Genomic DNA, 268,535 nt, shown 5'->3' on the forward strand with positions numbered 1-268,535 from the left:
TAACTCGCGCGCGCGAGTCGCGAGAATAAATTTCACGTCAGCTGTCAGCTGCCGGATGATCGATGCACCTTCGCCGTTTCTGCGCCCGAGTCTCTATTTTTCTTTCTCGTTTGCTCCACCACTTGTATACACTTTTATCTTCACTCTCTCGTCTTTTTTTACAGCTCTTTTCTACACTACCCTTTTCTTCTATTTTGGACCGGTATATTTATCGACTCGTGGGGAAATCGCGGATTTTTCCATTTTTAATTCGCTGATCAATTCGCAATTGAAATTCTTATACACAAGACCACGTCCACATTTTTATTCCCTTTCTGTTATTTATGAATTAGATAGTAACATGGGATTTCAAAAAAAGGTATACACGACGATACCCGAACCGATCGATTCAACTCTGGAAAAATGTTGTTGAGGTTGACAGAATAACATCGATCAAAATACGTCTCCCGCACGCATCCGATAAAAAAAGTCAAGTGAGAAAACGCGCCTGCAATGAATAACAATTCGACGACAAGCTTTCCGTGAACTTTGGGCTGATAAGAGCGAAATCTTTGTCGACAGGCATTTTTGCTCCGTAACCCCTATTTGGTCCGACGCTTTCCCGTCGCGAGAATTTTCTCGCTGATTAAGCGGATGTGTTGAGACGCCCAGGAAAGCTTGAGCTCGGAAACGGCGATTCGAACGTATTGCGTCTCTGGCCTTTGACTAGATGGAATTTCCTTATTGTCCGCACACGGTATTGTACTGTATAGCGAAACAAGTTTAGTTTGATGTCGGGAGGTATGAGTGTATAGTTGAATCAAGCATGATCTGTAGTTTGTGTGCGGACAAAAATTAATTGAAGTAGAAACTATAAGGATTTGATCAGACTCAGTTGTGAATCTGTCCTATTAAAAATATTTCAGATAAAAAAATCCTTACTATAGCACATCGTTCGAACAAGACTCTTCGCTTCCTCCGACACGTTTCCTTCGATAATTCGATATCTCTGCTTCGACTATACCTAATACTGAAATCCAGCCGTTTCATTTCGCCGGCTCTGCAGACGACGCGCGCAAAACCAATACCTATGCCGGCTCTCTCTCTCTCTCTATATATATATATATATATATATATATATATATATATATATATATATATATACGCTTTTCCTTTCATAATCATTTCCTCGTTGTTGTTTTTTCGTCCCCCGTCGCAGAATCAATTAGGGGCTCTCGCAAAAGCGAATCGACTGGCCGAAATACGCGAAATCATCGAAACGGCTGCGTCAAAGAAAATAAATCAAATGTTTTCGATATAGATACACGGCGGGCTCGTGTGTTATTACCTTTTCGCCGTGTGTTTCCTTTGTTCGTACATACATGGCCAACTGATCTTACGCTATCCGGCAGACTTTGATGACGGAGTGTTATAATTGATAGTTGATTTAGGATAATATTCCTTGTTATGAGGTTCGCAAAACTTTGCTTCTGAGATATTTCGATGGACTAATTGGCTAAATCAGTTTAATACGACGTACGTATTCAAATGGGAAGGAATTTACACAAGATGAATGGATTTTAACCGCGTATAAGAAAATAATGGTTCCTACTCTTTCAAAGTTTCAAAACTATATATTTAAACCGCAAATCGTACCATTAAACAAATCGTGATAACCTCAACTGATATAACTCACGATTCGTCAAATTGATCATCAAGTCAGATTCTCGGAGTTTGATAAAACAAAAAAAAAAGGTGCAACAGTGTCAACGCGGCGCGGATTTATGAAAAATTACGTCCGCAACTGTCGGGTTATCCATCAGTACGTTTTTGCCTAGTCGATAAAATCACAGTCCCTACCGTCATAATCCAAAAGCTCACGGCGCTAAAATGTTTCATTCGTCAGGAGACTTTAGCCCACTATCGGTGGGAAACATAGCTCAGGCCGTATAAAAGCTCGGAACAGAAAGCTATTCTCGCTGCATTATGCGCACACGCATAAACAATTTGTTCGCCGCTCTATCCATCGGTAAAAAAGGATGTCTAACAAAGGTTGCTTCATTAATTAATAAGCCGAGGTTTGATCCAAATAGACTGCAGAGTGTAATAAAAATCGTTAAAAACGTGCGCTCAACGAGAAGAGAATTTCGCATCGTCATCCAACAAGTTGAAAAAAGCTCTACCGTGTAACGATTCTTACACACTCGTTCATCAGCAGTATCAACTAGTCCAAAATCGCTGGGGTGCAATTAAATTTGTCGGTCGCGAAGCACGAAACATCGAGATTCTCATCAGAGCGCTCATTAGCGCCGGAAAGGCCCAGCCAACCGTGCGCGCTTACATCGCCTCGTCGAAGCTGCACACGTGCTCGCCTCTTGCGCGCGCGGACCAATTATTGTAATGCACCGAGGGGAGAGGGCGCAAGAGGCGGTATTTTTGAAAGTTTCGAACGCTTGATTTTAGCGCTCTCCGGTATATAGAGGCGCGCAGGCCCTCCTCGAAGCAGACGAGATTCTCCCTGCGTAAATGCGTTACGAATTTCGGTTGCAAATTGCCGATGCAGAGGGTACTCCCGAAGAAGTTGATCGAAATTTCGCGCTGAAGATACTCGGCGAAGTTTCTAACGAACTTTACGATTTGTATAAAAAGTAAAAGAAAAAAACGACGTATCGTATTATGAAGTTTCAAACGAAAACTCGATGAAAACTGTACGCGGCGCATCTCTCGAGGGCGGAAATTCCGCGCACTATTGTAGCTGCGAAACTGGCTTTCCGGCGAGCAGAGCATAGAATCAGACACCAGAAAGAGCAATTTGTCACGGCAGTATAGCGGATCCGATGCTACACACCCTGTCGAATTTCCTGCAGAAGCGCGGTCCGATGCATATCGTGTTTATTTCGCCGGCTGCGGTTTTTGGCTGTGCTATATGACGGCTGCGCTGGAGTTTTATACACTGCACGCAGAACTGACGGCTTTATGGGTAAGAGGCGTGCCCTGATTTTTATTTTATTCCGGCTTTATAATAAGTCGCCGGGATACGCGGCGCTCCTTCGTAATACGGTCCCGCAAATTGAAATGTCACGTTGCCTCTAACTGTACATATTCAGTAGACTCTGAATAATTTCCTTTTTATGTTGAAACTTTTTAAATATTTTTCATAGAATCAATCACCGAAAATTGGTTCGAAAAATCTCACCAGCAGCATCAGAGGCAAAAAAACCAGGTCTATACCCTATAATCTCTCGCATCGAAGAGTCACACACAAGAGCTTCCTTATATATAATTGCGGGCATCCATCGAGAAGAGAACATGCTTCACAAGGGATCACAGCAGGCAAGTACACGAAGCCGATCAAAGGTATGCAGATAAGCCTATGCAGTGGCTGCAGATTGACTTTCCTATGAGTTCGCATTGACGGAGATACTTTTGAAAGTTTTCGATCATACTTTTTTTTTAATTTTGGTCTTCGTTCAGCATTTTTGTGAATTTTGACGCAATGCATATTCATCCACTCAAGCTGGTATGCTAAAAAAATGTATTATCTGGGTGACTGTTCCTTTAAAGAGCGAAATTCTGTCGCCCCGCGATAACGAGCGAGATAAAGCGGTAACTGCGATACGGTAAACCGTCAGATGGCTAATATACAGTAGAGCTTGAATAATAATAGTGCTATGAATAGAGAGTAAATATCAAAGCTATCCTCTGTCTATTTTTAGAGAATCATTTTGTTGGAAATTCTTGTTATTCTTTTATTCGCTGGCGTTTAATTTTGAGAAAAATTCAAGTTCGTGTAGATACGAAGCTATTCCTAAGTTCGATCCAAATCCAATGAATAATTTGACGCATGACAGAATCCCGGCGAAGAAAATATTTTTGAAAAAGCGAGGCTTCTCTTGAATACAAAACCTCACTGCGCGTATAACACTTCCATAATTCATCTAAGCCAGTACAGCTTTGATGATTAATAAGAGTTTATAATTTAAAAACAAATCAAATTAATCTTTCTTCTCTCAAACGAATCAATAGAAATGACGTGATACTTAAGTAGCACTTATCGCGCTTCATATTATGATAATTAAAAAGCTCTATCCGAATATGTAACTGCCAATGCCACCTTTTGGCGCGAACTTTCAGCGCGCTTAAAAGTATCGACTGATGTTCCACAACCACCGGGCGGCAAAAGAAGCCGCATGTACCATGCGAGAAGAATTTATTGATCGGGTCGTCTCAAAATTCGATTATTCTATTGGTCCTGTGTATAACGAGCGACTAAATTATTTTTGCATGTACCCATTATTAACTAATTTTTCACATCGCCAGCCAATGTTACACCATTTGCCAACTCCTACGCAGTAATCAATGTCAATAATAATCATATACGATGAAGTGAATATAATGGAACTGTCGAAAACTACAGTGAATTATATTCTATATTATAGATATAATACTATATTTATCACAAACTTCATCACTCTGCAAACTGAATCGAGTCCGCGAGCATCTAACCAGTCACAAATCCCACTCATCAACATCAATATTTTCCAGATTAATTTCCGTATATAAATCAACTCTACAACTCCCACTCTCACATCGACGCGAACTCACACGTCCGTTGCGAGCAATATGTTTTCGGAAAATCACGAACGTAAAGGTCAACCGTCCAATGAATCACTGTCCAATAACGCGAAAGAAAATCACGACGACGACTCTCGCGGAGTTGAGGATCAGCGCGAACCTGTTGATCCGGCGTTGATAAAAGTTTCAAGGCCAAGCTAGAGGCCGAAAAGTCGCGATAAATCTTGGCTGATGTAAAGTTACGGCGACGATAGCGAGGATTTCCCGATATGCGCGCGTGTGTATTCCGCGTTCTTTATTCGCGCGCGCGCCGAGAGCAGAGAGGAAAACATCGTAAGTCCAACAATGGAAGCGGGCGCGCGCCACGTGTTTGCCCCGCTATGTGGAATCGATTTTAACAAATCACGAGATATATCGCTGCCAGCGACGATATACCAGTGTCTTGCTGTTTAATTGAAATCTTATTAGGGTTTGTTTGGGTACGAGCGCTGTGTCATTGATAATAATAATTCATAAATTTATTCGGATTCGAATTTTTTTTTATAACTTTTATACTCATAAAAACAAAAAAATAATTTATACGTTGACGCGCTTTAATGGTTCTATCAAACCTTCAAAAAATTAATCTCAACCCCGCACACACACACCCCGGAAACTTTCCCGATAAAGCAGCGCACAACCCCGGAAATTCCAATCATCGCACCCTTATGCTGTCACACCCTGCATCCCCTGCAGAAAAAAAAAACATCCGCAATAATCACACCTACCAGAGCCGTTCATTCCAATTACTCGAGCGAGAAACGCCCTGTGCAGTACCAACCAGCGCTAAACGAGTTACTTTCGCGCCTCTGGGGTTCTCCCTCTCTTTCCTTTATTTTGCTACCGGTCGACGAGCGCATAATTGAATTTACAGCCGCCGCCGATTATGACAATAGCCGGGCGGAGAAGGGAACTGATTCGCGGATGTCCGGTGTTAAGTACTGCGGGGGAGGTAGAGGCGACTGTGTCGCGCAAAAAAAAATTGCGGAGGTGAGAAGGAAAAAAAGTTGGCGTAGGCGCAAACGGATTTTTTTTGCATTTTTATTTTTACGGGAAATGGAAACTTGATAAGATTGTAGGTTGCAATATCGATTCGAAAGAAGCTTGACGTATACGTGAGAAAGTTGCTATTAAAGAAAATCGCGTGCGAACGTTATCAGGTTATATATTACAGGGGTTAGCTATGTCCGAGTATGCAAATTTCATTTGCTTGACGCGAGTGATAAGATTTTGATTTTGACGAATATTTTGTTCTAATTTTTTTTATAACAACTTTAAAAAGCATCAATTCACACGATTCATTAATCCCAAATTCATGAGCATCAGCCCGTATGCTCAATAAATCACAACAACTTGAAACAAAAAACACAAAGTTCAACCGTAACGACATAATACACAATCCCTAAACGACAATAAAAAAAGCAACGAGCGCACGGCTATTTGCTCGTGGTAATACATAATACATACGTACTGCCATACCGTCGAGCCCGCAGCAACAATGACCCTTCATCACGCGAGTGCACACGCTCACCACTTAAACTCAGATTTATGTATTTTTAAATGAGAAATTACCATTCGCCAGACGTAATAATAATAAAACGTGTCGACTCTGTATCCATTGCACTGCCAGGGCTTCGTTATTATAATATAGCATATCGCCTATTCGTATCGTGCATTCTCGTATCGCCACAAGTGTGCTCGTGTATTGTGTGTATAGTGTATACCTATACATATGAAAGAGAGAGAGAGAGAGAGAGAGAGAAAGAGAGAGAGAGAGAGAGAGAGAGAAAGAGAGAGAGAGAGAGAGAAAGAGAGAGAGAGAGAGTTTCATAGGCAGCAGAGGCGCCTTGAACTGGGTCAATCAATATGATGGACCCTTTTCCGTACTCGCCTCGGACACGCTGCCGCACACCTTTGTGTTGCGCGTATACTTATATACTGACGCTGATAAGCCGCCGCGGGAAATTTAAATGACGCGGCGTCCTTTTTTGAGCTCGACACGGGGGGTATAGCAGCACGCGACATCGGAAGGGTGTATAAAAACGCGAAACTGTCCAATAAAAAAGTTAGTTCCTCGAGTTTAATTTACGCTTCTCCGCAGGAATCGTCCAAGATGTAATTAGTCCGCAGATTCATTTGGTTTGTCTGGATCGAACGGGTATGCGCACGTATCGATTTTTATAGTATTGCCTTTGCATTGGTTTTCGATCAAAGCTCGATTGCTATACAGAGCCGTGTGCCTAGCTTTTCCAACATCGACCTATCCTCATTGTCGCTTATTGTTCTGCGTAATACGAAGCTGTCTCGCTGAATAGGGAACAGACATGGTTCTGCTATATAGAGCCGTGTGCCTAGCTTTTCCAACGTCGACATATCCTCATTGTCGCTTATTGTTCTGCGTAATACGAAGCTGTCTCGCTGAATAGGGAACAGACATGGTTCTGCTATATACATATAAATACTTATATACAGTAGAAAATAGCATAAGAATACGTTATGCATCAATTTTTTTGCTGATTTAATACCTCTAGGCCCTAATATGATTAATTAAAAATTCTTATGTTTGAGTAGTTTTTAAAATGGCAGCTCTCCAATATGGCGGCTCAAAGGATAAAGACCTAACCTAACATACGGGAATTTGAGTACATAAATTCAGTCGTCATGAATCTATTTTGATTTTGAAGCATTATCTCTCATCTCTATTATGATTTTAAAGAAAACAATAAGATTATTTTTGTATTAAAATTTACATCCATATATATTTTCATCCTTTGCGCCGCCATATTGATCACATGAGCTCTCAATCGTTTAAACGTATCATTAGGAAACCGAATTTTCAAAACAATATTACTTAACAAATATTGCAGTAAAAATCGTGAATCTTGTACTTTTGTGTAAGATATATCCTTAACTTTATTTTAAAAAAGGTTTTAAAAATCATGTCTGTTCCTATTCTTCCCCGTACGCGAACGCGAAAGGGTCTTTATGTGCCCGCGATCCTTATTATACGTCCGTCATATTATGCGTTACACACGACGCCTTTCCAATTCTATCATCGCGCGCATATATAGAATCGACTATAGAAGTAGCTTACGAGTGTAAAAATATTACACGATAGACGTTATATGCCGGCGGAGTAACATTACTTCGAGGCGCGAAGCGTACAGTCGTCGTCGTCGTCGTCGAAATAAACTCGGATATGGAAAATCAATTTCTCTGTCGTTATTCCGGCTCCTGTTGCTAGCCCCATCTGTTTCAGTGCTATAAAGTTAAAATCCCACTTGGGTCTCTCTCTCTCTCTCTCTCTCTCTCTCTCTCTCATACACGCGCGCGCGCGCGCCTCCAAAGGGGAGACTACGTCACCGCGAACACACTTAATAGACTACTTTTCAATTCGCTCTACCTCTCTCCCTTCCTATGTGTGTGCACTCGTGAACCTTTGTTGCGGAAGTTTTACCATTACGCAGGGGTTTGGACTGAAATATGTGGTTACATAAAATAGATGCAAATAGTTGTAAGTACGTTTTGAACATCGACTGTCGAATAAGCATCCCGAATATTCAACAGGTTCACCTCTGACGTGCAGCCTCACCCTTCAAATTAAGCAACAAACCCCTCGCGACAGACAGCCCCGACTCAATTCCATAGTCCAACTAAAGCCACCTCGCATCTACTTAACCCCATCTCGCTAATTAGGTCGAATCACTCTCGAAAATCAGTGTACACGCACGACTTCAAAAGAATCTAATAAAGGCCGTTATACTCGCGCCAAAACAGCCCCGAGAACAAAAAAAACTCCAGCTCCATCCGGAGCACGCGCGCGTGCCAGATACATCAAAAAGGGAGCCCCTCTCTCTTTCTCTGTCCAGGGGCGCAGTAGAGAGAGAGGACGGAATTAAAGCTCACATGCGCACTCGACTCAGTCTCCGCACTAGGAGCCGGAGAGAGTCAGTCGCTCTCCTGCGCTCCGACGCACACGACACACCTCGTACCTACGTTAGACATCACCGAAGCGAGTATTTTTCCCGTATACACAGTAGACGCTTGTCCCAGCTGATTCGGGGCAGAGAGAGAGAGAGAGAGAGAGAGAGAGAGAGAGAGAGAGAGAGAGAGAGAAGAAGAAGAGATTGGAAAACTGAGCGAGATGTCGTCGGCCGGTCTGCACTGCGAGCTAGTGCCGGCCGACCGGTATCAGGATGTCATAGAGCACCTCAAGTACAACTTCTTCGCGGACGAGCCGCTTAACCGGGCCGTAAGGCTCTGCCAGAGGGGCGAGGCGCACGTCGAGCTCGAGAGGCACTGCCTGCTGACTCTGGCTCAGGAGATGTCACTTATGATCGTCGACGAGGACGGAAAGGTATGGTTGGATTGCTAACCCGTAGCTTTAGACTGTATATGGCGATGCTTGCGGGGTTTGTTTACATCGGTGGGGGGGAGGGTTGCTTCTTTTTTATTGAACATTTTCGGTGCGAGTTGTTTACCTCGCGGATCGATCGAATATAAATATGAAATTAATTCCCTCTGCGCGGTATCGAGTTGTACGTATAACCTACCCACGGAGAGGAAGCGATGGGTTTATGTAAATACTGCAAAATTAATTAACTGTGCTATCGACTGAAACTCGCACCTATTTCAAGAAGCGAGATATACGACCCTGTGTAAATATTCGAGAAAAGGGGGTCGTATGGAGATTTGGGTTATACACTTTTCAAACATTAATAATTCCACGTTATGAGAGGGTGCGACTATAAATAGAGCGAATTCTGCATAAAAGATACACATAATCGGCTAAAACAACGCGAAGAAAGGTAAAGGAGTCGCCATCGCACTTCTCAGGGGTCGCGAGTTAATCCCTACTTTCAAGCTGGCTTATGATTAATCTCCGGGAGTCACGTACACCATCCTGATTGATGACGTTTTCATTCCCCCGAGGAATTACTTCCTGCAGGCTTAGCCTAATGAGACTGCAATTTTCGTGCTCGTGGAACATTCCGTCCCTTGTTTTATTTTTTCTTCAACTTCAACGCGAATCCTTTGAATTTCCACATCGAGTGCGCGTATCGATCGTCGATTTAGACTCATCTGATCGGTTAAGGGTTGAAGGAAGCACGACTATTTATAATCGTGTAAAAATAAAACTCGCTTAAAAAAAACTCCGAGCACCTGATAATTCGCTTGAGTAACCATCGTAGTTTTCTTTATAGATCGCGATAATATTTGTGCGGCTCTTTGCTGTGCAAATCATAGATAATGTTCCATTACAGCTAAAATTAGCGAAATAAAACCTTCGCGGCGAAAATAGTTCTTTTGAATATATAACTGATCTCGCGCGCGCTTTTCTTTTATCATTTCACTGTTGAACCCGAGCGACAGTAAAAAAGATTCACGCGAGCGTTCAACAACAATTTTGAATGTTTAAATAATGTGTTGAGATTTTTTTTAAATCGCCAAACTTTAACACTCTATGACGCGGGGTTGATAAATTTTCCTGTGTAAAATGACTACTCCTCTCTGTTCTCTTCGCGTTGTCCCTGTTTTTAAACTTGTAAAGGGTCACGGAGTTTAACTTTCTCTATTGGATATTGATTTATTTTATATAAAACGATCGGGATATTCAGTTTATACGAATATTCTGCTGTTCTTGTATAAAATGTATAAAACGATGGCATTCTTCGGTACTTGTATCAGTATAAATTTCGCTAAGAATTCCGCACCATGACTACACTTTCAACTCGAGCCCCGATAAATTGTGCAATTGTGCCGTTATCAAATTTTCGAATACCATTCAACAGCTATACAAGTGCTTAGTGAATTCGAAATTTCAATTTACGGCCCTTGACGAACAGGCATTGTCAGGCAAGCAGTATCACTCACTTTCGCTCCTTCCTCTATGCTCAGACTCGAGCGTGATATATATATATAGTCTAGCTGTTGCTGTACGTGTAATAACGAACTGAAGGGAGCAAGAAATTTTTTATACGCCGTTATACGCACAGTTCTATGCTCCATTTCTAATGAAAAATTCTTTGTGCTGCACAACCCAATTGCTTAAAGCTTTAATTATGACTGCAAGCACGGGTTTTCAACCCCTGCAAAGTATGGAAAAAAGAGAGCTTCGTTTTCGTCGGTAAAACAGAACGTCAATAACCGAAAGGAAAATTCATTTTAGATTGCAGGAACAGCGCTGAACGGTATCATAAAGAAAGGCGAGCGCGAGGAGTGTGAGCGTCGGCTGGCCGAGCTCCAGGACGAAAAGTTCAAGAGTATCTTTGGTTTGCTGTACAGCATCAATGAGAAAGTGGACCTGTTCGACAAATACGACGTCGACGAGCTGTTCGAGTGTCGCATTCTGAGCGTCGACGAGAGCTACCGGGGTAGGGGACTAGCAAACCTGCTCGTCGAGAACAGCGTTGAGGTTGCCAGAAATAATGGCTTTAAGGTAGGTGGGAGACTTTTTTATAGAAGTAACTTATTTGATATAATTGTCGAGCACGAAGGTGAAAGGGGGTGATTACTAAACTTTGATACCGCCCTATGTGATGTATCTATCTATTCTTCAATACATTTATTTTTACGAACATGTTCATTGTAAATGAACCGCAGTATCATATCTGTTGAAGGTCGTTTTAAGAGCATGTTGATGTTTTAATGATTATAACAACTCTAATTATACATCTATTCAAACGCAGATAAATGGTGTAATTTTGTTACTCGATGCAGCGTGAAACATCCTTACACTTTTACAATTTTATTTTTAACGATATGATAATACTATTTGAATGTATAAATTGTCACTATGAAATTGAGTTACTCCTTACTTGTAAATAGTTCACGAAGCCATCAAAAACTTGTTCGTACTCATAACCGACGTTTTTTACGATATAATAAGAAGGGCGTGTCTGCCTGACTTGTATACAGTGCGAAACATCTAGGAAAGTAATTACACGGAGCTGCACTTGGTACGGAAAAAAAAAGCCGAAAGCTCGTCTTTCTAGCATAACACCTCACTTCTCTCTTCAGCTCCCCGATGTTCGCCTCAATGATCTCTATGTTTCAGCATGTTTTCCTAAAATGCATGGAATGAACCCGGACTCTAATGCCTCACACTTAAATATCTCGGTACTTTCGAACAAAACGAAAAGCATCCCTTTGTCTATCTCACTGTCTCTACTTCGCTTTAAAAGCTCGTTGCCATTATCGATCGAGCCGAAAATGTGTATACATGTATGTATGTACAAGAGCGACTGTACAGGCGTGAAATAAAAATGACGCCATTGTTTTGACGCTTCCGCAGGTGATAAAGGCCGACGCGACGGGAATCTTCTCTCAGAAATGCTTTTTGAAGAGCGACTTCGAGGTCATCACTGAGATTCCCTACTCGGAGGTGGAAGAGAATTTGAGGCCTGGGCCACCTCACGAAGCACTCAAACTCTTGGTCAAGATTCTGGACTAAGGGAAGACGTGAAGAGACTTCGTGATGGATCGAGTGGACGTTGTTTGGATTTGGGGGAGCGAACGGTCTTGAAATTTGTTTTTTTTTCGCGCCTTGAATCAGTAGAATTCCATTTCTTATTTGTCTGTACTTCTGTCGACAATTCCATTTTTGATTGTCTCTACTTGACGCACAACAACATTAAGTGTAAGTAATGCAAGTCTCGCTATGGTCAGACCACATAATTCTTAACTTGGAAAGATTGTAAGAGGTTTAACATTTATTTTTGAATTATTCATATGACGATAAGCCTGGAAGTCGATATTTTAACGACGCTTTTATGGCGAGCGTTAAGGGAGTCGAAAGAAGCTTGAAATAGTCAAGACGAGTCTTATAACGATCATCTGAAATTTTCTTGCAATTTTTTTATGAATAAAACTATTTTTGATGAAAGTCGCATATATTTTCAACAGTATTTACTTGTTTTAAACAACAATGTAACTCAATGTCAAAGATTAAGCAAGTTCAGAGAATATATAGTAAAATTTATTAAAGAAAAAATCACTTTGCAAAACTTAATTTTTATTTGACAATTCTTTGAAAACAGTACTAAATTCAACATTAAATTGGTGTTAAATATCGTCTTTGCACGTGTGACAATACAGCTCTCTAATATATAATAATTATACCGTGTATTAGCTGAAGTTAACAACAAACGTTGTCTATTAAATGCATGTCGGTGTCTAAGAAAAGAGCTGAACTGTTGTAGGTAGTATCTGCGATACAAAATAAATATGCGTACATATTTAAAAAAATGAAAAAATTATATGAAGTTGCGTTTTTTATACAAACGAATTTCAACTTTTCAAACATTTGGTAACTTTTTCCGGCGCACATTTGCGAAAATTTCAATATAAATTGTTGTCAATAAATATATACTACTGCCTTTTGTGTGCACAAAGTGCAACACGTTGCGAAATTACCGAAACAAGTTCAGTTTCGATTTACGATGAAATTAACTCGTTATCTACTGTTTCTTCATTTGATATAATTTCTAATATTATTCGTACTGTAGTTCAATATTTGAACCAAAGATCTTTGCTTTTTGTAGGTGTGATGAGATTTACAAAACAAAAAAAGCAGAAAAAAGTTAAGGTTGTTGAAGATGTTATATACCTTCATGTTCGAATATACTTGTGATATGTAACTAAAATATAACAGGAATAATAAGCAAAATGTGTAAAGTCGACGTAATAAAAAATATTGAAAGTGAATATTTTCGACTTTAGAGTTTCACGATCCGCGCGTTTTTACATCCCTCGTTACTTTAACAAACATTCCAAAAGTTGATCTTTGAAGACCTTTAGTCTGATGTTCAGAGAACGGTATACAATGATTTTATAGTTATGATTTCTACAAGCGTATACAGATTAAGAAGAAAACAACAGTATTAATAATTGTTGAGAAACATAAACGCATAATATCCAGTAATCGCACCAAAAAATATGAAGTATATTTTTCTCGCAGCGATGGTTGCGTGTGAAAAGTTTAAAAAATATATCAGCACTACTAAATTATATATCTATCTCCATCAACGAATTCAGTGTCGGTGACACGTGAAAGTCGAATTATATTTCCAGGTGAACATTGACAGAATGTTGTAAAATTATATTAAAAAGGTGGTTTAAATGAAAACGCAGGATCCTTTGTAAAAGAAAAAAATGTATTCCAGTATCGGTGATAAGGGGACACAACAATAATGTACAATATCCAGATATTTTTGTTGGCAAAGTAAATATTGTAAAGAAAGTATTAGATACCTCAAATTATTTTGTAAGGATGTCCATTAAATAAATATTCAAGTTTATTACATCATCGATTTATTTAAAAATCCATCCTCCGATTATTCAAACAAACGTAACAAATCTTAATTCGCAAAAATGTTTTGAATTATTTACGATTCCATAAAATGATTAATAAAAATGCACAATTTTGTTATTTCGACAGAAAAAAATTCAGACTTAGTTGCTATCTTGTATAAAATAATATTATGTTGTAAGTAAAAATTTTTATTTTTAACTATGCAATATAGTATATTATTTGATGAGTCACTAAAAGAACTCTAAAGTTAAAAATGTAACAGGCTATTCTTTATTAATGCAATGTAGACAATTATTAAGTCACAGTTTATATCAATCTTATTGTACAAAAAGTACCTTGTATCTAAATCTGTACAAAAACTTCAAATACTGCATTATGAAGTTTACTTAAAGTTTAATTAAAATAACAAATCTGCAAATGCTCAAGAGTCAATACCCATAATTTACATGTTGAATTTGATAATCACTAGCTCTACCATTTGAACTAAATTTTCAGAGTCCAGTACTTGTAGATTATTACTTTCAATAGTTATATAAATATATATATATATATATATATATATATATATATTTTTTTTTCAAAAGTAATACAGAAATTGATATTTCTTGAACGGAAAGTAATGAATGAAATTTTAGAAATTAACCTGCTGTCTGAAGTGGCATTGCAGTTTGTTTGCCTTAAAGTTTAATTTAGTGGAGTATTTTTGTTGTATCCTCTGCATGTACTTGATATCTATTGCCTTTTGTTTGATAGCTTCTTTCTGGGTTCCAGTCCAACCTAAGGCTCGGTACATGCACAAGACTTTCCTAAGTTTCTCATTCCTAGGTATGGCCAGGGCTCGGTTAGGGTCCAAACTCTGTTTGTAGTAACGCATAAGGGATCGATGACCTATTACAGAGCCTGATGGCAAGACAAGTTGATAATCACTGTCATCCAACTCGGGTATTTCTACTTCCGCGTTAGGATCTGAAGATTCGTGGTCTGGATAACTAGCAGAGTAATCATAAAATTCTGCATATTCTGCTAGTGCTTCACCTTCATGCAACATCTTACAATGGCCCTTATCCAACATGTGAGCTCTTGCAGCCTCAGCACTTCTGAATGCCTTGCCTAGTTTGAACAATTTAGACATTAAATTACATGTTATAAATTTTAAAAATGATAAAGAAAAATTTAATGTTCTCACCTTTGTCATTGCACCATAAGCACATGTAGCCTGCAAAAACTTTCTGGCCCAGATACACAAGTAATCCCTTAATGTCTGTACAGAATTCAGGATCAGGGATAAAGAATGAATGAGCTGTTGTCATGTGCTTTAGATTCCGCACCCAACTTTTACTGTGATGATTACAAAACAAACAGTCATTGTTCACCACAGGGTTTTCTGTATCTTCTAACCATTCATCAGAATCCACGGATTCCACATCCGAATCAACTTCGATTTCCATGTCATTTTCAGGTCCAGCACTTTCATTACCATTCTTCATTCTCTTCACAGGTGCACTTCCAGCTGGCTCTTCAGTATCCAGTTTCATTGGTTCATCTTGGTCTAATGAAAGTTCACTGTTCGATCGACTACCTTTTTCTTTCTCTTTATGCTTTTTAGACACTAAATGATTGTCATACTGATTTTGCGTACTGAATGTTTTTCTGCAAACTTTACAGGCTAAAGTTTCTTTACCTCTATTTACTTCATCAGCTTTACTGCGCTGTGCAATCACTCTTTTTTGAAAGTCTTCAACTGTCACAGGTGGAAGCTCGGCTACTTTTCTTTTTAAATTATAACGATGCCAATCTGATTTGTAGTGCTGTCTTTGTACCTCTAGATCTCGAAAGGCGACACGACAAGTGATACAAGTGTACGTTGAAGTCATGATGAATCTATCCGTACTACCTTATGGTTTGATGGATCTAAACTGTTAAAAATTGATAAATTTCATTCAAAATTTGTTTCTTATAACTGTGATTGAACAATGTCTGTATTTCAATAAAATAATATCATCTACACTTTGTTTCATCCTATGTTTTTCATTACAAAATCTTGTATAATTTTTGTAACTCAAATAAAATTTGTTTCCAAAAAGTTAAAAATCAATAAATACATCTTGAATTGAATACCAAAAATTGCTCAATAAATTATGGTTCTTGCCAATTATTTTTAGTATATCAATAATTATAGAAGACAAAATCTTACAGATGTGCAAAAATTCAAATAAACGTTGCAGAAAAGCAACTAAGTACAGAAGAAAATGTAAAACAAAGTAGTATATGTATATATCAGAGACATTGAACACTAGGTAGCAATGACGGTTGAAAAATAAAGTTTAATTACTTATACCCTTCGGCTCAACACGTATTTAAAACAATCGCAGTTGCTGCCAATTACGAGATTAACCACAACGTGCGCAAGTGTCATCACGTGCGCTAAACAATTTTCAATACTTATTCACGTATGCCAAGAATTTGGAGGTTAGGTCGACATTCGCGAGTTCAACTCTCTTTCGCGCAGCTTCGTGCAACTCCGAAGATCTGTCGAAAAAGAAAATGCGTTAGAAGTCGTGGATTTTCGAGTTTGCTGACTTGCAAATTGATAAAGTCATTGCGAAATTTTACGTACCGTGTACCGTGTAAAATTCAATAAACATCTACGTATATGAGGCTCAGTTTGCGCAGTACCCGAGTAACTTACTAGAGTCTAGACTTAACTGTACTTACTCGTGGACTATATAATTACTAGATTGTCTTAGTTACTTTTTTAGGGCATTCGGGAAGTTCAGACTTCAGGTTGACAAGACTATCAATACTTTATCGATCAGTACTTATAAGTAAATAAATGTCCTACATTACGCTATTTTTTTTCGATCTCACTTGAAATCAATCTCATAAATGGGTACGTAATCAAATCATTGAAAAATTTTTAATACTCTCTCATTTAACTAATTCAAAAATATCTTCAATAGAGCTTTCGGAAAATATGCCTAAACTGCAAAAGCTCTTATACCCCCATAGTGTTTCACTAATCCGCAAAAAGTATGATATCTAAGTTATATTTTATATCAGACAAAACAAATTAAATGAAACTCACGTTCAAATCTCGCGCTGTAACTCGCGATCAAAACAGCAACTTCCGCGCAAAACACAAAACGCACTCGCGACTCGCGAGAACTCTACCCGGACATCCTACTCATATATCGCCTTTGCTTCGACTTCCCCCTCCATCGAAACAACAGCATATGTGTCTGTGTTTGTGTGGAATTCCCAGTCCTCGATATATCCGTCTGGTGCTCGAGCAGTATGCCGCAGTAGCACGAAACGTTCGCTTCGAGAACCAGTGCATTTTTCGTTTATTTCGCTTTTCATCATCATAATAATCTCCCTCTTAATTTCGTGCAGTGAACTCCCATCAGCATACACGGATATATATATATATATATACACCCTCGCATCGCACGTAAACTCGCAAGAGTTGCGCAGAGAGAGAGAGAGAGAGAGAGAGAGAGAGAGAGAGAGAGAGAGAGAGAGAAGAGCAAAACGCGAAGCAGCAGAGAGCGTTATCAGGACGAGGAAGACACACGCGACTCTTTCTGAAGTAGCTGCAGCGATATATAGACGAGCAAAACTCCTGCTCCCCAACTCCGACCCTTTACTCTCCCCGTTCCCAGCAGCGGAGGACAACGATCATCATTGCCAGGTAATTGGATTTCACGATGACTTCACGCTTTTTTTCCCTTATTCAACGCGCAAACGAGGTGCGGGGAAGCGGAAGTGTCTACTGTCTAGGTAAACGTGGCCCGACGTTCTTTTTTTGCGCTAGGTTTTTTTTTCGTCGGTCATGATGCTGCCCTCCTCGCGCGGACGCACTGGTGTAGCGCCGGTTTCTCTGTATATTTACACGCGAATTGTGTGTTACTATAGCTATAGATATCGATGATAAAAGGTCGACACTACACCTGTGTCTGTGTATTAAGATAATTGCGAGGAAAGGCATCGGCATGACTCTGATGTCTGTCCCCTTGTACACTATCTATATATAGGACTTATGCACGGGTGCTTCACCTAACCTTACTCGTTTCGAAGCAGCAGCACTACACCTGTGCCGTTGTAGTAGCTTCTCGACGGTGCGGCGAAAAAAGAGCAGCGACGACGACGACGTACTTTTTCTCTCCCAACCGTCTGCCCTGTAGACTAAGAAAATAAAAGTCTAGAGCCGGTTAACTAACTCGACGATTCTGTGTCCTTAAAGCAGGCCTGTTGAGACGTAGCAGCCAGTGGATCGCAGGGGGCGATCCATCTGTTCTCGAGCGAGCATCCACGAGGGCCACGTCGGGTTTTCACGCTAGCAAGCGGCCGTCCAGCAGGGCGCTACCATTTTATATGACTTTTCTCCGACAACGAGGTAAGACTTTTCTTTCTTTCTATTTATTTGTGTATTCTCTGAGCTATGTGTCTATGCACACATTTATCCAAGTGTCTGTTGATGTGCCACTACAGCTGTCGACAAACTGCCTTTGTTAATGATGCGATATGGAGATTAAGCCAATTACGTAATTAACTGTAGGAGGGCTCGTTTTATGCTAGTGTCATTGCAATGAGAGACTATTTTGTTCGTGAAAAATATATAACTCTGGTCTAAATGTACTTTGTGATTGCATCGTTTAGCTTGACAGTCTGATTAGGCACTGCTGGATGTTGCAGTTTCATTTGATTAGTGTGATTATCAAGGGTTACAGCTACTTCAGCGTTAGCCCACACATTTGAATGTAGCTTTGCGAACGACTTATGTCACCAGAAATTATGATGTAGTTACATAAAACTACTGCGTCGTTTAGTCTGACAAATTGTTTGGTCTCTGTTTCACAATTGCAGACAACATTGTACAACGCAGAATAAACTTGCATATAGTCATGCAAAAAGTATAGTGGCACAATGTTGCGTAATCCTTAAACTTGAATTTTCTTATCATAGCATTCCACCGCTAGTTCACCTCGTGCCAATGACCACATGTATATTCGGTTTCAAATGTCCAACGCTGCACGCTTCCCAGTTACTAATTTTAGCAAGCAGACATCCATTTTGAACAACAGAGATTAGGCATAGGGGATGACTCCTTTTACACTCTCTAAGAACATTCAACTTGACTAAGAGCTTATCACGCTTAATTCTGGCTCGTCTTCCGAAATAGAACAAAAATTCAGAAACGAATAAAACTCTAAAACTTGCATCCCAGCGCACAGCATGCTCGACTCAAGCAAACTCTCTCAACTATTTTGCAAACTTCCGCAACAGCCGGCATCTCATTAGTCTGAGTACAGAGAGAGAGAGTAGGAATCGCAAACTCTGGCGATATTTTAGTGTATCAGCGGTGACTCGTTGCGCCGAACTTTTGAAAACAAATCGACTGTATACACAAATTTCTCGTGTATAGGAAAATTCCACTGTACAGCACACACTCTCCAGACGCGACGTAGATAAACCGGCGATTACGATTGTGTCACGTGCAAGCGAAGAAAACATCGATCACTATCGGAAGAGGAAACGGTTAATTCACTTTCGTACTAATATATCAAAAATTGAAAACCTTTCAAGAAACTCAATAAGTCATATCGACAGCTGGAAAACACATCGTCGACGCGTGTGTAATTGCAGTCGATAGCAGAAGCCTTTCCTTCGAACTGCGAACGATTTTTCGCCCGTTCAATTATAATTTCTCGTTCGATAAGCGCGACAAACGGAACGCGAGTATTTTAAAGCGCTCGCGACGATAACGAATCATCCGGAGAGATAAGTATATATACGAAGTGAATGGAAATAGTGCGACGACTCGTATAGAGGTCCAGTCACTCTCGTTGGTAAACAGCGCAATTATCAAACGATATAACGTGCTTTAGTTGTTGTTATGATGCTGACATATATAGAGCATTTCGCAGAAAGCGTTATAAAAATAGGTTTTCATCGTGAAAGCACCAGTATACTGGCTCAGCTCCAGCTGTAGAGCTCGTAAATTTTCAAAAATTCGCGCAACAGCAGCAACTGTTAAACGTATACTTTGAACGTTTCGACGTGTTGCGAAGTAATACTTTAGAGATGATTTTTCAAGTTTCGAAAGAGCCAGAGCGATGAAGAAATCTCCGGCGTTTATGAAACTTTCCTTCTCTCGCTCTCTAGTATACCTACAGCTCGAGACTCGAGTTACGCCAAGAGATGCGACATGCGATCTAAGCCTTTCACTGTATTATATACACGTGTATGTGTATGCCATAGTACAGTCCCTTTGACAAGATCGAGGCACGACCTTTTTAAGGGTGCGTCCACAATTGAGCGTATACGTTAGGGTTTACAAGGGGTTTACGTAGAACATAACGTTTTGGGCAGTACTGCCAATCCACTGTAGCAGACTGCAGTTGAAACGAAGGAACACACCTGCTCAAAATTTAACCTATAAAAATGTTTAAATTTGAATTGTATGGTAATAATCGATACTTATTTGTAAGACATCAATTCGAAATGGCTTTTCTGAAGATTAAAGCAATATATTGTAAACCAAATTTAATGTCAAAACTATGTTCAATTAATTATAAACTATATGCTGGACAAAATTTTAGCATGAGCAAAATTTCAAGTTATTTTAAAATAAAATACGTATGATTCGTCTTTCAGTTTGAAGCTATTAATCGCTTATTTATACAATGAAGAACATAATCATACAATCATTGCCTATGCTATTTAACTAATTATAATAATAACATTTTCATTTGGAAATGTGCGTTATTTATTCTCCTTTCCTTTTTTGAGACAGTGGTAGACCTTTTTTTTATCAGAAACTAATTTATTATAATACATTCTCTTACAAGATTTTATAATTTTATTTGAAAAAAGAATTTTACAATTTATTACCATACAATTTAAATTTAAACATTTTTATAGGTTAAATTTTGAGCAGGTGTGTTCCTTCGTTTCAATTGCAGTCTGCTACAGTGGATTGGCAGTACTGCCCAAAACGTTATGTTCTACGTAAACCCCTTGTTAACCCTAACTTATACGTTCAATTGTGGACGCACCTTAAACTTGCGTTCTGTTTGTTTTTGTCCCCGGATATACTCGTCATCTGACCCTCAGAAGCTCACTCTGTATACTCGTAGCGATAAGCTGTTCTTCTTTTATTTTGCGAAAGAGTCGCTCTCTTTCTTTTGTCCAAGAGGAGATTGCAGTAATTATAAAATTGCAGCCGATTGTCGAGCCTGCGCCTTTTGATTTCGAGACTCACAAAGAGGCGTGTCTACTCTTGCGTTATGAGTAGAAACAACGGCGAAGCTTGCGCGCCGAGATAAAAAAGCCCTAATTTCTTTTTTGCGGACTTGCAAATTACGCTTCTTGCCGTATCAAGCGATATGTAAATAATTCGACCGGTTCTTGTACTGCCGCATAACGCGAGTATATCATCGGCCTTAGAATTTTCACTGCAGTGTGGCGGATGCGCGATTTGAATATCCACATTGGGAGCTTTTTTTACGATGTGCGCCTGAATCGGAGATAATGTATTATTCAAGTAGAATTTGACGGCTTTGTAGAGGGTAATCTGCTCAACCTAATTTTAGTTCATTAATTTCATCATATGGGTGTACTATATTCGTGTCTGTTATTCGAAGGATTCAGGTTAACCGTGGAATAATTTTCGTTTTACTGGTAGAGCTTTATTGATGGGCTTGCGCTGGAAAAATAGGGTTTGAAAAGAAGTTTGACGGGTTTGCATATTTCGATAAATTATTTGATTGTCGGGTTGTCAGGTGTATTCAGTGAAAACTGCGAGACGTTAATCTCTCGTGTGTTTTAAAAATATCAAATATTTGTTTGACAACATCTGCGTAAACATTTGCATAAAAAATATATGGCAAACTCGTTAATTAAAATTGTGCCGTATGTTTTCATCAAACATCTATACCACGAAAGCTCGAATATTTTTGATACGACCGTATCGCGCAAAAAACTAGGAATTTCAATTTCCACGAAAAGTCAAAAGGTCACCGCATACATCAAGCCGAATCTCGGCAGCTTCCTCCTTTCCTTCCCGAAATAAATCCAATCCAGAGCAGGAATCCCGCATAGCGCCTTCCCTCGTCTCGCGATTTGCCTGCAGCGCAACAATAAAAGCCCCTCGTCAGTCTCGCGCGCGGAAATCGAAGCCGCGAGTATTCGCGGCATGCGAACATGTTCCTGCATACCTCTACACACGTATACACACATACACGACTCGACGGATCTTCCGATTGCGGTCAAATATCTTTTGGCGTTCTTAGATTGTGATATCGCGTCGCTGCAGGTGTAGGGTGACGAAAAATAAAAAGTATGCGCGATGAAACCTAATTGTAAAATAGGACGAGGCTACTGTGCGAAGAAAGTTCGAGTTGTTGAATAAATTGTTCAAGTAGTAAAAGGGAAAATAAAATCTCAACCGCTTCGTCATTCCGCCCGCGAAAAATCGATCACTCAACGTCTCGTTAAACTCCCCTTCGAAATTTCTCTCAGCTCTCTTTCGACTCCTATTATACGGCAAATTGGCAGCACCGATTATGACCTTGAACTCTACTGCGATGCGACGGGCAGTGCAGACCTGCGCCAGTCGTTGCGCCAATGGACGCCGCATTGCTACTCGTTTTGTGGAGTCTCTCTTGCGGCGATTCTTGGCTGCGGGAACCTGAGCGAGTAAAGACAGAGTTGAAATTGAATTCGAAGATGACGGATGAAGGGGTGGTTCGCGATGGGTGTAACGGAAGAAGAAGAAGTCGATTTATTCTATATGGTCCTGGTAAAGTGTCGATCGTTTTTCGGGGGGATTTAGTGTGGAATCACGTGCTTTTGGAATATGAAGGATAGAATAAATATGAGCGCGGTCAGGTTGGATTTCTATGAAAAAGATTTTTCCAATGGAATATTTATTTGGAACTGTATGTTAAAACTTTTTTAATCTTCTTTTACAAACAGTCGAGCATTCGCGATCTGCGAGTTTTAAACGGAAGTAGCATTTCGTCAAGTTTTCGCCATAAAAAAAAGAGCATGAAACGAGTCGAAAGATAATTTTCCGATGCAATATCAACGTTACGCAGGCCCGAACAATGCACGCTAATTACAGCGCAAAAGTCCATTTCTTATCGTGGCTCAATAAAAAAAATACAACTTCCGAACATTCTCCATCGAAAACCATTAATTCGAACGCATTGCGCGATGGCCTTTTTTCCCTTCCGAACAATAGTCGAGCGCTTCTCGAAAACAAGTGGCATAATGGCACTTGGAAGTTTTATTATTATGCGAAATTCGTGTCAGAAATAGTCTGGCTCGCTTAATATCATACGCTATATTGCTTTTTCGTGTTTGACCCTTCAAAAACGCGCTTTGTAACATTGTAATTTCGCGGAAAATAGAGAATAATCGATTGCCTTCGATGCGAGGCAGCAGATTGCGCCGCCATCATTGCGTAAGCTCGAATTTCGTTCAATTATTTACTCGATGGCAGAGTAGCAGCGTAATCGAGGCTGCATTGACATTATAAAACAGCTGTAATTTAATAATTGTTATCTACCGATCAGAATGCAAAGGCTTAGAATAATAAAAACATGCCTTAATCGCAAATCAATCGGAAACTCGTTAGTCGAATCGATGGCGATTTTCGCGGCGAGCATATCGTGCAGTATAAATACGATTTCACGGCTAAAAATATTTTCCATTTCTAAACCAAGAACAAAAGAGCATACCGTGTGTCAAAACAAACCGTATAACTGCAGCGCGTGTATACATAGTAGTAAAAACCACCTTTTCGGGATTCGCAGCGTAACAGGGAGTATAGGCAGCGACGAATCGATACGCGGCGAACTAAGCCGCTCCGTGACTAATCCGTCGAATCATCCTTGTATATGTTTTGATTAAAAATGCCCGTATCATGGAGTGTGACCTTAACCCTTGTGCTATCAGGCAAGTGCCTATGGTTGTGCGTTACGGGTCGTTTGACGCAATTATTAGACGGTGATGACGTGAAACAAAAATGTTCGCGTGAGCTGGTTGCTTCCTCGTTTGCAGCTGTTAAAATCATTCGGTCTTGCGTGAATATAGGTACGTGACGCTCGTTTAGACCCGACTGATTACATTCTGCTAGAGTGATTTTATTCCACGTCATAGAGAATATATGGCGTGAAAAAATGTGTCTTCATTGTACTCGTAAAAAGATATGAAAAAAACGGAAAATGAAAATTTTTTCTGCGCTTTTATGCACTCGTATGAAGAAAAAATCACGACACTGCAACCCTCAATACCTCAAATTGAAATCTACATAATACGATCTCCTAGAAAAAGAGAAGTCAAATCCACCTCGACGAGTCGAGACGAGAGAAGACGTGTCCTCCTAGACAGCTATGCAGTTCCTCGGATGTCTTCTACATTATAGGACCTATACCTGTATACACACTGTTCCACGGCATAAACCTCACGCGTCTATACATGCATACAAGCTCAGAAATTCTCGCATTGCAGGCTTCTGCTTCCTAAGTCGTCCCGGCGGTATAGAGTCGAGTCTGCATTTTTTTGCGATGGCCCCCTTTGCGCCAGCTCTCGCTTTGTTCCACTTTGCAGATCGCGTGCACAACACCTCGTCGTTGTTTGCCACCGCAGAGAGAGTTTTAGAATTTTTTTCGGCGCTGCAGAGCTCGAGTCATTGGGATCGAATGATTGATTGCCGGAGTGGAGGCTGAGATTTGCTGAAAGAAAGACATAACAGAAGGTTGTTTGCTGCTGCTGCTGCAGTCTAGTGACGCGAGACTTCGCCGCAGTGGAGAGCGAGTGTCCACTCTAGTTTTAATTAACTTTCACTTCCGCGTTTTAATGTATGCATCAACTTTGACTGGGATTCGAGTCATGGACTCTTGTTCAATTAACATACAGAGTTTCGCAGTTTGGCTCGAGAGCAGCTGGTGTCATCGTCCTTACAGAATTTCTCAATTGCTTTAACAAGGGTTAATATTCTTTGACAACAATTTCAATTCAAAGATACAATACAATAATCCCAAATCAATCTGCCCGATTCCTCGTCGAGATTCTCACTCTCTGGCGATCCAGTCCCTCACCTGACACCCCCCCCCCTCTTCGAAATCAGTACAGCCTCCCAGTAATTCAAAAAATCCCTCACAAGCCCTTCTCCCTCTCAAGCCCCTCTCTCTCTCTCTCTCTCTCTCTCTCTCTCTCTCTCTCTCTCTCTCTCTCTCTCTCGACTTCACACGGCAGCAGCGCAGATCAATATGAGCGGCGGTGGTGGCAGCGTTGACGACGGGCCTGCGCACACCTCACCGGCCAAGCAGAACGACGGCGTAGGTGCAGCCCGTCCGGGGAGTCGCGAACGAACCTCGAAGCACTTAGCACTCTGCTCTCATTCTCTCTTTCTCTCGCTTCGAGCGTATACATATACCATACGTACTCTGTCTCTCTGGCATATTGCATACTCGCGCGCGTTGTGAACGTACAGGTAGAGGCTTGTACGCATAGAGTAGTACACCTATATACGCGTAATTTCGGAGGAGAGGAGCTATTAAAAGCATTAGGCAAGACGGCCAGACCAGGAAGACGGGGACAAGCTGCAGCTATCAGACCGGGAGTAGACACCTCCGGAAATCACGACTTATGCGTCTACGCCGAGCAGGTAACGATGATAATGAGCCGGCGTTCAGATCTGCTTTCTTCTCTCTGCTTTTCGCATCGTTCGCTTGTATTATAATCCTTTCAGTCGAGAGAGCCGCCCGCGGAGGATGCGTATACAATATAAACGCGGGTTGAGGTTAGAGAGAGGGAGAGAGGATGGGATCGACTGCTACCACTTTGGAGGTTGGGATGTACCACTCTCGGCTTAAATGGATTTTGCGGTCGCCGTGCAGCCGCGATCGTTTCACGCTCGTTTTTTTCCTCTGGTTACGCTTAATTTTTTTGATTTCCAAAGGGTTAGCGCCGATTATCGTCCTCTACCGAACGATATACCACTAGGGCTGTGCATAGAACGTATAGTACAGAAGGGTGTGACAGCTGGTTACAGCATCTCACTTCCCACTCGACGTTTTTCGCTACACACGTGCGACAAAGGGAAGTTAAACGAGCATAAGCGTAACCAAGCCGATAGTGATTTTCCGTTAGCCGCCGTGTATACTGCACGTATGCGTGGGAGTGTGCGAATGCAGAAACGCCGGTGTTGCACGCTATATGCATCCTCGGGCTGAATCTGACAGTGGCATCGACGATATAAAAGCGGGAATACGTCCTAATTACGCTGTCACGCGTTGATCGGCCACGATGCCAAGACGTGTACACACGCTGTCACGTGCTAAAAGACGCGTAGACATCGTTCGGTTGTTTAAAAACGATGTGGAGCGCGGCTAATACTCTTGCGAGCAAATACGAGAATATGCAAGTAGACGACGAGACGGTGTATTTATTCCTATATCCGCCGATATTCATCTAAAACGAGCTTAGCCTAGTTTCGTTTCGAATGACTTCGATCAGCGAAATAGGAAAGGTAAGAACGGATTGGAATTTTTTTCTTTTCTTCTCGTCCCAACGAAACTTCCATTTCAACAAGACAATGAGTCGACACGCCTTAATGGAATAGCGCTGTCTAAATATACAACACACACTGTGTGCACTGCAGTACAGGGCAATTGTATGCACTGCAGTACAACGTTTTCCTGTAAAATTGATTTGCATCTGATGCTTTATCCCTTCGAATGGACAGCTTAATTGATTTCAGCCATTTCCACTGCGCACATATTTACATTCCATTGCACATACCGAACCGACGACTCGACTGTGTACGCAAAGCTCCTCGAGAGACTCGATTCGAAAACAAATCCGCTTATTGTACAGGCGTTATGTTCCGTTGATAACTTGCCGCATTTTTCTACGTGATTCGATAACATATGGCGCGAGCTCTGAAAAAACGCTCCGATTTTTCGAACTGACCGCATCGGTGCAGAGAGAGAGAGAGAGAGAGAGAGAGAGAGAGAGAGAGAGAGAGAGAGAGAGAGAGAGAGAGAGAGAGAGAGAGAGAGAGAGAGAGGGAGAGAGAGAGAGAGAGCGAGAGGGAGAGAGAGTGAGAGAGAGAGAGAGAGAGGCACGATCGACCTTGTCGCAAACGCGAAAGAGTCGCGAAAACGAACGATCGCTTCGCACGAACAAATTTTATCACAATTTCCTGATCGAGCTCGTGCGATCGGCATAATTATCGTATATAGGTGCGCGCGCTGCACTTTTCACGGAGATCGTGGAAGTTACGTGCAGGGCTGATTAGGCGTTGTGTAATAGGTGCAATCAGATCTCGATCTAAGCGGACCGCATTTAATTCGGAGCATTATAAGGATCTCGTGCGCTACGTCGACGTCATTTGTTTTAAAATAATACGCGATAAAAGCGTCTCTAAAGAGAGACTAATTGGGTGTGTATATATAAATAGGGGTGGCACTTTTCAAAGAGTGCGTCTTGCGCGTTTAAGTAGGTCAACATTAGAAAAACTTGAAAAGCCTTTTGTGTGCTAAAAATATTGCCGCCGAACAGTGTAAACACTGCAGAGGCGCAGTGCGAATTTATTTCTCGACAATAGAATGTTGTGTTCTCTATTTTTAGGGATCAGTTTCGATGCTGCTTGATGAGATATTGCTTCTTTTCATAACAAGAGTTTTGAGCGAGTTTGAAGAATTATTTGAAAAAGGACGCGATAGTTTTGCAGAATTCTTACTTTATATTAATGAAGTTTTTAGTTTTAATATACATCTACATCAAACTGTACTGCATAGTTCACACTAACAAATTATTCACACCTCTGCACTCAATAAACAAATTTAATTATGCACCGCACTTATACTTGTACGAGAAGTATCCGTTCGATAATTTTAAACACATAGGTTGCCCGACTAGCGGTTTCCGCCCAAGTTCAATACCAATTGGTATATACCGACGATCGATTTTTCCCGTTCGATTTCAACACGAAAAACAGTCCATTTTAACGTCTATGTATGATGCATGATACATACTGTGCGAATTTCTCGATCTATTTTCTCACGAGGGATGATAATCCGCCCGTAAATCTCAACTTTACTTTTGCAGTAGTTCTTTTTTCGGACGCTGCATGCGGCTCTTCAAGAATTTATGCTGTTTTCGCACCGAGAGTCGGGTATTTTTGAAAGTCGTTCGTTCTCTCGACGTATACCGTGAAACTAATTTAACTCTCGGCGAACGAAATTACGCTGTGCTTTTTTAATTGCCTTTTTTCTTTGCCGATTGCCGCTGGAAAAGAACAAGCGCGAAATGTGAACAAATTTCGCGTGCGCGGTTGAAGCGACCAACAATGTTGTGGAGGTGCTTACTGTACTCTGTAAGTCGCGATCGACCTTACATTTCAATCGATAATAATACAATTCTAAACTACGGAATTTAAATATTTATAAGCAACCGTGGTAGAGCTTGTTGATGAATTTTTTTATATTCTACGCCGTTATACCCGCAATTACAAATTTATAAAAACAATTGAAAGTATAATAATATATATATATATAACTCGAGAAAATTTCAATAGAGATAAAGGCCGGATGTTAAAACCGAATCAAAAATCACACTTCAGAAGACAAGAATCATAATGTAAATTCAATAAAAGCCAACCACGAAGCATGCACCGTGTGTTATTATCAAAGGTGCATGCGGATTTTTTATGCCTTTCACTCGTTACTTTTGTGATTTTTATTGCCGCAAGGATTTAAACGTATTAATCTAGAAGATTTACTGAGTTTGATCGATGTTTTATTGAAGAGAACCGCACTTTTTTCAAGGCTGTGTGATGTTATTGGAAATAATATTATACCTTAAGGATTGAGTTTGCAATAAACTTCAATATCGCACAGTGAAAAAGCCAAAAATCCCAACATCGACAATAATTGAAAAATGCGCTTCGACGTCTCACTGCACAAATCCCGTCAGCCGCCATCAAGTATTGTATTCGCGTTATACAATCGTCTTTCACTTTCACGCAGAAATACAGTAATTGTTGCGGGTGTTGCTCGTGCTGCCATCGATTCCTCGGGCTTTCAATTCCTGAGCACTTACGATGTAATCGTCGCTCGGCTTATTGAAGCTCCTCGAATGATTACAATTCGCATGTCAGCCTACAACCAATTCGATTACCGTGTGTATACGTATGTTTCCGTCTATATAATGTCGCAATAATCTCCTAATTGAGATGTTTGGAAATCGGAGGAAAGTTTGATCGAGAAACTCGTCATCGAGGGAAAGGCCGTTGAAAATAAAAGATGTGTGAAAATTTAAATATTTGTTCGCGATATAGTACAGCCGATAAGAAAAATTGAGACGATAATGTACCTTGCGTTACGATGCGTTTTCTCATTTTACATTTCAGTCGCGAAACGACGTAATTTTTTAAAAAATCAATACCATACACTATTGCTCTGAAATATTAATTATTTGTTCCTCGTCAGCGCTCGGCGCCAAGTAAAATTGAAAACGTTATCACAAACGAACGATTACGCCGCGTGATTTAATTAAAACCTCGCCTTGACTCGCAGCGACGATTAAAAAATAAATAAAAAAAAAAGAATTCCGCTGATATAATGGACCATTAAACCCGACGTCCGTCGTGTCGAACAATCGAAAAATATTAACGGGAAAAAGAGGCGTTTCGCCTCACGACTGATATTATACTATTCTGTAATGGCTTTGATGTCTTTATTACACTGGTTAAATTTTTCTTTCTTTTTTTGGAGATGATACGGTAGTATATCACTGTATTACTCGCGATAAAACGTACGCAGATTCGTACGACGTGATATATTGAGTGCAGAAAAAGAGAACACGCTATACTGTGCCATTTATATTCGTTTTTGCTGTGAAGCGCATTTCTGGTCTCTTCTTCTATAGCAAAGGATAACCGAATTCCACTTTTTCTCGACTGACGTTTACGCGCAATGCGCATTGAGATAAATCACTCGTGGCATTTCGCTACTCGATGTCCCGAATAAGTTCAGTCATTCTTATTAAGCTGCATTTACATGAATGCTATTGTTATGAATTTCGCTCGACTGAATTTCTCCCTTTGAACTTTCTGCTTCAAGGCAAAACTTTCAACGGTTTTTTTAACTCTTTGCTGTAAAAGGTCAATTTGGCTTAAGGCCAGAATCTACAGTCCGTTTTATCGTTCCCAAAATTGGTAATTTTTGGATGAAGTGTTTAACGGCATCGGATAATCGCGAGGCCGGAAATAATCGGGCTCAACGATGAGCTTGCAGAATCGGGAAAATTATGTACACCGACGGGAACTGGGCATAAGAAACGTTATAGGGAGAAACGGATAGAAAAACTGATTCCTCGTAAGCGATGCCGCAATCAATATTGTGACTTATTAGTCTTTTAGGGTTATTGGAAGATGTATTTTGCAATTCAGGCTCATTATTGCTGTTTGCAAATAGAAGTAGAATTATGTCAAACAAAAATCTCTCCATGTCGCAACATTAAGTCGTTCTTGAAGTCTATTAAACATGAAATGAAATCGAAGCAATCTAATCTCGACCTTTTTTAATTTCCCAGAAACATCCAGGATATCATCCCGCGGGAAAGGACCGGTGTACAACACAGGAGGCGGCGGCGGCAGTTCATCGTCACCGTTTCAGCGCAACACTCTTAGCAGCAGCAGCAGCGATTCTCTCGTGAACAGCGCCAACACCAGCAGCACCATCGATCTCCTCATCCCATCGGCGAGCAATCGCTTGAGCGCCGACGAAGAAGTCACAGCGTGCGTGAATTCGTGGGACTGTCGTTGTTGCTGCGAACAGCTGCGCACTTGCCGTAGCCAGCAGTTCATCACCTCGAGTTGCAAAAGACAGGCAGCGTGTATGATCATTGAGGACCGAGGACCTCTGTCGTCGTCGAGCAGACGCGCCAACCAGAGCCGTCGTCTTATTCTTCGTCGGCAAGACAGCTGCCAGCGATTCCTCGATCAGCTGCTCCTGCTCAAGCACAGGACCGCAAAATTTTCCAGGTCAGATCGAGTGCCACTCTCTACACGTCGAGAATTTTCAGAATTTAATTATACCCGCACTGTTTGACGAATGAATTTGTAATTCGATTTACTGGGATCGATCCCTTCGAGCATATGTAAAGGGGATAAGTAATTTCGTTTCGCTCGGCGGATGTCAGTTTCAGTCATAATTTAATCCGAGTAACGTACGTAATGATATCAGTAACTTTGCTGAATCGCATTCAGATTCAAATGAAATGCGCGGATCTCTGACAAGTTTTCATAAAGGTATTTCGCTTTAATTAATATTGATGAAAATTGGGAAAAGTTTAGTCGCTGTAAATACTGAATGAATAAAATGGAACCGGCGCAAATAGTTCAACCTTCGTGCCTATACATGTAAATAAGCGTGCAGAAACAGTCCTTAATTCACAATTCGTGTTAATTGCTCTGGAAAATCAGGAAGAAAGTCCCGCTTAGCCACACCGAATCTCCATTAAGAAAATATTCATCATGTTAAAAATACACTCCCAAGATCTCTTGCGCGTACAAAACAATTGCGCAATCTCCCAAACAATATATACATAAATCATTAAACCTAATCAAGTACATTTTTATGCATTGCAGTAATAGGCATCGGAAGCTTCAGCCGTTCAGGGAAACGTGACTGGTGTACATCTCGAGCGCGGCGCGGCTTTGCGCAATAAACGAATACCACCCTGACGCGATACGCGACCCGCTACCTCTCGCTGCAGGTAGCCCTCGCCGGGCGAACTCGCTGCGCGACGTTCTTCAAGCTGTCGCTGACCAGCGACCCCGATCCACGATCCAGGCGCACGAGGACCAAGACCCTGCCTACCTGAGATATTACATTACGGTAAGTGTGGACCGATCGATTCTCGAATCCCCTTTGCTTTATGTTTGCTGAATTTTGCGGAGGATTCGGGTTTAGAGTTACTTAGCCGCTTCTTTTTTGGGGGACGTTTTGAGCGGGTTTTGGAGAGGATGAAGCCCATATACTTGAAACTGAGAAAAAAATGTTTGCCGGTGTAAAGAAGGCTGTAAAGACAGGAGTGTCATATGTCGCAGGAAGAAAGGGGGAATTTGCTCATGGTGTAATATACAAGTGTATCGACCCTAGCGAGTAGACTTATGTAATTTCGTGCTTTGTATAGCTAGAGTCGATTAAAAATGCGTTTCTTCGCAAAATTAAACGTAATTTGACTACTGTAAATGAATTTATAAAAATGTACTTAAACCTGACTTATAAAAACAATTATCCACATTACAGGCGAGGCGCGACGTAGTATCAAAACTCGAAGGACTGAAGCTTTAACGTTGATTAGTAATACGGTGCTGTTTGTAAGTAAAAGAAAGAATCGTCAAGCGAAGATATCCCCGCAGAAAGGAAAGAAAATCCGTCTGCGCTAACATTAGCAAGGCTGACGTCGTCCCAGGGATCGGCGTCATCTCTTCACCCCGTGAATCCATTCCCATCGTCATCACGTCCTCTCCAATCAACTCACCCTTGAACCGAAAAATTCTTTTCCTCTCTCTTACCTAAAAGTTAAGAGCATCGACGATAAAGATGGGTAGCGTTAACGTAAATCGTGGCGTCAGCGATGCCTTCTATCGCTACAAAATGCCGCGCATTCAGGCGAAGGTCGAGGGCAAAGGCAACGGCATTAAGACTGTCATCGTCAATATGGTTGAAGTCGCCAAGGCTATCGGCCGCCCAGCTACGTATCCGACCAAGTTCTTTGGATGCGAGCTGGGTGCTCAGACCCAGTTTGACTTCAAAAATGAGCGTTTTATCGTCAACGGCAGTCACGACGCCTCCAAACTGCAGGATTTGCTCGACGGCTTCATCAGGAAGTACGTGCTCTGCCCCAATTGCGACAACCCCGAGACCGAGTTGCTGGTTAACGCGAAGAAGGGTACTATCGCGCAGGTAAGAAATGAAATGATTTTTTGATTAATGACTAGTTTATTCATTTAAAATACATGTGAAACTGACATGCCATTATATGGAAAATAAATACAAACTAAAAGCATACTGTTCACATAAAATGTCGATAGTGATTGGTTTAATTATACAATTACGAAGATGCGCATTCATCTAAGAAGTGCACTTATTTACGAGTGTCCATTGTCCAAACGCAAGGCTTTTTGCACTTAGATGAGCTAGCACCAAAATTTTGATGATACCAACAGAATTTGGTAGAATAATATTCGAACTTTCTAGTAGCACTTTGCAAGCGAGACTTGCTACGGCTGCGAGCATGATTTAGCTGTCGAAATTTCTCTGAAAGTTCATCGATATCAGCTTTTAAGTCTTGTACAGCATCACGTATTCTGATAGATTCTTGTTTTTCTTGGTTTATCTCATAAAGGGCATCAGCCGCCATTACTAATTCATCCTCCGTGGCAGTTTTAAAACAATTAAGCATCGCTTGTATGCAAGTTGGAAGTCGAATTTTCCACTGTTCAATGATAAAATCTCTAATCTGCGGATTAAAGTGACGCGAAATTCCAGTTAGCTTCTGCAGAACCTGCAAAAATTCTGATGGAATTCTGTTGCCCATTGTTTCGCCGTCCATCAATTTAGCAATTAGCTGTTTATTCAATTCAGTTAGACGCTTAATGAGCACGTTTTTGAGAATTTCGTATTGGTTTTCTTCTGGAGGATTATTCACGATGTCTTCTACGAAACAAATAGAATCTGGGTTGATCACACAAATAGCATAACGAAATTTAATTTTGTCTTCGGTCACACCTGACTCGGCAAATATTGAGTCGGCTATCCTGAACCATAACACTGGGTTTTCCGACATAAACGGTACACTAATAAACTTCGAAATTACGTCCACACAGTTGCTTAAAGTCACTAGTTCTTCAGCGTTTGTTGTTTGATTATCCATTGGTTTTTGTGATGCCATACTTTCCTTTTTCGTCACTATAGCACCTTGCAATAATTTATTAGAAAACTTTTTCAACAGTCTTATTGCAAGTAAATAGCAAACGAGAATGAAAAGATCGTTCAGTCAGCGTTAGCGAGAATAATATGATACCAGTTCAGACGTTATCGAAGCAAAGGTATGAAAATCGCCGCTAGGCTGATTGGGCACTGTATAACACGGTCTATAAGATTTTAAGCGCCAAATATTTGATTTCATAATTAACGGATATTTACAGTAAACATTATATTTTCGGAAGTTTGGTTCCCTTCTATTCGATTATTACAACCAAATAGTAATAACTGTTCAAATTATAAAATGTATCATTGTAGAATTTAGCTAATGTCTTTTTTCTTTACAGGGTTGCAAGGCTTGCGGTCATCACGGCATGCTAGAGAGCAATCACAAGCTGAACACCTATATCCTGAAAAATCCACCGAGCCTTGATCCTGCTGCTCAGGGTAGCTCTCTCACTGAGGGAAAGCGCGGAAAAAGATCCAAGAAACCCAACGGTGATGCTAACGGCGATCGCTCAGGCTCGCCTGAAAATGATAACACTAGCACCACCGATATCGTTGTCGAGGCGCCCGCGAAATTCGGTAGGTCTTACTTGTTTTGATAGTGACTTATTAAAATCTTTTGAATAAAATGAAAACTAACTGGTCATTTTTTCGTATATTTAGCGAGCGATAAGGACGACGATGACGACGGCAACTGGGCTGTAGATACGACTGAGGAAGCTGTGCGTGCACGTCTTCAAGATCTAACCGATGGCGCCAAAGGCATGACTATCAGCGAGGACCTCGATAAAACCGAGAAAGAGCGCATGGATATTTTCTACAAGCTGGTCAAGTGCCGTCGCGATGCTGGCCAACTCGACAATCATAAGGAGCTGCTAGCCGAGGCTGAACGTCTCGAAATCAAGACCAAGGCTCCCCTTATTTTGGCCGAGTTGCTCTTCGATCAGCACATTGCTGCCCAAGTTAAGAAGTATCGACCGCTGCTGTTGCGTTTCACCCACGAGGACGTTAAGGCCCAGAAGTATCTCATTCGGGGTATTGAGCAGATCATCGCGCTGCACAAGGACGTGCTGATGTCGAAGGTGCCTGGAATTTTGAAAGTAAGCCAGATAAAGTTTAGATTATCGTCTGAATGAATTCACGAGATCAGCGAGAATCTGTAAGGTAACAACTATCCTTTTCTCTTGTATTACAGCTTTTCTATGACTATGATATCTTGGAAGAGAAGGCTCTATTTGAATGGGCTAGCAAGGTTAGCAAGAAATACGTCTCTAAGGATCTTGCTCAAGAAATTCATGATAAAGCTGCACCATTTCTAACATGGCTCAAGGAGGCTGAAGAAGAAGAATCCGAATCTGATGAGGAAGACGATGATCTGGAGGTATGCGTTCATTCTTTACTCTCGAAGGATATAATTTATCACACCCGAGTAGAGTTTATACTAAATTATACATTCTTTTTTCAGATTGAGTATGATGACAGAGCGAAACAACCTTTGAAAGAGCAGCAACAACAGCAGAAGCAGCAGACGCAGAAACCAGTGGTTGATGACGATTCTGAGGAAGGAGACGATGTTGACATTGATGCCATTTAAAATCAAAAAGAAGCTGAATCGCCAAAGCCAAAAGACGCGAAAAGCGAAGAATAATAATAAAGAGATAGTAAACGCGTCAATGACTTGATAGAATTTTCTTCCTCATTGAAAATAAAAGATACAAAGCAAAAAAGGCCGAGCGAGAATCAGTATAAGCATTATAGAAAAGCCGCTGCTTTTACATAGTTGAACATTTTATCGATCTTATTTCGCTCTTATAGGAGATAGTTCTTCTTTATTTTCTCTGTTTCACCTCCCCCAATGATTTGTTTCTCCCTATTGACTTTTCTTATGTGATTTGATATTTTAATTGCGTTTTTATTACTTTTTCTAAAAGGTTGCGTGATTTGCGCACGCATGACCACTGTATGTTTGTTATAATTATAATTGTCCGTAATGATTGTTAAACAATTATTCTCGCGCCCCGCCTTCGATATTCTCGACTTCACGCGCATTATTCATGTTTTTCACACGCGAGATTTTTGTTATAGCGTTTTTTTCGGTCATCGATAGCAACAGAGAGAGAGAGAGAGGGAGCTGGCCTGCTATAAGCGATCTCTATTGTATCTACGATTCTGATATTATTCAAATAAATATGGTTTATCACAATGAGGATACTGCTCTATACAATTCTTTACTACCTTTTCTCACACATTTTCCCATACTGCTACATACTTGATGATATATTTTCAAGTTTTTTTTAACTGTATACAGCTTAAGTTTACTACATATACATTTCTCTTTGAATTAACTTTTTCTGTTTTGCATACAAATTCAAAGGTACGTACACTTTCGAAAGTAATTCTGACAAACTGTTGGTCTTCCGATGGTTGTCGACATCACTCAGATGTTTTTATCCGCTCGCGAAACTCTCATAAAACCAGTAAGTATAAGTAGCCCAGAGCGGCCAGAGCCCGGAGTCTCTGCCAGAGTTGAGTCGAGAGCTCTGAACCACACGTTCGCGTGCGCACGTACTTGTATCCGAACCCTTAGGGTGCGTCCACAATTGAGCGTATACGTTAGGGTTTACAAGGGGTTTACGTAGAACATAACGTTTTGGGCAGTACTGCCAATCCACTGTAGCAGACTGCAGTTGAAACGAAGGAACACACCTGCTCAAAATTTAATCTATAAAAATGTTTAAATTTAAATTGTATGGTAATAAATTGTAAAATTCTTTTTTCAAATAAAATTATAAAATGTTGTAAGAGAATATATTATAATAAATTAGTTTCTGATTAAAAAAAAAGGTTTACCACTGTCTCAAAAAAAGGAAAGGAGAATAGATAACGCACATTTCCAAATGAAAATTTTATTATTATAATTAGTTAAATAGCATAGGCAATGATTGTATGATTATGTTCTTCATTGTATAAGTAAGCGATTAATAGCTTCAAACTGAAAGACGAATCATACGTATTTTATTTTAAAATAACTTGAAATTTTGCTCATGCTAAAATTTTGTCCAGCATATAGTTTATAATTAATTGAACATAGTTTTGACATTAAATTTGGTTTACAATATATTGCTTCAATCTTCAGAAAAGCCATTTTGAATTGATGTCTTGCAAATAAGTATCGATGGGCAGTTTTGTTTAATTGTTCTCTACGACTCTTTACTATTCGACATTCTTGATGATAAAAACTTGGGCTAAGTTGTATAAAACATGCTCTAATCTAAACATAATCATACAATCATTGCCTATGCTACTTAACTAATTAGAATAATAAAATTTTCATTTGAAAATGAGCGTTATTTTTTATTCTCCTTTCCTTTTTTGAGACAGTGGTAGACCTTTTTTTTAATCAGAAACTAATTTATTATAATATATTCTCTTACAAAATTTTATAATTTTATTTGAAAAAAGAATTTTACAATTTATTACCATACAATTCAAATTTAAACATTTTTATAGGTTAAATTTTGATCGGGTGTGTTCCTTCGTTTCAACTGCAGTCTGCTACAGTGGATTGGCAGTACTGCCCAAAACGTTATGTTCTACGTAAACCCCTTGTAAACCCTAACGTATACGCTCAATTGTGGACGCACCCTATATAAGTATGTATGAGTGCGCGTATACCTACGTGGAGAATCTATCAGCAGGGGGGGGGGGGGTGTCGCGCAACACTCCGTGAACGAAAACGGAGATAGTACAGTCAGTATAGTGGTAGTATGCATTATGCACACTCGCCAGTAGTAGTAAAATGGCGAAGGCGAACGTCGAGACGTCGGGGCTCCGATTGCGCCCCAACACCGTCGAGGAAAATCGCACAGTCCTCAGGGAGATCCAGACCAGGAAGGAGGTTATTAATCGTCGTCTTCTCTTATCGATTTTTTTAAGTCAAACAAATATGCGCGTAAAGCAGTTCGTGTCTAAACTCGATATTTGGCTATTCCGTTTGTAGGTGGACGCGAGGAAGCAGGACGAGCTCAATGCACTGTTTGACCGCATCAACGCCGAGTGCGCCTCCAGGTCGCTCAAGGAGAAGAAGAAGCTGCTGCAGCAAGCATCGTCAGCTGAGAAACTCCTGGAGGTCTGTATTCGATTGGGAGCGAACATAACCTTGCGGCTTTGTTTTTCTCTGGTGCGCGCTCGAGGCTGATAAATATAACGGGACGTCAAAGTCGTCCGCGTGATGTGTTCCCGCTTTTTTTTCCGCCGTGTGATTTGATAGTGGAAAGTTTATACGCTCAAAGGGACACAATAGGAGCATTGTCGGTTTTGAGGAAATAGTTTTGTTTTGTATATAGCAGAGTGATCAAAGAAAGCCTGTGCTTATCTTACTTATTGTTATACACTTGAGTGATGAATCATCTGTCTAACTTTTCTGTTATGTATGCTCTTTATGGTTTTGCCTCAGAGATTACTTAAATTTTTTAAGCCTAGCAGTGGTTATTGTTTTTTTACCTAGATAAGTTTTGATTCATACATAAATAGTGCTATCTGCATCAGTTAGTGAGAAAAAGCTTGAATTACAATTTACTTGGTTACTGTAAATATTACCTAACCGTTGTGTATGCATTATTAACTTGTTTACTCTGTTCTAGAAGGTAAACACAGTTCACTATGGACCGCTACCTGGATTTCCATCTGGTACATGGTGGGGTATCCGAATGGACTGCTCCAGAGACTGCATACATGAGCCCTTTAATGAAAACATCCATGATGGTCCATATGGGGCAGTATCCATTTGCACGTCCCACTTGAACGCTCATAATGATGTGGATTTTGGAGACACATTGACTTTCACAAGCCGGGAATACAGTGCAACAGATCACTCCAAAGATTCTTTGATTTTAAGTTACCAGAATAGGGTACCTATAAGACTTGTAAGAAGTTATTGCCTTTCAAATAATTATGCTCCAAAAACAGGATACAGGTATGATGGATTGTACACAGTAGTCGATCATTGGATAGGTGTCTCTCCAGATACTACAAAGCACAGAAAATTTGTGCTAACAAGAGTATTAGATCAAGAGAGTCCAACATGGGCAGAAAGAATTTCTGGAAGAGTTAAAAAAAGCATTACTCCTAGACTCACTAGAAGTCAAAAGGTGGTCAAAACTCAAGAGCCAAATGCAGCAAAATTTACGTACAAAAAGGTTGAGGTAGAGCCAAAAGTTGGCAGTGTCAGTGCTATAGTGTCTAGACAGGTCTTCAACAAGTGTATCCCTGGATCACCAGATAGTTCTCCAAAGTCTGTTTCTAGTACTGACTCTCAAAGTTATTGTCACAACACTTGTCCAACAAAATTGTGCAATACAAACTTATCCATTCGCACAAACCTCTACGATTCTTCACAGAAACTTCAAGATGTCAAAAAAGCCATGACAATGACGTTGTGCAAAATCATTAAACCCAATCAAACTACACAGCTTGTACAGAAAAATTGTCAGGAGGATGTGGAAAAGATTAACACAGACTCATCGAATACAGAAGTGATGAACAAAAATTTATCAAACAATATTCAACAGGAATCCACAGAAAAGAAAATCAAAAAGGTCACTTGGGCAGACTCCTGCACCTCCACTTCTAGTTGCATCGAAAAATCTGTTCCAACAGCAGGTAACGGATTTCAGTACAGTGGCTCTGATGTGGTTGATGGATTCAGCCCCACCTCGCCCAAGAAGTGCGGCGTCCTTAAGTACAACAATGTCGCTGAGATAACTTCACCACCTAAGATGCCAAGAACCAGACCCAACATCTTGCGGAACTCCAGTACAAGAAGCACATCTCAACACGTTGTTCAAATCCATTCCAGGTCAAACGTGGTGCAGACTAACTTCTCAACAAAGTCCGAGACATTGAGCAAAGAGACTGAACAGTCGGAGAACAAGCCTTCCTCTTCGAGCATAGACTCGCTGGCGCCGGACAAGCTGGTGAACATGATCGTCAAGGAGAAGTATCATCCGATGGCCAAACTACTGATAGGGAACATGATTGGTTTAGAGAACCAGGAGTCAGCTATCCTCACCGCTTACAACACTCTCAGTTCAAAGGTAGACCAAGACGACTCGAAGACATCGTCTAAGGAGAGCAAGCTGAGAAGCTTTTACATCAGCAACAAGAGCAGGAAGAACGGTATGCTGAAAAAGCAGCAGCGTCGAGAGATCGCGAATCTAATTATTGATGCCAAGTTCGACACCGGGACGAGAAGCTCGAGAAATCGCAGGTTGCGTTCAATCAGGAGACGACTGTCCAAATCTGAAATATCGCAAAGGAAGCTAATGAACGCAAGGAGGATACAGTCGCGACCTTTAAACAACAAGGAGATACGCAGCACGACAGCCAGAGAGGCACAGCCAAAGAAACCCGAAAAGAGAAAAACAGAAGAAGTAGTTGTGTCAAAGCGTTCGAAGATGGTTTCTACGTCAACACAGTGTACTCTGCTCAAGGCGCCTGCGGTCGATCAAGCAATACAGACTGGGATTATAGATATTTCTCCATCGGAGTCAGAGATTAAAGTGGAGTTTGTGGATTTGGATGATATCAAATCAGAGCCTTGTGATGTAGAATCTAACTGCGAGGACGTTAATATAGAAATTGGTACCAATCCTATTAGGAGAGCACGTATGTATTCACATTCACTTTATTTAATCCATCCTGTGCATAATTAGAATGTGGCAAATCAATTTTTACTTTAATTGCAGATTTTGGTAGCTCCGCATTCGCACCAGTGAATACAGCAGACAGTGGCTATCGAATAGCCCGTTTACGCTCAATTGGTTTTAGACCGATAAATAGCTGCTCTCCGATGGAAGACGAAGACTCGAACCAAGCGTCTTCAAGACCGGACGTCGACGAAGAGTACAACAAATACACCAGTGAAGAGACCGACATAGTCGGCTACATGGAAGAACAACTGCACTTTGAGGATATAGAAGATGAAGTGATAGAAATAGATCCAACTGAGCAAACATCCCAAAAACGGATACAAAAGAAATTATGTTCGCCGAAACCAGTCGAGTCTTTGTTAGAGGAAGATTTCGATAAACCCTGGCATGGGTGGAAGCAAATTTCCGTCGACGGTAGGGTTTACTGGTCCGGCTATTAATTTATTTTAATTTATTTTTTTTAAGCGGTTTAAATTTGCCGCTATCGTTACTGAAATTTTGTTTTGAAATCTTTTTGATTATTGATTGTTTTGGTTTTATCGAAGTTCTTTCATTTGATCAATGTGTTAAAACCATTTATTTAATAATTGGTTGATTATAATCTTGTCGAACATGATAATAATTGGAAGATTTTTTAAGATCTAAATGAAGATAATTTAGATACTAGATATATTTTTAGTGTAAACAAGACTTTTCTTGGTTTATCAAACTATAAAGAGAGTCAACATAGATTTGCGACATTTTACAAAATACTGTAGTTACATTGGTAAGCTGTTTACTGAGTGCTCTAAGCACTTTCTCTTTTTAAACTATTAATTTTAGCGAATGCTGGCCATTCCCAAAGATTGTTATTTTGGCTGCCTCTTGTATATATACAGTAAATTGAAAAATGATTTGATTCTCTCTGTAATAAGTGTTCTAAAACGCTGGATATCACTAGATACTTATATATTTGTTAATACTGAGTTTAGTGAAAATTTTTAATTGACTTTATTTAACTATTTGATAGTGATTAATAAAAAATATAAATCAGAAGAATTTAATTGAAAGTATTATTTAGCCTTTAATACTTTTGTAAATATTTCGATGAATTAGTTAAAACTTGAAATTTATTTATAGTTTTTTATATTTAAAATGGGGAAAAATGTTGAATGATAAACTTACAATACTATAAGAATTTACTATAAGGTTAAAAATATGTAAACCAAGAAACTCAACCTTAGACAAATTACTAAAATTCTATATTTTGTAATTATATTTACATCAAATAGAAATATTCATAATAAAAAAATCTGGTATTTCCATTATAATAAATTTTAAGAACTACACCTTACAAAATTTTTATTATTTTTATACTAAACAAATCGAAAATTTAAATAGAAATAGAAATTATTAGTATTACTCAATAGTAGGGTATTGGTAGTGATGTCCAGTTTTGCGTTTAAGGCAATGCTATCAGTTGTTTTCTGACTAAAAATTAGTAAACAACGTTCGAAATTAAAATTAAATTATTCACAAAATAGAGAAGGTCAGTATATAACATTTAGATGTTTTGAACATATTTTGAGACCTCATATCCAATAATTTCTTGTATTTATGTATTATATATATAAATTAGTACACTCTTGTAAAAAGTAAAACACGAAAGGAATCGTGATTATTATATAATTTTTATACTTATATTGGCGAACTGTGCAGTATGTCTACGTGTAATATGCAATGCTCGAACTAACAAAGTGCCTGATTAATCCCAAGCTTGATTAAAAAATGATAGGCAAATGGTAGAGAGCTATATACAGTTCAACAGAAATTATCGTGAGTAAAAAGGAGAAAATGCTGAGAATATCTATAATATACGAGTCATCTTACGAAGACTTAAATTTCAAATTAAACGAAATGATACATTAAGTTTTTGAGAATTTTCTTTTTTTTTCGTTTCGAGCTGTGTGATAAATATGCCTGCTGATGTACTAAACACTTGTAATTATGTGTTGTTTAATTGAGAAAACTTTATGTATGAAATATGTTTTATATAGATATTGCAAAGATAAACTGATTTTTGCAAATATTATTTTAATGTTATTATTCGTAACTGATCAAATTTTATTAATTTCTCATATATTGCATGAATTTAACGTTTTTTTTTCAACATGTACATTTTTTTATTGCTCTTAATTAATCTCGAAATTTTATCGATGAAGTGATCTCTGTAAATACTTCTTATATTATATTTATTATTGTGAAACTGATACATGAGTAAATAAACTAATTTCAAGGTAGTTTTCGTTAAAGTGTAAATTTATTGGATCTCTGCGAACATAGCGATGTAAAAGTGTCGTTTATTACTTACCTTCATTATAAATTATATATCAGTACTTCAAATATTACTAAGAAAAATATTATAAAATTACAAAATAACTTGGTGGTATGAGGTATTGAAAAAGACATCATAACGTGCAAGAGGTGTCATTTTTTCGTCAGGTATCGACAGTTTATTTATTTAATATATCTGGACATAATATTCGTTATTCGACACGTCACTCTCGCACGTGTTAAATATTTTCTCTCGCTCCCAATATTATTTTTTATTTAAAATCTTTCTCTCGTCATTGGCTTTTATCTCCTCTGGCATCGCAAAGAACACAAAATGTTTCATCGAAAAGAACAAGGAAATGCAACATCGAGGCCCTGACGAGGAAACTCTTCCCGCTCTCCTTCCACAGTATTGTTTCTCCCTTTAATTTTACTTTACCATTTTTTCATTTATTTTATCATTTCAGTTGTTATTAAATACATTCTGCATGACATTATACATTATATTTATTATATACATTTAATAGTTTCTTTTTGTTATTTCCTCGATCTACATCTCGTATAATAGGACGCATCTGTACGCAGCTTCTCCTCCTTTTTCGTCGTAATTTAATCTTTTTCAGTTTTTTCTTTATATACTCCACCACTTCGCCTAGTTTCTGTTTTTCTTTAGGTATAATATATTTTTTCATCCCTTAATTGTTATAATAATTTTGCTACATGTGGTATAATGGAAGGAACGTAAAATTACAAGTATATCAAGCGAAACATTTGTCTTTTAATCTTCAGAATAATTATCAAGCCACTCGGAAAAATTTGAATAATCAATCTATCGATTTTCTTTTCCAATTCAGGTTCTTATTATGCTTAAAACTTTCATGCGAGTGAAATTTGTAAACAAATGGAGGGCAACATATATTTTTTCGCATAATAAAGTGAACCAGCGAAAAAGTCGTTGATTATTCAGAGAAGAATATATTTCCGAGTCACAAATATTATTACGTCGTGTGGTGTATGTGATGTAGAAGTATATTTTTATCGACCGAATCAGAATAAATTGCATTAATCATGGGAAACGCAGATTGTGTGCAATCTTTTAAACTTTTGTATAGCCTCTTACGTACAAGTTCAACATATCGTTGGAAACAGCGCATGATTGTTCATTTACAGTCTTCGTATAGCGAGCTGTGTATGTTCAGTAATTATACACGGACGTTATGGGTATTTACACATTATAATTATCTTGCAATCAAGCGATAACGCGAGAAAAACCTCAAAAGCGCTCAATTTCATAAACGAAAAGAAAAGCCAAACTCGACCTAAGCAATAGCATACATGTATACGTGTAAAAAAGCTACGACCCTTCGAACTACACACAAACTGCGCGAGAAATTCGGTCGACAAAAAAAACGCATATACAATGGTGTCTCGTACGCACATAGGTGAGGTATACAAGAAAAGATTGTATTTACTGCGCAGAAATAAAAACGAGGAAAAAACCTGTAAGTACTGTATACATGCTCGTCATGGACAATGTTGGATTTTACGTTATATTACGGGCGTGTCTCGAGAGCCACGCCAGAGAAACTCGCGGCCTTTTTTCCCACGAAAGAATAGCTACTGACCGTTATCCCGAAGTCTTGAGCTCTGGTTTTTGGTCGTGGGTATGATAATGAAAAACTTGGCAATTAGCCTACCGAGGCTATACATCGACTGTTTGGAGCGTATATCGTTAACTGGTGATGTACAAATAGTACTTTGTTGAAAATTGTGCGCGTTTGAAGGAAAGCGTTTGAACAACATTTTGAACTAATATTGAAAAATGGAACCATACGGGCGAGTTTCTCCGGATATGGCATCTATGACAATTGACAGCATGGGTATTTGTCCTATCTCCCCGACCTGTACCTATTGTTTATAAATACATCCTGTTACTCTTGTACATTCTTTACACTGGTTTACTCGGAGAATATTAAGAAGAGAGACGTTAAAGCTATATAAGAGTTTTATTGTTCATTTAATCATCCGTATATTATCTCGTGTCATAGAATCGGGCGCCGCGTCTAGAACGAGCGACGCCCTTACTACACCGCAAGTGTCGTCGTTCGTGTTGAGCATATTAAAATAAATATTCTTCTATCAACTATTTATCCGGTTTTTTTCCCTTCATACTTACCTTTGTGTTTGTATATTTTCATTATTATAATTACATAACGTAACGTCGATTATTTAACATGAATAACATCGTATGTGGAACTGTGTCTTGTTTCATTTTTTCCCTTTTTTTGTATATTATTATGTCTACATGCGCGAGAGTGTGAAATTAACTGGACGACGTACAACTTTTTTTTTGGCTTCGCGACGTCCTTCGAACTTTTCTTTCGCTCTGATTCTCGTCCCGCTCACGTAATATTTTTTGGTTTTGTATTTTTTTTTTATTTTTCTTTTTTTATGGTTTTTCATGGAACTGTCCGCATGATGTGACAATAACGAGAAAAATGATCGATAAAAGAGCAAGAGTTTTAAACTTTAAGACAGTCTCATGAAAATAGCTCAGTTTCATAATCTTAAACTCATAGATAAGATTTCTCTTTATGGAGACCAATAAAATACAGTAGATTGATCTCCATAAAGTCCTTTACATAATCGCTCCGCAGGATTTCACAGAAGAGCAGACAATATTATTTTACGATGAACATTTTCTCTTAATGATTGGAACTAAATATTTTACATGATATAGCCATGTAAATAACACGAAAATGGGTTGATGAAACTTTTATATCATGAAATCGTCATAATCTCGTATTATGAACAAAATAATATGTAATACAAGTGCAGCATCTACCTTATATTCTTTGCAGCTCCTCTACTATGAGATTCCATTAGAAAATGCTCTTTACTTGAACAATATAAAAATTGCAAATATATGTAACTCTCACATCAGTGTATATACTCAAACTAACACTTTTTAATAATAACGTGACATAAAAAATGCATGATTTAGTTTGTAACTTAGTTACCGTGTAATCTCAGATTCATTCCAACAGAATAATGCTTTATTATATTAAAAGTTTTTTTTTACCTTGTTCAAAGATATTATTTTTTTTAAGCAAAATGATTTTGAATAAACGTTTATGTAACATCGACGCGAACGAAAGCTGAAAAGCAGGTCACATGATTTGGTTACTTGATAAATATTTTAATATATCCTTGTTTAATTTGAATTGAAAATCAATATAGCGCAACACAACTGTTTGACAGTGATTTCACGTAAATTTTCATTTCTTTGAAATAAGAGTAATGATAATGCGAATTAAAGCACGTAATAATCAGTTTTGCAAAGTGAACGAACAATACATCGTTTACATTAGAGATTTAGGCTACGATTGCACTAGTAAATAACCACGATTGTGTGACGTTACAATTAACTTATACGGTATAAAGTATAGGTTCCCTTACAATTTCGGTTTGTTGTAAGAAAATATATGATTTATCTTTATCTCGTTATTCGTTTCTATTATTATATATACTACCCAAGAAAATTTTATATACAGTATCAAAAGGCTTTCTAATATTGTATAAAATTTTCTCAAAGTATATTATGCGCACGATTTGAAAATCCGCTTTCTACAGCACGGCACACCGAGTATTCTGTGTACACACCGTCATTTAATCTCACGCGAAATTCAAATCAGAAATTAAAAAAAAGGTCATCGACGCTTGTTTTTGCCCGCTGCTTTACCGACCGTGAAATTCGTGACCGTCAATCATATAAGAAAGTTTTTTTCCTAGATTAAACCACTGCGCCTACAGATATTTCGAATTTAGTACAGCACGTACTGCTTATGGCGAAAGTTGCAAGTGCGAGATCAAAAACGCGCAAAATCTCGCCCTAAGCAGTAGCTCGGTCGGTACAACAGCACGCCGGTAAACAAGTTGAATAAAAGCTTTGACATAATAGTTCCTTATCCACCAGTGCAATCGCAAGACCTCGTTTCTATCTCACAAAGAAGAAACACCAGTCCCAGTTATGGAGGAGTCCGTTCAGGCAACGCGACTCGCAAAAAGGCTGCGATTCATCCCGGGCCACCGTAATGGCGGGAAATTCAAAAATCCATGTAGCGACCGTGAGTTCGCCGTCGGTAATTCTACTGGAACTCGTCGTCGCTGCTCAGCAGCATCGTCTTCTCGTTGTAGTTCTGGGATATGGTGGCGACGCGTTGGTTCGGGACGTTACGTCGTTGGGGCGGAGGCACCGGCATATTCTGTGGGTCCTCCGGGTCGAAGCTTGACACCCGCATACCACGCTGACTCTTGGCACCGCCTCCTACAGAGAGGACCAGTTTACATACGCTCTTGTTTCGCAGGAATAATGGCGGGTTTTTCTTTTATTTTTACGGCTCAGTTTCGTATTCTGACGGATGTATACTGGTATATATATATATAATGTTCCGGAGGTCGAGAATAGCATTGTCGCGGCTCGTTAGCGGATGCGCTCGGGCGCTATTAATAATTTGGGGAAACGCTATTTTTCGGAGAGTCGACGCAACGCAAGTGGGTGACACCGAGTTTGGTGAGACTTGCGTTCTTATTATTTTTCGATTGAGAAACGCGATTGCGCATAACAAAGATAAAATAGCGTCGTTGAAACGGTACAGCTAAATTAAAAATCTTTTAATCATGCACAGAATGTACTTTTCAAAATGTTATTTTCATTTGCAAAATATACCAGAACATCTCATACAACTTAATTATTCAGAATACAAAACATTTCCTTCTTTTGTCTTGTAATAACAAAAGTACGATGTAACAATGTGAATCCTGCATATAGTGTGTTTGATTAAAACCCAGTTTGTTAATTCAACTGACATTATTCTATTCGAGATTGACAAACGCACAAAAAATAATAAGAATAAAATAAACGCACCGGCATAAAAGAAAACGCAACACAATTAGTCGACATCACATCGTTACACTGTACTCGCAAGTATAGCCCGTCGAAGAGGGACACAATAGGCTATGTGCTTTCCACTGAAGGTTCAGGGCGAGCAAGTAGTCTCGGTCACGTATTAATCGGCTGCGGCCTCGCGAGCGCGTTCATACTTTATCGCGTGCGATAAAACGACGCTCGATTCGATCGATCGGCCAACGCGATACTTCTTTCTCTTTTTATCGTCGCACACGTGTGGATGTGTACACGGATGGATGTTTATCTCGAGAGCGCGGCGCGCACAATTTTTTTCGTTCCCTCGCGCCGTTTAGACAATGACCTATCCGTCTCGCTTTACTCTAGTATTCTTTTTTTATCGCGTGGGTGTATAGGTAGGAAAGATGAGGAGGAGGGTTTATATGCGTGGCGATTTTGGCGGTCGTGGATTTTCGTGCTGGGTCGCGCGGCTTTTATGGTTGGACGAGGCGGTTGTAATTTTTTTTTACGGACGTCAGTGTCACGTTGGCCGAATCGATAATCGAAGCTCATTTATATTCGCCTACGATACGACTAGGAAGAAGTGCTTTGAAAAATCTTTGCGCTGATTATTCGAATTGAAGATGAAAATAGCTCTGCCGTCCTTGTTATACATTGTAGATATAATTATAATAGTCAAACACCGTGCAATATTATTATAGTGATGATTTGCAGTGTGCCAGCAGCCTGATGTATGTTATTACTTTGTACAATCAACCCATTTGTGTCGTGATTTACGTTTATATACAAGTTATGCCCATCAATTAGGCAAATGTTGCATTGTACAAGCACTGCATGTTAGCATTGCGAATTGAATGTATTTTTAAATTAAATTGATCCAAAGTAATTATAGGATCAGATTAATTAGCGAAAATAATTATAGAATTGGTATTGAAACCAACATTATGCAGAACAACAAAATTGAATTTCAGAGACAAATGGGTTCACACGACTTTCATGTAATACCCTCGCGTGTATCGCCGTGTTAACGCACCATTATTATTACTATTATTATTATCATCTTATTGTAAACATATGCACGACTTTACAAAGCACTGCTTCAGCGCCCCTTATATCTACATACCTCAATTCAAAATAAAAAAATACAGCAGCATAACAGAGGCAAAAATAAAATACGTATACGGTATCACATATACGTATATAGCATATAACGCCAAAGATATGATATAAAGTATAGAAGAAATAAATGAATGATGATCGCGCGCTCGCGTATTTTGCATTCCAATAATTTCATGCAAATGCAAGGACAAAGGCTTGAAATTTTCTTGTTTTACTGGAAAGGTTTCTATTTCAAATTTGACAAGCTATTAGTACAAATTACATCTTTACTATAATCGTTTGACAGAGAGATAAGTTTTTATCGCTATAGGAATGATTCATTATTGTCAGCGATAAAGCATCTCGAAACTTCTACAATCGAAATACTGCGATTCAATTTATATAAAACAAAGCAACAAAAGCTTGCTAAAAAGTTAGTGCAACTGTGAAATAAATTCGTTGCATTTCAAAGTTTACAAACTGTAAAACGTAATCGCGTGTAACCGTAGCATTTGAATGAACCACATAAAGTAGACTGTGTGTTTATTTATAGCTCGCGCACAAGTAGTAGCCAGAAAAAAAAGAAAATTTCATTGAATTAGCATTATAAAAACGGTTGAGCCAATATTTTTCTCCGAGCGAGCGTGGGAAAATTGCTGTAGGGAGAGAAATCATAAAGTCAAGCTATATGGAAGTATTTATATCGTGCAGGAGACATTGACCTAAAATACATCCTGGTACAATTTTCGCACAATAACGCCCGAATGACTCACTGTTCTTAGTTGCAATCGCACTGCATGCCAAGTTATATTAGATAACACATAAATATACAAATATATAATTATTAAGAAAATAAAGTGATCAATTTTGTAATGATTGTGTTTAGGTATTGAGACGAGACTTTTGAAAGTAGATGAATTGAAGACTTTTGACGAGGTTTTGGTTCTGGATTTTATGTATTTTTTTTTTATTAATTTTTTCGTTGTTGACACTGAATTAATTTTTAATAGCGTTGTACATTATACACGCGATATCCTGTGCTTTTTTCACTCTTATATATTCACTTCAATTTATGTTGCAAAAAATTGTTTAATTTCTTAAGTACATAAATAATGTTATGTGGTTATAACTATTTATATTACAGACTAATAAGGCTCGTTAAGGAGAAACTCGTAGTAAAAAGTATCTAGGAATCAAATTCGACCGGGCTGTGCTTTATTTTCAACAAAACACTGGTCTTTTGTTTTGGAGCAATCTATGTATAGAGTATAATCTACTAAAACAATACTGTATTCGTTATGCTACAGCTAATACTATCATATGATGAGTTATGTTTGTTATCACCGAATAACTTAAGTACTTCAGACAGTTTCTTTGATTTGAGCTATTCATAATAACAGTAGAGTAAATATATAAACGAATCTTAACTATGACCTACCATACCACTTAAACATATAAAGAACGTAAAAAAATTAACATGCAAAAACTGCTCAAAACGAAAGAAAACTCAAATCCTGGCCAGAATTTCATTCATGAATAAACTTTACTACGCATCTCCCCCGGAATTACGTGTCGTCCTGTCGACACTTTGTAAATAGTTTGTTTTTAGTTTTCACGTAAAAATCGTGTCCGATTTTATTCAAGAACAATAATAAAAACAAAAAAAAATAATCATTGTTTACCCTGCATGTTTAACAGAGCGAATTTCCTTAAGAAAACATCTTATTTTTTCGCCATCGACGAGCTTATGCGCTCACGATTCTCGAAAATTCGCTACAAATTATATATAAGAATATTTATATCTTTAAGGCGTCTCATCGTCGAAGTCAAAGTCGCGCACAACAGCTGCATCAAGGAAAGTCTCATATTTCATGAATGTGTACTTTTCTCGTATCATTTATTTCGCTCGTTTGCGTCTGTCTATCTCTTTGAGTTAGCCTTTTTTTCTGTTTGCGTTTGTGTTCTCGTTTTTATTTATGATTTTTTTCGCTCCTCGACAACGTCCACAGAGGCGTCCCGCCGACGTGCGTTGAAAGAAAAATTCGTATTCGAGCAAAAGCGCCCTCGAAAGCGCGCGGCACACTCACAGCTTTTCGTACGGCAAGTTGGTATTGACGTCTGAAAAAAATAGCAAACAAAATGCACCTTCACAGCTGCCGCCCTTCTATGTTTCTTTTTTCTTTCATTTTTTTTTAAATTCTATTATCTTCTAGCTTTTTTTAAGCCTTAGATTATATATTGTGATGTAACATTAATTGCTTGATTCTTTAATGTAGTTACTCAAGTGAACGTTTACTTTTGACGTAAAGGGCTCAGACGCGTTTGGTTGTTTACCTACTGAGACTGAATGACGTATGCGATGAAATCATGTTAATTTTGCTGCCATTAGCTGATGACGGCAAGGTTCACCTTTCCACCGTTAGGAACAGCTTGCTATTATACACTTGTTATAAAAACTTGTGAATGTCAATTTTATAAATGCAAGATACTTTTTGAGGAGTTAATAACGTTTATGATGCATACTTTTTACTACAAAGACGTTATTGTTCTGTATACCTTGAAAAGTAACGCCTCTAGCTTTCTTAGCCTATTTTGCAGTGGATTGGAAACAAAGCTAGTGTTATACAAAGTTTACGTTCTATTAAAAAATGCGTCAACAGCTTTCACTTTTGCACGTGAAAGTCGTGCTGAAATTTTCGAATATAAAGTGTTCTCTATGCGTATTTCAATCATTTCATTCGCCATATTATAATTTGTATTATTTTATTAATCGTATCCATCGAAAACAAACATTTCTGATTAACAACATCTTTTTTTTTCGAATATTACGAGTTGGACGATTTTTCGTGATTAGACCAAAGCCTACGAGAGCAATTAAATGCGCATTACTCACACAGCTATATGAAATACAAAATTAATTAAGGTGGTCGCCTTAATTAAGCGTTTCAAAGAATACTTTAATGAGTCCTTTAATTTTAATTTAATTACACGTCAAAACTAGTGAAAAAACTCGTATCAAGTCCTATTTGACGAACAAACGTATTCCACTGCATTTACGAAAAAAATAAAAATAAATAACAATTCATCCGAGAATTTCTAAGCTATGAAGAAGAGGCGATATTCCAGGATGAGAAATCGTCTTCCCGTTTTGTGACCCGTTACGCCAAAAATAAACGGAACAACACCACACCAGTAGCAGCAGCAGCAACGTTTCTCTTGCTTCGTATAAAATATAAGTGTGATTTAGCAAAACGAGATAGGAAAAGCGTGAACCGTCTGTATACTTTTTCGGACAATATAGCGCGATCATATTTTTTCTTTCGATCGTCATCGGTGCGACAGTTCCGTAATAGACATAATAAACTTAGCGTGTGTCTCATCCGTGAATGTGAGTATAAAATGATCGATGAAACTCCCACGTCAAACGTGAATCGGTGATATCAAAGAGTGCGTAGTATTGTTTTTAAATAAAATAAAGTTAGTCTATATACATTGCAAAAAAGCTATAGCTAGTGATGCAAAAGTTAAAAGTGACGATTACAAAATCAGTCTATGCAAATAATTGGAACAAATTAAAAAATATGTATTTACAATATGTTTATGCAAATTTCAATGCAGGCTCATTGCGCATGCTATACCGAAAACGAACGTGCTCAATCGTGCAACATGAAAATGACAAAATAACAAATTTCGTGATGAATAAAAAAATATCCAAAGCGGGGGTGTTTTTTTTGTGAATAATATATAAGTTATATAGCGAAAAAATCTTAGAAGCTTGGTGTGCACTCGCCAGTTGCAGAATCGTTTCAAAACTTTTTCAATTTTGTAGAAGTAAAAAAATGTATGTGAAAAGTCACAGCGGAAAATTCCGAGAACAAACGGGTGCAGTTTAATACTAGTATTTTTAAACGAATAAATTGTCAGTATATGTATATGCAAGTGCATTCGCTGTGCTGAAATTTTATTAAAACTGTTCCGCTGTTTTATCGCTACTCGAGATTTTAATAGCTTCTAACAACTGCAATAATAATACCGATGACTCCAAACAATTACTCGTATATGCTTCAAACAATTCTCCGATTAACGAGTGTACATCTTTAAGATAAGATAAAATTACAAAATCTATGAAAATCAGAATGTAAAAACTTACCAGAACTATACTGCGTGTACTGCTGGTACTGAGGATGGAAGTTATGGATGGCGTCAGTCATGATGTCCTTAGGATTCATGGTTTCCTGAGAAAACAGATACATTTTTTTTCTCTTCATCCAATCAACTCAGCCTCGCTGTACATACACTCATTCACTCGCGTCCATTCAAGCGTCTCTTGCGCTTCCAGCAGTAGTTACGTAAAAGTTCGCAAGCCGAGAAAATTTACTTGCGCCGGATTAACGAACCTCGTATGTGTCTGGAAGCCGAGAGAAAAGTAAGCGTGACGCCTCTCTCGAGCTCGCGTGAAATTCAATGGCGAAACGAATTGCTCGTTCGTGGAATCTAATTTGCGTACAAGTCTGATAGGTGTAAATTACCCTTTATTTATTTAGCCGAAGTCACGCGAAATAGAACTCATTTATTGGCTTTACTAAAATTGCTTGAACGTTTAACGTCATCGATAAAATTATCGAACGAATAAGCGTATGCAGCAGTGTTACTTGGTTCTTCGATAAAAGTTAGTAATAACTTGATCAATCGCATTGTTATAGTTGGCATATCGATCGATCAGCAATGAAATACTTATTAATCAAGTACTTGCCGCAGTTGATTCATTATTCACGACAGTTCCACCTAGCGTACCGCGTCATAAAGCGATTATACGACTTGCTAATTGTACGCTTTTTATCTAAATAACGATAGCGATAAGGATATTCAGATCGCTAATCTACGTGACGAGATCGCCGAATGTAAACAAAATATTTCTTTCGACGTTAGAATCCGAACTACAATCGAAAACGTCGCCAAAACCACGATTTATTCTCTAGAAACGTCAAACTGCAAATCATCGGATCACTCTAACTTCTTTCTCACTGCTCCGCAGAACAAAGCAAAGTCCCCCGACAAAAAACCTCTCCTCTCACTCGCAGAGAGCGCGCCAACAAAAGACTAATCGTCTTAGCGTCTCGCGGGTCTTTGACACTGGCGCGCGTCCTCACGTGCACGGAATACCTTGTCGCGCACGTGCTAAAATCGAGGCTCTACCTTGAGGCTGCTGCTGATGCTCTGCATAGTGACGCTGCGCCCGCGCGAGTCCGTAGTACAACCTGCCGCGTAGACCTGGTAGGGGAAGGCGTATCGCAGAGCTATCGCCGCGAACAACATCTCGATGCAGATGAGGAAGTTCTGGTAGCCCGCTGACACGGTACCAGCGCTCGTCGAGTGGCCCAGGCTGTCGATCACTGGAGAAATGACATTCGCCTTTTCCAGTACGGCAAGCAAGACTCCTGCGGAGAAAATCGGATGGTTTTTCGAGAATGACGTCAAATTCTATTCGTTTTATTAAGAGAATCGATGTGATTAGCAGTGATTTCACGTTATCGAAAAAACGAACGAAACATAGACACTTGAAAATTGTAATAATTTAGATAAAACTATTATTATAATAATTGCGTGAAAGATAAAGTAAAAGGAAGCGGTAATATAAGCTGCATGCGATCTACATATCCGTAAGTAGAAAAAGGCGGATACGATAAGATACGGTATACTTCTGATACGCCCGCTTTCTATATTATTCAATCAGCTTTAAAGTATTCGCTCTTTTTACTCTTTATAAGTAACGGGATATCGTGTGTAGGTTATGAAAGTATTTTTGCAGGCTATCGAAAGTCCAAACATTGGCACAATTTATTAAAAAATAAAAATAATTTATTCGAATATAATGAATGTTTGCATTCGTGTGGCAATTATATCTTATATATCGTATAATGAAAATGCAACACAAACTTTGCTTATAGTGCGAACGTGATGTTATGAATAACTGAAGAGCATGGCAAAATAATTAATGAAATTCATCGCTTGCGTTTCAGGAAGCTCACGCGTATAGTTTACCAAATTAATTTTATGCGCGATTAAAAATGAAAAATATTTGAATGAAAATCTTTGTCGATTTGTAAACAAGGTGAAACGATAATAATTACTGCAATAAGCTAATGATAAACAAGTCGTAAGCAAATTCCAAACTTACCTTGCCAGAAGGACAGGAAAATGACACTCTTGACGGTGCAGAACTTGAGAACAGGATCGAAGGGCGTGAGCAGGTCCTTTGTGGCGAAGTAGAATAAAAACAGTCCATATAGCGCCAGAGTGACGCTAATATTGTAAATGCAGGTTATGTATACGTATCCGCCGTCGGGAGACCAATCGCCGTCCCTATAATGCCCGAATGCTTGCAGGAAAATGATGACAAAGGCCATGAGGGGCTTAACCAGACAGAACTGCAGCGTTGCTTGCTTGCAGAATCTAAGAAAGCCAATAGTGTATGTCTTTCCAGCCAAGCAGTAGGTTCCATAGATGCAACTTGAGCGGATGGGCTTCCCCCGTATCTCAGACATAATGTTGCCCTCGCCACCCAAATACTCGTAGCACAGGGAGAGGAAATTGTAGATGACAAATGCCTCATAACAGTCGCGCACAGTAAAGAAGTACACGTAGTAGCTCTCATTGTTAAAGAACAAGAGGGATATCCAGGAGTAAGTGGCGTATATGGGCACTATGAACAGTATCCTGACTATCCATCGCTGCTCTGCAGTGTTTGTGTACCACCTCAGGTGTTGGTATATTTGTTGACAACTGATAAACAGAGCAGCCCATACAAAGGCACCTGCAATACCTGGAAAGAAATACATCAAATTGTCAAAAATTAAATTGATTTTACTTCATAATTAATTATGAATCTTGACAACTATCCAAATAATATATTGTATAATCAACAAGTGTTATGTTATCTATGATTACCTTTTGCTGCTTGTGTTTGTAGGAAAATAGGAGTCACTTCCTTGTTGGGATCGTCAACTCTGACATTCGCAGGCATACTTCCCATTGCGGTAGCATTAATGATTGAAGCTGCTGAGGACAGCATATCCATTGGCGATTCGCTACTCATGATTGTTTAATCTGGAATTTCAAGAACAGAATGAAATTTTCTTAGACCATGTATAATGTGCCAAAAATAGCAAGTGATATAACTGGGCTAGAAAGTGAGATTACTGTAATCCTGATGACACTGTATGATAATATTTGAGTTTCTTCTGACTCAGGAGTGTTTGTATAACACAGATTCTTAAGTAACTTGAAAAATGAAGCCATTTTTAGGTTTTTAATTACTTCATTGTGTTGTGATATTTCCTTTTTAACGATAATCTTAGAGGTATTGCTTATAATGGGAAAAACAAACGTAAAAAAGGAAGTGCAATATAGCAATGCATTAACATGATTCAACAGTTACTGCATTTAATGTCTGTTTTGAATTTCTGAAACTTATGCAATTGTGAAAACACAATGCACATGCAGTCAACAGTTTAGTATCTCCTAATCATTAGGTCTACCTGCAAATTCAGCAGAATATTGAGCTATTAAGGAAAAATATCACTCTCACAATCAAAGGTCACATTAGATCAAACGACACTTTTTTGTAAACAGAAGGAAAGCTAACTGTTTGTATGAGGAAAATGTAATCTGCCATACTAATCTATAAAGATTTTCATTTATTGTATTATTTCATGCAATTAATGTTTCTTTATAAATGACAGATAAAAATAGAATTTCCAAGTATCTCTGGATGTAGTGGTGGTAATGAAAACAAATTTCACAAAGTAACGTAAGAGTAAATCTAATTAACGTTCCCACAATTTTCAAAACAAACACAGCTAGTATGTGAATGTTTTGAAAGGCAAATACCCTCTCTCGTAGTCCAAATTCGATGTTTAGGTAATTATTACCTTTCTGCTCCATTCAGTAGACACACTCTCCCAAGCTTTTCTCAATTTCCATACATTAGCATTTCAATGCTCTCGCACGATTAATTCTACAGATCATCAGAATGACACAATCCACTTCCCCAAATTTCAAACCAACAAGTGCACAAACAATGTCGAGCACGCTAATAACAATCATCTGCTTGCAGATCTCTCCTCAATCGAACGCCCCATTCCCTGAACAGCTGTCACCCTACGGCCAAGACTACAAAACACCTGACACTCCACCTGCATGTCAACCCTTCCGCGTCCCAAAGCCCTGTACACTGAATTACACTCTAATATCGTCCGCATAGGCACGCGATACAAGTACCCACTGTCCACAAGCAGACAGAAAAGAACGCTGGCGCTCAGTCGCGCGCAGTGGGCAATCAATATGCATGTGTGTGCGTGCAAAAACAGTAAGTACTTCGCGACGACGTACCTTCGCCAGCCTAGCCATTCATGCGAGCACGTCCGTGACGCTTCTTCTGCGCGACTGGTTTTCCTCAGTCATGCGAAAAAGGAGTATATGGCAGCTATGTAGCCACTATAGAGCTCCGAGCTCCGCTCCGCGGAAGGTAAAAGGCGCAAAACGTCACGGAATCCGCTCTCTTTTTACACCGCCATCTCGCTCTCCGCTCGATTATCCTCTCTCAACTACTCTTATACTCTCTCTCTCTCTCTCTCTCTCTCTCTCTCTCTCTCTCTCTCTCTCTCGCGCGCGCGCGGACACGAAAAACTCGCTGTGCCCAAGATACTCGCGGACTTTTACCCGATGAAAACACTAGTAGCGCATATATATACACATATATATATATATATATATATATATAGTGCTCCAGCAACTACCCATATGAGCATTGCGAAAGAGACAGACTCACCTGTCGATCAACTTTCGAATAAACGGCGAAGGTCGGCGCTGCCGATGGCGACCTTATTACCTCCACCTCCTCCTCCTCCGCTGAAGACGACGTCGGCGCTATTTATCTCGTCCTCCTGCTCAGCCGACATTGCGCGTACACGGCTGCATTTTATCCCTTCAATATGCCTGCGAATCTTGTTGCTTTTTTCGTTGGATAATACGTAACGCACAGGCACTGTACTGCACAAGCACACTACGTAGAGACACGCGCACCTGCGAGGATTGGATTGGATTTGTTAAAGGGACGACGAGAGGACGCGCGACTTTGTTCGCTAGCCGTGGATACACTACTGGAGAGTGGAGAGGCCGAGAGGCGCGACGAAACGACTGCTGCTTTTGACGTAGTGAGGAGAGGAGACTACAGGAGAGAGAAAGAGAGCTGTCTGTCCTTGTCGAGTTGTCGCAATAAGATAGAGAGAGAAAGATAGGAGAGACTCGCGCTCCGCACACGGATGTTGGACGGAGGCTCCCTCTACGTGAATATGGAGTCGCGAGGCGCGCGGGTCGATCTCCAATGTGTGTAAGTGCGAGAGGGTCGCGGAGGAGAACAGCGGAGGTTATGTCAGACTGTCAGGTTACGTGGAATCGGTGACGGTTATTTTTTTTCTAATTCTCAGAATGTTCGTTATTTCTTTCAGCTAAAATTCATTGGGAAAACTTTAATTTTTATGTATTGCACAATTACAAAGATTGCTTGGGAAAACTGCGCGGTTTGGAGGAGTATCAATTTATACAAGACGGTCTACACACACACACACACACACACACACACACACACACACACACACACACACACACATATATATATATATATATATATATATATATATATGTGTGTGTGTGTGTTTTAGGGTGAAAACGTAAGTTTTGAAATTGATAGTCAAGTGAAAGTTCGAAAAAGTTCGAAAAAATTGATGCTCCAAAACCGAGTAATTGCTCGCGTCAGCGAAGCTCCGAAACGACTGACCGTCGCATTACCATCTCATGATGCCACTTGTTTACATCGACCAAGTATCAACATGTGTGCGTGTTATACACGCGTATGCGCAACTCACTTTTTTTCGATTCTCGTCTAGTTTCTAGTGTCTGTCTGGTCTAGCCATATCAAAACCGCGTTTCCCTTCCCCGACTCTTCTGTTTCTCTCTGTGGAGTGTGGACAGCTCTCATGCATCAGTACTGAATCAACGCAGCAGCGCCTGCGCTCGACAACACAAAGACAAAAAAAAAGATAAAAGCGAATGGAGAAGTGTCCAGCAGGACATTAGTGATTCAACGGTGTTAAATTTCACCGACCAGCGAGGAACGAGACACCACGTGCTGCTGCGCTGTCATCAGTACAGTGCAATGTGAGAAGAAGAACTGCCTTCAGTCGTTAATCGTTATCAATCCACAAACACACCTTATCAACCAGAGTAGGAGAGCTCATTAGCAGCATCTGAAAAGTGGAGGAATCATGGCACTTGTTTACATCGATGGCAATGATCCATGGTAATGAGGTGCAGATGAGATTGTTGCTTTTTTTGTGAGCGTTCACACTGATTGCTTTCTTATTTTTCAGGCTACTCGAGTACGAGGTCTGCGATAACTTGTACAGGGAGATTATGGAACAGCTGACGCTGAGGGACAGAGAGCCTAGAACTTCTCAAGCATTTGCCAGTCTCTCTGCCAATATCAGACTGAGGCTCAAGCAGTACAGCAGCCAAGTTAGAGAGCTCAAGAGTAAAATCAATGATGATGTCAGGCAACACTCCATGTACGATTGTGCATTTTATTCTTTAATTTGAGAGGCTCTAGGTTAAATAATTTTCATTTTTTTAATAATAACTCTTTGTTAAAACTATAATTAATGTAGAGAATGGCAAGATACTTATGAAATAGGACTGCATAAATTGCCAAAATTTCTATTTCGCAGCAAAACATGCTTTGTAATATATTATCTTTTTTATAATATCTGCAGTATAGTTAACTCAAAAATTCAAAAGTAAATTTTTAACGCATCAGTCTAATTTTATTTTTTTTTCTAAACTGCTTTTCAGAACAGTGGAAGAAGCAGAACGTAGAACGAGACAAGTAGAGCAACTACAAAGTAAAGATATACAGATCCAGCGACTGTACGAAACAAAAACGAACGACCTGGCGCTGTCTAGGGCAAGGCTACTTGGCCCCACAACATCAGCATTTGCAGATGGGGGTACTACAAGCTGGGGAATCGACGATGAAGAGGACGAAAAACTTATCGACGTTAACGTCACTGTTGAAGATCTTAAGAGCCAGAAGCAGCAGTTGCTTCAGGGTAAAAATATTTTTAATTTATTTCTTGAGATTTAAATGAATGATTTTTTTATGCGTATTTTATCTTTGTAGAGCAAGAGCAGGGATTGGAACAGTTATCCAAAATAATTTCGAGGCAAAAACAGATTGCGCAAGCTATACACTCTGAAGTGGATAATCATAACGGTAAGAACATTTTTTTTAACTTCTTTTTTAATTTATAATTTATGCATTGAAACAAAATTTCATTCACTATATCATTAATACGCGTTTTTACAGAAATAATCGACGATTTAGCAGACCATATAGACAGGACAGATGAGCGGCTGATAGACGGAACTCGCCAAGTTCGAACGATCTCTCATAAAGATAGAATCTGGCCTTACTGGGTTTTCATCATACTGCTCTTTATTGTCATTATCGCTGTCGCGCTGGCTTGATAAGTTTTTGTACAATACCTTTACACATGCGTGTATTTGTAAGTTGAAAAATTTTTACTCCCATTAAGTTAGGTTCATGAATACGATTTTTTTTTGTGCTACATTTTAGTTTAATACTGCGTTGTGTATCTGTGATGATAGGTTTTTGCGCGTAAAATTTTGTACATACGGACGTAGCTACTAACGGTTATGTAGTATTTTTTGGGTAATATACTTGTATATCTCTGCTTGACTATTATTAGGGAATCAATCTTAGAAGTGTAACAGAGAAAACAATCATGTATGCAATACAATTAGAAATTATTCAACGAGGAACAAGCTGTAACAAGTATTACTAATTTCGTCAACTTTGCGTGTTTGTTTTGTTCAATCGGAGGTTCGACAAGCGAAACAATAAAATTTTGTAAAAATTTATCATTAAAAAATCAGAAAACATAATTTTATCAACATAAGATTTTTATTGACCTAAGAGATGTTTTTTAAAACTATTCAGGGAAAGCGGAATAGAAGGAATATTTTCTGCAAGAATTAAAACCACTGATAATACCTATAAGTTTCATATTTACAAATTTATAATCTTACATAAATTAATCGACAACTTTTAGCGTGTTTACGCACGGTAATCTTAACATTCTTTAAGCTGCTTTATCTTCAGTTCTCTCTACTGTCTCTTCATCGTGAGTATGCAACAACGGGTTCTTATGCGTAAAATATCTTTGCAAATACAAATATATAACTACTGTTTTATCTCTCATCGCTCAATTTTTCTTTAATCCCATCCGCACTAATATAACGAAAAAAAATCAAATGTAACTTGGTTTCTCTCTGCTGAAAAAATCACGTCGAATCCAAAAAACGAGTATTCGATTCAAAATCAATTATAATTCAAAAAAAAAAAATCACCCGCAAATTCAAGTTTATCAATTGTCATTGTTTTAAATGTACGTTTATATGAATTCGATCGCGACATCTGTCAGAGCAGCTTCCCTTCTGAATTATCTTAGTTGATTTTCAAATGTTTGATGAGGGCTTTTAAGCTCGGATCCCTGCCTCTAAATCGTCTGAATACTTCGCTTGCTGGCACGCTACCACCGAGGGACAAGAAGGTATCTTTGAAACGACCTCCAATCTTGCGCTGGTGGTCCGCATCACCATGGGATTCTTGGAAAGCGCTGTACACATCGGCAGCCAACATTTTCGACCACAAGTCACTGAAGGAAAAACATAATCAAGATTTTCCAGTGTGTAGCAATCAAGAATAATTAAGAAGAAATAACAAACCTGTAGTATGCAGCACCAAGATTATCAACAAATATCGCATCCCAAGAACATACATGTGAGTCTTTTTTGTCTTCAGGGAAAACAAAGTGTTCTCTCCAATTTTTCTTCATAATAGCCTCCCATGGTTTTCGTCTAAAATACGAGTTTGATCATTTCAGTATGGATCTTATTTTTAAAAAATTAAAACGAATTAAGAAGTAATAATCAAATACGCACATTGAGTGCAGATCAAGATCGAATTTACAAAGATATAGCTCTTTGCAGATATTGAAGCCGGACATGTGCGTGCGTGAACGCCTAAGGTTCTCAATAGTTTCGTCGTCGAGCGTCTCGCCAGTCTCGCAATGGCTGCTGATACTCTTGAGCACTTCGGGCTCATACACCCAATGAGCCATCAGATGTTTGCTCGTGCTTGCCGCATCCCACTCGATGTTCGATAGACCTGCGATCTCCGCCGAGTTAACCCTTGTCAATACTTGTTGAAGTACGTGACCAAACTAAGAAGAAAGGTGCCGTCATTGAAATGACCAAATTTTGTGGGAAGAAGATTATATTTCATGAAACTATATCTCACGTTCTCAAACAACGACTGTACGCCTCTGAACGTCAACAATGAAGGGGTACCATCCTTCAAAGGTGGCTGAAAATTGTAGATGAGCGACGTCAGCGGCTTGGTACCGTTGATCACACTCTTGTTCCTCATAATCAATACCCATCCAAAGTGTCTGTTTGCCAAGAGTTTCTGGTCTCCCCGGGCGTAAGGATCAAAGTAGAAGCTACCCACCGACTCGCTGTCAGACACCTCGAGGTCATATACGTCAAAGAAACGAACGTCTTTGTGCCAGACATCGACTTTTTCGCGTTCGATTATTTCCACGTTAAATAGATTTTTGATCAGCTTGAAAAGGCCCTCTAAAACCTTGGGTAGAGGGAAATATTCTTTCAGAATTTCCTCGTCATAACTGCAAAATAAAATCGTTAACATAGATTTAATTTATTCGTATTTAAACATAATTTTGTAAGCACTCACTTGTACAAAGTCCTTTTTTGCTTTCTTGCCCAGTAAGGAACATCCCACTGCTTTAAAAGGCCCTCAAAACCTCGCTCTCGTGCGAAATCTGTCAGTTCGTCGATCTCTCTTATTTGATGAGGAAACGCTGCAAAACATAATAATAATAAATAATAATCATGAAAAAATTACGATCTATATTAATTATGATTTATCAAACGTACCGGCATTGCGAAGAGTATCGAGAAACTTGTAAACATTATCTAAGCTTCCAGCCATTTTAGTGGACATACTCATTTCTGCAAAGTGTTTAAAACCTAAATACCTAGCGATTTCGCATCTGTCGCTCGTTATTCCATTGACAAGCGAAGCTGTTTGTACCTCCTGCTCTCCATGATTGGAACACTTCAAAACGTTTGATAGCCAAATGTTAAACCTTTCTAATCCATCAGGACAGTATTCTGTAATGACGAAAATTGCATAATTATCGAAAGATAAACAAGTTTTAAAAAAATTTCAACAAAACTGACCCATGAAAGTTTGTACAATATGGGGCTTTAGGGTAATGATCCATGGACCCACTTCATATTGTGCTGGATCAACAGCAACAGTTTTCAAAAATTCCTCAGGGAAACCTTTCATTTTCTGAGGATCTGTGATTTTGTGCTTGAATAAATTTGTGACAACCTCAAGTTTTTGTCTAAACTCTTCACTTTTCATGCTAATTTGTCTTATGAGCACTCGAAAGTGATGTCTATTGGTTTCATCAAGATTCAGGCCATTCAACCTGCCCTCAAGCAGATACTTTTGTAAAATACGCTTCTGTTCGTCTGTCAGCTTTTGTGTGTCTTCATTTGCCTTTTTGCATACCTCATTAAGTGGCTGACTATCATACTTCTGGGATATAGCTGTCCATGCTCTTTTGTGTATACTGAGGTAAGATTTTGTTGGCATCAAAGATTGATTCCCAAAATATAAAACTTTTGAAATACCCCATGTTGTTTGCAAAGGGATTTCTAATTTCTCAATAGGTTCAAAAACATCTTTGAAAATGTTCAAGTTTTTTGACTCTGAAATTTATTAAACAACTTTATTCAATCTTGAATTATTCATAAATTAGGCAATTTTTTCAAATTTAATTACTATACCTTCAATATCTTTTTCTAATGCCTTAATTCCTTGTTCAAATTCAATGGTTTGTTTACCAATAGCTGCAATGCACCTTTCTATCGATAAGCGATTGAATTCAGGAAGCGTAGTTTCTTCTTTGAGTAGCGGATTTTTTTCTGGCAAATCTTCACCAATTTCTGGGAGGCTTTAGACATAAATTAATATATAAATTTTCTAATTTCAAGATAGCTCATAATCACATTTATTAATAGACAATTTTCTAATATGAAACAAAAAATATTATATAAATACTTAAGAAACATTGTATCATGAAATGAAGACTGATTGTTCAATGACATGTAATTTCAAAGGTGTGATTCTATAGTCTAGATGCAAGATTATCGTTTAATAATTATTAACACTTAAAGCTATAAATATTTCATGCAAACCAATGATTTTAAGAAACACAAAAATTTCGATTTTTTTAATATCATAATTTAGCCATACTAGAATCAACACAAATGACTCAATTACATTTTTATATTTTATATCAGCTCATGATTCAAGCAATACAATGAGCAAAGAGCTAATCGTAATCGATCCGTGCTAATTATGAAAAATCGGATCGAATGATGAAAAATTGCGCCTTATGAATCAATATATCTCGATATCATGAGAGCAAGGTGCATCGCCCTAACCTCTAAACAGTACTCACAGAACATAGTATCCGCTTTCCTTTCTTCGAGGTGCCTTGAAGAGGCTATTCCTCATGGAGAAGATTCTCCTGCCGCAGATGAGGGCCGTCATGTTTATAAAGTTGTGTGAGCCGTGAGTTTTTCAACTATTTAAAAACATTGTTGAGTCGGGCGTTCGCGCGGACTGCTCCGCCGCCATTGAGAAAAGTTCAACCCGTTATACCCGCCGTTAATGACAGACGAATTTTCTACAATGGTCACCCAGTCGTCATCGACGTGGTCCTGCGAAAGTTTGCGACAGTCAGTTCTTTTTTGAGTTGTGTTATAATCAGAAAGTGCATCGGGCACTAGAGATGCAAGAGATGCAATAGGTTGAATAATTTGCAGAAGCACATGAAATGTAAATACATTCATGATTGTGTTTATATATTTTATTTATTTTTCAATTGAAAAAATATATTTTTTTACATTGATTGAGTTCTAACAAAATAGAAGTAAATTTTTATCGTTTTCTGATACGTTTAGTCGGGAAACATTGTCATATATCTATAAAAATATATCGAACACGCTTTACATTAATAGTCGATTTTTCTTTTTAAAAGGCACAAACATTATTCTCTACACTACACGTGTGTAACAATTATACAAATTTTCTGTACGATTTTGTACCTGTACGAGCTTTTGAAAACGAGAAGCCATTGCAATAGAAGTTGATTAAAATTATCTAAACATCTCTATTTTGCTATAATTCATTTAATTAGGTAAACAAGTACCTTATTATCTATCGCCCTTGCAAAGGGCAAATATATGTATCATTCACTTCACAATGACTTCTCCAATATCTATGAAGAATCTAATCTTCAAAAGTTTCTAACAATCTGTACATTGCTAATCTTAATTTAAGGAGTATTTATCGTCATAAGTAAATCTAAAACAAAGCTTAACTATACATTCCATTTACAGGGCAATAAACCAAATCTAAGGCAAAGTTAGTTCTAACATTAATCCACAAAAAAGCTAATATTGACATCATTAAATATTTCGCATTACGTATTAAAGTTTTCATTAAGTCTTTTTTCTTCATTAAAATCAGTACATTAACCTTTTGTTATGAATACAAGCTCGTTTATCAAATATTGCACTGTAAAAAAAGTAATTACTTTATCTAAATTCGTATGTAAAGATTTGTGTATGGCATCTTTTATGAGCATTTGTAGAAGAAAAGTAATATTAAATAGCTAATTCAATTTTACTTTAAGTATATATAAATATCACTTAAAAACTGAATTGTCCTAATTAAAAGTACATGCATGGCCTTGCTCACTGTTACTAAATTCAATTTTCGAATTAAAAATATTTCTTTCTAGTAGCCCACAAAAATACTCCATATATGATGATTGTAGTTATTAAAAACGCTTAAAATTGCCCATGATTTCATATTATAATTGGCGCTAATATGCAATCGTGCATTCAAATTGTTTTTAATAAGTAAATTGATAAACCGAACATTTTTGTGACGACATTGTTAAAAAAAAAACATCAAAATGTCTAAAAACTTAGTTTTTAATTTTTTTTTTATCGTATATTTTCTAAGAAAGAGTTTATTTTTTTACGACACTGAACTAATTGCATTGTGCGGCGAACCCATGCGAGTAAGGACGTTGTCAAGCCACTGCAGCGGCCCGTTGAGGTGCATCTCGATCCAACAAGGTGTGGAGGTGACGTCTTGTCGGTGGTATTCGGCTCCCCATCCTTTGACGAAGGACATTCTAAAAACAGAATTAATCGAGTATTAATTTAACAAAATATTGTGGATACTTAAACAAAGAAGAAATTTCAATTAAAATCTCGTATTCGTACCTAATCGTACACATCTTTGTTAGTTCGAAGACCGCTTCAAATCCGTGATTGACGCTCTGGCCGAGCAAATCAGCAAATAACTGATTGTCAAAGATCTTTAAAGAGCAGGTAGGCGGTATCTTTATCACAGTACTTTGATGGAATCCTCTCTGGGTATTGCAATTTCTCGACTGAACAAATATGGCAGAATCTGAGTTACACTCGGCGAACAGAGCTCCGCTGACGTAGTGCAGTTGCACGCCCTTGCCTATGTGTCTTCTCGTATTCTCTATCGTGGAATTGCGGTTGACGTTGGATAGCTGTCCCAAGCAGAATCTGGCAGAGTTGTTGCGCGGGTCTGTGAAACCGTCAACGATCACCGACGGTGACTGACAGTGGAATACTTCGCCCACTCGGCTGTTCAGCTCATAGTAAGCTATGGAAGCCCAATAACGAGGTTCGTGATAAGGAACCGGTGCTACGTCTTGTGTGTTGCTGATATCCATGGCCATCATGGAGTTGGGAGATGGAGACTGTACGTATTGAGATCCATCCTCTGACGGAGAATAAGCAGGAGGAGGTGTTTCTGACAGGCCATTGTTGGTTCCATAGGGATTGTGATTATTGGCTGCATTAATGGGACTTGACACAGATCCATATGAAGATACTGGGGAGTTGGCGCTTCCGTCGATGCTGCTGGTATTGTTACTCATGCGTCCGGTATTAAAATCATCCGAGTAATAGGACATGTTTTGAGGCATGGTTGATTCACTGTGCTGTGAAAAGTTCACTGGTAGCCTTCCTGGGGCGAATTCTGAGTGTCTAGGTACTAGGACTGGTGGAAGAACAGGGCTCTCTACTCTTTTGTAATGATATGGGTTTATGCACACCTCCTTTTGTTTAGCAGAGAAGGGGTACTGGCAAATTTCTAGAGGTTTCAATTCATGGTGAGACTGTAGGTCTGGCCATCTCCAAACTCTACAGTAAATCACATGAGGCAAACCCTTGCGGTGAGAAACTTGTAGCCTTCCATCAAGACTTCTTGGTATGGTGATACATTTGCTAGGAGTTCCTGGATTGCTCACTGCCCTTTCAAGTTCCTCAAAGGCACCTTTCTTCTTTTTCAGCTTCTTCACCAAAGATTCAACTGCTTTTTCTGCCCATTTTTCATCTTCATCACCCTGCTTCCAACCTACAATTTTATTTCTTAAGTTATAATAGTGTATATGTAATTTAAAAAAATCCAAGCTAAGCAACAAAGAAATACGAAATCGGAAAACAAAGACACTGTCCACTATGTTCTATTTATAAAATTCTATATTAAAATAATCATATACATAGTTTAAATTAACACTGCTCTAAAACAATGAAAAAAGCTTTAATTGAGAAACTTGAATATTATGTGAAAGTGTCAAACTTAATATGCTATACCATCAAAAGCAACAAAAATAAACACAATCATATATGACACGACTATTGCACTAGTTGATTGAGTATATAACAAACCTAAAAGTTTCTTGACTGCAGGACTGGTAAAGGAGAATAGGTTGTTGAGGGAAGCCATGGGTCCGGATCTGGGTGACCTCTCATCATCATCCATTTTAGATGCAGGAACTTGTCTGAGCTTGCAGCAGCAACAGTTACTTCGATCGATCCAGTTTTCCTCCTTCAACCTTCTGCAGAGAAAAGTCATGAAGCTTAGAATAAGAGAGGAGAGAACGCACAACAAAGCAGCCACACTAGGGACAGTTTAATTGGATACTCACTCACTGGCTGGCTCTGCTCTGAAGATGGAGCTATATTCAACGAGTCAAGTATATTTCTGGTCAGCTCCTCTCGCTTCAGCAGTCAATAGTCATCAAATGGGAGACAGAGTTGCTAGTCGTATAGCTGCAGCCACTGTAAGAAAACAGATTTTCGAATCAACTCCTGCATGTAAATTAATCATCAATTCATATTCAGCAATGGTCCTATGCACACGAACAGGCTGGCTTGATTAAATGCCACGTTATATAAATAATGTGCAGCAGTAGCGAGAAACTCGAGTCAAACATTTGGAAGCGAGGAAGAGAGAAAGAAAGAGTTATATACGCATCGATGTGCAGTGATACTTCTAAAAATAGACGGCACACTACGAGCGCGATGCCTGCGAGTATCAACGCTCTAAGATGGCGAATTAAGTGTTTTTTCTTTTTATCTTAATGGTAGCGCACACGCGTTTCAATGTCGCCGCACCTCGGCTGCTGCTCTTTTTTTCGCTTTATTAGCAGCTCTTATAAGAGCGCTCGATTGTTTGTTTTGACAGCGGAGAAATAGGCGGTATTACTTATATTATTTGCAGATTGATTGCGCGCGTTGATTTCTTCTTTATACACAAAGCTCGACTGCTTTGATTTTTTTTCTCGTTGCTCGTTATGTAGAGATTCTCTTTGCATTATTTAATTAATTTAGTCAGTTTTTTCTTCGGGAACTCGTTTGCACGATTAGCGTTAATCTATAACGTGCACGTGTATATTTTATACGATGATTGTAAATCATCAGGAAATCTCTACATCACTACTATACGCTTCGGATATTTTTATTTTATACTCGGTTATCGACAGCGACTGTTAATAAAACGCTGTAATATAGCACGCGCTGCAACAATAGCGCATTTTAAAATAAAAATAAAAAATACAGTCGAACGTGGAAAAATCGATCGACGCATCAGCGATCTTCGCGGAAATAATACGCATCGCGTTCTATTACCACCAATTCCCATCTAATTAGAGCCATTGAAAAGGTCAAATAACGCCGGACGACACGAAGCCTTTTCCGCCGCGCTTATATACCTACTCCTCGCGAACGAAAAAGGAAAACAAGCGAACGCATGACTGCACCGCAAACCACAAAATCACAATCGAATACCCAGTCTGCGTCGTCTCTCTTTTATCTCTCATGCGAACAATTGTATATGTGTGTATTATGTGCACAGACGGAGTTGATAAAAGAGTCGTCTCGATATACGCCTGGCTATACGCAACGCCGAGTAGAAGTGCACTAACTGCTGCATAGCAGCAGAGAAACCGGAGTATGCTGCGTGTAATTGCGAAATGAAAAACACGCGCGGCACGCGCGCGTGCGATGAATCGCGGAGGCGCCGGAGAAATATATATATGTATACTGGGTTCGATCTGATGCCGAGGAGATCGGTTGGCTTGGGGTGTTATTGTGTGGTGACGCTTATGCGGAGGTGAGGGTATGTAGAAGAGTTTGTTTTTTTTGAGTAAATTATACTGTACTTTTTTGAGTATCTTGTCGAACAAAAGGAGATAACGATTTATTAATTTTTGGTATTTGAAAACGATTTTGAAAAAAGCAGCAAATGCATCATATCGAGGCAGGGTCGTTATAGACTCGTATAGGTATAACGGCGCACGAAATTCGCTCATAACTTTTTGATCATCAGAGCCTTCTACGAATTCTCAAGCGAACAATGACGATACTTCAAGGCTTCAAGTACCCAAATCCCTTAAACCGTTCTAAGAGCGCATAATCCTCAAGTGTACAGTTCCACGTAAAATTCATCATGTAATCCATATTCCCATAAATATCCGGGAAGCAGTTCGTCGGAAAAATATTCCATAAGCGCTTTCTCTACAGCGTTTTACGATGATCGGCTCCAAAATACGATTTCCGCTAAACGAAATTTCAATTTGTTGCAAGAAATGCGAGGGTATCTCGCTGTAAACAAGACTCTACAACTAAATAAGCGTCCACGATATACGACAAACGATAAGTAGATACTACATCAATGGCCGTAATTCATCTATATACCCAAGTGCATATCCGCAACACTAATGCAAACCCCCGAAAGCAAGAGTATACAAACCCACTGTATATTTAATATAAACACACCGTTCCCCCATTAAATACGCGGAACTACTCCCGCAGCTCTCTCTCTCTCTCTCTCTCTCTCTCTCTCTCTCTCTCTCTCTCTCTCTCTTTCAAGTACCCTTTCCACCTAAAGCAAGCTAAACTGCGGCAGAGCGCAAAAACAACCTCCTCTCCATCAAGTACCACACATACATTTCCATTACGCGCGCAGCGCCTGGCGCCGCCAAGGCCGAGAGAGAAAAGATTCCTGAGGAATGACGCCGCCGCACAGCCATCAGTAGGTATACCTATACACCTATACATATACAATACGAACCGCTCAGCGAAACTTGAATTCAGGGGAACTGGTCCAGGCGTCATCAGCAAAGATCCTTGAAAACTTTACCGACACTGCGTGCGCCGCGGGGAAAGGCACCTGCGTCTATACCGGACGATAATTGTATCCTGCGTGTATTGTTATAACAACAACCAACGCGCACGCAGCATCAACACACGCGATCGCGCGGGAAATTCGAAGTTACACTGAGAAAATATATAGCAAAATAAGAGGAAGAGCTGTACACATGCGGCAACGACCAAGCGCGGGCGGCAACTGAGCGGCAAGTCTCTGGCGCCAAACGGGCGGGGGTCGGGGCCCCCGGAGTGGAGAGGTTGAGAGGGAGAAAGGGACGAAGCAGCTCCCTCCCTCTCCTCTGCAGGAGAGAAAGAGACCTATATAGATATACATTATAAGTACCGCCTCTATCGGTCGCTGTCGATTTTCGGTGAAACTATACGCGCAGTGGGGCCTAATACTTACGAGGACCCTTACGTTGTATACTATGGTCAGGTAACAAGTCCCCACCACCGTAGTCCCTTTGCTTTTTTTTCGAGACCGAGAGAGGGTGTTTCTTCTCCTGGGTAGAGGTCAGTGTTATTTATCGGCGAGCGCTGTGAAATCGGGGATAACGAGATGGGGATTCCACGATCCTGAGAGAAGCGGCACCTTTGAGCCGTACGATTGAATGCTATGTGTACTTTGTACGTCTCTGGGAGGGAGATGGGTTAATTATTTACGCTGATTCCGTGATATCGACTGAACGTAATGAAAAGCTTTGATACGGCGAGAATCGTTAATTACTCGATCTTTCTAGTGAGGGATGCGATGAACAGGTAGTCGCAGTTGTACGGATGATTGTAGATAGATTAGAGCCGCTGCAATTTACTTTATCGACATTTAACAGATGCCTTATCAGAGATATCTCGAAGTACTGAGAGAATTACCGGCGTTGCGTAAGGCGATTGAAAAATCGTTACTTTGTAATTCAATGAACGGCCACCGATTTTACGATTTAAAACGTGCAGCTTCCCTGACGAGACTCGTTATTTTGGAGTATAATCAAAGCAGCGTATTTTTATGCATTTCATCATTGTAAAAACGTTGCATACGTAAAACTCTATAAAGGCGCAGCCGATCACCGAAGAGATCCCTGATAACAGCGAAAAAGCGGAAATCCGCACTTCCCTCCTCCCACAATAAATTCCCTGTACACCTTCTATGTGTACGATACACCCGTGCAGACACACACGCCCCGGCGCCTGCTTATCATCATCGGAAGCGCGCGCGCGGCAGGACACCGGATAGGACATAGAGAGACGCTGAAAAAATTTCGGGAAGAAGCCGAGCATCTGGTGGCCAGAAGCGCTGCAAGGATATTATATGGATTTCACGTGTGCGCGCACACGTAGTGTGGCCAGCGTTTCGTCGCGCAAGGTTGGATTTTTCACGGATAAGATTTATGACTGCTATGCCGCTGATGGAGAGAGAGTTTTGAAGATTGCAGCGGTGCGGGGGGGCTTGTTCTGAAGTACGTTTGAACACATTTTGTCGGAGGATGTTTTTTTCTCAAAGCAATTTAATGCTAATAACTGTTGAAGATCTTTATGTATTAAGCGTATTTTCTCATCTCATATAAAGAAATTGTTCTGATCACTAAACTCTCTCGTGGTGCCTAATGTGTATGATAATGTAAACAAGGCAACGCTCTGAGTTGTATAATTCGTTCAACGTGTATCCGATTCCTTACACTCATATTATGATATATATTATGTAAACTAAATGCTAATGTAATACAAACTACTTATACAGTCACGATTGTTATTACCTACACTTATAGTAATGAGTTACAGTCTTGCAACTATATTCAAATTATAAAATACAAACAATTGCAAATAACATTACTTTTACGGACGTAAAGATCGGCATATAGAAAAAAAATATTAAAAACGTGGAAAAATATGAGACATGATTGTTGACCGCAGTCTCGTAGAACGATAAGAATGAAGTGCTAACAGAAGATACACTGATGAGTTTTGTTTATTTGGGCATAGGCACCTATATATAGGTATACCAAAAGGAACGCATCCACGGTCCGCGTCGCGAAGATCGGTGTTACCTAACCTCAAAAATAAATACTAACGCCAACTTAATATCTATGGGCTTATATCAGATTTACTTGCACAAAATAATAAAACAGACTTACGTGAACTTGCAGTAAGGTCCCTTGGTTAAAAACTTGATTATGAAAACTCAGTCGACCATAAAAGAACTTTCATTTTCTATGATACCATCAACGCCGTTCGACTACTTATACTCATCAGCTACGACACTATTCACTACTTTTCCGAGTCAAGAATCGTTTAGCAGATCATTCGTTGATTAATACGTTGCAGTGCTTAGGCCCGAATTGTTGTTACCAGCGATTATAACACTGGAGTCGATCTTGTTGTTGTTGAATAAAAATCGGAACATCAGATATATTTACGACGAGGCGATATGAACGATCTCGAGTCACTAAAGTCACGTACTTTGGTTCGTTCCTCTTCGCCAGTTGACGGTCCGATTCCTATACTGTTCCTCGAATCTGTAATTCTGGCGCCAAAATTTGAAATATGCTGAAAAAAAATCAGTAATATACGTTGCGAGAAATCTCACATCAACAACAACCTGATACCTCTATCAGAAAATAGTGTTCTATTTCTCAAACAAACATTCAAACGACGAGAACAAAATGCATCCGACAACGACAAGACTCGCGATAACTTTCACATCGTACCCATTTCCTTCCCATCGGAAAATCTTTTTCCCCGTTTTCGGCCCGAATCACCTCCCAAATTCCAAGTAAATTTCACTGAAAAATCCGAAATTCAAAAAAACGGAGCAAAATGTGCGACTTTCTGCCATCATCGGTTCATAAAATCCTGGACGACGTGGAGTTTAGCCTGAGCCTGCCGATTCTTTTCGTGATCGGTATGTGCACCATTCATCTCGCAGTGAATCACTCGATGCACATCGCGTGCAATGTAAAGGAGATAATGCGGAAGAGGTCGGAGAAACGCAGGAAACAGCGCAAGTGCGTCAAAGAGGGGCCCGGCATGATGGAGCGGATCAAAGGTACATAATTATTTTATAATAGTTTCTTCAAAAATTTGTTTACAATTTGCTGAGTATGGCAATTGTCATGGTTATCATTACAGCGTTTGCTTCGTCGTTCTTCTCGAAATCTAATAAAATCAGCTGTCCAGAGAAACCGAGGAAGTGCATCAAGAGTAAACCGGCTTGTAAAAGATCTTGTGGGGATAAAGGCGATTTAAAGTCTAACGGTGACGACGATTGGGACGATGAGGAAGACGACGATATGGATGATTTGATGGATGATTAAATATAAATTTTGTTGTTATACCTTCTTCTTACATTTTAATATTGTTATATGTAGAATCTAGTGGGCTGTTAAAAAATATTGTCAATTTTCGTGTTTCAAGTTCAAAAGACATTAAAGTTTCAATAAATTCAACTTGTATTCGAACGATTAATCATTACCTATATATTGATCTAATATTTATAAGAAAATAGCACCATTGGATGCGCGCGCATAACATGCAAAACCAACCAACACAATCATTATCCAATTAAAAAAAATTGCACAAACGCATCATCGTCTTCATCCACACCCTATATACCTACCTATCTTTTCAACGTCATTCTGGCTGGCTGATCTACTCCCCCGTATCAATTTACAACCACAGCACACAGCACATAACAACACAATAACACACACTTTATCCAGCGATGACATTGCGGGCTTGCGGCGGCAGGTCGTCGGCGCCTCTCATATATCATATCGCCTGCATGTGTATATATCAGCTGTTGCTGTTGCTGCGCGCAATGCGCCAACGCGACTGCGCGGCATACGTGCGTGCTTGCACACGCACGTAAAATTCATCGAAGAGTGTCGCCCGTGTATGGACTGTGGATAGGATAGACGCCGGGAAACCTGTAATATCTACTCGTGGGAGAGTCGTTGGAGAGACACCTCGTCGTCGTCCTAACCTCCTCGATCCCCGTCGCCTGAAAAAGTATCCGCGACGCTATACTCAAGGTCTGTATATAGATTAGGATGTAAACAAATATTAAACTGAAGTCGCTATTGAGGAATGGGCAAAATTGTGGACGTGGTATTGTTGCTAGCTCACAGATATCGATTAATTGATTGTTTATGCTTACGCTGGTTTGGTTTGGTGCAGATTCTATCCATTTCTTGAGGGAGTGTTTTAGGTGTTTTTGCTTGTATAGGAAAAAAGTTAGTTTTTTAGCAGTTTGATTATGCATTATTTCACATTTGCATTGTTTTGAAGCAAATACGGTTAGTCATGATGCACTTACTTCATACGGAGAGTGTGCTGATGGAGAAGTTATTGTGTAACGCTAATTGAAAAGCTGCATGTATAATGAATTTCTCATATTCAATATTTTAAATTTCCATGTAGGTATATTTTGTTTGATAAATTTATTCTAATGGCATGGAAAAGAATAAGAGGAGCAAACAGATTCTCTGACCTTTGACTTTTGTACCCGCTTATTCTATTTTTAACATTAAATAATCCCCTATTCCATTTTACAGGAACACTGCCAAAATGGGCTACAGCAAAGTAAAACTCGGTACATTCTTCACTGTACTAGCCGTCCTTCTAGCTGTCTACTATAGAAACTCAAATGATGTTCTCCAAAGAAAACTGCACTCGGTGCTGCAAGCATTGGAGCGACTGGAGAACAAGCATACTGTTAGCCCAAGACCACGAGTTGCCATAGGCTATGGCATCTGTACAGATGTCTACATAGAAGCTGGAAATCTGCTGGAGTATTCAGAGGAAATTGGACAACCCCAGCACTTTGATGAGATCAGCACCAAAGAAGAGCTTCTCAAGAGCTTTGCCTACTATTTTAGACATGGAGCTGCTGCAGAGTTAGTATACTTTATCATTCAAATTTACAGATTTTTGATAAGTAGTAGTATAATTAATTTCGTATAATAATTTTATTTTAGACGCTACATGTCCAACTCCACATTGTTCGATAATCTCGTAGCGGCGGCTCGCTCCTACCCGTCTTCATATTCGTCGATAGGAGGAAACGCAGCTGTGATGGCTATGAGACTAGTACGCGAGGGTTGCGACGTTGTTCTGGCTGCTAAGATGACGACGTCCCTACTCCAGATGGTACCCGAAGCAATCGAAGTCGTGGGCGGCGAGGTAGAAAGAGACGACATACACTTAATTCTGGAGTACAAGAGGGGAGAAGTTTGGGGGCCCTACATGAGTGCTAGAGCAAATAGGTAACATTTTAATTTTTGTTTTGTGAACCTATACAGTCTTCTTTTATTACATCAGAATTATGTGCTTATCAGGTACATTATTCACAATGACAAACACAATCCACAAGCCAGTGGTTTGGAAGAATTGGGAAAGGTTCTGGCTGACTACAAACCAGATCTGCTGATAATCAGCGGCTTGCAGATGATGGACAGTTACCCGTTTGTCGCTGGAGAGCGCGGTAAACATCTGCAGAAAATTCACGAGCAAATGCGTAGTCAGAAGCCCAGCACCAAGATCCACTTTGAGATGGCCTCATTTGTCGAGGAGGAACTGCTTAAAGAACTTAATCATATGATCATACCCTATGCCGACAGTCTGGGTATGAACGAGCAGGAGATCGCAAACCTGCACAACTCATTGTACTATGGAAACATCTCGTTGGTAGCAAACTCAACACCCAGAGTCGCGACCGTATTGGATCAGATAAGAGCTTTGTTTAAGCTTATCAGAACGAGGGGTGAAGGCATTGAGGGCGCGAGGAAACTCACAAGAATTCACGTGCACACACTAGCTTATCAGGCGATACTCACGGTCAAAGACTCGCCCTGGAAAAACACTATGGCCGCCGCTGCAAAAGCTTCGCTCACTGCTCACCGACATGTCTGTAGTACAAGCAATGTGAGTTGACTTTATTTTTATTAATTTAATATTTAAATTAGGAGATCCGCGTATAGGTACGTTTAAAATGATTCGATATTTTGCTGAAAATATAAAAATATATAATTTATTTGTCTTATAATCGTCTTACAATTTCTACAAAGGCAATCTTAAATTATTTAATGCACTACAGACTTGAACAACGTCGTCTATTTTAGAAGCTAAATTTGTAGGCATAGATGACAGAATTCTGAATAATTTTATTTGGTTTATACTATTTAAAATCCGAGCGTAAATAGTGTACTCTGTAGAATTCTCCATAAAAGGAGGTGTTACAAAAACAGCGTTTTTACGCTCTAAAACAGTCTTGAGATTAGGAAAATCCTTGATAGCTAAAATGACGTCGTTATCACTGATGAGGTTCAAAAATCCACAGTCATTTGCAACTAGCACATCGCGTTTTTGTTCACCATAACATTTGCTTTTATAAGTAATGAAACCATTAGGAGCAAATGCGAAGAATATTTTGAAGCTGTGGCCAGTCTTGTATTTAGTATAAAATTCTATTCTTGCTTTAACGTTTGTAGGCACTTCTATGTGAATCTCTATACAATCTATTATGGCTCTAAAATTTATGTACTCGTCTTTAAATGAGTTTGGCATTATATTTGTCATAGCCTGTCTATCTTTTGGCCAATATACATGAGATTTTAGAGAAACTGCAAGTTGCTCTAAAGTTTCATCAATTATCCGATCGATTGTGCTTGAATTCAAGTGAAACAAAATACTCAAAACAGATGTACTGAGGCCTTGTTTAAATTTCATTAAAAATATTAATAATCTGTTTGCATTGCTAATAGTAAGCCGTTCCATTGCAGGTAATTTTTTTAATAACTGATTAAATATTGCAAAATTTACTCCGCTAATTTCTTCCAAATCACTGTCAAAATTTATTGAAGATATGCCATTAAATTCTACAGGCTGTAGCCAAGGAGTTTTGAAAATTGTGCTATATGACAGAGTTTCTTTCTGACTCTTAATTATTACAGGAGTTGGATTTTTTAGATTGATTTGAGTTTCTGCACATTTAAGATTATTCTCAACCCTGAGATTACACATCATATAGTCAGGCATGGTTATATCTACATGTTTAGCATTTGATATGTTTACTTGACATTGAAAATCAAGGATGGTATGCGCTTGGTCATCAATAGCCATGCTTTTATTTTGATCAACCTTCGTGTCTTCTATCTTGCTAAATAGTGGTTCAGGAATTGCTATTTGTACATTTTCATCTTTTGCTGGTGATGTAGTTGTGGATTCTTTTGTAATAATTACTGATGGCTTGACCAGCATTCCTGTCAAATTATCCACTGCTTCTTCTGTTGTTATTGTTGGCAACTTTACTGGCAGAGGTTTAACTTGTTCTTGTTTCATTTGTCCATCAAATCTTGTAACTTGTTCCTCTATATTTTTTGAAGATTGACCAGGAAAAATTGTGGGGTTGAATGCAGGATGTTGAGGGTGTTCACTTTTTCTTCCTCCTGTAAAGTGAGCAGCGCATATCATTGTGTTCTTCTTTGGTTCCCAATATTTTTGTTTGCTGAAATTGAAAAAAATGTTTATACATCAATATAAATATTAACTGTTGAAATAATTAATTTTATGTTATTTGAAATGAATAATAGTTTAAAGAATCTTCTATTCATACTTGTGTTGGACAACCTCATCTATCCATTTTTGTCGTCTCAGCTTTTTCCACTCGGTTGAATCTGTTGGAAAATAGTAATATGGTACTTCTTCGCTGGAATTCTCGTTCGTACATCCGATTACACAACATCTTTTTACGCGTTGTCTCTTCTTTGGATTTTCATTCATTATAACTGCATAACCTTTTGACACCTGCTACCGTGCTACCGAGTACGATATTCGCATAACGCATTCGCGACGTTCTTTTTCTTCGCTACCAAGTTCACAGGTGGCGCTTTTTCGCGCTATTTATTTATATGTGCAGAAATATAGTAGATCGACGCTCATTTTACTGTCAGATGATTTTTAATATTCAAATTTTGACAGTCGCAATTTCGAAGACCCGTTTTCATAATAGTCCGAATAATCACCCAATATCAAACATTAAAATTCGAATAAGTACCTGCAGAACTTACAAAATAAATTAGATTCTTTTGAATATAATAATTTATTAATCTATATGTTCAACGCATAGATATATTAAAAGAATTTCTAATTTGGTTTTGATAATTTTTTCCAGATCGATCTCCAAAAGGCTACTTTGATAATGGACGACAGCTTTACGACCTCGATAATTTCCGGCACGCGCATCCCGCTGAACGTGGAGAAGCCGGTTGCCTGCTGGGACGAGGTCTTCCACGTAGGAGGGCGTCGCATCGAGGTCGACGTCTGTGTCGCGCCAGTCCTCGTCTGCACCGAAGTCAGTCAAACCGCCGGTGGTGGCGACAACATCTCCAGCGCCGGACTTGTACTTCAGATCTAAAAGGCCTGTGCGGTTAACATTAGCGGAAGCGGCACATTCCTTAATTTTTTTTTGTCTACACGGGATTGACAGATATTTTTTCCCTTTTTATTGGTGATTATTGGTGACTTTACCCTTCGGTTTTGTTAAAAAGGGTGATACTCCAAAAATGACGAAAATGTTCATTAAAAGTTTATGAAAAGTCAAGTTAACAATTAGGTATGAATTTTGACATACCTACATATTAAGCAGCTGAGGATAACCCCATAGGCTTACAAGTTGTAAATATTGTTATAGGCATGAGTCAAGAAATTGCCGATTTCCAATTTTCTCAAGCGTTTCCATGCATTTGACAAGTCTAGCTTATAGCTTTAGTTACACGATTTTTCTGGCCTTGAACAAATATTGCCGATTTTATGCGGACGTTTTTATGAATCAACAATTTATAGATTCCAAGTTTTGCTGGCATTTTCCTCTGATAGTCATTCCACAGTTTTGTCCCCGCACCCATCGACTGATTGTATACGCCTATCTATTGTAGCGCGTAGCATTTTAAATTATTGCGTGACGGAGAGCATTTTATATAAAAATTTGAGGATAATATGACGAAGACTTCTAGTAGCCTAAAAATAAAAGGATTACGCTTTCTAGCTTACTAGATTTATTGAGACACTCGCATTAAGATAATGTTATACTCAATTGTGTAAATTATCATGAGTACGAAATTTTGTAACGCATTTTCGAAATGTGACGCCATGAGTATTGTGCGTTATACATTTTTTTTTTCGTTAAGCTGCGTGACAAGTCAAAGTTTCATTTGTGGAAATTGAAAAAATTCTTCGATTGTAGATCTCGATTATCTATGAATGTTGTGTAAAAAACGTCAATTTGTTGTTTGTAAGGAAAAAATCTTCATTAAGTCATTAAATTTTGAAGATATTTTCCATTTGAATGTTATGTTTGAGTAGGCCATATACATAATTGGTTTTAGGTTTAATTTTTAAGCTGCATTTTTACAATAAAACAAATCTGATGAAAACGTATAGTACGTCTTTAAAACTTATTTTACACTCTATTAATTTACAACTTTGGATCACAAAGTATGCCATGAAATTACAAACCAGAAGTACGTGCAAGCGTCAAGTAAACAAATCAAAAGCTTGGTGACTGTAAGTTTTAATTATCGTATAATTTATTTTTATCTTATAATTTAGCCCCGAACGGGGCAAATATTACAACGTAACAATAAAAATCACTGTACCGCCAACTCCTATCGTTCAATGATACATTGGAATAGTTTCGACGCAAATATTTATGCTCAAACACTTATTTTTCTTGTCATTAACTCTACGTAATTGATCAGACGAATGTTTTCATTTGATGTCTTTCACATTGCAATAGCCAAAGTTTAATTGATTCTTAAAATACTATATAGATAGTGTAAATACGCAAAAACTTGCGTTTTTAAAACTGTACAAGTAAAAAAAGGAGACACAAGTATTTTCAGAAAAAGAACGGATGATCAAATAAAAAGTAAAGTAATCCTTGCGGATTATTTACTCACACATGAAAGCATAGCGTACACGGACTGTGTTTGACATAAAAAAACCAAACACAGCCTTAAAAATACTGAAACTGTCAACCAGTTTCAAGTATTTTTGTACTTGTAATACATCTTCACGCGGATTCGATTGAGCAATATATGCATATCAGGAGCTATATGCAAGATCTCTTCCATATTTGTTTTATATTACAAAATTTCAAAGCATTACAAAAGTATCATAAAAAATATAGGAAAATTTTTGTTGCTTAAAAAATTAATCACGAATTTATAACGTAATATTTTGAAATTTTGTAACAAAAAATTTTGTTAAATCATATCGTAGATTCAAAATAATGATAAAAAAGTAATTATATTTTTTTTTATAAATATATCATTTCTTAAGGATTAGAAAATATGATAAATTTTTACAAGCAAATTACTACGTAAGTTTTATATACGTATATATCTTTTTCGTTATTTCTTAGTAAAATATAAGATTTTAATCTTGATTTCATATGCTTAAAGCTCCAGCACCGATGTACTAACCCTCTTGCGATATATTCTTTTATAAAATAAGTAGATAATTGCAATTATTGTAAAAAACCTTTAAATTCGAATCCAGAAAACTTTTAGACGTTTCAAAACTGATAAATGTTTGCTCAATCGAAACCTGTGCGTTCCTTTTCATTTTTTAGCGCTTGTGAAATCTACAGAATGGTGTCTCCCTCGTCAATGCCAAGCATTCTCAAATCGTCAGGTCCTGGCGCGGTTTCGAGTTCAGGTTCCTGTTGTGTGATCTCGGGCGGTGGTTGATCCATGTAGTCCGGCCCGTAACCCACACAGCCCAACATATTGTAAACCGAACCGTACATTATCGTACTATCTTGGTTCTGTTGGGCCGCAGCTGCAGCAGCTGCTCTGCTTTCCTCTGCCGCTTGTTCATTCGGGAAGATGATATCTAATGCTTCCTGGAGGTCTTCTGGCAACGGCGCGCCATCGGGACGTTTTTCCATAGGCTCAGGGATCTCAGTGCCGTCAGGAACTCCTGGAACACACGGCGGAGCTTCCGCTTGAACTGGCATGGGTGGTGGTGGATTTGCGTACATGTTTGGTGGAGGTATTTGCATTTGGTGCATGTACGGCATTGGTTGCACTTGCTGTAGATAAGCAAAAATAGATTAAAAAATAAATATCGATTTGACAAATTTTTTTTCTTTTTCAAATGACTTAAATACTGACCTGTGCAGGTGGATGCATAAACGTGTTGGTCACAAACGGAGGAGGTGGTCCTTGGTGAGTAAAAGGCGTAGGGGTAACCTCAGTTTTCTTAGGGTAACCCGGGGGAGGTAGACTAGTGTTAGGCAAAGTCGGATTCACGGTCTCCTTTTTCGATGGCTCAACGTTTTGTTCAATAATCACTTCCTCTGATTGGTCCTCAATCTCCATATCTACAACTTCGGGAGTAGTAGCTTTGTTCGAGGATTGCTTATCGTTAAGCGTTGGTGGTGGCGGTGCCACTAGGATCTTCATCTTAGCTGGTGGTGGATTATTAGGCAACACTACGGGTGTCGCAAGCTTTGGCACATGTACGACTCCAGGGGGATTTATAATATCACTGGGGACTTTGGGCGTATCTTCAAACTTGCTTTGCGTGTATGGCAGAGCCGTGAGTTCCTTCTCAGGTTTGGGATCATCCTTCTTCTTGAAAAGCGGCAATCTGCCTATAAAAGGAAGTTTACCCTTGACGGGTGGTTGACTTTTCTTTCCTGCCTGCTGATTGTTGGGTGTAGATCCCTTCTTCTGCTTGGAGTCTTTTTTGTCATACTTGGACTCATCACTTGAGCCTTCATCGCCACCACGTTTGCCGTAAGAACGCTTAGGACTACTCTCACGACCCCAGCCGGATCGGTGTGGAGGCGAATCGTTGGAGCCGCGACGCCTGTTTCGATTCTCATAGTAATCCCTAATAATGTTTAACAAATGATTAATAAGACCATGAAATATTTATTGTAATGTTACAAAAATAAAAACAAGCCTTACCTATCTCTATCCCTATCTCGCCCTCGGTCACGTCTTCTGTCATATCTGTCATCCCTATACCTATCATACTTGTCATCTCTCCTGTCCCACTTATTTCCATATTCTCGCCTATCATCCTTATACCTATCCCGATCCTTGTCCTTGTCCTTGTCCTTCTCCTTATCCTCGTCTCGTTCTTTTTCAACCGGCTTTGCAGGCATGTTAACTTGCTGCTTCGTCCAAAAGCCCATGTGAGGCTTGGGCATTTCCTCAGGCTTAGGAGGCACTACTACAGGTTGCACAGGAGTTTGAACCTTGTTTTCATTTTCATTGTCTTTCTTGATCCAAAAAGGCTTGGGTGGCTCTTTGGGACCCCAGGCTTGCAGCTCCGCCTCGGTATTATTCTTCGTAACTACGTCCTGTTTCACTTTGTCACGTGCAGAGTTCCTATCTTCTGGTTCATTGTTAGCTAATGAAGAAAAATATAAAATTCAATATTTTGTAAATAATAATAATATTTTTATCATCAATTTTTCTAGTAACTAATAAAGCGCTCACCAAAATCTTCAGTACTATGTCTGGACTGGCTGGATCCCTTCATCTTGTTCCTCATGGCTACTCTGATGCTCCTGGACGAGTCTTCTATAGCAAGTCCATTATTGTTCTCGGATTCGTTGCTTTCTGATTCACTCGAAGAATCTGAGTTGCTACTTTTAGTCTTGCGTTTCTTCGATTTTTTCTTGTTCTTCTTTGATTTCTTAGACTTTTTAGCCTTAGAGGATGGTGCATCTTCCTTCTGTTTCTGAATTTCTATTTGGATCTGCTTATGCTTTTCGTCGGAGAATGCTTTTTCACGATCGGCCATCCAATCAGTCTCCCAGTGAGGATTTTGATCCACGAAATTCTATTTTTTTTTTAAAGGAATAATTAGTAAATACAACCGCTCATTTATTATTCATACACTAATGTTGTATACTCACTATGAGTAGCATACTATTTTATAACCATATTTTTCCAACCAAGTATGTTAACCATGTTTTTATTTTAAAAGTTTTTTCAGTGACTAATTAAAATGATCATAACCGGCCGACAAACAAGACTACAGATTGTTTGGTAATGAATAGCACAGGCAAAATACTTACAATATAATTCTCAGAGTGACGTCGGCTTTTCAGATGCAAACTGGCACAATGAAGGTCGCCGATCCAGGTGTTGCACAGCTTACAGTACCAGGCGGTCGATGGGCTAAAGAACTGCAATCCTGCAAAGCAAAACAAAACCAACGGTTAGGGTGATCACAACGAAACAGAGTCACGAGGCGTCAAACTTTATTATCAAGTTATAAATTTTTTACGAAGAATGACCTTGTGCTCGTCATCCGTGACACGACAACGCGCTCACGAGTGTCACACTGAAAGCAAAGGTTGATATTTTTTGATAATAGGGTAGAGAAGACTATTTTTTTTCTGGCTAACTATTAAATCTATATCGTCATTCGAAATCCATGTTTGGTCCCGCTGCGAATTTTAAATCCTGTAAAAATGGGTTGAGTATTGAGGGTAAGGTCGCTAATTTTATTTTTTATTTCTTATCGTGACAGCTTATATACATTGTTTCTTACAATATATTCAATTTGTTTTTTTTTCTTAAATAATGAAGTAAATAAAGATATACATCTGATAAATATACATGTAAAAATAATTTAAAACACAGTTACAATTATTTTCAGTGTAGTTTTCACAGACTTCTTTTTAATCTTGATCACTTAAATATCATCACCATTCTAGATCAATAAATAATATTATTCAGCACCATGTATTAAACATAAAGAAAATCACTCGCGAGTAAAGAAAATATATCGATTTCACAATTAACACTTTGTTGTCGAAGTTCTTTTTTCAAAGAACTTGTAGGTGAAAACACATATTATTATCCTTACTGTTTCTCTCAACGTCACCTATACACGATGACGTAAAAATATGTAACGAAAACAGGTCGATGAAAAATAAAAAGTTTATATCTGTTCTGGCAAATGAGCAAATAAGTGGGCTCACACACAAAAATGTGATAAAATGCACATGTGTGCATAAAGATAATATTGATATAAAGTAGTCAAAATCATTGTTGGCATTACTTTTCTTCAATACATACCAAGAACACGCGACAGTGTCTGCGCGAACTCTACGGAATTGCTCTATATAATTAGTAAAGAAGGGGATGTTATCCATCGAAATATTAGCATACCTTTGATTGGCGTTCGTTTCGTCGGGAGTCCTGGATAATATGGCACTTCCTTCTCCGAATTCGTAAGCTTGCTGTCGTGCCAAGGCATGTCGACTATTTTGCGCTCCTATAACAGACAAAATATTGGTGATAATTTATGCTGTCATTTAAAAGTTGGATGATGATAATATTTATCTTCTTTGAGTATTTTAAAAGAAATCAAATAGTTTGAAAGTAAAAGTTCACGTTTAACTACGTAGCTAAATATTTTTCAAGATATGCAATACGCAAAAAAGACAAATATAATAATTGAAAAGATGTGGTCCCACGAGATATTATACGCTATCGGCGCAACAAATCGACTCACCATGCAGGTCTCTTTATGTTCATTGCTATGAAGATGATTAAGATATTCTTTAGCGGTTTTCGGGAAGATGTCACAAGTTTTGCACCAATGCATCTCTGGATCATAATGCACAAAGTTGTACGCAGGTTTCATATCGTCTTCCTTGTCGTCCGAATTAGGCGTGTTGGCACCAGATTTACCACTAAAGGTTTCCTTCGGACTTTTCAAGCGGTTCATCAGCTCAGGTTTGTATTTGACTTTCAGGTCGTCAACTGTCACTTTGTCGCCGATAATATTAGTTAGCATGTCGATGACGTTATGAATGGATTTCATTTTGGTCTGTATCTCGACCTGAAAAACAAAAGATTACAATAGTTAGTGTTGCAATTACATTTATGTAACAAACCTAAATGTAAAATAGTGAACAATGAGCAAACTTTTTATGATTTCTTTAAAAAAAATTTTCTTTTGAAAAGTTTCGCATTCTACATTTAGTTTTATTAATGATAGAATAATCAAAAGGGTCTTTTGTACAAACCTGTAGCTTTTGATTTTCCTTAATGATGCGATTATTTTCTCTGCCTCCTTCTTTGCCGATTTCTTCGAACTGCTTCCGCAGAATTTCTAATTCACGCTGAAGCGTCGACGACTTTTTGATGTACTCCTCGCGTTGTTTCGCCAGCGTTGCTTTTTGCTGTTTCAGTTCGGCTGCGATGGCTAATTGTTTATAAGATATATTAATTTATTAACACTGGTGGCATGCAAAAAGTAATATCGCAATTTTCTTTTTCTTTAAAACCTATATAAAGCTTCAAGCATAAAGACAAGATTGATCAATTGCATAGGAGTAAAAGAACTATGATTGATCTAATAGCTTATCTAAGTGCTACTATAAACAAAACGAATAAAAAGACTTTTTGTTTATACTGATTATAATCAACCAAATGTGATTTTAAAGCGAAACTATTTTGTTGTGACTCATGGAAATTCAAGTCTTTTTGTACTTTATATAGAGATTTATGTTTAGACATTAGAATAACAAAGAACTCTGACACAATGTTCAATGAATATTTGATGCGTTACCATTAATGCATTTGAATATAAAAATAAAGATAAATCAGTTTCGACTTTTCGACATTGAAAAAAATTAACTTTTCTTCCATCAATCACGTGCAGGCAAAAAATACAGAAAAGCTAAAAGAAGAAGTGTAAGTTCTGAGCTTATGACAAAGACGTACCTTCTTTCTTGGCTTCCTCGGGCCGATTTCCGGCGGCATTAGCCGCGGCGAGTAAGGCGGCTTGTGCCGCCGCGTCGACGACGCGCTGCTGATTCGCTGGTTCACCTCGGTTGGTCTGAGGCATCGAGGCTGCAGCGGCAGCAGCGGCCGCGGCCGCCGCCGCAGCAGCCGCCGCTGCCTGCTGCTGAGCCTGCTGTTGACTGTTATATGGCACATTGCCTTGCCAGTTCGGCGGCGGGTAATCCTGTGGAGAATAGCAAAAGGGTTTTGCCCATGCTCAGCTTCACCTTTTCTCAAGATGTGGATTTGAAATTTTATATACATGACATTGTCAGAGATAGAATTGGTAGAGCCATATTTGGCTGCTTGTTCTCTTACCTTGTGCGGCCATTTTTCGCTAAAAAATGCTAGTTTGGCATATTGAGACTAGAGATTACGCCGGCTGCGCAACACCGGTATAACATACTAACACTGCGAGTTTCTTATACACTATAAAGATCAACCTTTTTGATTGTTTTTTTGTTTTTCATTTATTATGTGAACGTCGGATAAAACGTGGATTTTTGGCTTACGAAAAAGTGTGATTTACTCAGTTGACTATTGTAGATTTAAATGGAACACTATAGAACTGTACACGAGTCGCAATAGTTGGCTCTGAGAAGATATCGGCTTGTCGAGCTTTGCGATAATTGATGAATTTTTTAAAACTCTTGTCTGCTTAAGAAGAGGTATGCAAATTGCGATGTAGTTCTGTAACAAGGAACTTACGTTTCTGTATCCAGCAGCCTGTTGATATCCAGCATAATCGGCATAGCTTTGGCTGTAGTTGTAGTTATAGTTTCCATATCCCTGGGTATACTGCATCGGAGGTGGTGGTTGACTAGTATTGGGTGGTGGAGCTGTCCTCTGAGCAGCCTGAAATTTTGCAATTGGTAAAATCAGGTTGATGTGTCAAAACACTACTCTACAAAAAAAAAAAAAAAAAAAAACTATATCTATATAATCTATCCTACATTATATTGGTTAAGCACTTGTGGCGGATAGACGGTAGAGTTTGGTGGGTTGGCTGCCTTGTTAGTCGGCTGCATAGCTTTCCAGTCATGCTCCCTTTCTCTACTGCTTTTTCTCCTGGAACTTCTGTCTCTGGAAGTTGAGCGAGATCTAGACCTCCTGTACCTCCTTCTGGGTGATGGAGATCTGTCATACTTCTTCCTCCTCCTCATATCATCTGAATCCTCGCTGGGACTCCTAGGTCCCTTGCGCCTGGTCTCTGTCTCCATTTTGATTTATCAGCTTTTACTGTAACTAGATAAGAAAATAAACGATTAAGTATTGAACCATTGCTAGCACTTATTCCACAATGAATAATTCTGTTTAAAAAATAACATGGGAATGCCAACACTTTCATTCGATACTTGCAGAATGAGAATAAAGCTATGTCATAAAGTGATCATGTAACACAGTGTAATCAGCACACCTGCACGTTATGAAAGCAAATATATGATAAAAAAGCGCATAGCCTGCTCTCCTGTCAATTCATAGCAATTTCAAAGCTCACTCTACCACTCTGATTATTTCAGAAAAGTCATGGCAACTAGCAATAAATCAAAACATCCACGTCAGAGCAGCGCAGAAAATGCAAAGCGACTGTATCAAACCAACGAATATCGATCATTACAACTGACCACAGTATCTCACGATTAACCCGATTCGCCGCTCCGTTACGTCGTGATCAGCATTTACACGATCTTCAAGCAAAACCAAGCAAATGACCTCGCCCACGCTATCGAGTGTTCCGAACCGACGACTTTCAACGAAACAAGCGAAGAATCGTCCTTCGAGTGCGAAAAAGCGATTACAAGAAGAATAAGAAGCCAAACTACTATACTACTACAGTACACAGAGCTATGGCGTCGGCCATTATTAAGTACAGAGACACGCCGAAGAAGCCATGCGCGTGACACCGGCTGCATCAGAGGAAAAGTAGATATGGAGGTGGTATTATAACCTCTCGAGAGTAAGTTTTAGTAAATTGCTCACCTTGAAAAAAGACCTCATCAAGTCCGGTATAAAGATCAGCAGCTGGTAAACAGTACTGCCGGCATAATAACGTATAGCGTCGTAATTTGTTGTTGTAACTCCAAGGTGAAAGACACGACTGATGCGCCCAACTGAACCGAATGATAGCAGTAGGGGACGAGAATACGAAATACGGCCAGGCCGGGTTACGAGTATTATATATGAGGGGCGAGGGCGAACAGAGTGCCACTAAATTCGACTAGTACACCACCTAGCTGGGGAAAACGGAAGTTCGAGCTTCGGAGGCGCGCCGTTGAGGGCTCTGTTGGCAGTGGCGCGTTTTATGATTTTGTTTTCGAAACAAGATATTTTATTCAGGATACCTTCGACAACGAATTGACAATAGAGTTGCAGGAAATATTCGTTCATTTATTAAATATAAAAAACATATATTCATAGACCCTTCGGAAAAATAATTGTTGTTGTCAACGACATGAGCGCTTCTCTCAAGCGATCAATCCTTTCGCAGCAAAACTCACTCCCAAGCCTCTTTTTAATAAACAAATACTTGTATTATTTTTCATAACCGCAATCATTTCGCAAGCTCTTATAGCTCCACAGAGTCGCGAATAGGTCCCGTCACCTCTCAAAATCCAAACTCCCTATACAACTCGAAAAACCCCAAAAACCTAATCCACCTCCCATACGCGCTCACAGATAATACCCCACCCCCACCTGCAGCATATACATATCCCCGCACATGACGCCGGTAGCGCTCGAGTCGTCGGCCTTCGCGTCCCTCCCTCTCTCTCTCTCTTTCTTCTGGCAGTGCAGCAGCGGCAGCACTAGATATATACGTATACAGAGTATATAGCATCGCACATGCGCGCAACAACCCCCGTCCCCGTACTTGTACACCTACTCTCTCTCTCTCTCTCTCTCTCTCTCTCTCTCTCTCTCTCTCTCTCTCTCTCTCTCTCTCTCTCTCTCTCTCGCTCACTCGTTGAGCCGATCGATGCTGGAAATAGCGCACGAACGGCCCACTCCTCCGGACGCAGGAGACGTCGGCTGTGCCGCGAGCTTTTCGCCGCGAGTCGCAGTCTTCTCGCCGTATATCTCTCGCACGCAACACGAACACATACACACGCGTATTCTCTCACGTCGTCTCGAAAGAAAGTAAGCAACTCGACAGTTCCTCCCTCGAGTTTAAGCAAGGGAGCACGATAAAGAGTTGTGTGGAAGGTGCGAGACGAGGAGATCAGTTCCAGCCAAGGCCATGACGCGGAAAAAATGCTCCGGGGATCGGTGTGGTTGATGGGCCGCAAGTCGTGAGTATCTTCTGTGTACTTTACGCATATTCACCCCTCACCCGAAGCCCAGTTGCAATGGATGCTCTGATAATCGATGTCTTTTCGGACAACCCGCAGTCGACTCTCTCTCTCCCTACTTGCTCCGTGCCGTCTAATGATTTTTGCAGCGCATCTGACCTTGATCGAGTCTCCATTTCTCTTTCTCTCTCTCTCTCTCTCTCTCTTTGCATCGTCGTGCGTTTCTCTCTAGGATCTCATTCACGCGGGTCTGCACACCAGGACCATTTGATCAATGACTGCAGAGAGAGGGGCTCTTTATTGTAAAACGCGCCGTTCTATTTTTACACGCTTCTCGCGCCGCCGGGGGATATATTGATTTTCCGGGATTGAGCTTCTGGACAACTATAATTCGGTTTTGAATTTTCGCGGCCTTTTTTCGTCATTCTCTCGTGCGTCACGATCAAGCTGCACAGGGTTTAACCTCAAAAAAGCTCTCGCAAGCACTGGATTCCTGGAGCGAAAAATCCAATTACACCTGTGCTCTTCAATATACACTCTTATACTCGAAGAACCCCCGGAAAATTCAAAGTCGAACGGTATTTTTGAAAAAAATAAATAAGAAGTTAATTCGATTCGTTTTATAATTCGACGTGTGGAAATTAATTATCCCTCGAAAGAGCGACGCGGCTGCATATTGATTGTCAATTATACCCCATCATAGGCGAAAGTTAAATTGGATATCAGGGCTTCTTCAGAATCCAACGTTATCATTTCCCAAAGCGACTGTTCTCTCGCGCGTTTGATTGCTCCTGCAAGTCGAGCTTTCGTCGCTCCGTAAAAGTTTGATTAAATAAGCGCGTCTCTGCGAAGAGAAGTAAAAAACTTTGGGGAGTTGTTTTCATGCGCGCAGCAATTCTCTCGGTCTATACACCTTATACAACTTGACAACTTGATCATTTCAATTTTTCCCCTGTACATACACTTTCGAAAGATTTGTTAAAAGATTCTCCATGTTGTGTGTTCTCTTCCGACGTTTGGAAACCAAACTTCCTGAACTTGATAAATTTTATATTCCCCGATTTCTCTTCTTCTTTTTCTTCGCGATAAGTCAATGTAATTTTATGATTTACTGCGGCGACCATAGAATAAGCGCAGTGGATTCTTCGAACTCGACGATAATACACACACATCCTCGCGGTTGGCTTCACGCGAATTTTATGTCCATTTAAATAAGTAGCCGATACATTTTGACACTTTAAGTATGCTTCCGTGCAAAATATTACATTACGTTCTGTTCGAGCGACGTTATAAATACTGCGATAAAATTGAGAAAGTTCAGAGCTGGGACATCTGCTTTTCTCATGAAAAATAGTCTACATTGTCCTTTTGTCTGTTTTACAACGCTTCGCAACTTTACCTCTATAATAAATTGCTCGTTAGTATAGTCAACCGCTTACATCCAACTTTTCTCTCTTCTATCTCTCGCTAAATAAACGACGTAAAACGATGACTATCGCGACGAGCTAACCGAGAATTTCGTTAATTATCGAACAAAACCGACTATACAGGATTAGGTCTATTCACAGCCGCACCAAAAAAATTATCTCAAAAACTCCCCGAAAGCCCCACAAGCGAGCAGCACATTCCCCCACCAGATAGAGCTTGGCGTGCGTAGCTCACCCCCTCGACGTTCATATACAACCGCGCGCGCGGCGTTGTGTTGGTGGTAGGGGGTCCGACTCTGCGTACTAACACGAGCGGCCACTCCTTCCACTCTCTCGCAGGAGCTGCTGCCGAGGAGACGACCTAAAGGATCGATCCGCGATATACACAGGAGTAGGTGCTTCGCTTTTTTCTTCTTCTTGTCTCTTCTTTCATTTCGACCATTGTGTTATTGATTTTTTTCTTCCCTCGAAGCCGGAAGTGTGCTGTTGAGTATATATTGTGTATACCTGTGTGTTTTCGGTTTTTTATTTTCTTCTTGTGCATATCGCCGAGAAGCTTTGTGCCTTCGGTTCTTATCGAGATTCGCAAGCTCTGTATCGAATTCCGCCGCCTCAATGACGTTTGTTGTGCCTTTATTGTATTTGCTATTGGATACGTTCTCTCGGGGAATAAAAATTTACTTCTATTGAAAAATGCAAGGCGTGTCGCGCTAATCTTGAATAATCATCACGAAACCGTTATTCTTACAGCACAAGTGATTTACGTTCGATATCGGCAGTCTCCCCGCTGGAACTCGCCGCGTCAGATCCAATAATCAATAACAGAGAGAGAGAGAGAGAGAGAGAGAGAGAGAGAGAGAGAGAGAGAGAGAGAGAGACATCGTCTAAAAGCTCGATTCGAAAAGTCCCGCCACTGCGCTTGCATATCCCACTGACCCATTCTCTCGCCGCCTCTGTGTATAAATGTCACTCGCGCGAGCGCGAGAGAAAAGAAGCAGCAGCGGCTAATGAACTTTAATTAAGAATTCTTCCGCTGCAGTGAGCCTCTCGCGCAAATTGCATCAGAATTGGCCGGGTGCTTTTTCTTCCGCGTTCCGCGTCATTCCTATAAAAACATAACAGTGTGCGACTAAGCTCGCTCTCGAATCTGTTGACGGCGGATTATTTTCGATATAAAGCGCGCGATCGATCGAAATCACCGAAAATACACGTCTCGTGCATATTCCAGCATCACCTTCGCATCCACGCGGCCTTAACCCACTTACCCGTTTTCGCGCTCGCGCCTCGAACAATACACCGCAGCAGCTGCGCCGATTGTATAAAATACATAACTCGCCTCTCCGCTCGCTCCAATAAACCCGTTAACACATCGTCCTTAGAGAACTGATGTCCTATTATATGCGGTATACTGAAGGTCAACGCCTCGTAATCCTGCTCATTATGTCCTGGGCATATGTATACGAGTATTAGAGACACGGGCGACGTGTCCCGGCGTTCCACGTCACGAGGAACTTTCGGCGCGCGGTTTCCTAGGGGAGAGGTAATCGATAAGCTCGAAGCAGCGTGTGTAGCGCCGCCGGCTCGACAGAGAGAGAGAGAGAGAGAGAGAGAGAGAGAGAGAGAGAGAGAGAGAGAGAGAGAGAGAGAGAGAGAGAGAGCGAAGGGCGGCACGTTGAGTTTTCTGGGAGTGACGGGGAGCTTTTGAGTGTGCGTGACTACTGTGTGTGTACTGCTCTTGGCCGTCCGTAGCGGTAGCTTCTCTACTTGAAGAAATTTCGAGCTTTCGGCTGTTGGAGCTTTGTCTGTCTAAAGCTTCGTAATGCATCTATACTGATGGTTATCGTTGTATGTTTTTGATATCTGTACATTGCTGAACCCTTCAATCAACGCGTCCTCACGGAAATCCACTTCCACCCCGAAAAAATCTCGGCTCAGCGAACTATCCCCGTACACCCTGCACCGAAAGAGAAAAGTCACACTGCTGAAATTAGGTCAGATTTAATTATCAACTCTCTTTCCTACTCATACGTGCAGCTAGCTATACAGGGGCTCTTTGATTCTCCTCCTCACGCCAACTGGCTTTTCGCTTTGCTCTGTGTGCGCTGCATATGTGTTTTAAAGGGACAAGTGCAACGACACATGACTCCGACGATCGATGAGCTTTCACCACTATACTGCTCCTTTTTTCCCCTTCTAGTCCACACGAGATGCCAAGAGCGACTAGTTTCAGCCAACAGAATTTATCAATTAAAAAGTTCGCCTTGTCCCGAACGGGATTGCATCGAGTTAGCAGTTTGCCGAGTTTATCCAAGCTTTGCGTTAACCGTGTGCTCAGCTTCCCCCCTTGTTTTTTACCGTTTTGTTGCTCGTTTGAGGCAACTTTGCCGGGTATCGCGTGATGTAACGCTTGTGTTTTTCGCTGTTTGCTTGTATTTTTTCTCTTTATGGAAACGTTGATGCGAAATGCTCGACGATCGTTGTGCAGGGGTGTAAAAGTGTATTGCATTTTCGTCGTTGTTGCCTGCAGGGATGTTTTTAATATCAGCGCTTCGAATCGATAAATGTTTCAACGTGTGTGTGTGTGTGTGTGTGTGTTTGTGTATAAAGGCACAGAAAATGCCGGAAAGCCTCAGTCGCACGTATGACTATTAATACACAAACTTCGCAAAAAATGCAGCTGATGCACCTCGTATACTTCACCGCTTTAATATAATAGAAAGCTTTTAGCGTCAATAAACGCACGAACGCGGAACTCGCTTCCTCCGCATCCTTTGTAATATACATAAAATATACATTTTTTCAACAGCTGCGAAGTTTTCGCACCCGCTAATCCGAGAACGAGTCGCACCGACTTTGCAGTTACGTCTTTCGCGGGAGGATCGATAGATATTTCCTCCGGCCACCTACGCCGGAATTTGTACGAAAGTATAAATGCGCGAGAGTCGTTTATCCTTTTGATTTTAGTTTTAATGCATGCGCGCGCAAATTTACACGCGAGGGTAGGAGTATAATGGCATAGTGTTTCTCATCATAATACAATTTTTCTCAACTTTTTCATTATAGACGACTGTATAGGGCTCTCGGGATTTAACGGAGAGATGGTCTCTTATTTAAGAAGGTGAACATGTTTCTTGAAAATTTAATCAGAGTAATAGATTGCCATGTACATATAGTTATAATATAGTTACAGAATATACATTCGCATTTGTACGTAACGAAATTTAATTTACCATACCATTTTAATTATAAAATCAGCATTTTGTTGGCATGCTTTTTTTCATCTCACTACGTTATTATATTCCTGCACAATGTCAACCCAAAACAAAAAAGGATTCTAATCACGCGACGCGCTAAAAAACGAAGCGCAGCGTCGCTGGATTAACATCAAATCCTTTAAGGCGATTAAATCGTTCGCGTCCGCCTAAAAGCAGACTTCGCGGTTGATACATTCGTCCGGGAGCCCTTGCGCATACTGACCGCATATGTCAGCTGGCACTGAATCAACCCTCCTGTTCTCGTTTTCTTTCCGCCAATACTCGGACAGGCGGTTCTGTTTTTTTTCTCCACTGATTATATCGATTGCTCTGAAGTCCCAAGGTGAGCGGGGTGCGTCTCGGTGTAAATATTTGTCGCGAGAGACTTCACTTTTTGCACGTTTATCGAATGTTTTGATGCCTGGCGTGTTCCACTTTTATGCAAATTTTTTAATTAAAAAATTAGAATGCACAAAGAAGCTCTTATCTATAACTTATCTGTGAAAGCTCGAAGTTGAACTCACTATCTTATGTCCTCACCCTAACGCACTGTTATATTCCCGTAGGAAGTTAGAGCAGTAGTATAGAGTTAAAGTAGAAAGTCGCCGCGCAATATGACATATCCCGAGTGAGCCAGACAAAAGAGACAAAAGTAAGGCCACTTTGATCGTTGCACACAGAAAATTTTTTGCTAGAGTCTAACCGATAGCACGATAGACGCTTTGAATTTTCATTTCGGTGCTTTAATGAACTCTTTGTAATTATAAAGCGAGGCCCTTTTAATTACAGGCTGTTGTGTAGGCTGTAATTTGAGTTTGGTTATCGATCCTCGTTTGCAAATAAGCGCGATGCATGCGTTGCTAATGAACGTGAACGTGGTTAAAACGAGCGAATTATTATTAAAAGCTTGGGTTATATGGGGTGCTTTTAGAAATCGAGCTTTGTACGAAAATATAAAACAAATAAAAGGAGAGCTTTAACATTCAAACTGCCGTTTAAAGTACGAAAAATCTGAGTTGAAAAAATTTGAAAGCCTTGCTCAAAGTTTTAACGCGTTAGGCTGGCTTTACAAAAACTTTCAGCGTCCGCATATTTCATTGATAAAAGCGTCGATAGCAACCCCATCGGCTAGATTCAGTAAAAGCTCATTTTCTGTGTATCGGCAATCAGCCCAGCTTGCAATTATGAAAATAAGCCATACTCAAAGCGAAAATCGTTGATAATGTTACAGAGGCCTCCGCACCACGTTAGCTCTTAGAGGATGCACAAGCTAGCCAAGGGCCTGAAGAAGAAGAAAAAGGGCAAGAAAGGCAAGAAAGGCGAGGACGACGAGGAGTTCGATCCTGAGGAGCTCGAGCGTTACAGGCGCGAGCGGGCAGAGGCCCAGCAGAAGCTAGCGGAAGCAGCGAGCAGCGGCGAGGCCAGCGCAGCCGCTGGAGGCAACGACGAGTGGAAAAAGTTCCAGGCGCTAACCTCGGGCGTCGACTCGATCCTCAAGAAAACCCAGGACGATCTCGACCGCATCAAGTCGACCTCGTTCTTCCAGCGCAAGGCCCCCGAGCCCGAGCCCGACCCAGAGGACGATCCCGAGGTCCAGGCCAAGAAGCAGGAGCTCGCCAAGAAGTACGTGGGCTTCGACAAGGACGGCAATCCTATCGAGCTCAAGGAGGAGCCCGAGGACAATAAGGTCAAAGCCTTACCGGTCACAGAGGACGGCATCGTCGAGCTTCCCGACGACGACGACAACGAGCATGAGGACTCGGCCGACGAGGACATCTTCGATACGACCTACGTCGATGCGCTTCAGAACATCGAGGTAGAGCTCGCCTACATTCCCGACAGCCCGACTCAGGAGGAACTTGGCGACGATCCTTTCGACACCTCCAACGCCGACAAGGTTCTCAAGGTCGTCGACAAGACCGGCAAGAAGCTCGTCAGCTTGGGCAATGCCGTCGAGGTACTCTCCGGCAGAGTTGACCACGTGAGCACCTGCAAGATCGGCAGAAATCGGCCCAGGCCGAAGAATCAGGATCTTCTCGGTGACTTCGACTCCGAGGAGCCGATCGTTACGGTAGACAATCCCGACGCCGACGCCGAACCAGTCGAGGTCGAGAAGACTCTGCTCGACGACGACAGCGATCTTCCCGACATACCGATCGACCTTACCAAACTCCCGCCGATTCTGACCAGACCGGTTACTCCGGCGACCAACGGCGACAATCAGACCGAGGAGAACAAGCCTCTTGACATCTCCGAGTTCGAGCTAGAGCCGAAGACTCTGCTGGATGAGATACCGGTTCTAGACGACGAGGAGTTCGACCTTGACGGACCGGTTGAACCGGTCGTTTTAGAGGAAGCCGACGACCCGTTCGCCGAGAAGGAGCCGGAGAAGCTCGACTTCCAGGAGGAGATAATCGAGGCAAGCTTCGAGGCGGCCACCTTCGTCAACGAGGACGACCCCTTCGACACTACTATCGCCGACAACCTTGTGCCCGGCAAGACCGAGCTCAAGTTCATCGAGAAGGAGCTAGAGGATTTCCCTATATCCGAGGTCTCGATTTCGCTCACCGATCCCTGCGGACTCCACCGCGACTATGAGACTGGACTCCTAAAAGCCAAAGCCCAGGCTGCTCTCAGTGTTGCGAAGAAAGATCTTCTAGGGGGATCCAATACCGATCTCAGCCAGTTAGCCGATCAGCCCATCAAGCCGGTCGAGGAGATCTCCTACGTCGATCCGTTCGACACCTCGACTATTCAAGAGCTGCCACCCGGTAAGACAGAGTTGAAATTTTTGGAGAAGGAGCTTCTTGGCGAGGTCAAGAAATCGGCACTCGACGACTTAGACGACGACGACTTTGACCCCAGAGCAGAGGAGGCACCGGCACCGGAGAAGAAGAAACCACCTCCGCCGAGACCACCATCCATATCCAGAGGATCTACACCAACGCCTGAAGTTCAGTTCCAGGTGAAGGAAGAGGATTTCGAGTTTCAAGCACAGGCCGTAACCAAGGGCAGGAAACCCTCGAGACCTGAGGCGCTCGACATTTTACCCAAGACCGTAGCCTTCGAGTTACCCACTCCGTCGAAGAAACCGGATCTTCTAGCTTCCAGCGAAGAGGAAAAGTCTCTACCAGGCAAACCTCTGACGCCGTACTATCCGCAGAAGTCCCTGGATGAGGTTCTTCCTCCAGAGCAGGAACTAGACGAAACCGAGGTTGACCCCTTCGACACCAGCTTCGTACCTAGCACCGCGCCCGGTAAGACAGAGCTCAAGCTCATCGAATCCGAGCTTCTCCAGGAGGATCCAGTCGCCACGGGTCTCACCCACAGCTTGAGCGACCACGACTTCGATCCCAGATCCGGACAGCCAGCTCAACCGCAGAACCGACGTCAGAGCGATTTTGGAACAGTCACCGGTAGATCGAACGTCGTCAAGAGTTCCGACGTCATCGAGTCTCTGATCAACAAGAGGAAGGCTCTCGACAAGCGACAGGACAGCATCCTAGACACCGACGTCGAGGTGCCTGTCGAGCCTTTGGCGCCCAACGTCAAGCCTAGTACCATCGAAGAGGAAGTCGAGCTCTCGTACAAGGACCCCTTCGACACCTCTCACGCCACAGACATCCTACCGGGTAAAGCCGAGCTCAAGCTTTTGGAAAACGAGCTCAGCCAGGTACCCGAGCCTGGTCCCATCAAGCTCCATCCGGTCATTGAGCAGGTGATCAAGAAGTCCATCGTTGAAGAGGATCCAGACTTTGACCCTCGTGCAGAGGAGGCCAAGGACAAGGATATCCTCTGCCTGGACACCCAGGAGGTGCCCAGCGGCAAGATCTTGACCCCGCTTCAGGACAGTGACTTTGCTGCCGAGGACATTGATCCGTTCGACACCAGCTTCGCCAGTGTGGACCCCACCAAAACCGAGCTGAAGCTGCTCGAGTCCGAGCTGATCAACAAGTAAATCAAACGTTCGGTTAAATCAGTAGGAAGAAAGATACCCAACCATGGATTCCAAGGGTGGAAATCCGTTCCTCATGGACGACTACCCGGCCCCGGACGCCTCGATGGCGCAGGCATCCAACCCCTTCCTGCAGGATTTCAGCGCTCCGGCCGAGGAGGCGACGGCTGGTGCCGACGTCAACCCGTTCTTCAACTTTGTGACCGACCAGACGTACCAGCCACCGACGGACTCGACCAACCCCTTCGCCTCCTTCGGAATGGAGGCAGCGGCAGTGGTACCAGAGCCCGAGCCCACATCCTTCGTGAGCCCCGAGGCGGCGGCGGTGCCCCAGGCTCCGGAACCAGTGACGACGGTAGACCTCTTCGGCGACGAACCGGTCCAGCCAGCAGCAGCAACACCGGTGCAGTTGAGCAGTCCGCCTCAGGCGACCCCGGTGACGTCGCCCCCGAGCAAACCGTCGCGTCCACCGCCACCACCTCGACCGGGTCCACCGCCGCCGCCCAGGAACACCAAGGACCTGATCCTCTCGGTCACCGGGGCCATGGACGAGACCTCGAACCAGATGCTGGACCGGCTGCAAGCTACAAGGACGCCCAGTCCAACGCTGATGCACTCGCCCTCGCCGACGCCGGAGCACAGCTTCGCCGACCTCCTCGACGTCGATGGCAGCGTGCCAGACCTCATCCACGACGCCGCGAAGGTTGCTGATGATCAACCGGACGCGGCGGGCAACAACACGCAGGACATGCTCGGTCTGTTCGACGCGCCGCCGGCCCAGGCGCCGGCTCAGGTCCAGGAGGCCGGGGTCGGCGTCACGCCGACGGCGACGGATGCGACCCTGTTCAGCCCGCCCGCCGCGACGTCGACGTTGTCGGATAACCCGTTCTCCGATGTCGGAGCGCAGGATGCGGGGCAAATGTTCGAGCCCAGTCTCGTCCAGGAGAAGAGGCCCTCGTTGACCACCAGGTCGCCACCTGCCGGTGAGTGTGATATTCTAATCCCTCTAATAAAAAGAATTCGAATTGATAAACGACACAAAATATTTATCGTTCTCAGCCCAACCCGCAGCGGAAATTACCACATCGAGGGCAGCGGAGTTCGCCACTCCAGTGCCGGAGCCGCAGCCGGAAGCCCACACGCCGGCGGGTATTTTCGGCGCCGTGACACCATCGGTAGACGCCTCGAGCTTCTATTCCATGCCGCAGACGACGATGACGTCCACCACAGCTATCGCCGCTGCTCCCACGGGAGGCGTTGGCAGTGCTTTCGCGGATCTCCTGGGAGACTTCGGCGGTGGCGCCCAAACGGCGCAAGACACCACCGACTACATGTCGGCTAGCCCGGCTTCCACTACCGAGTTTCCATCGGCTGGTTACAGGTAATTACGATCAATAAAGACGATGCGGCTCGCTTGTCGAAGAAGATGTTCTAATGGAAATGCGCGCGGTACACTTCTTTTGAGAGTTTGCGCATTCCATTTACATTCTTAGTAGCTCGGAATGAAGTTTTAACGTCGTACACGTAATTTCAATCTTTATTCATAAAGTTCTTTGCAATAAGTACACGTTGATTGTTAGCTACTACCAAGCTTTTATTTTTCCGACGAATTGCTACAGCCCAATTTCAAATCACAAATCGCTCCTTTAATATCTGATAACCATGAAAATATGTATACAGAGCTGACGACAGCTTTGCCGCGACGACGAAAGCGATCGAGGAAACAGGCGATGCTTTCGACGCGTTCGCTTCCAAGTTCGACAAGGCCGCGGAGCCCGAAGCAAACACCGGCGATCCGTTCTTCGATCCGTTTACCGGTGGCGCCGCTCCCGCGCACACTGCCATGGACACCAGCAGCGATGGTGAGTCACTTTGATTTCATTTTATTGATAGTCTTGGCGTTAAGTGAGAAATCAATTCAGGATTATTAGGAAGGGGTGTGTTGATGGGTTGAGTGGGTAGAGGTGGTGTTAGCTATGCTGAATTGATATACCTGCCATAAAGTTTTTAGTGAATTTATGAAGTACTAATTTTTTCTTTATTTCAGTATGGGGTGATTCTTCGGGTGCAGTAAGCACAGAACCGGTGACCGGTTTTGGGGAGGAGGCCGATGGTTTCGACTCCTTCCTGAGCATGACTGCACCGCCACCAGAAGTCACGGCGAGAAGGCGAGACTCTGCCGATTCGGATGAAGGTCCAGACTTCAGTGTGTTCATCAAGTAAGTCTCGTTTTCTCCGGTTCATGGTTTTTAAAATTTTAAAATCTCGTCAGTTTCTTATTTGAAGAGCTTTGCATGAAACGTGACCGAATTTATAAAGTTCGCATAACCGCAATATTCCTGGTTCAGGGTTAATCATTCTGCGTCTTATGTGCTTTTTCATGAATTTCAAATTTAACTCTCGGTTAAATTATTTCACTCTGAAATTCAAGTATCAAGGGAGATATTCCATAGGTGTATATTGCTATTTCGTAATAACAAAAAATACGATTTTCAACAGGCCAAAAGACGGCGACGCAACAGGGGTCATGGAAGGAGGACCGGTTCCAGTTCTGGCGCCACCACCCAAGAGCCCAATGAACACTGCGTACGCGGACACCTCGCCGCGCTTCAACCCCTTTGACAAATCCGGCGGCTTTGCCCAGGAAGCCGTCCTTCCAACCGAAGCTGCCCTACCTTCCGAAATGACCAGGACCGATTCTCAGGTGAGCTTATCAAATATTTTAATATCCGAACCTAAGGAACAGATCTAACCGTCTTGAAACACTTCAGGAAACACCACCAACACCACTGTTCGACGAAGACGTCAGTCAACCCCTCGAGGACTTTCCCCGCGTCACCTACACCGGCGACGGCTGGGAGATGCAGCTTCGCCAGCCGATCAAGAAGAAGATCACGGGTCAACGTTTCTGGAAGAAGATCTTCGCCAAGCTCGTCTACCAGGGTGACAATCCAGTGCTGCAGCTGTACAACAGCAAGGGCGACAAAGATCCCTTCCAAGAATTGCCGTTGCTGGCTTGCTACTCGGTCTCGGATATCGCGGCCCAGCAGTTTGACCAGTACGGCAAAATATTCACCGTCAAGCTGCAGTACATATTGTACAAGGAGCGACCTGGTGTCAGACCTGGTCAGGTTACCAAGGCCGAGAGAATTACGAACAAACTCAGTCAGTTCGCTGCCTACGCCATTCAGGGTGATTATCAGGGTGTCAAGGAGTTTGGAAGTGATCTGAAGAAGTTGGGGCTGCCGGTTGAACACGCGCCACAGGTATGTTGGGTTCAGGTCGCATTTAGGTTGGTTCGTCCTTGGAATACCACGTTGATTGCATACATAGTTTAGGAGTTGATAACACGCGGTGTTCGGTGGTATTCCGAGGTCGACATTAAAACTGTTGTACACTGGAGATTCTGGACGTCTCTTCTCGTTTTTGAGTTTAGCGATGATTAAACCCTGACATTCGATAAGCACGCAGCATTTTTTCCCTTACTGTACACTGAACTTGACAACTACTCTGATTCATTCGAACTGAATTAACTCGACATTAAACGTCGTATCAACTTCGATGTATAGTAAGCTTTATCCCAAGATAAAGTAAACCGAAAATAATGGACTGGGGCCCTTCGAATTGCTTAAATATGCTGCAATTTTTTTTTCAATCCGACACCCGATGCGTAATTTTTTTCCAGCGTTTTTAAGTACTAACCGCGCGGCTGTTTGCAATATAATCTCGAGGAGACTCTCTCACGTGGTTCCTCCCAAATCACGCAAAAAAGCCTCTTCGTCGTCATATTGGCCAAGCATCGTTCGAGCGTTGATGGTTTAAATCTCGTTCAACTTGAAAAACGTTTCCTCTCTGTCTCTCTCTCTCTCTCTCTCTCTCTCTCTATCTCTCTCTCTCTCTCTCTCTCTCTCTCTCTCTCTCTCTCTCTCTCTCTCTCTCGATTTATGTCTATCTCTTGTATACACTGTATTATCTGTATTCGATTCTTGCATATTATGAGAATAAAAAACCGATGATGACTCTTTTCAACGAAGGCTATAACGTGTGTGTTTGTAACGTGCAGAGCGTTCGCGGCACTGAAATATTACGGTCGTTATAGAGTAGTTCGATATCGACGTAAGTAAATAATGACACAACATGAAATGCACGCACATAATACACAAATGTCGCTCATCATAGTAACTTCCGCGATGATCATGTGTTACATTGCCGAGCGCCTATTATATGCATAATTTGATTTTTTGCTATATAGATGCGCTAAATAATACACACATAGTGGCCGATTACTTATTACTAGCTTTGCATTAGTTATACCCATATAAGTTTTTGCAAACTCGTCGATGTACAGTCTCATATCACTTGCACACATACGCACACGCGTCATCCTCATCTCAAGTGCAAGAAATCTCGAAATTCTCGAGTGGAAGGTAGGTGAGAAAGTAATGGACATACGTAGACTAATTTCAAGCTTTAACAGACAGACACATAAATCTTATTATAGTTTTAAAATACAGGTAAAATTAATATATCACGTTACGTTTTAACGATCTCCTATAAAAAAGGAACAATGCAAACTCCGTCAAGCTATAAAGCCAGCGCCAGTAATTCGCTACCAATTTTCAGCGCGAAGTGTATAGAACCATCTATAGTCCTATAGCACCGTAGCACAATGAGTTCTCTGCAGTATTAGAAAACTTTTCCATTACTCTCTCGCCATCAGACTCGAAGCTCTCATACTCGCCAGTTCCTTCATCCTCAGTAAAATTAAATGTCCAGAGTTTTCATCATAACAACTTTCTTTCAACCTAGATCTCGCAGCTGTTCAAGCTCGGCTCACAAAACTACGAGGACATGAAGACGTTCTCGGTGGCCATCGAAGAGGCTCTTTTCAGGCTTCAGGTCCACAGGGACAGAGCTTTGCAGTACAAGATGGAGGAGGTGCAGATCAACGTCGTGGACGAGCTTTACGTCGAACAGGCCGCCGACGGACACGTCGACAAGCAGATTGCGCGCGTTCGTCTGTTCTTCCTTGGTTTTCTTTCTGGTAAGTCTATCGGAATATCTTAACGGTTCTTATCTTTCAACTCTCGAGTTATGAGTTACTAGAACGATTTGAAATTTCCAGGTATGCCCGACGTGGAGTTGGGAATCAATGACATCTGGAGACAGGGCAAAGAGGTCGTCGGCAGGCACGACATTATCCCAGTGGCCACGGAGGAGTGGATCCGACTCGAGAACGTCGAGTTTCACGCCTGTGTCCAGCAGGACGAGTATGAAAAATCCAGAATCATCAAGTAAGCCCTTTTATACTTGCATAATATACGAAGTAATTTTCCGCTTTTTCCTTGTGTCTCTAATAATACTCAAACGCTCGTTTTTGCTGTGTACATTGTTGCGATTGACAATAACGACCCTAACATACTAATAATTTTGTTCACTAACAAAAAGGTTCAAACCACCGGACGCATGTTACATCGAATTGATGAGGTTCCGCGTGAGGCCGCCACGGAATCGCGAGTTGCCACTGCAACTCAAAGCCGTCATGTGCGTTACTGGCAATAAGGTAAATGGCCTGACTCCTACGCTTCCTCCTTATACACACCGAGTAAACACAATCTCGGTGTCGTTAACTTTTCTTTGAATTGACTCGTATACTAAAACACCGACCTTTATGTCTGCGATGCATCGTAAAGATAAAACGAGCTTTCACGAAGCTTTATGCTTGTAGTGCAACAAAGAAAGCTTTACATAAGTTAATCATATACGCACTATCGAACGTAAACTTATAGATCTTTCATTTGAAAAACTTGCAGGTCGAGCTTCGGGCCGACATTCTGGTACCAGGTTTTGCGTCCCGGAAGCTAGGTCGCGTTCCCTGCGAGGACGTGATGGTCCGCTTCCCGATTCCCGAGTGCTGGATCTACCTGTTCCGCGTGGAGAAGCACTTCAGGTATGGCTCGGTCAAGTCCGCCCACAGACGCACCGGAAAGATCAAGGGCATCGAGAGGTTCCTCGGCGCCGTCGACACACTCGAGCCTCAGCTCATGGAGGTCACCTCTGGACAGGCCAAGTATGAGCATCAACATCACGCTATTGTCTGGAGGATGCCGCGTCTGCCCAAGGAAGGACAAGGTAATAGAATCTGCTTTTTATTTACCTAACTGCAGTAAACATTAAAACCAAAATTTATTTCGCTAATTACGCGACGATAAACCTACTTTTAAAACTGAATTTTTGCAGCTAGCGCGCTCGAGTGTAATATATCCTAAAAGAAAGTTTCAGCTTTAGAAAGTAGTGCATAATTAATGGTTAATAAGGTTCTTTTTTTTTTAAATATACGAATTAAAGCAGCGCTCATAACAATCTTTACGAGTTTACCATTGTTTCGAGAAAACTCGCACTGGCGCCGACGACTCTAACTTTATATTAGGACGATGAACCTCTGAATATTGATCAGTAGTCCAAGGCGTCCGTATCGATCCGGCCGTTACTACTGATCGCACTAGTCGCGTATACATACTTGTAATACTTTTACCTTTCGCGAACTATACCGCACTTTTCAACTTTTCATTCATCAAACGCAAATTAATTTATGAATATTCTATACGTATACCGTTGATTATCGAGGATTACGCATTGAATGTAATTTTCAGGCGCTTACACGACGCACCAGCTGGTCTGCCGCATGAACCTGACGTCGTACGACCAGATTCCGGAGAAGCTGTCCGAGTATGCCTACGTAGAGTTCACGATGCCGGCTACCCAGGTGTCCCACACGACGGCACGTAGTGTCAGCTTCCAGAACTTTGACAGCGACGCGCCGCCGGAGAAGTACGTCAGGAATCTGTCGCGTCACGAGTACAGGTTAGTAGTAAAAATTACTTTATAAACGTTCTTAAACTTACGATCAGAAATAATTGGTCCTCTCGTTTCTCTCAGTAATTGAGCCATTAGGGTAACGCTCTAGACGCGCAAACCCCATAAAGTCAACGACGCAGTATGGGTTCACCTTACAAAAGTCGTGATGGCCTCGGGTGCAGTAGATATACGCATACCTCTTACATCTACGAATCTCAAATTCATTCCGAGGCTCGAACGTCGCGCTCATCGCGTGAAAGTTATTCGGCAATTGAGAAACCTTTGATTAATCTACGCGTCGTGCGGGGTATCGCTTTGCGCAACTATATGTATACAAGCTGTGTCGGCCTCTCTAATACAACAATGGAGGAGTGTGTTGGTAATAGTTGGGTTTTGTTATCGCGTCTGTGCCCTGAGGCGGTGACGCGTCGATTTACTAAGGTCGGGGATTTAAAGGATTATACGCGTGATTGGCAATGTCAATGACGTTTCGAGTTTTTTTTTTAAATCTGTTGAAGCGGTGATATCTGAATGCATACGTATGGCTGTGATCCCTTTTAGCTTGTACAAAAGTCATTTGTTACAAAGTCGTTCACTATATTTCGTAGATAAATCTATTCTTAATTTTCTATTGTATTCTTTTCTTCTAAAAAAGTTCTATCCTGGCCTCAGTTAGAAACAGTAAGCCTCGTTAAAATACTTCTATAATCGCCTTACCATAGTGGGCTCTCGTTCTACTTAAACTTGTTCCATCTTACTTACGCGCGAATAATCCCACAATCAGTACGACGGATTACTGCTTATAATAATTCCAATTAAATCTTCCATCAGCAAAACCAAGAATTCTGAATTACAAACTTAAAACTAAAAAACAAAAATCTTCTTTCCATTCCAAAGGGTCGGTATCGAGCACACACAGGGCGAAGGTCCAGGCGCCTACATCACAGCCACCTCGACGTCGCTGAGTACACCAAAGAAGACGATTCCAGAGTCGAGCGGCGAGTCTCACGACGAGAGCACCGATCACGCAGCCTCCGATTCCGACTCGTCCGATTAAGTCGCATAACGTGCGTACAGCATCTCTCCATCAGCGTCGAAAAATCAACCCGCTGAAATCTTTTGAAAATTTATTATAATCATCGCTGGTAAACATAGATCCGCGTACACGTGTATTCGAGAGAGCCGCGACTAATTCGATATAGAGACTTGGAGGTCGTAGTGTGCGTCTTAAGAGCCTCGACGGCTATATGACCTCCGTTTTCCATTGTACGCTAAATTCGCAATTTTCATGCCTCGAGTGCTCGGCTCATAAAAGACGCGGGATTTTTCCGGCCGTCTCTTCTTCGCGCTTATTATAGCAACGGCTCATATCGTGTGTACTCTTTATTAGCGCATATTGTTTGCCGTACATCCGACGCTTGATTACGAAAGATGAGATGGCTCGAGGATGTTTTATTGTAAATTGAATTTTTACTCTCTCCGGCAGGTTGATTTTTCACGCCGGACACACGATTGCGAATCCAAAAGTTGTGAAGCTGATGAAGAAGACGTCGATGATGATGATGACTTTGAGGAGAAACTTGCACGCTGTTATGTTGTGTTGTGTAGTGTTACGTAATAAGTATATCGTTGACGCATAGGGCATATATTATAGCGGAGCATTATATTATATATCGTGTTATACTTCGATTTTGATGGCGATGAAGTTCCATTTTTGCGTAACCGTAGAATATTCTACCTATATACATAGTTGACTTCGCGAGTCCGAGTTGTTCGTTCGCTCGTTTTTGTGTAATTAACGGTAATATATACGATTGATGAGGTACATACAACTTGATCGCTGACGATGTTTTCGTTGCTTTATAATCGTGATTTATTTGCTCTGATAGTATAGCTACCTTTGTTTCCATAGTCGCAATCCCCTGTATAACTTATACCTGTACAATTTTGTTGTTGAGCAAAACCAGAATAGAGCTGTGAAATGACAACGAGAAACACGTATCCCTACTAAATCTTCGCTTGAACATTCGGTTGACGTAGCGCATTTTGTTTGTCGATGTTGCAACATGTATAGCAGATTAAAGTCGTATAGATAAACGAGAAGAGAGAGAGAGAGAGAGAGAGAGAGAGAGAGAGAGAGAGAGAAAGTTACGTATCGAAAGGGAACAAGAAAATGTAAAAAAACCGCGCATAAACTGTACGTGCCTCGTTGATTCGATGAAGCAAGGACAATACTGATTTTTCCTTTCCGTTTTTTCGTCGCTTGGACACACACACTTACACATACATATATATTTATCGTGTGAAATATATACAAAAATGTAACGATGAAAACCGAAAGAGAGTATTATAGCTTCACGCGTTCGTTCTGCAATTGTTCGCCCGCTATGTCGAAGCCTTGTTTCACCGTTGACGAAGATTGTTGAAGACTGCCTCGATTTTTTAAAAGTTCAAATTCCATATTTGTAGGACGTATATTATTATTTACTAATATTCTTCAGTGGCAAATTTTCTTTCGCGAAATGCTGTCGAATTGAGTATGCAGTCATCCTAGCGCTTGAGTGTCATATAGAGTTCCTTTCTATTATGCATATGTAGTTGACAAAGACAAACGACCATTTTTTTCCTATAATCTGCGTATGTAACAAGATAGAGATCCAACACTTGCCTTCGACGTTTATTCCGACAATGTGTATAAGAGAAAAAAATATCAAGTCTACATTGTAGCCTCGTTGTTGTTGTTGAAGTCTCACGCTTGTCCACATTATATATCATATATATATATATGATATGTAAACACTTTATTGAGAAGACGTGCTAAGATTGTAAGCTATAAAAGTTGGCCAATATTGTGGTTGTCGTGCTTCTTGCGCCTCGAAAGTGCACGCGTGCGAGTGAAAAAATTCAATTCCACCAAATCTAGTATTTATTTATTTATATTTTGATTATTTTTAGTTTATTTGTAGCATATAACGACTTCGTTTGAGTGGAAGTGTGTAACGTGCGCGCGTTTCGTTTATTTTGCGGTGCCTAGGTGTGGACTGTTTCGGTTGATGCGTGCGAAAATGCGTTTAACTCTAAGATGAATTCAGGGAATCATAACTTAAAGTATTACTTAGCTTGAAGCCAGTAGAGTATTGAATAGTTACGAGTAATAAAAGGAAGAAAGAGCCTAAATAATACCTTGTTGAAACTTTAAGCAATATTTTCGTATTATTATCGAACACACACACGCTTCTGATAAATTGAATTGAATTCAGAGAAAGTTTATTTAAGCTCTTTCCATTCGATGCAAAGATACGTTACTATCGGTGAATATTCAAAAAAAGAACGATATCAATCCTGAATAAATTTCACCGGTTATTGAGTGTTTATAAAGGATCGCTGCATCAGCAAAAACTAGTCATATAAGTCTTATGATTTGAAAAATTATATTGTTTTAGGCAAAAGCGCAAAAGCTTCGCCCCATTATTAAACATCGTCCGCCACTGGCGACGACATGGCTAAACCAAATATTTGATCGTAAGCTTAACTAGTAAGAAAAATCGACGTGCTGACTTTACGAGTTCGCTCGAAATCGGCTCGTCGCACCTCTAGAGTACTTAAACACAAAATTTAAGCGATTATATAAGTAAGAAACGAACGGAAAACGCTTCTAACCCACATATCTCGACGATATATTATACACACATCCAGAGCATTCGAATATAAATCGGAACAAGTTCAGCATATAATAGGCGTATGTTAGAGTTAAGGACACATAGACTTGTAAGTTTCAGTTCGACAAAGTTCTACGTTTCGTTCGACATTTTTCTCGTTCCTGAATAAGGATCCAAAGAGTGACCTCTAGTCCCACTAATAGCTTGTAAGAATGAACGATCTTCACTGATCTTCACTATCGTGTGAATAAAAGTCATAGTCCTTAAGGTATTAGGCATTAAAGATAGTTAAGTCGTTATTTGTCAGTGTGTACCTACATGGTACTTTATCATTTCCATTAATACCTAAAAGCCTGAGTTCGATGCTTAAGACTACATACAAAGGATTTAGTTTTTTTAAGTCATTATACAAAAGTATGGACGTTTTTTGTTTTTACTATCACCTGGTGATTTTCACAGTTATTATAGGATAGAACGATATAGTTTAGTTAGGTTGACATAAAAATGATTGTGATAAATTAGATAAGCATTAAATAGATAAGAAAATAGTTTCACAAATTTAAGTATGATAGGTATAAAAAATAATGATGTTGCAATAATTTGCAGATATCACATTAGGATTCTCATTGTATGCATTTGTTCGTAATCTTAATGAGCATAAGGAGAATCTCCAGTGCATAAAGTGGTCATGCATTTAAACGTACGAAATAGGACTGCTTCGTATTTGCAATAAAATGTTGTTCCAGAAGGTCGACTCTATATAGTTGGTTTATTGAAATAAATAAGTAACTAGTCAGGAAATCGAAGACTTATCAGATGATAATATAGAACCGACATTTTATTGTATCAGCGAAGCTTTTCCTCACTTCGATAAGGATTTTATCAGCGTAAGGAAAACAAGTTGTGAGCGCGTTACACGTTAAGGAAAAAAATACACAAAAAGTATAAACCAGAGAGAATGATCGCCGCGTCTTTAGAGATACGAGAAAAATCTAGTCCTCCTCCGTCGTAATTCCCCCCGGATAAGTCCATCGTACAACTCGTGTATGTACATATTATATCTCCACACATAAATTCACGTATATCACTTGTAAACATACCGTCACACGCATCGTGCTTTGATCCCGTGCTTGTAGCAGTCAAGTTTTTTTTTCTTCCATTTTATGCGCGCGCGCGCGCGTGAAAACACGAAAATCGGGTCAGTCTACTATATACTGTAGCTTCGAGCTACACACAGATCTTTTTTTTTCATTTCGTGGCATTGTAAGCCGAAAAATTATGAAATGGAAGAATAACATTGCTCGGTTTACTTTTTCTTGGGGAAAAGTTTCGAAATTCGAAAGTATTTTATATTTTTAGGGATATTTAAGTTTCGGAAATCGATGTAAAGAACGTGTGCGTGTGTACAATAAATAAAAGCTTCTCCGACCAGATGATTTAATTTAGGCGATTAGCAAAAAGGCAACAACCCTTAACTATTACCGGGAAAAGTATTATATACAGGTTTTAACGTATGTGCTATATATCTATAGTAAGAAGCGTGTTAAGGAAAATTAATGATTTAAAGAAGAATTATCTAATTAAACGAAGGTTTCGACGAAACTCGCGGCGAGAAACGCGAGTTTCCAGCTTGTGATCTCAGTATATAACGTATTCGTGCACCACGTGATTGCCAGAACGAACAAACGAAATATAAATGCAGACAAACACTATAAACCACAATTAATAGCGAAAACAAATTTGAATGATCATTATTTAATTATAAAGAAAAGTATCGATAATAATGACTATAACATACTATATGATATATAGGTAATATAAAATGACGCGCGTCAAGTGTATGAGAAAATAATGAAGTCACTACCCGGTGAGATTATTATACTGTACTATGTCTATACCTAATTGTAGGTTCAGTCTGTAGGTTTACGATAGGGCGTATTATACATATATTATACTATAATAAAATACGAGATTATATAAATAGTGAGGATTCGAGAGAAAAATTCAAGTATCATGGAGCCAATTCAAGCCGAAAGACCTGTTAAAGCACGCGAAAATTTGTTTGATCCACTTCAGAGTACACAAACTATAGATTTAAATTCGAAACCTGATGCCATCAGGTTTCTCCGCGTGTAGAGACTATAATTGTAAAAATTTTAGCGAAAGGTGGTAATCTTTTGTGACCTTATAATATCCGAAGACGCAAATGCAATTCCATATACGACATAACAGCAAAGAAAGTTACGAGAGAACTGATCACATATAACAATGCTATAAACTATAATACTATATAAATATAACAAATGTTAAGAGACACCCAACGGTGGAGTTCTGTGAAACGTTACCGGTCAAAAGACATATTATAAACGCAAAACGTAGCGAAGCACGACTACGAAAGCACTTGCAAGCAAAAACCCATCATGTATACACGTACGCATAATAATCCGTGTGAGAGCAAAATAAAAATTACGTATTCGCGAGGGAGGAACCCAAGGAATCACACCTGTAACGATAAATCGCACCTTGTACCGATATAAGCAAGGAAAAAAAGGCGAATCAAGCAAACAAGCTTATATTATATGAAATTATACATAATAATCACGAGTTGAGCTGAAAGAATGCAAGTTATAAATATATTAACGCTTCGTGATGTACCTTAACAAAAAAAAAAGGGAATAATGCGCGACGGAGTTTTTCATCAACTCGAGGGCTCGCGGAGCGAAAAAGTGCAGCAATTAAGACGTAAATCCTCGAGTTCGTGACGACTCCGTTGCGCTCATATAGATTTACGTATGTACATGGCATTTGTGCATGTACGTGTACATATACATATTATAATATGGATAGTTGCGCAAAGAAGCTACTTTGATAAGAGCGTAACCTAGGCGCTGCGCTTTCAAGCTATGTGTTTTATGAGTTTTACAAATTTTTACCTGATTTGCGCATTTTAGCCAAAAAAACCGTGCAGAGTTTAGTCCAGAAATGTATTATTCGTTATAATCTTATATACATGATCTATACGCTGTATGTATTGAATGAAAGATTGGCATTTGGATCGATTATAATTATTTTCGGCGAATCCCAAAGCAAGTTGATGTCGCGCGTTGACACATTCCAGGTCAAGAAAGTACGTAAGGAAGATCCTTTATATTATATATTTAAATAAGTAAAATATACACTATAAATAAAAATTCCAATAATTATCAGAAAATAAAACAATACAAAAAAATGATTAAACAAAAAAAGGAGATGGCGCGAAAAACTCACAAACAGAAAGTTATATATATATATATATATATATATATATATATATATATATATATATATATATATATATACACACACACACACACACACACACACACACACGCACATAAACACTCACACACGAACCGCATCAAGTGAATGGAGGTCATGCCCTTACCAAGTTGTATATCGATTTAACGGTGTATAATGTATAATGTTTGCTCGACGTATAAACAAAAAAAAATGTACCATGAATTCCAGAATTAATGAGAAAAAAAAACACAAAAAAGAAAAGAAGTGATTAAGCCTGTAAATGTATATCACACGAAACTTTAGCTCTGTATACTTCTTTTTTTTGAGCGCAAGAATAATAATAATAATGATGATGAGAGAGAGAGAGATTGATGAGCAAAAGTAAGAGTGCGGGGAGTTGAGATGAGATTATGAACAAAATAAAAAAAGTAAAACAAACGATGTATTCTTGTGTATGTATCATACGGCGAGAGAGTATAATCCACACTTGGCGAATTATACAATTAGCGCGTATAATGACATTATAAACCAAAAAACAAAAAACGAGAGCAGCGAATGATACCACTGTTAGCTGAAGAAAAACCATCGATAAGTTCTATGTATCGATAAATAATATAAAATTGTTTAAGTCATTAACATCCTTGTGTGTTTGTGTCGTCCTTTTAGTTAGCCCTTATTATTTAATTTTAGAAGCAATTCTAAATTTCATTTTTATGATACATGAATATTTTATTTACTCATTCATTAATTTAAATGAAAAATCAGTTTGTTAACTCTTGTATATGTACCATCGATCGACAAGTTTGCATTCGATCAGGTTTATTTTGAAAAATCGATTCATCCAAGAGTCCGAAAACAAGCAAACAGCGAAGGCATCGACAAAATTCACGTGCTTCCAATTTCCACACCTCATTTCGGACCTTCAAAATTTCGTAACACCCGAACCTTTAGGTTATGCCAAATTCTCAGTGTCTTTCAACCACCAAACCTTCCACATTCCACGAATCCAACCGATCTCTCACCCGATATTCTGAATTTCCAACCTCGAAAAAACATCCGTCAATCGAATCGCTCACCGAAGACCTCTGATTCTGTAAGTACACTCACAATCTTTATACATATGTAGCAACGCGAATTTGCGTGCACAAAAAGTGAATCTCAGTACGGTAACCTTAGCACGCGCGTCTGTCAGAAAGAAACCGGCGTCTAATCAGGTTCGGTATAAAAGAGAAAAAGAAAAAGTCGAAGGAGAGTCTGTATCGTTTACGGAGGAGAGTAAATCGACAGGTCGACCTTCCTCTCCCTTGAACGTACTTCCCCCGTTCGCGCGTGTGTGTACGTGCGAGACGATCTCGGAAGTGCGCCCTTGACGCCGTTTTCGTTAGTACGCTGTATACACGGTGATCGAGATGTTTGGATAAATGGAGTTTCGTCGTTTGCGCCTTGTTTGATTAGTGAATCCAACGACTTTACTGGCCATTCGGAAGTTCATTTCAAGGTATACTGTACAGGTATAATCAAAGTTGTTTGGTTAATTAAACGAGTTTTGTTTTCAACGACGAACGTCGCGATAGCTATATTGTCTTCGCGTCGAGAGGTAACGAAACTGCGCGGACAGAGTAGAAAGGTCGTTTTTCATGCAAACACGACAGTAATTTATGCTTCGAGCATGAGGATCTTATCGGGATAGTTCATCAGGTTTAGCGCAGTGGAGGAACCGAGTGAGATGCCGCTCGATAAAAAGGGTAAAATTCCAGAAGCCGAAGCCATTCGTGTTTGAATTTTTCACATATTTTACAACCATCTGATTTCCTGTACGCGTGCAACAAATAGTTTTTCCGTATATAAAAACGTAGAAATAAAATTCAACGACATACTGCTACGCGGGCTTCAGTGGATCAATATATGCGGATTTATTGCACATAAAGGAGCAGACTTTTATCGCATGATCATAATTTAATATTAATATCCCGTTAAAAGCCTCGCGATTGTATTTAAATCAGCGTCTCTCGAGTAGTACATTGAATTAAGCCAAGTGAAAATGCGCATTTCACGCCTTCGGCGAACATAATGCACTTGCTTCGACAACTTCGAGCCTATTTCCCATCACCTTTGCCTATTCACCGTCTTAGGCATCATTGCAACATTCCGACATGGATATAATGCGAGAGAGCCACGAGAATCGCTAGAAATTTTAATGTTTCGAAAATCGATACAGCAAAAATAATTCATAGTTTACAGCGACAACAAAACTAGTTTAAGTTTTACAAAATAGTGAATTAACTCCTCAAAACTTCTTCATTCCTCGTGCAAGTCCCGTATAACTTATGCACAAGTTTCACAACTAATATCCTCTCTCCGCACGAGCAATAACAAAGTGCAACATCAAGTACAGCGCCTCCACCTCCGAAATTTAATAAAAATTCTTCCTCGACTTCCACAGGATAATCGCTCCCGACACACAGTTCTCTCGCCCGAGCTGCATCAGCTCTACTCGGTCGATAAACCTACATCGCGAATATTATGCAGGCGCGCGTCTTCTCTTATATAGCTATACACCTCCACACGTACACAGCTTATAGCTCAGGCTTCCTCTCTCGTGTGCTTAATGCGCGATAATGCGACGGCCAGCTAGACTCGCGACTATCTCGTGCATATACTTTTACTGTACACTAAAACAACGTGTGCAAGGGTTAGGCTAAATATTTCCACGTGCGAGAGTTATGGCGAAATCGGGTCGCCTATGATTAATCCTGTTTTCTTAAATTTTTATGGGCGGTTTGAAGTTTCGAGAAAGTTTTTTACCCAGCGGTGGGAAAGTTTTCGAAAAAATTAGCTAATTCGAGTCGATCGATTCCAAAGAAGAGCGTAAAAATATTGACACGTGTTCGATCGAGGCTGTATTTATTAATAAACTTTCTTATCGACGAGAGTGAAACAAGTAGCAGCTTGATATAACGCGACGTAATGGAGAAATAAACGAAGAGAAAATAATAAAGGCGCGCGGTATTACGCGATATGATAAAACGTCTTTTATACGCATTCAAAGCGATCTTCTCGGTTGAGAAGCCAGAGAGAGAGAGAGAGAGAGAGAGAGAGAGAGAGAGAGAGAGAGAGAGAGAGAGAGAGAGAGAGAGAGAGAGAGAGAGAGAGGCGGAACAAGGAAGGCGAATGATTAAAAAGGGAAAAACACCTCAAGAGCATCGGACAAAGATCGAGCGAGCGATAAAACGAGATAAAGAACTGCATCACGTGAGAGGTATTATAGGAGAACGTATGTACGTATAGTTCAATTTGTTTATATCTTCCTCGCGCTCCCACACGCGCTCGTTTATCATCCCGTTCTCTGATGGTATGATGACGGTTATACACTTGCGAAAAATTTAGCTGATGGACATCTGTCTGGATTTCAGCAGTCGGTACGATGGTTGCTTTCTTTTGTTTTTTCACGTGGAGAGGCTCGCAAGACCAACATACTTTGGTAAAGAAAGACAATGTTTACTTTGCTAGGGAGGTACCCATTAAATCATATTATTGAATTGGACAATTAAAAAAAAAATAACTGGCATCCCCCGTAATGTAAATGCTACGCATTTGCATAATAGACACGCCCACGCGTATATACTGAAATTTTGTTCTTAAAAGGGATATTATTACTTTAAGACAGAAGATTTTTATTAATTAGCGTAGCCTAGAGAAAATTGTTTCTAGAGTTGTTGTTTCTGAAGATATGTTTTTAAATAATGTTTGTTACGGTAAAAAGTTGTGTTTTGAAAATATCTATAACTTTTACATTTTTAATGAAAAACGTAAAGCCGCAAAGTTTTCTGGTAAATAATTGATTTTTTGCTGTAAAAAAACGATTTTGGGCTGTTAACTCAAGTTATAAGTATTTTCATGATTTGATGTCAATAGAAAAAAGTTGTATTTTTCAAAGATCTACAACTTTTCCATTTAACTTTGTTTTTAAAATGCTTGGATTTAAAGTTACAGCCCCAAGGTGGCCGCATTTTGTATATATGTTAGGAATCAGGCCCAAAATAGGACCGTCAGCATACTATTATGAGAGTTCTCAAAAAAATTTGAGCCCGATTGACTAAAGTCTTTCAGAGATAATCGCATCACAACAAAATTTTTATTCAAAAACACGTAAAAATCGAACAAATTGTGCCCGCATTTTAAAACGACGTAGAGGATCGGGATAAAAAAAAATAGTTTTTCAGTTTATGTGAGAGGAGACTTCTCCTAAAATGTCAGCCCGATCGATCGAAAATTTTGTGAGATATCGCATCTCACATTTTTCGCGTACGAAACTATAGGCACTTCCGTGTTGCGGTCGTGCCTAAAAACGAACAACTTACAAGATTCACGTCGAAAAATAAAGATGAATTTCGTCTCGCGTGGAAAAGCGCCACAACATCTCCCGTCGTCCACCCTCTCTCTCTCTCTCTCTCTCTCTCTCTCTCTCTCTCTCTTGATTCCTCGGTCGATCAGCAGCAGCAGCAGCAACTCGCTCACCCACACCAGCACACACTACTTACAAGTACACTCTTCTGCATAGACACAGACATACCCGTTCGCGTCCTTCTCTTCTCCTCTCCCCTATGAACTGCATGCGCAGCAGCAGCCGCTGCACTGCAGCGCCACTCTCGTCGTCGTCGAGTCGTCCCCACTCGCGCGCGCGCGCGACTGGCCGCTCAGCTGTTTCGTGTTTACTAGCAAACAAAGGAGAGCGTCGAGCGCCAGTTCAGTGCTGGACGCCGAGCGAAGCGCTGCTCGTCGCGCTCCTTTCCCTTTTTTACACGTCTCTTTCTCACCTCGCGCTGTATTCTCTCCCTCCCCTCGTCGTCGTTCTCTTATCATCCTCGACGTCATCCTCCTAGTTCTTCCCGTCGTCGCGGAACGCGGAAACGCAACAACGACGACGACGTCGTCTGCTAGAGCGTCGTCTGCTGCTGCGCGGAAAAGTGCGTGTGCTGCGAAAATACATATATACAAGTCCGTCTCAACGGCGCTGCGCGGAAAGCTCCCTGTATGTACACACGGGCCAGAGCGAGGGAGAAGGAGAGTAGCAGCAGCAGCAGCTTCACAGCAGAGCTCGATAGAAACGCGAGTTTCGCCCCGCGGAGTCGCTGCAGCAGCGTCGCGAGGTGTTTGTTGTCGTATAGCTCCTCGACGTTCTTCTTTTCCCCGGACGTCCTCCGCAGTGCGTGTTGTTGTTGTTGTTGTTGCAGTAGCTTCTGAGAATTGAGTTCGGTTTTATCCCTCCCGTGTCTTCGCGAGTGTCTACAGCGTTGTCGTCGTTGATTGATCGACGTGTTCATTGAGTCGAGCTGAAGAGGAGAGACGTATATATCGCGGAAACGCGCTGCGCAACAGCGAGCAGTGAGTATATATTGCTATACTCTGTTTTTGTGTACAGTGTGCGTTGCCTTGTGTGTATGTGCGATGAGCAACTGCGACTCGCGAAGCTGCTTATATGCGATTACGTGAATTTTTTTCGTTCGGGCGCAGGTTATAATAGTGCTGCTGTCGTCGGGTGGGTTAGGTTCGGGAGTAGGTGTTGTCAGGTTGTATAGATATATAGGTATCGACAGCGAATTTTTGGCGAGTCGAGCGTAGCATTGTCAGACTTATCGATTCACCTGTCTGTGAATTATTTTTTCATAACCTTTCTTCTCCTCAACTTTCTGCGTATTATTCTACCTCATACCAATTATAACTTTGACGTTCGTTAAGTCGCAACGAAACACAGCCATTGCATAGCAACAAAACGTTGTAAATGAAAAGTTATGCACGCGGTTGCAACGTAAAGCGACCGATTGTTATAACGAGTCTCGAGAAACTGGTTTTATACGGATTTTCGGAGTACCGCTAACGATTTGCGCTGTTGACACCTTTCTACTACGTCTTATATATATCATCGGACCGAGCGCAGTGTCCCGGTTTTTTTTTTGCTCTTCCGCAGGGTTTTCGTGGTGCGGCAAAGCGAGGGGAGAAGCGACGCGAGTCTCTTTGTGCTGCAGGGAATTTTGGTTCAGTACCTTTGTTCGGGAGGAGAAGCTTTTGGTGGTTTTTGTGTGACGTTCCGGAACGTTTTGGAATTAAAAGTTTGTTCGGAGATTTTGTATATTGCAGCACTTTATTGATTGGGATATTTGCATTAAGAAAACTGGTTTGCGTTTTTAATGGATTTTTTTAATGAACGTAGAAACGTTGTTCGATGGTGGCGAGCGACTGAATCATCGATAATCAACAATTGGTTGTATGGATATATCGATCCCACGTGTCTGAATTTGTTGTAACGTCAAAGTCAGCTGTTTATTGATTAGTAATCAATTGATTATTTTATTTATAAATTTACAAGCGCATGACACATTGTATATTCTATAAAATAAGGGAAAAAATCAATTTCCTTGCATTTTACACGTGTTACGAAAGGAAAAAGCAGTAGTTACACAGTCGCAATCCAATCGCCGATAAAGCAAACTAAGTGCATCAATCTTCGAGCATCAGAAACAAATTCCCTCGTGTCAGTTACAAATGAATCAAAGAACACAGCCCACGTCTCTTCTATATACACATATAATACATACGTATCTGTTTGCATTGTTATGAGATCCGCCGTCACACGCGCGCGCGTGTGTGTGTGTGTGTGTATAATGCGCATCAAGTTCAAGACACTTATTGTGGGAAATTACCCTCTCGCATTGGACGTGATAAGCTAATGACATTTATCAATGTAGGAAGCCGGTGACGTTATTATTGCATTTCTCATGTCTATACATAACTCGATGATAGCTCGTAAAAGTTTCATTCGGTGAAATTGCGGTCTTCGCGTTAACTCGAAAGAAATCGTAATCGCTCGCTTTATCCATCTCGTGCGTGCGTGGGCTGTTGTACGAATCACGAGATGCACATGTTATCAAGACGGGGGACGAGTCAAAGACCTGAAAAAGTGAATCGCTTGATTAGAATCCAACAAGTTAAAAGCCGAGTGTGAACTTATATTATGTTCTTCGTCGCGATTGAAAATTCATATTCAATCAGCTTTTCCAAGTATTTGAATGAATTAAAAGTCTCCGGCTTACGTAAAACTTGAGAAACTTGAGTGAGACTTGTTTTCAAAAGTAAAAGTGTTATTTTTTAGCCTCTGGAATCCAGACTACTCAGATTTGCATATTTAAACGATAAAGCCGCTATTGTATAAAAACACGCGTCGAACGTAAATTTGCTTGCCCAAGAGAGTTCATTGTCGCACGTTTATAATACAAGGAGAGAAATATGAAATGCCCATCGTTTCTCACTGCGCGACCGTAAATCACTTTCGATGAATCTTTTGCAAAACAAAGAATTTTCCCTCTTACACGCGAAAACTAAACACACCTCTCGTAATGCACATCAATATTGAAAGACCCGACGCGCAAAAGTTCAGACGGAACACAAAAAAGCATATTATGCAAATCGGCGCACACGTGCAAACACAGCTCGACAAATCCTCTTCGCGAGCGGTGATCAAAGATCACCAGCTGAAAAACTACTCGGAGTCGTAAACTCATCTCTCTCTGTCTCTCTCTCTCTCTCTCTCTCTCTGTCTCTCTCTCTCTCTCTCTCTCTCTCTCTCTCTCTCGCGGCCGGTGATGGAAATATAGGGCTCGCGGCAGCAGCAGCGGACGTTCTCGCGATATCCCGAGGCCCTGACCCGATTCTCTCGTTGAGAAACTCTCGCGCTCTTTCTCTCTCTCTCTCTCTCTCTCTCTCTCTCTCTCTCTCTCTCTCTCTGTGCTCCATTTTGCCCTCCGCGATGAGTATAAATACCTATATAGATGCGATGTGCGACTAGGTATATTAGGTACTAGAGGCAGATAACGCGCAGGAGAGTTTAATTTTGGAGGCACGTGCGCGCGCGCAGCGAGCGATGGGGTTTTGGGATGTGGATCAGGGTTAAAGTGCCTGAGCTTTGTAGATCATTGGGTTAGGAAGCTTTTTTTGCTTTTATTATGGCATATAATTCAATTTTATAGCTTTTTGATCTTTGGTGTGGTGGATAGAAGAAATTGAAGCTCTTGGACGATAAAGCAAGCGTTCTTTTAGGCCAGATTAGAGAAACTTGTTTGAAGCCTTTGAATTTTATTGTTTTGTTTATATTTGGGGGTTTATAGTCCTTTGCACGTTTTAAAAGTCTTGATATTTACGAGTTTATTTATAAGAAGTATATTACTATACCGGTGACAAAGCCAACTATTCGAACAACAAAAAAACCCAATCTAGGCTTGAATTTAGCACACACACTACTAACGACTCAATTATTCAATCCCCGAATTTTTTAGCCGCAGCGAACACGAGACGCATCGCGCGCGAACGTACAAAAGTGCGAAGCCCGTGTCTCTCTCTCCCTCTCGGAAGTTTCAAGTTAGGTGATCTTGGCTCGGTCGCTTTGAGGTTACTCCCGATTTTACGTAATGAGCGATAATGAACAGCCGCCGCATTTCATTGCGGCTCGACTAGTCGCGCCGATGCCAGAAGCGAAGAAAAGAAAGTTGTCTTGCGATAGTCGGTGACGCAAAGCTTCGTCTAATCCTTTTATTTTTCAAATTTAACTTACGCGATTTTTTCGCACCTTTCACGATGGAAAATACTAATTATTTACGATTCGGTGCAAACATGGGAGCGTCGCGAAAGTTTAACGATTTGTCGAAAAAACGATCGCGAGTCCGTGTATAGACACAGCAGCTGATTTTTCGTCGTTACGTAAGCGTACTTAGCACCGTTAGAACGCTCTCGCATTGTCGCTCGAATAATGCGCGCCGTTTTTTAATTCGTCTTTCCGGCTTGCCGAGCAAACAGCTGGATGTATGTGTGCACGCGGCTGCATTTTAAAATGTGTGCTGGAGAGACTTGAAAAGGCATTATGCTGTGTGCTCTTTTGTGTGTTGGGATACGTATATCTCTTGCTTGTGCATTGATTTTGTTCAAGAGCATAATTTTTGGTTTTCGTGAATATTATTATCGGGTATTTTTAAATTGGTTACTTATAGAATAGAAGGATGTTTTTAAAAAGCGAAAGTTAAATTATTAATTAGAGCTCGCCATGACTGGGTGAAAAGTCAGTTTCGAAAATTAATTAATGGTCGGCGGCTTCGTTGCGACCAGAAAAAAGCCAAATAATCACGAATGGCGAAAAAAAGTAATACACCGTATTTCGTTATGTAGCGATTCTGCTATTATGAATTACGCAATGTATACTTATGCAAGAAGAAAATATTTACTTTGGATTACGGAGTGTGCGCCAGCATAATAATGCATTATTCCGAGAAGGATATTTTAATGTTATTACTATCGTGAGTTTGTACATGTCACTTGCAAAAAAGTATCACAATGTGTTTTTTTTTTGTACAAGTCTTTTAAAATCTTCAGCTTTAACGTCGCGTATGGATTCTCAATATTCATGAGCATTCTTGTGGAAATCATGTTTGTAAACTTCAAGTAACTGCGTATCTTCGCATCGGAATTAGTTTTTCGATCGCGCAACGCTACTTCTAAGTGGTCGTGCAAAGTAAATTCCTCCGAAAAAGATCGCTCAAACAAATCACCGATCGAGAAAAAAATGTCACATCCCATTAGCGCTAGTGACAAAGAGGGACAAAACACCATCGCCAGGGCTTTTCGTGTACTCTCACAATGTTTACGCACGCGACAAAGTCTCTTGTTTGGGTTCGTTAAACCCGGCGCGTCATTTTTTCGTCGCCGTCTCTGATTTTACGAGACTTTCGAAAGATTCCCCCTCTTGACTATACTGTTGTTCACTACCGTATGGCTCCTATACTTGATACCCGCACGCACAGGTGGGAATGGCATTATACGTATCAGATCGGCTTAGCCTTTCTTCTGTATTAGTTGGGTAGGTCGGTGATGCGGCTGCCTTTTTTTCGAGAACATTTTTTGTAGGATTTTTTTCCTGTATTTTAAAATCAAACTTTTAAAAACGTGACTTTTTTAACGAAATCGAGATATAACTGATATACTAGAAATTGATACGTAGTTAGGGGAAATGCAGTTACCGATGTAGGTTGGATAAATTGTTATTAAGAAGTTGTTAATGTCGTGCTAACGAACCACGATTTCCCGTAACCACTGCACGTTCAATATAATACTGCAGATAGCATTTATTGGCACAACACAGACGACCAAGACCCTCATTATCCAGGACTATCATTAGAACTATTGTTAATGTCGTAATCCTCAAATCTAATTATAGATGTTCATGAATGGATAGGCCTCCACTGGTTGCCCAATCAATCTATTTATGTCTTGAGATTACTACCTGAGTAATTACTAATTCTGAGAAAAAAAAAATGAGGATAAACCTTTATTTTTCAATGCCATTTTACTTTATTTTGAAATAATTCCAAATTAAGTTACACCTTGAAGACTGCAATTGCATCTCGTAGTTAATAGTTGCAGTCAACAAAAGTGCACAATCTTATCACTACACTCGCAATCATAAAATAAGCACCTTTATCTTGACAAGCTAACTTTTCCACTCCAACTAAAACAAAGAACCCATTTCGCTAAAAAAATATAAGACAAATATATTCCTCTTCACCATAAACAATCGCCAGACCACATCACAACAACATCACGTGCTTAGAGCGCATAAAATCGTCGACCGTGACAGCCTCTCTACACCTTTTTTGCGTCCTGACTCGCACTTTTTTTCAACCTTTCGCCAAACACCCGTATATTGTTCAACATTCGTCCGGGTAAAAAGTGCTCGATTCAACGCCTTAGGAGTCGCGCACGCGATGCGTCGCATGTAGGTTGAAAGTAATGACGGCGCGGCGCGAAATTAAAGTCAATTTGTTGCTGTCTTGGACTTTCTTCTTCTGGAAAGAGATTGAAAAGTTCAGTAGCTGGAAGAGTTTCGACGTTGAGTGAAATGTACAAACGACATTTCTTGCGCGTTGTTTCGATATGTTTCGCGGGGATATCTGCGCAGCTTGTGTGTACAGTGACGTATTGGCAAATAGTTTTGCTTGATGAATGTGCGCTTTTGGTGTTTTGTTTTTTAACGCGGAAAGATTCTTTAAAACTGATTACATACATATAATAGAAAGCTGCTAAAGATTATACCTGTAGTGCACGAATTTTATTGGAAAACTGTAATAAAGCGAGATTTATGTCGGCTGCTTATCTCAAAATGAAAACAAAGTATAGGTAAGTTTTTAGTGTGCAGGTACATCGTAAACTGATTAATAAATCACTTTCGGTATTGTTTAATGTACGTCGTTAAAAGAACACAGGTCAAGGGGGATCAAGCTATAAAATTTAATCATATATTTATGAAGTTAATTAAATATTAATTTATGCTTCAATCCCGGTAAACATAAATACACACAAACAAAATAAAAAATCAATAACAGCAATATTGATTTGTTTCCGAATTCATGCCCTCAAACGCGTCAATCCCACGCCAAACGATAACCATCTGCCCGATAAAAACCATATATCCTGCTACATTTCATTTCTCAACCGATTAACCCCAAAACTAAAATTCACGAGCTCCGCATAATCCCGAAATCCCATCCTCGGAATCTCTTCGAACTGCTTTCAGCAGATAAAACGATCTATCTATATATAACACGTACTGCGTACACCAGATAGAAAAGAGAGACGAAGCGCATACGCACACGTGCCTCTGGCCGCTAATTGGGTTCGACGTCGCGACTGAATAACATAAAATTGTGAGTACGGAAAACGCATTGGCTGTACGAGACGTATATAATAGAAAAAGAGAAAGAGTCTTATTGTACCGTAATTCTCTTGGTGATATGAAAATTTCGATTCGAGGGTTCGGATTGAAGTAGATGAAGTTGAGAAATTATTTACAAAAGCTATATTTGTAGGCTCAGCACGTAATACGTCGTTAGTAAGTGTTTAATTCGAGAAGTGCACTCATAGCTTTGAATCAGCTGTCCTTGAACTATAGCTGTACAGGTATATGTAAACTGTATTATGACGCTCTAGGGTATAGCAACAATTTAATCGGCTGCGTCAACGGGGAATTGGCATATTAAATGATGCATCGGTTCGTTTTTCTTCCATTGACGACGGAAAATTTTTTCCGATTCATAAAAAATATTAATATAGCTGTGGAAGAAGAGAACGTAACGATTGTTAAAGTTACTTCAGAATACATTTTCCGCAATTGCAATTTTTTATATAATATCCCCATTTCTCACGACGAATTTGTAATTTATATACAGCGTATATATAGGTTTTCATTTTACAATCTCGCACTAAAACGAAAACTATTCTCCAATACCAGTGGATTATATTACCCATAGAATCTTCGAAGCGATATTATTATTGAACGTGTTCTCTCAGTAAAAAAAAAATAATATTGAAAATAGAATCGTAGACTGGATACCGACAAAGAAAAAAACGAGGCTCTGTACACTATATTGTTCCAATAGAGACTAAGATTTCACTCACTCACTATTTTACGAGCAGAATGTTTAATGGAGATTTCACTTCCCATAAATAATCGAAGCCATACCGGCTCATTCATTCGCGGCGTAATGCAGTGCGATGACAATGGCACAGAAAGCTGCAGTTTTGCACTCGATAAGTGCACGTATTGTTTGTTGTTTCCTACACAAGCGTCGCCGAAGAGTTATAATACGTTTATCAATAAATTATGAAAGCTCACGCACACGCACATAGAGACAGATACGTATATAATGAATAGCTCAATGTGTGAATACAACAAGGGATAAAAGCCGATGACGCGTGAAAGAAATTGGTTCGCAATCATCTCCGCAATAAAACAATGACGAGAAGCAATTCGTAATTTTAATTGCGCACTTATAACTGATTATTCAACGCGCTCGTGTGTACGCTTCGATTAATCTTATTACACAATAATGAAAAATGGAATCGTCCGCGCTAGCGGCGCTTTAAAATTCGGCTAATCCGTGCATTTAGAGAACATGGAAATTCAGTGGTTTATAGTGCGTCTAGATGGTATAGAATTTCAAATAAACGCGGCGTGCAGCAGTAGCGCAACGAATTCGAAAGGGAGAGGTGAACGCGATCTATGTGTATACTATATCGTGCGGTGAGCCGATGGAAGAGAAAGAGACGGACATATATGTCGGAAGGAAAGAGTCGTGTGTGTGCACACGGTCTATCGGGCGTTAGATTGAAAATTATACGTTTATGAATATCTTTTTTTCGGTATAGTGACTATATGAGATAAATTCGTAAAAATGGATTTTCAATGGTTATCAATGAAGTGTATTAAAACGAATCTACATCGATTCCATTACGACGCAATGAATCAGTTATTGAAACAAAACTAAAAGACACAAGGGACGTTGAGAATTCAATTGATTACTCACTACAACTCGACAATTAGCCCATTCATAATTCGCTTGTCATTCATTTCTATGCAAGAAACAAGCGTGCGTAGAATCAAACTAGGGTCAAAAAGCGGTACCCGCTATTTATAAGAGCAGATGACAATCGACTCGTGGAAAAAAGTGCGTAAAAAGGCGCGACAGCTAGAGAGAGAGAGAGAGAGAGAGAGAGAGAGAGAGAGAGAGAGAGAGAGAGAGAGAGAGAGAGAGAGAGAGAGAGAGAGAGAGAGAGAGAGAGAGAGAGAGAGAGAGAGAGAGAGAGAGAGAGAGAGAGAGAGAAGAGAGAGAGAGAGAGAGAGAGAGAGAGAGAGAGAGAAGAGAGAGAGAGAGAGAGAGAGAGAGAGAGAGAGAGAGAGAGAGAGAAGAGAGAGAGAGAGAGAGAGGAGAGAGAGAGAGAGAGAGAGAGAGAGAGAGAGAGAGAGAGAGAGAGAGAGAGAGAGAGAGAAGAGAGAGAAGAGAGAGAGAGAGAGAGAGAGAGAAGAGAGAGAGAGAGAGAGAGAGAAGAGAGAGAGAGAGAGAGAGAGAGAGAGAAGAGAGAGAGAGAGAGAGAGAGAGAGAGAGAGAGAGAGAGAGAGAGAGAGAGAGAGAGAGAGAGAGAGAGAGAGAGAGAGAGAGAGAGAGAGAGAGAGAGAGAGAGAGAGAGAGAGAGAGAGAGAGAGAGAGAGAGAAGAGAGAGAGAGAGAGAGAGGAGAGAGAGAGAGAGAGAGAAGAGAGAGAGAGAGAGAGAGAGAGAGAGAGAGAGAGAGAGAGAGAGAGAGAGAGAGAGAGAGAGACGGCGTCACGGCTTTCTCACATGTCGATGATCGCCGCCGATGCGAGACCGAACACTGCACTTACACGCACGCCAAGTAAAACGATCTCTCGCGCGAACAAAGAGAACGAGAGTGGCTTAGCGTGACGCACACGGGAAAGAGGTGCGTTTGCGCGGGGCTTGTAAACGCGTTTTTCTTCCTTCACATTTTTTGACGAATCGCGAGCGAGGAGATAAGATTGTTTTATATGGGCTACGCGCGATTATATGGATATGTCGATTGGGGAAGGAGTATACGAGGCTTCATGGGTATAATGGGATGAATCATCCAGGTGCAGTTTGGCAAGTGGGTTGAGCGCAGAAAAGGAGGAGGATAAATGTGGCTGATTTGCATGAATTCCCGGCGATGCGTTTGCGTCTTTTGTGGAAAATTTGAATATGGATATGCTTCTTGGCTCGTAAAAATTCGAGAAGGATCTGCGCATGATTCTTTTATAAATTTAAGAAACAAACGCTTCACCCATATAATATTCTGTGCTAGGATGAATTCAAAAACAAAAACAATTCAGTCCGCTTGAATTTCTCCCAAACAATCCGAATCAATCGCAGCGATGTAAAACAGTTCATTGCACCTATACCAATATAAGTACATCATCGTGCGCGAAGCTGAAAAAAGAACGTATCCCTGGTAGAAAATTAACGAGTGAAAACCGTTAAAAAGTTAAGTTTAGTTGACCATTATTATCAAATTTGAATGTAAAAAAATAAAGCAAAATATTGCTAATATTTTAGTGGTGCGTGTCTATTATACCAACACAGTATTATTTTTAAGTTAAAAATTGTTTTTCCTTTTTTCTTGCATAAAAACGTTTGCATGTTTTATTACAAATATTTGGATTTTTCACGATTGCAAGATATTTTTCTATAATTTCTGGATTGTAACAGTCATTGGACAAATTTCAAGCAAATGTTCTGTTTTATCTTGAGTTAATGTGTATATCTATGCATTTATAATGTTTAAACTCTTATTTATTTAATTTGTTAACCACAACTTAGCTAAGTAGCCCAAAACTTAGCTTATTAACCGTTAACGTTTCTACCAGGGATATGCTTCGTATCAATCGACGCAGACCGCACCTATACGTGTACAACGTACAGACTGTGCAAAATTTTCCATTTCACTCTGTCAGAAAATCCCGAGGCGTATATACATCGTTTTCTCTCTTTCGCCGCCGCCAGTTGCACCGGCCAAGGCCGTCGCGCCCACTCGAATAATCGGCCGGTGCGTCGACGACGTTGCGTCGTCGCCGCTGCTTGTGCGGCATTGTTTTCCACGATGAAATTGAAAAAGAGGAATAATGAGGCTTTGCTGGGGAATGGCTCTGTTTTAAGAGTGTTATGGGTTATTTATGGGTATTTATTGTACGATGCTTGGAAGACGTTATTGATATCATGATTGGGGGTATAGCTGCATTACGTCGTTAATTAATTTCATTTTGTGGGTATGATGAGGCGCAAATAGCTTACGTTAATCGTTTTGAACTAAACTATAATATTTTCAATGTATAAAATGATTATAACGAATTATTTTTCTCTATGTTTCAGGTAAGTTTCAAACCTTCTTGCAATTGTCAAAAACCTCCCAGATACCACAGTAAGTCCATCTTAAAAACACGTACAAGCGACTTTCATCCAATACACTCGATCTTTTCCACCTAACAATCCGAAAACAAAGCCACGTGCAAACCTAAACAACACGAGCAATCGCAAAATCATATCACGTCCCGTGCACAGAGCTACAATCTCCCGTATACATAGAGTCTCGAGCTACCCATAGATTACACACCAGCGGCCGCCGTTGCGCACAAAGGTGAAGCGCTGACCCTGTGCTCGCGTGCCGTTGCAAGCAGCAGCAGTGTACTACGTGATATACACGAACATGTGCAGCTATAGCGGAGGGTCCGAGAGCGGCTTGGTTTCCTCGTCCTTCGACCTCGCGACGCGACTGTAAGCCGTTCACTCCGACGCTGCTGTATATACTCGCCGCGGCTTATTATTCTGAAAATTCCGACGTAGAGAGATAGAGGGTCTAGATTAAAGTTTGGAAAGATTTGATTGATTCTTGCGTGCCGGAGAAATTTTTCGATAATTGCTTTTTAATGAGACGGACGATTATAAACCGCGTGTCCTAATTTCGCGTGAGATGATATTTTAACGGCTATTATATAGAATGTATCTACTGCGTCAGGGATCGTTTTGGTGGTAACGATTTCATAAGCCCATTATACGAGGTATATATTAATGAGGTGTACATATAGAACGCTCGATATTGGGAAATCGAAATGACGCAATTATTAATTTTCGGTTGCGCGTGCGCGAAATTTCTTGGCGTTATAGGCGGACGCAAACAATTCGCGTTTGTCTCTATTCGTAGAACTATATTCACGCTCGGCAGCGAGTTAATCTTCCTCGAACGAATATGCGAAACAGATGTACGAAAATCTAAATGCAGACCCTGTAGCTATACGCGTATAGGTATAATGTGTATACCGGTTGCGCTTTTGCTTCGATGCGGCTTAGCGAACGAGAACGAGAACGTGTGATCGTTATGCGCGGTGTAACTCGACTGTCGGAATAAAGGTTACTGTTAAAATACGCGCGAATTAACGAGATGCAGATTATGATCTCTGGAATCGCGTTATACAAAGTATTGTTGAATGAATGACTTATACTTCCTTTTGCAGCGTCGCGACTTCTTTTTCTTTTCAAGTCTCGAGAGTAAGAGTTGAAATGAAAAATAAATACGTTGTACGCCACAAGAGGACGCGGTGCTTTCTAATAAAAAAGGAACATTTTTATGCACAACACAAAAGAATATAATATACAGCTGCGGAAATTAGTATAATGGGTACCGAGTGCGCGCAGAAATAGAAACTGGCTTGTATAAATGACAATGACGAGGAAAAAGGAAGAGTACCACGCGTTAATTTTTACTTTATACGCTTTTAAAAGCTAATTCCGCAAATCCGATCGGAAGAAAAAAGTTCTGGACATACAGACACCCGCTCCCGAAATCTAGATCACCGAGCTGCGCCGCACCAGTAGCGGAATCCCAGAAATCAAAAGCAAACACACAAGCGCGTGGCACAGATTACGGGCTCGAGTGAAAAGCATTCTCGACGCACGTGCAATTCTACTCCACCCGTGTGTTCGCAGGCGCATCGGTATAAGCATCGTCTTTCGCAACAGCCGACCACCGGCTCTTCTAACTCTCTCACACGCGTTATATATTTAGCGGCGATGTGGAGCGACGCGACGAGCTCGGCCTCCGAAAGCCACTTTTATAACGCGATCGACGAAAGTGCCGGGATCGAATGACGAAAGTGTGATGAGCTCGAGAGACGGTGACTTTTATCTTACACTGAGAGAACTATATATTAAAATTTACTACATATGTAGGAAAAATTACTATATTAGATAGTAACGGCAGGTCATACTCGCTCCATGACGATTTTTACTATATTCATAGTAAAAATTGTTAGACTTATATTAAAATTTGTTACGTGTTTACTAGAAATTACTACATTATATAGTAACAATTATTTTAAGAATTTCTCCGTGTGCCAGAATTTGAGGTTATAAAGTTGATTTATGGAGTAATCAGAGACCAACATCTATAATTTTTTGTTTATCTGGTATTATTAAGTGATAAAATATCATTCGCTGCTATTATTTATTAGTTTTGGTCAATTTATTATTAATATTAACAATGAGTAAATGTGATTAATATATCAGATTTGAAATAAGTACATAACAGTACTGTTTGGTTAAGTGGTCAGCGCGCTCGACTCCCATACCAGAGGTCCAGGTTCGATTCCCATCTCCGCAAAAAATTTCTTTCTTTCATTAATTTCTTTCACTTAACAACATTAAATATCAATAATAATAATAATAATATTCTAATAAGCGCGTAAAATTGGCCAGCAAACAAAAAAATTAAATTTAAAAAAATTTCATTTCAGTATAGAAATTACTATCTGAGATAGTAAATTTTAACACAAAGCAAGTATAACCATCCGTTACTATATAATATAGTAATTTTTCCTGCATATGTAGTAAATTTTAATATCTAGTTTTCTCAGTGTAGCTGAGTATGCGACGAGTCTAGGATAAGTTTGTTGCGAATGTAAAACGATTAAATAACATATCTTGGATATACTTAATCTTCACCTATATCTCGTCGATGAAAGATCGTTTTGCAGTCAGTTACGTTCTGCGCCTTTCTTCTCAGGCTATTTTTACATTCCGTCAACACCTCGACTCGACTGTGCTTTTAACATACATAAATACTCGCCAGGCTAAATTAGCTTCGTGCCTGGTGATTACAACTTTGATGCATTATTTCATTTAATATAATATCAATACAAATTACACGTCAAATTCAATCGATTTTTATGCACACACGCGTATTCGCTCTCGGCTGAGCAACCACAACGTACAATCGATCAATCACGCGCCGAGAGTGCAAAATACAAGCATCGATACCTGGGGATCAAAGATCAAGTATTTTCGCTTTCTATGCTCTTCAAAAAATATTTAATCATCGTGTCAAACTGACCTTCGATATTATTACACTATGGCTTCAAACGCATACATTCATATCGATCGTCGACTGAGACAGAGGCGAGTCGCACTGCTGACGATTTAGAAACGATCCGCGATATGATTTCAAGTACTTGCGGTCGAGCCAAAAGAAAGATGAGAAAGAGGAGAAATCTCCCTGGGATCTATATAGCTACGCGGTGTAGAGCAGTGAAAGACGACGGCTTTGGAAAAATCTTATCTTTTTGTCGGTTAGCTCTCGCGACAAGCTCGACGTTGAGCAACTTTGAACTCGGCCGTTGTTTCTTTGTGCGGCTGCGCCTTTTTGTCAATGGACTTCTTGCCGGGAGTGAATGGCGATGATTCAACGTTAATTTGCCGTTTGAATTGTTTATTATTCGAGCTCGGACAATCATGGGAAGTATCTCGGCTCGGATATTCCGCTCCGTTGATATTTCAGCTGCTGTGTAAAAAGGATAGTCGGGAATGTAGGATAAGTAGTGCGCAGTGAAAGTAAATTCGTTTATTGTAAAGTTTCCACGGAAATTGGCGATTACGCTAAGTGATATTAATGAGGCTCGCGGCGGTGAAAAATCCGAGCAGTCTTCGAGCATAATTCGCCAGTTATTCGAAGCCAGACTCTCTCCGATAAGATTATTTACCGATAGCACCTGTGATTCATGAAATACATTTCGAATCAGCGAAAATAAATTACAAGCGAAACAAATTTTCGAATCACGAACATATAATATTACTCGCGAACGAACAATTTTTCGCGCTTCGAAAAATAAAAAGTCTCGGGTACATCCTCCATACAAAACTTTACGTTCGACAAAAGGCACTGTTCGGGTCTCTACGATTATATCGTCAATGAAAGATCGAGAGAGCGCAGCGAGGCAAACGATCGTTAAAAATCCTCCGTCGGCGGAAAAAGGATCATTATTTCGCGTTATTACGAGGATCTTTTTTGCACCGACGAGGAGAGAGAAATTTCCCCGGTGCTCCGCTGGCTGATGTGGAGAGGAAAACGCTCGTATAATGCAAAGCCCGGAGGCCTATACTGTACTGCAGCTCTCGACGTTATTAATTTTGTTGTTGCTCCGTACAAATCAAGACTAGCTGTAGAAGAGTAGATTTATGGGCTGATTGTGATGGTATAGGAGGAAGCCGTTTTTGCGGAAGTTCTCCGATTGATAATGTACGTTAGAAAATACACGCAGAGGGTATAATCTCATTATCTTTTGTTTCAAAAATATATTTCACCTAATTTACAGCCGATTATCGCGTCTGCCGTCTCGCCTAACCGATAATTTCCTGTGCCGCGAGTCCATTTCACCTGCATGCGAGCGTATAAATAAAAATAACCTCCGCTGAATCCATGTAAATTCAGCGTAGAAAAAAAAGAAGGCACAGCGTATATAGCGAGCTACGCTACAAATCACCCTATTTCCGCTGTAGCTCAGTCCAAAAGAGGAGAACGAGCCGCGGCGTATACAAGTCCCATCTGTTCGTGCAAAAAACACGTGATCCGCGCTGCACCTGCACTAGACGCAAACGAGACCCGATCCAGTGCGGCAAATGTATGCGCGCGTGTGTGTGTGTGTGTGTGTGTGTGTGAGTGTATAGGAGCCGAGAGCAACAAAACGCGGTGGCAATGCGCGCGCGCGTGACGCAACTCGAGCGTGAAATTCGAAAGGACTTTTCCCATTTTATCACTCGCGTTAGAGCTGGCCTCGTTGTTGGGAGATCTCGTGGAGGCTATGGACTTAATACTGTTCAAAATGCAGGAAAAATTCCAATTAAGACGTTAACGTCGATGGTATGATGAGGTGGGTGGGAAGAAAGCGAGAGGGTCGATTTTAAACGAGTTTTATCAAAGCTTTTTGAAGCACCTCGAGCAAGAATATAAATACATAAGTGTATATAAAACCGAGAAATATAAGTGTATGTACTCGATTTAGAGCAGCGATATTACGAGAATTTCAATGGCTGCAAGAGAGATGTAAAGGTGGTTTTACGTCCGTGTACGCAGACGAACAATATATACATGTATACACTCGCATGCTCAGTCATTGAAACGTTCACTTTTACTATATTCATAGTCTCTCTCTCCCTCGCTTTGGAAAACGCTATATTTTACACGGACATTAAAAATACACAAGTAGTTTTCATCGAATGTATAATTTAGATATTTTAATTTTGCGCAATTCATTTTTCATTATACATGAATAATGGTAACTCGTGTGTGCTTCGAGAGATTTTGCTTAATTATTGCGAAATGATAGTGAAATTTTTCATACATAAAGCGGCGTTCGCATTAGAATTCACTTTCAAATTCACGACTCTAATCAATTTCGTCCGTCCGACGAATGAAGCCGTTGAGGTATGACCGAGAGATCCAATCATGTTTATGGGCGAAAGTCTTAAATCTGATTTTTAGAACGAATGAGAAATACATCGCGCAATGAAAAGCTACTCTCCTCTGTCGCATCCGAACTTTTTTTAAGCTCATCGTTGTGTAACTACGCGTCGTTGAAATCATCCGCGATTCCTGAAATCGAAAAGCCGATCGTCAGCTCTTCTGATGACGCGTCTATAACCCAATTGAGGACTGATTCTCTTTAGCTTTGCAGTGCTGGGCAGAAATAATCCGATTAACGAGGCGCTTCGGCAGTATCGCATCTGGATTTAAAAGAGAGATTGAGCACACCTTCGAACCCTTTGGCGTATAATAAATTGCACACGTGTCTTGCTAATCTCGTACATTATCTACCATACCGAGCGAGACATTTCCGCGTCCGATCGAAGTGAATTGCTCCGGACAGGTTCTGCTTGTCGGCTCGGGGCGAGTTGTGCAGCGGGGACGTGAACATTTTTCATTATTTTTGTAAAACGGCGGGTATATTATAAAAATAGTCGGAACCACTGACCTAAAAATCGCTCGACATAACCTCAGCCGTCAATCGGGTCACCGAGGGCCTCTTCAACTAAAGTAAACAAACCAACTCATAACTCTCTTATTACAAATCTCTCTGCAGCTCCTCTTCATCTATATATAAACAAGCCTGTGTACATTTCCCTTAACCCATCCCATCTCTCTCTGGCTAGAAAAAAAAAAATACGACGTAACACACAGCTCGCTCGCTGGCTCCAAAATATTTCTCGCGCAATTGGATTCTAGGTCAGCCCCGGTATATAGCATATCTCGGCTCCGGTTCCATCTCTCTCTCCCTCTGTACTATATGTGTGTCTCTGGCGCAGGGTCAAGGCCGCGCGATTTTCTGGATTTAGCTGCTGCCGTACCTCTGGTCCCATTAATTAAGCCCCCGTTCCGACATCGTGTATCGCACAGCTCTCTGCTAGTGTTTCGAGAGATGAGATTCGATACGCCCGGCTCTCTCGATTGGATTTTCGGATATGCGGGCGGTGCCGAGCTCGATGGGTCGCTGCTTTTATTTCTGGTCCCTCTCGCGCGAGGAGCAGTTACGCAAAAGTTAAATAGCTCGACGAATGCGATCCGCTTCACTCGTAAATTAGATCGAGTTGATGGTATATGAAACTACTTTTTGATTAATTTTCCGATATTTCAGCGATTGTTCCGTAGCTCAAGGTTTCCAGTATATGCGTGCATTTTAATTAAACAGGATATTACGAGCAATTGCAGCCAGCGTATCGCTTTCTCACAGTGCATTAACATGAGAATGATCCGAAGCGCAATTATTTATAGCGAACTGTCTGCTTTCGATAAAAACAAAAGCAAATATACACTCGCGCGTGCGCGTACTTTCTTCGGAGCGGACGAGAAAAATCGTCATCCTTATAATCGTCCGTTTATACTCGTTCGTTTACCCCGAGCCTCTGTGTCATTACTCTTTTTCTCGGCGTTTCCCGTATGGGAATACCGAAGAAAGAAACGACTTTATTGCTTCGTATACCTCTGAGACTACAGCCGCGACGAGATCTTCATTGCTACTTACCGATTTCTCGCTAAATGTCCCCAGAATATCGGTTCAAAAAATAGGAACACAATGCATGATCATACTTCCCTTGAACACGAACAAGAAAGTCAAATCTCACCTTTCCCATATCAAACTCACCACATCAGAGTCCAAAAAAAAGACAACAATCCGAACACGCGGCTCCATTCTCCTTTTCACAAAACGCTCTCCTAGACGCGCGTGTATACACGAGGGACGATGCGACTTTCGCGGCAGCGGCAGCAGCTCGGCTAGAGAGAAAGTTAATTTCGCATGGCCGTTGAACCGATCGCGATTACGTAGGAGCCGCAGCAGCCGCAGCGTATAATACGCCCCTCGCTCGTTCGCGCACCTATGCATCCCGCTCACGTACATGTACATGAGCGCAATATAGCTGCCGCGGTGAATGTATGTGTGTGTAGAAGACGTGCTGAGCCCGCTTTCAATGTGTATAATGCTGCAAACTATATACGACTTGTGTGTGTGTGTGTGTGCAGCTTCGTGATATCGTGAGGATGGGGAAGAGAGAGAGAGAGAGAGAGAGAGAGAGAGAGAGAGAGAGAGAGAGAGAGAAGATACGTGCCGTGTACGCCAGGTTTTGTGGGCTGGATTTAGTTTGAATAATTGATGAGGAGTGTCTTTAGATCCGATGATGAGGGGTTTGGCTTGTTTGAAGCGAGTTTGAAATAATCTATTGTCGTTATAGCTTAATAGTTTATTAATTTGATTGCATTTTTGACCAATTAAAACGGAAAAGTACGACATGAAATAGTTTCATATGATATCAAACAAAAATTATCCGAAAAGAAACGTTTTAACAATGCATTAGAGCCAAATACGGTTAACAGATCGATAATTCACGAGAAGCGAAAGAAATAGATCTCCGCAGGATCAAATTAGAGCTGGAACACTCCGTATATGCCCAGCGGGTAGCGGATTTGCTCTCGTGCTTACCGTGTCTACATATACATGTAGAGTTGCAGCGCTATACCGGAGCACACGCAGATCACCGAGTTATCTGGGTCTCTCTGCAAACGAAGTCCAGACGTTCTGCCGCACGCGCGCGGAGGATTTCCACTGGAATCTCGTGTAAACAATGTGTGTATATATCCGGACTGCGGTCTATAGGGGTTGTTTCTTTTTCTCCTGCCGTCGCTTCGCGCTCGTATCGCTGCTGATTTATTTAGTCCGATATCGAAATATTTGGAGCGAAAGCGCGCAAAAAAGGCGGTATCGCGTGGAAACTTATTTTAAGAAGAATTTGCTCACAATGGATGTACAATGTTTCGGTGTGTAAGGGAATATGTGCTTAGTTGAAAGAGTTACAGAGATGTACGATCCAAATGCCATGTTTCAGAGAACCTTTGAGAAACATCCTTGACGCGAAGAAGCTTCTAAAATTAGTCGTTTTACGCCACGATAAATCTGCTCTCGCTTTTGGACTTCAATCATATACGCAAAAGCATAAAAGTGGCGTGTCGGCGACGCGTTTCAGATTTACGATAGATCCTGGCTCTCGTACATGATAACAGCGGTTTGAGTAATAGTTTTGGGTCGCTGAAAATAAGCAGCGTCGATATACCGACCGCCGCCGCGACCAATTCAACGGCAACGTATATACTGCGCTGGAGGCAAGCTTTTACGTGGAAAATAAATCGTGAGAGTGTTGGTCTTTATATTTCTAAGGTCGTGGTATTCGATATATTGATTTATTCTACTGGTGCTACATTTTTCATGTACAACGAGTAATTTATGTATTTCTAAGAATTTTGTAACTTTGTATTGGTAGTTCATGGTATACGGTATCGATATCAGTACGTGATCGGTAATAATTGAGGTTATGTTCAAAATGCTCTCAACTTGCGCTTCTCCTAATAGTCAACAACTGAAAATCAACTTATCTGATTTCCATTCCATTGTAATAACTACGATTCTCCAATCTACCCATCAAACAATCACCAAAACATGTCCGAATGTGCACGATAAACGATCGTCGGCAATTCAGAAACCCTTAGTCGGTAACCAAATCTCTCCTCTTTGCATTCCCTCACCCATTTGTTCATCCAAGTACCTAACCAACACACGTTGTAGCTTCTATCTGGGTCTTCGCCGGCAGCACTTATGCAGCTTGCTTCTCTCGTGAACCTAATCAGCCGGCCGCGTAGTGGCTGTCTGTCGCGCGAGCGACTTATCTCACCGAGCGATATATTTCCACCGCAGCCTTTTTCCGTGTCTCGGTTTATCTAGCCCTTTCCTCTCGCTTCCCGAGGCTTACTATGGGTTATTCAGCCTAGAGTAAGTGGGCCAATGCATTATGTTTTCTTCTATCGAGCTAATCACTCGAAAACTATAAGTCTGGATAAAATTATCAAGAAAACAATTGTTTTTAATGAAATAACCAAATTATCCTTAAAGAACTCGAAAAACTATCTCGACTCCACAGCCTTATATTCTTCGTCTCGCGGAATCTCGCTCTCGCGGTGTTCATATACAACGAGAAAAATCAAGTGCGCCAGGAATAACAGATGTACGAGAGCGCGCGCGAGAGAGAGGCTCGCTAGAATCTGGTCTGACCATATTCGCCGTAAGGTCGTGCCATTGTCTTTTTGCGCGGCGCGCAGCTGGGAACCCGTCGTCGTACATATACGTACGCGCGTTACATTCGCTGCAATAGCGCCGTGACTCTAGTCGCCTCGCCCACGCGCTTTCTGCCGTCGCCAATTGCGGGGAGATGTAGCTATGTACCTATGTGTGTGTGTGTAGCGTTGGACAGAGATGGAGAGCTTTTCGAGTGGCTTTTGTCGTACGATGGCTCGGGGAATTTTCATTTTTATGAAAGAGATCGAGTGGTTATACGTTTGAAGGAAAAATAAAGAGAAACAGAGTTTTGTGATGAACATCAGGTGGAATCGTCTATTGCTCTTCTGAACTTTGAAGCAGTTGCCCAGGACAAAGAGCGTTAAAATAATTGCCCCTTTAAACTTTCCTCTGTTTCGACGAATCAACACAAAGCAGCACATCCAAATGAGCATCTGACCTTTATTTCCGATCTTCATCTCTCGCAATCCTCTCGTCTCACCAGACCCCCAGTCCTTTCTTCCCGCAACGGATTGATTTGTCGTTCTACATAACGTTCCACAATCCAACTATTGCCAAATCGATTTCCCATGCAATTCTACACCACAAATAAATCATATCTGTGTACATTCGATTCAAACATCGCGAACGTTACGCAACTGCGCAGCTCTCAGTCTCCAAAAAGCATATCTGCAGAGACGTTCCCTATGCTCGAGTCGTCATGCGGGCAAAGTCTCTCTGTACACGAGAGAGAGAGAGAGAGAGAGAGAGAGAGAGAGAGAGAGAGAGAGAGAGAGAGCGCAAAAATACGCGGGACAAAGGAGAGCCAAAGGAGAGCGGCGGAGGACAGCGACGAGAGCTCTAGCAGGCAATTTGTAATACTGTTTGCGCGAGCTCCTATCAAAGTTTCTTTCCCGACCCGAGACTTTTCGCGAGGGTGGGGAATTCGTTTGTCGCATCGTTCTTTTTTTTTATTAGAGATATGGGATATTATCGAGAGAGGAGTGTGTTTGGACGTCGGGCTATCGTACGAAGTGTAAAAAACGAGGAATATATGCTAAGCGCGGTGACTTATTAGCCGATTATAGCGATCGATCATTTTCCATAATAGAAAGTTAAACATTGTAGGCAACCTTGACGCGTAAGATAGAGAGGCTATGCTTCATGATTGCTTTGGTCTTGAATGCAGCCTGAACTTGAGTTTTAATATTGACCTATATAAAAATTCATCGAGAGAGCATTAAAAACCACGGCGCGCAATTAAGAGGATAAATCTCAATTTCAGATTTGTCGTTCTTCAACAATGCAATCTTCACAGTAGCCGAATATTCCCTGCATCCTCTTATCAATTCGCCGAAGAAAACGGAGAGCCGCAAGGTCGAGGAATAAAATTCCACCTCCGCGCGCGAATCCGTCTTACGTTTCGACGTGCATAGCTCGAATGATTTTCGTGGAGCGCTTCAGAGCTCCGCCGTGAATCACGACAAAAAGAATTACGAGGATCGGTCGTCGGTACGCACAATTTGATGGATTAATCGATCTTCTCGCAATATGCTAATGCGCTTCTTATTCGAGAGTGTATTGTTTGCTCGGATGGAGGCTAATGGGTGATTCGTTTGGAACAGCTGTTGCTGCGGAATAACGATTTTTACTGTTTTCCTTGGATTTGAATCGCGATATACTTATGTACTTAGAAAAAACATCCGGCGGTGATTAGAACGAATGGACTCCAGTACATCAGACTTTATTTCTGATTCCAAAAGAGTAGTCTTCCTGAGAGTGAAATCATCGTACATATGCGAGGCATTGCATCCTATACACAAACATAGGAGTATAATATCATGCATCTCTCTTATTGATATAACTTTATACGAGGAGAAGCTTTTCCTCGAAGCATCTCTGCGATAGAAGGCGCTAGTTCCGCCTCTTCGATTTTATCTTACAACGCGAAGCGCATATCCAATCGCGATCTTGAATACTCCGCACAGACAGCCTTATGTAAACATTATTGCCGAGTCTCGAATTTTGTGCATCTAGAAAACTGATGCGGTTTAAAGCGTTACGTCCTGGAATACAAATAGCGCGATTCGTTCGAGCAACGCGAGTAACCAACATCGAAGACGTATAAAATAGTTTATCATTGAAGATTCTTCTTTTTTGTTAGTAATCATTCGAGTATTCTTTCGGCATGACGTACGTAGTGCGGCACATATATATAGCCGAGCGTTTTTTAGAAGCCAAGTTTGCGGTCGTGACTGCGGTCTCGTGTACTTTTGAATCGGTAATCAGCGCTACCAATTTAAATACATGTATTCATGAACATCCTTAGAATCGAGCCGTATACTTAACGTTTTTTTCCACCGTGCTATTTTGCAAACATTTTTAGAGCGGGATTAGAAAATATCTCAAAATCGGGATACTTTCTCATTCGGTTGTCGGAGAAATCGGTAAACTTCCTATATACACATCACGAATACACAGTACACACAAACGATGTATATAAACATCAAGCTCTAACGCAATCATTTCCCAAATTGCAGAATGCAGTGAAGATGCCGTCGTTGCTGGAAGCGCTGGAGCTCAAGTACGGCGACACGGCGCCGGCCTCCGACTGCTGTCTCACCGACGACGAGCAGGAGACGTCAGCCAGTGCACAGCTGAGTGGCTCGCCGCGAAGCGCTGCCCTCTCGGTCAGCATCTTCATCCCCAAGAAGTCGCCGCGGCACACGGTGCCGGCCCTACTCGTTCTCCAGGACTGCGACATCGAGTGCGCCGGGGCCGATGACGAGAAGCTGCGCAGCAAGTGCCGCAACGTCGAGGAACTCGATCTCGCCCAGAACAAGCTGTCCAAGTGGGACGAGGTCTTTGGAATATTGCGACACATGCCCAAGATCAAGTTCGTCAATCTGAGCTTCAACAGTCTGCCGGAAGCGCTGGAGGTGAGGTTTCGCGTAGATGAAACATTTTTTTATATACGTCAATGGTATACGCTGTCTGGAAGTCGAGTGTTTTGTAACGAGCTTTCTTTATTCTCTGCGTATACGCTCGGGAAATGAAAGCAGCGAGTTATAACATTCGGAAGACGTTGTGGTTGTGTAGAGTAACGAATGCAAAGTAACGTCGTCCGAAGACGCGCGTAAAGGCTCGAGAGCAGTAGGAAGACGTGTCTCTTATGTAAAACATAAAGACGCTCGGCGTACACACATACACACACACAGAGTAGACTATACGCTCGTAAGACTTCGCGTTGCTTATTTGAATACCGCGTTAGATCGATGCGCTTTTCGCTCGTGCAACTCGATTCGGATATTTATTTAACCTGGTCAACGGCTCTTAAATCTAATTACGCAGCTGTTCCGGAATTATCACGCGGAGGATTATTGTATCGTATCACTCGGTGTTGGTTTAGCTGCGGCGTAAATTTAATAAGTCAGGGAAGTCCGTAACGGCTCTCTTGAGATATTTTTTTTTGAAATGCAGGAAGTTGAGGAAACTTGTACGGCTTAAAGTAGAAGCGTATTACTCTGCACTTGACATTTCTGTTTAAAAAGCTGTTACGCGGCCAGTAAGTAGTAAAAGTAGACCACTCGGTAATATTATCATTATTTTGTAACTTTTAAACGAATTTAAAATGACAATACTGATTAAAAATATGCTCGCAACAGGTAAAAGATGGCAAATACGACGCCCTGCGCAACCTCGTGCTCAACGGAACGCGCGTCTCCTGGTCGACGGTCCAGGGCCTCATCCGGCTGCTGCGTAACCTCGAGGAGCTTCACCTGTCCCTGAACGAATACAAGATGGTGGAGCTGGGTTTCGACAAGCCGGAGAACCGTAACCCGACCTTGAAGAAGCTCCACTTTACCGGCAACCCTATCGAGTTCTGGTCCGAAATTGCCAAGCTCGGCTACGCCTTTCCATCGTTGGAGAGCTTGGTACTCGCCGAGTGTCCCATCAGGTCGTTGGACATGGAAGAGAGGGAGAGGGCCGAGAACACCGAGAACGAGGACACCGAGAACATGAATCACATCGTCGAGAGGAACGGAGGCATTCATCTGGAGAACGGATGCGGCGGTAAAGGTGCGAGGAGGCTTCGGAATTTTGAGTTTACTCAACAACTCTCGATGCAGAGTTATTGATATAGTATAAGAAGTTTTTGAAAACAGACGATGCGAATAGATTGGTTCACGAAGTAGGTTAACGAAAGCGCAGTGGCGTTGTTTTATTTTCCTTTTTCGAGCTCGTTGCTAATTTGATAAAAGCCAACGGCGAAAGTAGGACTTGCGTGAAGTTCAATGGAAGTAGCAAAAAGAGCTTTTCATCGGAGCATGATTCGCAATTATGGATCGCTCTACAATAGCCCGCTGCGATTTGAAGCTTGAAATATCGATCGTCTCGCATCGGACTCGGCCACTATATTCTATACGAATTTTCGCTTGAATATTTCAACTGCAAATTTCATAAAAAAATTTCATAAAAAACAAAATAAGAAGCTAACGACGTAACTGTGTTGCAGGCAACCGTAACTTCGAGGAGGACGACATGATGCCGAACTACTGCAGGACGGAGTCGGAGTGCAAATCGAGCGGCGCCCGATCGGCGCACGATCCCTTCCGACTGCTCAGGTTTCTCAATGTCAATGGCACGTTATTGGCCACGTGGGACGACATCGAGAAAATCGCCAGGTTCCCTGCACTCAAGTCGCTCAGGATTCAAGGATGCCCTTTGTTCGAGGTACATAATGCTTATAAGCCTCGAATCATCATCATTATCATTGTTATTATGCCGAATCGCTGCGATGCAGTGCTCTCGTTTTGGTATCGGCCAGTTTGTGAATCATTGCCGAGATATTTACGGCGATACGGCTTCGAGAGAGATATTTAAATGCGCTTGCTGTGGTTTATGTTGGAAAGTAATTTAACACGGAAGAGTGCACTTGCGCTGAGTTTTGGTTGGCAATGAAAAAAGACGTTAATGATTTTTTTAGAATGTTATTAGTAAGAGTAGATGAAAATAAATTTAAAGAAATTGAGTATAAAGCTCAGAGTACTATTGATCTTGTTTTCTTAATCCGCAAATTTTTCACCTCCAGAGTCCTCGCGAGTACACGGAGCACGAGAGGCGGCAGCTGCTGATAGCCCGTCTGCCGAACGTGGAGACCTTGAACGGCGGCGGCGTCATCTCGTCGCAGGAGCGCGAGGACGCCGAGCGCGCCTTCATTCGTTACTATATGGACAAGCCGGAAGCCGATCGACCCGAGAGGTAAGCTCTCCTCATACGCTGACCGACCTTCGTTCTGCCCTATTCCCTTTTTCGCAGTGGTTATAACTTTTTTATCAAATGATTGAATTCACGCGAGTATACACATCTTTGTTTCTCGTGGTAATCGATAATGGGAAGGACTATTTTCGCGTTGTCTTGCGTAACTCGGATATTTTCCGCCGAAGGCCGCGACTTTCTTTCTTCCTTTTGCTTTCCACCAGAGCAGCTAATGCAGTTCCAGTAGATGGAATATTAAGTGATTTAAAAGAGAATTAGAGCTTCGAGTTAGATCTCGGCTACAATTCGTCCCAATTTCTTAACGAAAAACGAAAGAAAATCGTCTCATTAATTCTCTCGACATTTCAGGTACGCCGAGTTGGTTGGAATTCACGGAAAACTCGATCCACTTGTGCACGTAGATTTGACGCCGGAGAAGAGGGTGAAAGTTAAATTTACCTATGGCGACCTGGTCGAGGTAAAGTTTTTCTTGCCTGAGGCTTCTTGGAATTGCGAAGGAGAGAAAAGGACTTTATCGATTTTAGCGATATAGTTCACAGTGACCGTCGCGGCATGTACTGATCGATAATGATTCTTTTCAGGTGAGGTCAGTGGACGTGTATCGAACAGTGTTCGAATTGAAAACTAAACTAGAGTCTATGGTGAAAATTCCTGCGAATCGTATGAGGCTATTCTACATCGATCAAGTACGTATACTGCGGTCGGTAAAACAGTGCGCCGATAGTCGATAATAACCGTAACTTCCCTGTTGACTCTAGGAGTTGCGATCTCAGTACGGACCGGAAGAAATGCTCTACCCGAACAAGCAGCTCTACCGATACAACATCCGCAACGGCGACGAGATCATAATCGACAGCAAGCTTAACCGCTTCGTCTCGCAGCCATCCTCGACGACTCAACAACAGCAGCAGCAATCACAGCAGCAGCAGTCTTCCATTCGTTCCTGAGGTCGGTCGTGTCAGCGCTAAGGACGGCGCGACCAGGACGAGAACGACGCAGTGGCAACTCTTTCCCGACGATGATTTTTTCCGTGGAAGTGTCGCGGAATCAGTGCCCGACGGACGATCATGAAAACAAGTGATTTTGATATTTACTTACGTTCTAAGTATTAACCTCATATATGGCGGCCGTCTTTATCGATTCTTCAGGGCTGATTAATCGCGCAAGTGTATAGGCGAGTGCTTTTACACTAATGCATGCCGTCCGACGAGCGAGCGATGCACGGACTTGAAATTATACGATGTTGAATTGTGTCCTGGTTTTACCGTCGGTAAAACAGGACTTTCCGTACGTTCGCAGGGATTGTGATAAAGATAATTTATCGACCGAGCGACGGTTATTTTGTAACTTTTGATTTCCCTGTCCTGATGTATCAACTGTTTTATCAGAGCCATTTGAAAACGAAATAAAAATTGTGAAATGATTTTCTTTGATGATGATTAGAAGAAGGATCGACGGATGCGACGATGCGTGAATGTGCAGGCACGTTTCGAGTGTGGAACGGGCAGTAGAATTGTAAAATTATTGTAATAACTGGCTACAGTGAACGAAATCAAAAGCAGAGGGTCGGTAAAACTTTTTTCATGTTGAATTTCACATTTCCCCGAACAAATGAAACTCGCTGAATTGTGCGTAAGATATACTGATGTATGAGAATATGGGAGGAAAGAGAAATATTTTTGTAGCTTAACGGGTGGAAACATGAGTGATTTTGGTAAGCAATAAAAACACAGGTGAACGTTCGGTGCACTCGATCAAACAGCATCCATCTCGAATATTTCCATTCGATGGAATATAAACGATCCCATACCTGTCTGGTCAGATTTAGGACGCTATTCGATCGATTTCGGTGATTTTTTCTGCAAAGCCTTGGCTGTTTGTGCGCGGGTCAGAGCTATGGTGTCAGTCGGTGATTTTCGATATATTCGATATAAGTTCAAGGTTCGTTCGGTACTTAAGTGAATTTTCGCCTATTTCGAACTCACAATAAAGCGTCACACCTGACAATTATCTTCTGAAGGAAGTGTTCAAAAACAACGACAATGATATGTATACTTTAGCGAGAGTGAGTCTTGAAGCGGAAAATTAGACACAAGTTTTGCTGTCAATCAATGCTTTGTCTCTCTTTGTTAAAAAAATCATTAACTTCGGACACGAATCGTGAAAAAAAATAAGACGAGTCAACAGTCTCTGGTATACGAAACGTCGGGGCAGCGAATTACGGGCATTTCGAGAGGAAACTTAAGAAAGTCGATACTCGCTTGTACTCTGGTTGAAAAATGCGGATTTCGATAGACAGGGGAAAATGACACTATAAGTATTGGACGGGGAGTATTTTTTTCCTACCTTTTGGACCCGATGAAGCAAATGGCAAAATAGCCTTGAAGAGTCATTTTCTAGTGCCTGTAGTAGCTTTAAGTGGATTTCGGAGCTCAACATTTCAGCGTCATCTCTAATCTCGAAGATCAAATTTTCTTTCTTTCTGAAATTCTATCACTGTAGAGCAGGTCGTACTATCGTAAATTACAAGTAGAGCGTATTCGTCAAAAGATAGTTAGGGCTTCAGATGAAAAACCTTCCGGAATCCTCTTAAATCTCAAGATACGTATAACTTCTTTTATAACACTGCCCTATGTAAATATATGCGAAGTAAACAACGCGCAATCGAAATTCGTATCTTTTTTTCTTGAACAAAAAAGGCGAACAAAATATGAAATACACGATCACACAAGCATTGTACGCGTCTTTAGTCTCGGCGAACAATACACGAGAGAAAGAGAAGAGCTTTTCCTCTGCTTCATTCACGATTTTTCCACATTTTGTGGACACGCAAAGTGTATACATTTGAAAAAGAAATAGGAAAACGACAAGAGAATGGGCTGAAAAGCGAAAATTATGACTACGACCCCGCGATCATTGTCCTGGCGCAAGGAAAAAAGAGAACGATGTATGTACGTAACTAATGCATAGAGAACACTAAAAAAGAGAAAACTGAGAAAAGCATAATAAAAATGACAAACTCGTTTGTACCGTAAAAATGTCCGATCTCGTTGTGTAGATTCTTATTTTTTTCGCAAACACTATGTACACTTATAACACTGATATCTTTGGTGGAAATTCGATTTTCAAGTCAATATAGTTTTTCGTTTGTGCAGTCTAATTTGCCGTCAGCAAAAGATTCGATTTAAAATCATGTTGCCTTTGTATTCCTGTCCAAACCGTCGGATAAGCAAATACTAATTTCGACGAATCCATGATATTGTTTCGATAAGTGTACCATGTAAATACATTTCGACTTACTAATTACATTGTTATCATAAATTTATTTCCTTGACGTTATAAAAATTTTTATGTATAGAGTATGATACATTTTTTCGTTATTGCTGACAAAATCGTAGACTCTAGTTTTGTTTAATCAAATTTAATCGTTTGAGTTTATTGTCGTGTGTTACTCGGATATGTGGAAGCAAGCATTTCTTCATTATTTTTCGTATAACAATGCCACTATAAGAACGAATAGAAGAACTGATTTATGTGATCGAATACGTAAATGTTAAATAAAATAGTGACGAATAACTGTGTACAAAAAATGAAATAACAAACAAAAAAAGCAAGAAAAAAAACTATAAATTAACTGCCGCAAGAGAAATGCAAATCTATTTCTATCGAGTTTGTTGCGATTTTTTTTTTATTGAAACTTTTATTAAATGATAGATACGACGAAATATAACAGTGATGCTTTTTACATGTTGTAAAATATTTATATACTTTGATTCGAGCCATGACTAGGCTCTCTTTATAGTTACACTTTATTTGGAAGATGTTTCTTTGGATATATTTATTGAGCTCTTCCATATTATTATTATTTTATTAAGTTAAGTGTGATCCTATTAAGTGATATAAAAAAAATTAAATAAAGTTGCTTAAACACTTATACACCTCTACAACTGATTTTGAAAAAAAAGAAAACAGCCCTCTGTACCACTCGTTATCAGTGAAAGGTATATCAAACCGAATTCCCAATTCAAACGCAATGTACAGAAAGATTAAAAAAAAAAAAAAAATACCTTGTGCAACTGCATAAAAAAAATCTCTCGTTCATTGTCGACTCGCGCAAAACTTCCATCTCAATTTTCTCGCATCAGTCCATCAACGTTACGTCACGCGCGTGACGCAAGCTTGCACATAACAAGCTCCCGGTCCTATATAGACCGACGCTGCAAGTTTCGCGCGCAAGCTGTTATATATATTATATACACGTACAAGCTTTTCTCCTATCTTGACGGCAGCGCATACGATATCAGCGATTTTAATTTGGATCCGACGCCTATCTAATTTAGCCGATTAATTGAATTTTAATTAATCCCGCGCGATACATAAGTAGTGCAAGCTTCGATGCATAGTTTGAAGGTCGAATGTTAATTAGGCGCTGAAAAATCTTAGAGTGCGAATATAAAACGTATAACTAATGCTTCCCCGAATACATATACAAATTCGCCTTAGCGAATTCGGGATTTACTCGAGGAAACGCTCGAAGCTCGAGCTAAGCTCGAGAAATCTCAAGCTTCTCTCGTAGTTACGCCGGCAGTATTGAATTAACGAGTCTCGAGCCCCTTTGTGTGTACAAACGCAAGCGCGCTGCCCGTCCATCAGCTGTACACAAAAAGCTAAATATTTCTCCTAGCCCCGGCAGAAAGATTCTGTGTTCTGCCAAGTGGACCGACAAACGGACTTCCAGACTAGCCGAAATTATTCACGAGAGTCTTGCGAAAACAAGTATGCTTCGAGCGTCTGACTAAAGTACACTTTATCTACTGATTTTTTTTCCGATTTACGCTAAACACGCTTAATCAATCAAAATCAGCGGCCGTCACGCGCCAAAATCGGAGCATACACCATCGACAAGCCTAGAGAAAAATAAGCGTCAAAATTAGCTCGCGCGTGGATACACATACACCCACTCGAGCAAGCTTACACTCCGATTCGAGTTTATACGCGGTAATCAGAGCCCGCGAACGGTTTACATCCGTCGAGCGCGAGGCCCCGCGAAAAATGTATGTGTTTTCGGCGGAAAACAAAAATTTGGCCCGCGATCGCTCGAAAGGAACAATAACAAACATATACACACATACGGTAAAGAGCCTCTGGTTCCGGCTATATTATACTCATTTAAAATGCGAGAGAGGCCACTAGCCTAGGGACACGACTCGAGTCTCGCTCCCCCGATTATCGCGGAGCACACATGCCCGAGGGGGACGACTCGCGCGTGCGGCTCGATCGATGCGGCCGAGGGAGAGTCGAGGGAACTCTCTCTCTCTCTCTCTCTCTCTCTCTCTCTCTCTCTCTCTCTCTCTCTCTCTCTCTCTCTCTCTCTCTCTCCCTTTCTCACTGAGTGGGTAAGAGGAGAATTTCGTTTCGCTGTTTGCTGCGACGCTGAGGATATTTCGAGGAGCTTTCGAAAAAATTCTGAAGAGTCGATGGTTTTTTGTTCATAATAATATTGTGTGCGCAGCGTATACTTAGAATTTCAGCGCGAAGGCGCTATTTAAGGTTCCTCGCCGAGTGATTGACACGTGCGAAATGGAAGAAGAGCGCGAAAGAGCGAGCAGCAAAAAGCTCTAAACGGATTAGACGCTCATTTAGCTGTGACGGCGCGCGACGCGGTAATGCGGTTTAAAATTCACGCTCCACTCCGTCTTACTCGAAGAAGTTTTTTAGACATTCACGCATAATGCACTGAATATTCCGAAGGCTTAAAAAAAGAGCACCATTACGATGCAAAAGCTCCGCACCAAATTCAAGCTCTCCAACTCTTTTCTCTCAAGAAGCACACACGTGCGCCAGTATAGCAGCACCTGCAGCACACACAGCGCTGCTGGCCATTCGAGCGGCAGATATACCCCCCCCCAAACTCTCTCTCCCACACACACACACACAAGTATACACCGACGAAGCCGCGCTGGTAATACTCCCCTCGAAGCGGCCGCAGTCGTCGCCCGTCCGTCGATCGTCCCGCACGTATTTATACATAATCAGCGGCTCGCGGCGTCACGTGGTGCCTGTGTGAATGTGTGTCTGTGCTTTCACGCGTTGTCTATCGTTCGTACGTTATACTATATATTATATATATTATAGCAGTGTGTTTAGTGAAGCATGTGTCATGCAGTCTGTGATTATACGATTATAGCGAGGTGAAGCTCGTGTGCCGAGGAATGGAAGAGCGGAGTAGTAGCTGACAGCGGAAAGTATCGTAAGTTATGAGGAGGAAAATTCGAGATGTGGAGCTTTTTTACTATATGGAGCAAAAGATTATTTATTATCCACATCGGCCAACTGCGAGCTCCGTTTTGAACGAAGCGGTAGCGTAGGATAGGAAGAGGGAATACGAAGCGCGTGTGCTTGCAAGCTGTGACCGCCGTGGGGACCGTCAGAATTACCGGCGAAGGTTAAGGTCGCTTTACGAGATTATTTTTAGGCCGCGATATTATACGCTCTGGGCGGGAGATTGATGATGCTTTTTAAATTTACGACGGATACAGGGGCTTGACTGACGGAACGGGTTATGTGGGTATTGAGCTGGCTTCGATTCGATGTTTCTTGTCAGTGTGTTGGGTAACGATGCGATCTTTACGAAGACTGAAAAAAATAATGATTTAGCTAAAAGTGTGCCAATGCACGCGACGACGTGCTTTTTTAAATAGAAAAACTGCGTTATACAAGCAGTAATAACAGTTTAACTCAAGACCTCGCACTGCATCCCAGTTTCAAATTAGAGGCTAAGCGGGAAAACTTTTTCTTCTTCAAAGTTTAAACAAGATTCCGCAAAAGACACAGCTCTCCGCGTAGAGTGATAAATAAAACTTTTGCTCGTATGCCTGCACTTCTATAATATGCATCCTCGAGTTGAACACTTGGAGAAGTCGAGAGAGACTATAAAGTATATACTATAGCGCACAAAGCGAGTGTCTAACTTCTCGACTCGAAATCCTCATCCTATGAACTTTCGTGTTCCGATGCTTACTCTCGCTACATATTAAATGAAGTTCGAATCCACTTTCCAAAATTCGTTAATTGCCCCCTGCAGGATTTCCGCTCCAACGGCCGGAAAATAATCTTCCGTGATTTATCGAACCGTCTCGCGAAACAACCTCGAACTGATGCACAGGTGCCGTAAAAAAAAACAACTAAAAACCAAACTATACTAGTCGAAATGCGAACCTCCCTTCAGCCTTACCAACCGAGCGTCGATAAGTTTACACAGCACTCTCGCCGTGAACCCGCCCTAAAGCCACCCCTGTCTCGAGTCTCGCTGACGGTCAGAGAACAGAGAGTCCCCACCCTGTAGGCCACCCCCGAGTCCGCGAGAGGCTCAGTGAAGCGAGGGCGCAGACAGTCGAGTCAGTCCGGGGGGCTCCTGTGCCAGGCAGGCTGCACACGCCGCCCTCGGCCTCGTCGTCCTGCTCTCCTCTCTCTTTCGCGATGTGACAGTGCCTCTATACATACACACACGCGCGCAACCTATCGACGCACGCACCCACGCACTCGCACGATCTTCTTCTTCTTCTCTTAAATCTTCTCGGGTCTCGAGTCGTGTTCACGTTAACAGCAGTGCATGTATGCGCGCAGCAGCAGCAACGGGTCGATCGATCGGCTGCTCGATGGCTCACCCCTGGCATGGAGGCGAGACACGACGACTGGTGAGGAGAACCGACAGCTTTCATGTGTGTAGTTTGTAGAGAGAGATGTATAGAGGATTGTGCCACTACTACTACTACTACTAATACTACTACTACTACTACTACTACTACTACTATCTGCTGTTGTACTGTTATAATCGTATAATTGTTCAATGAGACGCTGCTCTGATTGATTCTTCTCACATGGTGTGCGATTTAGATTCCGTGTGTAGAGATTCGGTACCCGCGCTACCACCATGTGTCGCATTTACTCTGCATGCATACAAGTCCAACTGGAGGTGGTATACGCTTTTTTCTTATCGACTTGCTCATTATAATCGTCGGGTTGATCAAAGGCTTCGGAGCGAAGTTTCGCGTGTGCGTGTGTGAGTGAAAGTATAATTACGGCCCTTATTGTAAACTCCGGGGGGTCATAATTATCGAAGTTCGATCGCCGATCCTAAAGCACAAAGTGCGAATCGAGAACCGCGCGTAATCGAGTGTCACGCTGCTGTGTGTTCCGCGCAATGATAACGTCGGGGATGACAAAAGAAATGGAGCCGTTGTATGATCGTTCATCCCAATTAGCCAAATCGAGCATCGAGTGATTTCCCGCCCGCCGACGAACATCGCTTCCCGTAATAATATAAACAATCGGTTAACAACACAGCTTCGGTGCGATGATCATCAAGAGCGAGAAGGCTCTGATATGAAGCAGTGATTTCGCTTTGGCGTAATTTTCAATTAGGCTCTCGCGCATAAATTTGAATAATTTCCGATGATTTTCTCCTGTATGGAAAACATCTCGATATCTCACGGTCCATCTCGTCGACTCGAAATCAATGTAACGGAATTCCATTATTACATAGCATCGATTACAGGCGCGAGATTTTACTCCCGTTTCGCAAGATCGAAGAGCCTTGCGAGATAGTTTCTGCCCCGTCGGTCGGTATATCTATATTTAGATCTCGCAGGAGCGGAAAATCAATATTTTCTTTACGAAAAAAAAGAGAGCGAGCGACGACGACGGGGAAGAGGCGCGCGATGCACTACTTCTTAAAACGAGTGACTTGACGAAAGCGTCTCTGCGGTGTCAATTTTTAACGAACGATCGCGTCTAACGCTTTTTCCTTCAAACTCTTGGCGTCGATGTCGAAAAGCAATGGAATATGTACATATTGTTGTGTAACGTTTACGGGCGATAAACTCCGGTGTGTATGGCGCATGAATTATGCACAAACGAGATCGATACATTACTGGCATAATAGTATGTCGTATAGTTGGGGAGCTGGGAAAGTTTAAAAAAAAAAGGTGAAAGTACGTTGACTCGAGTGCCTGTTTTTATTCAGACCGTGTAGCTGAGGCTTAAAGTGTAAAAATTTTGCATATTTTATCGGAAACGAGGCTCGGAAAGTCTCAGGCTCGCTGTATTGATCCTCCAGCTGATTTCTCGCTTTGTTTGCGACCCAATTGTAAACATATTTTTGAATTCATTCAAGCTCCATATATATCCGCGCCTATACGCAGTTATCGATACTCTGAAATATTCAGACCCTTATCACACACTCTCTCTCTCTCTCTCTCTCTCTCTCTCTCTCTCTCTCTCTCACACGCGCGCGCGTTTTTCCAAGGAAGCCGTTCAAAAATTTAACTTCCATTTCTACATTTCGCGCGTGATCCCTACGTTTCTCGTCGTCGCTGATAAATAACCGAGTTTATCCGCGCTAAGAGCTTGCAGCGTCCCGTGAGTCATACACCCACTTTCCTCCATTAAAAGTTTCGGCAAAGTTCAACTCCCGCGCGAACTAGACTAAATAAGTCGCAAAATTCACTCGAAATAATCCGATCATTATACGCGACGATGTATAGGCATTATGTACGTGCCGACTCTTTCTAAATATAATCCCTCCTCTTTTAAATACACTCGACGTGTGTCCGATGCATATAATATTCCGTTCGCAGAATTCGCCGCGCTCGAAATAAAAATGTTCCTCTCTCTCGCGCGCGCAGGGGAAAAATTGGTTAAGCGGCCTGTCGGGTCTGCTTTTCTTTGTGAGCAAGAGAGAGAGAAAGAGAGAGAGAGAGAGAGAGAGAGAGAGAGAGAGAGAGAGAGAGAGAGAGAAAGAGAGAGAGAGAGAGAGAAATTGCTCGTCGAAGCGAGCCACACGCGTCGTGCTCGAGAGTATGTGTGCGTGTGCGTGTTTGGTTTGTAAGTGGAAAAAGTAGTGGCCAGGGAACTGCGATGTGCTTTTTTCTCTCTATTGTGATAGGTGTCATGAAAAGGTTACGTTCGAGGACAAACGGACGCGGAGCATACGTCGAGCTTGCAATTAAAGCTCGCGCTCTATACTCCGTGAATGAGGATTGATTCGGCTGTAAAAATGCTTGATGGCTAGTGGTAGTCGGTCGGGTTTGATGAATTAACCTTTTTCATAAAAAAAAAGAAAAAAATGGAAACATCGCGTTTATCTTTATCAGCAGTCACCTCTATTTGATGCATAAAGATATTCCGTCGGATAAGCGAGAGGCGAGCGTTTTAGCGAGCGCATAATGTAATCCGAAAAAATAATCGATCATCCGTCGTTACACGCGCTATACAAACCGAGATACAATTTTTCTCGAAAGCTCGCGGCGATCAAATCCCTCGAACTTCCCGGAAGAACGAAGAGAGAGTAGCGCATTTAGCCCCGGCGAACAGCTGTCAAATAAAGTCCCCTCATATCACGGCGTTTTTATTTCTCGCAGCCCGATAAATCCTCTCTCCGCGACCTACAAGTGCCACACACACACCCAGCCGCCTTTATATCCTCGGGAAAAGAAGCTCGCTTCTCTTAGTCAGGATTTTTTTTTAAATACAGAGTTCCCTTCCTCTCTTGTGCACAAACAATTTTTAAAAAAATTATTTTGAAACGACTGTATCTTGCCGCGCGTCAGTTGTGTGTATTTCTTTTTTGAAGGCAAAAGTGGGACCTTCTAATTATAATATCCCGCCGCCGTCGGAGAGGAATTGTGCAGAGTGCTGCAGAGGCAAAGACGTTTTTAATGCAAAAGAGTCTTTTTCACTGCGCTCTCAGCTGATGCATGGATTTATCATCGCACCGTTGCTATTGTTGGCGAAATCTTTGCTAGGGTCTATATACATATACTCGTGTTTTTAATAAGAGTTTCCGTAATGGACGAGGGGTTGGCTCGGCTGATAAAGCTGTGCCGGGCATAAAGGGTAAACAAATCTTATGCGAACAACGGTATGTGTGCGGGATGAAAAACTTTGCTTTGCTGCGGACGGTTGAAATACGTCCATATAAAAAACAGTCCAAGTTCATCTCGACTGAAAATCTTTACCGTTCCGCGAACGATCCGCAAAAGGCCGCACCTAATCTCGCGATCAATCGAGCCAAACTTCGCGTGCGCAAACAACTAAATCGGATTATTCGAACAGTGCCTGAACAGCATCAGCCGACCCGCGCGCAAAGTTTAAAAAATCGAACGTAAAAAAGCTCAAAGACGATTATCCAGAGCTCGAAACTGGGTCTATACACTTCGATCGCCGTATGGGGGTGAACATTTTTCACGCGCTTCTAATGCACGCATATCTCGACTGTCATCAATTTCTCGCGTATCATCGCGTAGGTGTATCCTCTTCTGGTCCGGAAAGTTCCCTCAACTAAGTGGTCGAGGGTTGAACATCTTTTCGTTATTGCTATCAATTTCCCCCCGATTCGGTTATCGTTTGCTCTTTTTCCGTATTCCGACTGAGAATTCGGGGAAAATCTCGAGGGGTGTAATCTATATATAGTTTGCTATCATTACGCGGTTCCATTTTTATCGCGTGCACAGGAGGATTTTTTCCAGCCCGTACATCTGAATAAAAAGGTAGCATTGTTCGCTGTTCGTAATATACAAAAGGACTCTTTATCTGCGAGAAAAAGCTTTGTACTTTTAATTGCTTCTCTCCAGGCCGTGTAGAGAATTTCTTTATTTCTGCAACAATAATCTGAATAATTTTAAATGAACCATTGCACCGAGTGCTTGCGATAAATTCTAAAATGGCTCGACCGCGCGGTATTATTATATTGTCGCTACTGCGCTTACGTTATATTTATGCATGAGGTACGTAATCGAGCGGAACTGACTTCAGCTCGGAATTGAAGCATCGAATCGTCAAACCTCTATTAATAAATTCAGTTTTTACACGTTACTAATCCTTAGAATTAACTCGACGCAAAATTGCTAGGGTAGAACCGGCAACGCGAACGTTTTAAAATTTCAAAAACTTATTTCCCCAGTAAAATTGCTTTCTATAACAGCGTGTAGGGCGCGAAACTTGAAATTATGCATTTTTCGAAGCATAGCAAAAAGAGGCAAAATCACGCGTCTCAACAAATTGTTATTTAATGGCCGATGCGCGACGAGGGCTCGCACGCTCGGCCGTTCAAAAGCGCGGGGAGCTTAGAGCGCGTCGGCGAGCTTTTGCGCGCTAAATCCGCTTTGTAATTAGTTGGGCGTTGCAGCGCCGGGTGATTATTCTTTGGCGAAGGACAGATATTTGATTGCGCGATTGCTGAAAAAAAGTCGCAGAAAAAATCTCATTATGGCTTTAATAAAATGCATAAATTAATACCGTGTGCATCTGTTGGGAATCTTCTGGCTTCGAAAAGTCATTAGCATAAAGATTTCGCGTATAAGCGCTTATAATTATCAAACTATAAAATTAAAGCACTCCCCCTTAATTGCATTTTTAAGCCCTCGAGAATCGCCGCATGCAATTATACAGAGTCTCGGAGATTGAACGCGCAATGTCCTCTCGTCGCGCTAAAACTTCAGAATCTGCATTCTCGCTTCGATGTAATTGACATTAAGCGCGTTTGGAGGGTAGACGCTGAAAAGAAAGAGCTCTCGCTATTCTTCGCGCTCGAGACCAGCTCTCTCTCTCTCTCTCTCTCTCTCTCTCTCTCTCTCTCTCTCTCTCTCTCTCGAGTTAATTACCGCGGAAGTTTCCGTAATCGGATCTCAAGAGAGACTTCCACTTTCAGTCAATCCCTGCGCGCTCGCGACGTTGCATATAGTTTTAAAATCTTTGATCCTCGTCCTTGAGCCAATAACACAAGACTTTTGCCTTTTCCGCGCGCGATTATTCATCTAACGAAAAAACAATCTTCGTCATTTCATTCCTCGAAGGCGATTAATTTTTTCTTCCGTTTATAGCAGAGAATACAAACGTCCGTTCAAGCAGCGAATGACTCTGTAATGTAAGTGAAAGAAGCTCGCGCGAGCGTGTCTTACAATTTTAATAGAAAAATATCGGCGCGTACTGCTCCTAAATAACGCGCGCGAGATTTTCCCGTTGCTAGGCTGCACAAGACTCCGAGACTTTCGGTCCCGCCTATATACACGCTCGGCAGCTCTTCACATTTTTATGTATTCGAGTCTCACAGTTTACTCCCGGCGACTTTCTCGCACCCGAGTCTCTCTTATTCTTCACGTTTGGCTCGATTCTGTTCAAATGTGTACAGGGAGTACAAGAGTCGACGAATTCGCCTCCGGCGTGTGATGAATGGCGCGACGCGCGTGTATCGACGCCCGATGAAGGGAAATCAGCGAAAATATCCGAGCGAAGGGGCGTGAGATATACATCGAGACAGTTTAATCAAATTCGACGCCGTATCCCGTGAGTCGGAAGTTAAATCACATGGGGAATTTCTCGAATGCCCGATCTGTCATATATAGGAGGCAAAACGCGTGTATGAAATAATTCATATAAACGCACAGATCGATCCATCAGGAAACGGAGGACGAACATCTTGTACGATCAAAAATTTTCTGAAAAAATAGCTTGAATCTGCACTACAGGCCTAATTGCAGAAACGCGCGCCAACGACCCCGACCTTTATTATATTCTCATACGCCGCTATATATGTATACCCGCACTGCGTTCGCAACTGCGCTAATGACCGTCGCTGCATACACATATACAGCTCGGAAAAGTTTCTCGGCAATATGCAGGTGCCACAACAGAAAAAATGAACGAACGAATGAACGGCCGAGTTAACGAGTTAGATGAAAAATGGCGCGAGCCGGAGGCATATTTAAAATGCGCATAAATCGATTCGTTCTACTACTATATAGCTGCTCTGTGTCGGAGCGGAAATTCGGTCGGAAGCGAGAGTCGCTGCTTTTGCTGTGCTATATATACATGCACATACGGCCTCAACGATTCTCTTTCTCTTTCTCTCTGTGTATACGTGTTTCCGTTTTCAACCCTTTTCTGCCTCCGTACGCCCTTCGCGCGCGCGCGCTTCGGGGAATTTATTTCTGTTTCTAGGTTGTGAGGGCCGATTCAAGAGAGATGCACTTTTTTGCGAGTTTTTATTTTGTCGACGTCGCTTTGCTCTGACGATCGCAGATTCGTATAGTAGGCGTACAGCCTTTGAGTAGGAGTTGTTTAAGGCAGTGCCGAGAGCTGAACTGGGGATTTGAATTTCGCGTGAAACTTTTTACTTGCGAATCATATATACCTAAAGTTTCTAAGTGCACACGCGTTCGATCGTAAATTGCATCAACGCCACCTACGTATTAATTACAATAACGATGTAATTGAATCCCACTCCAAGCACGTACTCGCTCTGCAATTACAGTTGCTTCAAAGTCAGACGGAACTGAACTAAATACATAGATATACTGCGGCTTAGTTTGTTCGCGGAATAACGCGATTCCACAGAGATGAGTTTCGAAATTTTGGAAATAAGACTCTTCATTATACACGGTCAAAGCTTCGGTCAAACTTCGGCATTACCATCTATAAAGCTATGTATATACAACATCAACGATCCTCGCAAGCATCCAAACTGCAGATTACCCAAGATTACGCATCGCGCAAAAATAATTGAAATTCCTTCACCCTATTCCATCTCTCTTCCACGACGTCGTTCTGTCCTATAAATAACCGCGTCACGATGTGAATACACCGTTGATCTCGCGGGTTCGCGACCGAGAAAATTTCTTTGGTCCATCTTCTCTCCACAACATATACACACACTCACGTACATATACACATAATACCTCCAAGCCTCGACTGCACAAAGAGCCGTTTGCCGCCGCTGCAGCTCGCGTCCCAGTTGCGCAAGTGGACCGCGTGTCGGTTATCGACATCCGAGGTGTACATCAGCCCTTGCGCATATATAGCTATATACGTGTGTATACGCGGATAGGACAGCGCATTGTCGCGGGATTTCGCGCCGTGTTTGAGATGCAAATCGGGCTCTACCCGTCTCTTTCTCTGAAACGAGAAACGTTGGATTTTCTCGTGGCGTGTAATACTTATATATAGGTATGTAACGAAATTATTTATCGCAGTGGAAATTCTTTTCTGTATAGCCATGGGGGAGAATCGAGTTATGGGAAAAATCGATTATTGTAGCCGAGAGACAGAGTGGCGACGATGCGGTTATAGCGTGAATTGGATTAGAGTCCCGATAATGAATGTCTGCGCCTTTTAGGGTGATAACCCGATTTCGATTGGTATATATAGGTAGGTTCGTTGCAAAAGTTATGAACTATCATTTCCATTTGCAAAGTTTTTATTTCTCGATGCTTCCGGGGGTGTGATGCGTAATTGTGTGGGCTTTCCTTCGCTGTTTTGCACTTCTCTCTCGGGTAGAAGCATTTAATTGAAAATTTGCACTGCCGTGCGTAAATAAGCGCGATAATTAACTTGATGATTCTTTTTTAGAAACTGAGGGGAAAACTTGTGCGCGCAGTTTCGTTGCGGAAAATAAAGAAAAGCTCGCGGTGAAAGTAATTAAACTTTGTTGAAACAGCCGTAGAAAAATGGAAGACTATACTGTGTACGGATATCAATTAGGTTTGCAAGCTCACTTTGAGCAAACATATTATACAAATAAGTTACAACACGAATTCAATAACGATCTCTAGCAACGATCGATCCTACACCTCAACAAACACTCCATTGCACCATCACGAATTCGATTCAATAATCGATCCACCACCCACTGCAGGTCCCGCACACATCACCCTCAAAGACACTCCAGTCGACGACACGTTCCTCTCAAAGCGAAAACAAACACACCACTGCAGCACTTCTCTCGCTCATAACCAATACATACGTTCCGTTTCCTCGTCCAGACGCTCAAGCGCGGACTCATCGCACACGAAGCTCTTTCTTTTTTTCCTCTCGTCTCGCGCCGCCGATGATATTGGCACGATTCCACGCGCGCCACTCCCACGTGCATTACCGTCGCGCTTTTTCCCGCGATATCTGCTCGCAGAGAAGGTCGCGGACGGTCTCGAGAGCCCTTTCAAAAGCGACGTGTCCGCGCTCTTTATACACCCACACACATTCTCGGAATTCGTCGGGACACGTCTCGTCTCATGCCGATGACACTTTGATAGCCCCCGCGTCGTCGAGGGGCTTATACGCTATGCTGCTGTGCTGATATTATCCGTCGGAGCTGGTCCAGCTGCGCTGGTATTTCATTGATTGCAGGAGATTCCGCCTTGGCGTTTTATTACTTCGATTCCGTGAGTGAATCGTTCGAGTCTGGCTTGTATCGATTCGCCTCTCGCCCCGTGTAATTATAGTTACGCTCTCGAGAGCTGCGTCAGAATTAATTACGCGTTGAAAATTTCATCGACTCGGTTATGGTTGCTGAACGAATCGAATGTCTGCGCTTATAGAAAGCCGATCGAATGAAACAAATTCCATCATAGAAATATCAATGGAAGTGCACCTCTGGGGAAAAAAAGCACATGCCCGTAGTTTCCAGGCAAAAACATCCATTGAAAGCCTCGACCGATGTAATTTTTCACGCGCGCGAGTCCCATCAAAAGATTCGAACCGACGAGCTTTTTCAGGGCAACGCGGCGCGTAAAATGAAATTTAGGTTAACGCACGGCCCTCTCTTCTCTCTCTCTCTCTCTCTCTCTCTCTCTCTCTCTCTCTCTGCGCCCTTGAAAGCTCGCAACTGTACTGTATATATAGAGTGTGGCTCAAAGCGAAAACTGGGTGCACTTACGTAAAAGTCGCGACGTCGACGACGCGGCGCTTAGACGTTAATTAGCCCGAGCTTTTCGCTGCGCGCTTATTTTGTCCTCGACTTGAGCGCGCGCGCGATATCGTATAATCGGCCGATATGCGCGTAAGTGTTCATCGCGAACTCATCATTTTTTACAGCTTTTTAATTCCTCATAAACGTTAAAACGCCTTCGATTATCGCAAACTAGAAAGTCTCCCAATTAGCTCCGTATATTTGGATTCCCGAGGTTTTAATTAAACCCGTCGAATCAGGAGCTCCGCGAATTTCGCCGAATATAACTCATCCCCTCCGGTGTAGCCTACGTCAAGACGCGGCGGCGCGTAGATAGATATGCATCACGTGCACATAGTACATACCCCGAAAAATCGAATATACTCACGGGGTCAGGGGGTCACTGGGTGAACGACTGGAGCAGAGGCCCCCGATTCGCCCGAGAAGATTTTCGAGGAGTTTTTGCGAATGAAAAGATGACGTGCGCGCATGCGGTGAGAGAGATGTATTCGTCAATGAGCTTTACGACTCTTTGAGATCACGGTTTATAGCTCGAGACTTTTCCGACCTGTTAAGCCCAAGTTGAACGCGACGTGCGAGTCTTTTATTTTTGTTTCGACGTCGCGTCTCGCTGAGCGCAGCCGAGCGAAAAGGGATGCTTTCCATCAAAATCTCAGAGACGTGCTCGACTTGTTAGTTCGAAGAACAAACTCCAAGTACGGACTAACTAGGAAAGCCCTCGGGCTCTAGGATTTACACCAGGTGTATAAACAATGCTCGAGACTTTGTACTTTCTTCCTTTTTTTCCTCTCTCGCTATCTTGCTAAGCCTTGTTATCGTCGTTATCGGCAATAATAATCGGAAGTATATAAGTATAGAGAGTATAATACCGCGAAAGTGTTGAACGAAAGGTAGAGAATCGATGGAAGTTGGCGCGTCGCATTGCAACTTAGTTTGGAAACTACGACGTGTACACATAAACTCGTTTAATTTGAACCGAGCAATTTCGGGGTCGCGCGTGCGAGTTGCCACTTACAGCGGCGAGTCGTAGTCGATAATTGAAAAGTCCCTCATTTGTTTATTCGCCCGGAATGCGAAGCGAAACGTCGCGCGAATACAAAAAGTTTGATTGATGTAAATGTCTCGTTTATTCATATACAGACGAGGAGTTAGTTAGGAGGTTAGAAACTAGTATCTGACGTGAACATTTAGGATTTTCAATTATTCGATTCACCTATGAATTAATCGCGATCCTTTTAATGTTAATAAAATAATCCAATATTCCAAAACTAATAGCCAAGAAAACAGGCTCGATCACAAAAGCTACTATACAAGATAGAAGCTAAAGCTCCGAATCTTTTATGCAGCCTCCCAATCACCCTGATCGCATGCGCCACAACAGATCGGATCTCTTTTCTCGAGCCGACGTTCTATCCATATACGCCTTTTCTCTCCCTCGTCTTTTCCGCAGCGAAGAAAAACAAATCCTCGTGATCGATTCCGCAGGACTGACTAATGCCCGGCAATGAGACTCGCCTCGGAAATCCCTATAGCTCGACGATCGAACGCTCGCGATTTATAATATCCTCGTTCCTCCTAGAGGCCAATCGAATTAAAACGGTAGAGAGAAGTTTCTAAATGATTCGGCCTTCGTGTGTTCGACGCCGGCGAGGCTCTAATGAACGAGACGAGCTATAGATACATCAGGTGATTAGCTCGCTCGTCTATACTTTTCCTCTGACTCTCTCTTGTCAAGGAACGATTTGATTGGCCGACACGAGTGAGGGGTGGTCTCGATGTGAGTGTATTGAGGGTATAAACATTTTTTACGAGGCTTTTGGCTTTTAATTGGGAAATTCGTTAAAAAGGATATACGCTTTTCCGAGGAAACGTAGGATATGAATGCGTTGGTAGTTTAATATTCCGAATTTCTCTTCATTCATATTTCAGACTTCATTCGAATTGCATACATGTGCGAACGAATGCGAGCGAGTTAATTAACCGTAAAGGCTGTACTTTTTCGAGAATATGGAAATTGAACGTACGTGTGGGAGGTACTGATTATTCGCAGCTTAATAATGAATTCGATTTGTATCCCGAACGTTGTAAAAAACGAGCCACCCTTATTGGATCCATCGAATCGGAATTTATATTAACTGAAAAATGAGACCGATAATTTCGCAGATTGATCGATTTCCAAGCTTTACAGAGGCAACTACAAGACATACGACGTCTTTCTGGCGTGTTAGAGTCTCTCACACCTCTGCGCGCGAACATTCTTTTTCTTCTTCGAGCAGTAAGAAAATGCCAAGATTAAGATACCGAACCCCCGACCCCGTAGTTTTCCCTCTCGGAAAAACGTCTCCGAACTCGAGGGAAAAATTCGTTTTTCAAAGGAGGAAATTCCACTCGACAGAAAGTTTCTCGCCTTTGATGAATCGCGCCAGATAGCTCGTTCCCTTTTATATCCGACTCTCCACGCGTCGACTTATTCGCACTGTTAACAAGCTTATACTCCACGCGCTCGAAAAACAAAAAACGTCCTTAGATCTGGAAGTATCAATTTTACTTTTTATAGATATAAGACAGGTAAAAAGCGATCCTTGCGGTGTGCGAACTTCATTCTTTAAGAGAGTTTTAAACTCCATTTAGAGTGATAAAGTAGCTATATAATGCGTCACATAATTGACTTTTTCATCGCGAAGGACTTCCGTCACTTCCGCCGCGCGCTTCTTCAAATAAGCCGCCCTGAAATGAAAGCGAGGTTTAATCTACTTTTTTTCGCTCTCTTCTAAAAAACGTCCGGCAGTCTTTTCGCATTTTTAGAACGTCACTCGAAAAACGCGTAAAAATTTGCAGACTAACGAAAAAGCTCTCAATTTCACGTGCTCGTTCAACTTCTAACGGTGCGGGCTCTCCTAGTCCCAGAGAGAGATTCTTACTGAAATGCGTACATATTGATTTCGAGTAGAGCATCCGGGGTACAGTAGAGGATGTGAGCTTTTTTTTGAGAATGGGAGAGGGGAAGTAATGTATTGGCTGGATGGGATGGGAAAATGGGCTCTTGGAAAGCGTTGCCCGAGGTGGATTTTCAGAACTTATTTGTAAGAGTAGGCGTTTTAAATTTAATGTTATACATTAGAGTGTTTTATGTGGCGTATAGGGTTAACGTAGCCTGTACGTACATAAATCGTTGTGATAGTTATTGTAATCTGTACATTAGGATATAGTAATTTTGTTAATAAAGTACCATAGTCTTGAGTGACGATGTAGAAAACAAAAGTAAAACGAAATTTACTTCGTGGAATTTAGTTGTCATCATCATGGCTCACCTTTTCGAATGAACTCATTGCTTCGTACGAAAGTTCGACTCCGACTATCTGCAATGCGATACTCGCAGTGAAATTCGATACAATGCAATGAGAGGTACCTACATACAACATGCTGTTTTCGATGTATAAAACCGTTTATGTAACACGCGAACGACTTTCGCGTTTTTCGTACCTATTAATAGGGACTAAAGTGACTCTTTTTTGACCGGCGGGCAAAAAAGTTATTTTAGCGGGCAATAATGGCCTTTATTGCCCGCTAAAAAGTCTTTATGGCCCGCAAAATTTTTTTTTGTAATTTAAAAAAAAAAGTTGATTTTGATAAATGTGCATTATTTATTATTAAATAAAAAATGTACAAACTGTTATGTTCTTGAACAATATATAATTTATAACTAAATATAATTAACATTGTCGAAATTTCTTATTTTTTTCATTAAAACCCTTTACATAATACTTTATTTCATTTTTTTCCAATTTTCTCATTATAAATTCGGTACTGTTAAAATCAATTATTTATTTACAAAAAAAAAAACAAAAATGAATTTGACTTTTATATAATGTTTGAACAAGACAAGAGCACGGTTGCCGTGTCAAAAAATAGTCACATCAGTCCCTCTTAACACGTACGAAAAAACGCGAAAATACGTCCGCGCGTTACATAAAATATGGTGTGCACCAAGGGCTAAGTGGGCTTTTTGGCCTCGTGGATTTTGCAGTACTCGTCTGCGGCTCGTACTGCAAAATCCACACTCGGCCTAAAAAAGCCCACTTTACGCCCTTGGTACACAATATACTATTTTATACTGACCTAAAACACACGTTTTCAATCTTTTGCTCCATTAATGTTTCTCTTTCATACTTCAGCCAACAGAACACGTAGATACATACACGCCACATTCAAATTCTGATCAATCAAAAATACACAGACCGTCATTCTCAGTCATTTTTCTACAAAATATATAGGTCACAGCAGAGAATAGAGGAACAAAAAATCACTAATCCATCGTCAATACAGCGTCCCCTATCGAAATCCGACACGTTCATCCTCTCGATCAATTCGCCATTTTTCCTCCCACACACATACATTGCTGTACGTTACACGCGCCGAGAGCATAAACTCTCGCGCAGCCACATGATATACATTATACACACACATCCAGCGCACATGTACGCATCTCATGCATACTAAAGGGCCGCAATTTTTCACTGGTCTGTTGCAGCAGCGGTAAGAAGCAATAGAGAGGAAAATGGCTTCGGGCTTCCCAAGCGCTCATCAGAGAAAGCTTGGACCAGCGCCGATCGCATCTTTCGAGGACCTCTCCGACGAAGTCGAGAACGTAAGTTTAGCCGCCGGGGCCAATCTGTCGGACTCGCGCGAGACGCAAATGGTGCGGATCGATTTTATGTCTCTCTCTCTCTCTCTCTCTCTCTCTCTCTCTCTCTCTTTCTCTCTCTCTCTCTCTCTCTCTCTCTGTTCGATTTTTCTGCGGGTATATGAAGATTGGAACTTCTTTTCTATGATCTGCAGCAATGACCTCTTTATCCTGATGGTAGAGCTATTCATTTAAGCGCGAAATTCGAATATCGGATAAAGTATATTATGCCGACGTTGAATAAATTACGTGTACAAAATGAAACAACGCTCGAGACGAAAATTGGTACAGAACGTGCGGGAAGAGGTGTAATTTTGAAAATTTCGCAAAACTGCCATCGAAAGTTGCGGTATCCGAGAGGAAAAGTTTCGAGCGATAGGACGACGAAACGAGTATAGCCGCAGCGCGCGGGCGGGAAAGTTCGAGAATGAAAAGCGATCGGATAAGAAGTTCCAATTTTCAGTTATACATGGTCCGCCATGAAATCGCGCGCTAATTGAAATGTCCTAGTTAATACCGCCGATATATACTCATTCAAATTATCACCGAGCTTTCGAGCGCGCGAGCGCGCGAGTGTCTATTTTCAGCGAGGCTTACGCCAACCTTTAATAATCCATAACCCCATTCTATCTTTCTCTGTGTGTGTGTCGACGAAGCTTTTTTCTTTCAGACATTCTAACTACGCTCTCGTATGCTTCATTATCGCACATAATATATAATTTCGTACACGCGCCTACATCCCTTCGCCATCAGTATCAAAAATAATCAGCTACTCGTATCCGTTCATGACAGCAGCGCCGATATTAGCCAGCCAACTTTAGCCCACTCGATAAAACCCTATTTCGAAGTAATGGGGCAATCTCGAAAATCAGATTAAATCCGCAGCAGCTCGAGAAACAAGGTTAATCGTACCTGCACCAGCTGCTGGATACAACACAAACTTTTATTTTCACCCCCGAAATTCAGTCAAATGAGGTCACCCGTCAATCTTTCAACGATTCAACCCGACGCTCTCTCACGTGCGAATGAATCACATTAGTCGAGCTCTCCGTTACGTTCATCGGTACAATACAACACGCATACGTATAATTGCATAAATAATCGATACACGTATACCCTCTCTAGCTCTCGAGCTATTTATTTTTATTAGTCAGTCCGTATAGACATGTGTGTCTATATAATACTATGAAGCAATCTAGCGAGTGGAAAAACAACAGAATCTATGTATTCTCCTGCGACACCGAGAAGAGCGTATCAACAGTAATCATTGAACACTACTCCGCGAAAAGACGCTATCACTGCTATACACACCGTGTGTTATGTCTATCCTCAATAATTAATAATAACCCCGCACGTGTGGAGAAAAAGCCGCGTCATTGAGGGCTTGTATAAATAGACGTGAGAGAAAAAAAGAAAAATCATATTGGTATCGGCAGGGTGGCGCGGAGCCGGTGACGCGGATGCCTGGGATAGTGGAGGTGACGACGCCGGTGACACCGGCCAGCTCGCTCAAGACCCCGAGCACGCCGCGCATCGACATTAGTCGGGCGAGCAGCTCGTCCCAGCACGAGGACAGCAACTCGCGAGAGTCGACGCCTGAGAAGGAGCTGCTTGCTGGTGAGGATCGAAATTTTTTCCTTCTCTCTTTTTATGCGCCGATGAGCTGCTTTTAAGTTATTATAGCGGGGGTGGTATACTCGAGTTTTCTTATGCTTTGTTTTCAACGACGGATTCTTTATGTTAGCGCAAGCCACTTGGTTGGCTCCTCGTGTTTTTTCCATTTTATTAGGCTCTCATGGAAAATTGAGAGCGGCGTTATTTTTTTAATTTTATGCGGAGATGCGACGCAGAGCATCAGCTTTCGAGCCGTGGAGTATAATGAAGCTCTTTTCCGGGCTGCTATTAAAATTAAAGCTGCTCGTTTTCTTTGAAAAAAATATTCTGCGCAGTGCAAGCAGAACGGTATAGCTTCCTCGTGCACGCGAACCTTTTGCAAGAACAAACATTTTAGTCAAATTCAAAGAACAAAGTGTAAAACTCGGAGAAAAATCTTTCGTTCGACTGTGCATACCTTAACAGACATTCTTATCGACGTTACACGAATAACTGTTACGAGTATGAAAAAATAGCTATACCTAAAATTTCATACGATAACATCCTATGTATCCATCGCAGGCATAGCACCGCCGGAAGGATGCAAACTGCAGTTGGGCTACAAAGAAGACGCGCAGGACCTGCGCTCGTCCACCGAGGAGCTGGACCTGCAGGACCCGATACACGAGCAGGACCTCAAGCGCGAGGCTAAGAGGGCGAGGAAACGCGCCAAGGAACTGCACGACGGCACCCAGTCGGAGCACGGGGTCAGCATAAAGGTGCACGGCGAGCGCGAGCGCAAGGACAGCAATTGCAGCGAGATCATACTGCTGAACGTCAGCGGGAGGACGTCCAGGTTGTCGAGCGTCGGCAGCCAGGGATCCGGGGTGTCCGGCGGTGCGCTGTCCGTTGTCTCCGGCACGTCGTCGAGGTGAGATCATTTGATTTGTTTTTAAACAGAGAATTTTGCAATGTTTCCAATATTGATCTATTTTTACGTTCGCGTGCTTGCACGATGAAAGCGCGATGACACAGCTAATCTGAAAATTCCTGCGAGGTGAAGCTCGCTACTTCAATCAATACACGATTTCGTTCGGAATTTGGAACCGGTTCAAAAATATTAATCAGGATATTGCCAATACCGTTTTCCTAGAGAGAGTTTCGAAAAATACTGATAAATTAAGAAAGCAAAGACAACGTTTTTTTATCCACGCTCGAGAACAGCTAAGAAGCTTTCTCTTCAACATTCGCTCTGTCAAATTTAACTTACCGCGCACTGACGCGATGAAAAGTTCGCGAATAGTTCTGTAAGTTTATACACCGCTATTAATGCAAAGTTCCGTTATATGAACCTCGGTAAAGTTCAACATAAAAATCTAACAAAGTTTATATCGTACCTGCACCAAGTGTTATACCTTCTCCCCGGAGTCGAGGGGTATTAAATTATTTACCTTCATGATCGTTGCAGGAAGAACCGTCCAAAGACTAGTAAAGTGAAATTCAAGTGAGCAAGGTTTATTTTACGGTGTTTTGATAGTCCACTTGTAGAATACCAACAACAATAATAATTCGGCATTGGCTCACTAACGACTCATCACAACATTAGAAAAAAACAAGAGAGATGCAATCTTAGCGATTCACTAAACGACATTATTGCTTCACACGTCAAACCCAACGGAGAGCGAAGACGTTTGTTCGTCCGCTTCTAACTCATCGATCGTATAGAGCCTCTAACCAGATTAGTTTTACCACCCGCACCCGCACACTGCAGCATTCCCACTGCCATCAGGCTCAACAGTGTTCGCGCGACTTTGTCATCAGATTAGCCCCGACTAAACAATCCCCAATCTGACACGATCCGATTATAGACCTCATTTCGCTAATGTCACGCACGATGATAATCGAACCCGGACAAACGCGCGTTACGTCGCTCTAATCCCCTCCGACGCACTCTCCAGATCGCCGAGTCCACACAAATGCCTGCTGGAGACGTCGTTCTGCGGCAGCGTCTCGACCTTGGCCAACACCCTGATCGAACCTTCGAAGCCGGAGAACGACGACCTGGCCAAGATTCTGCTGCAGCGCGAGGAGGACTCGACCCGGGCCATGATACCCGAGAGCATCCGTGTGCCCATCGTGGGGGGCAACCTCAAGCCCGATCCCCTGGACTTGCCCATCAGACGACGGGGTCGCGAGGAGCGCAAGGAAATCTTCAGGCGCGAGGTCGAGATCACCAAGAAGGTCCTCAAGAGAGTCAACATCGAGGTGAGATATGCACCCCCGCCTTGATTTCACGGACGGGACTTCTGTGTATTGGTATAGAGCGAGTGTTTGTGAAAGGGGGCCGAGTGTGTACTCGTAGACACGCGGCCACTATTGCGGCTCTGTACGGAACGATGTAGGTCGGCTCTGCCGGGCTGGGGCTGACGCCTGATTCGTGATTTTGATACGTTGGCCGCCCGGCGCGCGGCTTCTACTGGAAATTGATAGGCGTTAGCCGTTTAGTTATACCGCGAGATCGCTACTGTGTTGCATACGCTATACTCTCGTGGAGCTGATGATGATGACCCACGGAGCGTTACTCGCACGCGCAGTTCGTCGGATAAAGGGATTGTCCGATAAACAATGGAGCTCGTTATCACTGCTCGATTGATAGTTTTCCAACGATTTATAGGCAAGAAGAGTATATTTTATGAATTTCATTTGACACCAGGTGCCAATAATAAAGCTGCCGAAGGATCCCGACGACGACTCGTCCAAGTCGTCGTCGGATCTGCAGAAGCCAGCGAGTCTCGACCTCCAGAACGACAGGCGCAAACGCAGTCCCAGCACAGCCTCGACATCGTCGCGAGCAGCCGCAGCTGAGAGATCGGTCCTCGACACCCCGAAGCTCCAGAGGCACCAGAAGATCCGCGACCTCGAAGGCTCGAGGACGCCCAGTCCGTCTTCCGTCTCGAGGAAGAGTAGCTTTGCTTCGATCTTCAAGGTAGATATGTCCAGTTGAGCCGACTCTTCACCTTCATTATTGCGTTATATTATTATACATATTTCGAGTGAGCGGATATACCTATACTGTTATTATGTCGATGATAACTATATATAAATGCACCTGGCGAGCTTTTGGACGGTCCGGGGAGTGACAATGCTGTGTACTGTAGAATGACGCAAGGTAGCGAAAACTATCTGGTGAATCAGTTTAAACAATAATAGAGTGTTTATATTTTGGTGGACACCAGATATTTTTTGTTTACAAAAGGAAATTTTTACTATAGGGAATTGTATAGTCATGCATGATTGTAGGTAGATTAGGCGATTATGGAAACAAAATATCTCGGCTGATGCTGGCAATCGGAGGATTTCGTTTGCATACATCGTGGAATTCCTATTCAGATTTACGTAGAATCCATGCATGATTTATCGGGCTCGGATATGTTATTTTCCTCGTGTGAACAACTCCGTGTTATTTAAATGAACCTCTCTAAACTTGCTTCGGATTTTTCATTATTATATGCAGGGGAGGTTGAAGCTTGACGCATCCATTTTGTACAAATTTTCAACTCGTTGAATATATTGTTATTGTGCTGTTGTTATCCGAATATAGAGTCGCTATATATTGCCAATTGATCCAACAAGTCTTTAATAGTCAACTTATCATACACTATTTATTTATTTTCTTGCGAATGCGAACTCGAGCTTACCAAATGTAAGTTTACAATACCTTCCCAAACTCCCCTAATAATGAAAGAGTTTCTGTTAAATAAACGAGTAGTTAGTGATGATGATCGTTTCTACGCTTATACTTATACTGCGTTATAGTCGTTACATCAGAGTTAAATTTTTTATTGCTGTCGGATATAGCTATACAATTAATACAATACGTAAAAAATGAAAAATGCACAGCGACTGAAAGCGTTATAGATAAAATACGTACATAGATAGATATATACATATAATAAGTACAGATTATGGCGCATCGATTGTTACTTGATTATTTATTGTGTATTGTTTATATTTTCCGTTAGACAAAGAGTTTGTTGACGATGTATTTTATTATTTACAATAAAATCTGAATAACTCAAAGATACATCAGTACTATAGTAGATTTTCTAAAAATTTGACTTCCCGTAATTTCTAAAAGTTGAATAAGGTAAGCATAAAGATTCGCTCGCATATCAGATATCCAAGTAAAACGCTCAATCATCGAACCCCTTTTAAACTTTCCTCATAAAAGAAAAGACATCCGAGTAAACAATAGCGCAGAGTTTCAAACAAGTTCATCGCCAAAAGAATGTGAATATTCATTCGGTACATTTTTGTTTATATATTATCAAGCAATATGAATTACTTGTCATTTGCATATTAGTTTTGTGGAAACACCGTAGTTCACGAAATACACCAACCGCTATAACGTTGAAAAACTGATAAAAGACCATCTAGTTTGCTATTTGATTGAAAACGATTTAAATTATGTGATATTTGGAGTGGTGCTTAACACAATGATACATACAGTCGAATATACAGTGGCTGTGTTTGAAAAATAATAGACGAGAGTTAAATCGTAGCGTTAGTCGAAAAAGTATCATTTCTTATTCCAATAACTTTACGGCGATTTTATTGATTATCTTAATTGTTTAATTACAAACTAATGTCTCCTAATCATGCACAACATTTTTGTGTACAATTTGTGTAAAAGTGTCCATGTGAATATATCTGCTTCTGTAACGATGTTATACATAAACGTGCGTTTAAATTTTCAGCTGCGGAAAATTGTATTATAAAATACTGCGAAAACCTCAGTCTCACTCATCTTGTACATAAAAGTTCACATTTTTACACAAATGTCATGCAAAAGTTGTATGGAGTGAAAATTTAAACACACGACTCTGGTGTTTGTGTCCGTTTGAATACGAACTGAAAGTTCGTCGAAATTTACAATCAGCTGGGTTAACTCAATAACTAATTCAAACATTCCCCACGTAATCAACTTTTGCGCTTCGAAGTAATAGCGTGCACTCGTATAATTTCACTCTGTATTTAGAAGGAACATCTATGTGTGAGTGTATAGTAAACACTTTGGCTTCTATTGAATTTAAACCCGAAGCGCGCGTGTAGTCCACGTTAGAAGTTGTTTCAGAATTACGAAACACAGAGCACACATCTTCATTAAAATGAGAACGAACTTTATCGTACACGTGCGCACGTTAATGTTCTTCCACTGTAAACCTTGCAAGCTTACATCGTAGTTGATTTCCAACGAGTATCGTAAAATCGATAAAAGTTAATCCAGTCGAGGATTTCGACCGACTTTCCAGTCGACCCGAAAAATCAATGTTTCATGCCAGAACCTCTGACTAATAAAAAATCCCGAAAAGGGTCGAACGGACGCGGCGAGCATCCAGAGTCAAGATTCCCCAACGACGAGTTCGCGTCGCACGAGTCTGGCGAGTCGACTGAAAGACACGGCGGAGAGTCTGCGCAGCCGATCGAAGAGTCGCGAGCGACCGAGTTCCGGCGAGAAGTCGCCCGGGGGTAGCAGTACCAGGAGGCCGGATTCGCGGAGTAGGACCTCCGGTGGTGGAGGTGTTTTCTCGTCGACGCTCAGTCTTTTCAAGAAGAGGGAGAGGAAGAAGAGCGGGAGCAGCATAGGGACGCCGGATACCTTGGATGGCTCGCATGGGAATCTCGACAGTATTGGCTGCGTCGAGTTTACCTTCAACCAGCAGCACACGGTGAGCTTCTTTTCTTATTTTCGAAAATGTTGCTATGATTAATGCATTGAATTTGTCAACTGTCCAATTCACAGCCAAGTCGACCGTCGAGTCGTAAGGAGGACGTGATATTCATCAGTCTTTACGGCGATAACGACGAGTTCAGGAATAAGCCGGAGAAGGAAAATGAACCGGAGGAGACCGTACTGTCCTCGGAAAGCGTCGCGATACCGCTCGAGAGTCCGACAAAGCACCTCGACGATTACGACGCTTCCAGTCCACAGCAGACGTCGGCGAACATCGTCTGCACCGATGTCACCATCGAACACCATCGAAAATCGGTAAAAAAATCAGTAGATTGCACTATATGCGGTCAGACATCCCCTAAATTCCCATAAGTGCTCACCAAACTAACTCCTCCTCCCTTGTCTACATGAAAAATTACAGAGAAGAAGCGAAAGGAGAAGCAGAGACGGCGCGAGAATCTCCTCGTCGTCGGGTGACAGCACGAGGCTCCCGGAGAGCCACTCGAGGGACTCGCAGATCTCGAAAAGCGAGTCGAGGGACTCGAAAATCGCGACCGACGACAGGCGGGACGTTACGAGCGTCAGGTAAGTGTGTGCACCCGAAACTATTCCGCACCTTAAACAACTCGCTGTTGAAAAAAGTGTCCTAAAATCGCCCACGCCTCTAACTGCTAGTTAAAACTCCGCTGGCAAGTAGTCCGGTGGTAAACAAAAGTTTTCCAGCGTGAAAAATACTAAACTCAATACAAAAAGTTTCCGCGGGAAAATTGATGGAATTTCGCAGCGCAAGTAGTTTTCAGGCCGAATATTATTAAGGCGGAGCTATATAGGAAGAAGAAAAGTTTTGTCGACGCAGCGGGAGGTGAATGGAAAATTAGTTTTCTTTCGTCGTGGCGGACAAGACGGCTTGATGAAACGCGAGCGAGTGCGCTACTTCGTTAAGCTGACGCGCTATAGAGAAAGAGAGAGAGAGAGAGAGAGAGAGAGAGAGAGAGAGAGAGAGAGAGAGAGAGAGAGAGAGAGAGGAGAGGACACTTGTTTGTCCGCGAATGTGGAAGATGATAATGCACTTTGTTTATTCGTGTCTTTGCTCCGAGGACTAATTTCACATTTGCCGTGTTTGAGCTTGTTAACCGCGTAATTCCGCGCGATTGCGTCCGCGATCATGTCGTTACCTTCTTACGGGATACCGTCGTAAGAGCTGTTTACCTTGTGCTAGCTTCGGACATAATTATAATTTTTGTTTTGTTTTTCACATCAAATTTATTTATCGATGAAAATAACTCAAGCTTACCCACTCCACAGTCAGCAGCCGGTCTCCGAGAACCGGGAAGACGCCCGTCTTCAGCGCATGTCCACGAGTTCATCGAAGGACTCGATCACCAAGAAGCCCGAGATGGTCAAGCCCAAGCGCAAGAGCAAAACGATCCAGCGACCGACCGAAGCACCTCCGGGACTACCTCCGAAGGTCGAGGTCAACGGCAAAGTCGCGAAGCCAATAGTTCCCGAGCCGGAGACTCCGGTACAACGGGACGAGCTGATACTGCTTCAGGCGCCGATCACGAAGACGCCGAGTGTCGTTTCCGACCTCGACCACAACAGCTCCGAGTCCGAGCGTGACTCAGAGATCGACTTCATCAGGAACAAGGCAGAGAAGGGTATAGAGGAGTTGCCCGACGAGAGGAAGGGACTTTGCTACGAGGAGAGCTTCGAGGAGGACCTGCCGTACGTCCCGACGACGCTGCCGATGGAGAAGAGCGTCGCTGTGCCCATTTTGCCTGTGAAGCAGAGGCTCCAAGAAGTCAAAAAGTAATTTTAGTCGTTAGACTTGCTATATTGAATTAAATCTTTTACAATTATTCAATGATACGAATTTTGACCGAGTCAATATCATCAGAAGCCTTCTTTCCTATCAAGAGAAGCCTTAGACTATCAGGACAGCTGTTGATTCGTTGTAACAAGGAATCCGTCCAAGTGTCGCGTCTAAACCCGCAGTTCTTATCACAAATAAGAACATAATATCACACTCAAACACGTTTTCCGTAATTCCAGAACGACGCCGATAGAAAGGCCGCGTTCGACGACACCCATCAACCCGACGCTCCTGGACGAGTTCATTATGCACACCTCGACGCACGATGACCACCAAGACCGGCACCGCCGAAGCGCCGACAAGATGAAGATCTCCTTGCCTCGTGAGGACAGCTTCAAACTCAAGTCACCACACCGGCCCACCACCGGTCACACCTTCAGCGAGTTCGCCGGTCGAGTCGGTGTGCCTCGAGGTCTGAGTCTGACCAAGTCGCCGAGCCCACCTCCACTGCCACCACGAGCCCCGACGACGGTTCTCACCACGAGGACGACTCAGTCGACGCAGCAGCAGCAGCAGCAGCAGCAGCAGCAGCAGCAGCAACAGAGACCAGCCAATTGGATTAATTTTGAGGAGATACCGGAGAAGAGGAAAGCGCCCAAGAGGATACAGACCATACCCAGGCTGGAGGATGAGGCTAAGCTGTCACAGCCTGGAGCTGGAAACGTGGTACGGAGTTTTTGAGTAAATTTTATTATTAGTAAGTTTCGATCAGACGAAAGTGCAGTTTAATTTTGCTTCGGAGTTGGAAATTACTTCCGATACAATGCAGTTGAGGTACAGCATCCTTAGATTCAAAAGACCCGATAATGCAGGGTCAGTCCACAGCAGCAGTATCGTCGCGAGACGACCTGTATTTAGCTATAAATGATAGGGATCGGATCCTTTGACGCTAGACCAGCAAAATTTTCCGCTGATCCAACCACAACGCTTCGACGCCTGAAGCATCTCTCAGTGACGGAAATAGTAGATAATAACGTATCGGATTTTCGCGTGCCGCATATATTATTAATTACATATCATAAAATTCAATAAAATTGAAAAAAAAAAATTATAGTTTAATCGCTAAACAAACTCTCTTCGTCGCCAGGGCCAGTACAGCTACGTGCAACCGGAGGAGTGTCGTTGCGAGTGCCACGAGGAATCGCGTCGAGCGTCACTCCAGTCGTCTCGACAGTCTTCGTCGAGCTGTCAACCCGGTGGCCAGACTAGCGGGGCCAACGGCGTCTGTAACGGCGAGAACTGCGCCACCAATGGTGGCGGTCAGTCCGCCAACGCTGACCGAGCCAGCATCGTCAGGTAATGCGCACGCACGGATCTTGGCCATTTTTCACCAGGAAATATAATCTATATTGTGTCTCTATATATCTTTTTCTGTACTTTGTATGTGCATAACTCGCGGAAAAGATTTTTCGTTCAACGTTATATTACGTAGTGGCGGATGATGTTGCTCTGGAAAATTTCTCGAAGTATTTTGTTTTATCTTACTGTACGTTGAGTATCGAGTTGCTTCAAGGATTTTCCAAGCGATGCACTCATTTTTCGATCTGATTTTATCTATGCATTTTCCTCTCTTTCATTATCAATCGATTTTATTTCAGTTTCACGAGACCCTTTTTTCATTGAACTTCAATTCATTCGATTCAAGCTTCATTAATACAATGTGAATATTCCAATTTTTGTGAATAAGAATCTTGGTGTTATCAGATATTTTCGACTTTTGTAATATATTACAATGATATATGTGTCGTGTATTTCAAATTTTTTATCATCGGTGTACTCCAATGTACATTATCTAATGAATCGCTGTACAAATAAAATAACTTTTTTCAATATTCATACATTTCTCCAATCAACATGATCGATTTAGTAAGATAGCTATGGAATAATGATTATTACACTTCTGTTTGAAAATAAATAAGAGTCAATCGAGTCAATACTCGAGAGAAAATCACAGCGTTATTCTTTCTAAAAATGGTCTCTGGAAACTTATACGTAATGTTATCTAGATGATTCCTCGTTTAAGGAATGAAAGGCTTTTGTTACACGAGTAACAGCATTTGTGAAGATTCGAAAGTAGATTTTGTAGGAAATGAAAGCTTTGGAAGAGAATTTAACGAAATAATGAATTTAATACAAATCGAGTTTTGTGACTTAAATTTTTATCATAGTTTTGTCTATTATATATATAGTAATTTTTAAAGATATTGTATCTAGATATTATAGCAATGGGTATATACGTTGCGTTGCATGAGATCTAGTGGAAGTAACGAAGAATAAAAGATCAACGATGATACCGCATGCACTGCATTGTAAATTATTTTTTCCAAATTATTATATATTTTTATGCAATATATTCCATTGTAAAGATAATGTATATATTCCAAATATAACATTGTTATATTATAGTAAAGGGTTAATATGATTGGAAAAATTCTAAAGACGTGACACATTCAAACAATTGGACAGAGAATCTCTACGTTAAATATCGAAGCTTTTTGACTGTTGTTTAAATGAAAAAAAAACAGCGAATGATTATAACGGAGTAGTTTAATTTAGATAAGAGCGACGTGACTTAAATTAACATTTTTTCCTGTTGCATATTACTAAGGAGAACTACATAATCTTCTTATTGTAAGTAATTTCATAAAGTAATCTTTCAACCATTAGAAAACAAATATTCATGATCATGCTCAGACAAATCAGACATAAACGATAAGCTTGCATCCATACATGCATGTTAATAGCTTTTGCGAGCATTCAAGTATAGTAACTTTCATTAACATAGTTTAGTCTTTATTAATAATCAATAGTATATTACGATACGTGTGTGACTTGAATGGTTCTTTTTTATACGGCGCTTAGAGCCCTCGCTACGCTCGGGTTCTAACTGCGCCGTGTAAAAAAGAACCATTTAAGTCAAGAGTATCGTATAAAATTTTATAGCGCACACTGCTAAAGTCCGCAAGTCTCGCCTATTCGTAACTATAGTAGTCCTTATTTGCACCGTGAGGTTAGCGTTATATGTTACGTACTCGCTACGCTCGTGCGATAGACACGGTGCAAAAAAGAACTACTTTAGTCACAGATAGGCGTGACTTAACAGCGGATTTTAGCCACACTGTGCTATAAAGTATATAGTATTCGAAAGATCCTGAATTAAAATGTTGCCGAGTCGTAAAGTCGTAAAGAGTCGTTGCAAACGTGAATTATTTAAATTTTGGTTCGATAATACTGATTATTAACAAAGACTCGCCGCGCAATACAAATCACAAACCATCGTCAATCACGATAAGTCGAATCACGAATCTCAGATAATATGATGCCAGCCTATAACACATGTTACAGTATAAAACCAACATGAATAAACGATAAACGGACAACGCCGCACCAGATACAATGTAAATGCATAAAGTATGCGTTGTATATTCGATAAAACCACAACAACATCAACATATCAAAAGATAGACCAAATCTTCCTAACTGAAAAATGGAGAAGGTCCCTTGCCAATGTATCACGTAGAAAGATCGCTCGGGGGGGGGGGGGGGGGGGGTTTAAGGCTCGATTACGAATCGCCGGTGATCCAGTAGAAATTTGTTTCTGTACTTCCAGTGACAACAGTTCACTCGACTGCAGCCTCAGCGCCGATTACACGCCTGGACACCAGCGCTCGGGTAGCAATGGTGGAGCCAGGCCTTTCGCCATGGATCTCGACGTGAGCTCCAACCGGTCTAGCATCATATCCCAGGAGGAGACTGAGGACGAGCATCATCTGATCTAATCAAACTTTCGCAATTGTTGATCGCAAGTTCATACCTTTGGACGCTTACAGACAAAGATTATTATTATATAATATATACATTAGGCAAAGTGGTTTTGCATTTATTATTATGGTAATTATGATAACGATGATAAATATTACATATAAATGACGATAATATCACATACGACGATATTAGTAAGAAATCAAATCGAACTGTATCTTTCATTTTTTTCACTCTTCGTTCTCGTGTTAAATTTGACTTATTATTATTATCTAATTCTTAAAGGTACACATACATACATTGTTGTTGTTATTGCGATCGACACACGAATATACGCGTCGCGAAATTCGACGTCGAGATAAATATTATACCTTCCACACATTTTTACAAGCAGACGCGCGCGCAAAGCTCGTGTACATGCAGGCGAGAATTCGTAGATTCGAGAAACGAAATGACCTGTTATTCCAGTACATCTTTTAATCAGTATATATTTTTTCACTCCCTTTGTATAATCGTGGAAATCGATTTAGCTATATAGAGGCGTCAAGGATTTTAAAGATTTCGGTAGAATAGAGGACATTGATGTTTAGTGCAGAACGTTTGAACTATATATTATCCATATTTGGACGGTGATGTGTGTCTAGACGAGGATTTGTGAAACATTCACGAAGCACGTTATAGCCTATTCTATAGACATCAGACTAATATTCGACCAAACGAGTATATTCAAATTGTACATAATGAATGTTTTTCCGATGTTATAAAGGAATGTTCATATGCAAATTCACTTGTTCGTCGATGTGATTATAAAGAAAATAAAATAGCAATTATATAGCTTTCTCGAATTTACGAATTTCGCTCTAGCCATATAATCGAGGGCGATTGGCGGTCTAGCGATTAAAGAATGGATAAAAAAATTTTTTGAGAGACGTTTTTTACAATGTTACTCCATGTCACACTTTTCGGAAGTGCGTCTACTCTTCATCAGTATTAACGTGTGAAAGCGTCAGACGAAATTCTGTATTATCGGCATTTGTAATGCTTCTCGTTCTCTCGAGTCATGTCTTTGACTTATTGAACCTTTTTAGTAAAATTCGACGACACACAAAAATAGACACTTTTTATCGTCGAGTGCAGACAAAAACGATGACTAAACATTGGAATTTTCAAGTTGAGCGTGTAATGATATACCTTCATTTTAGACATAGATAACGTGCGGTACGGTGAAATTTCGAAAGTTCATTGTTATAAGAATTGTTGAAACTCTAAACGTATAATAAACTCGGTAAAGTTTTTCGAAAAGTATCGTAGTGAAAAAACGTAATGAAGCACTATTTATAGATACAAATCTCGAATGCAAAAAAGTCCACTTCTTCACTTTGTCCTTTCGTTCGATTTTTCATTGATATTTATAGATGACTGTTATAATCGTCGAGACGATTAAAGGACTATATCTATATCGAAAAGTGACTTTTGTGCGAGTACGTCTAGTGCACCGTAGTGATATTAACTATGTATGTAAAACGTAAAATTCATCCGAAATTTCACCGCACATCACTAACGTTAAGAATTTTCGAACAAATAAGTAGCTTGCAATGAAAAAACAAACCTTATTACATTAAAAAGACATAAATGATAATACAAAAAAAATGGGAAAGGGTCGTTTTCGACTGCTTCTTTTGCTATTAAGAATTTCATTGTCGTGCGATAAATAAATAAATAAATAAATATATATATATATATATATATATATATACACATTTATTATAAATATACTTTGAACTTAAGTCTCGACTGATATTTTACTTTTATCGAACGCGTGAAACAAACACAAAAAGACAGAAGGATATGTACACGGATACACACAGAGGCGTATAAAAAGGTAAAAGAGGACAAAAAGAAAAAAATGCGACGCGATAGCATTAAAGCTTGTGCTTTTCAGCCATCACGAGCCTTCTGTCCCCCACAGATCGTTTATTTTCCTCGTCGTTTGTAAATAGCGTAAATATAAAAGAATAGCATATTATAGAGAGGGAAGCAAGGCATCGTGATGAACATTATCTTCTTCCCCCCTTTGACAAGAGTTACTTTTCTGATGAATTTCTTTATACTGGCTGAAAACGTAAACTCTTATACTTACTGTGTGATTATAGTATGTGCGGATAGAGAGTCAAAGTTTTCGGATTTTCGACCCAAATTTTGCGTCAGCTCAAATTTATTTGCTTATGAGCTAATTAGCACAAATTGATTGGCGTTTGTCACTGGAAAAGCGAAAATCACACAAAGGATATTAGAGGTGATCTGATGATAAATTGAATGTTCTGTACGAAAAAATGCTGTTGAGTAATAACTGGAAAATCGCGTGTTTGTTGATAATGATTTTTTTAACTTGTATAAGTATCGACATAAGCAAATCGTTATTGAAAAAGCACAAAATAGTAAGATTCTCGTATTAGTAAGTGTTTGTTAATCTTATATAAAAAAGTATATTCAATGTCGTAAAGCGAAACTTTTTATTCACTGTTTCGTTGATCGTTGTCGCGTGCAACAATTTTACAAAGGCCAAATCAACTTTTGTATAAAATAAAAAAAAAAAATTTCATCAACGAATTCGTCGCATTATTTTGTACGAAAAAAACTACGCTAAATACAAAAAAAATCAAAACACTTTCACAGCTCACTCAACGGCATATTTTCAAAACGCCACACACCTTATCTCTTTCTTCAATTCGAGACGAAGCGTTGACACAAACAAAAAACAAACAAACGAGACGCATCACTAAAAACGCATTTGTCGAAAACGCGATTTCGACCTCTTTCGAGACTCTGCCGCTGTCGCGGCTATCAACGAGAAACTATACTGTGTTCAGAAAAAAGTACTACTAAAAAAAAGTTAGACATATACTTCGTAATTACAAAGGATCGCAGGTCCACGCTTGTATATCTTTCATCCACAAATTACTTATTGTACCGAAATGAGCACGTATCGGATTTGACGTGTTAGTAGCACCAGATCTGTATAATCACTTCTCATATACGCGTTTGACAAAAGTATATCAAGAGAGTCAATTTGGTCATAGATTTAATACGGTACGGCGAAGATAGACAGGAAAAAGATATTGACGGTATCAATTTTAATTGATAAACTAAACAGGTGTGTCCGTTAATGAAGAAATTTTCAGTGAAAGATCAAAAAAATTAAAATGAGGTAAAGTTGCATTAAAATTTTAGTCGCAGTTATGTCGTCTGATTTTATATACTTGCAGTATAGCGTCACATTATTTATAAAGAGAAAAATATTTGTGTTTTTTACTTTTTGGAGAACAAAGAAAGGATTTCTGCTTGTCTACGTGTGAGACAAGAGTAATAAAATAGTGATGAATTTTTCGTAGCTCTGTATATTACATCTTAAGCTTGAAATAATTCTAGATATATTGAAAACGCTGTAAACACTTTGTGTTGTATAAGGATTCATTCTATCGCCGCATTGACAAACAAACGAGAAAACCATTTGTTCGCAATATTTTTCGTATAATATTAATATTAATAATAATAATAATGTCTAAGTCGTTCGTACATTAAGAGCAAGAGATGATGAACTCATAATCATTCGAGAGATGAGCGTAAAAGAACGTAGCCCGTAGATATTTATTCATTGACGAAGAAAAAGGGAATAATATATTAGGAATATAGCTTTTATCTATTCCCCTCGTTCTTATATAACGTGCCCAGAATTGACGCCCCAATTAATAAGGCTACGTATGTACAGTTGCTACTTAAGTAAGGAAGATTTCATCAAAGAAGCACGAAGTTGTTTTGTCATTCTCAGATGAACAGTATCAGTATCAGAGGCAAGTTTGTCGGTCATTCAATTGATTTGTTCATTTATTATAACTGTTGGACAGAATATAATCATAGGAAGAGCATGGGGACTTTGATGAAATCTCTATCTAAGAGCTGTTCTACTTACAATCAACGCGGTTAAGAACAATGTGAGTGTAAATAGCGTTCGCAACACTTGAGAAACAAAGGAGAGTGAGCGAAGGAAAAGAATTTTATTGTTGATGCTTTTGTGAGGAATAGGAAGAAAGGCGTGAAATTGGCTGAGAACGAAAAATAGAAAATGCTGTCTATAAATTTCGCAAATCACAGTCAAAAGAGGTAGGGCGAAAGAGGAAGAGCAGAAGAGATGTATAACAGTGATGAAGACGAGACGAAAAAATATATCGACTAATTTTTAACTAATTCTGCTTCGAAGTGTGTTATCCCATCCCCTCCACGAGATAACGAAAGGAAAAAAGTAATACTGGCGAGATTTGGACTCTGGAATATAAAGAGAAAAAACAAACAAATAATTCCAACATTATCATCGTATTTTAGCGACGACTTTTCTAACCTTTTCTAGCGGCGAATTAAAAGAAATTATATATATATATATATATATATATATATATATATATATATATATATATATATATATATATATATATATATATATATATATATATATATATATATATATATATATATATATATATATATATATATTATACATACTTGGAGGCGCGAGAGAGCGTCTAGTATGTCTGTTGTTCCTCGACTGTTTCGCGAAGACATTTTTTTAGACAATTAAGAGATGATAATAGAAATTACTATATTATGATGGACGCGTCGATTCGACAAGAGAACAAACGATAAATATACGCGTCAGTCAAGGAACGTTCGATTCGTTTTGCAATCGATATCAGTTTACTCTGTTGTCGAAGAGACGCGTGAAGTCAATAACAAAAGTAGCGAGAAAATAAAAACGATGTGACACACTAGATCCGGAGAAAAGAGTCGTTTCCTCCCGTGAGAACTAAAGGCTAACAATAAAGGTTACAATAAATTAACAAAAGCTGCAACAAACAAACAAACAAAAAATGTCTCTGTATAACGTAGGCGAAAAAGGCGCGCGGAACACGACGCCCCAAACACACAATCCTTAGCAATACGTGAGCGTTCATGATTTTTAAGGCGTATAAGATGCTATGAGAAATAAAACAAAGGATATTTAAGTGTTTCTAATGTTATGTACATACGACTATTTGCGAGAAAGAGGAGAAAAGAATACATTTTCGAATGCTAATACATTATGCGAATCGTTCGACGACCTCATGTTCGAAAAAATAAAATGTTTATGTGTTTTAATCACTGACTCGTTATTGTCTTCACCATATGATCCTTTTATTCAAAATAAATAAATAAATAAATAAATAAATAAATAAATAAATTGAATTAGGTACAAAGAATAAATAAATAATTTAAAATATTATGCAGTCTAGCAATAGTAATAAAGTGTTTTCAAACTCTCAGTTCGGTTTAATTATCTTAATGTACGTTTTTTCTTTCTTCACTTCCTTCTCGACGGAGCTCTCGGCAGTGTCCTTTTCGACGCTTTTATCGCCGTCTTGTCTTGCTGTTAAGGAAATTGGCTGTTGGTCTTCGCGTAAGAATATCGTGGTAGCCGTCGTCGTTTCGGTGGCATTGTTCTCCATCAGAGATTGCTGATCGAGTAAAGAAATAACGTTGAGAGGCATTTAACTTTGATAATTGATCGTCAAGGGTAGAAAATTAATTATTTTTTAAAAATTCACCTGCATCACATTCATGAGGAAGAGAAAAGCCAAGAGGGTCAACGCACTGAGTGCTGCGCCGTTGCCTCCACCACCCTTCCCTTTGCTGAATTACAAAATCAAACAATTAAATTTTCAGATTTACTTAAACTCTGATGTAAAAATGTATTACGTGTACATTACCTGTGCCAGCCATGTCCATGATCATAGTGTGCACCACCTCCGTGGTACCTATCCATAGCAGGCGGTGTTGGCGCATCGTGATGGTACCCTCCGTAGTTGAGCAACGCCTTAAAGGTCATCTCTCGAATTATATCTCAAACCACTTGGAGTCACAATGACTACCCAATCTCGCAATACACCAGGACGATGTCGTCACCTTGAGCCCCGATACCAGACTGACCACACCACATCTTCAGTTCTTCTCGTTTTTTCGTCTATGTCGACGATGACGACGACGCAAGCGTGAAGCAATTATCACGCCTCGTGACTATGTCGCGGGCTGAGACGCGTTTTTGGGCTAACGGCGACAGCGCGTGAACGTTTGACGGTTCGCCTGATGCCGGATTCGCGCCCAATTTAACCTCGGGAAGAGCTGCTGTCTCACGTCGTCGCGAGTTTGACAATTAGAAGGGGCGAATACCGTAATGTGGGATTTACGAAATTTTCTACGATTGCTTTGAATGCGAGCGGAGAGTCATGCAGCTTTTGAAAGAATTATTTTCACGGGCACGAGACAATGGAATGTTTATCCTGGATACATCTAGCGCGGACAATGAGAAAAGCTTAACAATTAATTAATTGAGTTCATAGCAATAAGGAGTATTTAACTCTCTGCTCAGTGAATAATCAGGTAAGGGTGTCACTGGATTAGACCAGGAAAGAATTACAGTTGACGGATGTGTATATTTTCAATAAGAGTATCGTTTATTGAATGCTCGATTAAAGTAGAATCATACCTCAGTACATACATACAATAGTATATTGTGCAACTAGGGGAGGAAAAGGGCGATTTCTAACGAGGGTGAGATTTGAGCACGAGTGCTCAAATTTCACCCGAGGTAGAAATCGTCCTTCCCCCCCCCCCTTGTTGCACACTGTACTTTTTTTGACAAGTGCCTGTAAAGACCCGTTTTCATGCATATAGAGTGAATGGTAAGTTGCGCATTTTGAGTCGTAAACCACTCTCTATAAAAAAATATCAATATTTTTTAAAAATTTTCAAAAATTTGATTATTTTTGAGTGTTTTTGAGTGTTTATGAGTAGCGGGAGGGAATGATTCCCTCCCGCACGCTCGAAATGAGCAGCTTGCCATTCACTTTAGAGGCATGGAAACGGGTCTTTTTCATGCACGTGTTAAGAAAAAGAATTACACCTAATATATGATAATCGTGATATAGCTGAATCGTATAATCGTCTTCGCATATAACTCCAGCCGTGCGCAATGCATTGATACATGAATCACGCCTATATACATTAACGGAGAGGAATGATGATGGTAAAAATATAAAAGTATAATGGATATTAATATAAGAGCACAAACAAAAACAAAATAAATAATCCTGAGATATTAACTGTGTGGTGATACTTGGGAGGGATTTTCCTCGCGTCCAATTGCACTGATTTTTTTTTAAAAGAAATAATACAATGAGTCTATCAAAACATCGAGGTATCAGTAAAACAATTAAATTTGCAAACGGCGATTGGACGGATCCAACGAAAAATACCGAGCCATCTCGTAACCAGCTGCTCGAAGCCGGTCTTCCTCCCGAAAGATAAAACAACAATCAGATCGTCAGTACAGAAAAGTTGCTGCTAGTCGAACAGTATACGCATTAAATACATGAAAAACCATAGCGACAGGTTGTACGCGCGAATAAATAAAAAGTTTTCGGCTCAGAAAAAAACAAATAGTAGGCACGCACGTACGCGAGGAAAAAAGATACAGTAGTTGCACCGGCTGCTGCGGTCCACAAGCTTATACTAATTTCCTACGCTTCGTAAATATCATAAATAAATAATTAAATAGTTTTTCCTGCTCGTATCGATAATAATAATAGTAGTAATAATAATAATAATAATAATCTTCCTCAGCACATTATCATCGGTGTCTTCGACACTTGGCTGAACTTAAAGCTCGGTGAAAGGCTTATCAGTATAATAAATATGCGATGTGCACTTTAAGTTAATCCAAGTATCTCGGTTCAGTCTACTTCTACGGAAAGCGCGGGTTCTCTCACGCTAAAGAGAACATCGGCGCTTTCCACGTCGGCCATTATCGTCGCGGCGGCGATTCAATTATATATCGTCTAACAAGTTAAATAATCGTCGTCTCGTGTCCTATATATGATTTACATGAAAAGACGTCGAACTTCATGTCCATATAAACGTTTATCTCGTGCTCGATGAATTTCTCGAAAATCGTTACGGGTCTTTCTTACATATCTGCCGGAATTTCGATTCGACGTCCTTCCGCGCGAGTATAGTATGCGAATTAACGAGGAATGCGTGTGTGTCTTCGTGGGCGTCTGGTCGGGGTCGATGAGATGTTCAAACGGCGTTGCAGTCGAGGAAGAGCGTCCTGCAGTCCTCGCCGGAACGACCGCGTCTGCCGGCTTCGTATAAGGCTTCGAAGCCTACTCCGCTCTGCCTCTGCAGCAAGTAACTTGTCGCGTACCTGGAAGGAAGTCGAGTTTTAGATTGATTAAATGTCTAATTAGGGAAGTAATTTGAATGAAAGTTTATTGGATTTTAATGAAGCGTTCGAATTAGGCTAATTGATGGAGAGTATGTTTTAATAGATTCTAAACGCCTCATTATATAAAGTACTTGTAAAAACAGGTATTTCAAAGCGACACTTACGATCCAAGTTGGCAGAAGATCGACGTCGTTCCCTGGGTGTCGGCGACGCACTCGGCGCTAGCCTCGCAAAGAGCGCGCTCGGCACATCCTCTCTGACCCTCTTCCTCAGCGCGGCCAACGTTGCTGAAGGTTTTCATCGACCTCATGTATCCCTGTGGTCAAAATATATTCATTATCATCCACTTCGATCAATATATTTGGCCCACTCGTTGTTTCTCAATTTTCCGCCCACAGAGTTCAACCAAGCCTCGGCTGGCTGACTATATAGGCGCACCCTTTTGAAAGAAAAACAATCAAGAGAGCCAAATTGAATCGAACTTCTCTCGCCGCGGATATAATTAATCACCTTGAGCATGGAAATAGAGGCGACGGCTGCCTCGGAAACGGTGTCCTTCCTTCCGAGCGAGCGAGCCTGGAGCGAGCGATGCGAGAAGGACGTCTTCAGGGCGTCCAGGAGATTGATGACGATATTGATGAACTGCTTGGGGCAAGATACAGGCACTTAGGAACAATATCTTATGGCGCGATTGTCATTTCGTAACAGTCGAGTCTGTAGTGTTATGTATAGCTGTCGTTTCTTTGTTCACTTTTTTTGTTGTCGCGTTTGTCTTTTCTCGGTCTCGTACGCGTTCGTGTCGTGAGTCTTTGTCAGTTTGTTAATGGACCTTTGCAAGATCGAGAGCTGCCCCTGACGGCGATATCGACATTCGATATATTGGGAGAATTGAAAATTTGTGTCTGTCGTGGAGTTTGCGCTCTCTCTCTCTCTCTCTCTCTCTCTCTCTCTCTCTCTCTCTCGATGCTGCAATAGGCTTGTCGAGTATGATTGTCAGTCAATTTTCAAGAATTTGCGCGCGTTTATTATTATTTTCAAAATTCGAATTTTAGAAAACTGTCATCACAGTGCCAAGATTCGTAATGTACTGTAACGTCACATGTATTTTATAATGTTATAAAACTTATAGATTAAACATATCATCAAAAATTATTTTACTGTACATTAAAATTATAGATAAAAGCTTTTGCTAAATGCATCCAAAACTTGATGAGAGGATGACAAAATGCTTTTTTATATTTAAAATAAAAATCTCAATTTTCTCATCCTCTCCCAAACTTCAGCGGCAACAAAACCAAACTCTAGCATTTAGAAAATATATTACAAAAGCGTGATGTGTGTATCGTGTGCGGCTGCCCTGCACCGGGTGCAGAGCCAGCGATGTTGGAGTATCACGATTGTGGTGTATGTATAGAATGTGTATTTTTTGTTGTTTGTATGTACACGACGACTACTGACCTCACTCGCCTGGCCGGCTATCACAGCCACCTGATCCGGGTTTCTGCCCTGTCCCAGAAACGCGCCCAGCACCGCTGTCAATATTCCCTAATGTGTGCGCAAAATCATCCATTCTAATGTATTCATGTATATTTACAATTTTTACCTAGATATCATATATATTATATATACAATATAAATGGGCGTTGTTTATATTGCTTCTCTATATATTATGCTTTCTGGTTTAAAGCTCATTTGGTTATGGATATAGTTTCTACGTGTATTTTATGGGGATTTGTATTTGTCAAAATGCTGATGGTATGCATATGGGGAGAATTTATCTACTATGGATTTTTAATATGAATGTGAGTTGTACAATGTTGTAATCGTAATTTTTTTATTCATTTATATTTAGTAATTTCGTTCAAACGAGAGACTATGAGTTATACTAATTTACTCTATCTGCAGTAATTTATTAAAAATCTAATAACTAGTTTAGGTATAAAAAGATTGGAAGGGAAATAGTTTTATTGTATTTAGAAATTTTAAATAATTCTGGAATCGTATAATTGCGTGCATAAGCTGCTGGCAGCTGGTGTCCGAAAAAAGTAGAAGAAAAAGCCTCTGGCATGCAGTTATTGGAGTTTTTTAAATTTAAAAGTAATAATTATTGATTCTATATTTTTGAACGGTTTTGGTCATAACTCAAAATGTATGATAGAAGCTTTTTTCTTCGACAAAATTCAAAATCTAATCAGACACATCAGCAACGTATAATACACACGCTGACTCTTTTGAATTCTTTTACGGCACTGATACAATTATAAAAATAAAAATCCAATAAACAAAACAGCGAATATTTTTAGTGTAAAAAAATTCAGAGAAACCGCTGCGAGCATTAGCCAGCCGAAAAGCTCAACTCAGAGAACATCACCCGTAAAAGTGTATAGTTATATCTATGGCAAGCTCTAACTCAAAGAAAAGGCTATTCTAAAAAAGTTGCGAAACCATCGCGGAAGCATTTGTACCTGCATGGGGCTGCTGCTCTGGTTGTCGACCTTGTCGATACCGTCGACCTGCTGCTGAGGTCCACCAAGAATGGCAGTGAGAACTCTGAGACCGACGGATAGTAGGTTGGCCCAAGGACTGGCTGGTACACCCTCGTCGATGTCGTTCTTGCTGGGGCTGGTGATTCCGGCGGTTTGGCCGAGAAGCATCTGCATAACCATGCCTATCATGCTCGACCAGGAGAAGCCGTTGCCGCCTCCATCCTTGTGAAAGAAACGTTGAAAAATGTTCTTTTGTTAAGTTGGTTGACAGCTTGAGCGCGAATTTTGAATCTCAGTAATAATCAAGATGTTCAGAACATTAACGGGGTCATAAACCGCACGTATGTTTCAAAACGGCTTAAAAGCGTTTAAAAAGCAAATACGTCAATTACCAGTAAAAGCATCTCGGACAAAAACTCGTTCTCACTTTCAGGAAGCTTTCTCTTTAAGAAAGCCAAGTAAGTGCCAAAAGAACTAATTTTCACTTTTTTGTCGAGAATAAATGTCGTTGATTCACGTTTTGATCTCCGCGCGCGCATGAGAACGACTTTCTATACGTCCGCACGTTTGCTTTTCGTTTCGAACGACATATCCATTTTCTAAATTAAATTTCTTTCGCGGAACTTTTGTTTACCTGGATCGAGTTTGTGCTGATGTCGTCGAGGTCGTCGAGACCAACTTTCTTCGAGGCATTGGGCTTTTCAGCGAACTTTCGGCTCTCTTCGATCTGACGGGGAGTCAGCTGCTGGGGGAGCGCGAAGCTCTGGCCCATCACTAGTGCCACTAGGCACAATGCGAAATACTGTTTGCTCTGCATGTTTGTGCTGGAAAAATAATGATTTTTGTAAGTTGGAGCTATTTTTTTAGGAATGTTCAACAACGTCTTTGCTGTGTATTTCAATCGGTGAAGCTTCTATTACCGATAGACGGTAACTCTAAAACGATAATATTTTGAGGTTACGTTCAAAATTATCTGGATTTATTGTTTTGTAATGATCTAAAAGCTCGAATGACATCGTAATCGTACTCCTTATACTAAATTAATCGAGTTTCTCTTATGAAAAATAATCATCTTCCTATCCCTAAAAAAATCTTCTTCCGGCGATCCATTATCTCGAATAAGCGTCAAAAAACCGGCGTAAGAGATCGCCTCGCAATTTTTAGAAACTCTTTTCCGTGCTTCTCGCTCTCTCATCCATACACTTGGCTCGCGCGTGTTCTCGCACGTTATTTCCTGTTGTCCTCGCGTGACGCCGCACACTTTACAGAAAAATATGTCTCCGACTTTCCCCGCCTATAATGCACACATGAATCTTTGCCCCTTTAGTTGGCAACTAGACCGAGAGGCTCTTGCGCCGAAAGTGTTACGCGTATTTCTATGACGAGCTTTACTCGTCTGCTGCAGTGTTTCGGATGTTTTCGCTGTGACGTCAATCGGAACCGTTAGTGCCGGGGAAATGCTTGCGCGGCGACGTATAATGTTGCGGAGAAAACTCTTAATTATAGTCACGTATAAAGCACTTCCGATTATGGGCCGTTTGGTTTCCTGAGTTAATGGCTTTTGCAAATCTTTCAAATGTTTACTAATGGCTTGGCAAGTATAACGTAAACGATGTTAAACGATGCGTTGATAAATATCGGCTATTATAATATGCTTTACGAAATAGTACACAATCATAATCATATCCTAATACACCTATAATAATGCAAGACTCAAGAAAGTGAGATTCGACGGGAAAAAAGGTAATTAGTATTTTGATTTTCCACATCCCGTCGTTAACAAAGGAGTCCAACTCTTTCGCGTTCTCTCTATATTAAAAGTCATAAAGAGAATCGCCCATCATTTTCTCGATCGTACGCTCGAATACCGCAGGAATGTCCCGGGAGGCGCCGAGAGTCGAAAGGAACCTTGATCATGAAAGTGGGTCGAGACGTTCAAAATTGTTTTCCTCCCGACTCTGTAGTGCAATGTCACGGTCGGTGTATGAATACTTAAAAGACAAGTGGCAAGTCATTGCGATGCAGTGTACCTGCATATGATACCTCGATGCAATTATTATTGAAAGGGCTAATAAGAAACGAATGAAATTTTTTTTTGAGGATGATCTGCAACAATAACTATCGTTGATGAGTAAGTTCATTTCAAAAGTTTCTAAGGGCGCGGTAAAAAATTTAATATAAACGATCCCGCTCGAAACTCTGTGAAGAAGTTCAAGAACCTTTGATAATATATACATGGGAGCACGGATGGAAGCTACTTTGTTCTCGGAGCCTAATCCGATAAGAGGACAGGGAGGGAGTGTAAAGGAAAGACAAATAGGGGCGAGGGCGAGGCCTGGCGGGGGAAAAGAAGTACAGCTTGGCATAATGAGCTTTCGAAAAGTTTGACTGATTTTGCTGGGAAAAAAGTGTCTGGATGGACTTTTTTAAACTTTTATATTGGGCTGCATGTTTCATTAGACTGTATTTGACTTGCTAAATTGCTACGCACAAATTGCCGAGCAAATATCAAAGATACTATCAAAAATCCTACTAAACACACTCGTACGAAAAAAAACTCATCGATCTATGTAACATCAGAAATTCTGAAAAAAAAAATCCCACAACCACATGCACTTGCCACGACGTCTCGAAAGGTATGCGTCGCCGCGAAGGAGCCTTGACCATGAAAGTGGGTCGCGCGCAAGCGGCAACGACGCCGAAGGAGGCGGGCTCGTTAGCCCACTTCCGATCGAGCGAGTTTCTTGACCCGCGCGCACCGTTACTCCGAAAAGGCGGTCGCGACCTACTGGCGAGCGCGACCGAACGAGCCTGAGATCGTAGCGCTCTGCAGCAGAGGTGCATCGGTGAGGGAGAATTTTTTTCCGAGTAATCGATCGATCGGTATGATATTTTCATTTTTTAATCAATGTTTTATTGATGGAGTGTCGTTGCCAAAGAAAGTTGTTTACTCATGCCGATTTATAATAAAGCCGATAACTTTTACTCATGCATATGCAGATTTCGTCTCGACGCCCGAACACGCGTGAATCGCAATTGATGAAATCACTTGTACATATCTGACGACACTTTTTTTTACCTGTTCGCAGAGCGGAAAATTCGTGAAACGCAGCTGATTTTTGCGACTTTCTAAAACATTGTCACAACTATACGAAGCTGTGTCGTCGTTACGTTATTATCTAAAACATCATCACAACCATACAGAGCTGTGTAATTATGCCACGTTTTCATTTTATTAATAAAAATGTTGATTACACTATACATAAGCAGGTGATTAGAGCGACAGAGCAGCAGGTAACGAAAGAAAACGTACAATGGCGAGTACTAATAAAATTTAACTACCAAGTTCTCGTAAAAATTACTACGTCACCTGATCGAACAGCTAGCAAAAATTCGAAAAGAAAAATCAGCCGCTCGAATAGTACACTACGAACCGGTAAACATCTCTCTCTCTCTCTCTCTCTCTCTCTCTCGCTCTCTCTCTCTCTCTCTCTCTCTCGCTCTCTCTCTTTCTCTCGCTCTCTCTCTCTCTCTCTCTCTCTCTCTCTCTCTCTCTTTCTCTCTCTCTCTCTCTCTCTCCCGCTCTCGCCCGAAGAAGAAGCGTCACCAGAAGAAATAACCACACACAAATCTACGAAACTACGATAAACAAACTAAAAACTCACTTTTTTCTCAATTAATTAATCCAGTCGAAAATACTCAACGAACTCTTGGCATGCAAAGACACTTGGGTTCTGAAAGATGAAAATTCCGCGCGGGTCTTCTTATAGCTTGCGCTCCTGGGCCGTATAGCTGCGCGGCTACTCGTGGTGGGGAGGAAACCGTTCGGCCAATGAGACGCCGCGCAGCTCTTGGGCCTTATACACATCGAAGGAATTCCGCTGCTCGAACGAGCGACGGAGGGACGACCGGGCACTTTTCGATTTTGCGCAAGCGATACGCATCGGCTGAGATGTCCTCTCAGCGGGAAAGCTTTTCCGACACGGTTTGGGGCGTTTTTTTCGTGAAGCGAGGCCTCGATAATTTTGGGCCCGGAAAATGAGGTTCTCGTGTCGTTTTCGCTTTTCGGAGAGATAATTGGCTTTTTATGGATGAATCGTTGCACAGATGCAGACTTTTTTTTGTTTCGGGTGAATTTTTTGCATCGGCCTTTTGAAATATGTCATTATGATAGATGGATAGAATTCATGCGCGGGAAATTTTACTATACGTTGTAAATTGAGAAACTTAAGTTGCTTATTTTCTGTAAAAGATTCTGTAAAGACCAGGAAATGCCGTTAGGATTGATAAGCAGGTAAAAAGCATCTTTCAGGTAGGCAAAGATTTGGCATTTTCTTGAGAATTTCCGTCTCGAGAAGATGCATCTCTTAGACACGAGTTCGACACTGATATCCATCATCTAGTCATCCTTCAAAACAGGCTAAAACGGTTAAAGTTTCTGCGCAGCTTTTAGACTTTCGAAACAAAAATCTTTCATTGATGGATTACTATTTTCTTAGAAACGAAAAAAAATGTATCCGTAAAATTTCACCCACGGTACCAAACTAACGTTAGGATATTATCCAGTTGAAGGTCAACGATTCGCAAACAAACAGCAAAAATACCAACGCAACGTCATCTCAAGAAAGAACGCGCATCCCTTGCACACGGAACACCCGAGAGATGACGGAATCGGAAACTTCCAGATTTCTCTTCGAAAATCTGAGAAGGGAGGCCCATCGGCGAATGAAAAATAAAAGCATCTCTCCGGTGGCCGAGAAGAGAGCCGAGAGATGTCAGTGATCCGAAAGGTGTTCGATGCGCGCGTGCCGACGTCGCATTACTTTCTTCTTCCCCCGAGCCGACGAGAAAGACTGTAAACAATGTTTGTACGCAGCTACGTTGCCATCAGGCGTTTCTCTCGTGTTCGGCACGTACGCGTTTTCTTTCGTTCTTTCTGGAAGGAACATCGTTTTCTGGTAATCCCCTTTCTGGTAATATGATTTTCGTTCTTGTTTCTGGCTCGGCCAGACGCCTTTTATTGCCGCTGAGTATCGGGGTCTGGTTTAGATTTTTTAACTTTTTTTAGCGAAACTTGGATGTGAAATTCGCTAAAAGGGTCATAAAAATCGGTTTCGAATTTCTACTTCGTCGCAGCAAGCAATTCCGGAGAAAAATTTCGAAATGTTGATTACAGTTGAATTTTTCAATTTCCTACTTCGAAGTGTATAATCTAGTTCTCATTTTTAGAACAACTTTTTTACGTCGACTTATAATCAATCATCTCAAAAAAGCTTCGTCTTGGTGAACTCCACAGCCGCACTTAAATCCACCGCAAGAATTTCCTAACAATGTCCAAACAATCGACGACCTCGCCCCAAAAATTTTACAACTCTCGTAAAACAAAAATAAAAGAAGAAAAAGAAGAGGAACAAGTAAACAAAATCACCTCGAGTCTTTAGAGCAATTGCGGCTTCTGGGAAACACATCACCATCGCCCCGTGACACGTGCTCAGCAAGCACGACTCGTAATTTCGTGTATACATCTATTTGTCGAAGAAGCGACTTTCGCGCAGCGATAATTGCTCCGACTTTTTCGCCTCTTCCTCGCGGTACTTTTCTCGCTCGGTTGTCGAGCATGACGCCTCCACCGCGCGCAATAAGCCTAACGCGCGTATAATGTAATGCGGCGTCTCATTAGTGCACGCGCCGAGCTCACGAGTTTTCGTAACGATGTGGATATGTTAGCAGGATTAGCGGTGAGTCCCTTAAACGGCGAAAAGAAGGAAGAAGGAAGTCGAGGATTATGCTGCGGCGTTGATGGAGAAAAAGTTCGTTAGGTGTATTATTATTGCACTTGATCTCGTTTTTCTCCGCTTTTTCGTTTCGATGTTCGCGGAGTCGTAGTTCGGAACTATCGAGATCGTTGAGCAGGATGAATATGATGCAACGATTAGATGGTTATTAGAGTAAATAAATGCGCAGCTTTGGGAAAAATATTGCAAAGACCGGTTTGCAGGTTAGAGCGATGACTCGTGTGATCGTTGTATGATTATTCACTGAAGCAGATGCATGCGTTTACTTTACAAAGTTTCAACCAGTTTCATCCAGTTACCAGCGATCATATCGAGATGTTCCCATACACTTTACAAACTTTTAACATACCCTTTTCCCCCTCGCCCGTAATAATACTGTATATGAATTTTTAAAACAAATTTCGCAATCTCTAATCTAACCATAACTGCATCTGTATACGCGATCGATTTCGATCCCACCGATATGCCGCTGCGGTCGCTCTCGTTTCCCTCGTCTCTCTCTCTCTCTCTCTCTCTCTCTCTCTCTCTCTCTCGCGTCCGTCAAACGCCTTTTTTTCTTACGCGCGCCTAATCGAAAATTCTTTTTCGTCCGTGAAAAAGGGCACTAGACGTCGACCCAGTTCCCGCTCGCGCGCGGTAATTTCCGATCTTATTCGTGAGAGCTGCTCTTGCAAAAGAGAAAGAGGGAGAGAGACAGAGAGATACATCATAACTGTTTCGGTAGCGGGATGCTGCATGCATGTGCTCGTCTTATTAGAAGGATCTCGCTAATCGAGAGCTTCGTACGTGCGAGCGTGTACACGCCTAACGAGAAATGCGCTTTTGCATGGGACGATGGCGCTTTTCTTCGCTGTTGATGCCTCTAGGTGAGGTTCTAGCGTGTACGGCTGCGCTTCCTGTGATTATAATGTAGTCGGGAATCTCGAATAGTTCTGGCTTCTAGGGAGAGTTTGCAGGCTGTGATTATATCGGTTGTGCGCGCAGCTTTTTGCCCGCGGTTGGAATCGGTTCGAGAATCCGTACGGAGCTTCGGTTTTTCGATCGATCGATCGGTATGGACTGTGCTAAAAAGTCGATATTGAATTTTAATTTTATTCGAGGCAATATTCAACATTAAAAAAACATGTCTCACTATCCATCAGACGCATGTCTAGCGCACATTGCAATGCGATCTCTCAAGGCTCGAAAGAAGCCCCCGATCGCTGTATACGACCGCAAACATCGATCAAACGATCGTCGCAGATTTATTTCGTCTCCTCTTCTCGCGATGCGGCTGCACGATTACAGCTGCAGCCGAGCGCAGTTAACGGTACCTTCCCTCGTTTATTCCCCTCTTCATCGTGGCTGCGGCAACTCGCAAACGACCTTCGCGGATACTCTTTACGACACCGGCAGTAGTGTACTCGCTAAGGTGGTTATCTATGCAGGAAGGGCTGGGATAAATGTTGGATGCGAGCTTTACGCGATCTCGTAAATCTGGAGAAAAGTATAACTTGTTTAAGTGATCTGGGAGTTTGTAGTTTGAAAAAAGATAATTAGCACTTATTCAAGATCAGCTGGTTGAAGGAATTTGAGAAGAGAAGTATGTCACCTATCAAATCGGCTTTCATTGTTCAAGTATAATGTCGATTTCGAGATACTTTCTTATGGTTTTGAGACGCTTCGAGAAATCGCGAGACTGACTAAATTACCTATTTGCGCACTCTTACCTCGAAGCGCTTTATGAATGAATGCGAAATCATACATTTATTTGCAGTAGTGCCACTTTCTATACGCACATAACTCCGTCGGCTGCAAAGGTTTGATACCCAAGAAAATAATAGAATTATTTATTTTATTCAAAAACTCTTAATTCCTTTGAAACGATGAACATATCCATATTTCTCTCTCTCTCTCTCTCTCTCTCTCTCTCTCTCTCTCTCTCTCTCTCTCTCTCTCTCTCTCTCCAAGAATCTTCTGCAGACTCGCCGGCGAAACAAAGAAAAGTGTTTCAAGAGCAGCGTGCCATCATACGAAAGTAAAACGTTGGTATATATCTCATGAGAATGAAACCGGAAACGTCGGATGACGCACACGCGGGAGGTTTTGTACCGATGCGCGCCGCGGAGAGGTGAAGGTAAGAAAGTCCCCCGCGCGGAATCTAATTCACGCGAGCGGAGGTGGCGCTGATCTCGAAAAGGAGTCTCGCGAACGCATATCCCGGATCCTTTGTGGTATTCACCTTCCTTTTCCTTTCGCTTTTTTTCTTCCGCGAGCGCGGCGCGTTCGAGTTTTTTGGCCGCAAGAAGCGTGAAAGTTTTCGAGCTAAGAGAGGGACACACATACGCGTTTGACGACGGGACGAATATGAGGCGTGTGGCGAGATGATATTAAAATTCAATTATTTGTATACTTTATGCGCTCGAGCGATGAACGGCTTAAGCGCATTATAGGTTCAACGAGGTATTTGGCATAGATCGTGCACCTATTGTCGCTGGAGGAAAGGCCAGTTCAAAGCTGCTACCTTTTACTTCTCCAATTAATTTTTCACGGTGAATAATTTTATTGTAATTTTTAATTTATCAGTCGCGCGTCACGAAAAATATCCTCCATATCGGAAACTGTGTCACACAAAACGGTATCATTTTCGAGCCTCTCCTCGCATTCACAGTACAACGCAGAGGCGCAATAAAAGCGTGCCTTTTACGCCTCGAAAAGTAACGCCATAATAATAACGATCCTTAAAAAAGCACGCGAATCCCTCTCACCGCGCACAACGAACCTTTAAATCTCTGCCGCTCGCTTCCAAGTATAAGAATCGTCCGCGGCGCTTCCGAAAAACCGCGCAGAATGCGCGTATACCCATACCAATGCACTCGGCAATGGAATAATGACCATAACAGCAATAACGATTTCTGGAGCATCGGCATAAAGAATCGCCCTCTCCGTTCACAGTTATACACCCGTGTGCCGCGGCGTGTAATGCACGTGTATGCGTAATTATACGCAAACAATTCCGCCCAAAAAAGCAGAAGAACACGCGCTCGCGGCGCAGCCTATTAATATTATACTCTCTCGCTTTTATTTGCTCGTCGATGCGTGGTACCGTTGCGCCGCGTCCTTCATAGGAGTAAAATCGCGAGGCGACTCGACATTCCGATGCAGGTCAGCCGCTGCTGCTGCTGATGCTGCTGCTGTGAGTATGGGTATCACTGCTTGCCATAGAGCTGCTGTGTAGAGCAGCGAAGAGGAAGGATGGAGGATGCGAAACTGAGATATAGAGGAGAGCTCTCTAATCGCCTTATCCGCATTCTTGCGACCGTACACTGCCTGGCCGAGGAGGGATGGAGGGAGTTTCCGATGCGGCTTTTGCGGCGGCTGCGATGATTGGATGGGCCGCGTTCGCTATTAGCGTGTTTCGTTTCGCTGATTTGGAGCTGTGTGCAGGATTGTTCGACTGTGAAGCTTTGATATTAGGATTTTTATTGGGGATTATGAATTTCTAGCTTTTTTATTTTTGACATAGAAAGTCGTAACTGTAATCACAGCAATAAGTGCAGATCGATAATATCGAAAAAATATTATACTTGGTGCGGGCAGACGCTCGCTGGTATATATGGTAATTTTGATTTGAAGGAACGACTGCAAATTTATTGCTCGGGCTTCCGAGATTCACGAGATCCTGGGGATGAAGAGATTTGAATTCGTTAAGCTATGACTTAACGTTGCGCTACTATTTTTTACGATTAATGACAATCTTGCATTGTAGTTATGATTTATGATTTAAAACAATAAAATAACGAGATATCAATACATAGACAATATCAACGCGAATCGGATTATGCGATGATTTACGGAGGTTGTTGTGACGCGTGCGTCAGAGGTGAAAGTTGTGTTCGAAAAAGTTTTTAATCCTCTTTGTCACGAGTCCACCTTAGAGATGCTCTATATCTAAAAGCGTTACCGTTTTTATCCTTCAGTTTTTAAGTAGTCTTAGTAGTCTCTATAATCCATGAAAGCAAAGTATCTTCTAAAACAAAATCTAAAGATTTGTACGCAGCAAATAATGCATATACTTAATATGTAAATCGAGCTTCTATGACGCATGGCAAACAGTAGAAAGTATCGATGAGCCGGAAACGTTGATTTTTGAAAAGCCCCGCGGTGACTAAACGATTATATAAGAAAGTGCGAATTCAACAATTATCGTAACAAACTCATCGCCGGAGAAAGCATCGATAGTCTATTCACGCCTTTTCTGAATTAACATGAATCAACAACATTCCTCTCAATAAATTCAAGTTTATAAAGCAGTTATCGGCGCTTACACACTCGCAATTTTGCACCTCGATCGCAGCGCGCAAGCAATTTTTTTAACACCTATTAGCACGAAGTAACGTTATACAAATATCGACTGTACGTACGTGTAAACATCGACGCACTCGAATTATATAGTTACCGTACTCCATTCGGTTACACGAGTGCGATGACGCCTAAGCGCGCGTTGATCTACATCGGAACTCGTTTTTCTACTCTTGACACTGTGATGACACCGGGCAAAGCTTGCATCACTCGAAATTTCCAAAACATAACTCTGCTGTATACCGGGGGAAAGAATCGTGATGAAAAATTTGAATTTTTCAAGCCAACTATCATCAAAGCCCACGAGCCATTCACCTCGTCGAGAAAAACCTGCTCACGGAATCCACGAACCGGCGATCGAGGATCGCAAGGTCGCAGCATCACCGTATAGCCCATCGGTGTGTCCATACCGGTCACACATATAGGTATACATACACACACGCGATATATATTATGTAAATCGAACGTGCGAGTCCCGCTATAGCAGCACACGCGCAGTGCGGGCCTTTCTGTGTCGAATAGCTGTAACTCGCGCCGACGACGGACCGCGCGCGAGTCCGCTTCTGGAGTTTATCTATTTGTCGCCGGCTCCCTGGACTCTCGAGGAGGATAGAGCTTGTACGTGGCCGCAAGTGGCTTGTAAGTACAGAGCTCCATGTGGGGAGATCGTAGCAGGTGTCGTGTTGGGCGCTCGCGTGTTAAAGGCTTGTCTGAATGGGGCCTGGTGTGGAATGCTCGTTTGAATCGGGTTTTGGATGTCGTAAGATTGTGGAATTGTATACTAGCGGAGTTTCATTTTTTCTGGTGGAGAATATATTTTGGGTCTTAGAACTATGATAGATGTCTTTGATATTTTTGGAGTTCGTTGCAAAAATTGTTTAAGCGGACACTAATGGCAATATTTATACAATCTGCGCATTATTTATTTACTGAGAACCGTTTGGAGTCTTCGGGTAGAAAACGTACGACACGAGCTGGTCACGGAAATTAGGCATATTTTCAAAAATATGCGTCTAACGAGTTTTTAAACCGTATACCTCCACCTGTAACGTTATTCGGCTCACACATCCAAGAACCAACGACATACCTCGACAGTTACTTCGTGCATTTACATAATCTACCATAATACGATCCGAATTCGATCCGTCATCAATTTATCACAAATTATCATTTTTTCAAAACGAGATGAAAAACACCAACAATAAACCTGTCATCAATATCATAACTTTGCAACAAAAGTGTATCAGTGGAATCTTGGACAAAACGAAGAAAACCATCCACCCATCAAATAATGACAGACCCTCGCGTAAGCTTTCTTCTCTACCGTCGAGTGAATTTCGAGCTTATCGGGACACTATAACAACGACATCATCTTCGATCGAGCACATCAGAACTCGCTGTTTGCATCAAAGCGGCGCATTGTCGATAATCACTGCTTATTGTCGAGCATTAGCCATTGAACCTGTACTCAAGCATCTGCCCAGCAGTCCGTATACGACGCTTTGTAAATCAGGCCTCTGACATGCTTTCCTATGCTCGCTGACTTCATTTTGCGAATGTGTAGTAGGTGGCATTATGGAGGACGAGTGTTTGCCTTCTGTGCTAAGCAGAGCGACCCGAGCAATTGTGCTGCTGCGGCCGCTGCGGGATGTATATCGAGGATGAAGGTGGAGTCGATTGATTAAGGGGATGCGAAACTGTCTGCGGCTTTCTTTGCTTTTCTGTTGGGAATTATGCGAGGCTTTCAAGAGGTGTATGGGGTGTGCAAAGTTTTTAGTTGGTCGGGTGAAGTCGTGTGAATCGTTGCGATGATTTTGGAATTGAAAATTTTCGATTGATCGAGTTCATTAGATACCTTTTTGTATTGCATGAAAGTTATGTAAAAATATAAATTTATTAAAAGCTTCTTGGTGAATTTAATTATTTTTCTATTAATCGCTTTGAATTTTAATCGAAAAAGATAATAACAGGCAATTCTAAACCAAATGAAATTTATTTTAAAACTTACACCGCAGCACTTACCATTTGAAACTATCCGCGCTCAACGTTCCATCAACGAGCTTCCCTCATCAACGGCCAGATGTCAGCACCGGCCGACCTTCGGCCCGTGACCCGACCCGCGCGAACATTCAAACCGCTCTCGCGTCGAAATCGATTAGACGTCACGTGCAGTGTCAAGCTTTTTTCTCTCTTTCTCTCGCAGATAGAAGGCCGCTGTGTATATGCGGCTCACGCAGGGGTCGGCCGCGGATAAAAATAATAATGTCAGAAACTCGGGAATTGCCCGACTTATCGCGCGCGGACACGGCCGCTCGCAAACCGACGCTGATTCCCGGTGTCCCGCCTGTCGGGCTAAAAATGCCGGATAACCCTCTGCTCCACTATCGCGTTGAAAAGGTTAGAAAATTCGGTTTGTTGTTGTTGAATCCATTATACCTGATGCTTATCGTGATTCATATTAATCTACTTTTGTTGGGTTATATGCTAATAATTAAAAATAATCAGCTGAAATATTTCCGAGTAATCGATCTCCTACAACTCGTAGAAAATTAACCTACATTCCAATCCGTAATAAATTTCCTTACCAACCAATACATGCCAACTATGAGAAAAACGTACGACCGACTTATTTCCACGCAAAACCTGCACCTCTGCGCACCAAAGATCCGCAAACAAGAGGCTGCAGAAATATTGGAACGCGCGGCGGCGCAGCAGCAGCAGCGGCATCGAGCTAAGCGCATTCAATATCCTCAAAGACAGCAGAGCGAGTGCGGCCTGCTGCTGCATCCGGCTGAGAAGGCCTGCGTCGATAAAATGAGGCGGTTCGCCGAGAGCCTGCCAATTCACGGACTCCTTCCAGTGAGAGCTAGATTTATACGTATACAAACATACGCAATACGTATACTCGACAACTGCGCTGATTTAAATTCGGTTTTTCGCGTTTTTTTATAGCGCGGTGATAAAGGCCGCGATGAAACGTCGAGTAGAGAGCTTTTTTTTGTTTTCGCGCAATAGCTAGTGGGGTTTTATGGATTTAGCAGTAGTGGATTCGGATTGAATATAGTTGAGCGAACGGAAGCGTTTTATTGTATTCGGAGGATGAACGTGTGTTGTTTCGTCTAATAAAAATATTCTACGAGTATAATACCGTTTCGTTCAAAGGTTTCTGATATTTTTCGCTAAGCTCGCCAAACACTGTTTCTCCTAATCAGTAGGAATGGGAGCAGGCGATGCGCGAGTTCATCCCCCGATGGTTACGCGACAAGTTCTCGGCCATATTCGAGGCTCAAATGGACGAGGTGAAGCAGCGCTATCTCGAGCAGATACGCCAGACGAGCTTGCGCTGCCTCGTAAAGCTCGACGGTGCCAGCGATTGGCTGGACGATCCACCGTACAAGCTTCCCGGACGAACGGAAAACTACGAAAAGTTTTTGAAGAATCGTTGCTCTGTGGCGAGGAAGTACTACCTGGCGCATAAACTCATGAGGACCATCGTCGCCAGGGCTGCGACGAAGCTTCCCAGGCTGATTTGCGACTTCGGGAAGTACAGGGAGAAGGGATACCTGGACTTTTTGCAGTAAGATTTGGATTGAAAAGAAACGTGAAAAAATCGACGGTGAATCTTCTAACAAAACTCTTACCCATCAGATTCCTCGAGTTAGCCGAATCGGACATGAAACGCGGTACGCTGCGCATCGGCGCCTCGTACCACTCGGAGATCGCGAAGCTGATCTCGCGCGAGTCTCGCTGCGCTTCTCGCCGACCGCCCCCAGGCTTTTTCCGCTGCGCCGGAGGCCTCCTCTCGCTGCAGATCATCGATCGCATGCGCGAAACCGTCGAGCATCTGCTCGAGCTGCTTTCGGATCCGCTCAGATCACCGATGCTCGGGGTGAGTATGTGTATGGGCATGGCCGATTGTGAATATAATCGGTTTTAAAGAGGGGGTGAAGCTGTGGAGTGTGGGCATAGGGGGAGAAGTTTCAGCCGCTGGAGTATACTGAGTTATGGGTGTTTTATTGTTGTGGACCACCGGCTGTCCCGGTGTGATTTATCGGTTGACGGGTGTATACTGAGAAAGTTTTGGGGATGACGATGTTGTAGAGTAAGAAAATTCGAAACGGACTGTACATCGCGTTGTGGTGGGTATACGAGATAACGGATTCTATTGTGTGGTTATATTTTTGTACCTGCCTTTCGCAGCGATGACAAGTCGACTATCGTATAATTATAGTTTCAACGTCTGCTGTTACAAACATAATACGCGGAGAGCTTTTTATTTACAAAATGAAATATAAACAATCCTCATTGTCAGAGCGAAATAATTGGATTCGCTGCGGTATTTACAATAATAACCCCAACCGCCGCTTACAATTTCTCATAAATTTCAAATTTTGTTTTTCGTTTCATCGCATTATCGGCCATTTCTCCAGTAAAAGTATAATTGACATTCTCGTATAAACATTTCCCACATCGCCAAATATTTGCCACAGTGTATCCGAAAAATAACAAGAATATTACCTTTCAGCTGACCTTAAAATGTGAAAACAACGATCTCTTCGTCAGTCCGTTGATGCGCGAGATCCAGGCGACGTTCCACACATTCATAGACCGAGTGGCTCAATCGGCTCGTCAACTTCCCTCCCTCGAGTCCCTCACAAAAATTCAAGCCGACAAGGAGGACGTCGGTGCGGCGAAACTGCCCGACTGGTACCTCGACGAGTGTCATCAGCGGCTCACTCGTATCCTGGACGACGCGTTCGAACCGCTGGTGCGACACGTCGACGAGGTCAGGGAGAGGTTTCGGCCGGTTTACGATGTCCAGTCGCAGAAGAAACAGGTCGCGAGTGTCGTGGAAAATGAAGACTTTAACGTGTGTTTGAAAAAACTCGAGGAGTTTGGTCAGAACGTCGCTGCCGTGCATGGAATGGTATTTTTTCGTACTGATTGCATCATTCCTTGATTTAAAAAGGATAGAGAAACGATTATCATAAATTTCCTAAACAAACGTAGTCAACGCATAAAATCCTGTTATCCGTGTTTACGTTTATCCTTCGGATGCAGTTACGCGCCGGTAGAGAAAATAAATACAATACGAAACCCCCTGCGGCTAGTCAATTAGCTCGCGCGGATTTCTAACCGAGTAGCTCTGCCGCAATTTACTCGCTTTGCCAGCAATTCTGCTTACATTGGCAATTAATGTATACACGTATACATATCAGTTTCGATTTAGTCATCGTGTACAGGATCTACAAACTCGCTTTTGCGCAACATTATACAGCGCTTTGTGAATCAATATTATTACAGTGCAAATATTCTCTTTATCAAATTTCCTATTCGCATGGTATAGAAGAGACGTTGATTTTGACGAAACATTTTTGCAGACCGCGAACGAGTACTTTCCCAACTGTAAATTATACCAAGAGGAGGCGAAAAAAGGCCTGAAGCGCTACACGGATGAAGTCGGAAAGCTCATAATAAGCGAACTCGTCGTTAGACACAGGAATTTCAATCTCGGCATCTGCGCTGAATTCGAAGTCATCCGAGAAAAAGCACTTCGCATTCCCGAGGAAACTGAGGAATTGCTTGAGCTCGGTATTTATCGAATTTCATTCCTTGCGTAAATTAGCTTCTAATTTACTCACAGAGAGTGGTTGACACGCAGTTTAATTTTAAATATTATTAAACTACAATATGATAAACGAACGACTGGTTAAAACGCGGCACTTAAAATTCCACGGTAACAAAAGGTCGTTACATGCTTCACGCGTCGGCGACGATACTGGAAACTCTGCGGACAAAGATCAGCCAGTCACTGAGCATGATGGCGTCCCTTTTCGAGATGACATCGCTGAGTCGCGAACACATAGAGCTGAACAACGAGACCGTCAATTGGCTGCAGCAGCGCATCAAACCGATTTTGGAGAAAAACAGCGTGATGTACGAGCAGAAGAAGTTCGAGCTGGAGGAGAGGCTGCAAGCTCGAGTAGCTGCTTTGAACAAGCAGGTCGAGGATGCATTTCCAAGGTCACTAAACGTTTTGTCTAAATGAGTGGTTTTATTCGTTATCTAAATTGAATTAAAAAGGCGTCAAGCGATATACGCTGAAACTCGATCAGACTATCCATTTACCAATCAGACCAACGCAGTAAATCGAATAACTCTCTCCTGCATCTCAAACGAAATGACATCGAATTTCTAACCGCAGACTCGTGCTAATGGACGACATGGACGACGCTGGTCGCATAGCCGAGTACATCGAGTACATGCGGAAGTTCGCTCGTGATCTAGATCGAATGGCTGAACAAGTCGAGTGGATCAACAGAGAGGAACGGCTCTTTGAATTCCCCGAGACGACCTACCCGCGAATCGCTGAATTGAGAGACGTCGCGATCATGCCGTTTTACGGATTGATATACAGAGCTCACCAGTGGCAAAGGGATCTCGGTGTCTGGATGGATGGACCTTTCGAGTACTTGGACTCGAACGTCGTGGATAGCAAGACCACCGAGTACTTTCAGGACTTTTCCAAGACTAGCAAGGCTTTCAAGACGAAGATCAAGATGCAGGCCGCTATGAATTATCCCTATAGGTATGATCAGCATTTTTATGTGGTGAACTGTCGTTATTGTTCACTACTGATTTTATAACACCAGTTCGATTACTTCAGTTTCGGCGGTTCTGTAGACGACCCTGATCCCTATCAGCAACCAGCGCCGATGAAACTGTGCTACCAGCTGCTCGAGAACGTCAAATGGTTCAAAGTAGACAGCCCCCACGTTACTCTTGAATAAAGCGTCAAACATAACGAAACAACGCTAAAATAGAGTCTTTCCAGCACTGCGTCCCACTGGTCCTGTGCTTCTGCAACCCAGCACTTCGCCAGCGCCACTGGGACGAGATGAGCGCTATAGCCGGTTTCGACCTGACCCCGAACGCCGGAACGACTCTGCGAAAGATCATCCAGATGAATCTGACGGAGCACTTGGACCTGTACGCGCATTTCATTCTTATTTCTCTATAGCTGAGTGTCGCAAACTTTCGTCCATATAATACCACTCGAAACTTTACGTCGGAGATAAGATACGAGCAGATCAGCGTCGGAGCAACTAAGGAACTGGGGCTGCAACAGCTTCTCCAGAAGATGACGAGCGAGTGGGACGACGTGCATTTCACGACGATGGCTTTCAAAGACAGCCGAGTGAATATTCTCACGCAGCTGGACGACATTCAAGCTCTGCTCGAGGAGCACATTGTGAAGGTCCAGGCAATGCGAGGCTCCGCCTTCGTCAAGCCCATCGCCGACGAAGTCAAAGTTTTTTACGATCTTCTGCTGAGGATTCAAAAGACTCTCGATGAATGGGCTAAGGTTCGTAAAGTCTGGCGCTTTTTTTCCCTCGAAGGACTTCCCTTTATAGGGTGATTAAGACGGAATTTTTACGCGAGCACAGAGTTATGCTTAAATAATTTTACGTGGGTCGGATTATGCTGGTCTTGAGATCGTTTATTTTTACAGTCCTCCGATTTCATTTTAGTATCCCTTACGGTGATTTCTGCAAAATGAAATAACGTATTGTTATACAGATAATCTAATCCATACATATCCTCATATATACGCGAATGATTGTTATCAACAGGTGCAGGTACAATGGATGTATCTCCTGCCAATATTCTCAAGCAAAGACATCGTCGCCCAGCTCCCCGAGGAGGGCATTCTCTTCGTCGAGGTCGACGGAACTTTCCGCAAGGCTATGCAGGGTGTCACCAGGGAGCCGCGAGTTCGCGAGACCGCTGGTTCCGTAAGACGCTTCACACACGTCTCTCTCTCTCTCTCTCTCTCTCTCTCTCTCTCAGTGATGCAAACGTTTATAGTTCGCGCTCGCCCCCCTCGTTCCCTCCCGACGACCGTAAATTCGAATTCGAGTGGATCATAAAAGTTTTGGCTGTTCGGCTTTACGAGTTTGCAAACTCGGCTTCGCGTTTGTTTCGATTATATTGTACAGTGCAGTGGGTTTCGTGATTTGTTTTTTGAGAGTTTCGAACGACACTTTACATTTTTCAAATTTATACGATACAAAATAATAGAAAATATAAATCGAATGTTTTCAGTTAGGTCTGTACGAAGCGATGCGCGACGCGAACGAATTGATGGAGCGGGTGAACGAAGGCGTGGCGAATTATCTGGAGAAGAAGAGGCTGTGCTTCCCGCGATTCTTCTTTCTGAGCAACGACGACATGCTGGAGATACTGTCCGAAACAAAGGACCCGCTGCGGGTTCAGCCTCATTTGAAGAAGTGCTTCGAGGGCATCGCGAAACTCGGGTATTATTTTGTCTTCGCTTGGAACGATAAAAAAACTCGCCCCTTTAAATCTTCACCGCAATTATTCGGATTTTTATCTGCGTCCGCGGCTTTATTCGCGTCCATTCAAAAAGCCGTGTACGAGAATAATTAGACGTTCCAGAGAGTGATTTAATCTCTTTGCGGCTAAAATAGCATCGTTATAACCGTTATCGCGCTTTGCTCTTCATCGAAATAATTCTCTTCGCAGATTTAACGAGAAGCTCGAAATATACTCGATAATCAGCGACGACAAGGAGGAAATCATGATGCAAGAGGTGATATCTACCGAGGCGGCTCGGGGTTGCGTCGAGAAGTGGCTTGTTCAAGTAAGATTTTCTTCATAAAAATCCTAATATTACACGGCGAAATTGAACGTAAAAGCGCAGCCAGTGTATAGCTTGCAAAAGCCTCAGCGCGAACTACAGCATAAAACAAAAACACGAGTGCTATATTCCGAGGAAAATATGATACTTTGAGAAATACATAAAAATATCCCATTTTTCCAAAGACGGATCGTACTTTATCCACGAGCTTCTGAAGTACTGCTGATGTCTTTTTCCTTTGCGCTACACTTGCTTTGATGGAATATTAACGCACGGAAGCCCGAGGTACTTCAGCGACGCATAAGGCCTTTTTACGTGAAATTCAAAAGCTGCTGCGATCTTTATAAAGCAGACGATAATATTTCCGCGATATAGCGATCCGCTTAATTCATCGTCCCATTCATCTCCTGCGCTGCCCCAAAAATTCCTAGAATTCCCAATCAGAGCAAATAACGGAGCGCGGGCGAGTCATTATTCGCTCGAAAACGTACGACTGCAGCTAATCGAGCGCGAATCTCTTTGCGCGAAGTCCAGGTCGAGGAGGAGATGGTAGCTTCGATCCGCCATGAGATTCTCATGAGCTATCGCGATTACGAAGTCAACGAGCGCGTCGACTGGGTGAGAACGTGGCCGGGAATGGTCGTGCTTTGCGTCTCCCAGATCTACTGGAGCATCCAAGTGCAGAGCGCCCTCATGACGCACATGGAGTCGGCGATGGAGACGCTCTACCGGAAGCTCAGGAGGCAGATTATCGACGTCGTTAACCTCGTTAAAGGTACAGCGATTCGAATTCGATCGACTGGGAGATTGCACCGAAATTTTATTTTCGCCTCGAATGTTGTTATGTTCGAGGCAATGATTCATGTGTAAACTAATTTTTATCTATTGAGAAACGCTCTCGTTTCGAAATAATCATTGCGATGCTCGCGAGATTGAATGGCGCACTGAAGCAATGGACGACACATGTTTACACAGTTAAAAGATCGCAAAAAGTTGATACGTTTCTCCGTCTCTGCGCTTCGCTTGAATAGGTCAACTGTCGAGGCAGAACCGAACGACTTTAAACGCGCTAATCACGATAGACGTTCACGCGCAAGACGTCGTCAAGTCGCTCATCGACAAGAGGATCGTAAACGAAACGGACTTCGAGTGGCTCGCGCAGCTGCGGTATTACTGGGAGGATGACGTTATCGTCAGAATAATAAACGCCAGCGTTGCATACGCCTACGAATACTTGGGAAATTGTCCTCGGCTCGTTATAACTCCGTTAACCGACAGGTTCGTATTTTCAGGGATTATTATTTTGCAATCGCGAGAATATCTTTTTACGCTTCCTTTTTTTTAAATCTCATATTTGTATATACAAGAAATAACGTTTCACGACGATCGTAAAGTTGGAATTAGTTTACGAGCGATAAAACGTGTTTGCTCGCTGAAAAATGTTTAATAGCCTGGGATCCATTTGAGAAACACATCGTGTTTGTAGGATCAATGTTACATTTTTACTGATACGTATAAGTCTATAGTTCCTCGTATTCGTAACCGTTTTAAAATATTAAAATTACTGTATTTACGAAGCGTTCGAAGAAATTCATGATTAGCCGTCATAACTTACGTTTTATCGGGAAGTTCAATAAATACTACTCCGTAGATGCTATCGAACGCTGATCGGTGCCTACTCGCTGCATCTCAACGGAGCCCCGGAAGGTCCAGCCGGTACCGGAAAGACCGAGACCACGAAAGACTTAGCCCGCGCTCTAGCCGTACAGTGTGTCGTCTTCAACTGTTCTGAAGGACTGGACTACAAAAATATGGGCAAGTTTTTCAAGGGTCTCGCTTCTTGCGGAGCCTGGGCTTGCTTCGACGAGTTCAATCGAATCGAGCTCGAAGTACTGTCCGTCGTGGCCCAGCAGATACTCTGCATTGTTCAAGCTGTGCGAGCTAACGTGGAGACCTTCATATTCGAGGTCGGTTTCGAATTAATTTCGTCATTGACAGATGTAATGCGCCAGTGTATTTGTAGGGCACAGAGTTGAGGCTCAATCCAGCAGTCTACGTCTGCATCACCATGAATCCAGGCTATGCTGGTCGTTCGGAGCTTCCAGACAACTTGAAAGTCCTATTCCGTACAGTGGCCATGATGGTACCGGACTATGCGATGATAGGCGAGATCTTCCTCTACTCTTCGGGATTCGCTGATGCCAGAGCTTTGTCCGTCAAGATCGTCACGACGTACAAACTCTGCTCGGAGCAGCTGTCGTCCCAATTCCACTACGACTACGGTATGCGAGCTGTCAAGACGGTCTTGACAGCTGCGCAAAATATCAAGCTGAGATTGCCCGACGAAGACGAAACGATTCTTCTTTTGCGGTCGATCGTTGACGTCAATTTGCCCAAGTTTTTGGCGCACGATGTACCGCTGTTTCAGGGTATTATTTCTGATCTGTTCCCTGGAGTGAATCTGCCGTCGCCCAGTTACGAAGTTCTGTTGAGAGCTGTGAGCGAAGTGGCAAAAAAGAGGAATCTTCAGTGTACTGACGGATTCATTCTGAAGATCATACAGACTTACGAGATGATGATCGTTAGACATGGTTTCATGCTCGTTGGTGAACCGTGTGGAGGTAATTTCTTGATCATTTGATTCAATAGGATTTTAGTTTGAAAGTTTACGCGCGTTGATCAGGTAAAACGACAGTTCTTCACACGTTGGCCGATGCTCTGACTTTGATGCACGAGTGGAACGATGAGAACGGGGCGATAACTCGCTACATAACTATCAATCCCAAGTCAATTACCATGGGACAATTGTACGGACAGTTCGATCCAGTTTCATCCGAGTGGACGGATGGAGTGTGCGCTGTTTTCTTCAGAAAGTTCTGCAGCGAAGAATCAGCTGACAGGAAGTGGCTGATATTCGACGGTCCAGTAGACGCAGTCTGGATCGAAAATTTAAATACGGTTCTGGATGACAACAAAAAGTTGTGTCTCACTTCTGGCGAAGTCATGCAGATGTCCAATGTCATGTCAATGATCTTCGAGGTGATGGATCTACAGCAAGCGTCACCTGCTACTGTCTCTCGATGCGGCATGATCTACATCGAACCTCACGTTCTCGGTTGGATACCAACTGTCACATCTTGGGTGATCAGCGCTAATCCCGTTTGGAGAGAGAACCACGAAGCGGTTATAAATGCTATGATAGATTGGTTTTTCGAGATTTGTTTGGAGTTCACCAAGAGAAAGTGCAATATGACTCTGCACGCTGGTCAAATTAATCAAATCACTTCGACGCTGAATTTGATCGAGATGTTCATGAACGATGCTGTTGAAGAGAACGACCCAGAAGACATTGGCCAATACATAGATTACTGGCTGCAGGCTTCGTTTTTAACTGCTCTTGTTTGGGGTGTGGGAGGGACTTTGGATGCGAATTCACGGACAAATTTCAATGAGTTCATCACTACCTTATGGAGAAATGAAAACCCAGATTACCCTGTTCCAGCTGAACTGAATGATACGATATCTCTGCCCAGCGATGGTCTCATTCATGACAATTTTTACGTATTCAAAGGCAAAGGCACGTGGAAGTTCTTTGGTGAGGTAGTCCGGGCTGAGGCTATTGTCGAGACTCAGAGTATAGGGCAGATGCTGGTGCCAACCATTGATACAGTCAAGTATCAACACATATTTCTACGTCACATCAAGCACAAAAAGCGGTTCCTTCTCTTCGGCAAGACTGGAACTGGCAAGAGCTTTTACATTCAGGATATGATGATGAACAAACTGGGCGACGAAGCCTATTTACCCAATTTCATAACGTTCACGGCCAGAACGACTGCCGCTCAGACTCAAGAGCTCGTGATATCCAAGCTCTTCAAGAGAAGGAAAGGTCACTACGGTCCAGTAGGAAGTGCTCAGTGCGTGTGTTTCATCGATGACGTCAATATGCCGGCGAAAGAGGTGTACGGAGCTCAACCACCGATCGAGCTTCTGCGTCAGTTCTTCGATCACGAGCTATGGTACGATCTGAAGGAACCAGAGATGGTCAAGGTATACAACACGATGTTCATATGTGCGATGGCACCTCCTGGGGGTAGCAGACAGGATATCTATCCGCGTTTCCTGAGACATTTCAACCTCTACGAAATCAGTGAATTCTCCAACGATAGTATCTTTCGGATCTTCACCAATGTAGCGCTGGTTGGACTAAAGAGAAGGGGATTTGCTTCGGATGTCAGCACCACGGTAAATAGTATCGTGAACGCGACTATGTCGGTATTTGAAGGAGCTAGAGCCGAACTTCGGCCTACACCAGCCAAGTCACACTATCTGTTCAACCTTCGCGACTTTGCCCGCGTTATAACCGGATGCGCTATGATTAGGAAAGAGTCAGCTGAAACTCGTGACAAGTTCGTCCGTCTCTGGACTCACGAGATCTTGCGTGTGTTTGGTGATCGTTTGATCGACTCAGACGATTCCAAGTGGTTGTTTGTCAAGATAAAAGACACCGTTGACAAAGTATTGAAGGAATCTTTCGATGGAATTTTCGGAGATTTGCCAAAGTATGACGGTAAAATTACGGAAGACAGCCTTCAGCATTTGATTTTCGGTAAATTTATGGACACGGACGCCCTCGGGGATGATAGAAAGTACGAGGAAATCGCTTCTATGGAGCAGTACCACGAAGTCGCGAGTCTTTGCTTAGAAGAGTACAACACTACTCACAAGAATAAAATGGACATCGTCCTCTTCCGTTATGCCCTCGAGCATCTCGCCAGGATTTGCAGGATTCTAGCTATTCCTTGTGGAAGTCTTCTGATGGTTGGAGTTGGAGGATCTGGAAGGCAGTCGCTCACCAAACTGGCTGCTGAGATGACCGGATGTGGATTATTCCAACCGGAAATCGGCAGCGCTTACGGTATCAACGAGTGGAGAGACGATATTAAGAAGGTTTTGAAGATCGCTGGAGGAGGTGGAAAAGATACGGTGTTCCTTCTGACTGAAGGTCAAATCAAGGAAGAGGCTTTTCTGGGAGATATAGACGGTCTCCTCAATTCTGGCGAGGTTCCTAACCTGTTCAACGTCGAGGAGAGACAGGAGGTAATCGAACTGACAAGACTTGCCGCTCAAGGTGGCAACAGAAATCTGGACATCTCTGTGCTTTCCATTCTGAGATTCTTCGTCAATCGCTGTAAAGAAAAATTGCACGTGATGATGTGCTTCAGTCCCATAGGCGAGTCCTTTAGGACACGTCTAAGAATGTATCCCAGTTTGGTGAACTGCTGTACCATAGACTGGTTCCAAGTCTGGCCAGAAGATGCACTGGAGCAGGTGGCGTTACGTAGCACGACGAACATCGACGTCGATGAAGATGTCAAGGTGAACGCTGTGGTAACTTGCAAGTATTTCCACACCTGCGCCAAGGAGATAAGCGAGAGGTTCTATGAGACCGTCGGCAGGAAGACTTACGTAACTTCTGCCGCGTTTTTGGATCTGATAAGAGCTTTTGGAGAACTCATGAAGGAGAAGCAGGAGGAAGTGACACTGGCTAGGTACATACATCTTTTGTTCTTAATTCATCACGATCGCAAGTGATAACAATGATTTTTCGTTGATAGAGAGCGTTACATCGGTGGGCTCGATAAGCTCGAGTTCGCTGCTCAGGAGGTCACGAAGATGAAGGCGACTCTCACGTCACTTCAACCTCAGCTGGAGAAATCAGCCAAACTCACGGCTGAGACGATGAAAAAGATCGAAAGCGAGAATATATCCGTCGAGAAAGCTACGAAAATAGTAAAGAAGGAAGAAGACGCCGCGAACAAACAGGCAGAGGTTGCCGGGGCATTGAAAGCCGAATGCGAAGCTGACTTGGCCGAAGCTCTGCCAGTCCTCGAAGAGGCTCTCGGTAATTAAAAAAAAGGAACAGTTCACTCTTTTTTTTATAAAAAAATGTTCTCACGAATAAAAATTGTAGCTGCTCTAAATACGCTGAAGCCGGCAGACATAACTATGGTAAAATCTATGAAGAATCCACCGGAAGGCGTAAAGCTCGTTATGGCTGCCGTTTGTGTCATGATGAATGTTCCGCCCGATCGCGTCAACGACCCGACGACGGGCAGAAAGATTTTGGATTACTGGGGCCCGAGCAAGCGCATCCTCAGCGATATGAAGTTTCTTGATTACCTCAGGGATTATGATAAGGATAATATCCCCGTTAATATAATGCAGGTAGAGTGGCACAGCCAGCGCGCTCCAATTAACTACTCCAATTACTTACTCCAGTTTCCCGATACCCATCTCTTTCTGCTTTATTATTAAAACGCAATTCTATAAAAATGAAGCGAAATTTTCAGAAAACTTTATTCAAAGTAAACTACGCTTTTTTTCGATGAAATCTTACATTCAAAGTACTCTTGTGACGAGTTTGAGCCCTAATCTCCATAATCAAGCTTGCATTATCGATCTGTTAATTTTCAGACGATAAAGAAGGTCTACCTAACTGACAAAAACTTCGAGCCATCAAAAGTAGCGAAGGCCTCGCAAGCAGCGGAAGGTCTATGCAAATGGGTTCGCGCAATGGTGCTGTACGACCGGGTGATCAAGATAGTGGCGCCGAAGAAGGCGAAGCTCGCCGAGGCCGAGCTGAGCTACGAGGCGACGATGAATTTCCTGAAGGAAAAGCGCGAGATGCTCGCCGAGCTGAACGAAAGACTGGCGGCGCTGAACGAGCAACTAGCCGAGACTCTCGAGAGAAAAATCGATCTCGAGAGCCAGGTGACACTCTGCAGGAACAAGCTAATTCGAGCTGAGAAGCTGATAAGGTAAAGGTCGGTGCGACCGTCGCGCGTTCCTCTTTCATTATATAGAGGCGCGTCTTTTCCAGACATCGTCAGCGAGGAGCTCGCTTAGAATTTTTAATTATCGTGTTTATTATTCAGAGAGGCTCTAATGGATTCACTCGTTATATTAGCATGAAACGAATATGACTGTATCTTGTAGCCTACTTTGCCCGAGTTTCGGGGTCGGTTTTAAGCTGCATTATGCATTACGTGCGGTGCGAATTTTCTATTTTCCGGCAGCTTTACTATTTACGAGTTTGAATAAGGCCTGTTTGGGAGAATTAGACCAAGAGTAAAATTCAAATTATTTCAGCGGTTTGGGTGGCGAAAAGACGCGCTGGACGCAGTGCGCCGAGAACCTTCAACGTTCCTACGACTCACTCCCTGGCGACGTTCTCATCTCTTGCGGGATGATCGCCTACCTAGGTCCCTACACGAGTTCCTACCGCCTCGAGAGTCTCTCCAAGTGGACGTCCTACGTCGCCAGCCTCAAAATCCCCTTGTCTTCGGACTACAGCTTCGTTGGGGTCCTTGGCTCCGAGATAAAGATCAACTCCTGGAACATCTACGGTCTGCCGAGAGACTCCTTCTCGACCGAGAACGCCATCATCATGGACAACACCAAGCGCTGGAGTCTGTTTATCGATCCGCAGAGTCAGGCCAACAAGTGGATCCGAAGCATGGAGAAGCTCAACGAACTCGAGATCGTCAAACTCACCGACGCCAATTACATGGGGATCGTCGAGCAGTGCATCGAATTTGGTGAGAAGCTGTGGTTCATTTTCATCACGACTGAAACTTCACGATGGAATCGCGCTTCGCAGGTAAGCCGGTGCTGATTGAGAACGTAGGCGAAGACCTGGACGCGCCATTGGATCCGATACTGGCGAAGAACATCTACAAGGTGGCGGGGGCTTGGTACATAACGTTGGGTGAAAAGTCCGTGGAGTACAGTCTGCGCTTCCGGCTCTACATCACCACGAAGCTACGCAATCCTCACTACTTGCCGGAGGTCTTCAACAAGGTTACCTTGATAAATTTCGCCCTGACAATCGATGGCCTCGAGGATCAGCTGTTGGGTATCGTCGTCGCGAAGGAGAGACCGGATCTGCAGGAGAAACGCGAGTATTTGATCGTTCAAGGGGCTGCCAATAAAAAGGCGCTTAAGCAGGTTTGAAATTTTTTTATTTCTAATTTTCGCCGCATTCATGGAGTTGATTGAAATATCGCTCCGGGAAAGGAAATTCGATGCTCAATTAACAATCCCTTGATTGAGTTCCATTGAAATGCGTGAAATATCACGAAAAGACATCAGTAATTGAGTTTTTATTGAATCGAATATTGCTTTCCGAGTATCGACGTTTTGCACACTACACTACCCGATATATTGTAATAAAAAAAAATCACCGAGTCCATGGCTATCGGACACATACAAAAAAATACACGTAAAAACGATCCCAGGTAGAAGACGACATCCTCCGAACCCTGTCCGTCTCCGGCGCGAGCATCCTCGAGGACGAGGAGGCCATTGAAATATTGGACTCCTCGAAGCTCCTCTCGACCGATATAATGCGCAAGCAAGAGTCGGCCAAAGAAACCGAGTCGAAAATCGAGGCTTTCCGTCAGAGCTACCGTCCCTTAGCGAAGCACAGCTCTTGCCTGTACTACACAGTGACGGACCTGCCCAACATCGACCCGATGTATCAGTACTCGCTCGGCTGGTTCATCAATCTCTACGTCCTGTCGATCGAGGCGGCGAATAAGAGCAACGTACTCGAGCGCCGGCTTGGCTTCCTTCGCGAGACCTTCACTTACAATCTCTATCAGAACGTCTGTCGATCGCTTTTCGAGAAGGATAAGGTTAAAGGCTTGGATTATTTATCGATGCGCGCAAGGTGAAGGTTTTATCGAGGGCTTGGCTCTTGTGCTTTTATCGGAGGAGGTTTATGTATAGGGAAGGGAGAAGTGATTGCGTTGATGCGGGGAGGCTGTAGTCGTTATCTTCGCTGTCGTGAAATTTATCTATGCATAAAGATTTATGGATTTTCTCTGAACACGCGGTTGCGCGATGTTGATTATTTTGGGGGGAGAATACGGGAAGCGTTTGATTAGTTCGTAATTATTACAGGGTTAATTATTTATACATCTCTCTACCAATTCTACTACTATGAAGTATACAGGGTGGGCCATTTTAATCAAACCAGTCTAATAACTCCTAACTTAAGCCATGAACAGAAAAATTGTTCAGATGAAAGTTGTCCAGGATCAAGGGGGACATCTTTTTGTGCAATTAGTTTTGACCTTCCTAGTGAGAGGCAAGGGGACTCACGATAAACAAGCACCCCAGTGAGAGGCAAGGGGACTCACGATAAACAAGTACCCCAAAGGGAACATAATCCTAATACGTCTACGTCGTTGTTCCTAGGTAGCGCTGAAATTAGGGAATTATTTTGTTTTCAAGGTAAATATTTTCATGGTCATTGTCACATTGGGTTTGAATATTCATCATAAAAGTACATTAACTACGATTATTCTATCAGAAAATGCGATTAAATAGCAATTACAGTATTTCTTAACATTTGAGCTTGAAATGACCTTGTGAAGGTCATGAAAAAAATTTTGAAATACCGTTTCGAACGTAAAATTTCCTGTTCTTCCCGAATCTGCTATCAAAAATAGGGGTTCCTATTTAAAAAAAAATTGACCTTCAAATGACCTTGAAATTTGAGTTCAAGGTCAAAACTAATTGCACAAAAAGATGTCCCCCTTGATCCTGGACAACTTTCATCTGAACAATTTTTCTGTTCATGGCTTAATTTAGGAGTTATTAGACTGGTTTGATTAAAATGGCCCACCCTGTATAACTATATCGATTCATTGATTATTAGCAGGCCATAAGTCAATATTCGTATCGTGTGTGAATGTCGGAGGCAGATTTAATTTTCAAAAACAAAACCGATAATCTGCTTCCCTAACTCAATAACTTTCTTTATCAAATTTTAAAAACCTTCCGTCATTCCAAAATTCAATTCTCTGGTCCTCCCTCCAGGTCCTCTACTCGTTCATCCTGTGCACGACGATTCAGCAAGCGAGTGGGGATCTTTCTCGGGACGCGATGAGCTTCTTCCTGTCTGGTGGCCTGGTCCTGCAGTCCTCCTCGGCTCCGAATCCGGCGCCCGACTGGCTTGCCGAGAAGTCTTGGGAAGAGATAAAGCGCTCGGCTAATTTGCGCCCCTTCGCCAGACTTGCCCAGGACTTTGATGCGGCTAGATGGAAGACCTTCTACGACCACGTTAATCCCGAGGAGGCGAGCTTGCCGCAACCGTGGGAGCGTGAGCTCACGGATTTTCAGAAGCTCATTGTTATGAGGATGATTAGACCTGATAAAGTCATTCCCAAGGTAATTGCTTTTATTCCTTCTTCAAACGATCGCGTATATGAATGGCTTGTGTGTGTGTGTGTGTGTGTGTGTGGGGATGACTAGGCTAAAGTTGCCTGGAAATTGGGTCGTTAATTAAGTATTAGCCTGTGATTAACTATTATGCCCTCAATAGTCGTGAAAGTATATTTTATGTACAAATCAGTAAATTGTCAACACCGATACAAACAATCAATTAACGCTTCCAAATGCAAATAACTTCCGCAATCACCATTCCAATACAAACCTTGAATAATCGAGCGACAACTAATAACAATCAACCGCGTTATTTCCGGTCAGGTCCTCCAGTACGTGCGCAAATCGATGGACGCCCGCTTCGTGTCGCCACCGTCTTTCGACATCTCGCGCTCCTACGCCGACTCCAACTGTCTCGTTCCTCTGATCTTCATCCTGTCGCCGGGTTCCGATCCGATGGCAGCTCTGGCCAAGTTCGCCGAGCAGTCGGACTACTCGTCCCGATTTTTCTCAATATCTCTGGGTCAGGGTCAAGGACCCATAGCGCAAGGTCTCATCAGAAAAGCTCAGGAGGATGGTTGCTGGGTCTGCCTGCAGAATTGCCATCTGGCAGTTTCTTGGATGCCGGAGCTGGAGAAGATCTGCGAGGGTCTGGATCTGACCAATACATCCATCAATTTCCGACTCTGGCTGACGAGCTATCCGTCCGACAAGTTCCCTATCGCTGTTCTGCAGAAAGGGGTCAAGGTGCGAGGAATAGATGTTTCATTATTTTTTTATTTTTCGTTTCAAAATTGCTACTTTAGTTACTATGAAGAATTGTGAAACTCGTTCGAGTAGAAGCTAAAGAAAAATGACAAATCCCACGTCTTAAGATGACAAACGAGCCACCGAGTGGACTCAGGCAGAACCTCATGAGATCGTACACTTCGGAGCCGGTCAAGGATCCGGACTTCTTCAGCGGCTGCCCCGGCAAGGAGCGAACTTTTACGAGGCTGCTTTATGGACTTTGCTTCTTCCACGCCGTCGTCCAAGAAAGACGAAATTACGGCTCGCAGGGATGGAATATACAATACGGTTAATAACAATGCTTTATTGTCGCAGCATGAAAAAAATGCCCTATAATATCATACAATGTATTCCCAAGCGGAGCGATATGAGGACACGAAGAGCGCTTCAACGCCCTCGGTTTATTATTCAGCCCGGATAAATCGCTCGAAAACAGCGAAAACAGAGTCCTCGGAACAACTCGAAATCGATTTCGACTGCCATTACTCTCCCGACTCGAAAAAGCTTTCTCTCGCTTTATACCGCGAGGGCGAAACCGTCTCCAGAATCTAGCTCACTTCGAGAGACGCTTTAAAGCTCGATTCTATCCATCCTAATACCCGATAAAAAAAGCTCGTTCGGCTTGTAACAAAAAAGAAACAACTTCTTCTCTCCAGGCTTCAACGAGTCGGATTTCCAGATCTCAGCGCAGCAGCTGCAGATCTTCGTGAACGAGTACGAGGATGTCCCGTTCAAGGCCATCCTCTACCTGACCGGCGAGTGTAATTACGGAGGTCGAGTGACCGACGACCGCGACCGTCGCTGCCTGAACACGATCCTGCGCGACTTTTACAACGCCGAGGTTATTAGAAGCCAGGATTACAGCTTCGCCGGAGAGGCGCTCGAGTATACTCTGCCGAAAAAGTGAGTGTGCGCGTGTGTGTGTGCGAGTTGAGGAGCTCCTATCTCGGAGCTTTTGACCTGCGGTGCAGGGCTAATTTGAGGCTGTAAGTTTTGACCATTGAAGAGTTTTATTACGGTTTATTGTCGAAGTTTTCGAAGGATTTTATCGGCGGAATTTTTATGCATGGTTCGTATTCGTCTTGAAGAAATGACTGTTAAAGCGAAGTTTCATCCGTGTTCTACCATCGGTTAAATATTTCGCTCACTCCTAAAGGTTCGCTTTTGTTTGGTTGAAATCAAACGCGGAATCAAAGAGGGGCTCTCCCGATAATTCACCGATTAAATCAGTATAGTGAAAAAAGCTCCAAGCCCCGATCATCAAAAATCAATACCACTGCCCCTCCCCTCCACTCTCTCTCTCTCTCTCTCTCTCTCTCTCTCTCTCTCTCTCTCGCAAGCTTCGAGCCTGCTAAAAGCGAACCTTCAGAATTTAAAACTCACCCTCAAAAAGCTCGCGGAATATCGATCAGTGTTTAGGAATCTCTAGCGAAGCGAGATAACGCAGAATAAAAACGCTCGGCTTGCAGATGCGAGTACCGTGATTACATAAAGCAGATAGATTCGATCTCGGCGCAGCCGTCGCCCGAGGTGCTGGGCCTGAACGTGAACGCTGGCATCACGCGCGACCTCGACATCTCCAAGACCTTCTTCGATTCGCTGGCTCGCATGCAGGTATACATACAAGTATATGCGTGTGTGTATGTGTAGCATATTCAAGCGCCTGTGTATCAGAGAGTGCAAATAGAAGTAGCGAACTTGTCAATGGCACGCGTGTACAGAGTGTGAGAATTAATGATGAGCGAGGTAGAAGTCGAGCCTCGGATTCGTCGGTATTATTGCTTTTATGACGTGTGGGCTTGTGACAAATGAAGCTTTACAGTCTGCGATGTGTGTATGTACAGTGCTTTGAAGCATTGATTAATATCTGGGAAGGTGTTTGGCAATTACGATTGCAAATATTTCAGAGGCTTTGGTATAGGCTTGAAGTTTGTTAGATTGAGTTAAGTTTAGTTAGGAAAGTGTACTGGTTGGCTTTACGTGTATTAATAAGCGGTTATACGACGTTTCATCTAACGCATTAAATTAAATTGAATTATGGAAGGAGCAAAGGGCTTTGATCTAAGCAAAAGTCACTTTTAACTAACCCGTTACTAAACGTAACTAAAGCAAAAAGCTCTTTTACTCCTATTCTAATTACACGCCCGTTGCAAAAAGACAGCTTATCAACAGTCTTTTTCTGGTGTAGTGTAATATTGTAAATATCAAAGAAGATTATAGCTATATAATCATAACAATCACAATAAAAAAATAATCCAAAATTTTGTTTTTATCTTTTAAAACAATCAGGGTGGCGCAAGCATAGGCGACGCCAGTCGTCAGGACGAGCTTCTTCTGGCCATGAAGCGTGACATCTACGATCGTCTTCCCGAGCTGTTCGACATCGAGGAAGCGCAAAAGTTGCATCCAGCTTCCTACGCCGAATCCATGAACACGGTGCTCATACAGGAGATGGAGCGCTACAACGTACTGCTCAGGGAGATGAGGGTATCGATGACGATGCTGGAGAAAGCTGTCAAGGGTCTGATCGTCATGACACCCGATCTTGAGGTGAGCGTTTAGACTAATTTATTAAAAATAAGCGCTTTAAAAGAAACTCTATCCAGCCTATACCGATAAACGTTTGGATCCACTAAGTCCTGTAATCACGTACAATTTTGCAACTTTAAAGTTGTGCAATTAGTTCGCCAAACGAGTGTAGTTTCGTATCGGAAATTTTCCTCTCTCGTTTCATCGCAGCAGTTTCCGCGAACTGTATCTTTTTTCAATTTGAGCGGAAATGTATTTGCGTAACTTTTAATTGGCTTCATTTCAAAGCCCGCACAAATTAATTTTGCAGAATGTTTGAAACATGCGCCCACCTATACGACATGGAAATAATGAAAGAACGACCCAGTTGAAAAAACTTTCAAATATTTAGCGGAAGCACAAGCTCCCGATCCATCTCTTGATTAAAATCGTTCAGAGCACGATTATCCAGTATAATAACGATTTAAAATTGTACCAAAAATAATTGTAATCCCAATTTCGTAGACACTATCCGCTCACATGCTCAGCGGCAATATTCCACCTTCGTGGCGTTGGGCAAGTGCCTATCCTAGCCTCAAACCGTTGGCCAGTTTCGTCAACGACTTCCTCGAGAGGCTTGCCTTTTTCAGCGACTGGCTGTACAACGGAAAACCTCCGACGTTCTGGATCTCCGGATTTTCCTTCGTTCACGCGTTCCTCACCGGTGCTGCGCAGAATTACGCGAGGAAATACAAGATATCCATTGATTTGATCGACTTTGACTTTGAGGTGGGTTGATTCGTGGTTTTTATTTTATTAAAATAAGTTAGCGAGTCTTGTGCTTCGCAGCGAATGATTTGTATTATATTTTGAATCATGTTACTTTTGAAACTTTATCGTTCGATGTTGCTGAATATCTACTGGAATGGAAAAGCCTGCATGTTTCTTTCCGCGCACTGAGCCATATTTCTCTTTGTCTCTGTGCTTTCTTTTTCGAAAATTTTTCATTTGCCATAGGAATTCTTTTCCCTGTAGCGAGCTCTTTACATTTTAAATTTATAGATATTCTCTGTATGACGAAATATTAAGCAGCAAGAATGTTGAAGTATTATGTATTGTTTAATATTAATAAAACTTCGAACTGACTGATTATTTCATGCATTTTTTGCGTAAATGTTTTCTTTTTCAAAACTTACGCGTCAGCAACAACGCGTAATATTCCAAAAAAAAACGAGGTCACGCAAACACGCGCCATACCCCAAACATTTTGAATCCCACGTCCTTCGCCCATCTATAATCGAAATCCTCCCTTATTCACGCTACCAGGTTCTCTCGGTTTACGAAACGAGCTCACCTCCGGAGGACGGGGTGTACGTGCGCGGCATGTACCTGAGCGGAGCTCGTTGGGACTTGGCCAGCCGCCGACTTGCCGAGGCTCGACCCAAGCTCCTTCACGAGCCGGTACCGTTGGTCTGGTTGAAGCCGCGACCTCGAGCTGAAATCGAACCGCGAGGCCGATACCTCTGTCCACTCTACATCACTTCCGAGCGTTTTGGTACCCTCAAGACCACCGGACATTCCACCAACTACGTCCTCTCGGTGATGCTCGATACCGACAGGCCCGTTAGTCACTGGATCAAAAGGGGAGTCGCCCTCCTCTGTCAGCTCGACGACTGAGAATTTTCAAGCGATGATATGCTTACATTTTTTAATCTACGTTATAAAAAATTGTACTTTAAACGCCCTGTGGTACAAGAGTCTGTTTTGCAAGGTAATAAAGGTTTATGCATAAAAATTATGAATATAATGAGACGTATGAAAATTGAAGAAAGCTTTTAGCGTAAGTGGCATTTTTCATTTTACATGGCTCTTCGAAAGCCATTTTGAATTATGAACGATGGGAGGGTTCGCAAAATGTCTGGTACGGTTTTTTTGAGAACATCATATTTTTTTTAAGAGAATGAAATCGAATACTTTTTACTATGTAAAACAATTAATTAATGCACCTATTATAATGCCATATTACCGGGTGCAAAATCGTAACCAATTATTGCTGGAATATGTTTCAAATCGCAAATTTATAATTACCATCATAATATTGGAGACTGCGATGCAGATACAGGAAGCTTTATTATGATAAACTCGTCGTGACTAATAAAACGAGCTCCAATTTTACGGAACGCTACTCTCGATATGATGTTTAAACTATAAACACACTCAAATTTATAACCCCTCGTCGGAATCGCACCACGGGAACAAGTCGAAGCGTCGACGTCTAATTATAAAGCTTTACGAGCTTTCGCATTACCGCCGTGAGCTTTATTTCCGTAATATCCGTAGACACGCCGGCGGCTACTTCAAAAAAAAAAAAAAAAAACTAACGAATCGCGACAAACTAATTGATATTGGAAGGCCACAGACGTATTTACTTTATTAGGCACGAGAGATTCACAGCGACGTATACAGGCTCCTCCTTTTTTCCGCCAATCTCGCTGGAACTTTTCCAAAACGAGTATATTATGCTTAAAATTGCCAATTCCCAAGACGCACGCTAGAAAGGATTACACTTTTGGCACAGTTTGCGATACACGTATTATGCGGGCATTTTATTGGGTCCCTGAACTTGTACCTGAGATACCTGAGAATATATTATCGTCTAATCCCGCACGTGTGAATATTTGTCATCTCGATGAGAATTTGTCGCTGTTTTGCAACTATACCGACTTACTCTCGCGGCGGAGGAAGTAAGTTAACTGAATGAATAGCGATGTGGTCGTAGATCAGGAGCTGGACGAAAGTACATAGTGCCCGCGCGCGAAAATGCAAAAATACAGCGATTATTTATCATATAATGCCGGCACGGCCTTCGATTTATTTCCAATTGCCGCGTGTGTTTAGAAACAACGCGGAGAGCGTGTAAAAATAAAAAGAGAGCGAAACTTTCGCTGCTATAAGTGAGCTTGACGCGTTTTATAATTAGACGGCAATATTTATATAAGTCGTCCTTAGCCTTGGAAAGTGTGACAACGCTTCTTTTGCACTGGAGTTGCAGTCGGATTTCTTTTTCGGTAATCCGCGAAGACAATCTTCTGCCACCGCGAAGATGTCGAAGATTCAGTTTACGTCGAGCTGTGATGGGATTTCTCCCCTGATTACGATTCATTTTTTTTCTCAGGATTGAATAATTCAGTTGCAATTTTGTTGTAAATTTCCTTCGATACGCGGCTGTTATTGAATGGAAACGCGTATACATTGATCTGGGTATTTTCGCAGTTGCTCGCGTTTTTTACCGAAGTCGTTCCGAGATCCTCGTTGTTATTCGAGCATCAGAGAGTTTGCTGTTATATGCTCTGTTCCTGAGGTGAAATGACGAATCCATATTAGAGCGACGATGTAGCTGCATTTCGTAATGGACATTACGTCGTTCGATTATACATCAAACTAGAAACTATTCCCTTTCGATATCAATCAGAATCATCTGAGTTACTTCAAAGACACATCGATCGATTGATTAAGCAACGAGATTTTCCACCCCCTGATACACGAATCGCCAGCAAAGCCAAAAACCGAAAAACCTCAAATCTCATCGAAATTATTCGACAAACAAGCAATTAGCAAACTCGCAGCGACACGCAGGCGTTTCCGCAATTACTTTTTCGCCCTCGCATAAAACATGCATCGCAAGACTTGCCCTGTCAGCATTACCTCCGCAGCGGCTCCACCTCCTTACTGGTCTCGTCTCTACACACACCGCTCATTACGCTAATTAACCGAAGCGAAAAAAGCCCGTAATATACCTGGGGCACCGGACTCGTCGTTCCCGGCACTGAGGATGCGCGCCACTGGACACGCGCAGGCGCATTAATTATTATGCCGCTTCCACCAGTGCCCCGGCGATCAGCGTTTGCCCGCGAGGGTGTGCATGTGTGTGTGTGCATACGCTGCTACTGGCTCGAGGGTAAATAATGGAGTGGCTTTTTGAAATGAGAGAGAGAGAGAGAGAGAGAGAGAGAGAGAGAGAGAGAGAGAGAGAGAGAGAGAAAGATGAAGCTGCTGGTATAGTACATGAGCGAGCTTTGGCCGATTTGAAGTTTGCCGGGGATCGTTGGTTAATTTTGGATGTTATCGGAGATGAAGTGCGCTTTTGGATTTCGAGGGGGCTGGTTACAGTAGAGGAATCCTGCTTTACGTTTTTAAATGAAAAAAGTTCTAATTCTTTTACTCTCTAGTTTGATAACTGTAATATAAAATCAGTATTGTTCAAGAATTCAAATTCGAATATGATCGAGAAATTCTCGCGAAACAGTGTACTTAATTACGTTTCAATGTGACGATCAATCTGCGATTAAATTCATGAAATTCGCTTTCAAAGTATAAATTCTGCAAAACACCACCACGCGCAAAATCTGACCCCAGAGTATGAAAATCCAGTAAAAGACTTCAAAACGCTGCCGCTATACATACAACCTTTGAAATGCAAACCGCTTTGGTATATAAATCACTCCAAAATGAAAACTGCTCCGAAAATGTCAACGGCTCCGAAATGAAATACGACGGGCGACAAAAACTGATTTCAGAATTAAAGCGAGCACAAGGTCCAAATTTCAAAACCACCACCAAATACACCCCTAAAAACAAAGACTGCTCAGCAAAAAAAAAAAAAAAAATCCCGTCTACCTCCGCTCGGTACACAGCATCGTAAAAGCGGCATAACACCGGGCTCCCTCTCCCAGCAGCTCGCGACACCAGCCCAGCTCGTTTGAGCTCCACTGGAGTCAGTCTCTCTCTCCGTCTCTCTTCCGCACATCGGCTCTCGCGCTCTCTCCGGCACAATAGAGAGCGAGCGAGAGAGGGGGATCAAGCGAGCGAGCGAGTCGCTGCTGTGCCTCTCGCCGGATCTCCCATTCGTTCCGTCGTGTACAGTAGTAGTCTGTGTGCAGTGCCGCTGCTCGTGCGCGTCTCTCTCCTCTGCGTTGACTCCCCGGCGACGACGACGCACCGACGCCCACGTCTGAAAAACACGCGTGAACCTCGTCTCCCCCCCGCGAGTACAGTGCCAAGGATCATCATCGGGACACGACGACCCCACTCGGAGCCGTTGCCGCTGCAGTGTAGATCTGCCGTCGACTACGAGCTGCGGAAGTAGTAGCGGCGGTGCTTCGTTTACAAAGTAAGTCACACACAGATACGTACGTGAGTTTCCCGGTCGAAGTGCGCGGGTAATCGCGAGGACGATACTTTTACCTGTATAAGCTGTGCAGCCCGCGTGCGGAGTGGGTATTCGCGTCCTCCCGACGACGACGACGACGACGAGCGAGAACCTGATCAATGAACTCTGGCGGCGGCGCTGCGCGCATACACAGCGCCGCTCGCTCTCACACACACAAACGCGCGCGCAGACATTCTCGCGTTCTCTCTCTCTCTCTCTCTCTCTCTCTCTCTCTCTCTCTCTCTTGCTCGGGGAGTAGTCGCCGGAGCGAGATTCACTGTTGTTTTTCCTTTCTTTTCACCCGAGTGTATACTGCACCGAAGATAGTGCGAAGCTTCGTGCGGTGAGAAGACGCTGCTGTATTTACGATAATACAACGAGTGTGCTTTGCAGGGGGTGTGTCGGCAATCGATACAGCCTCTCGGACTGCGTGTGAAATTAAGGAAAAAGTAATCGCTTGTATCGAGAGGCTTTCGCGATCGACGCTGATCTCCTCGAGTCACGATCGAAATATCGAACGGAGGGTAGTAGTGTAATCCACACTGCTCCGAAAGGGTGGAGCGACGTGTTATTTTGATCGTGACGTCGAAGGGTTTCGCAGCTTATCTTTCGCGACAACGACTATTTTCAGTCGCAACGCGAGGAGGAGCATCCGTTTGAAAACAGTCGAAGCTCGATGTGAGCATTATGCTCGCTAATTATGCTCCTCGCCGCGCGTGTGTTTATTTATACGTTCGCACATTATAGACTAGAGACTGCATAACGCGTGATTTTATTTAGAGCGAGACGCTTTCGCGGATATTGCGTAAACGCTACGCAGCGATATGTAAGTATATAGAGACGAGACTTTACGGCTTCCCGCATTCGAAACTTTATTTATGAATGACTCGGGTCAATATTTTGACGGGTATGAAAATACACAGACGAGTGACACACTCTCGAGAGCGGTCATTCACTTCCAAGTGTAAACAGACGAAATTCGTATTATCTGTGTACGCAAGCGTCACTTATATCCATCTCATCTTTTATCTCCGATGCAAAACACTACGTGACAGTGTATTTCATTTCAAATTTTTAATAAAAGAAATAAAAGAGTCGCGAGCGCGAACTATGTCGTTCTTATTGTCTTGTTTCTCGAAGTTCGAAATTTAAAGCGACGTCGGCCAGAAGTTTTGAAACTCGCGCGCGTCTGGGAAAAATCGATGCGTAAAAGCCTGTCAAAAGAGATGGCTCTCGGTAAACTGCATCTTCTTGTGGATGTGCAGAGAGAGAGAGAGAGAGAGAGCGACTTGTTTTCAATGAAATCCGTGAAGCCGAGCTTTAGGAAACAATGACGCGCGTTTCGAAGCAGTGTATAGCGGAGAGTTGATGCAGTCGTGTAATTTTGAAACTACGGTATACTCGCGAGAGAAACAGAGAGAGAGAGAGAGAGAGAGAGAGAGAGAGAGACAATTAGCTGGATTTTCGGGGAAAGACGGAATGTAAGTTGACGAAAGTTTTCGAATTGTCAAACTTTTCACTCGAAATTAGACAGAGAAATTAGTGTAAAATAACGGCGTAGTTTACCCGTGGAAAAAAAAACACAGCGACAAACTCGATTCGGATCCGTCAAAAGAGGGGTAAATTGACGTTCGGCTGCAAGAGAAATACGATAACGTCCTCTCCCAATTGTTCCCATGGCTGAGAGAGAGAGAGAGAGAGAGAGAGAGAGAGAGAGAGAGAGAGAGAGAGAGAGAGAGAGAGAGAGAGAGAGAGCGGCAATTGTAATCTTCTTAGTTGTCGCGAATTGTCGTCCTATATAAGGATGAGTTGTAACTGCAGCCGGCGAGCAACAATTTCACTGCACGCGTATGTCTCGCAAGCAATAAACAAAGCAATAACAAATTAGAGTCTCTCGAGCGCAGCACTGTGCCGGTTAAATAAATCCATTATTCAGGCAACTTTTCACGCCGGCGAGTTTCGAATCTGCACGATGTGGACAAAAATTCACTTGTTGATGCTTTTGAATAATCTGTGCCGCGGTGGCGAGCTCGCGCATACCAGCGGAATGTTACTTCTTTTCGTCGGCGTTTTTCCCCTGCGTTTGCATACTTTATTCGACCATTCGGAAAATGCCTAAAAGCTTTCTTTCGCGAATGCAACAGTATACCGTTGTGTACTACAAAAGCAAACGAAATTTTCCATTTCGATGTGCTACTATGTTGTTTGGTATAGATCATGTTCCGGATAAAAAACAAAAGCAGTTCCATCTAAATTACAAAAAAGCTTATTTTCATAAATCAGCGGTGCAATCTCCTAAAAAAAGACTATCTATCCAGCTCGATACGCACGCGTCCCTTCTACTCGCATTCGCGCGCGCACATACACACACACACACACACACACACACACACACACACACAGCAGAGGTTTTATTTCTGTTTGCCTCGGGATTTCGGCCGTCGGCGGCGAAGAACTTCCGCGTGCGCCCACCGAAATTGATTCGGTTTAGGGGGGAAAAATAGGCTTCCTGGAAATTTCCCCTCCTCCTCCTCGCGAATCGACCTGCGGGGCAGCAGCGAAAAAGTGTGTCACATATTATAGAGAGAGGTGCGGTCTCGCTCTGTGCTATTTTTAACCTTTTGTTCTATAACACGCGCCGCGCGAATATTCGCAGCATTTATCGATAAAGTCCTGGTAAATAGTACGCAACGCTGCGGTGTGGTGTGATCGAAGGGTTTTCGTGTTATAACGTCGTTGTAGACACAAAGAGCGTGTATAACGGCGGCGTAACTTTTTACGGCGGCTATGCTCCCGTAGTATATCCTCCATAAAATTAACATTGAATTACCCGACGTTATATACAGGTATATACATCAGGGGTAATTATATATCCGGATGGTCTCTCGTGCTGTAACGTTTTACCGCGCGAGGCATTTAGTTCGAGCAATCCTCGCGCGCGGAACAAGGGAATCGCGATACGTACGTTGTTATGATTTATTAACGGATCACGCGCGCTTTTCGATTGTACTGAAAAGTTTCTTGCGTAATCGCGTAACCTTCGTCGCGGCGTTGAAGTTTAAATAAAGTTTCCGTAATGACTCGTGCGAGCGCAATTATGTGCTTACGTGGAAAAATATTTATACATCTAATGAATTTTTCCTCGAAATTGAAAAACCGCCAGAGTATATAGCACAATCGATACTTTCTAATCGAACGAGTACATTTTTCCGATATAAAAGACACGCCAAAAAGGACGTAATACCCGTGCGAAAGAGAAACAAAATCACGCCGCGGCGAGTCACATGCATAAAGCGCGACGACGACGTCCGCGAGCTCTTATTGCATTTCCTATCGGCGCGCAGCAGCGGAGGTCAGTTATCGGCTCGGCGGTATATAGTAACTACACGAGATAAAATTGAACTCGCGCGTCAATTCCAGAGACAGGAGAGAGAGAGAGAGAGAGAGAGAGAGAGAGAGAGAGAGAGAGAGAGAGGAGGTCGTTCACGAGTACAGCCTTTGCTCCGACGAAAATTCCATACGATTCGATATCGTTATAGAAGAGGGGGGATTATTAACACATCAGCGACGCGGAGGGAATTCAGTTTCCGATTCGGTATGTAGGGAGAGAGAAAGAGAGACGCTGAATGTGAGGCGATAGCGAATTTGAGCTTTTGGCTTTTTGTTTTCGTTCGGGAGAATTAGGTTAATCCTTTCTTTTTCAGTCTCGGCTGCAGAGAGGATGTTTTCCACACCTGCGAAATTCGTCAACATACCAGACTGAACCGAGTTAAATAAAGTCGTTTCCAGCTATACGTGTTTCTCGAACAATCAAGCTTAAAAGCAGCTCTTCGAATTAAAAGCGGAAAATCGACGCGCAGCGCTTATTGCCGCGGCAGCGCGCAGAGAGAGAGAGAGAGAGAGAGAGAGAGAGAGAGAGAGAGAGAGAGAGAGAGAGAGTACAACAGTTGGCGGGTGGCTTTACACGCGTAGGTATTCAGCGATTCGAAAAATCCAGAGAATCCGTGAAATTCGCTCTCATCGAACTGCATGCAGCTCGCTTTCTTTCTTCCTTTCTTCCTTCCTCCATCCATCCGCGCGCGCGTGCGTTTCCGCCTTGATTACGGAGCAGCAGCAGCTCGAAAAAGAAAAGGAGAGAGAACACTGCTGCGAGACAGATAGAGCATAGAAATCCTGCGGAAAATGAGAGGTAAGTAGAAAAACGCCGGCGAAAAGGCATTGCCCGGATACACTCTGCGTGTATATACAGATATATTTACTCTGTGTGCTTGCTGACTCTCTGGGCCGCTCGAGAGTCCAATTAAGAATGGCGAGCGCGTAGAAGACTTCGGCGACGCGTATAATCTCTCTCTCTCTCTCTCTCTCTCTCTCTCTCTCTCTCTCTCTCTGGGTTCTCTTTTTTCACGAGTGTGTTTGTGTGTAGCTGCGAAAATGCGGAGAAGACGAGAGGCGAATTTATACACGTGCGCAATGCGATAGTGTCCGGAGCGGCTGTCTGCGAAGTATAAGAGAGGAAGAGAGAGAGAGAAAGAGAGAGAGAAAGAGAGAGAGAGAGAGAGAGAGCGAGAAAAAGTGCTGGCGATGCATTTCGCATGGGGAATGCGATGCTGGACTAGACCTCGGATTACGTAATGGCCGGGGATTCTCTCTCGCTGACGTGGATTGAGAGGTTCGTTTGGACGATAAGCGCTGCTTTTGAAAGTGTGTATGATATTAATTTTTTTAAGGCTGATTTGGCACGTGGTAGGATGAGCTTAGTATGAAATTTGAATTCGAAGCTTTCAGGGATCGTTTATACGCGAGTTCGCTCGTGGCTAGTTTAAATTATACGAGAAATCTGTGTGGGTTCACTCGAGAGCTTGCAAAGTTTGCGTATCAACCGTCCAACAATACGAAACCCGCTGAGAGAGAGAGAGAGAGAGAGAGAGATACATTTCCCGGGAAATTCAAAGTTATCCTTTATACGTATAAACATTTTTATTCCATATCAAGGAAAAAAGCGAATGAGCTCGTTAAAATCTGAAATCCATCATAGCCATACACTGTCGGAAGGTACATCCAATAAAAGCTAATGCAAAAAGTAACTCCGTTGATACCCATCCAACGCCAGAGCAATGCGGGTCAAAAGGTTAATCAATTCTTACTTTTAGCAACGCGCGGAGAGTATATTACCTTGATTACTTACATAATTAAGGTTACGTCTCAAAGGAGCGATTCAACAGCTCATCCCGCCACGCGCTGATGTTTTAGTAAACTGCAGCCCGCCGCGAGCGCAAGACAAATATCCAACGCACTCCGTTTAATTGAAACCACCGAATACCGCTCTCACTCCCTCACGACCTGATTTTTCTCAATCCGTCGAAACTTTTCCGCCCGAAAAAAAACACACGCGACTGTCGACAGAGTTATGAATGAAAAAAACGTGTCACCACTGCGGTCTATGTGTGTAGACGCTTACACATTCATCGGAACACATCAGTCGGGATTGACGTGAAACTTCGTTCGAGGTTCGTAGGAATCCGGACGTTCACGACGACTATGCGATAAGATAAGTGAAAGCCATATAGCCGCTTAGATAGATGCGCGCGCGGCTTGTGTTTACTCACGCTTTTCACCGCTCGAGCCGGCGGGATTTCTCCTGTACAGTAGGGCCGATGGAAATATTTCTCTCGAAAACCGGGTCAGTACCGCGAGAACTTTCGGCGTAGGTATAGTCTAATTGGCCGAGTTTCGCTTCATTAATGCGGTATATTATCCAAAACCGCATATGATACCTGTGCACTCGGTATAGATAACGAAGGGAATATAACCGGCTGTATAGAGAATAAATGGAAAAAAGGGATGTTTTGTAATGATGTCTCGCTCTCTCTCTCTCTCTCTCTCTCTCTCTCTCTCTCTCTCTCTCTCTCTCTCTCTCTCTCTCTCTCTCTTCATTCCCTGGGTATATTCTACCCGGTGAGAAAGTTCGCTCAGGGGTCGCGCGAGGGATTCTCTCACGTGTTTGTGCGGGCTGAGCCTGAGATCTGACTGCGTTAGTGTGTAACGAAGTCGAAGTTCCCTTCAGGCGCCGAGTGGATTTATCGCTCGGGTAGAGGAAAAATAAGCTTTGCAGGGATAGGCTTGTTACGTGAACACGAGAGGGTGTAAAAAACGTTACTTTTTGTTCTCCATAAGCTGCAGTGCGTGTATGTGTCAGTTTTATATCAGACAAATATATCCACGCCGAAGCTTTGACTTTATCTCTGACTTTATTTTAAAATCGTGTAAATCCAGCACGCTATAATTACAATGTTAATTAAAGCATATATTCAAATTACTTCTAGCATCGCATATGATTCGCAGTTTTTCCTAATCAGTGTCGCATTTCCTCATTTACCGGTATGTTTGAATCACGTCTAAATTTGTTTCTCGCAGCGATGCTCTATATAATACACGTTGTACTGTCACGATTTTCTCGAGACACACCCGGTATAGGCGAGAGCGAATACACACACACACACACACACATACAAACACACCTTAGCGTTGCGAAAAAGCTCGTGTGCTCGTCTCGCGTGGGCGTGCATATGCGCTCGTGCGTGTCCGGCTCTCATATGATTCGCAGCTCTTTGCCTACCTACCTATACCTTCCTACCTCTGCAGCGGCGGCAGCAGCGCTGAAAATGGAAAAGTCGTCGGCGACGACTTCGTCGGTTTACTGAGGTCTCAAGCGATGTATCGTGTATTTTTTCCACTCGTGAAAACAATGTTTTTTTCTGCTAACAATTATCTTCTATACGTAATGCTCGTAACGGTCATAAATAATAAATGTTCGAAGAATTGAACGCTAATACATCTCCAGCACAGTCGCGAGAAGAAGCCGTCAAAAATTCAATCGGAAAGCTCGCTCACCCTTTGCCCTCGAAATATCCGCATCGCAGACTGCGCTATACTCGCCGGCACATCCCCAGACGTCGCGTCGTCGCTGAAAAATTCACAGACGTAAGTACGGAGCGCGCGCGAGAGAGAGAGAGAGAGAGAGAGAGAGAGAGAGAGAGAGAGAGAGAGAGAGAGAGAGAGAGAGCAGTGCAGCAGTAGCCGGCAGCGCGCATCGATTTTTTCGCGCTGCCGCCCCCGCCCTACACACACGCAAGCCGCTCCTTGGCGCGTACCATACCTTCCTAACGGGAGGAAAATCGATCCGCGAGTTTCCGCCTAGCTGTATACCTATATGTATACTTATCCCGCTGCGAGAGAGAGAGAGAGAGAGAGAGAGAGAGAGAGAGAGAGAGATTCCCTTCAATTAGCTTGAAATGCGCCGGGGCTGCAGGTTTAATCGAGTTAAAGGGCTGCGCGTGAATGATGCGTTTGCGGCTCGCGCTTTTTTCCCTTCGCATTTGGTTATGCAGGCTTTTTTACAGAGCTGACTTATGAATTTGAAAATGCGCATGAAAGAATGTTTCGAACGAGTCGATGTTATAACTTCCTGAAGACAAGCTTAATCCGGGCGATAAGCGCTTCGATTATGTAACGCGCAATCTATACAGTATACACCTTGTCCGACGAAAGAATGCCAAAACAACGGATTGACGCTATATAGATAGCTGCATTATTGAAGAGTTTGATTATTTATGTCATCTCGCGCGCTCGCCTTATACTCCGGCATGAAAAATTCAAGCTATTCCGGCGGGAAAAGTGTTTAACACACGTTCTGCGCGCGGTATGCACTTCAACCGCACACTTATACACTTCGAACGAGTGACGGGCCGAATGTGTGTCAGGCTATCATCGCTGCTATCTCGCGCGGACAATAAGTGTCGTTTGATAACGTTATTCAACGCGCTCTCTGGTTTTCTCGATAAATGCGATCGCGCGAAGAAAAAGCGCACGCTCGCATAATAAAAACAAACGATTATTGTGGATGCGACGAAGTGTGTATTAACCGAGCGAATTTTTTCATTTTTTCCAGATGACAACGTAACGAAGGGAGAAAGAGGAAAAGATCGAGAGAGAGAGAGAGAGAGAGAGAGAGAGAGAGAGAGAGAGAGAGAGAGAGAGTCGAGGCATGAAATGATGATGTCCGGGCTGGAGCAAGGGGCAAGATGAGCAGCGACCACGAGGGCAGGTACGGCATGAGCGGTGGTATCGGGGGCAAAATGCCACACAGCCACTCGACGCCGGCGGGCGTGGACGGAGGGGGTAGTCGCACACCCCCGACGACGCCTCGCAAGGCCGGCAAAATGCTCGCCTTCCGCGTCCAGATGCTCGACGATTCCATCACCATGTTTCAAGTGCAGGTGAGCTTTTATCGATTTATTGCTTTATGTGCGTATTCGTGATTTCATCATTTATTTGAAGTATTATATACCTGAATTTAATTTGGCGAACGTTGGTGGAGCGTAGCGATTTTTTTGCAAAATTAATTTTGGAACACTGCAATGAACGTGTATACCCGCAAAAACACTGTGTATAGAAATATACATCGCGCGATGGTAAACTGTTTCGATTTAATTTCCAGTGAGTGCCATCGCGCTTGCTAAACTCGTGCAGCAACGGTTTTCATCTCTTTTCCAATTATATCGCGAGCTTCCCAATTTAATTTGCAAATGATGCTGTATCTGGACGAATCAATGCATCGACAGTCGCTCGTTGACGATATTGCAATATACCCGAGATATTTACGGCAGAGCGCTTTTGGAAATTTTCGAATTTTGCTTTCCATTATCCAATGCCTGCGTGTATTATTATTCTCCGCCGCGTTCTAAAATAAACGGTGCATTTATATTCTTACTTTTTTGTGATTCACTGAGTTTACGCTCCACTGCGCGAACGACCCTTAAAAAAGCGATGTAAAAGTCCTGAAGATTATTACTCTTGATGTACAGCACCGATTTGTTAAAATACTGCGAGAATTCTGTATAGCATACTATACTAATCGGTTGAAAATTTCATTTCTTTTCTCACTGCTCGGGCTGCTTCGTAATCAACTCGCTGTCGAGAAAAGAAGAACAGCACCATCACGCCATGAATTTTCAAACCTCAATCTGCCCCTGTTATTACACCATACCAGCTCAACACAAAAAATGAGAGAGAATCCAACGCTCCGGCATTCAAAGGCAATCAGAAAAAAGCCCAATGTCGCGTCCTTTCGCGTAATACCTCACGTCCCGACGCCGACATGGAAATGCGTTTTCGTAAATTCGTAAACACACACACACACACACCCCCATACACACACACGTTCGCTGCATATATCCCTTTCTCCTCGAGCAAAACAAACCAGTCCCGGATTAATTTCTTAAATTGCACACTACGCTCGGAATTTACGAGGCGACGAGCTCGAGGAGTCAAGGCCGCGTTTCACACCGAATTGAATTTCGTCTTAGCTGAATAACACGATCGTCGGAGAAATCTGCTCTTTTTTCGCTACTGCAGCGAATTATTGGCTAAATTGATGGGACATCGCTTTTATCGTCGTCTCTATAGTCGTCGCGCGAATTAAGTTCATTATACGAACACAAGAGTCTCTGGCTTGTCAATTCCGCTTCGCGGATAAGAGATAATCCGATGCAGCGCCGAGTATAAACTTGAACTTTCGCTCGAAGGTGTTTGTCTCTTTATCGCCGCGCATAAATCGGGTTACGAAAGAGAGGAGAGTCTTTTTTCAAAGACTCGCTGCTGTCGTCGTTGTCGGGTTACCGAAATAGAATTTGCGAAGTGCACAAGTTGCGGTATTTGCAATCGATGTATATCGATTTATTTTAGATGTATAGCGCATAGACGCATAGGCGGTCTGAGTTTTGGCAGCACGAGGCGGAATTTTTTTGCTATAGAATAAGGAAACGTATTTACTTTTCGAAAGACAAGCTTTTATAAACCGATGTAGCTTATTGAACAGACGATAATTAAAGGCTATACGAAAATTACGAGTGTAAACAACAATTACGAGCCTCGTCGCTTACACAGTCACGCCGTAATGAGTAAACCGCATAGGGAATTGATTTATGCTCAAAATTTGCCATGTAGGAGCGCTGCCGGTATATAACATCAGGCTCCTGCTACATACTCGGCTGTATCTCACTTTAGCGTATATGACGAGAGATAACGTTTCATCTTCGCTCGCTTCCTGCGAACGCAAGATAGAGAGATGGACTCGCGGAAAATAAGGCTGCACATTTGGACTTTTTTACGAGGTGCGGCGTGAGTATCGGGTATCGCATGATATCTGAATATCTACTGCTGTAAGCAGGCTTCTGTAGCTCCGATCGGCCGCTTCCGCCGGTATACGTCGATGAAGCGTACATTATAATATTAAAATGAGCCAACAGAACGCTTTGATATTGATAAGTCTAGACATAACAAAAATATAATTGCGATAACCGAAATAATCGCACTTCCTGGTTACGTAAACACGAGCATATAATAAAATTCGCTTGATCGATCCACTTGAAATGACGAGTACAAAACCGCGAACGTGTGTCTATATAATATCCATATACATACATACATATAGGGAATTGATTTACGTCCAATTTGCTGTGTGGGCACTTGGCTGCAAGCAAGCGCGCTCCATTCTATGCGTCATCGGCTATATGCACATATGCGCGCATCTACAGGGTGGTCCAAGCTTGAATATCAGTGCAAAAATCTATGTGACGTATCGCGCAATAATATCTCCTATAACAGCATCGTTATTTCAATTCCGCATTGCACGCAGTTACGGAATTTACCGATGGTTAAGCATTAATAATACAAAAATTGACGAATCCCGTCGCACCGAGAATCGTGAAACAAGCGTCGGGATAGCAGGCACTCATTGTCGCTAAACGGCCCTTCGTACAATTCCGAGCCTCGAGCGTCGGTCCAAATTGGATCGATTTAAAAATTGAGGAAGTCCTCCGGCGCAATCGCAGCAATTTTTTTTCTCTCTCTCTCTCTCTCTCTCTCTCTCTCACTCTCCCTGCTGACATATCCCATACGCGATACTTTCCTCGCACATACACACGCATAAGTATATACATAGACATGCACCTCGACGTCCATCGGGGTCAAGGGGCGTGGGCCGGTGAGACTCTCTGCAGCAGAGCAAGCAGCTCTTTCTCTGTCGCGCGCGCAGCATAAAAGTCTTTTCACATCGAACGGCTTAACGTCGGGAACTCCGCGCGCTCTGATGTCTATGCGGCCCGGAAAAGTCGTCGCTCGCTTTTTTTCGGTCCACCAAAAGCTACTCTCTCTGTCTCTCTCTCTCTCTCTCTCTCTCTCTCTCCCGGCCCTTTTGTGCGGCGTCGATTATATACCTTTCTCCGCTGATGCTACTTCTTTTCTCGTTGTTCTTTCGCCGCGGACGAGCTTTCACCGCCGATTTACATCGCTCGAGCGCGCAAACATTCTTTTTTCTTCAAATTTCACGCGCTTTTTTCTCCGCTGCACCGCACAAAGCCGCAGGAGGTTTTTTCTAATAGGTCTGATGGCGGGTGCAGGAATTGTATACGTTCCGATGAATTATGCATGAGGCTTGGAGAGCTGTTTGTTTCGAGAGTGAGAGAGAGAGAGAGAGAGAGAGAGAGAGAGAGAGAGAGAGAGAGAGAGAGAGAGAGAGGTGTAATTATTGGGTGACGGCAATCGTTGTTGGCGAGCGCGAATCACGTGAGCTGTATTATAGAGAGTACAGTGTGTACATTAAAAGAGAGAAACGTGACGTCGCGGTCTAATAATCGCGCCGCAAAGGACTGCAGCGCTGATTCATTTGTGTTTTCGATATTTTTCGCACGCCTCACGAGAGCTGACAACGTAATAATAACCTGCGCCTTTTGCAAAGTGCACTTTTTACGTAACTCCTTATTCGAAACTATATAATTCAAACTTACGCGATTCCAACGAAATTCGATAATCGACGCATCTAGGTAAAACATACGCTGCATCACCTTGATATCGGCCGGATGGATTGCTCGGAAACACGTGTGTGGAATATTTCTCATATTCTCGCTTTCTCTCTCTCTCTCTCTCTCTCTCTCTCTCTCTCTCTCTCTCTCTCTGGTATAAACAGAAACTCTACACCGCAGCGTGAAAAGACCACAGCATCAGCAGCAGCAGCTCATGCAAGGGTGAACTATTAGAGCACGTAATGGCTGCACACTGCACATCGCTTTTCAAGCAAGTTCACATGGCGCGTGTAATAATGCTCGAAGACGCGCCTACAGCCCTGCACTATTGATCAGCCGGGGCTGTAAATAGTCTTTGTCGCGAGCGAGAGCAAGAGAGAGAGAGAGAGAGAGAGAGAGAGAGAGAGAGAGAGAGAGAGAGAGAGAGAGAGAGAGAGAGCTGTAGCGTTATAATAGGCTGGCCTCAGGCCGACACGACGATTTGTGCATTATAAGACACACACCGCAGGCGTTAACCGTATAACGTCGGATATGCGAGAGAGGGCGAACAGTGAAGGATTTATGATTCGCAGAGAAATGGAATAACGTTGCGGTTGTAGTGGCTATCGTTGAGAGTATAATGCATATAGATAATAACCACGACATTATTGGGCTTGGATAATCTAATATTCAAATTCGATTTTCTGTTCCAGGCAAAGGCTTTGGGCAGGGTGTTGTTCGATCAAGTATGCAAACAACTGCACCTCTTGGAGGCGGACTATTTCGGTCTCGAGTACCAGGAGCCTAATGGAACGAAGGTAAAACGAGTAGAGTAAAAAAGACGATGAAGAACATAGGGGTTTCAATATTTCCCGACTGTGCAGTAGCGAGACTATGCACGCGCCTCTTTATCAATTCATGCAAAAAGGTCAAACGCTTTTTTCCTCGCGCGCGCGCGCGGACAAAGCGCCGTCTCTCCCCTCCCTCGCTTTTTCTTTTTAATCGGTCGAGAGGAAGGATTTCCGCGCTGTGTTATAACGGATAAATTAAACGGACTTTATATTTCGCTGCGCGAATCGCGAGTATATACGTGAAATTTCCCGCGCGGAAATATTGTTATGCACTGTGCAGATCGTTTTCTTTTTCCAAGTAAGCACGCGTGATCGCACGAAAACTATGGAAATAGCGAGTTTGCAGTAGCAGCGTCTGGCATAGCATTGAAAAAAATCTCTCACGGCGCATTCTCCCTCTGTTTCATTCGCAGTACTGGCTGGATCTGGAGAAACCAGTTTGCAGGCAAGTGGGGCTGTCGCTGGTCGATCCGCTCCTCAGGTTCTGCGTCAAGTTCTACACGCCCGATCCGGCGCAGCTCGAGGAGGAGTTCACGCGCTACCTATTCTGTCTGCAGATCAAACGTGACCTGGCCCAGGGACTGCTGCAGTGCAACGACAACACTGCCGCGCTCATGGCCAGTTATATAGTTCAAGGTCGGTTCCAAAGCGAATACCGCGGATATTCTCTTTATATTGATTTTGCCGAGCTTGTTTTTTGGCGCGGAATTTGACATTGAGATTTCGGAAATCGATGCTTCGGAAGGAATCTGCATTGGAGATTTTTGGTATTGGGTGATTGTGGTGATAACGCGCGGTTATTTGTTAATACGACATCGAGTCGATATAGCGAAAACTTGTACGGAAAAGGAGAAAACGGAGGCGCATTGGCCCAATTGCTCAGTGCGCGCGATAACTCGACGAATAGACAAAAAGAATCCGCGTTAAGGCTATTCAACCGATGCAAATGATCTATAACAGCTGGATGAAAACGCGCGGCCACAAAAAATCCGGCTATAACTCAGCGAAGCGTAAAATTTTCAAAATAAAACCCAGCTTCTGTTTAACATATAACATACAATACACATGGGACGAGGTGTATATAGGATGCGACGACGAGCAAGTGGCTCGGGCCCGCGGATGTCTTGATTACTTCAATCCCAGGGCACAATTGGCTCATTGTCGCAAGGCCATTGTGGAAGCATTGGCTTTCATAACTCGCACAATACCGCGGCGCGAGAACTGTCTATACGATACGTGAATTCTAAATGGCTCCGCGCTCTTTCCTCTTCCATCTCCGATCTCCGCGGCTGACGCGCGCGCGGCTTGAAAAGCGACTCGAGGAATCGGATGTATGTGCAGCGTGGTATACTTCACATACGTCGTTGTCGTAGAAAATAAAAGGTGAAATCGAATTCGCTGCGGTTTTCCGTATGTATAGACAGCCGAGCGGTTTTTTGGATAATTGTAATATCAAACGCGCTACAATTCGAATTTGTCTCTGTCGACAGCTGAGTGCGGCGACTACGTTATCGAGGACTACCCGGATCACACGTACTTGTCGACGTACAAATTCGTGCCGCATCAAGACAACGAGCTCGAACGGCGGATAATGGAGAATCACAAGAAGCACGCGTAAGTGTGTATATAAATATATATATATTTATATATATAGTCTCTCTACTATTATGCTGTACGCAGCAGCTGCATAATGATTCGGTTGACGAGGAGCGATTATGCGAAGACGCGAAATCTCTATCTCTGCGCGTATTTACAACTTTGTTACGGCCTCGCATTGCTTGATACGATTGACACGAGGAAGTCGTTGTCGTGGAAATAAGCGCAGGAAAAATCGGTGTCTGTTTAAGTCTCACTGACAATGGGTTATTATTTTTTTGACGAACAGGGGCCAATCGCCTGCGGAGGCGGACTTGAACCTCTTGGAAACCGCTCGACGCTGCGAACTCTACGGCATGAAGATGCACCCTGCGAAAGTATGAATATTTTTTGACATTGATTTTTTATCTATACCAGTATCGTAATAACACACGACCGTTTCCGTCTGCGCAGGATCACGAAAACGTGCCGTTAAACTTGGCTGTGGCACATATGGGAATCATAGTCTTTCAACATTACACTAAAATTAACACCTTTAGTTGGGCGAAGATAAGAAAAATTAGTTTTAAGCGAAAGAAATTCTTGATAAAACTTCACCCGGAAGGCTATGTGAGTTTCGCGCTATAAGCTTATCATTGTATTATATCTGTAACTGATTCATTGACAATAACAACGTTTTCTCACCTCTCACACAGGGTTACTATAAGGACACAGTCGAGTTTTTCTTCGAGGGTCGCAACGAGTGCAAGAACTTTTGGAAAAAGTGCGTCGAGAATCACGGCTTCTTCCGCTGTTCTGTCGTCAAGCGAGTGACGCGGCAAAAGACTCGAGTTCTCAGTCGAGGATCTTCGTTCAGGTAAAGTTATTCGACTTCGTTCGTACAATCAAACGCAACTGAAGAATTTTCTTATTAACGAGTCGCAACTTTTACGTACGACCACAGGTACAGCGGCAAAACGCAGAAGCAGATAGTGGAGTTCGTGCGCGACAACTACGTGAAGCGGCAAACGTTCCAGAGGTGAGCCCATTCAGACTGTCGTACTGTTTAGAGAAAAAGCCATATCATTATATCTGTCCACGTTGTATTTTGTATACCAACGGGTTTCTTATGACACCTGACTGATTTGCCGTTTATTTTATATATATATATATATATATATATATATATATATATACGTAGCTAGTGCATGAGTATCGTTGAGTATGTCCCCGCTCAGATAAAAAGTTTCACGAACCAAAAAGTAAACCCAGCAGCAAGCCAAAATTCAATGTACATATTAAAAAAAACGAAGTAACGGAAAATATCGAGGGAATCCCGACACACGCACACACACAGCAGGTGGCCAATGTCTTTTATTGTCGATTTCACTCGTCGTCGATATCACCGAGTACATCTCTCACACATACACACCTTCGAGACAGCCGCAAGTCGAAGCTCGGCGCCTCTCCTGTATTATGTATTTATATTTCTCCTTCTTTCTGTCACTCACTCTCTCTCTCTCTCTCTCTCTCTCTCTCTCTCTCTCTCTCTCTCTCTCTCTCTCTCTCTCTCTCTATCTCTATCTCTCTGTGTTCTTTCCTCTTTATTTCTGTTCGCGCAAAGACGTCGAGTTTCGATTCATTTCGCAATAAGGTAGAAAAATACCGCTGCAGTGTACATACAGTCCGATCGATGCGTATGACGTAAAAATAGTTTCGCGCTGTCGACTTCGGTTGATTTAGAAAGAAACGAGAGGTATTTTTCTCCGCGAGAGAAGGTGTGCGTGTGCAATGTTGCCTGCTCGGACAGGGGTGGCGGGGAGTCAGGCTCACCATCAGGCACGATTTATTTATACCCGAATGACCATTATCAATGTTTTTATATAATAATATATACCCTCCGTCAATATTTTCTTACTATATTATATTGTATACTCATACATATACTCACTTATATTACCAATAATTACGCTGTCTGATATATATGATTCACTCTGTCGAAGTGACCTTTCCTATTGTTACACACACTATCATAGAGAGTAAATGTAAATTCGACTACACGTTATTATATAGCCCTCTCGAGATTAATGATTTTAGTATACTACACACAATCAATCTCAATGTGATTTGGGACGTATTTCGATTATTTAGCAGTAGCTCGATCTTTAGATTCGATCTTTGTTATCTCACTCGTACATAACATATGATAAATATATATTTCCGTCACAACCCGTATTTATAAAACAACTCTTCTCTATATCTTGTACACCGTTTATATATTTCTGTATGATATACTTGTATTAATATTACGAGGATAGTGTGAAACGGAAGAACGATTCATCGATTAAAGTTGACGTACCACATCTATTCGCACTGTCCTTTATATACATATATTATAGTCTACTAACTCACGCGGTGAACTCGAGACAGGAGCATGAGGATATTCACTAACAACAATAAACCGTATATGTGGAACTTTGTTCAGTGATGCCCATCGCCGAGCAAAGTCTACCCGATATAATCATGAAAGTAAAGCTATAAAATACATACACAAACTGTGCTTGTCTCGAAGAAAGGTTAAGTCATAAACATTTTGAGGAGGGTAAAATTCGATGTCACTTTTTTGCTCGAGACGAATGGCTTAGAATCATGAAAAGAAAAAAAATTGTTAAACAAAAAAATAAATGAATAAATAAAAGGAATTGGTAGCGTTAGGTCTGATGCTGAACTTGACTCTCTCTTGCTCGCAGGTCCAATTCGTTCCGGCAGACTAGCAGTGGTAGGGCATTGCAGGGCTCGGAGGGGGGAGGCTATCGTGGGGCCACATCAAGCAGCTCCCTTTTGGGCAGCTCCAGCATCTCTGCCCACCCCCTCCTGCCCCTCGGCGATCCTGGTATGTACCACGAGCGAACACCAACAGACCGAACAACCACCGTACACGAATTTTCAAAGAAACGCAAAAGAAAGCATTTAAATGAAAAAAAAACGCTTCAACTCCATGTCTATCATATTGATTTTACTTTATGTTCTGTTGTCAAGTGACTCTTTATTATTATTATTATTATTATTATTTCTTTCGTTGATTTGCGTCTAATATCACCTGTCATCTGTTTCGTTATTTTATTTTATTTTTTTCAAAATTTCTGTTCTGTTTAATCATAGTGATTTGGTGCAAAATGTCATTTGCCGATATCATTGGATTTCACTGTAAATATATATATATATGAGTTGCCTTTTGGTAGTGTAGCTTAAGTAGTGTAACGTAGAAATCGATCGGCTTTTTGAATACTTATTTGAGAAACCGAATCAGTTCTCCGACAACGAGAGAGTGTAATCAATCTTTCTCGGAGTCGACCGGGACTTCTGTTGCAGGTATGCAAACGAGCTAAATCGAATAGAGTAAAAAAAACAGCGCAAAAGCACGAGATGAGAGTACACATACGTGATGTTAAGATGCATCGAGCATTGAGAAGGTCGAGCATGATTACTGAGATGATTTTTTTCTCCGTTCTTGCAGCACTGGAAACACCGGCTCTGTCTCTGTCATGCGGTTCGATGACACTGGATTCTCCGACGACTGTGACGAGTGTCTCGATGGGCGGGACGAATCACCGTCGCGACGACACAGCTATGTCCTATCGGACGCTCACCTCTATCGACGTACATTCGACGGCCACGCCATACGGCCAGGGCCAAGTAGCCTCGCATGCTACCAGTCATCATCAGCAGCAGTCGCAGTACCAGCAGCAGCAGCAAACCAGGATTTCATCAACAGGTCGTATCAGCCCCTCTAACAGCAGTCCCCCTGAATTCAGCACAGTGCCCCGACCTTTGCCGAGGTACTCGTGGCAGCGCTCGGCGAGCTGCCGCGAGCTCTACGCGACGAGCTTCGACGAGTCGGGAAAAGCTCGCTCGCCGCGCCAGCAGGGAGGGGAAACGGCCTCGTCGGGCCTCGACGGCTTCCAGCAGCAGCTACCGTCCCAGGGCGAGCTCGACCGACCGGTGACGCGCTGCGACGAGCTGACTCACCGCTCGTACAGCGCGGCGAGCTCGAAGCTCCCCTCGCTGGACCGCGACTCCGTGCCCGACAAGATCTACAGCAGCTCTTACCCGGGCACGTCGTCGCTGTCCACCGAGTCGGGGCACGAGGGATCCGCTCACGCGGGTGACCTCTCCCACGATGATCTTTCCCACGACTCGTACGAGCTGCTGGAACGCGAGGCCGAGGACGAGTCCGAGTCCTACTCGAGTCCGCGGCCCGGTCTGCGCGACGGGGCCGAGAACGAGGCGCTCTCTGACCAGAGTGACGAGGGAATCGAGCCGGAGATGTTCCAGATGGACTCCGAGACCGAGTCCTTCGTCAAGCAGAGATCGATTCGTTCGACGGACAAGCAGCTATTCAAGCACGTTCTCGCGGACATCAAGAGCTCCAAGGGCTCCAAGTCGGTCGATCGGTACTCGGCGACCAGCACCACGACCAGCACCACCACCACGACCTCGATCAAGCGCGACAGCGAGATCGTCGTTATGGAGTCGCGTATACAGCGCTCCAACACCCAGATCGAGCGCAAGTTCGAGACGCGTCACGCCAACTCGGTTGAGCAGCAACAGCAGCAGCAGCTAGGCGCGAGCAGCAAGCTGGCCCTCCAGGACAGCTCGAACAAGCTGGACCCCATGGTGCTACAGGCCCAGAAGCAAAAGGTCACGGTGCTCAACGAGCTCAAGAGTCTCAGGCCGAAGCACAAGATCACCCACGTCGACTCGGAGGTTCTCAGGGACGAGGGCATTATGCGGCCCAAGTCGCGGATAGACGACGATCTCAGCCCGGTCGATCTGAGCAGGGCCGCGATCGTGGGTAGGCAGACCAGGGCCAGGAGCATAGCCAGTCTCGAGGAAAGTCAGCCTCCGCGTCCGTACGTGGAGACGGGTAGCTTGGGTAGGTCGCAGAGGGCACGGGAGAAGAAGGCCCGTGAGGCCGAGATGAAGGTCGACAAGATCCTGTCGAAGATGCAAGAGAAGGAGCGGAAGCGCATCGAGCGCGAGAACTCGCGGGAGATCCGCAAGCTCGAGAAGACCGACTCGCGAAGATCCGAGAGAGGGGAGACGAGGCGCAACGCGGAGCTACGGCGCAGCATGGAGAGGCTCGACGCGCGGGAACGCAGCCTGGAGCGTCTCGACTTCGGTCGGGAGAGACGCTCCAGCTGCAAGAACGACTTCCGCGATTACCGGAACCGAAGCAACGAACACCTCGACTCGCGCGAGTTCAGAAAGAGCTTGGAGAACCTCGACAGCAGGAGCTACTACCGGAACCACCGTCGCGAGCTGCGCGACCGAAGGGAGAGAAGCATGGAGCGGCTGGACGCGAGACGCAGTCCTGGTCGAAGTCCTCTGTCTGAACAGGAGTACCGATACTACGATAGCAGAAGGGACTCGGACAACATGCGCAGCCCCTTCGGTAAGCCTAGGAACAACCTAAGCGCGGACCGAATCGACAAGGAGAGATCCATCTTCGACTTCGATCCGAAAGCCATCGAGAAGCTCAGCTCCTTCGAGCGATACGAGAAGGACAAGAAGGACAAGAGGAGAGGCAGCGACCGGAAGACTTTCGAGAAGACGGATTCGCGCGACGGCCGGAAGAGCGTGGACTTTTCGGGAATGAAGAATCTGGACTACGACAGTTATGTCAGCGCGGAGTACCAGGATATCAGGAGACACAGCGAGCAGATCGAGAAGATGAGGGAGTCCAAGCCAAGGGAACGGGACGACTGGAGGAGCTTGGAGAAAGCCAGAAAAGAAGCCGAGCGACTGGAGAAGGAACGACAGGGAAGACTGTCCACGGAGTGGCGCACCGAAACTGTCCTCGGCGTCCCCAGCGAGTGGGACAACGACAAGTCCAAGACTGTCTTTACCGAATACGATCCGAAGGTAGTCGGCGGCGTCGTGGTAGGCTTCCCGGACGAACCGAGTGCGACCTGTCACATACCCGTGGAGAGAACGAAGAGCGATCCCAATCCGGCGAGGCAGAGATTCGGCTCCAACAGCAAACGCCACGTGCTCATGCATCAGAAGTCGATCGATCTCACGCCCGCCGATTCCGGCGACGAAGACGCGTTCGCCGACAGCACGCAACCCCGAAAATCCAACACCGACATACCTTACACTCTCCACAAGCGTCACGTGATGAACGGCACGGCGTCCGAGGATAAATCGGACTCCGACGGCTCGAAACTCGGGAAAATTGCCGCGAGACTGCTTGCCAAAGATTTGCCAAAGTTACCGCTAAAGCCAGTCACCGATGCTTCCTTCGTCGACCTGACGAAACTCACCTCACCCGATAAACCCTGTACACTCGCGTTATCACCGGAAAAGCCTCGTAGCATTCTCGTTAGCTCGGATAAGCCGAAAGTAGTGTTAAGTCCATCCGATAAACCGAAGAGCATCTTGACTTCGAAGCTCTCGCCGAGTCCATCGCCCAATCCAAGCCCGAAAGTCAGCCCGACGAGACAGGCGAAGGACAAGAAGTCGAGCTCGTTGGACAAAGTCAGAATGGAGCCTTCTATTGCTGGAATAATTGGGCCTAAATCGTTCAGCCTAGATAAGAAACACACAAAACTCTCGCCGACTGAGCCGAACGTCACGATTATTTCTAGTCTGGAGTCCAGATCGCCGAAGTATCTGTCTCCCACCGATCCTACGGTGACCATCGTATCGGCGCTCGAGAAAAGACGATCTCCTGACTCTAGCTCCAGGAGTCCGAGTCTTTCCGAGAGGTCGAAGTTCAATTTCGCAGAGGTCGTTGGGATGGAGATCAAACAAGAGCTGGAACGCCGTGAAAGGGAGAGGAGAATGTCTCAAGTTCCCGACGACGGCTGGGAAGGACAGGATAGCATAGAGAATATGCCTCTTCCCGAAATTCCCGATCCGGATAAATCGAAACCTGCGTTCACCAAGAAACCACCGATTCCGGACAAACCACTGACGACTCGTCCCAAGCCTAGCCGTCTTATCGTCACGGATCATTCGAAAGATGACGCGTACGAGAGCGACGGTCGCTTGTCGGTACCGACGTCTCCGAAGCCTCCCCCATCACCGAAAAAAACCAAACCTAAAGGTTACGATAAGCCTAGCATACCCGAGAAGACCAAGCAGATTCTCGACATCATCGAATCGAAGTTTTGCGAGGCGAGTAAAAACGTAGCTTCGAAAGTATCGAGACCTAAGATCATCGACACTGGCTACGATGACTTTGTCGAGCCCGTCGCGGATCTGCCTTTGGACGAGGTGCCCGTGAAGCCAACTTTAGAGTTGGATAGCCTTAAAGTTCCTGAATTCACTCCGTTTATGTTTAGACCTCACGGAGAACCCTTGCGCTCCAAGTCGTTGTCTTTGGCGGAAGAAAAAGCGCCCATAGATACGCTTCTGTCTCCTGAAATGGAGAACAAGAGCTTTGCGCAAGATTTATCGCCCAAACGAATTAAGAAGGTGAAATCTGACCCCGTCAAGAAGGACTTTAAAAAGCAGTCTAAATCGCTTGAAGGTGATAAGCCGCCTCTTAAAAAGAGCGGCTCCAAGGAAATTAAGAATTCACCTTCGAGTTCGCGCATAGATAAATCAAAATTAAAACTAGGTGAAATGCCTCAAGAAATCATTATTATTGATTCAACAGATATAGTGCCTGAGGTCAGTATAATACAAAAAGGAAGATCAAAATCAGTGAGCAGATTATCAGATAGATCGTTTTCCTCCTCGAGAGACGACGACCTGAAGAAACCTCGAGCGAAATCCGCCTCCGTTGATGACGAACTTATTAAAATCGTTACTACATTGCAGCAGAGAGAAAAGGGCAGACCTAAGTCTCTAGGCATTTCTAAAAGTTTAGGAAGCACCGAAAGAAAAGACTCAGTAGATAAGGTATCTCCTAAGCGATCTGTTAGTGTTAAGGCCAGCAAGTCTGATTTATCGAAAGTATCCCCGAGAGTTTCTCCTAAAGTTTCACCCAAAGTCTCACCGAAAGTATCGCCAAAAGTCTCGCCCAAAGTTTCGCCAAAAGTCTCACCGAAAGTTTCTCCGAAAGTATCGCCGAAATCTTCACCGAAAGTAACGCCAAAATCATCCCCTATGGTATCGCCGAAGGCTTCGCCGAAAAAGCGAGTTTCGGAAATAGTAGTCGAACACTATGACACGAAACACGAGGACATAATTATCATCAATAAGCAAGAAGCGGTTGTTGCAAAAAATGCTGAATCCCATCGAGCCAAAAAACCTGAAACGAAGAAATCGTCGCAAGTTTCTGGCTCCAAGCAAGAATCGGCAGCTGAAACGAAGAAAACGATCAGTGATTTAAAGAAGGAAGCGAAGAAATCACCGGTAGTACTCCGTAAACCGGGACAAAGTCCGGTGCTGTTCGCGCGTGCTCGTCTCGGACTGTCGGAGGGAAGTGGCATCGGTGCCTTACAGCGTCAAGGAGCAGCAAATCAATCTCCAACTTCCCAAAGAAGAGCTAAATCCTTAGACGCAGCTGTTATATCTGTTAATAAATTACCTCCGGCAAATGCCTTCTCAAGCAAGGATGATACCGTTGACGTAAGCGAGGAAGCTGAAGATCAAGCAAGATCGAGCGAAGTCGAAACACACGAGAAAAGTCCACTTCTGAAGCAGCAGTCTATTATGATCGAATATTCACTCAATAATAGATCTGACAGCACAGACCACACGACGGTCCCAGAAATATTCACCGACTCACATTCGAGTACAGAGGCATCAGCTCAGTATTTGGAATCGCCATTGACAGAGAACAACGATATAGTTCCATGTCCAGATCTAATTCTGGACGATCCAAAAGCCCGACAGAAACTTCTCAGCATGGCTATGAAAGATGCGAAGCCATTTGAGATTAAAGATGGATCGCAAACAAAATTCATCGATCAAAGTTCTGATTCGAATACGGAAAGTAAAGCCCCTGTCGAGAAACCAAAGTTTTCTCTCAAAAAGATTCAATCCGATAAAAGAATGAGCCAAGTAGTGAAGAAAATAGTCGAAGCTGAAAAGTTGAAGGAGAAAGAAATAGAGTTGGAGATGGAAAAAGAGAAGGAGAGAGAGAAAGAAAGAGAGAAGGCTAAAGAAAAAGATGTTAAGAAAGAACCCGAAAAGGAGAAAGTCAAGATAGTTGAGACGAGACTCAAAGATTTTGGCGAAGATTTGCCAAACGTTACGATAAGTCCTAGTAAAGATCCAGTACAAGGACCTAGCAAAAGCAGAGAAGGAACACTGACTCCAGATTTTAGCGATTTTCCTCCGGATGGACCAGACATGGCGAAATCACCCATTCAAATTTCTATAGAAGAATGTTCTGACGATGATATCGATCACAGTGACGATCAGCATGACGACGGAATCGATCAAGAAACTTACGAAATCGAACCACGAGAGAAGAAACGATTGGACTCGGGTGATACGAGTGAAGATACACTGGATGCTCTAGACACCCAAATACAAATGCAAGCAATAGACAGTGAGATGAGTTCTCCAGATTATGGAGTCGATAAGATGGACGAAAAAACTTTGGTAGAAGTCGAATTAACTGCGGAGTACTTGGATATGCACAAGGATGAAGATGGCACTGAGGAACTCCCAGAAGATGAGCCTGCAGGAAAATCCGTTGATTCGGATGACAATAGACTTAGCGTTGATAAAAAAGGCAGACTTAGCCAGGAGCGCTCAAGGAGCGAAGAAACGAGTACGTGGACGGCTGATCGCGAAGATCCTGATTCTAGTTCGTGTTCGATAGCTCGTCCTCTCGGTATTGGAGCAGTTCAACCTATCGTTGATCGACGCGAAATCGCATTAATAAGAGAACAACGCAAAGAAGCTTCGCTTGAGGATGAGAGCAGCAGTAGTTCAGTTTATCCAGGACCTCTCAGACATGAAATGAGTTCAACCTGGAGGCCTTTTCCTCTTGAAAGTTCAGGCAGTTCGAGCCTAGAGGAAGGTTGGATTCCACACGATGATAATATGCACCAGTCGCATTCGGAAGACAGCAACGGCCATAATGAAGACAGCTATCAAGATGATCTCGTAGACATGCCAGGTGGCTTCGCTTATCCTATTGGTCCAGAGATTATGGCATCTTACGGCGCGTTTTCTTTGTCGAGAACGCTCTCTAGGATATCCGAAAGATCGACGACCTCAGAACAGGACAAGAGCGATATGGAAGATTCTTTCAAACCTAGTTCTAGATCACCTAGTCTGGATGATGAATCCTTGATATCCAGTGATCATCAACCATCTTTGTCTTCTGATCCGCCGTCAGCAGCCGCAGTACTTTCAGTTTCGGAGGATCGAAGAACTTCTTCTGAACTGCCTGACATTCCGATAGACGTCTGTGCTCGTGACGATGAAGGTAAATCTCCAAAAAGTAGAAGATCGAGACTGCAGTTGCAAACTTCGGAAGATTGGCCCTCTCCACCTAGTTCGCCAATGTTTGAGACACCTGTAGTCAGTCACGTGGAGACCTTCTACATGGAGATAAAGCCTGAAGAGGCAGTAAAGGTGACTGTTACGGACAGTACGGAAACATTAGGCCGGAATACGCAAAATAGCGATTCTAGCGATGAAAATCGAACGCTTCACGATGATTTACAATCAACCATACTCGAAGATAATCAAAGTTCTTCCGCTACTATCGATGGAACGGTCAGAGTTGTTGTCAGGCCGTGTTCCAATTCTCACATCACTGGTTCTTCACACAGTGAAGATACCTCTATGGGCTTGTCGATGTCCGAATGGTCCAGCTCGAATAATACTGTCAGACAGTTCTGTCAGTACTCTGGTACGAAATCCGATGATAACTCTCTTGCGGAATTAGGTGCTTCCATTTCCGACTGGTCCGGTAGTACGACTGTTATCCCTCAACAATATTATTCAGCTGTGGGCGGGGATAAGAGTCAGAGTGATACGACCACTTCGGAAAAAAGTGGGACGAGTATGCGACCAAATTCCAAGTGCCAAATGAAAGAGAGTCCAAGTCTTCCAGGTGCTACTGAAGAGTACAGCGAAGAGCACGGTGAATTACATGACGAGGAAATCGAAGAAACGAAAGACGAGTTCGATGAGGCGAGAAGATTTGTCGAGAGCCAGTTCGACGAAATGCAGAGGAATCAATTTGAGGAAGAAAACGCTATCATGATGGCTCAAGCTCCAGAAATCTCACCACCAAGAATATTTTTAAGAAACGAGTATGACGAAGCAATCGAAGAAAACTTTGACATTTTACCAGACCTTGTCGATCTACCTGGTCCAATACCGGAGGAGGACGAAGATCAACTGTACGATAATGTACCGGCCATGCGTTACACTAGCGGTGACCAAGTTCGAATGGAAGTCAATCGAGGCGACAGTTCCGAAGACATGCATGAAGGCTATACAGGATTCTCGTCGATATCAAGATCAAACGAAGACGATTGGTCTTTCGAAGAACAACGTCCTCTACCAGAAGATCCACACAGCAAACGTAAATTCGGCCGAGCTCGTTCCGATCCAGCTCAGGATCCAAGACGCACTGGTACTAGATCGACTGAGAGACCAGTCGTCGTTCCGATTAGAGCAAAGTCAACGCCTTACTACTCAACAACGAGCTTAAGCGGAGAGTCGACCACGTCTAGTCCACCAATGCAGATAAAAGCACAAATACGAACAAAAACGCTTCCTTATTCGTCGGGTAGAAGTCCACAGAGCGAAGGTGACACTTCCTCGAGTATGGACAGTCCAGGTCACACACCGGACAGAGGTCAACGGGCTTTCAGAAGGAAGAAACAGCAGAGAAGACATAGGGTTGTGGTGGACATGGAAATAAAAGATGGCCACATCGTATCCAGTACGGATTCCAGCTTCGATGTCGCTACTATTCCTCCGCCGTTACTTGTAGAACCGAGTATTGATATCGAGGATGACGAAAATGATGAATTGTCCGAACAGAATAAGAAAAGACAGTGCTAAAATACGACGGTACTGGAAGTACTGAGGAAGAATAACGATACTTAATACGAATGTTCAGTGTATGTTAGAAAGAAACTTTTCGCTTGAGACAACAGCGAAGAATTCCAATAGGTTTTGCGAAACATCTCAAAACACAGTAATAAATTCTCACCTGCTTTGAAAAAGCGAAGAAAGTCAATCGAATCGTCGAGTTAAAAAGTACTTACGCATCTCCGGACAATGGAATTGAATTTCAGTCGCGTGGAATTGAACAAGTAGCTTCGAATACGCGTAAAAAGTGGACGATGCTACACCAAATATATTGCGAGTGAAGGAGTGAGAAAATAATTCAATGATAATGTAATTATGGTGCATAGTTTAAATTTATTATGATAAAAATATGTGCTAACGATCAAAATGTTCCACACAAGAGATAATTATAAATAATTATACATATACACACCTCCAACGAAAAGATTATTTCTTATACGTGTCCACATTGTGAAGATCAAAATAAACCGATAACCATACGACACACCTTACTTTGCACAGAAAATCCCTTTTGATGAATGAGCAATTATACCACGAGTTCAGAAGAAGGGGATGGCGAGAGGAAAATGAGTTTTTGCAAGAATAATGTGTTTACGAGAACGACAATCATCGCTGAAGTTTAATAAGCAAGCGAAGAAGAATCAAGATGAATATGTGATGCGCTATCGTTGAACGTCGAAGCTGCGGGCGGAAAGCGAGTTGCTCAAAGTAGATTTTTAACATTAATACATATATAATATATCCTCGTCCTATCGTAAATGGTAGAGTTGCAATGCGTAGTTTAGAAAGTTTGTTTTTAAGACAGAAACTAATTCGTGATAATAGATACCCGACCGATTATAAAAGATAAAAGATTAAGAGACGCCAAACAAGAAAATCCTCATCAAGACGAAGTATATATGAAGAGGCAATAGATTGTCACTGAGAGCCTTTTTACAAAAAAGGTTCACGACGGATTTCATTGTTTGTCCTCGTTAAACACACACGGCATACGAAAATCGATTAAACTTTCTACGAGGCCAAAGCCCAACAACTTTCGTTTTGAATTGCGTGCCTAGTTTTTATACCATTTTCATCGTGCACATTTTTATATAGAGAGACGGGCATCGGAGCAAAGCGGCTCTCGATTATCCCACTCCCTTCTTTCCTTCCTCTTCCCACGCAGTCGATTTTGAGCGGAAGATAAACGATAATCACCTTATACACGAAGCGTCGTTTTTCATTTGCCCTCGAGTGGTACCTATAGATAAGAGAAAAAGAAACGAAGATAATTGAAGAAAACTCAACGGCGGTAAACTTGTATTTGAATCGATAACTCGTAGGATATAGATAGAACGAAAAATAGACAAATTTTCCAATATAAGTGTAAATGTTTTTTTATCGAATTGGAATTAATAGAATGTGTTTTTCGATCATCGTCGAGATTGAACCTGCTGCTGCTGAGCTGTTGTACGCCCGAGCAGACATGAAAATTTAACGGAACTGCTGCTGTCGAGTACCGATCGACCGATTACGCTGTCCATTCGTGTGTCGCGTATACATATATACATAACGAACATCAAACGGCAAATCGCTCAGCCAGAAATGCGCGCGTGCAAGATGCGAATTCATTGCTACGACCTCGAGCGAGAGATTTGGTTGTTACTACATTGTTAATGTGTCGTTAAGACTGTTTTAGGGTCCGGAAACCCAACTACTCCTGTTAGATAATGTGTGGTGTATAACCAGATTTTTCATTTTAAGTTATATATCTCGGCATATATACGTACATAATGAAAAGAGCATGCGATTGGGCCAACTTACGTGTACACATCATTGAATTATAACCGATCATCTTCTTACCTTTCTTTGTTTTTCATCTAATTTTTTTGTTTCATCACATAGGTATATCCATTCTGTTCGATTACCCCATCATGCACTCAGTTGTTCTAGATAATATCGACTCTTGAATTTGTCGTGACGTGAGTCGCAACGAGGCATCCGCTGTCCATATGCAATACTTCTGATACTTTGTCGCGGCTGCGTATGCCTCTTTGCGATGGTACTCTATTCACAGTATAGACAGTGCTGTCAATTTGCGGATAAATGGACAATTTTGATAAAAGATTTTCTAAAGTACTAAGGATATTTTGATGTCTATGAAAAAATAAACGAATGATGTGTAAACCTCATTTTGGTACATGTGAACGAATTTAACTATTTAAAACTTAGATCGTAAATAATATGCTAATTATACATGATATAGATACAAATATTATGATATCTCCTTGAATTGGCAGTGCTGTGCTATTGGAACTGCATCTGATGCATCTTCGTAATCATGTATATCACTTCTGGTCGCACAATTTCACACGCGTGATCCTTTTTGTTTTCTTTCGTTTCGGCATTCATACTTCTCATCATACTCACCTCTTTTCATCGTCATTTTTATTTCAACGACATTCGAACATTGCGAGATTGTTATCGATAGCGTAATAATAATAATAATAATAATAATAATAATAATCTAAGAATATTAGCATAACTTGATTCGCCGAGTTCGGGGATGATGTGTACTCTATCTTATACGCGCCTCGGTACGATCGCGCCATTCTTTTTGTAAAAAGATAAACGACGTGTAAATCCTCTTGCAAGATCCGTCCGAGGCGCTGATGGAAGAAAAGAAAGCATTGAACGAGGCGTCCAATGGATTCATTTGGCTGTTTCAGTATTAGCGAATGACTGACATTGTATACTCATTATTATCAATTAACGATGATATCTTGTCACATACAATAGGGATATAACGTAATGTAAAGGTCATAATAACACTTGCATTAGGAAAACAAGGTATTAGTAGCCAAAGTCGAGGGAAAATTTAACCGCAAACGATTCAGGGCTTCTTGATGACAACACACTTGATACGATCCTTTCTCAAATGATCGCTCCTAGCGGTCGAGGCTTTTCCGCGGATTTATATTTGCACACATACACACACACGTTACAGAAACCAAAACGCCCACTGGCACAAAATAATTTTCCGTATTTACACGTCCAACAGAGGCACTTTGATTTCCCTCTCATTTGATAAAAGCGAAACAGACACCCTACTGACACAGCGCGATATAGACAGACCATAAAAAATTCCGAGGAATCACGGCAAGGAAAGCTCAGTTAAAGACGAAGTGCTTCTTGACAGGTGGTGGTGATGGTGATTACAACCGCTGGAACTACCAGAACGGGTACGTGAACTCGCCGGCTTGGCACGTGCCTTACCGGGTGAACCAGGTGCGTAACGTAATGGTTCACGCGACGCCCCGCAACCTGACCAATCGCTTCTTACCGGTCACCACACCCATCTATCCACGATGAAGCGATTGAAAGAGTAATGGGGATAAACGTTACTAACTAAACACACGAGAGCCACATGCCACATGTGTCGTCAGCTTATGCTGTGCGCAACACACCGACGAATCATCATCTTATCATCTTACTCTCTACTTCTCAGATCTGTAGTGCGCGCGAGTCAGCTGTATATGCTCGCGACTTGTTCAGCAAATACTGTTTTATTTTTTCTTTGAAATCTTTTATTTTTATTTTTGTTGCATATACTTATAACTCACTCTTTCTCTCTATCTCCGTCACCGAGATGATTACACACAACGCAAAACACCGATTAATTTGCTTGTGTCCAAGCACCTTCACTGACAACACGCATTATTATACGATGATATTAAGTATATTATATGCACAAATAATGCAGTATTTCGTTAGCGAAAGACTATAACGTTTTGCACTCCGTATATACATAATCACACTTCAGTTATCACCAATATAGAAAGATATATCTGTTGTAGATCACGCAAAGTCATTTCACACTTAACGTAGCTGTCAATACTATATTTTACCTCGCTAATATACATCCTCCCATTATTTACATTTTCACTCACAAATACGCAGGGATTGACAGTTTCGAACGATGTAACGAACAAATTATGTTTAACTGATATGTCAATCTCTGATCCTGTCATTGTTCGAGCATTAGTTATCATGAAACTCGTCTCTTCTATGGCTTCGCTGCATTAGTGTCGTAGGCTACACCCAATGAAACTAAAAAACTCGCAGTAGATAATCGTTTATACAAAATCTGTTACATACTAATCTAGGTAGCTTAATTTTCCTCATTAATGCTCATCTTGCTGTCGTAGAATTTCCATTTGATCAAAGTATAACATCCCGTTCATATAACTGCACACATTAGGTATATAGATTCATATCCCATTGTCATCGTCATCTACTATCACCGATCATTTGTACAAAGTGCGACATTGAGCAGCCTTTTAAAAACTCACTGTATAATGTATCTTAGATCTTCTACGAGACGCCCTTTGAGAGTTGTTGAAGCAATTTTAAATCTTCTAACGTGAATTTTACTACAAACTGTGATTTTCAAGTTACCATGTTAATGTTGTACGATGTTGCATCCGACTATACTTTTTGAAAATTTTAAATTTCGATAAAAAGTTATTCATCTGTATGATCCAACTCATTTTTATCATCGGCTATCTCAATGTTTTCTATCGAACAGACACCGCTATAATCCCCCCCCCCCCCCCCGACGTATATTATTAATGTGTAAGGTAAAACCTTTGACTTATATAATATTTACTGAAGTAACCGCTTCGCAATCCTTTCTAATGACTGACGTGTTGTGTGGTATATTGACCTTCCCGCATCTATTTACAATTTGTATACCCAAATTTGTATACTTAATAATATAAATATCTATATATAGACCTGTGAACCATTACGTAGCGACCCTTTTCAATTATACATGAGCCTTAAAAGTGCAAACTCCTGAACGCTTAGTCGTTAGAAAATAAAAATGAGTATCGCACACTGTTCGATGAAATTTTGACAAAAAACTGTACGATTTAACAAGCCGCGACGTTGACGAAGTGTACTCAGGGGTTTCCGCTTTTGACGGTCAAATATTTATATATACATATATACATAGTAATCACCGATCACTGCCACTCGTCACAATTTTTCTCCTCTTCGCCTTTGAGTTCGCCTGCTCTCTCTATCTACGGACCGGATCATTGGCAAGTCGTGTACATCTTTTGTATTATTCGTTTGTTTATATAATACATATTTATATATACTATATCAACGTGTAAGACAACCCGACTAGTTCAGTTGCATCTCCACATGCCGATTGCGCTTGGTATTTTTACTGTGCCCGCCAAACCTCTGTTTATTTACTATATACCTACTATAAATATACATACTATAGATATTACTATATATACATCGAGTTCCGTTCTTCCAAAAAGTCGTCGCATGCAAAAATGTCGCGTGTTATGATTCGAGCCTGTGAGACGTATACATACACACAGTAGACAACGTCCGAGGCTACAAAACACGGATATTTCCACGCACATGTTTTTTATATATAAAACTATGCTTTAGTTTGTGATACTCCTTTTATATAGTTACTTTTTCGCCAAAGAGAAACGTGTGTGATTTAGATTTTTTACCGCGAATTCGATAGAATATCCGCCCCCCTGGTGTACCGAATCTTTATACAATACTCTTATCTATATACCCTATACCCCCTGTATACCCCCCAGAAATTTATGTGAGTGACTATGTAATTCACTGCATGTTATAGGCATGGTCCAGTTATATAAATGAAGACTTACTCTTCAAAGCTCGCCGCCTCGTCGCTCGAGACTCCCTCGAGCGGGATCCGCTTTTAAACGATTGCTCGAAAAATTGTTTGCCAAAATTTCGATCTCATTGCATAAGGGGGTGATGTCCCACAGCGACGAGGCGACGAGTGAATCTAGCCAATTTCGTTGAGACTTGACTGACGCACCAACTTATTATGTTATTTATATATAAAAGTTGAAATTGTATATCTCTTTAAGGCTATGAATAACAAAGTATAATGAGTAATCTTGCTGTACCTCGCGTCTTCCAAACGATAAAAGACCTCGAAGTGGCTCGAAGAGCAGGACGTTATTGTACGTTTTTCGGTTTTTCTCAGTACACGAATGTAATGTTGATTATGTATTACACACAATATGTGACTAGCAATAATTGATCGTTGTTTTGCCTCGCCTCGAAAATTTATTGTAAATAATTTGTAACGACGTTTCCACGACTAGAGACCGTCGAGCCCTCGAGTACTCGACAATTTTGGCTTCGATACTGCGAAGGCTCGATTCTTTTTTCTCGTCTGTGTATACACAGCTAACGAGATAAAAGTACGTTTATATATATATATATATATATATATATATATATATATATATATGAGAATTCATTTGAAAAAAATGTGCATTCAAAAGTGAAAAGTAGAGTCTAATTTGAGGCCAATACACACGCGTTCGGAGTGATCTTTTACGTTAGAATAATCCTGTTCGTAAATGCCGAGACTGTGACGAGAGTGTTGAGTATTATAACAGTGATAGTTTGTATGTCGAAAATAAAGGAAAAAGGAGTTCTTTACCAAGCAAAAAAAAAAGAACTTCTGCAGCAGAGGCGGAAGAAGGAAATAAGGTATATGCATATAGCTCATGAATATACAGTATATGTAAAGGTATATTATATATTCGTTGCCATGAATCTCTTCGTTTGTATTCGTGTCATTTTTGAAGGACGATGAAACAAAAGGCGAAAAAAAAGATAAAGTGAATTAAGCAGATACGATTATTATTGTCGGAGGAATGAATTAATAACGTAATACTTGTTACAACTCTATATTATATCCGTTATTTAAAAGTGAAAAACACGCGCGGTTTCCCCGAGCGAACGTTAAAAAGATTGACTCGGGGAAGCAAGGGTATACAATTCGATGGAGATAATGAGATGAAAAAAAAGCCAATTCCAGTCGTAGGAAGTCTATTGTACATTGATTATTGATACATTTACTTAATATACATATGATATGATAATAAATTATATATACAAAGTCACTTTCACAGGCGTACTGATGATTACGATGATTTGTTTTACTGATTTTCGTTTCGTTCTAAATAATTTGAAGCTTGAACTTTTGTTTCCCGTTGTTATCTTATGATTTTAAACCCGATTTTAAAAAATTAAACGCGTTTTGATTCGAAATCGCCGCGAGAACGTTTATTTTTACTTGCGTGTTTGACGACAATAGAAGCACTGAGGGATGATAATCTCAATTAGGATGTCCACGTAGACTTGTCTTTCTTCTTGACGACAATAATCGATGTTGTCCTGTCCTAGCTTAAGAGTTTTTCTTTGTAATCCTCTTTATTTCTCATTATTGCGGTTTTCTTTGCCGTTATTATTTCGATATCTTTTATCGCACTCCTGGAATTGTTGGTCGACTGGATGACAATACCATGTGTGAGTAAATCCCAGTGGAACAAAACCTTTTATTAGCTGTGAATTATTTTCTTGTGTCTGGTTAGGTGTTTACTTTCTTTTATTAAGATTTTTTCTTTGTAAATCTTCTTTCTTAGTAAGTCTGTCGTGTAGTGCGTACTTATCGTATTAGCCGATGTTTAGTTGCATCATTAAACATTATCTGCACAGTTATTAATTCCTCTTTTGACTATTTTTTTTTTTAATTTTGAAATTGTACGATTTTTTGCTTCGCTATCAATATGTGTTACGAGTAATGCTACGTGTATATTTCTCATTTAATTAGAGCAATGCTATAGCGTGAACCTCAATAAATGCAAGATTCGTATTCGCTTTGAGTTTCATGAAGCTGCTAAAATTTAATGAGATTATTATCCTTTGATGTTCGTGAACCGTAGTATTATTATTTTATGTAGCTCCAAACTTAAAATGTTGTTTTAATTAAAGCAATTATACTTTTGTACAGTTTAGTATGTTATATAAATTATTTTTAAATTTGGTGTTTATTCGAATTTTTAGTGAAATGCGTAATACTAGTATTTAAATATAGGCAAGCCTATATGTAGAGTAAATCAGTCATGACGATCGAAGCGTAATATCAGGCTTGCGTTGCATTGTACTGTAGATAGTCATGAACTACTAGACCCTCAAAATATCGGCCACTGATATCACGCTCCAGTTGAGATTTTATTCAATTTCGTGAACGCTAAGGTCAACGAATATAACTACTTCAAGATCTTTCACTTATTCGCAACGATCGCTTTTTATAATAAGTGCTAATCATTAAAAAGAAACCTTCGCATTGAGAAGAATCTTATTGTTATAAATAGAGCAGAGCATGTTTTTGCCAAATTTTTATTTCCGTTGCGAGCGTTCAGATTTTTCGATCACTGTTTTTTTATCCGTTATTATAGATAGGAGATATATTTTATTATAGCTGAATTTTTATATTTTGCCACTTTTTTCCCTGTTGCAATATAATAATTTACAATATAATTTTGGAGTTATCTGAACGACCGAAATTCCAAAGATAATTCAAGTTCGGATACTTTCAGTTTTGTATTACCAGGCTCAAAAACCGATTTTATAACGCCTCGATACTTACAGAAGATGCAGAGGCTGAAAAACCGCAGGAATCCCCGAAAGGTTCTCCGCAACATCAGCAACAACAGCCCGATACACCGCAATCGACTCGGAAATCCGAGAACAATAACTCGGTGTACATGAGAGGGATGGCCGAACGTCGTCTGGCCAATGGCAGCTGTGGTCAAGAAATCGGTAACCTGTCGCCGAATGAGCTCAGTCCGGTGAAACCGATGAGGAACGGTGACCTGGGAGACGATGGAGATATTAGAAAGATCAAGAGATGGCCAACGGACAAGGCTTACTTCATTTCCAAGGAGCTACTCATGACTGAGCGGACCTATAAGAAGGACCTCGAAGTCATCAATGTTGTGAGTATTCCTTTCACTTCGGTCTTATCTTAACATTGTTTGTCGTCTAATTGAATTTTATAAATCTTATCGATATTTTTTTATAACCGGACTTTCCATGGCGGTAAGAATCTTATGAATACGCTTGCACATCCTTAAGTTTACGCTAATATCGTTCAATAGATTAAATAATGTTCCTTAAATCTGAAAAATAATCTTTTAATCGTAAACGAAATCTCTTTATCAGTGGTTCCGTGAAGAGCTGTCCAAGGAACACGAAAGCGAGGGCGACTACCTGGTCACCTTGATCGAGCTTCTGGCCGATGCTCACGGACCCTGTCTCCACGAGATGGAGTCACGACTGGCCCGTTGGGAGAGCAACGCCAGGCACAACATCGGCGACTTTTTATACAACACACTGCTAAACGTCCTGCCGCTGTACGACCAGTACCTCGAGAATCTTCTGCCAGTTTTGGAGAAGTTCGAGTACTCAATACGTACCTCCAAACACTTCGATCAGCTCTGTAGGGACTTTGAGGCGCAGAAGCATTGTTATCTGCCGCTTACGAGCTTCTTGCTGAAGCCGCTGCAGCGCTTGCTGCATTACAACAGTATTATTGATAGTGAGTTTTTTAAACGCCACTGTTTTCTTAAGTTATAAGTAAGAAACATGAAATCTAATGCCCTTTTTGTCGATTGCAGGATTGTTAGACCATTATCCGAAGGACCATACGGACTTTGAAGACTGTTTAGCTGCGAGGGACAGACTTGGCGAAACGCTGCTCGAGGGCCTGACAGTTCTTAATCAAGCTGTAATTATATTTCTTTGTACCTCGAATATTTACTATATCTTGTTATAGATCTGAATCGTTTTCTGTGGATGTTTTGTCATTAGGAGAATTTGGTCCAGTTATGCGAATTGCAGCGAGACATCAGTGGCTTCGATAATCTGGTGCAAGAAGGTCGAAGGTTCATAAGGCAGGGCTGCCTGCAAAAATATAGTCGCAAAGGCTTTCAACAGAGGATGTTCTTCTTGGTACGTAATTACCTTTTAAATCAACAGCTATCCTTTGATGCAAATGATGTTGTAATCTGTATACTCACGAATTCTTGTTTACAGTTTTCCGACGTATTGCTCTACACATTCCGATCACAGCAGCCCACGCAGTCCTTTAGGGTTCACGGTCAACTGCCCCTGAAGAGTATGAAGATCCAGGAGAATGACAACAAGACCGGCAGCGACTTTGCCTTCGTCATTCACGGACTCGGGAACCAGTAAGTTTTTTCAAAAATATAGATATTTCAGCGCATGTCAACTTGTTTCCAACTAAGCAATGTAACACTTTTCTAGATCCCTGACAGTTGCTGCCAGCAGCGAAGAAGAGAAGGAACGATGGTTGGAGGATCTCAACATGGCCATCGCTCAGACTGACTCGGTGGAAGGAAAGATGCCGTATCTAAATCTGAAAACTTGCAGTAAGTTAGAGACTAAACCAAAAATGATCATAACAATCGACTCTAGCTTTGTAAGGCTGTATATTGAAAGTAAAATTATGTTTTCCAGTCTTAGGATCAGTGGACGAAGTGGGAGACGGTACTGGAATGGAAGGTGACCGCACAAGCTGCGGTGGTGCCAAAGCGTCTCAGCGAAGCAACACGACGGTGCACGTCTGCTGGCACAGGAATACCAGTATCAGTTATAGCGATCAACTTCGAGCTTTTCAGGTAAATACTCAAAATTTGAACTGCAAAATCTAAAATAAGTCATCATAAAATGTTGAAAATGTAAACGATATGGTTTCCGTGCAGAATCAGCTGAGCGGTTTTCTCCTAAGAAAATTCAAGAATAGCAACGGCTGGCAAAAGCTCTGGGTCGTCTTTACAAACTTTTGTTTATTCTTCTACAAATCCCACCAAGACGATTTCCCACTGGCGAGTCTGCCGCTGTTGGGCTATGCCGTTTCGCAGCCGGCGGACAAAGATGCTATCAACAAAGACTTTGTCTTCAAACTCCAGTTCAAGAATCACGTTTATTTCTTCAGAGCTGAAAGCGATTACACGTATGGAAGGTACGTTGCATGTTTTAATTTCTAAATCTTTGTTATTATACTGGCATTGCATAATCGCGAACTATTAAAAAATGTACTAGTGTCTGCATCTTATTAAAATAAAAGCGTTGAAAAAAATGCGCGGTATTATCTTGACGATGAAATTTTCTGTATCCAATTTTTTCAGTAAATTTTTCGTGCATATGCAAACTACAAATAATAATTGTCGAATTGTCTTTATAGGTGGATGGAAGTCATTAAGAGTGCTACGCAACAGAGTCACGTAACGACTAGTACAGTCTCAAAGAGGACTATTAAATAGCGCATAGAACGAGTAGAAAACCAAAATCGTCTGTAACAGTGAGCTCCAGTACTCTCACCCAAATATCTCTCTAAATGCGCAATAATTGTAATATAATTACAATTTAGTAGAACCTTGTTGAACTATTTAGGGTATTTAACAAATTGTGTTTCTTTTTCGAAAATCTAAGAAGATTGATTTTGGGAATAGTTTATTGAGAGTAATCAAAAGATCGTTCGATATTAGGCAATAAAACAAGAGAAGAAAATAAGATAAAAATCATCAAAATCATGGCCTTAAAAATTAGCATTTATTGCATAGAGGAAAACAAAATTCCGCACTGTTATTCTTGAAAATACTAAAATGCGTTTTTTTACTTTATCATTTTAAAGTATATTGTTAGTCTAGAGAATCTATATCTACATAGTATTTTGTTATTTAACGTAAAATCGAGAGCACCAGATAATCGTATCCAACAATTCTCTGCTATATAAGCATATTGTTTATACCGTTTCGGTAAAGTTCTATCCTTGTTTGTCAAAATCATTAAAAAATGTCATTCGCGCCTTAAATTATACAAACCATCGTTTCCACTTTAATAACGAAAGACCGACTCGAATTCCAGTCGAAGAAATAAAACACAGGGTAGAACTCCACCTCGGGAGTATAAAAGCCAGACGCTCGAAGCTTTTAAAAATGCAGGCGACCACAAAGCGCGTTGTGTATTATTCATTCTTTGCTCCTCAAATGCATGAGCGCGATTATACTCGTCGTGCCTAAATCAATACCTAGAGTGCGAAATTCACGAGAAAATTCCGCGAATGCATTTGTACTTGCGGTCGCATTGTGCAGAAGGATAAGAGAAGGGAAAACGTAGATGTATATAGAACGAATATGTGTCTCGTTTTAAAAATTTTTTTTTAAAGCGCGTAACCGCCTTTGTTTGATGGTATATGATTATTATTATTATATTGTTTTTTTTTATTATTGTAATTAAATGCACTTATTAGTCAGTATTAAATGAATACTGGAATATATTCGGTTGTATAATGAAGTTCGTTTCGTGATTTTAAAGTCCCATGCAAAATATCCAGTGCTAAGTCAAGTCCATGTGTCAAAGTAGCGTTTAAAGAAGCCGTTGTTGTTTTTTAATGATCGATCTGGTGCTGATGTTCGCTTGTGCGCGCTTTTGCCTGGGACATTTATGAAGAAATCGTTGATTTTTAAATTTACATTTTTATATGTGTGTATTCAAATCCGATGTTTCCTGCGGGCGTTTCTCTTTTTAACATATCCATTTTCGATTCTGAAGCAATCAATAATCAAGACTGCAGACAATTAACGTATAGGCATGTCCGAGCTAGCGTATACAATTAATTCATATGAAAAAGTAGCGATAATATACGTAAGCTTAAGAGAGTACAAGTTATTTAAACAAAAGTCCAATCAAATGTTCAATGTGAGCGCTGCGATTTTTTACGAATCGATCAGCTGCCAATAAACAAATGTATAAGCGAATCAATCAATTCATACGTAGTGTCTTCGTTGATCTGTGGAAGCTGTAACTATTTTTCGAATTATCAAACAATTTTTCTGTGCAGATCTTTGTGGAGAGAATGAGAAAATTTTGTAAGCTACGAGAAATTTCATAGAATGTATACAGAATAAAAACTTACCTCATTTCCAATCGATGCTTCTTTTACAGTCGTAAACTACTATCGCAATCCATAATTCCTAAAATATATAATACCCAACAAGCTGAAACCGCAAAAGAAGAAAAGTTTGAAAAAACCATGACGTCAGAGCATATACGCGAGAGACTCGTGTAGCTAGTCTAACTACGCGCTTCTCGGAATCGCCTTCGTTAAACGTCTTTTGACAAATGGCAAAATTACTCGAACCTAATTTTTTATCAATATGTTAATCTAAAGTGAATTATTTTGATACCCTGCACAAAGAGACCGTATCACAGAGCTTTTTACATTGTATTTTTTTCTGCAAAGTAATCATTTTAATTGTCGAAATCGTTTTTTTTTTCTTATGGAGACATTGAGCTGGGCTACGCTCGTTCAGTGTATGATATAACTGTAAATAAAAAACAAACCAGTTTCGTATCATCTATAATTTGCATGTTTCGTTTATTCTTGACTCCATGGCGAGAATAATTATTGCGCTGCACAGTTATTTCTTGAATACAAGCCTCCTCAGTGTTTCTGCGTGATTAAACATTTTTTTGTCGTAAGCCAAGGCAATCAGACCTACTCTTGCCGCAATCAACGAGATATTTTCAAACAAAGAATAAAAAGTAATAAGAATCTAAAGAATCGAAGTTTCAAACACTTGCCTACAGGTCAAGAAAAAGTAAGCTCGATCTTATCCCGTCCGTCCCAGGACAAACGATGAAACTCGGTGAAAAAAAATCAGAAACAGAAAGCCATCCAAGATAATCTGCAGCACATCAGGCAGGCTTATTACATGTTAAATAATAGCGTCTCATTAGCGGCCGTTTAATCGCCGCCACTCGCAACGGCCATAAATATCTCCGGCGTCGACTAGACCAGCCGTGTGTGAGAAAATGCTCGATTCGAAAATATGACGATCCCGCCGTTGGTATAAACCCGAGAAACTCTGCTCCTATCGCGATGACTCGAGCGGCAATTATACCTACTGCTAGAAGGAGGAGGCAAAAAGTCGATCGAAGCCAACGATCGTCGTTAAGGATGACCTTGCGTCGTTTCCGCTTAGATCTGTGTAAATATGTGACTGCGGTTCTGGGCTTGCGGGGATCCAGTTGATTTACCGAAATTACCTCTGCTGGAAAGTTTCGGATTTTCGATGAGGTGATTGCGATATTTCGGAATTTCCTCGATCTCGGCGTTTAGGTATTGTAATTATGAAGAGATACGGGACAATGTGTTTTCATAATTTATTGTATAATAATTTATGAATTTACCGATGCGCCTGGCTGATTCACACCGATGCCTTATTTGGATTGTTTTTGTTGTAGAGAATACTGTAGCGTATAGAAGTATGAGTGGTATTGGAACAAAACTAAAATTGATTACATTTCCATAAAAATATAATTATTAACCCAAATCATAGTGAGGAGTTTTCGAAAACACGGTACACAGCAAACGCAGAGATACCTCCCGGCTAACGCAAATAGGTATTAGCGGCGCTACAGATCCTCACGTCCGGAAAGACCGGTATGGTATATCGTGAAACCAAATAAAAGTGTATAACGCAGGTCTATACGCACAATCCATTACGCCACGTAAAAATCACTGCACTCTTCCATAGCCTTGAACGAGTACTTGGAAAAGTTATTGCCCCGATTCTCAACAAGCCTCTACAAGGGAAAACCCGATAAAACGATTTTTACACAATCGTAATGATTCAACGGAGAACCGGTTCGGCGCTTATCCTTTTGACTCCGGTACACGCTTCGTAGATTAAATTTTCTCGCTATAAAGGCCAAGTTTAATACTCCGATTAGACAGTCAATTTTCGAATCACTCTCTCTCTCTCTCTCTCTCTCTCTCTCTCTCTCTCTCTCTCTCTCTCTCTCTCTCTCTCTCACCTCTCGCACATGAATAATACAGTCGCGGATTAATTATAGCTTACCTGTTGAACATGAGATCAAAGTTCAATTATTCCCCAAACTTTAAAAATACGCGAATAAATCAATAAGCTATAAGATACCTATAGAAAAGGACAATAGAGAAATCGGTGTAATCGATGCAGCGATGAACGCGCTCGTTCTTGGGGGGATTTCAAAACCACTGGGGAGTCCCCAGAACAAGATCGGCGACCGCGAAGAGTGGGATATCGATACGCAACGTCTCGCGATTCACGCGCACGCCTGCGTTTTTCGCCGTAAAGCGCGCAACGCGTGACCGTAGAGTTGCTCTTGAATTCATATGAATGGGCCTTGTAATACATATAGCCGTGCCGGAGCAAAGTTTGGGGGATTCTCTGAATGGACGGCCAATTTTTTTCTATTTTTGCTAATAGAGTTGCGGTTACTATTGAGTATACCTGTGCCAAATATAAGTATACTTAATTTTTTTACTTATGGAGTGAAGTCTTCTTGCTTGGGTTTTCCAGCAGGAAATGCGATGTACAAAAATAATTTGAAATGCGACTGAAAATAAAATGTTCAAGACGTGTGAAGTACATGAAAATTGCAAATAACGTTGATATATATTGAAAAACATTTTTTATACGAAGATTATTCATCATGTTTTCACTGCTGGACCGCTAGCACTGATTGTCAATCAGTTTATCCCTATTGCTATTTATCTGAGTCTGATATTGAGCGACTGAAAACAATAAACAAATAAAAATCACTCAAAAATATGTTAAACGTGATAATGCTTTGAAAATATGAGTTATCAGGTCACTGCCACAGACATGATAATTAATGCTCTTGGCTTGGTTCGATGAAAGATTTTTGCTACTAACTTCAATGACTTTCATAGTACGAAATCTTAATTTTAGATTTCTCGATGCAACAATAAATTGTATTTAAATTTGAATGCATACAGTAGAAACATGTCCATAGTTTTCACTATAAAAATCACTATTAAAATGGTGTGCTCGTCACCGAATTATACATGTTTGTATGTTTGTTTGTCGCTTAATTTTGAAGATTTGACCTAAATTTCTATTCCAAACGATAATCCAATGTGACTTATATTATCACTTTCTGCACCATTACATATGATAATGATTTCCCCCTCTATATTGATTTGTTTACAGTAGGTAGTGCACGTGTAGCGATAACACGAGATACAAAAAAGTTCGTTTCTGTTATTGTGGATACTGTCTCTGCGATAACGCGAAATCTTTACTGGTCCAGTTTTCTTATAACTACAGAAACGTAGTAACTCATCTTCCGACTCCTATAGACATAATAGAAAGTAATCAAACCATTATCCAATAAAACTTTCCGAATAACGTTTTTTTTTCGTAAAGCAGATATCATCTGTTTACACGAGGTACTGAAAAAATATTATTAATTACCAGCACGACATACATAAATCTAGATCAAAGGTTTTCAAGGCCCCTTAATACGTCGACTTCTTTTATCTCCTTCTGCGGATGCGAAGATGCCGCGTTAATGTTTATGGAAATTAAAACGAGAAAAAATAATCATCGTTCTATACATATAAGAATTTTTTTGCAGTATCAAGTATCTCATTGTAAATTTATATGGCTAGACTGTTTAATAGAGATAACGAATTTTTACACTATTAGGAGAATTATAATTTCAAATTTCGGGATTATTTTGTTTGCCTATAACCATAAGTAGCATTAGGAAAATAACGTTTAATCTCAGGTTTACAAATCGGCGTGCTTTAGCAACAATCAAATTCAAATTCAATGCTCGTGTTAATTTACATGAAAGACTATAATACATTAATCGAAAGGAAAAACCAAACACCGTTTAT

General features: G+C 41.8%; 20 protein-coding genes across 69 annotated transcripts; 12 read left to right on the forward strand and 8 right to left on the reverse strand.

The window, feature by feature from the left end:
• Positions 1-7,954: 7,954 nt before the first annotated feature.
• Positions 7,955-13,895, forward strand: LOC100117960 (dopamine N-acetyltransferase). The gene is made up of 3 exons (XM_001602013.6): positions 7,955-8,950; positions 10,763-11,032; positions 11,888-13,895. Exons 1-3 carry the CDS (start codon positions 8,738-8,740, stop codon positions 12,044-12,046), a joined length of 642 nt encoding a protein of 213 aa, XP_001602063.1. The 5' UTR covers positions 7,955-8,737; the 3' UTR covers positions 12,047-13,895.
• A 258-nt stretch (positions 13,896-14,153) lies between these two features.
• Positions 14,154-17,074, reverse strand: LOC100117993 (zinc finger protein 622). Of its 2 annotated transcripts, none has more exons than XM_031929805.2 (4): positions 16,524-17,074; positions 16,239-16,435; positions 15,093-15,822; positions 14,154-15,016 (listed from the first exon to the last, which is right to left on the reverse strand). In XM_031929805.2, exons 3-4 carry the CDS (start codon positions 15,778-15,780, stop codon positions 14,538-14,540), a joined length of 1,167 nt encoding a protein of 388 aa, XP_031785665.1. In that variant the 5' UTR covers positions 15,781-15,822; positions 16,239-16,435; positions 16,524-17,074; the 3' UTR covers positions 14,154-14,537. The 2 variants fall into 2 exon arrangements, with proteins under 2 accessions (XP_031785665.1, XP_016840333.2); XM_016984844.2 differs by having other exon boundaries at positions 16,245-16,435; positions 16,524-16,705.
• Positions 17,075-17,088: 14 nt separating this feature from the next.
• On the forward strand, positions 17,089-36,131 carry LOC100118029 (eukaryotic translation initiation factor 5). 3 transcript variants are annotated; one of them, XM_003426376.5, is made up of 9 exons: positions 17,089-17,597; positions 18,150-18,302; positions 30,518-30,968; positions 31,575-31,824; positions 32,239-32,898; positions 34,266-34,503; positions 34,588-35,024; positions 35,120-35,305; positions 35,390-36,131. In XM_003426376.5, exons 5-9 carry the CDS (start codon positions 32,536-32,538, stop codon positions 35,516-35,518), a joined length of 1,353 nt encoding a protein of 450 aa, XP_003426424.1. In that variant the 5' UTR covers positions 17,089-17,597; positions 18,150-18,302; positions 30,518-30,968; positions 31,575-31,824; positions 32,239-32,535; the 3' UTR covers positions 35,519-36,131. The 3 variants fall into 3 exon arrangements, with proteins under 3 accessions (XP_003426424.1, XP_031785664.1, XP_001602518.2); XM_031929804.2 differs by having other exon boundaries at positions 18,153-18,302; XM_001602468.5 differs by lacking the exons at positions 17,089-17,597; positions 18,150-18,302 and adding an exon at positions 25,257-25,583.
• Positions 36,132-37,640: 1,509 nt separating this feature from the next.
• On the forward strand, positions 37,641-42,913 carry LOC100679262. 2 transcript variants are annotated; one of them, XM_003426377.5, is made up of 4 exons: positions 37,641-37,822; positions 37,925-38,053; positions 38,568-40,590; positions 40,671-42,913. In XM_003426377.5, exons 1-4 carry the CDS (start codon positions 37,724-37,726, stop codon positions 41,072-41,074), a joined length of 2,655 nt encoding a protein of 884 aa, XP_003426425.1. In that variant the 5' UTR covers positions 37,641-37,723; the 3' UTR covers positions 41,075-42,913. The 2 variants fall into 2 exon arrangements, with proteins under 2 accessions (XP_003426425.1, XP_008206703.1); XM_008208481.3 differs by having other exon boundaries at positions 37,660-37,822; positions 38,571-40,590.
• A 185-nt stretch (positions 42,914-43,098) lies between these two features.
• On the reverse strand, positions 43,099-58,481 carry LOC100118110 (transmembrane protein 184B). 4 transcript variants are annotated; one of them, XM_001602114.6, is made up of 6 exons: positions 57,803-58,314; positions 55,921-56,079; positions 55,151-55,795; positions 54,169-54,410; positions 53,123-53,207; positions 43,099-47,274 (listed from the first exon to the last, which is right to left on the reverse strand). In XM_001602114.6, the coding sequence occupies exons 2-6, from the start codon at positions 56,066-56,068 to the stop codon at positions 47,096-47,098; spliced, it is 1,299 nt and encodes a 432-aa protein (XP_001602164.2). In that variant the 5' UTR covers positions 56,069-56,079; positions 57,803-58,314; the 3' UTR covers positions 43,099-47,095. The 4 variants fall into 4 exon arrangements, with proteins under 4 accessions (XP_001602164.2, XP_008206705.1, XP_003426426.1 ...); XM_008208483.4 differs by lacking the exon at positions 57,803-58,314 and adding an exon at positions 57,364-57,575 and having other exon boundaries at positions 45,228-47,274; XM_003426378.5 differs by lacking the exon at positions 43,099-47,274 and adding an exon at positions 49,658-51,090 and having other exon boundaries at positions 57,803-58,481.
• LOC100679357 (syntaxin-8) lies at positions 58,364-61,397 on the forward strand. 3 transcript variants are annotated; one of them, XM_032599352.1, is made up of 6 exons: positions 58,364-58,431; positions 58,920-59,332; positions 59,403-59,597; positions 59,881-60,137; positions 60,209-60,301; positions 60,395-61,397. In XM_032599352.1, exons 2-6 carry the CDS (start codon positions 59,298-59,300, stop codon positions 60,553-60,555), a joined length of 741 nt encoding a protein of 246 aa, XP_032455243.1. In that variant the 5' UTR covers positions 58,364-58,431; positions 58,920-59,297; the 3' UTR covers positions 60,556-61,397. The 3 variants fall into 3 exon arrangements, with proteins under 3 accessions (XP_032455243.1, XP_003426427.1, XP_032455244.1); XM_003426379.5 differs by having other exon boundaries at positions 58,365-58,437; XM_032599353.1 differs by having other exon boundaries at positions 58,365-58,417.
• Positions 61,094-64,866, reverse strand: LOC100118184 (probable cytosolic oligopeptidase A). Its single transcript, XM_001602172.6, has 9 exons — positions 64,671-64,866; positions 63,994-64,160; positions 63,376-63,915; positions 63,070-63,306; positions 62,867-62,993; positions 62,411-62,798; positions 62,053-62,333; positions 61,837-61,968; positions 61,094-61,766 (listed from the first exon to the last, which is right to left on the reverse strand). The coding sequence occupies exons 1-9, from the start codon at positions 64,760-64,762 to the stop codon at positions 61,556-61,558; spliced, it is 2,175 nt and encodes a 724-aa protein (XP_001602222.2). The 5' UTR covers positions 64,763-64,866; the 3' UTR covers positions 61,094-61,555.
• A 200-nt stretch (positions 64,867-65,066) lies between these two features.
• Positions 65,067-74,587, reverse strand: LOC100115713 (protein mothers against dpp). Of its 7 annotated transcripts, none has more exons than XM_031928929.2 (6): positions 74,369-74,587; positions 72,888-73,276; positions 68,256-68,388; positions 67,996-68,165; positions 66,511-67,681; positions 65,067-66,419 (listed from the first exon to the last, which is right to left on the reverse strand). In XM_031928929.2, the coding sequence occupies exons 4-6, from the start codon at positions 68,087-68,089 to the stop codon at positions 66,260-66,262; spliced, it is 1,425 nt and encodes a 474-aa protein (XP_031784789.1). In that variant the 5' UTR covers positions 68,090-68,165; positions 68,256-68,388; positions 72,888-73,276; positions 74,369-74,587; the 3' UTR covers positions 65,067-66,259. The 7 variants fall into 7 exon arrangements, with proteins under 7 accessions (XP_031784789.1, XP_016840650.1, XP_016840651.1 ...); XM_016985161.3 differs by having other exon boundaries at positions 72,888-73,299; positions 74,369-74,580; XM_016985162.3 differs by having other exon boundaries at positions 68,260-68,388; positions 72,888-73,299; positions 74,369-74,517.
• Positions 73,229-74,217, forward strand: LOC100679543. The gene is made up of 2 exons (XM_003426384.4): positions 73,229-73,798; positions 73,882-74,217. Exons 1-2 carry the CDS (start codon positions 73,570-73,572, stop codon positions 74,064-74,066), a joined length of 414 nt encoding a protein of 137 aa, XP_003426432.1. The 5' UTR covers positions 73,229-73,569; the 3' UTR covers positions 74,067-74,217.
• A 36-nt stretch (positions 74,588-74,623) lies between the features above and the next one.
• On the forward strand, positions 74,624-80,187 carry LOC100118248 (ADP-dependent glucokinase). Of its 2 annotated transcripts, none has more exons than XM_031928927.2 (5): positions 74,624-74,783; positions 75,306-75,647; positions 75,729-76,016; positions 76,089-76,674; positions 78,923-80,187. In XM_031928927.2, exons 2-5 carry the CDS (start codon positions 75,319-75,321, stop codon positions 79,163-79,165), a joined length of 1,446 nt encoding a protein of 481 aa, XP_031784787.1. In that variant the 5' UTR covers positions 74,624-74,783; positions 75,306-75,318; the 3' UTR covers positions 79,166-80,187. The 2 variants fall into 2 exon arrangements, with proteins under 2 accessions (XP_031784787.1, XP_031784786.1); XM_031928926.2 differs by lacking the exon at positions 74,624-74,783 and adding an exon at positions 74,793-75,167.
• On the reverse strand, positions 76,753-78,652 carry LOC100679506. The gene is made up of 2 exons (XM_003426383.5): positions 78,365-78,652; positions 76,753-78,256 (listed from the first exon to the last, which is right to left on the reverse strand). Exons 1-2 carry the CDS (start codon positions 78,529-78,531, stop codon positions 76,810-76,812), a joined length of 1,614 nt encoding a protein of 537 aa, XP_003426431.1. The 5' UTR covers positions 78,532-78,652; the 3' UTR covers positions 76,753-76,809.
• A 117-nt stretch (positions 80,188-80,304) lies between the features above and the next one.
• On the reverse strand, positions 80,305-88,775 carry LOC100118326 (zinc finger matrin-type protein CG9776). Of its 4 annotated transcripts, none has more exons than XM_008208492.4 (12): positions 88,554-88,775; positions 87,527-87,818; positions 87,282-87,428; positions 86,514-86,757; positions 85,814-85,992; positions 85,297-85,626; positions 84,951-85,056; positions 83,849-83,967; positions 83,265-83,610; positions 82,728-83,175; positions 81,927-82,650; positions 80,305-81,844 (listed from the first exon to the last, which is right to left on the reverse strand). In XM_008208492.4, exons 2-12 carry the CDS (start codon positions 87,791-87,793, stop codon positions 81,395-81,397), a joined length of 3,360 nt encoding a protein of 1,119 aa, XP_008206714.1. In that variant the 5' UTR covers positions 87,794-87,818; positions 88,554-88,775; the 3' UTR covers positions 80,305-81,394. The 4 variants fall into 4 exon arrangements, with proteins under 4 accessions (XP_008206714.1, XP_008206717.1, XP_032455238.1 ...); XM_008208495.4 differs by having other exon boundaries at positions 85,814-85,983; positions 88,554-88,745; XM_032599347.1 differs by lacking the exon at positions 88,554-88,775 and adding an exon at positions 88,199-88,432 and having other exon boundaries at positions 85,814-85,983.
• Positions 88,776-89,553: 778 nt separating this feature from the next.
• LOC100118438 (protein stoned-B) lies at positions 89,554-111,684 on the forward strand. 2 transcript variants are annotated; one of them, XM_032599346.1, is made up of 13 exons: positions 89,554-89,860; positions 95,773-99,479; positions 99,556-99,877; positions 100,177-100,358; positions 100,544-100,715; positions 100,996-101,200; positions 101,268-101,762; positions 103,306-103,540; positions 103,622-103,790; positions 103,945-104,059; positions 104,310-104,628; positions 105,150-105,360; positions 106,252-111,684. In XM_032599346.1, the coding sequence occupies exons 2-13, from the start codon at positions 98,543-98,545 to the stop codon at positions 106,409-106,411; spliced, it is 3,522 nt and encodes a 1,173-aa protein (XP_032455237.1). In that variant the 5' UTR covers positions 89,554-89,860; positions 95,773-98,542; the 3' UTR covers positions 106,412-111,684. The 2 variants fall into 2 exon arrangements, with proteins under 2 accessions (XP_032455237.1, XP_031784782.1); XM_031928922.2 differs by lacking the exon at positions 89,554-89,860 and having other exon boundaries at positions 98,424-99,479; positions 106,252-106,421; positions 106,841-111,684.
• LOC107981052 (protein stoned-A) lies at positions 95,803-98,499 on the forward strand. Its single transcript, XM_032599057.1, has one exon. The coding sequence runs from the start codon at positions 95,803-95,805 to the stop codon at positions 98,497-98,499; it is 2,697 nt and encodes an 898-aa protein (XP_032454948.1).
• A 1,475-nt stretch (positions 111,685-113,159) lies between the features above and the next one.
• Positions 113,160-145,723, forward strand: LOC100118478 (tubulin-specific chaperone cofactor E-like protein). Of its 3 annotated transcripts, XR_004227433.2 has the most exons (9): positions 113,160-113,385; positions 140,161-140,559; positions 141,286-141,700; positions 142,137-142,354; positions 142,713-142,882; positions 143,249-143,357; positions 143,482-143,586; positions 143,659-143,977; positions 144,049-144,316. XR_004227433.2 is itself a non-coding variant. In XM_031928731.2 (8 exons), exons 2-8 carry the CDS (start codon positions 140,173-140,175, stop codon positions 143,845-143,847), a joined length of 1,593 nt encoding a protein of 530 aa, XP_031784591.1. In that variant the 5' UTR covers positions 113,160-113,385; positions 140,161-140,172; the 3' UTR covers positions 143,848-145,723. The 3 variants fall into 3 exon arrangements, 2 of the variants coding, with proteins under 2 accessions (XP_031784591.1, XP_031784593.1); XM_031928731.2 differs by having other exon boundaries at positions 143,659-145,723; XM_031928733.2 differs by lacking the exon at positions 113,160-113,385 and adding an exon at positions 116,949-117,677 and having other exon boundaries at positions 143,659-144,664.
• A 3,159-nt stretch (positions 145,724-148,882) lies between these two features.
• LOC100118516 (flocculation protein FLO11) lies at positions 148,883-181,532 on the forward strand. 21 transcript variants are annotated; one of them, XM_031928625.1, is made up of 15 exons: positions 148,884-149,003; positions 149,088-149,150; positions 164,173-164,289; positions 165,762-165,942; positions 166,501-166,849; positions 167,387-167,422; positions 167,877-168,183; positions 168,632-168,904; positions 171,291-171,647; positions 171,722-171,967; positions 172,074-172,237; positions 172,958-173,461; positions 173,705-174,191; positions 174,613-174,821; positions 177,136-181,532. In XM_031928625.1, exons 3-15 carry the CDS (start codon positions 164,200-164,202, stop codon positions 177,302-177,304), a joined length of 3,372 nt encoding a protein of 1,123 aa, XP_031784485.1. In that variant the 5' UTR covers positions 148,884-149,003; positions 149,088-149,150; positions 164,173-164,199; the 3' UTR covers positions 177,305-181,532. The 21 variants fall into 21 exon arrangements, with proteins under 21 accessions (XP_031784496.1, XP_031784485.1, XP_031784487.1 ...); XM_031928627.1 differs by having other exon boundaries at positions 164,176-164,289; XM_031928638.1 differs by adding an exon at positions 176,134-176,156 and having other exon boundaries at positions 148,885-149,150; positions 177,136-177,249.
• A 1,018-nt stretch (positions 181,533-182,550) lies between these two features.
• LOC107981011 lies at positions 182,551-183,302 on the reverse strand. The gene is made up of 3 exons (XM_016984845.2): positions 183,086-183,302; positions 182,924-183,008; positions 182,551-182,833 (listed from the first exon to the last, which is right to left on the reverse strand). Exons 1-3 carry the CDS (start codon positions 183,202-183,204, stop codon positions 182,639-182,641), a joined length of 399 nt encoding a protein of 132 aa, XP_016840334.1. The 5' UTR covers positions 183,205-183,302; the 3' UTR covers positions 182,551-182,638.
• An 864-nt stretch (positions 183,303-184,166) lies between these two features.
• Positions 184,167-191,835, reverse strand: LOC100118586. Of its 2 annotated transcripts, XM_031928639.1 has the most exons (7): positions 191,753-191,835; positions 188,722-188,911; positions 188,067-188,309; positions 187,060-187,146; positions 186,112-186,243; positions 185,766-185,917; positions 184,167-185,580 (listed from the first exon to the last, which is right to left on the reverse strand). In XM_031928639.1, the coding sequence occupies exons 2-7, from the start codon at positions 188,902-188,904 to the stop codon at positions 185,454-185,456; spliced, it is 924 nt and encodes a 307-aa protein (XP_031784499.1). In that variant the 5' UTR covers positions 188,905-188,911; positions 191,753-191,835; the 3' UTR covers positions 184,167-185,453. The 2 variants fall into 2 exon arrangements, with proteins under 2 accessions (XP_031784499.1, XP_031784500.1); XM_031928640.1 differs by lacking the exon at positions 187,060-187,146.
• An 8,637-nt stretch (positions 191,836-200,472) lies between these two features.
• LOC100118624 (dynein heavy chain 12, axonemal) lies at positions 200,473-222,222 on the forward strand. Of its 5 annotated transcripts, XM_031928981.1 has the most exons (33): positions 200,473-200,620; positions 200,888-201,082; positions 201,439-201,800; positions 201,872-202,112; positions 202,749-203,150; positions 203,605-203,815; positions 203,971-204,247; positions 204,429-204,812; positions 204,891-204,984; positions 205,059-205,213; positions 205,304-205,589; positions 205,858-206,019; positions 206,330-206,541; positions 206,771-206,888; positions 207,420-207,660; positions 207,917-208,163; positions 208,537-208,852; positions 208,909-209,506; positions 209,569-212,437; positions 212,504-212,790; positions 212,860-213,113; positions 213,363-213,706; positions 214,038-214,486; positions 214,549-214,895; positions 215,186-215,584; positions 216,774-217,124; positions 217,443-217,865; positions 217,994-218,195; positions 218,564-218,810; positions 219,377-219,521; positions 220,197-220,457; positions 220,941-221,204; positions 221,742-222,222. In XM_031928981.1, the coding sequence occupies exons 1-33, from the start codon at positions 200,486-200,488 to the stop codon at positions 222,090-222,092; spliced, it is 11,829 nt and encodes a 3,942-aa protein (XP_031784841.1). In that variant the 5' UTR covers positions 200,473-200,485; the 3' UTR covers positions 222,093-222,222. The 5 variants fall into 5 exon arrangements, 4 of the variants coding, with proteins under 4 accessions (XP_031784841.1, XP_031784842.1, XP_031784844.1 ...); XR_004344887.1 differs by lacking the exon at positions 219,377-219,521; XM_031928982.1 differs by lacking the exon at positions 215,186-215,584.
• A 2,982-nt stretch (positions 222,223-225,204) lies between these two features.
• LOC100118661 (FERM, ARHGEF and pleckstrin domain-containing protein 1) lies at positions 225,205-264,769 on the forward strand. 3 transcript variants are annotated; one of them, XM_008208497.3, is made up of 20 exons: positions 225,205-225,585; positions 233,573-233,900; positions 238,178-238,282; positions 238,729-238,951; positions 239,806-239,929; positions 240,201-240,288; positions 240,365-240,520; positions 240,607-240,767; positions 240,855-240,929; positions 242,641-242,783; positions 243,408-243,665; positions 260,408-260,754; positions 260,981-261,356; positions 261,436-261,545; positions 261,629-261,769; positions 261,854-262,008; positions 262,085-262,209; positions 262,298-262,458; positions 262,543-262,802; positions 263,025-264,769. In XM_008208497.3, the coding sequence occupies exons 2-20, from the start codon at positions 233,706-233,708 to the stop codon at positions 263,101-263,103; spliced, it is 3,282 nt and encodes a 1,093-aa protein (XP_008206719.2). In that variant the 5' UTR covers positions 225,205-225,585; positions 233,573-233,705; the 3' UTR covers positions 263,104-264,769. The 3 variants fall into 3 exon arrangements, with proteins under 3 accessions (XP_008206719.2, XP_031784778.1, XP_031784779.1); XM_031928918.2 differs by lacking the exons at positions 260,408-260,754; positions 260,981-261,356; positions 261,436-261,545; ... (4 more) ...; positions 262,543-262,802; positions 263,025-264,769 and adding an exon at positions 255,093-258,876; XM_031928919.2 differs by lacking the exons at positions 260,408-260,754; positions 260,981-261,356; positions 261,436-261,545; ... (4 more) ...; positions 262,543-262,802; positions 263,025-264,769 and adding an exon at positions 248,165-255,217 and having other exon boundaries at positions 243,408-248,056.
• The last annotated feature ends 3,766 nt before the right edge of the window (positions 264,770-268,535 follow it).

The sequence above is a fragment of the Nasonia vitripennis genome, chromosome 4, assembly GCF_009193385.2.
Source record: "Nasonia vitripennis strain AsymCx chromosome 4, Nvit_psr_1.1, whole genome shotgun sequence".
NCBI lineage: Eukaryota > Metazoa > Arthropoda > Insecta > Hymenoptera > Pteromalidae > Nasonia > Nasonia vitripennis.

Excerpts from the sequence above, each read along its gene's own strand:
- LOC100118248 (XM_031928926.2), top strand. Across the intron at positions 76,017-76,088 it reads ATGAGTGCTAGAGCAAATAG|GTACATTATTCACAATGACA; the intron begins GTAACATTTTAA and ends TGTGCTTATCAG. Across the intron at positions 76,675-78,922 it reads ATGTCTGTAGTACAAGCAAT|ATCGATCTCCAAAAGGCTAC; the intron begins GTGAGTTGACTT and ends AATTTTTTCCAG.
- LOC100679357 (XM_032599352.1), top strand. The coding sequence starts at position 59,298 with ATGGCACTTGTTTACATCGATGGCAATGATCCATG. Across the intron at positions 59,598-59,880 it reads GATGTCAGGCAACACTCCAT|AACAGTGGAAGAAGCAGAAC; the intron begins GTACGATTGTGC and ends ACTGCTTTTCAG. Across the intron at positions 60,302-60,394 it reads TGAAGTGGATAATCATAACG|AAATAATCGACGATTTAGCA; the intron begins GTAAGAACATTT and ends GCGTTTTTACAG.
- LOC100118586 (XM_031928639.1), bottom strand. The coding sequence starts at position 188,904 with ATGCAGAGCAAACAGTATTTCGCATTGTGCCTAGTGGCACTAGTGATG. Across the intron at positions 185,918-186,111 it reads CCTCTATTTCCATGCTCAAG|GGATACATGAGGTCGATGAA; the intron begins GTGATTAATTAT and ends TTTTGACCACAG. Across the intron at positions 185,581-185,765 it reads ATCTTCTGCCAACTTGGATC|GTACGCGACAAGTTACTTGC; the intron begins GTAAGTGTCGCT and ends ACTTCCTTCCAG.
- LOC107981052 (XM_032599057.1), top strand. The coding sequence starts at position 95,803 with ATGCACAAGCTAGCCAAGGGCCTGAAGAAGAAGAAAAAGGGCAAGAAA.
- LOC100118624 (XM_031928981.1), top strand. The coding sequence starts at position 200,486 with ATGTCAGAAACTCGGGAATTGCCCGACTTATCGCGCGCGGACACGGCC. Across the intron at positions 217,125-217,442 it reads CTGATAAAGTCATTCCCAAG|GTCCTCCAGTACGTGCGCAA; the intron begins GTAATTGCTTTT and ends ATTTCCGGTCAG. Across the intron at positions 221,205-221,741 it reads TGATCGACTTTGACTTTGAG|GTTCTCTCGGTTTACGAAAC; the intron begins GTGGGTTGATTC and ends TCACGCTACCAG.
- LOC100118110 (XM_001602114.6), bottom strand. The coding sequence starts at position 56,068 with ATGAGTAGCGAATCGCCAATGGATATGCTGTCCTCAGCAGCTTCAATC. Across the intron at positions 55,796-55,920 it reads ACAAACACAAGCAGCAAAAG|GTATTGCAGGTGCCTTTGTA; the intron begins GTAATCATAGAT and ends ATTTCTTTCCAG. Across the intron at positions 54,411-55,150 it reads TTTCCTGTCCTTCTGGCAAG|GAGTCTTGCTTGCCGTACTG; the intron begins GTAAGTTTGGAA and ends TTTTCTCCGCAG.
- LOC107981011 (XM_016984845.2), bottom strand. The coding sequence starts at position 183,204 with ATGACCTTTAAGGCGTTGCTCAACTACGGAGGGTACCATCACGATGCG. Across the intron at positions 183,009-183,085 it reads CATGGACATGGCTGGCACAG|CAAAGGGAAGGGTGGTGGAG; the intron begins GTAATGTACACG and ends TTTGTAATTCAG. Across the intron at positions 182,834-182,923 it reads TCCTCATGAATGTGATGCAG|CAATCTCTGATGGAGAACAA; the intron begins GTGAATTTTTAA and ends TTACTCGATCAG.
- LOC100118478 (XM_031928731.2), top strand. The coding sequence starts at position 140,173 with ATGCCGTCGTTGCTGGAAGCGCTGGAGCTCAAGTACGGCGACACGGCG. Across the intron at positions 140,560-141,285 it reads GTCTGCCGGAAGCGCTGGAG|GTAAAAGATGGCAAATACGA; the intron begins GTGAGGTTTCGC and ends TGCTCGCAACAG. Across the intron at positions 143,587-143,658 it reads GGCTATTCTACATCGATCAA|GAGTTGCGATCTCAGTACGG; the intron begins GTACGTATACTG and ends TGTTGACTCTAG.
- LOC100117960 (XM_001602013.6), top strand. The coding sequence starts at position 8,738 with ATGTCGTCGGCCGGTCTGCACTGCGAGCTAGTGCCGGCCGACCGGTAT. Across the intron at positions 8,951-10,762 it reads TCGTCGACGAGGACGGAAAG|ATTGCAGGAACAGCGCTGAA; the intron begins GTATGGTTGGAT and ends AATTCATTTTAG. Across the intron at positions 11,033-11,887 it reads CCAGAAATAATGGCTTTAAG|GTGATAAAGGCCGACGCGAC; the intron begins GTAGGTGGGAGA and ends ACGCTTCCGCAG.
- LOC100679506 (XM_003426383.5), bottom strand. The coding sequence starts at position 78,531 with ATGAATGAAAATCCAAAGAAGAGACAACGCGTAAAAAGATGTTGTGTA. Across the intron at positions 78,257-78,364 it reads GATGAGGTTGTCCAACACAA|CAAACAAAAATATTGGGAAC; the intron begins GTATGAATAGAA and ends TTTCAATTTCAG.
- LOC100118661 (XM_031928919.2), top strand. The coding sequence starts at position 233,706 with ATGAGCAGCGACCACGAGGGCAGGTACGGCATGAGCGGTGGTATCGGG. Across the intron at positions 233,901-238,177 it reads TCACCATGTTTCAAGTGCAG|GCAAAGGCTTTGGGCAGGGT; the intron begins GTGAGCTTTTAT and ends TTTCTGTTCCAG. Across the intron at positions 240,289-240,364 it reads TGAAGATGCACCCTGCGAAA|GATCACGAAAACGTGCCGTT; the intron begins GTATGAATATTT and ends CCGTCTGCGCAG.
- LOC100115713 (XM_031928929.2), bottom strand. The coding sequence starts at position 68,089 with ATGGATGATGATGAGAGGTCACCCAGATCCGGACCCATGGCTTCCCTC. Across the intron at positions 67,682-67,995 it reads TGCAGTCAAGAAACTTTTAG|GTTGGAAGCAGGGTGATGAA; the intron begins GTTTGTTATATA and ends ATAAAATTGTAG. Across the intron at positions 66,420-66,510 it reads ACAAAGATGTGTACGATTAG|AATGTCCTTCGTCAAAGGAT; the intron begins GTACGAATACGA and ends TTCTGTTTTTAG.
- LOC100679262 (XM_003426377.5), top strand. The coding sequence starts at position 37,724 with ATGGCGAAGGCGAACGTCGAGACGTCGGGGCTCCGATTGCGCCCCAAC. Across the intron at positions 37,823-37,924 it reads AGATCCAGACCAGGAAGGAG|GTGGACGCGAGGAAGCAGGA; the intron begins GTTATTAATCGT and ends TTCCGTTTGTAG. Across the intron at positions 40,591-40,670 it reads CAATCCTATTAGGAGAGCAC|ATTTTGGTAGCTCCGCATTC; the intron begins GTATGTATTCAC and ends CTTTAATTGCAG.
- LOC100118326 (XM_008208492.4), bottom strand. The coding sequence starts at position 87,793 with ATGGAGACAGAGACCAGGCGCAAGGGACCTAGGAGTCCCAGCGAGGAT. Across the intron at positions 85,993-86,513 it reads CGAGGAAGCCAAGAAAGAAG|CCATCGCAGCCGAACTGAAA; the intron begins GTACGTCTTTGT and ends ATAAACAATTAG. Across the intron at positions 83,176-83,264 it reads ACATAGTACTGAAGATTTTG|CTAACAATGAACCAGAAGAT; the intron begins GTGAGCGCTTTA and ends TTTCTTCATTAG.
- LOC100679543 (XM_003426384.4), top strand. The coding sequence starts at position 73,570 with ATGTGCGACTTTCTGCCATCATCGGTTCATAAAATCCTGGACGACGTG. Across the intron at positions 73,799-73,881 it reads CATGATGGAGCGGATCAAAG|CGTTTGCTTCGTCGTTCTTC; the intron begins GTACATAATTAT and ends TTATCATTACAG.
- LOC100117993 (XM_031929805.2), bottom strand. The coding sequence starts at position 15,780 with ATGACTTCAACGTACACTTGTATCACTTGTCGTGTCGCCTTTCGAGAT. Across the intron at positions 15,017-15,092 it reads CTTATGGTGCAATGACAAAG|GCAAGGCATTCAGAAGTGCT; the intron begins GTGAGAACATTA and ends TGTTCAAACTAG.
- LOC100118184 (XM_001602172.6), bottom strand. The coding sequence starts at position 64,762 with ATGACGGCCCTCATCTGCGGCAGGAGAATCTTCTCCATGAGGAATAGC. Across the intron at positions 64,161-64,670 it reads GAAAGCGGATACTATGTTCT|CCTCCCAGAAATTGGTGAAG; the intron begins GTGAGTACTGTT and ends TTATGTCTAAAG. Across the intron at positions 63,916-63,993 it reads ATTAGAAAAAGATATTGAAG|AGTCAAAAAACTTGAACATT; the intron begins GTATAGTAATTA and ends AATAAATTTCAG.
- LOC100118438 (XM_032599346.1), top strand. The coding sequence starts at position 98,543 with ATGGATTCCAAGGGTGGAAATCCGTTCCTCATGGACGACTACCCGGCC. Across the intron at positions 100,716-100,995 it reads GACTTCAGTGTGTTCATCAA|GCCAAAAGACGGCGACGCAA; the intron begins GTAAGTCTCGTT and ends GATTTTCAACAG. Across the intron at positions 105,361-106,251 it reads CTGTCGCGTCACGAGTACAG|GGTCGGTATCGAGCACACAC; the intron begins GTTAGTAGTAAA and ends TCCATTCCAAAG.
- LOC100118516 (XM_031928625.1), top strand. The coding sequence starts at position 164,200 with ATGGCTTCGGGCTTCCCAAGCGCTCATCAGAGAAAGCTTGGACCAGCG. Across the intron at positions 167,423-167,876 it reads ACTAGTAAAGTGAAATTCAA|ATCGCCGAGTCCACACAAAT; the intron begins GTGAGCAAGGTT and ends CGCACTCTCCAG. Across the intron at positions 172,238-172,957 it reads CGGGACGTTACGAGCGTCAG|TCAGCAGCCGGTCTCCGAGA; the intron begins GTAAGTGTGTGC and ends CCCACTCCACAG.
- LOC100118029 (XM_003426376.5), top strand. The coding sequence starts at position 32,536 with ATGGGTAGCGTTAACGTAAATCGTGGCGTCAGCGATGCCTTCTATCGC. Across the intron at positions 35,025-35,119 it reads AGGTGCCTGGAATTTTGAAA|CTTTTCTATGACTATGATAT; the intron begins GTAAGCCAGATA and ends CTTGTATTACAG. Across the intron at positions 35,306-35,389 it reads AGGAAGACGATGATCTGGAG|ATTGAGTATGATGACAGAGC; the intron begins GTATGCGTTCAT and ends TTCTTTTTTCAG.